Source organism: Drosophila subpulchrella, chromosome 3R, assembly GCF_014743375.2.
Source record: "Drosophila subpulchrella strain 33 F10 #4 breed RU33 chromosome 3R, RU_Dsub_v1.1 Primary Assembly, whole genome shotgun sequence".
Lineage (NCBI taxonomy): Eukaryota > Metazoa > Arthropoda > Insecta > Diptera > Drosophilidae > Drosophila > Drosophila subpulchrella.
The window spans coordinates 4,601,806-4,813,172 of NC_050609.1; the positions used below are offsets into that span (position 1 = coordinate 4,601,806).

A 211,367-nucleotide genomic window follows, 5' to 3' on the forward strand; every position below is an offset into this window, starting at 1 on the left:
TGTTAATTTGTTCAAAAGTTTGCATTGCATTTGGCCAGCCGGGTCGACGTGTCCGGCATAACAATGCAAAAAGAATGGATTGTGTGAAATTGGATGGAGGTTGGTGGACTATCTAGGCTGGGGGACCTGTTGGCACTGTCGTCAGTCCAACGGTTCTGAAATTGCATCTGATGAACGTTAAAATTGGGATACAGTTGGCATATGTAACTTTATTTTAAAAGGTTGTAGGATATTTTAAATAGCAGTGATATCGGTCGTTTGATTTTCTAGAAAGTGTATTAATTAGAATCAAATAATTGAAATAATTTATAAAGGTATATAAAGAAGGAATATTTAGGTAGGTAGGTATATTTAGATATTAGATATTTATAGATATATTACTTAATTAAAAAACAAAAAAAAAACATATAACACATTTAAAGTGTTTATAAATAACAATCTAACAATAATTGAAGTAATTTATAAAGGTGTCTAAAAGTATGCAACAATATATTTTGAGTCCGGAAGTACGATAAGTTCGTTTCGAATAGTGACGTTCTTTTTTAGGTGTATTTCTTAAGGTGTCTAAAAGTATGCAATAATATATTTAAAATACTCACGTAAAATAGGTTAATTTGAAATAGTGTTAATTTGTGTAAAATAAGATTTGTACCATCAAAAAGTACTTCTAAAATTAATAAAGAACTGAGATTCTTCTAAGACCCTTAGGCCTTCGAGTCCTAGATGGATCCGGCACTAGCCCCAATAAGTGACCACTGTAAATCCGTTCAAATTGATTAGAGGAACCGGGGCACACCAACAACGGTCCACAGATTCCTCATGTTTGTTAAGTTTATAAATTAAATTTAAGCTGCAAACAGGCAAATTTGCCAAACACGTATCTCCGTTATGGGTCTATTACTTGGCCAGAAGTGTGGCCAAGTGTCGAGGCGGCAAATTTGTCCAACGGAATTGTGCCCATAAATAAAATATGGCAAACGACCAACGAAACCACCGGACTTTGGACTCCACTCGCTATCTCTGCGGTTAGTCCATGAAATGGCCAGTTCGTCCGGAGTTCGTAGATTTTTGCCAGCCATTGTCACATGACAAATGCTTGTTGCTCCTGTATGTTCCAAAAGCGACTCCTTTTTGCAATTGTTATTATTGCTGGCATTGTACTTTCGGCCATTCAACGATCCATTTGTATGCCGGCCGTGTTTGTTGGCCATGGCGATAAGTCATAGCTGGCACGTACCAAATTTATTTGTTCAAGTTTGTTTGCTTAGCTCGTCGGCACCAGCTGCGAAACCTGTGGCCAAGGATATATGCCGAGTGCCCCGGGCAATTGCATTAATCGCTTGATAATTTACACAGCAATAATAATGTTTGCCAATGGCAAATAAATATTTATTGAATTAACCAGAAAAATGGGCCCACAAGGCACCACTTATCGCTGGCAAAATTTATGTTTTACAAATTGCTGGGGAAAAAAAAATATATAAATTGCAATGATTCCACTGATCAACAAGAGATGTCTACAAATCGTATTTATTGGGCATTTTATCTTAAAAGTCATTAGCCTGTTTTTTGAACTGAGTCTTTAAAAATTATCTAATAAAATAAATAGGCAAAAAAAGCTTATCATAACAAGCTAGGTACATTTTAGGTCATTAACCGTTTAAAAATATTGCTAATTTGGTTTTACCCATTTATTTAAAAAAATAAAATAACAGTTATTAATTTACTTTTCCTTACTTGTAATTGTATAACTTTTTAAAATTACTATCGCAATATCTCCTGGGTATTATTTTAGTGAAAACAGTTGATTTCCAAGTCAGCTGGTACAGAAAAAATCCCAGTTTGCGTTTGATTGTGTGTGGTTGTTTATTGCATTGCCCACAGTAAAGAAAACATGCGCCGTATATGCAAATTTAATTTGCACAGTCACACACACACACAGAGAAAAAGAGCACACGCACACACACAAGCAAAGCCTAGGTCATAGTCACAATCGTAGCATACTTTTCAGCACCGCAGGGCATTAAAAAAATGGACGCTGGCCGCATTTTCCGCCTTTTCCCGTCGTCTCCACACATTTATTTATATGAAAATAATCACACATGCAAATTAATAATTTCATTGCGCTTTGGCAGCCGGAATGTTGTGCCCCATTCTATTGTCCCGACTGAAAAATAAACTTAGGCAACCCAAATCAAAAATTTAGACCATAAATAAAATCGTACAAGTGAAACGTGGGCCAAAGCCCCGGGTCTTTTCGCCAAATGGAGAGGAGAATGGCAGGGCTTATATAACAATAAATAGATTTTGTTTTGGGCAAATCTGTTGCGCATTTGTTTTTGCTTATCGGAGCGAATAATTTATGGGCTGGCATAAAAATCCCAGCATTTCGTTTTGGGCTTAGTGGCTGGACGAGGATTGTCGGGGCGATTTATCAATTTGCCACTTTAAAGCTGTTTGGCCAACATTTATTTTGTATGCATTGTAGTTTTTAAATAGCAATAATAACTGTTAATTTACATGCCGCAAGTGTCAACAGGCCGCTGGCCATTTCCAATTACGAGACCTCGGATTTTTTTCCCGATTTTTCCATTATTCCATGGCCTTTTTTTACCAACACTTTTTTTGTCGTGTTCATCGGTTTCATGTTTTTCATGGCCACAAAGTACTTCATAAAATGCATTGGCATGCAAATTATGTTAAGCTCGTGAATTTATAATTTAATGAAGACACTTTATAGCCATAATTGGCCCCCGCTCATCCACCGCCACCCCAAAAAAAATTAAACCTCCGCTCACCCAGTTGTTGCGTAATATTGTTCTTAATTAAATAAATGCGATCCAGCGATTGTGTTCATTGCGGTGATTGTACACAGTTTTTTACATTGTTGCAGGGGACTTTTTTGTCGAATGCATAATTTAATTGCATATTATTCACTTTAAAAACGTATACGTTGCTGGCAAAGACGCATCGAGAGTTCCTTTTATCTGCCTTGTTGCTTTTGATATCCAGCTTCAAGGATTATGGTCTCATCCGAAATCCGGGAGAAAGGTGAACGAAGAGCGGAACAGTGAAGGCAGCTGGTTGGCGAGTGCTTCTTATATTTATGGAAAAGTTTATACCCAGTTTGGTTCTATGAATTTACACGTTCTTGAGGTACTTTTAGACTTTGTTACGTTTATGCGGTAGTGAAAAAATATTAAGTATTTAAAATATTCTAGAATTATTAGTTGAAAGTATCACGTATCATGAATTATAATCAGTGATAATATTTTTAAAAATGAATATATTATTATTTGTTTAAGAAATTATAATGTAGATAAAATAATAGTTATGCTCTTTCTATTTTTAAGATATACATACCACAGCAAGTATAGATTTCTAGTTAGCTCTTCCCAAGTCCTAGATTTACATGATCTATATACAGAAAGCTATACCAAAAATGATAAGAATCAACGCAGATCCCCACTAAGTAAAGCTATAACATCAACATTTTAGCAAAAATTCCTTTTATAGTGTAGGTTTTTGTTAGAACTTAATATTTTCTGAAATTTCGTAATTTTCCGACGCATAAACCCCCCCAAAATATTTTCCACCATACTTCATTCTCTCGTGTGTTTCAATTAACTTTTTGCCGTGACTCCCAAAGATGAGACGAGTGAAATGAAAATGAAAATGAGAACGCAGCTGAGGCTCTTCGCCTTGTATGATAAGCAGCTTCCTCGCTTGTTTGCACATAAAAATGCAGCGCTTAACATAAATTACGCATCCTGGCAGGTGAAAGACGTGTCTGTGTATGTGTGCTCATGTTCGGTTGTTCAGGTGCGAGGCAAGTTAATTGTTAAGTGTTTGCCGACTTGTAGTTTCGTGCAGTGTAGTTGCAGCTCCAAGATTAGCAGGCAAACTTTGGCCATCGCTTTTTATGCGGAGGCGGTGGATATCGCTGCACAAAGTTGCTTTAGCCAAGGAAATTTCCGCAATTTATGTGGCAAGCTTGCCGAGAAAAGACCCAAAAAAGCAACCGGAGAGACTGTAAATTATAATTGCATATTTTCATATTTTACAATTGACGGCGTCATCCTCCATGCGGCTGCTCCGATATTTTAATGAGAAATTAAATGTCCGCTCTTTTTGCCATGCATTTAAATTCACAAAAACTTTCAAATTGAAAAGTGGTTAGTACCAGCGAGTTGGAAAATAGAAAAATCTTCTTTGCCTTTGAGCTGGTTAAGTTTAGCTTTGGCATACCATTCAACTTTTTTTATCATTAAAAAAGTATACCAATTTTGGAGTAAGAATAAAAGTAAGTATTTATATCTTCTCAAAAAAGGTTCTAAAATATTGTTTTATTTTTACTTTAAATGATAAAAAAAACCTCACCTTTAACTTGTTCATTGGATATTGCCTAAGTATTTCCTCCAACTTCAGTGGCTCAAAAAAATTGAATGCGAGAGAGGGTTTCCCCAATTTTCTTTGGCCAGCTCAGAGCGTCAATGGAAAAACTTTCCAGTCACCTCAGTGCACACACATTTTTATAAACATCTAATTGGCAAGAGGGAAAACGAGTGTGACAATCGCAGAGAGGCAGGAAAAAAAGGATTCCATTCGCCCGAGGGCCTCTGAATGCCTGACTATTGTTGAAATTCGCATCGCCTTGTGGCCAGGTCTCGTTTTCCTGAGGAAATTATTTCACACTTGAAACCATTTTCATGAAATTAGTTTTTCTTTGGCATCGTCAAGGTGGAAATCCCAATTGGCCCAAGGGAAAATGCTAGAAAAGCGGGAAACTCGGGCACGTCGCAGCCAAATGAAGTTGCATATAGATTGGGCCAATCGGGAGTTAATTCAAATACAATCCGCCAGCCGATTAATATTTTATGATTTCGGGCACGACTTTCAATTTCATCCTGAACCGCAGATTAGGTAAAGCTGACTCGGTCTTTCTTTGTTTTTTAATTACACTAGAAATTGAGTTGTTTCGTTACTTTTTTTTTTAATTTTTGATAAATTTTTGTAAAACGTAGGGCTTATCGAACATTTTTTTAAATGAAAAAGATACAAATTACATTTAAGCTTTCACTTAAATATTTCATGTTATAGTTATTTAGAAGTTATTTTTTAAGTGCATTTCATTTTGTGAAAGTTCGAATTTTTTAGGCCCTCGCCCAAGGCTAATAGTCTACAAGAAGTAGAAATGAATTTGAATTTTAATTTTCAAGACACCTTTCTCTACCTGGACGTCTTTGGAAATGGGGGAAAAAACTATTGGCCTAAGAAGTGAAAGGATTTTTCAAAAACAAATATTATTTTGGAGGACTTTGGCCTTTGTCTAGATCCTCGAGTCGAGGACTTGGCACTCAAATTGCATTTTGAATAATTTAATTTTGGGACAATTGTCGCATCATTAAATGAAGTAGCTGTGGCCTGCTGCCCATTAAAACCCCGCCAAACGAGTTAAGAGTCATGTCTAACAGGCCAGCCGCTTTTCTTTGTCTTTCGTGGAAAGCTGCATGGATTAATTTTCCATTTCGGCAGGAACTAATCCTGTAAACTGTTCCGTCTGCCGGTCGTCTAGCTCGTTTTGAAGTAACGGAGAACTTTCCACTCTTAGCCAGCGAATTTTTGTTGGCAATTGTTAAACGCAATTGAATTTATAAGCGGGGCATAATTAAAATTAAGCAGCCGTTACCGAAGATGAAAGTTTTTGCAAGTGTTGCACTTCCTGTTCCGAAATTTGCTTTTGAGTGGCTTGTAAGTTTGCTTCTTTCAGGAAGTGGATTGTCCTAGCGATAATTTCAGGATGCCACTTTAAGACCCCACAGTTTGATCTTATTGCCATTTTAATTCGGAAAGGGCTTATAGATAATTTAATGGAATCTTGTTCTTACAATAAAAAGTTGATCTGTCCCCTTAGTGATCCTTTTTTTATATTAATTAAATGGAACTTAACTTAGCAACTTAAAACCCAGAAACATTAGCATGCTCTTTAGTCCTTCTCTGCTCTCTTTAAGAAAACTTTCTATTATATGTAGCCACGTCCTCATTAGGAAATTTTCCAATTCCCAGAATGCATAAACTAATTTAGCTGAAATGTTTTTGCTTACAAATGGGCTGCACATCCCGTCAGAGGATTTCATCACTCCGTCAGAGGAAAACTGCTCGAACTTGGCAGGGAAAACAAACGAATTTCTAGAAATCATCGAGTGAGGAACTCGGCGACGGGATCCTGAAATTCCTCGCACTCGCATTACAGGCGACGACAGCCAAATGAGTCGTCGTCCCTGGATAAAGATGTCGAGGTGGATGTGGATGTAGAAGGGGATGTGGATGTGGATGTGGATGCCGCATGTGGATGCGAGTGAGTTGCCCCATGATGGAAATGCCAAATGGTTTGTGTCTCTTTATGGGAATTGTTGTTTGTTGTTCTCCTCGGGCTTAGTCTTAGTTTGGGTTTTGTTTTTCGGCTGCTGCCTGTTTAGCACAGCAGATAAGCAGCTCTACTTAGACTTCGGATTTCTTGGAAAAAGGATTTTTATTCATGGTTCTGGCAGTTTTTTCCAAATATTTTCAAATGAGTTAGGGAAGCAAAAGGGGGACCACAATAGTATAATTAAGATAAGTTAATTAATTTGTTTGAAGTAAATAACTCAGTTTCAATTTAAATAATGATGCATCTCTATTCTTAAAATGTTCTTAAACTATAGAGTCCATAAAATATTGCCAGTTTAAACTTTTATGAAACATATTTGGAGTATTATTTTAAGCTTTATAAAAAAACCTAGCTAAAACCTAAAACTTAATTAGCATTTGAAAATGTTCACTTTTCACCTCATTAATTCTGATTAAGGAGAGAAAACCTAAACCAAGACAATCATCATCCGGTTGCAGCAAATTTGCAGGCTACCAGGAAATAACAGGAAACGGGAGTAGAAAAGTTTCAATTTTAATTATGGGCCGCATATAATTTCAATTGGATTAAACAAATGCCAGAAAAGTTTCTGGGTTTGAATAGACAGACATGTTTTGGGATAAAGTTAACGCGAAAGATTGTTTTAAAAAGACATTCGTAAATAAGAATATTATAAAAAAGGGGCACTGTTTTTGATGAAGTGTGTAATAATAATAATAATAGAGAAACTTAAATATTCAGGTCTTTAGTTTAGATTAGTTATTTATATTTACATTTAGCATGCATTTAAATAAAAAACTAAAAAGCTTAATCTGCAGCATTCAGATTTGTAATTCTAAAAATATACTAAAGCCCCCTCTTCACTGCTAATAATGCCGACATTTTTCGGGATGGTCACCAAGTTATAACCAATTTACTTACACTTTACCAGATTATCATTAATACATCTAAAAACCTTACTTCTGTTTCTGAAATTAACAAGCGATATTCTGCTCTTCGTCTTCTAAAAACGTTATCAATTACTTCTATTTTGCAGGAAAGTACAATTACATATTGGAATACACCAACTATTTGGCGCTTCTATCATGAATCAACTCAATCACGTTCAACATAGTAATTTGGTATTGATATCTTATTTTGGAAGCAATAAAAGTCTTAGAAAATAGGTAAACTGCCCAAAGGCAATTTTATATTCCAAAATGACAATATCTTAGATTAACGAAGTGGATTCTATAGTTCCATAATTTTATTTAGAGGGTGCGTCAAAATATTGAGTGCCCACAAAGTTATACTGGATTGTTTTCAACTTTAGGGAATTGGACTAGTATCTGAGAGCAATCGGTGGTTAAAAATGCACTTAAAAATTAAAGTATAGAGCTGGAAAATATGAAAAACATAACAATGGCGACAGATATTTAGTTTTTATCAAGACATATATACAAATTCATAGAAGGTCTAACTATTTATTTAACGTGGCGGTGTACCGAAATACCCAGTTTGGAGCTTATTTTTACTGAGAGAATGCGGTAAGATTAAATGTAAACTTGTCATTCCGAGAATTGGTATCTTTTTGCAATTTAAAATGCTATTAAAATTGCATTTAATTAAGATTAAAATTTATGCCGAGCAAAGAGACCGATAAATGGCTTGGGGCGGTACAATAAAAATATGGCAAGAGGAGACAAGAGCAAACAGCAGAGGGAAATAAATTAAAAAAAAATAAGAATACCAGATGAAATCAAAGAGCAGGAGATTTAAATGCAGTTTGTTGCAAGGATATTTTTTGTAAACTTTACGCATTCGTCGCGACGACGACTACTCGAATGCCAAATGCCACGCCCCTGCGCCGCCCCCTCCTGTATATTTCGCATTTCGGTTACGAAAGCCCGAGATCACGAGACCCAAACGAGCAACATTGTATGGCCCGACAGAGGGGCGTGCGGTGGGGCGGGGGAGGGGGTCCTTCAGCTGCCGCCGACGAATGAGAGAGTGTCGAACCCTCCGCCGCCCACCGACCCACTGCCGCCCCCCGCAAGGCCGCCCGCCAATGTGTAGGCGACATGGACGAACGCCGTTGGTTGGCCGGCGCCTATGTAAACGAGATACGCATGTGTGCCATCGGTGTGTCGTGTGTATATGTAGGTGACATGTACTGCGTACTGCAACAAGAGTCCTGGCAATGGCCAAAAAGGCAGCGGAGTAAATGCAAAATCTGTAGGGAGCCCACACCACATCAGACCCTCTCTCGAAGACCCCCCCCCCATAAAAAACCCCCCGTGCAACACAACAAACACCATCGACCATCCGAGAAGGGGAAGCGATTACGCTGCAACATGTTGCAAGGGGAGGAGTTTGCACACGGTTGCAACCCAGTTTGGTTCACCATTTCAGGGCTTTAATTTCTCGTCATATATCTCTGCATTTAATCTTTATATTATGGAAAATTAAATTGCATTTTTTTATTTAGCCTTTAATTAGTTCCCCACATTATGACGGTATTTTTGATATAAGTGAAAAGGATAAAAACCTTTTGGGTGCAATGCAAAACGAATATTCAATGAACCTATTTACATTTCAAAATTATTATTTGGTATACAATAAGATTGGTTTAAAAATAAATTAAAACTGAATTTTTTACAATTAAATTTATTTAAAATATGTGCTAGCTAGCTTAAATATTTTAAAACATATTTTCTTTTTTATTACCTACAGGTAAAATACATTAATTTGAATGCTTCATATTCCGAACATATTTAAGTGCCTATGAATTGGGATGTTACTAGGTAAATGCACAATATTTCTTCATCAGATACATATACTTAAGTTTGTAAACAAACAAAACTGTGTTTTTTGACTAACTTAACTTCCATATTACGAATTTTTAAACATAAATATTGTCTCCGGATTGACATTTTGTGGGCTTAGTTGATCAAAAAAGACATAGATACAAATTTAAAAGATATCATCAGGTGTGAAGTTCTATATTTAAATTTGGTATTTTTGGTTTAAGTAAATAAATATGTAAATATTATAGGGAAACCGACCGTGAAATAGAGGATTTTATTTATATTTTTGCTGTCCGATTATTATATAAACAATAGGCTCATGAGAATAACTTACTTCAAAAAGGTGACAAACTATGTAGTACAAGACTTATTTGGATTTAAACGCCTGTATATTTCCTAAAATGTTATATCAATAGTAAGTTTAATTCATTTTCTTCTTAGTATAGTACCATTTTTATACGTTTTTTTGATGGTGAACTTAAGAAGCGAACTTTAAAATCATGAATTTTTAATAATATTTATAAAGCGCAATTTTATTCTGCTTAAATCAAGATAACTTTATGAAAACAGATGCAGTTCAAATAAATAAAACATTTAAAAAAGAGGTCAAAGCCGAATGAATGGCAATCAAAAATTAATAAATAATATTTTGATTACGCTTCATTGCTGGCTAATTCCAAACTGGGGATTCCCCCGACTATCGGATGGCCCCAAAATGCATGCTACAGTGGATGACAGTTAAACCCGGCGCTTGGCAATTAAAACGAACAATCGAATTTCGCACTTTTCATTCGCCAAAAGCGAAGAACCGACCAAAAATACCCGATCTTTCATATAGGACATACACATAGGGCCAGAACTATATCCACCAACAATTCGCGTAGGTGGAGCACCGACTTATGTAATACTCGATTTTTTGTTGCTTGCACTATTTTTGTTTTTGTTGATTCTCGTTTATTTGTTGTTGTTTGGGTGAAAGCAGGGGAAATGTGAAAGCGAGACGGGTAGCTGCAACATGTTCGATTGCAGGGCGGTGGAAAAAAAGTTAACTGCTGTAAACAGCGCAGGCCTTACAGAGAGAGAAAATGGGGGCAACTCGGGAAGGAGAAAGCAAGAGAGTCCTTGCCAGAGACTTCGGGAAATGCCGGCCACGTGACATTGTTGCACTTCCTGGCTGCGTGCTTGTCTGTGTGTGTGTGTGGGCGCCTGATAAGCTTGCAACGAAGCTATTAATCAAAACAGAATCAAAAAAGACCGCTTGATTGTGTGCGTGTGAGAGAGAAACACGTGCCGGCCCAGTTAACAGAGGTCCTTTAACAGGGCTCTGCTAACACCGCCGGTTGGCAACTGAAAACTGAAAACTTGGTGGAAAACTTTCCACTCGGCTCCTCTAATAATAGATTCTATTAGAAGTGGGGATTAACTTTGTGTAATTAATGAGCGATCTCAAGGTGATTTAATCTGGCACTTAGGTGGTAATCGGTATTAGCCATTTCGCCATTTGCATTCTGTGGTAATCCATTTTCATATTGCTTGTCATCCCCGAGGGCAATGAGGCCTTATCGCTTCCCCTCCCCCTTCTCCCATCGAATTAAGTCGATTGCAAGTGTCTCAAATGTATTCCGGCTTTAGTGCTCAGCTTGTTTGTCCAACACTTGGCACGCACACGCAGCACACGCAACAGTGAGCTCTCAGCAAAAGAACTGATTTTACATTAATACAAAATTATAATATGAGTACCAGTCATTAAAATATAATACAATAAACTGTAAGTACAACACCTCTCCAAATAAAACATCTCTAGTTATGAGAACATATATTATACATTTGAAAAATTAAATAAAAAAGGTATTTCCTTAAAATATATAATCAAATCCTTAGATAGTATATTCTAATATATTAAAGAAAATGATAAGTATACCATACCACCTCTCCAAAAAGGTTAATGCCTACATTTTATTTTTTATAAAATTTTGTATAGCTGGAATTTTAGAGATCATAAATTTTAAACAGTTTTGCAATTATTTAATTTCGGTAAAACACTTCCTATATATATTTTTACCATTGCTTTGATCAAAAAGTTTTTATAACAAAAGACTAACCATTCAGTAAGGCCCAACATTCTATTGGTTACAATCTGAAACTTTTTTGGTGAAATCTTAAATTTTAAGTCTAAAATCCCGCTGAGTAAGTCGCCGAATTGTAAAGTCTTCACTGTATATGGCAGTGTCCTTGTACTTTTACATAATAAATCAAACCCCACCGAAAGGAAATCAAGGCAAGGCAAAGTAAAGCAAAGAAAAGAAAAGCCACGGTCGAAAGGCGAGGAACTAGAGTGCATTTGCACGCTAACAGAGGGCTGTTACCATTTCAGTGATAAGAGCCGGCAAAACGCGAACAGCTGTTCGGCGAAAGCGTCAGAGAGAAAGCGGCCGGAGAAAGAGACGGGGAACTACATACAGAGAGAGACAGGGAGAAAGCATTTCTCTCCGCTGTAAACGGGCACTGTAAGGCGGCCAGTTGTTGACTGGGAACTAAGCCAATTGCACAATGTGGGCCGAAGCTGACGTCGTGTTGCTGCTGTAGCTGTTGCTGTTGCTGTTGCTGGTGTTGCTGCTGTGTATGTTGCAACACGAGCAACTACAAGTGCAACTACACAACCCTTCGACTGCAAGGAACTTCGGCAGCAGCAACGAGTATATGTATATTCCACCGACAACGACCCCCATGTACTGCGTTTATGTGTTGCTGCTGCTGCTGCTGCGTTTTGCTGCTGCTGCTGCTGGTGCTGTGGCAGCAGAGTCGTTGCAACAATCGCAGCTTGCACATCCAGCAGCAGTCAGTTGGACGCGGCGGCTCCTTCAGCAAGGACGCACAGCTCACACAATCCCTTCGAAGGACAGCGACATACCGAAAGGCCTGCCACAACATTTTCAGACTCTGAGGTCCTGTAAGGCCTGTAAAATTTTTACATTCAGCTTACATAAATGCTAGAGGACGCTGTAAACCAAAAAAATACAGAGCGCTAGAAACGCTAATTGGCCAGAAATGTTAGCCAAGTTTTAGTCGGTATTTTCGCGCTTGATTTTTTGCGACTGCGAGAGTTTGGTCGCTTGTGTGTGAGTGCCGCCCGTTTTTTTGTTGGTCCTTTTTTTTCTGTTGGTGTCTCACCGAGTGCCGTTTTAAACCAATATACTAGAGACATACTAGCGTACTAGCTAATACATATTAACTTGTTGTGCCAGCATTCTGTGTGTGTGCCAGCCAGCTCCTGAGTGCATTTTCATTAAAGTCAACAAGTTGCAGCCGCATAAGGTCAAATAAAAGCAGGTGAGTCTGTGTTCCCAGCCACTAAGAGCCAGCTTTTGCTGCATCGTTAGCTGAAGTGCTTGTAATATGTTTTTCTGAGAACAGATTCCATGTGGGTGAAATTGTATTAAGTGGTTTTGGGAATATGTGATGTGCACAGGGGAAAAAGCGTTATTCAAAAATGTTATCCTCTGTTGTAACCTTGTAAAATACAAAGTTTTGATAACATATTAATAAACTGTAGTGTTAATAGCGATTTAGAATTAATCATAAATAATATTTTATGAGTAGATTTAATATTATCAGCGTAATCAATAAACAAACAATCCAACAATTGATTATTCTTTATAGTATTACATTTTTAAATTTTTTTTCGTGCTAAAAAAATCATTTTATTTAATGTTGAACAATCGCTTAAAATATCTAAAAAATGCTTTACACTCCAATAAGGCTTTGTTCCCAAATAACATTGCATGTCAATTCCAGTAACACAAGTAAATAAATAATATTTGTACGAAAATTAGTTCACATGCCAATTTTATCCATAACTTTTCAAAAATGAATTTCTAACAATAAAATATGTTCCTAGTCAATATTATAAAATACAATTTTTTTATGCTGTGTTTTTAGGAAATGTTAGGGTGCAGAAATTTTCATTTGATTTGAAAGAATTTTCAGATAAACATAAATATTTTATTAAATTAAACTTTTTTATTGTTCATTTTTAAAAAAATGGAAAAAATAGTAGAATTAAAATTTTTTGAAATAGAATTTCTAGTAAAATTGTATAATGTATAAAGAATTAATAAGAAAATTAATATCGGCAAAACATTCGGAAAGTAACATTCGGAAGAAACACCAAATGTTAGTTTTATAAAAGTTTAGGAAGTACTTTCCAAACTGAAAAGTACAATTTTAAAATATAAATTCACATTATTATAATTTGAAGCCGTATACTTCCATTAATCCAAAACTTACTAAATTAGGTTTTAATGCGTTTCCAGAAATATATTTAAGGGCTAAACTAAACCAAAAATGGTACCAACTCAAATTAACTAATTTATTTGAACACTTTTACACTCCCTCTGGCAAACATAAATTTAGAAGATTTCGTTCCTTCAAAGCCCCATAATATTTTCACAAATTATGAACAACAAATGGGTAGTCAATATTTTCAAAGATTAAAAGACATCTCCTAGGGGAAAGATATCTATTTTCCTAATGATCCTTTGTAATTGCCACATATCTGTGGGCAGCGTGTGTGTGTCCTCAATTTCGTCCTCAATTTCGTTGAATTACAAAAGGTTTAAGTAAGTAAGCAAACGGTAGAAATCGAGTAATCGTTCTCAGGGGCATAGTTTAATATTGGATTTGTAATGGAAATCAATATTGCCCGAGGAAAATTTATGCAGGGGCCAACAAAGAAAGCAAAACCATTTGAATCGAACCGAGCCAATAAAATTGCATTGCGAAGTTTTGCGTCCGAGTTTGATTTGAGTTGTGCTGAATCGTCAGCCTTGGCATTGGCAATTTCATTAGGGACCATAAAGAGAGAGAGTCCGCTTGTAATTGCAATTAGTTTTATCGTAACTTGCAGTTAAATAATCAAAACATTTTCGCAAGCCTTCGTCCTGCTGGATTTCCCCGTTTTCCGTCACCCTGCCACCGAAAAACTCTTTGTAATGCAAAACTTTTTAATCCGACGCCTTGGTTTGTTTACACGAACTGCCAACGCGCCACGCCCACAACGCCCCCGATCCACACACAAACAATAACAACAACAGCGTTGACAATAAAAGCAGGATTGACAGGATATACACCAGAAAGTCGGTGTTTTTAATACCCTTGTTAGAAATAGTTCTAACCCGTCTTTAATGCGGTTATAACTAAACTCATTTTTTAAACTATATAATGTTTTTGAATTCACAGTGATAAGTTATTTATTCGGTATTCAGTACACATGATTATGTTTTGTAGATACAGATATAATATTATATCTAAGATGGTTCACAGAAATATTTCTGATATTGCAAATATTTTGAATTATGCCACACAAAAAATCCCAAGAGCCTCTGTAAATATAGGTTCTAAAATAATCCATAAATTATAAAAAAAGTGAGATCACACTTTCAACTTTCAAGTAGCTTATCTTAGTTAGTTTTTGGTTACTCCTGTTAATTTTTCTCTTAACACTTCTTAGTGTATTTATGCCAGAGAAGTTGAACTACATGTTCTCGAGGGGCTTGTAAAGTTCTTGTTAAAATTATGATTATTATTTAAAAATAGATCACACTTTAATCTACCAAGTAGCTTTTCTCAGATTATTTTCGGTTACTCCAGTTACTTTTTCCTAATAACACTTTTGGAAAATTCCTTTTCAAGGTCTTACCACCAAGTTACTATGTTTATGCTAGAGAAGTTGAACTACATGTTCTCAAGGGACTTGTGAAGTTCTTGTTGAAATTATGAAACCTCTACCTAGAGTATGAAAATAAGAAAAATTTGCATATTTACACAAGACAATTTACACACTCTCCCAGCCCAACTGACTGACTGAGTGACTGAGTGAAGGGCCGCCTGTGCCTGTGACGCAGTGGCGGAGTTTTGAGGGGGATCCGTATGAGGATTGTGTGGGTGAGTTGAGGTTATTTTGCAAATTGTGTGTAAGCCGAACTGCTGCGACTGCAGCCTGATGAACAGCATCCAGACGAGGCGTTACAAAAGTCCAACAAGTTGGGAAGTGTGGGGTCGGGTTTGTGGGTTGTGAAAAACCGGGGAAGCCCGGGAAAATATGGGTGGAAAATGGGGGTTGAAAAGCAGGGCAAAGGGCGGCCTGTAACGGATGACAAGGACAAGTGAAGTGTCGAGATGGAGTTGCATTTGTGCGGCCTGAATTGGGGATATACTCGTGCTAGTGAGTTGTGAGTATATTGCCACAACATACGGAAGTAATTCGATTTTGTTGGCAGAATGATGATGGCCTGGCCTCAGTGACAGACTCGTAGATATGTAATATTCCCACAGACCCCACAGAGAATCGAGATCCACAGGATGACAACATTTCGAGCACATTAAAAACAACTTAATATCTGTGTTGTGTATTTTATTGGGTCTCTTTCCGGAGTCGAGACCATTATGATGCATTTGCCTGCAAAGTAATTTAATTATTTATTTACAACATGGAAATTAACAAACATAACTCGGTTGGTCAACTGGCGACACATTGTACAAATTATACAATATAAACATTGCATAAGATTGGATGTCGTAGGGGTTGGGCAAAAATGGGGCAGGACATCTGCTGTGTGGTTGGTGTTGAACAAATTTCATTTCCATGCACTCGACAATTACAGCATTTTATGTTTTTACACTTTATTGTCATTAACAGATTTTATTCCATGAGTGTGTTTATTTTCACGCGATTACGTGTGTTGTTGCGGGTGTGTTTACATGTGTGGCTTGGCTAAATCGGAAATAGTCATAATATAGTATTATGTGCTATTTGTTGAGTGCACATTAGATAAAAGCCTCGCCAAAATCATCTAAATCAACTGGGGTAATTTATTACAAATTAACGAAACGTAAAAAGTGCCGACTGTAAATGGGGCTTGTGCAATTAAATATTTTACAGAATGGGAAAAGGCAAATTAGCAAATAAAGATATGGACAATTAAGTATATTGTATGTAATAACAATGGGGCTATTATATTTATTTTGTATTTAACTTACCGAATTTGATATAAATAGAAAGCATTCACTAAAAAGGTAATATGATCTAATCATTATACTTTTTAAACCCTTTTCTGTTGAAGTTAAAAAGGGAAACAATATATTGTTTCATAAACCCACATTTTATTTTATTGACCATAAAAATAAGTAGCTTTTGTAATAAGTTTTCGCGTTGCGGAATATTTGCAGCTTCTCGTAGCTTATTAGCTTAGCTGGGATTAGCTTAACTTTCGCACTTTGGCTTGGTGTAAAATGTTACACCACAAAATAAGTTATAAAAGTGAAAAGAATAGTTAAAGCTAATGCCTCCAAGTAATTTAAACTTAAAGCTGACTTTTTTTGGGCTCTCAACGTTGCTTTATGTGACTTTCCTAGTAACGCTGACATTTTTCCGATGCTTTTGTGTTCAAAAGTCTGCGCCCAGCACTTGTAGAAAGAGTTTAGTAGAATGAATGCACAAGGCGTTTTTGTTTGAATTGTCTGAAGTTTTTCACCCCTGCACGCCCCTTGACCTTGTAAGCTGCTCTTAAAATTGCAGAGCAGAAATTATGGTAGTGTAATGGGCCAAGACAATATTCTATTATCATTATTTCGTTATCAAATAAGTTAAATAATTTCCAATAACACTATTTAAATCTATTATAATCTTGGAAATACATTTTCTTCACTTCTTCTTTTTGCCGCAAAAACGCAAGCACTTTAAATTTGCATTGCAAATTTAACCCTAGGCCAATAATGATACCAGAAGTCTCTCTAATTCCATTTGAATTGGGAATAAGAGCATTGGAGATATGCAAATATTTGGCTTATAATTGCCAACCAATTTATCGGTTTGCTTGGACACCTCAACTGTATACACTTTTCATGTTTTATTTCTATCTTTTTTCATTCTTGCCGTTTTTTCGACAAACAATTAGTGTGCGAAACCACAAATTGTTAAATGAATTTCTGTGCACAACTTTTTGACCAGATGAAGATGAAGATTTTACAATCCAGTCGGCTCTTACATAAGACTAGCAAAATGCAGCTCAGAACTGCAGCTTGGCTGCCAATTAAAGGAGACAAAAATGTCTTTACTAAGCCAGTTGCTTCATAATTGCTTCAATTTAAAAATGCATGAAAAGTATTTGCCCAAATGCTCAAAAATGCTCAAAGTAATAAAATGACTCGGACAGGACCTCAAGACAGGGAGGTCAGGTCAGATGGAAGGAAGTAGGTCCTGGATGGATGCGAGAAGGACAGAGAGATGAATTTGTAAAATTGCGTAAAATGCCTGGACTTGGCTAACATTTTGATTACCTAATGCCCATGAGCAGTTTTATTAGGCCTGTGGTTTTGCTCTTCCGATATTTAGTATTTTTCTTGGACAGCAAACGCCTGCATCAATATTTAATTTCATTACAAGCCAAAGAAGCCGAAAGAGCATCAACAATGCCACAGCAGGACATGGCATTTGATAAATTATTTAAAATATCCACATCCAGCACTTGGGTGCAACGCATCCTCTGCATCTGGTCAAAGACTATTAGATGCGTTGTATCTCTGTCGGCTCGATTAGTTGGACACATTGAGTGCCTGTAAATACCGTTCAACTACAGTGGGGATTCGCTAGAGCTGACGATTTTTTGCACTTGAGAAGTTCTTAATAAAAACTTACAAGCTTTATGCTAAAAAAAAGTCTTTAAATATGGTTTCCTTTTAATATTGCTAGTTTGGACAGGACACTTAAACTTTATCTGAATTTCAGACAGCTAAAAAGTTAACAGCAAAGAAATAAATACTTTAAAACAAGTACAGTCAAAATGTAAATACCATTTAACTACAGTATGACCTCGCTAGATATAAATATATTTTCTACAATTAGAAACTTACAAAAATAATAAATACCACAAAAAACTTAAAATTTATAGGGATTTTGACTAAAAACAATAACAGAAAAATACATAAGTGTTGAAAAAACCTATAGTTCAACTACGAATTTCTTTTGAAAGTTTTAAAATAAAAGTATTTTTTAAATATTATAAAAATCAAGCTTTTAAAATGAATTGCGAAAGTAAGTTCAACACTGGCTAGTTTGCCTGTATGTGTCCTTCCTTTGCATTTTCTCTGCGTTTCTGCTCCATTTACACCTTTGGGTTTTTGGGGTGTAAAACCATTGGCCTGGCCTTATCCAATTTTACAGAATTTTAAGCACTTGGCCACGAGTGTTGGTCGGGCTTTAAACTGCAGTCCGGTGGAGTCCACTCCAATCGAATTCTGCCAGACGCCAGAGACACGGCCAAGTGCATTTTATGTTCAGCTAGCAGACTGCCCTCCATTCTAGCTCCTTTTTACAGTATTTTTCCCCTTTTAGCCCACTGCTCTTGGCCTGCTCCTGTTCCTAGTCCTGTTCTCGTCCTTGTTCTCGGACAGGGGACAGAGGACATGAGCACCCTGTGCGCCTGCTTAAAATGATAACGTTGAAAACGCTTGCCCGTCTACACAAGACAAATGTGCGCTATTGAGGCGTGAAAATATTCCACTATAAACACACAATACAGCAGGGGTAGAATTACAAGGACTAAATATGCGGTCAATAAAAAGGATATAAATCTGATAAAATCATATTGAACTAGGTATTCTTTTAATGTAGTTTTAATGGTGAAGGTTTCACATATATAGGTATTTCCTATTTAATTAAGGAGCAGTGGTACATTTCGTTGTAGCATTTGTATAATTAAATTAAATTTTTGATTATCATATTATAATACTTCAAAGGCATATTTATAATTTATTAATTTTTAATTAATAATAATTGTTTATTATATTTAGAGGAAGGTATGGTCTTATTGTTTTGACCACAACTATGCCAACACATATGAGATGGTAAACCCCTTTTCCCTATACCCATGTTTTCCTTTAAGCCGTGTGTAATTTGCCGTGTAAAAATGTGGGTGGTTCAGTGTTTATTTATGGCCTTGCCCGGCGACTTCTTAAATTATCTATGGAAATGGCTAAAGGCAACCGCTAAACTGGACGCTAAGTCGACACTGATTATGGATTTACCAAAAGCAGCGACTTCAGAGTCGGAGAAATCGGGAAACAGCAAAAAGGACGAAAGACTCCCTCGAGACATGGCCAAAACAAGAGACCAAGAGGCGCCAGAAAAATATAAATATTCCTCAGTTAGCAGACTTGAATGTGTCACAAAAAAGAGCACAATTTCTTTTGTCCACAAACTGTTTCTGGAGAACTGCAATGCAACACTCTTAATGTTCCCATAATTGAAAGATTTGCGATGGTTGACCAAAGGTGATCTAAACAGTTGCGGATTGGCTGAATTTGGCATCAGCAATCTTTAAATTATTTTGAATTTTTTTTAAGAAAATAGAACAACACCTTAAAAAAATGAATAAGGAATATAAAAATGGAGTAATTTTAGATCCTGTCTAAATAAACTGAATTCAGTTACTTATTAGAATTTACAAGTAATATAAAAAGTATATAATCTGTTGAGGGTTCGAATATATTAACTAAACTGTTAAACCCTATACCAATAGGGCTTTATATTTTCTATTAGCTTAAACACAAATAGTTTCCAATATCCTACCAAAATACCTTGACATCAAAATATTTTAGCAATATCGATGTACTAGATCCAAAGTTTTCCCCTAGCAAAAAACTGAACCGTTTATTTAACTAGTACTTGGTATCGCTTTATGATCTGTTCGCATATTTATTCAACGACCGAATAGTTCACTGGTATAGAGTAAATTGTATGGAAATTCTCGGCAGACAGATTTTCACTCTTGCCCCGCGACTTTTCTTCTATAAACGCTTTTGGTGTCGGCTGGCAGCCAAAAAAAAGTGGAGCGACAACCGAAAAGAAAGAAAACAAGTAGAGGAAAATGGGGAAAAAAGGGCTCCAGTAAATGGCAGCCAGCAGCCAGTAAGTAAATGCAAAACGAGCAGTTTTCCCGCATCAGGAAAAACAGCAACGGGAGCAGACAGTAAAAAGGGACGGGGATAGCAGAGGAGACAGAGACAGCATCGCCGACGGAGAAAGAGACGGGTGCGGAGGACAGAAACAAGAGCAGCGACCCAATTTCGCCAAGTAAAATCGCAGTTTTCATTAACCGCAATGCCAGACGACGGCGACAGGGGGCTAAAAAAAGGGGGTGGTACGTGATGGTGTGCGAAAAGTGGGTGGGGTGCTGTATCCTGGTTGGGAGAAAGGTAAAAGTACCCAACTGTCGCGACTGTCGGCGGTGCCGTTGAAATTACAACAACAACGACCGCGACTAGGTGGCTGTCTGATTGCCAGTGAAATGTCACATCGATACAGTGGTAACTTCATAAAAATTATGGTAACAGCGTGTTGGTAAAGCCTTTATGATATAGAAAAGAACGTGCAAAGATCTATCCGCAAAACAAAGAAGTCTTCGCTTTAAGTAAAATATGACCAAAAGACACTTAAATCTCGACTAGCGGACTGGATTTAATTTTAAAAGCTTGAGACAAAAAATGTAATATTTATATTTATTAAATAATCTAATCTATCCGCAAAACAAAGAACTCTTCGTTGTAAGTAAATTTTGACCATATGACATTTAAATCTCGACTAGCGGATTGGATTTAATTTTAAAAGCTTGAGAAAAAATTTTATATATATTAAATAAGCTAAAGGATATATACTTACAGTCAGATAATAGGTTACCCAGATCTTTCTAAATAAATCCAGTAGATCACTCGGAATATGGGCAAGTCGAATATGACCATAAGTGAAGAACGATTTTAGAATTGTAATAAATGGTTATATATGTAGTGGCTTTTTATACCTCAGTTTAATACTGAACAGTTTAATTATATTTAACTATTAAAAATATTTATCTTAAACTTTATAAACTTATTTAGCATCACAAATTACTTCATAAGTTTTCCGGTATTTACTGTATCCTGCGCCCTAAACCTTTGGCTCATTTACTGTGCACTCATGGCGGTCTGTTTTCCGTCCTTTTCCTCCCTCCCACCATCTCCCTCTCTCTCTCTCTAGTTACCATCCTGGCACCCTTTCATGTATCGCCGACCAGCTTTGTTTGCTTGGATTATTTATATAGTGGGTATCCCGATGATTTGTTGGTGTTAGCCATTCCGTTAGTTGTAAAACTTTGGCGACATAAAGAGAGAGCGGAAAATTCGGCTCACCTTGCCTGGAATTTTAGGAAGTTTTCCCGCGAACTTTGAGAAAATGCCCCGGGCTGGTTTAAAGTTTTGGCGCCAGCTCGGAAATTAAATGCCATCGATGGCCTGGCAAATGGCACAAGGATATTTCCGTTGGAGGAGAGTCTGTGGGGCGGGGAAACGACAAAAAAAAACTTAAAATTGAAAGGATATCCTACGGTCAAGTGTTTGTCATTTGCAATTAATTTCCTTTTGACCAAACGGCTTCTTCCGCCGCCCGTTTTGTGCTTTTCAATTAGCAAAACTCAAAGTTTTCCCGGCTCAGGCTCAAGGCAAAGCGATTCCAATAATTTCCTGATTCCTCTGATTCTCCGGAAAACCTCCTCATCGAAGAATTTTGCTGCGCCTAAAAGCCAGCTGCATTTTTTATTAGGCCAAGTTAAACGAATTATCTCGTCCAGAGATATCTCAGCTCATCCCATATCCATGGGCATTTTGATGTCCGGCACATTTATAAATAGCAAGCGGCTCAAAAATGTTTTCCTTTTACTTTTAATGTGAGCGAGGAGAAGGGGAAAGACTATCTCTGAAGTTCTTACATCGACGGTGGGTTTCGAGGGGGTTCCGAAGGGGTTACGGGGGTCTCCGCTCCCCCAACTGCCACTTCAATATCCTATTTATCGTGTGCGTTTGCTTGTGTAACCTTGCCAGGAGCCAACTGTCGCTGGCATATGCTAATGCCGGGCGTACAAGCTCCGGCATCTCCATACACTGACGAAAAATAATGGTTAAAATGGGTTACTTTAGGGTGGTTTACAAAATTCAATCCTGTCTTTAGCCTTAATTTTGTAGATTTTTGTGTGCATGTGATAACTAAGAAAATTAATTTCTGATCGAGAAACCACAAAATGCTATTAAAAATACTCATAAGTTAGAAATTATTTTAAAAAAATCGTTCTCCCAAATCTAACCGTGGCAGCTTATTTGTATAAAAAAGTTTACAAAGTTTTATAAAATCATCAAAAATAATTTTTTAAAAATTCAAGTTAATTTACAATATTAATTTACTTAGCCTTACAAGCAAAGTTATTTCTAAGGAGTGCAGTGAAAAAAACTATACTTTTGATTGTATTGTTTTCCATTTTTTCTTTCCTTGAATAAAATTTTTAATCTTTCATTCGATTGAAATTTTACATATGAATGGCAGAGTTTTTGTGAAAGAGCTTGGCGAATTTACATATGAGTTGAGTGGTTGAAAGTGAACCCCTCGTTTTTTGTCCCAGTGTCGTCTCCTTTGGCCGTTTGGCAACAACTGCTAAATATGTATGCCAAATGCGATTTGCATATAACGTTTTGTGAAACGGTTTGCGAAGTAGTGGAAAATGAGGAACGCAGCGAGGGGAGTAGGGCACTACTACTGGCTACGGCCTGGTATGCCTTTTAGCCATGTTACGTTGGATTTCGCCTCATTTTTCGTCTTTTTCCGGAGGGGTGAGGATTCCTGGAGAGGTAGGCCATGACTAAACGGTGCGTCTGCCGTTTGTGGGCCCGAACTTTGTGCAGTCACTGCGGATCAGCTATGTCAGTTTAACCCCCTCCCGAGACCCACCAGTGTTTACTGGTCAAGCAAGGGATTGTTGTCAGTTCTGATAGGCAAACTAGATGCACTTAGAACTAAAATGAGGTTTTAGGTCAAAAACAAAAATTTGTCTCATAAATAAAAATAAAAATAAATCCAAATTTTGAGTAAAAATTATTTTTGGAAATGTTTGTACTTTGATAATATAACTACCTTACATTACTTGACCTAAAAAAAAAAAACTACTGCACTGGACTATTTTATTCGGACTTATATTTTGTTTGTAAATATGGGGCAACATTTTATTAATTATTAAACTTGTAATTTTAAATGGTTTTCGTTATATTTAGAGCAATTTGTTATACTAAAATATATTTTCTGAGATCTAAAGAAGTTCCTAAGATATAAATTTATTGATCTTTTAAATAAGATGTTCTCCCTAAATTAGTTAAGCAGTCTTTTTTCTGAGTGTCCTTTATGGCTCTATAGTTATGGCATTGAGGATCTTCCTTCCTGTCAAAGGTTGCCCTTTTAACTGCGCACCTGCCATCGAATAGGATAATGGGGGCGTGGCTTATTTACATGAAAATTAGACGAAAACACGATAGATTGGCCAACTGATTGGCCGTGGCGTAAACATCTCATTAAAATGCTAAAATCTTACATGACATGCATACAATTATGTGGCCGGCGAGCGATGCCAAAATTTATTCATGCCCAGCCAATCCAATCGATTGGCAATCAAAATAACTTTCAATTCATTTGCTCAACATGGATGCGATTCGTATACTCATCATAATATTCAGTGCCAAACTGTCCGATTTATGACCAGCAATTTATATTTTCTAGAATTTTATCTTTGCTTTTGGGAAATTGAATTGCTTTGATATTTGAAGTAGTATATTTTCAGTCAAGAGGTGATTTTTTATAAAAAATTTAAATCTTAAAATTAACAGCAAGATTAACAGCTTATAAATGCGAGATATTAAAACTTTTAGGTATTAGCAAACACAGAAAATATTATTTCAGATTGAAATTCTGGGAAATTTGAAGACTTCAGAGACATTTTCATATCATTTGCTGGAAATGTTTAATTCATTGCATTTAGCTAGGAAGTAATGGCCATTATTAAATTGCCATTTTCAAGCGACCACTGTGCATAAGAAATTAGCCACGAATGTTTTGTCGTGAAGGACGAAAGTATGCCCAGATCCCAGGCCCCAGATCCCAGGTCCAGTTCCAGTTGCAAGTCCAAGTCCAGGCCAAAGGCATTGTCGAAATTCCCCCCGAACCCATTCCTCTATTTCCCGAACTCTTTGGCCAAGTTGCACGATAGCGATAAATCTCAACCGAAAGTTGTGTGTTGTATGGGTAGAAAGGAGGCGGTATAGGGATGACGATAAGGGGTGGCAGTGGGCACGGTGGTCCCCTGGATTGTGTAAAATATGCACAGCTTTTGGGGCCGCACAGAGAGCTCCGGCTCCACACAGAAGACCCGGCCACTTGAAGCTGACACAACGTCACAAAGAGCATTATGATGATCAACTCGATTATGGCCAAAAAGGAAACAGTGTTGGCCAACTTGACACAAAGCAGTAAGAAGTGGAATTTTTAAGGCGAAAATTCAACAGGGTCTATCTGACATTCAAACGTTTTATTATCGCTTAGGATTATGCAACTATATAAACTTGAATCTGAAGACTTTAATCCCTTAGCACCCAATATGTGTATTACAAACTCTTGTAGTTAATGCACCTATACAACAATATAGATAAGCACCTTTAATACCAGTAAATTACGTTTGAAGTCTAAAGTTCTACTAAAATTTCCGTTTGCTTGCTAACAATTCAAGGTATTTGGGAGAAAACCAAACATATATATAGCTAAGCAGACTAACCTGATTTAGGACGCAGCAATCCACGAGCTCAATCTCAGCACTGTGGGCAAGTTAGTACAGTAAGTTTTATTGGTATTTGGTTTTCGGTCCCTGCCTTTCCTTCGCTTCTGGAAACGCCCTTACCGCCCACATATCACACAATCGCAGGCACAGTAAACAGTCGGACAAAAGGAATTCGATGTTCAGCTATTTTCTATGCCAAAAACGAAGTTCTGGGAAAGCTGGAAACAACCTACTTACGACTTTCAAAGTTGCTTCCAAAAGGGCACTACGAAGGGAACGGGATTTTGTATGGTGGGAGGGCCATAAGCACGTGATAAAAGCCTTACTTCCAATTTTAACTTTGCTGTCTAGTGTGGACTGAGCCGTTAGACAGAGACAAAAATAGCAGCAGGCCAGCCAGATTTTTTCGTACCCTCTAATTTAATTCACTTGGGGTTGTTAAACTATTCTCTAAAGGAAGTTTTTTTATGGTATTTTTTGAAAATAAATGAAGCTCAGAAGATATTTATTTACCAACTTGATAAATTAAAATTAAAATTTACTAATATTATAAATTCATGAACGATGTTAATTTTATGTTATTTTTAAAAATACTTATGATCTTTTGTTTAATTATAGATAATAATGTTGAATACTTTCATACTTTTCGAGTGATATCTTTCTTTCTTATTTATTTATATAAAATTAGTGTTTAAAAGTGTGCTGCATAAAATGTATTTTAAGAAACCTCAATAACAACCAAACCTTAAAGCCGTTAGTGATCTTTATACTATATATTTCTTTTGATGATAAAAATTATATGAAGATTACATTTTCTTGTGTTTTTGTTACACATTATAGGATGTTAGTTCCCAAACATTAAATAATGTTATTAGAGATTAGATCCTGGGAAACGGGTACCCTATAGTCGATAAGCTGGACCGCAATCCTGCAGCCTTATCCCTGTTTTTCTTCTGTTCTTATTGTTGCTCCTTGGGTGTCTGGCTGGTCTGTCTGTCCGTCCGTCCGTCTGGCAGTTGGGCGTCGCTGCGGCGCCAAGGGCAGCCATTTTTCATCGGCGGGCGTATGTGAAGTGCCAGCGATGTCGACGCCTCTGCCTGGTCTCTGCCTCAGTTGCAGCCGCATTCGCAGTAGCTGCCAGTCAGATAGTCAGTTAGTTCGTCAAACCAAGAGATTGTTTGTCTGCTCGTCCTGCATCCTATTGCCTGCCGCCCCCCATCCTAGCTGCTCCATTGTTGTATCCTTCTGCCCATGAGATACTTTTTTCACCCAGCCCACAGCCATCTGTCTGGCGTCCTCGGTCGTGGGTCATTTCCACTTGCATTTCGGCTTGAACTTGTCTTCATTTGACTTTTCGGTGGTTTACGAGGTTGAACATGGCGGATTTCTGGGATGTGATATATATAGTTTTACAAGCGGAATTTAGATTTATTTGATGGAGCCATATATTAGAGTTGGCCTTGGAAGGAAAGTATTTTTTCCGAAGATCCTTTATTCAATTTTACAGGATCCACTACGACCCATAGTGAATTTATTCTTAAATCACCTTTAAAATACTTTGCTTAAAATCTTTAAATTACTTCAAGCAAAAGCTTTCAAGGCTTCTCCAGTTAGTTGGCCCTCCTTGAGCATATTTGAATTTCTGTTTTTGTTTTTTGTCTCCGGCTTATCCACAGCTTTCTATAAATTGAATAGTTTTTATTTGAAAGCCAGGAAAAACAAAGAAAAAATAGGGCGTTTTTGGAGACGGAAAAACCGCAAAAAAGGACACGGGCACCACTCCCTCGCAAGTAATTGGTCCTGGCTTCATTTCGATTCCGGTCTGGATTCGTTTTTTGGCACAGAATCAAGCGCGTTCCCCGTCTTACATAAATATGCCACTTAACAAGCCACCAACGTAAACGTTTTTTATTTCCTTTGGCTCCTTGATTGCCTCCTCCGCATCGGATCCTCTCCGGAAAATGTGGTAAACAAATGGTTGGGTGGCCTTAAATATCGCAACAACTATCGCGACTATCGCTTGGCATTTGCATTGGCATTGGTGAAAATGTAAATCTTGGCAAATCCAAAAAATTCAGCAGTCCTCTGCTCATCATCGGTGCAGTTTTGCAATTTATTTAATTCGATATTTGTTTTTGCAAGCACTTTTCATGGTGGAAAAGATGCAACTGAAACCAAAAATCCACCCACATAAACACACACACACCCGCACTCATCTCATTCTCATTGATTTGAATATGTCAGCAATTTGTGTAGTTTTGTGCACCAATGCGCCAAGTTCCCCCCTGAATCCCCAATCCCCACCCACAATGCCACCCATCAAAACCACCCAGTGGGGTGGGGGGTGGTTTTCTGCGTAATGCAATGTAAACCAAACCAAACAATTTAAAATCATGGCATGCATTTGGCTTCAATTCAATTTAAACTGAAATGAGCGCGTGGCCAGCATGCATCGGTGTTGTCGGCCAGGCCAAAAGAGTGGGTCGGGAAAATGGGTGGAAGCTGGGTGGACAATAGGCGGTAAGTGGGCGGAAAGTGGGTGCCAATGGGGTGGCAGACACGCCATTTCTTTCCCGGTAAAAAATGGAGGTGGAAACTGTGGTTGCCTATGCAATTGGTAATTGAAATAGTCCAATCGAATCTTGAAAAAGATTTTGATTAATCATAAATAATAATACAAATCGTTATTTGTATCTTAGTCGTTAGATACTTTTTGGTCTACATTTTAATAAATACAAAATGTATTAATCAATTAATGATTAACACTTGATCGAAAAATCACTTTAAAGTGTTGTTTATTTATGATTATTAAACTCACATTGAATTTTTAATGCTTATCATACCTCGTCTAAGTAGGACTAACATTTGGTTATTAATATGGGGTTTTTAAATAAAAGTATTTGAACACTTTTCAAAATAATACGAAATGTAATAAATTCAGCTATTACATTAAGTCAAACCTTATCTATTTTAATAAAGAGTGCCATTATGAAAGGCTCCTTATTTTCTTTAAACTACACCATCCAAAACCCAACTTTAAACCCGTTCCTCAGCGAAAACTTTGCTGTTCATTAAAGCCCGGTCCTTGCTTTATATGCAGCCCGCAAATGGAAGGCAATTTCATTACGAAAGTTTTCGCACAGCTGCGAGCACTGTAATGCAACCACTTACAGGAAGCTGTAAGCGCGGCTGTTAGGCAACAGCGGCTTTAATTTGAATAACATTCCCTCAAAATGGGTGTAAAAAAAATGTATGGTTCGTAGGGTCTGGAAAACAAGGCCGTGATTGTAACCCGTAAATTCCCCCTTAGTTATGCATTTTTAATGCTCGCCTGCAGGCTGGTGAAAGTTTTACCATTACAATGTGGCCATCGCTTGTATTCCATTGCACTTATTGACACTTGGCCAAAATTTATGAGCGCAATTTCAATGGTAAAATTCTTGATGCCGCCTAACGAACACATGGCTGATACAGTGACGCCAAAAACTATTCCACTCTGACCATTATAAGCCTTGTACACAGGAGTTTGTCAAAACAGAAAAAACAATTGGCATTTGCTCAGGCCAATTAAAAGTTTCCGGAGAAAACAGCAATAAAGTGGTGGCCAAAAATATTCGACACTTGCCACCTTACGTTGGCGCCTTGTTAGTAAGTTTATGCCAACTACCCGGATATTTACCATGGCAATTTAATGAGAAAATGTAGGACAGTTTCTACCACCACTCCCATTTACTGGCTTATCTCGGGGGGCGGTGGGTTGTGGGTGGCAGTTACCCACCTATTTTTGTGCCACCCTTTTTGTGGACCGAACTGAAGCACTACTCAAAGTCGTCTGAGTGCCCCAGCATTGACTGAAAATGCATTTTTATATAGAGTTGTGTGGCCGGAAACACAACTTGCATATACAATAGACCAGGCCCAGACCTCAGTGTTGGTTGGCCCTTTTCAATAAATCAGGGACCCAAATCCGCAGATGTCAACAAATGTAAAGGCAACCTTGTTGTTGGAACTGTAACAACAACGGTGACAATTACAGCGATAACAACTGCGGAAACACAAATTGGCGTGGAAATTAATTATGACACCTGGCGATGGTGACACATTTGCTGAAAGGTACTGGGGAAATATGGGTATAGGTATTGTGAATGAATTTATAATTTCAATTTATTTTTACAAATTAAGAATACTACCTTCATTGATCCATTATTAAAAATGATCAGATTTAAAAAATATTTTTAGAGTTTTTTATAAAGAAAAGTTTGTAAAGCGTATTTTATAAATAGCTGGAATACAGTAATAGTTTTTGCTCGATAACAACATAATTCTCAAGCATCAGCTTTTGTTTTACAAAATGCGGCTTGATATATTAAAAAAAATAATGACGGGTTTTTTTTAATTGAGCCATGTTTTATCTATGGTAATTACCTTAATTAATTGTAGCTTTTTTCATATAAAAACTATTTTTAAAACATAAAATGCTTTATATCCACTGTATTTATGGGCAAAGTGAACTGCAAAAACTGGTAAAAGAATTTATGTGATTATTTATATTGCCTACTTTAGAGCGCGCTTTATTCGCTTGCCAATTTGGTGCGTATCTTAAATCTATTTTCCGAGCTACAAACCTTTTTTACCTGGTGACCTGTGTAGGCCTTAAAGTGGCGCCAGGAAAGTCAAGTGCAACAAAAAACGTCCACCGTGACCTCAATACAGAGGGTGAGGTGCGAAGGGACTTGCAATAGGTTAGCCCATCGTCTTCCGGCCAAACTGTAATAAACTTTTGTGTTGTGGCCTTTGGACATCTTTATAACTTGCTGCGGCTAGCCAGGCTGCCACCACTCACCTGGCTGCCCTACCTACACCAGTGGAACCACCACTTTAAATGCCTTTGGCTTTTATGAGCGCCGCTTTACGTGCCCCACAGCAGCAAAAACAGAAAAACAACGACCAGCTAAATGAACTTCAAGCCTCATATGGCGGGCACTTAAAATAAAATATTGGCAAACAAAAAACAACCAAGAAATACATATATTAAAAGAATATTTTACATCAGTCGATTGGGCTGCTAAAATGTTTATTGACCAATTTATTTTTGTGCAACCAACAAAACACTCAATTGGTTTTTCCTAACACCAACATGCATAAATGTGCAGCATGGTGCTAACAGTTTTTTGCGCTAGTTTCAATTAAAAATCTCATTGATAGGATTTTGTTAGTTGTAAAGTCAAAATTGATTTGGCATTTGACAATTTTCGGCTTGTTTTCTATATAACCAGAAATTGCTTATAAAAAAGAGAGAATAACAAAATTAGACTGATATTATTTTGGTTGGAAATGTATTTAGATAAACGAAGATATTCTCTATAATAGTTGGCCTTTACAGTAGTGTTTATTTATTTAAAGGATGGTTTTGGTGGTTTTCGTCGACATGACTCTAAAAATGTTAATTAAATACGATCAAATTACTAATTCATACAGTCTCCAAACAGGGCCTAGACTGGTTCTTGTTGGGATTCACCCTCCTTCGGGCTATTCAACAAACCAAAACAAGGGCAAGCTAATTCAATTTCAGCCTGAATAACATTTGGTTAGGACGAAATTAAGTTGGCGTTTATTTATTTAATGCCCAGCACAGTGGGTTTGATGGTAATTTAATAATGGTAAAAAAAATGTACTAAATAAAGATAGAAAAATAAAATGATTTAATTTTAATTTTTTATTAATTTCTTAAGATCTCCACATATTTATAATTATTTTGCTTAGTGATTTTTAGATTTTATAAATTTGTAATCGCACAATATTTTTCATTCAGACAGCAACTGAAATTTGGCGTTTAGGCCAACGCAGCTGCCAAATTGCTGGACGGCTTTAAAATTGCAGTCAGTTTTTCCTAGTTATAGCCCATTAAATGTTCTTGTTTTGTCAAATAATTTTCACTTTTATTGCTGGACAAAAGTGTTGGTATTTTATTTGTTCCACTTTTTTTACTCGCTGTTTTCCGTCTGCGAATTTTTAATCATTTGCAGCCCGGATGCTGCTCCTGTCTCAATGTGTCTGCTAAATGGTAAATGCTAGATGGTAAATGCTAAATGGTAAATGCAAAGTCTGAGCAGTCAGACAGCCAAGTTGAGAGCGTGAACTAATTAGTGCATTAGCATTTAGTGGCATGAATTTGGCGCAGTCGAAAACTTTCACTGCGATGTGGGTTAGGCGAAGTTTTCTGTTTTCTATTTCCTTTTTTCCTGCGGCTGCGGCTATATATCTGGGGAGATATTATATCTAAATATCTCCAGGGGATGCCACTGACAGCAGCTACCGCTCCTGTAATGCTTGACACATTTGTGTGGATATAACAAGCTGTTGATGCGGTTAACGTTTCTGGTGCTCATTAAGTCTGCATATCCGATGGCTGGGGTGTTTAGTTATGGATTTGCCGGACTTAATGCCGGCTCAATGCCTCAAAATGCTTACTCACTCACTCACCGTATTGATGATTGATTAAAATTCTCCTTAGTAACCATGATGAGCTCAGTTAACCACGCGATGGCAATGCAATTAGCAAATCAATTCCGCAATTTTGCAATTGAAATTTAAATTTAACAACAGGCAGGATACGAGTGGTTCCGGGACAGACAGGAGTTGATTTTCATGTAAAACAAATATCACTTAATGTGGCCACGGTGGCCCAGTGCGCCCAGGCTAATGGCGAAGCAAAAAGGCACGTATCTACTGGACAGTAGACGGTGGTCGGTGGTAGGTGGCCAGTGTCCTTGTCTCCAGGACCTCGGACCTCAGGAGAGGACTCGGGAGGGGACTTTCCGGCACGTGTGCGTGTGCAGCTCGTAAAAAACTGTGTGCATCAGGTTGCAGAAGGGGCTTCTGCCGCTGCCGTTGCTGTTGCTGTGCGGCATTAATAGCAACTGGCGACAAACAACAACAGGCAGCAAGAACAGCAGTAATAATAATATGGGAACAGGCAGGGTGGCAGGAGTCCGAGGTCTGGGACCACCTGGTGGTCTTAGCTGATGATGCTCCGTTTCAGGGCACTGGTCAACGCACAGTGCTGCCAAGGTAAATAAAGAGTTCGAAACACTCAAGTATAACCTTTTCAAATTGTAGATACAATTTTTAAATCAAAAAATTATTTTATCTGTTTATAGGTCCATAAAAATGGTATCTTATGTTCTTTGATATGTTGCATATAATTAGAAATTGGCTTTGCATTTTTATACACTTGCAGAGGTTATTAGGATATTTTTAGATAGCTAAATAATATATTTTTGGGCACTTAATATTCCAGGAAACTGTAAAATAGAATACCCTAAAATAAAGATAATATATAACATTTTAATAAAGAGTAATGTTGTTATATACTTTTAGCGTAAGAAGCTAAAGGCTTCAGTGTCTGATATATTTGTTAAATTGTTCTTACAAATATTTGTCATTGTACAAATATTGGGGTATTATTACACTAGGGTACTATTTCTTAAAGTAGCCCCTAACTTTGGCCTTATTTTTTTCAACTCATATTATATTCCCAGAAAGCATAAGCCCTCAAGTACGTATAATCTTGACTAGACCTTCCAGAACCACTGTTCTTCGGCAAAGCTCAGTGACACTTAATTTTAATAAACAAAATACTTGGCGTGTGGACCGGTGTTAGGGATACAGTGAGTGGGGTACTGGGGTGCTTGGGCTTTTTGCGTGGGTAAAAGTGAGCTTCCGGTTTAAGCAACGTCGAGGAATTGCAGTCTCTGATATGAGTATTTTTTACTGCTCTGACGGAGTTGTAATGAGCCGCACGAGAAATGCAAAAACTTTTTCGGAGCGAAGCTTTAGCCCAGCTAAGTCAGCTCTGGCACTGGGCTTCCCATGAGATCGATGTCTAACCATAACTCAGCCGGAGTCAGGAAAAGGGGGCTGACTGGGCGGAAAATAAAAGGGAAGTTTACACCGAGAAAAGGGTATAAATAATACAGGACCAAGAATATTGAATGTACTCATGTTGTCTTATGAATTACATCAATGAATAGTCGTAAGTGCTGGTAAAGGGATGCTTGTGAAAAGAGCAACCTTTATTTTGTCATATATTATTTTTTTTTACATTAGATATTCAAGTATCTTTGGACATAACTGAATAAGCGATCCAATTTTTTTTTCGGTGTAGTTAAGGTAGACGACGTAAACAAACTCCTTCAGTTTCGACTACCGCCGAACAGGTCGCACGTGCTCTTGTCATTTTACTTTTAAAACTTTTGCGTTCCTCTGTCGTTGTCGATGTTGTTTCTGTTGCTGGTGGTTGGTGCTGTTTTGGCTGCTTTTCAATTTTATTGTGGGTAAAACAACTGGCACTGTAAAAGGCGTCAGAGTGCTACGTGATTTACACCTAGCCAGGATGTGGATGTGCATTTTGTGGGCGCATCATTTTATGATGGCTGCCTGAAACCGAACTGCTTTCGTCCTTCCTCCTTTTGCTTTCGTTTCCTTTTCAGTGCTGCTGGTGCTGGTGCTGCACTTACCACATGTCACGCCCTTTCACAGCTCCCTGAATCCCTGTTTTCCAGCACTGCGAGAAAAATCTAATCACAGATCAGGGAATCTTTTATTTTAACGTGGTGTATTTTTGATATTTTATATAGGATGTTTTATATATGACTCTATATTTAATCTTTAATGTGGCATGATCTTAATGTGCAAATTTATTATTGTTTTTGATGCAACATTTTAAAAATATAAAAATTAATAAAATATTATATACTGCAATAAACTAAAATATAATAAAAAATTTAGCTAAAATTGCGTTTTATAAAGAAAACACTGTTCGCCTTGGGGTTTAAAAAAAATTTAAAAAAAAGTCCAAAGACATAAGTATTTTTTTTAATTTATAATAAAATAATATGTTATTAAAACTATAACTCATATTAATATGTCATTTCTTACAACCATTTTTACCTTATGTAATACAGATTTCCTGAGCCTTCTTTCAGTGCTGGCCTGCCAGCCTCTGCTTGTTTTCCATTTAAAGTTTATAAGGTGCTGGCTCCTTTTAGCTGCCAGTCTAGATGTTTGTTTATATTTTCGTTAATGCTGCTCATCCGCAGTCACAACATCCACCTCTACAACTTCCCACTGCCATTGTTTTGCACAGCCAACTTCCTATTTTACAGCTCCAGTTGATTTGACTTTTACGTACGTGTTGATGCGAGAGGTCGAGCCGCAGCTTTGGTCACGGGGCATTGCATTTGAAAAATATGGTGCTGGGATAGGAAGGGGATGGGAAGGTGTTGGGAAGGGGATGGGGAGGGGATGGGAAGGTGTTGGGGAGGGGATGGGTTGGAGATGGGTCCTGCGTTGTCCAAAGTCCAGCCCGGCGGCCATGTCAAAGTCAAAGCCACGCGCCACCATTGTCATTACACGCGCGGACGCTTACACGATTGAAGGTTTGGGGATTGGGAACCTAGAACCAGGAACCAGGACATCACTAGGGGCCTCCATGGCCAGCGGGACTGGGGATGGGGTCCCACTGCTCTCCCAAGGATGCATTGCATTTTAATGAAGATATACGGCGCGAGCAGCGAGCTGAGGTTCGTTGAGTTGGTCGTGTGCGAATGTCAGTCGCTCTGCTCGCTGTGGCTTAGATGGAAAATTTACATGCCGCTTTTTCCGCCTCCTGGCCGTCCTTGTCGAACCCCACCCACCGCCATTTTCTATTCGCACTGGGCCTGTCAGTCAGCCGGGCTGGGAAATTCGTGTCCGTTCTCCATATATTTTATGCACCCTTTCGAAGGACACTTTTGATTTTACCAAAATAAAGAAAAAGGCTCAAGCCTTAACTTAAATAAAGTGCTCGTATAGGAGCCGATATTTATAGTAATATAGTATATATACTAAAAAGACAGAGAATAGTTTAAAATATAAATTAGTTCTTAAAACTCTTTCAAAAGCTTTTAAAATGGTTATCAGAATTTTTCCCATATAAGTTCCTTAAGGTTAATACAATAATTATCCAAAAGGATTCCATAATTGGAAGTGTAATTGTTATAGAAACCTGTTTTAAAGTATTAAGTATTTTAAAATATTACAATGACAATATGATAATTTTATATTATAATTATATTTTAAAATATTTTCAGGGTATTTGAAACTTACATTCAAAAAGTTTTTATACTCTCCGATTTATCTTTTTTCTTTGGTGGCAGGGCGCGTGCCTTTCATTTTGAGCTTGGCCAGCGGCGTTCGTTCCGCCAGCGTTGTCGACATCCACGAGTTAGCAATGTCACTTTCTCTCCCTACCTTTCTCCAACCACCCCCCCCGTTCGCTTGGCCCCCTTTTAGCCACGCCACTGTATTTGTTTGGACGTGTGCGAGTGCTAGTGCGTGGGAGAGTGCAATTTAGCTGCCATTTTGGTTAGTTTTGTAAAATATTTGAAAAATGCAAATCTGATTTGGTTGCCGGCATGAATGTTTATTAACACGGAATTTATTCATGTTTCCGGATTTTTGTTGGTGTGAAGAATTGTGAATATGCGTGCCTGTTGGTATCTTGATAACTGACTTAACATTTATAGATGGTGTGTTTATAAACTGGCTTAGATTTAATTAAGAGATTGTACATGATGGAACTGAGTTATTTTTAACAAATATTTTAGAACCAACATTGTCAAGGTATGTTAGCAAATAATAGGTGTATGTATATAAATTAATTCACAATAATTAATATAGTTTTGCAGTAATATTCAGTTCCTTGTATTTCCATTAAAACCACAAAATGATGTCCTGTAATTTTGTGTCAAGAATGAATGTCTCTGTCATTCATTATACCAAAAAACCTTCGTAAATATTTAAAATTGAATGAATTCTTGATCTGATCGATTTAAAGTTTACCCACTGTCGCCTCTTAATTGCCGGAAGCTTTTAAAGAAAATGCCAGGACAGCGCGTTGAAAACTCTGCTGGTCGCATGAATAATGTATTAACATTCGCACACCATTCTTTTTGGCCAAAAGCGTATGAAAAGGCTCCGGAAAAGAGACAGTCGAAACTTTAACTCAGCTCTTTGTCTGTTTGATGCCTTGGATTCATCTCTGCTGTTTGCTTTGATGTCGGGGCCAACTTCTTGTGGCTTTGGCCACTCTCTTTGCCTTTTGCCTTTGTCTTTTCGACAACTTTTCGCATTAATTCTGTTAATAATTTTTAATGTCGGAAGAGCGGAACGTAAAGTTCGCCAACTATTTGCACACATGGTAATTAACAATTTAATTGCCTTGTCAATATGTGCCTCGAACTTTTTTCTTCCTTCCACTTTACTTCCGGGGGGAAAAGTTAAGGAGCGCGTTGTTAAGTGCAGTCACACATTTGCATTACAAATTAGTGAGTTAAATATGGTAAATATTTTTTACATAATTATTAAGAAGTTTCATTAAAGGTTGAACTCATTGAACCTCATTTGTAACTCTAACTCTAAACTAAAATCTATATCCATCCCTTTCCGTATGTTTCTTTTGTATATGTACCTGCTAATATGACCCATAGAACCACATTTGTTACTCATACGCAGTGTAAACCCTTAAGCTGGTATCTTAAGAATATTATTTTTAAGTTTTTAACTTATGGTTAACCTTTCTGTCTTAAAGCTTTAACAACAAGCCAGTTAACATTCACTGCCTAAACTCCATTTCCGTCCCTTTCTGCCTGCATCCTGTCTATAAGGACCTGCTAGCAGGACTCTGTAAGGAGCTCCACTCGCCCGCTGTCCAAAACAGCAGGCACTTCCCATTTGGCCGTGCGGCATGTGGCAACTATTGGGACCTGTCAATGCAGAAGCCGCTTGACGTGTTAATTCGCCAGCTGACACGCACAATCCAGAACCCACACACATCCCTAACACACTCATATTTAAGGCCCAGCAGGTCCTTGCAACTGGCTGATCCGACATGCAGGCATTCTTATTTATGGCTGCACTTCCTCTGCGGTTTATTAGCCACGTGCCGGCATTTCTCGAATTCCAACTAAACAAAAGGTATTCCATATAAATGCAAATACTCGTAAGGAGCTGCTATTAATGCATATTTTACAATGCATAAGTACCGAGTAGCTGGCATCAACGCTGCGGAAGACATTTGTATCGGTGGTATTTTCAGTTCTCTGGGGCAACTTAAATATATTTTTATAGAAAGGGAAATCTTTTACTTCCTTAAGTGTTCAATTAAGTAAGGGAACGTATAGTTCCTTTGTTATATTATGGAATTTCTTTAAGTACATATCAATGAGGGAAAACTGTGATGGCTGATGGCTTTTGTTTATTTAATATTTATTAAAATTTATAAATTAAATATTAATAATTCAAATTTTTCCAAAAATGTTGTATTATTTATTTATCAAATAATGAACCCATATTTTTTTTTAAACATTTAATACAATGATATCATTCTTAAAAAGAGAAAAATTAATTTTTGGGTAGCGGAAACTGGGCAAAACATATTGTCAACACATCTGATTGCAAGTAAATCAGGCTTTAAGTCTTCGGCTTCGACCACGGACAATGTAAGAGTTTAAAGGCTTTGGCATGTCATGGCCAAGATTTTCAATGGCAACAGTTGTGGCAACATGTAATGGTGCTTCCTTCTGGGCAACAACTGTGAATCGGGGGAAAATCGACGAGACGGGGGAAAACCGGAGTGATTCACGGAAAAGCTGCAGAGCATCAGCATGTTAAATGAGCTGCTATCTGGCTCAGTGAGCTTGTAAACAGTTTGGCACTTGGAAATAAATTACACACGCAATATCTGTAAATCGTTTTTAAGGCGAGGCGAATTGAATATGTTGTCCGGTCAAGTACAGATTATATTTGGTTAACTCCCAACCGGGAAGGAGCTGGCCAACTTTTCCGACTGCCTCGAAATGGTTTATTTATGCAGCAGCACTTGCAGAGGACTTGGCCAAAATGCTCTGGGGAGGGCTGTGACAGCTGTAAGTGTTGGGAGTCTTTACAAATTGGCAATGGTCAAAGTTTGGCGTGCGTCTATCGATAAAACTTTTAGCTTCTTTGCCTAATTTGAAAGTCAAGTAACAGCTTCACTTTTTGCATTCAACGCGGGCAGCCGGCATTTGATTGCAACGCTTGTGAACAGCTGACGGGCGTGGCCGCCAATATTTGGCAAATTTCGATTCGGAATCCCCACTGCAGCTTTATTAATTGCGTGACTTACGACTTTCATGGGGTTGCCGTTTTAGAAACTTAAATTAAAGAGATCTTTAGGGAACAGTTTTCACATTTAATAAACGTAGGTATAATAAGGTAACGTGGAATACCTCTATGAGTTCGGAATTGAATTCCCTAACATTTTACATTCAATTTTCTCTATTACTTGATGGTCAAAATTTAAACTCATTTTCATGTTCCATTTTCCCGTACTTCCAATGGTGTTCAGTATGGGAACCCAAAACTGCACTTCTAGATTCCATAACTTGAGCTATAGTATTCCGATTTATACGTGGGATACCTCTATGAGTTCGTGATTGAATTCCCCAACATTCTACATTAAAATATCTCTTTTACACGAGGGTCAAAATTTTAACCCATTTTCATGTTCGATTTTTCCGAATTTCCAATGGTTTTCAGTATGGGAAACCGAAACTGCACTTCAAGATTCCATAACTTAAGTTACAGTGTTTCGATTTGGACGTGGGATACCTCTATGAGTTCGTAATTGAATTCACTAAAATTCTACATTAAAATTTCTCCATTACACGAGGTTCAAAATTTTAACCCATTTTCAAGTTCGATTTTTCCGTATTTCCAATGGTTTTTAGTATGGGAACCCAAAACTGCACTTCTGTATTCCATAACTTGAGTTATAGTATTCCGATTTGGACATGGGATACCTCTACGAGTTCGTAATTGAATTCCCTAACATTTTACATTCAAATTTCTCTATTACACGAGGGTCAAAATTTTAACCCATTTTCATGTTCAATTTTTCCGTATTTTCAATGGTTATGGGAACCCAAAACTGCACTTCTGTGTTTCATAAGTTGAGTTATAGTATTCCGATTTGGACATGGGATACCTCTATGAGTTCGTAATTGAATTCCCTAAAATTCTACATTAAATTTGCTCCACTATACGAGGGCCAAAATTTTAACACATTTTCATGTTCGATTTTTCCGTATTTCCAATGGTTTTAAGTTCATATGGGAACCCAAAACTGCACTTCAAGATTCCATAACTTGAGTTACAGTGTTCCGATTTGGACGTGGGATACCTCTATGAGTTCGTAATTGAATTCCCTAAAATTCTACACTAAAATTTTTCCATTACACGAGGGTCAAAATTTTAACCCATTTTCATGTTCGATTTTTCCGTATTTCCAATGGTTTTCAGTATGGTGACCCAAAACTGCACTTCAAGATTCCATAACTTGAGTTACAGTGTTCCGATTTGGACGTGGGATACCTCTATGAGTTCGTAATTGAATTCCCTAAAATTCTACATTAAAATTTCTCCATTACACGAGGGTCAAAATTTTAACCCATTTTCATGTTCAATTTTTCCGTGATTCCGAAGGTTTTTGGAATGGGAACCCAAAGCTGCACTGTCAGATTTTAAAACTTGTCAAGGCAAACAGAGAAAAAAATGTTGATACCACAAAAAAAATATTGCCTTATTAAATAGCTTTATTGGAGAATACTTATTTATTGTGAAGCTAGACAAAGCTTTTTTTATTTAGAATTTTAAAGCCATTTAGCCAGCGCAGTTTAAACAAAGCAACACTTTGTCCACGGCTAATATTGCATTACAAAAACAATTGAATTTATAAACTAATACAGTAACCAGGGGTTGGCAAAATGGATGGAGTTTGCTGATGAAATCACAAAGTTTGAGAGCCAAGCACGTGCGGCTCTTTGTGCGCTACCGCGATATGGATACCGCCATGGACATGTGCCAAAATGGACACACTATATGTGCATATATACACAGTATATATGTAGACACCCACCTGAAAGCCCAGCACGTAATTGGCCATTAACAGCGACCTGGCCACAAAGCACAAAGGACGACACTTAATATTTTTATCCACGAAATTGAGAAATTGAATTATAAAGTGCGAAAATTGACTGCAAATCTGGATGATGAAAGGCGATGATGAAAACTAAGCATAAATGTAAAATTAATTGAATTTGCATTTTAAACACACGCGGAAAGCTTTAATCACGACCGATTTAATTGCGGCGGGGACCCTGAGGTCGGACACGTTATAAAAATAATCCCAATAAAATGCATTTTTCATGCACAGGACTTTACGGAATTGCATGCAAACAAACCGGAACAGCACCATCAGCTGCCACGCACATGACTGCAGTCCAAAAATTGTCACACGGGGGGATATTTCTGAGGAAAGGGGGTTGGGTTGGGTTGGTACTTTTCCCCGGGGTCAGGAGTTTTCCCCGAGTGCACTCACCCTCCCACTTTGAGCATTATGTAATAACAAAAGCAAAATCACATTTCCAGTGCGGCTAATCAAATAGTCGAGAGGGCAAACATTCAAAGCCATTTGGCAAGCGAAGTTCCTCTGGCCAAAGGAATACAAAGAAACAGTCACTTTCGGGGAAGAGGGTTAATGGAGGGGGTACTGCACAAATCATCTAACAAATGAAGCATTTTGATAAACAAGTACACAGCTGGAGTTGCTGAATCAAAATTATTGTACTGTAAAAAACTTGCTGAACAAAAAAGAAAATTCTACAAATTCCTAAACATATTTTCAAAAAAATTATTATTTCATCTTCACTCTTGATCAATATGAACATATTTTTGAATAAATATTTTCAAAATATTTCCTATGATATTTCTTTCGTAGTTTAATCAAGTAAAATTGCCTCATATAAAGATGATTCATTAAAATAAAAGTATATGTTGTTTCTGTTTTATAGAAAAAACTAGTAAAATTAGAATACATCCCATACAGATTTGTAGAATTTTTTTCCTCAGTGGCTAGACAGGACTAAGAAGATTTGTCCTGGCCGCAAATTCAATTTATTTGCGTCTTAAAGCGTCACCAGCGTTATAAAGCAATAAAGCCGGAAAAAGGATTATCTGGCAAGCTGCCTGCTTTTCCTTTGGGTCAGCGAATGCCCCTGAGTAGGATTCTCGGAAAAGTTACTGCAAAAATGGAAAGAGACGCCGGCAAAAGTCAGCCAAAGTTGCAAAGCACTCGCTGATAGGAAGCAACAACGAAGTTTTGTAACCAACTCAAAAATAAAAACAAAAATGGTAAAAAAAGAACTATAATGATACATAAAAAAATGACATCTTAAACGATAGCAAACTTCTTTTCATACCGTATGCTGAACAAATTGCAGCACTCCCTTAAGTGGTTCAATTAATTGCAACTCACACAAAATGCATAATGAGGGCTGCAGGGGGGCACATTCAATACAAGACTCGAGGCCCTTAGCCCCCCAACTTACAGAGTTATTATATATCCGGGCTTTTCTCACTCCCCCAGTGAATTTATCATGCATTATGCAGAATGTGTTGGGGTAAATGATTCCATCGAAGCCACAACAAAAGCGGCAAACGAGTGCCTCTCAACAGCGAATTTGCGATGAGTGCGTGAGCACGCTTATTTGAGTAGGTATCAATTAATATTATCTGTGCTATGTGCTCTAAAGATTGTATTCATATGGGAAGTATTCTTATAGCTAATTATCTAATTGCTTTAGATCGTAAACAGTTGAGTACCATAAAATGTTTTTAAGTAGTGCATCTTAAAACTAATCAGGTCTTATTTCGATGAGGTTTATAAGTGCCCTTATTAAGTTTTCTACTTTAATATAACATGACAAATAATCCAAACTATTAATTAATGTTTTTTAATGTAGTATTTTATGATTACTGTTAAATGTCTGAATAAAATACGATTAGAGAAATAGTTTTATCATACAACTTATAAAATGGTAACTTTCCTTTAGCGGTAAAAACAAAGACAAACTCTTTTTAAACTGAATCAGTGACCGTGAAATTCGGCAATTGTGGCCCCGCTTTCACTACGTTTCTATGCTAAGGGCCTCATCACTAGTCATTAAACAGATGTGCACATATGCAAATGGGTGTACGTAGGAGTATGTTTCTGAGCCCAGAACCCAGAACTCTCAATCTCAGCGACGCACAAAAGTAGGCAACAAAACCGGCGGCGTTTGTTGTTCCTGGCCGCCATTGTTGCCGTCTAGCGGCTTTCAACTTGACGCCAACGCACTTAGGACAACACACCCACACACCCAGACTTTCACACACACAACTAGACACTCATATACACCACACACTCACAAATGCATCATATCTTGACTCATTAACAGCCCCTGAGCGCAGCGCTGTAAAAGCGTTCCAGAGCAGAGATTACTTCGCCTGATACGTCAAAACATTCCAGTCAGCAGGTCTGCCAATTTGGCTTTTTATCATTAAAATTTAATGACCACAAAAATAAGTCTAGCGTAAGAACTTCTTTAAAGGCATATCAACTTTATGGAACCACTTTGAAAGCGAATATTTAAATTTTTAGATCTTATAAGATCTAAGAAGATATTGTAAACTCGCTTAGATTATTTTAATTTTTATATTTGTTCATCAAATCTTATTTTTTTAAGCATATTTAGTAAAAAGATTTCGTAGAAGAATTGTTTTGCAAAAAGGTTAGAATGGTAGAAAATATATTATATATTATTTTATTTCTTATAACTTGTTTTTACCTGCGAAATACAGTCTAAATGTAGTATCATCACTGGCACTTAGGGCCCAGTTTTTGGCGTTTGATTCTTGGCGCTCAGCGCTCAGAATTCAGTGTTCAGTTCAGTAGGTGACACCAATGCTCGTAGGTGTTCTGGCCGGCCCACGTCGTCTGGCCTATATTGCCACATATAGGAAAATAGGAACATATAGAAGCGTATAGCTCCCCCCGACTTCCACCCAGGCGGCCCTCATCCTCGATGCAGTGCACTAGACTGCGTGCACTTGACGCTATTGCTCCACATTTCCTCCAGTTCCAAGAGCTACGGTGCGTACATACAGTGGATGTTAAAATAATAGCAGAGTCTGACTTTATTAGGAATTTTTAAGACGGGAGTAAAATTTTCATAAAAATTAAAATTTGGTATATTTGATTTTACTAGAAAATGTTAAAATACTTTTTAGAGCCTTTCTTATCTACGGAAACCCTTGTAAATATTAATTATATGTTACCAGTTTTACATTTTGAAAATGTTTCAAAGTATTCAAACTTATGCCTCAGTTAGTTAATTTTAGGCCAATTTTTTTTTAGCTAGCCTGAAGTATTTTATTTCAAATCCTAGATTTTTAACCGCTGCTGGACACTTGGGCATATGCATCCACATTCCCTATCCGCAGTCCCCATCCCCTCAGGTCCAACGACACTCTGGGGGGTGCCATTAGTGTCGCGGTGCGTGGCATAAAAAAGTTGAGCCAAGTAAGTTAAAACAATTCGCACAGTGCGTGCCGCAAGCTTTCACGTCGATCCCCGATATCCGTATGCCGATGTAAAGTTTTTAGCTCTGCCTTCAGCGAACTTTGGCAAAAATGTTCTTTTCTTACACGTAATTATGCAAAAGTTAAAAGCAGCCATCATCGACTCGACGGGATTTCTTTTTTTTACTCCGACGTCTCGCCAGCCAGCCAGCCAGGTAGAAAATCAGTCAGCACTTGAGCTGTCGCTGTCGCGTTAAATTATGCAAAATAAAAATGGCAGTGGAAAATGCCGGGAAAAGCTTGAAGGAAAAGTTCATTAAAACAAAAAATGCAGTTCTCGCATTGGTCATCACACCGCTGAGCATTTACTGTTGTGCGAATTTCCCTTTTCGGGCGTTATAATTGCGGCTGAGAAATGGAATCAGAGCCCGGGATTCCAGCCAAATGCGGCTCAAATGTGTTGGCCACTTGATGCCAATTGGTTGGAAATTGCGTAAACACGTCGAGTGTGTAAAGTCGGCTGGGGGATTCTGTGGGCAGTGTAAGCATTTAATTGCGAGTGACTTCAAGTGTTGGCCGATTTGATGGGCGGGAAATAATGAGCCGTTTATGTTTACATGGCCACATGGAGAATGCGGCCTGGGATTGCCTGATTTTCAGGAATTCACGTTTGATGTGGGCCTATTTGGATAACGTAATTGGCAATGCCAAATAATTTTGATGCTTATTTGTAATTAGATAATTGCCCTATTACCATTTAATATATTCCGATATTCGATCGGAATGCTTATCAAGACATCAATTCTAAAGAGGTTGCAATGATTTGAGCTCTAAGTAATAACATATATTGTAAATCAAAAAAATATTTCTGATAAAACACATCATTGCTGGTCATATCAATCATTGTTTTTTTGAAATATATACTATATTTATAAATATTGTTTAAAATATATAGGCAGCTTATTTGTTTAATAAGTAAAATATTGGCTATTAAATAATTCATATAAGGAAGTGTAATTAATTCTTACTTACTGCATGCAGCTTAAAAGGCACTTAATAAATATTTACTGAGGATAAACGGCTCCATAAATAATTGTTTTTATTGCTCAATTAGGAGACACTTGTCTTCGGCTCATCCCAACTGTCTGGGGTCCCGGCTATCAGATATCTGATATATGAAATCAGATATTTCTCACGCCAAAGGCCGATGGCCATTGTCGCCCCGTTACGCGTTCGTGGCAATTGGCCGGCACTTTAAGCGACAAGCCGGCACTTAATTACATGTGTAGTCCGCTCGTGGCATGTCCTCTGCTGTCAATTATGGTGTGTCCGACATGTGTACTGCATCTGCATCTGCATCTGCCCCGTTTAATGGGACAGGGTCTAAGGGACAGCTCCTCCGACAGGGTACGAGTATCAATCACGGCGAACATGTTTAAATAATTTCATTTCACAACCGGAATTAAATGCAGTCGCGTGCAGGGCCCATTTACATGACACGACTATTAAATTAAAAAACATGAATGGACACGGACACAGGCAGTGAAGTGATTTTTCGGGGAGAAGGTATATGCCCCTCGCAGCTACACTAAGAAAAAAATGTATGTCCGAAAATTATTTAATATTCTCGAGTCCCATTAAGTTTACTATTTATTATTATTACTTTTCCTTACAGAATTACTTTGTTAATTAAGATAGACAAGGCATATATTGATTTGCGATTTAAATTATTAATTTAATATCTCATTGAAAATAGTCAAATTATATTAATACATAAATACAATACAATTTATTAAACATTTTAAGACTTTTAAGAGCCATATATTTTTATAAGTGCATTCGTCCACATGCCATCGTTTAGTCGGAGGCAATCGGTGGCTATAAAAATGCTTTATTGACATGCCAGCCATCGCTCAATGTTTGCTTTTAATTTCAGCGGCTGTGCGCTGCCCTGTCATAATTTGTCAATTGCAAGCTAATTGTTTCCCCTTTCCCATTAAATGTTTACTTTCAGCCAGAGCCAAAATGATGGCGACGTCACAGGACTATTTTGGCAATCCGTACGCCCTCTTCCGCGGTCCGCCCACAACTTTGAGGCCCCGCGAGTCGCCGCTGGGCGTGGGCCACCCCCACGGCCATGGGCACATCCACAGCCACGCCCATGCCCACGGCCATGGCCACGCCCACTCGCATTATGCGGCCTTGGACTTGCAGACGCCGCACAAGCGGAACATCGAAACGGATGTGCGGGCACCGCCGCCGCCATTGCCGCCACCACCGCTTCCGCTTCCGGCCGCATCCCCTAGGTAAGCCTCCCCCCCAAGAAAACCGAAAAAAAAACCGAAAATGGGGGAGGAAGAGAGAAAGTGGAGAAAGGGGAACAGATAAACCAAAGACACCAGATCGAAGACGAGCACAGAATTGCAGAGAAAACAAAAACCAAAACCCAACCAATTGATATGCATATCATCAGCAACACACATCAACACACTTCTCTGCTATGTCTGCAATCAACAAAAAAAAGAATCATCTATTTAAAATTTTTTAAGTTAGTTTGAAAACAGTTTAAAATGCCCTTAAATAATCACGCCCAAAAGTAAACTTAGAGTAAAGCAAATTAGCCAATCTTCCTAAAATATCTGCTTTCATTTCGTAACCTTTGCCAATGGACTATTAACCCATCAAGAAAAAGCAAATTACGTATATTAAACTAGAGAAATAGAGAAAGATAGAGAGAAAAATGAAATCACATAGTAAAAGTGTTTGCTACGCTTTTGAAATGTAAACTACAAGATAACATTTTATTTTCTTCGATAAGTATACGCAAACTAGCTGCAAGAAACAACACCAAACTAAATATTATGAATAGGAAAATATTCCATAGCCTAAGATTATCCTAGATTTAAGGCAGAGCATTTCAGAAAGCACTTGTACCGTTCTAGACCTAAGTAACCAAACGTATACGTAACTCAAGCAATCGAATAACAATAACTAAGTAGAAAGTCTCTTTAAAAATATTACTATTAAACTAGTCAATCAAATACCTTGCCCAGCTACATACAAGATTATTAAAATAATATTTAAATAAGAATAAACAAAAGGTATTATATAGCCAAAGCCAGAAAAGGAGTTAAAAACAATTGCATATATCTGTAGATGAAAACAGCTAAACGAAAGGGTCCACAATCTACCCTTTAATTACTACAAAACTTAATCACATACTAGCCCAAAAATAGTTTTTGCTAATACCAAAGTATACGTAAATCGAAAACAAAGAATTTTTCATAGCTTAAATAGTACTCTTTCCAAGCAATACCATAAACAATAAATCAAAGTTAACGCAACTACACACATATTGTATACTAAGTAGTTTATGCCTAACCACTATTAGTAGTCCTAAGTCCTAGGCATAAACCGAGCACCAAGGCGAGATATGCACCCATGTAAAATGCAAAAATTAATTACCAAGAGTACAAACTGTAAAGTAAAACCCCTATTGAAGCTCAATTGGCCAGCCCATTAGTCTAACCATAAGTAACATATAGATCGTAAGCAATTGTAAGGCAAACACTTTTCAAGTGAGCAAAAATATCAAGCAAACTGTGAGATTTCGACGATGAGATGTGACGATGGAGCAACCCCCAGAAAGAAAGATAGATGATCACCAATCAACATTCCCTTAAAAACCGGAGGACCTGCTCTTCAATCAACACTCAACCCGAACTGGGCCCTCAAAAAGCCCAGCAACCTAAAGTTAGTCCTTTCTTAAACTCTAGTAATCAGTTAGTTAGCCACCGTTTCTCTCTCATAATCCTAACCAAAAAACCAAATACCAAGACTACAATCAACAAACCCACAAAAAATATCCCCACCAACTGGCGCGGTAAGTGAAGAGCCATTTTAATCATAGACTTAAGACCCCGACTAGCCAAAGTAGTTGACCAAAGTAGTGAAACCCACCTAGAACTCAACTGCATTCGGATGACGACGGGCGGCATAGAGCCCCTTTTTGTGGAAAGTGCAACCGATGATCGTCGCTGCATGTGATAAGCAAGTGATAAACAATCCGTAGCAAAACAGGCAATAGGCCCCAATGAACAACTTAACTTAGCTGCATTTTGCGCATGCCAAATGAAAAATAACAAACAATAAATTCCAGTGGAAACTAAAAATACTAACTCCAGTCCCAGCCACATGCAACGAAATTCGTTTAATTAACATGCAAGTCAAGTTACACATGCAACTTAATCGAGAAGTAGGGAAAAAAATGTAGAGTAATTACTCTACCGGCTCCTTGGAATTTTAAATAAAGGTATTTCCTTGCCACTATCGCGTTACTTCGTTCCCCGCTAGGCGATAATCAATTACAGCGGAAATGTCTCAACAAGCGGCTTAAATATGCAAAAGTACAATGGCAGGTTGACATGCCAGATGTTCATTAAGTTTGCACCCATAATTGTGGTCACACCTGCTCAGGGAAATTTTTGAGAAATTGCTTACATTTGATAAGAACATTTCCTGTTTTTTTTGGTCTTTTCAACACTGGCAGGCACAAAAAACTACTTATACTTTAAAGCAACTAAAACTATTTAAATTTTACAGCATTTTTTAAACATTGTATAATTAATATAAGTACTAAAATTTTTTTAATTTTGAATTCCAATTCAAAAACACAAATTAAAGTACATTTTCCTTGAACTTTCCCTTGTGATTTAGGTTTTGCTGCTGTACGGCTAACATGTTCATTTATTGAAAAAGTTGTTTTCAACTTGCGCTTTACTTATGGCCAAGTTTATTTCGCCTGGCTCGTAACTGTGACGTGTGGCATGGCAAGTTGCCAACACTGGTCATGCACTTCCTGTTAAGGGACCTTTGCAGCCGCCATGTGATTAAGAAACACATGTAACTGCCAAAATCGCTAGCCTTTCTCAGGTGTCCTGACGGCTGAGACATGCTAATTTGTCAAATTGCCGCCCCATGGGCTTAGTTAATAAAATGTTTTGAGGCCCGAAACATTTTTGGGTGATAGGATATAAAACTTAAAAAAAAAAAGAAGTTATCTACGATTTTGTGGCTATTTAAATTAAGATTACACGTCAAAATAACATTTTTTATTTTTGGAATCCCATCTGTACATGCTCTAAATCCAAAAACCCAATTTATTTAGAGGGCTTTTTAAAACACTATTTAATTTCTGGCCTTAAGAGTTCATGGCAATATTAATAATCCCCACTCAAGGGAATTTTATACCTGCATTTTCCCATGGCTTAATTTTCATTAAACTGAATACAGCTCATTTAATTTACTTGGCCAGCAGGCTTCGGCTTATTTTGGCCAAAGCCAAGCCATGGCTAAGCGACAATTTGGCGGCGCTTAAGAATGTTCCAGTTGGAAATTGCTGAGGGCCGAGAGTAATCATAATAACCATAATAATAATGGCGCGATGGCCCCAAGTCATGTTACACCATTAGCGCAGAATCCATGAAGCGGAGGAGCTAGAGAGGTGCCTGTAAATGCAATTTAATTCCCAGTCTCTGTGAGCGCCACTTGGCCAGGTCTAATGAATGCAGCAGACTGTGGAACTGGCACAGGACGAGTACAAAAGGCCGGAGTTTCCTCCGAAGTTTCGTCCCTCTGTTCTAGGCCATGTTGTTTGGGGTTGCAAACAGGGATACCAGCATCCTGCCGAGAAAAGTGCGTATCTCATCCTGTCCTGCCTCCTTTTCTCCCACTCTCGGAATTTAACTGAAAATGAATCGCCCATGGATATGACCAGCTGAATACCTGTAATTAAAAACTGAGCACCCCCCACTAGATCCTTCCGCTCAAATTATGTGCACTTATCCGGCAGGAAACTCAGGCAATAGAGGCAAAATTGTTATTGACCTGCTGCAAACAATTTAGAGTGTTGGCTTGAAATTGCGGAAGTGCTGGCAACAACAAAAAATTGGATGCACCCCAACACCTGCGGCCACAGCCACGGTCAATAAATCACAATTCAGAAAATCAGTTAACAAGGCAAAGTGTGGCCCAAACGGGCTTAAGCCATGGCTGGCATTTACTCCTGAATTTAACCTGTTAACACATTTTCCAGCTGACTTTTTGCCACTTGGCGTTTTCTGTCGGTTCAACTGTTGAACTTTTTGTGTGCTCAAATGTTTTTAGCCCTTTCCTGCCGGAAAACAACAAAGCAGTGGTTTCTTTTCGCCATGGCACTCACACTGGAAAAAGGGTGTTAGGTATTAGGGGACATAATTTAATTGATACGAACGTAGGTTTTACACTTCAATTAAATTACATTCGAACTAAATAAATATTTTACGTTTATCTCAGGGATGTGTCCAATATATTTATAATATTTCTTTCGTGAATTGAATTTAGAATATTATCTCTTAAACTTATACTGCTTAGAGTTTAAGCAATATTTAATAGCTGGAAATATATTTACCATTTAAAGACACTTTCCCCTTAAGCCGTAGTTATAATATCTCTTTCGAGAACGTGTTAAGCTATGGATTCTCTCAGTGTATCTACCCTCTTTCTTCACCACATCCTTTGGGGGAAAGTTTGTCTGTGCCATGGCGTAAACGCAGCGTGTCGCCTAACAGCCCCCGCTAATTGGATAAGAATCAGATGTTGGCACTTCATAAACTGCCACCGCTGGCTCATTAGGGTCTTGGGTCAAGACAGGTTCGAGAAAGTCAGCGTAGTTGGCTTTCATGTTTTTGCAAGGGTCAGCGGTGTATTTAAGCGAAAAGTCTTGACCACTTGAACAAATTTAATGCCAAAATACTTGGTTAAGTGATAAAGCTAAGCAACATAAATAATTTTTTTTGATTTGCTTATTCCAATGCATACAATAATAAACTTAGCTTAACTCAGTAAATTCCCCAAGAAAGATATTTTTATCAACACGTTTCTAAATCATGCATCTTAAATATGCAGTCCAATTAAACTATGGCATTTTTCTAATCACTTTCTATTTTATTTATCTTTTTCTATAAGGCGTCACTAGAAAAGAAATTTCATAAGATTTCTTATTTGCATTTTTAAAAATAAAACTGTATTTAAACTACATCTTTGATTTGTTTCGCCAAAGCTCTGACTAATTGCCAAGAAATCTGCATGCAGAAGCTAACAAATTGCCGATGAATTTGATTTCCAGTTTTGCCATTCGGTTGGCATTTAATAATTTATTAAAGCAATGCCTTCAAAGCAAGGCTTAAGCACAGACAAACAAATGGTGGCAAAGAGCCCGAGACAGACAAAACGAAATGCTCTTTATAATTAACTTTTGCCAACTGGCAAGTAAGGATTTTCCTGTGTGAGCTTTGTGAAGTTGTCACCCGAAAGTGATGGTGGCAAACGAAAATGTAAGGGAAGAGGATTTTCGAGTGCTTCCGAGTGTGGCCAACGGCAAAAATCATAATTTCAAATATTTTGCTGGGTATAGAAATTCTCCCCGAAAAGGCGCTCAGAATCCCTTCACTTGACATTTTCCTCCCTTGACTCATCAACTTTTGTATTGTGCAAAATCAACTTTTCACCTGCACTCGATGCCGCACTTGATTTACTGCTGATTACATTTTATTCCCACCGAAATGTCTGTGGAATCGGGTTTATTTTTCGGTGCAAAATAAATCCCCTTCTGCAGCTTAGGACTATGCAATTAGAGAGAGCAAATGCACATTGTGTACAGGCAAACGCTGCGTATGCGTAATATTAATCAGGTGTTTATTTGCCAATTGAATTAGTTTAATTAAACGTAAAGCGGCCACTTCGTTGTGTGTGAGTGCAATTGGAATTTTAATTACATTATTAATAATACGCACCCGGGGCCAGTGAAAGATTTGGCTCTCGAGGAAGTTTGTTTGGCGTGATTACGCATACGCACCGTGGGCGCCAAAGGACCAGTGCAACTGAGGGAAATATAAGCATGCACAAATTACATTGCTTGACAACAATTTGGGTCACTTAGCGCTGGAGAATGTAATATGCGTCGGGGTTATAAAATTTTCAGACAAATGTGCGTGTGCCTGGCGACTCGACAATTGCAAATCACAAGCACTTGACTTCCCAGCTTACACAGTCACGTGCAGCGCCCTGGAAGTTAAGAATGATTACACGGAAATGGAAAACCCCGGCGAAAACCCACACATACAGTTTTTCCTCTCTTTTCCCAATGGGAGTTGTCACTGTGCACTGAAGGAATTAAAAAATACTACAGCTTTGCGATAAATCAAAGGTGTAGCGGGCTTAAACTGAAAAAGATACAAATGTATCTTTAATGTACCCTAGTTGAAAGTGTGTTTTATCTTTATAGCATATGTATTGCTTGATTTTTATTTTAAGTTCGAAAGTGAGTTCTTGCCTTATTTTATTGCAGTACATTCGGTTACTGTTTGTTAAATATTTCTGCAAGTGGAGTGTCTGAGTGTTGCATATTTCATTAAAAATATTGCATGCTATCCAGCTGTGCAACCCTCAGATCAAGTTTGAGCTACAAAATGGCGCACACTAATGCAAACGCTCGCACACACATGCGTAACACTTAAGCGCCTTACCAACAACAAGTGCGTAAGTGCGTGGGGGTTGAGAATTTGGGGGTGGTGTATTGGTGCACAGAGAGAAATAGGGTCAAAAGTTAAAGTGATATTTGAAATATGAAAATTTAAATTGCATTTCATTGATATGTTCGAACTTACTTTTTTTAAGATTTTCTAATACATATTTATTTTTTTCAATATTTATTAGCCTAATTGGAATACCAAAATAATCTAGAAATAGGTTTATAGGACCTTAATAACATTGTAAATTTAAAAATCTATGTTGTTTCTTTAATTTAATTTTAAAAATTCCTATCGAAAGTGGTAATCAGAACACCCACTTAATTTTTTTCAGTACTCTATGGCAAGAGGGTGTGGTTTGGGGTGATTCTGCAAAGTGCGTGAGTGGGCAGCCCCATTTCGCAGGCAAAAGTCGAGAGGCTGAGCATCGTCATTTGTGCGTGGGTGTTCGAGATGTGTTGCACCCCCTTCTTCCGCCATTTCCCAACCTATCCGCCCTCTTTTTTCTTCAACCACCCTTAACCCCCAACCCTTGTTCATTTGTTTGTTTCTTCGGGGGCAAAAGTAAAACTTTTTCCTTCGGGGTCGTCGGTGAAAAACTTGCGGTTCTACGGCTTTTTCTCGCAGCCTAATGCAACTTATTGAATTTTAGAGTGCATGGCTTAGTTGATTTTTTCCCTGAATCTTTTAATTAATGCAGGTAGCTACCCTGCACTTGAGGAAATCAGCACACATGCGAACAAATACAGACCATATATAATAGAAGTGCCTTTTGTTCGGCCAACGTGCAGACCAAGAAAATCTGCTGCCTACTTTTGTGCGGCGTCTCGAGCCATCCGCAAAGTATGCCTCTTCCAGTCCGACCACGCCCACCGTCGACCTGCCCCACCGCCCATCTGGCATTGACAACCGAACAGCGGAATCGAGTGAAAATTTTCATAATACTTAAGTATTATGAGTGGAATGGAATGAATAGTAAGAATAGACAGAACGAAGGAAGCAGCCGAATAGAAAGCGGGCAAAGAACATGTAACAATATTTCTAACGTTGGGGAATTTAATCTAATTAACTTATGACATTTAGCTTGAACTACTGTGCCAGAAAGGTAGAAAAATAAAAATAAAAACCAGCACCTGATCAGCTGATGAATGGGTCGTGAGAAACAGTGATAAATAGCAAAAGAAACCAAATTATAATCGTAAATTAATATTTCCGTTGGACAAAAATATCTTAGATATATATAAAAATATTCTTAAAAAATCTATTAAAATATTTTATCAATATAAAAAATATAATTTTTTTTCTAATTATAAATTTATTCAAGTATAGTTCCTTAATGTTTTGTAAGAACTTAAAGTCATACAATTTTCCATTTTATACCTTGTATACAATTACAGCCTATCACTTAGAAGTTTGAATGGAGTTTTGTAACTAAACTTGTATAATTTTCAAGGAATATATACAATTAGCAAGCAAGCACTTTTAAATGCAATTGCAAATTTTCGAATGACTGAATTTGATTTCCATAAAAACTCATCTTTGCCAGCTTTTTGCCGAGAACATTTCTCTTCTTCTGTCTTGCCGAGCAGGCACTTAATTTATAACTTTGCCAACAGAACTTGAAGTGGGTGTCATTAAACCCGAGATGCTTGTAAATGGAAAGTGCTCTTGTAAAAGTTTATTGAATGTAATATGAATATTGCCATGGGGCATTGTTCGAAGAAAATATAAATTTACTTAATGATCCCCCTTCTTCTTATTTCTATCTCAGCTATCTATTATAATGGTATAAGGGGTACCAAGTTACACCATTATCTAAACTTTTAGCTGGAATATTTTCACTACACTTTGGCAAAAGAACTTTTCATTTTAAGCCCCGAAATTCCGCCCACGGTGCGTAACATTTGGCGACTCACGAACGCATCGCCAACGTGCCACAAAAACCAAATGCGAAGCTGCAACAAATATGCCTGCATTCTCTATAAGCGGCTTTAGTAATTTTGAACATTTCGCCCCCCATTTGGGGGCACTTCTTTGGCAGTTTGTGCGGCGTGGCCAAAAGGGGCAAGAAAATGTAACCTTCAGCCGGTGCTGCTGTCACAGTTACCTGGTCGCCCACATTTACCTTTGGCGCCATGTGTGCGGCCCATAAATTCCGCTCAGGCGCCCAAGCTCGGTGAATTTTTTACTATGAACCAGCTTTTCGCACTGCACTTATTGTCACTTGCAGTCGGAATGGAAGCTAAATTGCGGATGGACTGCCAATGCAAACGGTTAGTAAATGTTGAAACGTCGCGGTCATAAAATCGGCCGCGTTGAGCGTTTTATAAATGCATGGAAAAGTTCGGGGAAGAAATTCGAACCTAGTCCACAAGTGAGCCTTTATTAAAAAATATATCTAAAAATGCTTCCTTACAGGAATTTAGAAAATTAAAAAAGTGACAAAACCAAAATATCGGGAGCTAATGCAATCTTTAAAAATATAGTTTAAGCCTTTTAATTAAATATATCAATTTAGAAAATTTAAAAACATCCTCAAAACCATTTTGAATTCTATTCTAAAAATAATTCAACCAAAAATCCAATAAATTATTATCAGCCAATATAAAAAGACAATCGTACGTGTGCTAGATTAGACATATTTCTATTTTTCTGCCAAAGAAAATAGATTCCCATGCCCTGGCTGACAATTAATTGTTTAGTTTGCTAACTTAATTGATAAATTGATGGACATTTAAATGCCCCACCAGAAGCCATTAGGGAGTCGCATCAGCAGCATAATAATGTCAGGCCATGCCAACGACCATTTTTGGCCAAGTTTAAGCCAAAGCCACCGACCAGAGAACCAGAGACAATGCAAATTTCAGACCAGATTCCATTGCATGACATGGCCACTGTGCCTGTGCCTGTTTCAGTTTTCAGTTTTCAGGTTGCCCATTTTGGCCACTGGCATTGAAATTGGCCAACTGCCTGCTCCCTGCTGCCTGCTGCCGGGCTGCCCAATGAAGCTATTATTTGTGGGCCCGCAGAACACAATTGCCATCCCAGCTCCGCTTGACTTCCTCCGGGCAGCCTCCTCGTAGGTGTCACTTACATAAATGGCAATCGGTGCACTGCAAAAAATATATTAGAATTTATAAACCCATCACTAAAATCTTCTAGTTCTTTTGAAGCGACTTAGGCTTTATTTAAAGGGTCCATAAGACCATTTATAAGACATCACATTGATTAAATTTTCAAATTTTTCATATTAGCTATTATTATACTATAATATACTTATTATTATCTGGAATATCTTAGACTCATCAAAATTTAACATGGTTGCAGTTCTATAATTAAAATTTGATCTCTAAAATATTTGACGGTTATTAAGTACCAATAATATTGGCTTTATTATTCAATACAAGTTACATTACTTGGACTATTCAAACGACTTACATATTTTACTTAGAAATGTACAGAACAAAAATCCTAAATTGGTTTGATTACGGTTACCAAACTATTATTTTTATTATTATATTTATATTAGTATATAAAAAAGGTTATAGTTAATAAATAGTATTTATTATTTTAAATATTAAACGTGCAAAGGAGGGTTAAGATCATCTCCAAAAATGTTCCTAATACTTCCGAATAGATATTTCTTTAAGTGCCTGACTTGTCATGGCTTCGAGGGAGGATTGGCTAATCGAGTTTGGTGGACAGGGGCGCTGGGGGTTGGGGACTTGCGGCGGAACTCTTTTCTGATCCCCCGCCGCACGTGCGCCGCTGTCTTTCACTTGTCCTGCTGCCTTTTCCTCCGCCACGGGAGCACTTTTCGCAATTAGCCCGACGAAATTATCCGACTATCTGCTGCTATCGTGTAGCTGTATCTGCTGTTGTATCTGTATCTGTATCTGTGGCGAGTGGGTTTCTGCTGCGATTGTTGCATGCAACAATTTAACTAGATTAGACCCCATCGTCGCGTCGATTGTTCTGCAGTTGCAACTGCAACTACATACTACATACTACTGGCTACCGCTGCTCCATAAAAAATGGCATTCCTGACGGAAGAATCGTCTCTGGTCTAATCTAAATGTTTAGCCCGGACATTTGATGGCCAACATGCGCCGTCTGCCGCTGAGTGGCAGTTCCAGCTCCAAGTTCCATCTCCTGCTTCCAACTGCAAAATGCAAGCTGCAAACTGCAACTCGGCTGTCAATCCGTTGACTCTTTGGCCGCCGGCTGAAAACGGTGGCACTTACAGTTGCACTTGCGGATTGCCGGCAGTGGCAATTATTGGGATTCACTCGAGACACAGGCGTCGAAAGTGGGAAGCTGGGGGGTTGGGGATAGAGAATAGGGGATAGGGGGCCGAACCAACGAATCACCGGCTGATGCCGCATTAACCCATTGACCTTGATACGGGGCGGGGGCGTCGGTGGGGGCGTGGCACCACGCCAGCCAAATCTTTGTGGCACGTTTCTGCGCCACTTTTCGGACACTGAACGCTTAACACTGCCACAAAAAGTTAGTTATTCATTTGGGGAAAAATCTTTTTAAAAAGTTACAAACATTTAGAACTCCATTTTTATATAATTCAATATATTTTCATATTTAAACAGCTGTACACAATTGTATATATATCTTTAAAAGGTTTGAGAGTTATACAAATGTAATATATAAATGAAATATAAGTAATACAATTTTAGTAATGGTTTGCATTGAGGTAGCTTTATGCTTAAGGGATATTATTTTGAAAACGTTTATACTCTCCAATATCTGAAGATACATTTCTTTAAAATTAAAACAATCGTTAAATTAAATTAAGAGTAAAACACACCTATCCTAGATTAATGATTGCTACTTTTCTATTTCTATTATTACTTTATCAATTTGTAAAAAAAAAACTTTAAGCTTTTCTAGGATAGAAACCACATGGTGGAAGCCTTTCCGTTAGTACAAGGAAATTATAAAAACATTAAGTAAACTATTTAGACAACGTACGGACAACGTAAATTCATATGCTTAGATAATTACATTTCAAATTACTCGCAGTTTGCGGTACATATTTTTCGCTAAGTGCTCCTTGGCTGGCTTTACAACAGATTCGACACCCAGGAAAAATCAATCGCGCAAATCTTATCATTAAAACATCAAAAGCTGCCAGTTGGCCGGCATGTAAATGCTAGCAGGCAGCAACTTAATTTGCAGCAGACGACGAGGATGACGGTGACGATGGCGATACAGGCGACACAGCTGCAAGACATCAGCGGCAATCAACGGCAGACAATCAACTGGAGGGGCAGATGAGGCATCGGCAGAAGCTGCCCCCAAATGGCCGAAACGGCAAGGATAAAATCAGCAGGTGCCTGCCCGCCAACAGCAGCAAAATAACCAAACAGCCAAACAGACAAACATTAAAACAACAGCAACATCCAGAGACTTTTCCATCAAATAGTGACAACCGGTTTTTTGTGATTTTTCAAAATCGCATTCGTGCTTGCAACTGTAGATGTAGATGATGAGCAGGATTAGCCGCAACATTGACAGCGCCTCCTGCCTGGTTTTACTCCACCTGGCCCACCTTTCCCCTTCTGGATGCTCTGCCTCTTTGGCATTTCACCGACCGAGTGACTGACATGCAGAAATTATGTTTTGCCACATGGCAAACTCATTAGATGCCTTCGGCTACTTAACGCCCCGTCGCATTGGCGTGCAAATGCTAATCAGTGTCAATTGCAATTAAATATATGTGAGGCACACTGGTCCAGGGCTTTCTAAAAAAAATATGAGGATTTTATTAAAATGGGATACATATTTGAAAGAGATTTGTATTGCTTACCACATTTAAATCTTAATCGAATTATGCTTTTTTACAAAAAATTACTAACCATTTATTTAAACCAGAAAAAAGGAGGTTTAAAAAGAGATCTGGATATAATCTAATTAATACTGATACATCAAATTATTAAGTATATAATATGATTTGGAGAATGCAATTCCTTTTAAAAAGAAAATAAGTCTAAGTACATAGAAAATGTATATAAGTTGTAAAATTTTCTTGAATACATTTTATTTATTTTATATATTATAATCTTAATTTTTTTAAATTTTCCTAAACAATATTTTATTTAACCATTTTATTTTTCTACAATATTTTCACTGTTTATTTCAAATGTATCCAAAAATTCTAAACTTCGTCAACCTACCTTTGAAATACATTGACAATGTTTTATCCAATTAAATCCTGAAGCGAAAACTTTGTAGTCACTTTAAATTTATATTTCCAAATTATTTTCCGTTTGATGTCGAGCGATGTGGCCTGCAAAAGTCCGAGACCAATTTCCTGCCATCAAGCAAATTGAATTAAAATTCTTGTTAAGCCATGTCGTTACTCTAAATCTTGCCACGGATTTTAACACACAGCGAGAGGTGAGAGGAAAACTCTTACGCTATAGGAAAAAGAAAATGCTGGCAACACGCTGCAGCAAAATAAGCGAAGAAGTCGCCTAATAACTTCATCTTCATTGGTCAGCGATTTGTTGACTGTTATATTTTAGCCAGGACAAAAGCCGTGCTGGCAGCGTTTTTACAGTTTTGTCTTTGCTGCCGTCGCAAAATGCTGCCGTTGCAATTTGATGATGCACCTGCAGCAAAAGTGGCTGGCAATAAATCTCAATTTAAATGGCGCCCCAGCATGCGTGGCCAAAACGCTGGCCGCTTCTTGGCCTTCCATCTACTGGTTTTCCTTCAGATTTTCAGATTTCAGATCTTGGCTTACTGCTTTCTTTTGCTTTTCTGCCCCCTTTCTTTGTGTCCGCTCATTTGTAGCAGCGCGCGCGCGTCAAATTTGTTGCCGAACCAGTTTAGTATTAGAGTTGGAAAAATATAGGAAAAATGGGGAGATAGGTTGCACATTCGAACTGTACCTCCGGTGTCCGTTGCATTTCGAAATGCGATTTACTGTGCCAAAGCGCGATCATTATCCTAACGCAATTTATGCGCCCCAGCCGCGCCCCACGCCCATCCTCTAATTGCAGCCAGTTTGTTGATGTTGCTGCTGATGTGGATGTCGATGATGCTTTTGCAGTTGCAGTTGCAGCTTCAGTTGCAGTTGCAGTTGCATTGTTAGCCACCTTTTGTGTGGTAGTTGCCATCAGCTGCTAACCGCAATCGCAAAGATGCAGCAGCAGTTCCTGTAATGGCGATAATCATTACAAAAATCGAACGCTACTTTATAGCGGCAGCAATAGGAACAGCAGCCACACTTGCGTAAAAATTGATAATTAAATTAAGATCTCATTTTAGTAAAGATTGTATCACAATATGTCCCTTGGAAAAAATAGCTTTTTTACATGTCTCAGTTTCCATACAGATCGTCTGTCATTCAAAATATATATTATTTAAGGATGTTTAAATTTTTCTTAAAGAATTTATTGGAAATATGTTTAAGATTTCCAGACATATTCCTGCAAAACTAATAAAAATATTCGAGCATTTTCAAAAACTATACTAAACGGTTAGTGTTTATAGACAATATTAAATGGTTTTAAAACCAATAAAATTATTATCTAAAAATTATAAGTAAGCATACTTGTAGGATAAAACTCTAGGGTAAATTTACAGTGCAATGAGAATTGATGTTATCAAATCTGGATATATTTTTCGCCCAGTAAATACTTTAGAAGTATTAAATCTTTTTTATTGAATGATACTTTTATCTGTATTTTACATTTTTCGTTAATAATTTGATCGAACTTAGATAAATGTTTCGCTCAGTGAGCGCGTTTAATTTACAACTGGTTCTACACGCGTCGCAAAATCGGTCCTGAAGCTGGCATTAGCAGCCAATCTTAGGTCCTTGTCTTCCTGCCATCAATAAGATCGTTTTCAAACGACATTGATCCGCCTCCTCCCGAGTCGCCTCCCTCTGCCTTTCCACCGACTTCCAAAGATCGGTCATTCTCCTAGTATTACCATAGCCATCAACGGATTTGTCGGTCTTTATCAATTACGCTTGGTGTATTCTGAATTGTGCATTCCCTACTTGCGATATTTGAGGAAAGCAAGTGCCATCGACAGCGACATTGACTTCGACATCTCTCCAACTTCCCCTTCAAAGAAAAACTAAAGCTAAATCATGTTGAAGAGGATGCCTTCCCAGGTAGGATTTCTAATCTGGTATGCAACGTGGACAGGTTCCGCTGATGTGTGATTAAGATTTATTTGGGAAATGTGTAGGCTGATGGCATTCTAGATTGTAGCTCAGAGATAAAGGTGGATAAGGATGCCGAATGAAAATAGAAAGAGCAAATGATAGATTTGCATTATATGCATAATGTCTTTAAGAATCAACAGGGATTCTTATAATATAGTATTATTTTAACTAATTTTTGCCTTAAATCCCATATTATGATACCATTTCATAAATCACATGGGTGACAACTATTTTTGCATGTGTCACAGCTCTGATTTCTTTTCTCACAAATCAATATTTATTTGGCTTACCAAAATCCTTGACACCTGAGTGTGACACCTGCATAACTGGAGTCTCTCGCAGATTTGTTTATCCGCCCCCAATCCAATCAGAGCTCACACAAAGCCACTTTGGAGCTGTCTGGAAGGGAGCAATATAAATGTAACATCGGCAAATCTGTGTTACATGACACTCCCCTGGGTCACGGCACCAAAATGGGATGATGGATGATGGGATCCTGAACTCCTGGCACTTGAACCAATATCTCCCATTGTTCCGATTTCGGGGGAAGAGAAAAAGGAGCACTTCACCTGAATGGATTATAATTTCCGCAACGGCCATCGTTAGGGGCGGCAGGTGGAGGCTGAAACAGTTAGCCAGTTAGAGATCTTTCAAGGACACATAACGGCCGGCCAGTCGAGTGACAGCTGCGATAGCGGTAAACGTCACACACAGATACTCAGATGCCCAGATGTTCGGATGCTTGGATACTCAGATGCACACTCGCAGATACACTCGCCGACTGAACGAGAACAACAAGTGCAGCTGGGATTGGCAATGCCAATAGAAATGCACTTAAAAAATAAAACTAACACAATACCCTCTTTACAACACCATTCTTTAATAGTACAGATCAAAAACTTCAAACGCTACTTTAAGAATTTCACTAGCTTTCTTCTCTAATATATATTTTAAATAATAGACTTCAAAATATAATTTCTTCAAAAAAAGTGTTTAAAAGGTTTAAGGCCTTATGACACTTACTGTCATATCCACTTTTCGGATATTTTAATAAATAATGCCAGTCAAAAATCAAGCCTTTGCCATGTATTCTTTGTCTAGATTCACTACTATTTAAAAAAAAAAATGCTTTTTTTTGAACATTGCGATTCCTTACTGTTTTTTGGTTCACTATTACCAAGAAATTTTGATATTCTAAAATAACATTTTTTAGTAAATACAAAATCATTTGAGTGGCAAATTTTCTTCATGTGTGGGGGATGTCGTCTTCAAACCGACGGACGGACTACAAGACAGCCCAGCAGATAGCTCACTCTATAAAAATTTGAACAGCCAGCGAGCGGGGAAAAGCCAAACAAGCCAACAACGTGCAACATAACAGGGAACAATAACGAGAACAAGCAGCAGCCTTGATAGTCAGGCGATAACAGGCACACAAAAAATGGAAAATGGAAAATCTATATGTACGGGTGAAAAGGAAGCGAAAATCGAGGAATTTTCAAGTGGATTACCCAGTTTTTTTGTTCATCGCTTATGTTGTTCTTGTTGTTGTTACCCCAAAGCCCGGCAGTTGCAACGTGAAAATAAATAAACTTGTGGCATGATTGGCTCTGCATGATTAGTCACATGCAGAGGAGCGGAGAGTCAGAGGGGAACTGGGCTGCCAAGCTTAATAGAATTGATACGAGTGGAAGCAAGGCCGGTCATAAGATGTGCGAGAGATAGCCGACATCAACAGGCAGCGGCAGCAGCAACTGCAGCAGCAGCAACTTGCAACAGGCAACAGCCAACTGGCAACAGCAAGAGCAATGCCATTTATGCCAGCAGCAGCAGCAACAACAGTTATTGTAACAATAAAATTAGCTAACGATATAAAGGCAAGGCAAGGCTAAGCAAGCAACAATAACGGGAGAAAGAAGCCAACACGGCGGCTGCAAAAAATAGAACCAGCCAAGAGACTGCAACAGGAACAGGTGGCAAACGTGGCACGACCAAAGGAACCAAACCAACAAACGGCAAATGCTCAAGCTGATTCTGCCACACGATGAAAAATGATACTCATAAATTTAATTGACCTAAGATCTGAGAAATATTGACTAAACGGTTCACGAAATAGTGACGCCCACTTTTGGGGCATTTATGTTTCGGAATTTTAAGATGGATATTTTTCAAACTACCTAGCAGTGCCAGAAACATATTTCTAGTGAAATATATACTACAATTATAGTACTTATTTAAATTTTTTAAAATATCCAGTTAAATTACCTATTTACATTTTAAAAATACTTCAGGATTTTTCGAAAATCTGTAGAATATCACTTAATATTTTCCTTTTTTCTCAGTGCAGTTGCTACTGCAGCTTGGTCTCAAGTTAGTGCCGCATGTAAATCATATTCAGGCCTGGCTGGCTTACTGTTTTGGGCTTTTCCTTGCTGACTTCTGTACTCTGCTTTACGGCACTTTATTTGGTATTCAATTTTCAAGAGAAATCTTTGAAATTGTACCCAGCACAGGCAGCAACAACAGCAAAAGTCTAGGGCAATCCGACAATTGGAAATTGCCTTTACCTGTTGCCACTGCCCGGCGCTTTTAGCCAGAATTTTATTGATTGTCTGGTTCACGCTTTCCTTGTTTCGCCTTGTTCCCTGGCTGGCCATCTCTTCATCGCCATGTTGCCCTTGTTCTCGTTACTGCCAGGTCTCAATTATGCCGGACTGAGCTTGTTATTGTCATGTAGTTCAATTATTTTATTAACTCATTCCCAGGCAGGCGAAAATGAAGGCATTCCAGAGACTATGAGATGGGCTTACCGGGCGTATAAGTGATTTATAAATCGGTTCACCAAAGATTAAGACCTTTCAAAGACTACAAAATGTACAATAATTTGTGCTTTATTTTATTAACTTAAAGTCTGATTTAAATGCCCCAAATAACCAATTAAAAAATTCAAGCTTAAGCCGTTCTTCCCGTGGTTATTTTCTTGTTTATGTTGTGCCTGCTTGTATTAATTGAATGTATTTAAATAATTGCAAACATCATCCATCATAACTAATGACAGCCAGCGAGGAAAATCAATTTACATAAAAAATGCATACGCCATGGCGCCCAGCTGAAAAGATTCGGGCCTTGAGAAAAACAGGATGAGAAAATCGAGGAAAAATTCACTGTTGGTCCATTCGCTGGTCACTCAGTTGGCCATTGAAGCGGCAAATGCGATGCAGATGGAGATGGAGATGCGTGCGCCATTAGAAAGATCTCAAATGGCTAGGGGAAGTGGGTCTACATGCGGAAAAATAGGAGATACTTATTAGTTCTTAGAAATATAAAATAGGGTTAATATAACATTCAAGGGAAATAATTGTATTTTATATATATTGCTATATTTTCGAGTATTTTTTAATACTTGCTTAACTTTTTTTAATTATTATATAAGAAATTCAATTTATTATCTATAAAGCATACTTTTTAATATTTTTAAAAATAGGTTATGGTTTATTCTGTAGACCCAAACTCTTAGGATCACATAATATTTTGTATAATATTGTGTAGCTTACATTTTATCAGAACACTAAAGTTTTTTATTCCTCTGTGGAACGGCTAGATACCGTTAGCAAACCAGCGTGAAGCAACATCCGCCAGGTTTCATTGATGATGCTCGGGCCCAGTCCCAGTCCCAGTCCCAATCCCAGCCCCAATACCAGTCTTAGTTCCAGTCTTTATCCCCAGTCCCCGGCCAAGTCAATCAGCCAGTCAGTCAGTCAGTCAGACATGCGCAGGGAATTGCTGAACGACGACCGTCGACCGGCAACTGCAACTGCAACGGCCGCTCACGAAAAAAGCCAACTCAAAGGCCCAATGGGACGCCCCAAGGATCAATGGCAGGTTTGTGCCGTTATTGGCCATTGCCGTTGTGTAATGCATGCTAATTTCATTTGCCCAACCAAATTATGGCTATTATTAGTCAGTCCATCGAAGCGGTTCCGGCGAATCTTTAGCGCTTCGAGTTATTGAATTGAATTGACCGATGGAGTGGAAAAAGTCTGGGGAAACCGATATGGCTTTTAGTCCTAAAAAGCTTAACCAAAAAATAATGATAGCCTACTATTAGATTATATTTATTTATTATATTTCCGTAAAGGATAATTAATTTAAAAGTTTTCCTCACAATGTCCTGAATTAATGTTTGGAATTCCTGTTGCCCATTTTATTATCCCTCCTAGCTTATAAACAACAATTCCTTTTCTATGTAACATCTCCTCGCATATCTTTTGCGCAATTACTAAACTGATTTATTCGGCCCACTAATTGAAGTTCCCGCTGTGTCGATTTTTTGGCCAAAACACCTGCAACCCATAAGCTGATAGATACTTTCAATTGAAATGGCTAACGAAAGCCACGGCGGCCGGAGCTTTAGCTCTGCCGATTAGTGCGCAACAAATTGCTCAGATTTATTACGCGCGGCTGCGCAGAAGCAACAACTGCAGCAGCAACAACTGCAGCAGCAACAACTGCCACAACAAAAGCAACAAGCGTCGGCTTATCAAGCGTCTTGCCAATTTTGGCAACGGCGACGGCTGCGTTATGAATTATTGGACACTATTGAGTGCCGCCGTGCGGCGTGCTACCAAATTTGTGTGCCACGCTGCCTCGAGGACTCTAGGCCAGCATATCGGATGCTGCTGCTGCAGCGGCTGCTGCCCAGTGCCTGTTGCATGTTGCATGTTGCTGGCGACACCAGGCAACGGCAACAACCACAGCAATTTGTCAGCGCAGTCGCAGCGTGTCTGAGAGGCACGGAGTTTGGGCAAAGCCAATGCCAAATATGGCCAGGCCACGGCGAATACTGCGAGTCGGCGGCCAAAAGCGCTGGGAATTTGGCTATTTTTGGGGTAAATATTTTTTAAAAACTTCAAAAGGTAACACTGGCTTTAAAAATGACTAAAACATAAGTTCAATGTTGCTCGTGCCTTTGATTTTTTTACTTAGTTTGGGATCCTGAAAATGTAAAATGTAAAATAGAGGTGCCCATACTTTATTTTATGTCAGAAATATAAATTATCATCATCAGTTGTGGCAGAATAAATATTTTAAAACACACCTAAAAGCTCTACAGATTTATATTCCTAACTTTTTTTTTTATAACATTTTAAAAAGGCATTTGAAGAACTGTGGTTATATAATGAATAAATAAATGATGTTATGTAAAATATCTTTAAAAGATCTATCGATCATTATTAAAGTTTTATTTATCCTCACTATAATAATATTCCTAGCTGTATGTGATCGATATTAATCGAAGTATTAGAAATATTGTTTACCTTCCTTTATTTAAGGGTTGAGCTAGCTATTTTTTTGGATTCCCAAATGGCACCTCCATTGACCAGCTGGATGGCTGCCTTCAGATCTCCTGACCGCCCCTTCTCTCCGGTATCCGTATTCCTCGAGGTTGTGGGGCTGCACTTGCCTATGCGCATTTATCGTTTACGTTATTTCTCGGCCGCTAGTTTTCCAGTTAGCTGCAGTTAGCTGTGCTGCATTTGGCTCAAAGTGAAAGATTTACGCGGCCTCTGCCTCTCTTCGGTGAAGTCACTGTTTCTGTTTCTTTTTCTCCCTTGCCTCGGCGCATGCGTGCCGTTATGGTTTATTTAATGCGTTTTGAAAGTGCATTTTCATGTTCGATGAGATTGATGAGAAAATTTGATTTATTTTTTTCCCTGCCTGCACATTGTATACTCAGTCTCGTTGGCTGGGATGGTCGATCCATCCGCCGATCTTCTAGCATTTTTATTTTTATTTGTATTTTACTTGATTTTTCCCCGTTCTTGCCCTGACCAACTGTCTGTGTGTCAGTTACATTTGCAGGTTGCGGCATTTTGTCAGAGGGACAGTTAGAATTGAAGGCAGGTCCGAGCCAAGTTGGCCTGCCCGTTAAATTGTTCATCGATCTTGGACGGATCTTGGATCTTGGCAATCGACAATTGGCAATCCATATGCCATAAATGGCCGGCCATGAGAAATGTGCTGTGGCATCTGCTCAATGCAATGGGAAATGTATCGGTTGGCAATCTTGGGCAGCCGATTGCATAACTTTTTCCTTATAGAACGAGCCTCACATTTGACATCGGTGGCCGATAGTTCAACAGTCTTTCAGTAATTTCCTTGGAAACTGCAGGATAAGATCTTAACCCCTCGGAGGAAAATTATTCATAGTATTTTATTCTTATTCAAATATATCAGTTTTGCATTAGTATTATTTAAAAACTTAATGTCTCATCTAATATGTTTACAATTATTTTGGGAACCTCTGAGTATCATTGTAAAAAAGAAAATATTGATCTTCATAACTCCAATAATGAATATTATTAATATATTTGTGTGGTCTTTTCGCCTTCCTGGTTTGCTCCATTAATTTGGTCATAAGAAGGCTGCTATTTAGCCACATTGTTGCAAATATTAGTGGCCGTGGCCAACTAATTATACGATCGTAAAATAAATTTCCAAATGAATTGATAACATAGATAAAGGCGCATTAAACGGCCCGCTCCTCTGAATTCTCGATCACGATCTCCCTTGTGGCATTAATAAACGCATCGTTAAATGCACAACGGCATCAGGAACAGGCAACAGTTAGTTAGCCTGGCTGAAATCTCGTTATAACTGGGATCCCTCTGCTAACCGCTTATTACAAAAAGCTCACACACCGCAGGAGGGTCAAGTTGCACTCACAGAATCCGCTGGATGGGATGGGATGCTTTGTCAACTGGAACCAATGGACGACGATCCTATAGGAAATGAAATAACACTGGGACAAATGTAGTAAACAAATCAAAGTAGAGAAATATTAACATCCAGATTGATACACAGCTGCTAGAAATATAAAAATTATCTCTACATAAACATGAGCAAAAACTATCTCAAATAAACATACTTATCACATTCCAAAATTTAACAACTTCCTTGTCACTTAATTTAAAATATATTTTTAAGGATATTTGTATAAGGTTCTAAAGATTTATTTTCTGTGTAAATTTAAAAGTGCTCAGAGTGTTGCTGGCCGTCTCATCATTTTGCTGTCGCATGTTGCATAATGTTTATTAATGCACAAATTTTTACGATGCCATGTGGAACCTTTAACGATCCCTCTTAACGATTACGCCCCGGTTCTGCCGGCCAATGGCTTCCCAATAGTTTAGGTCGATTTAAAATGATGATGTTGCTGCTGCTGTGGTGCAGCAACTGTTGCTGATGTTGCTGTGATGCAGCGATGGCTTTTGGGCCTCAACATACCAGCAATGTATGCTCTGTATTTTCTTTTACGACCAGTTGCTACACTACCAACCGTTCGATGGTAACAATTTAAATTGCAACAATTTACAATTAGCCACGTTTGTGCTCCATTTCGCTGTCGCTGATTATTGCAAAATGAGACAGCGATCCCAATCCCATACACACTTGGCCATCTCGCGTCTAACGGTCGAAAAATAGAAGAAAAAAAAAATCAAGCAAGTGGAGAAGAAAAATGCACAAATGCAATGCTCTCTTTTGTCCCCCAGCTGCCGCAGCACTAAGCAATTAAAATTGCAGTCTCCAGTTGATTTGACTGCTAATTGCGACCGGCATCGAACTCCATCTATATAGCCATCCCCCGCCTCCGCCGATCGCTGCCACGCCCCCTTTCCCGCGGCATCCCATTCAGCGGCAGAAACTTTGGCGCTAAAACGGAGGAGTTGCAGCTTTCGGGGAATGGGGCCGCCTTAGTCTGGTAACTTTTTTCCGCACTCGGCTCGAGCTGAATTCAATTGTTCGTCTTTACTAAAATCTCAATCGATTACAGGTGCACTGAAAAATTATTATTTACTTTATGAGAAAATAATATAAGCGAGTTCTAAAATTATTGTTATTATTTATTATGGAAATTTCATTGTCCGTACAATACCCTCAAAAAGATCACAATAAAGTTGTTTGTTTGTTGTTGATGTTTTTTAAATATTTTTTTAATTGCTTAACTGTTCGTTAAAATAAAAATTATAAAATATTAAAAGGCAGTTAGGATCTAAGTAATGTAAATATTATTAATAATCCATTTACCTCATAATACCTTTTTATATTTTTAAGGAACTTCAGATATTTTATAAGTTATTTTATAAGGTTTAAGACCAGACATATGGTTTCTTGTGTTAAAATTTAATATGTTCTTTTTCTACTGAAAATTTTGGTTCAATTTTTTTAATGATAATAATATTAGGATATTTTGCCTAGTTTTCCTTGGATTATTTTCCAGTGCTGTACCCCTCTTTCCTTATTACACCGTATTAGAAAAGCGTTTTTCAACATGGCTGGCCGCCCACTTGGGCGTCTCGTTTGGCTCGTGTTTGAAATTTTAGTTGTTGGCTTTTCCATTTCCTTCCTCATCGCGGATTCCGCTTTGACCTTGACCAAGAAAGTGCAATCGTCTCTCACTCGTTCTCTTTCTCCGTGTGTATTTGTGGGCTTGGGTGGGCGTGGCAGTTGCGTGTGCTGGCAACTTTTCATTACATAATGCGTCGGGACCTTCAAATTTAACCGGGATGCTGTGGCAACTTGCAACTTGCGAAACTGCGGGTGCATTTTCCATTTTTTTTCCGGCCAAGTGTCAATAATTTGACGAGTACGTGTTTGGCAGTCATTTGATGTCTTCACGGTTTTCGCTCGTCGAGCGGCTATAATTCAGTTTTTAGTCACTGAACGACTTCAGATACTCCGCTCAGCACCGCTGTAAGCTGCAATTTGATAAACGTGCCGACATTAATGCCGCCTGACATGAAAAGCCAGCCGCCGACTTGCTGAAGTTGCCGGAGAAATTGGTGCTTAAGCCGCCAGAGGAGAAAAATAAGGACACCATACAACAATGGGGTTCTGAAAAAGAAGGAAATGGTAGAGATGAAGACAAAGGCAAGAACAGGAGAGCCGGGATAAAAAAAACAAAAATTACATCAAGGACACGCCGTGGCATCGTTTTAACTTAACTGTAGGACTATTTCCAGCTAACAGGCATTTTCTTTCAGGCATTTCCCAGGCGGAGGGTATCGTTATTGCATTTGTACAAAAGCTATTAATGTGGGTTAGGTTTCAAAGGCTTTGATTAGGGAGCAACATTCTTGGGCTAGAGATTAAAAGGAATAATATTTTAAAGAAGCTTGCTTTTAAGACAAAATAGCAATTGGTTTTTCAAACTAGCACAAACTAAATGGCCAAGTGCCAGGTTTTTCTTTTTACGATAATTTAGCATCTTGATCATATTAGCAGTTATAACAAAAGTTGTAATTTCCTGTAGACTAGATTGAATCTGATCACCGGATATCTTATCCTAAAGCTCATAAGTAGCCCCACCTGCGAAATTTCTTTTACGACTTTGAATTCGAGCCATCAGATGCATAGCCTCGATGAAAAGTAATCTCAAACTTTTCAATTTCGATAAAATATCCTGGCAGAAAGTGTTCATAATTTGATACAAATTGATGCTTATGCCGAAAAAAGTTTCAATCTCGTGACAAGTGGAAACTTAGTTTCTTATTTCAGTTAAGGGGTTAGGATACAATGTGTATTAGAAGCAATTAGAGCATTTATTTTTATGTAGACATCATTTGGCACACTGCACTTTGGCCACTTGCCTGTAATTTGGGGCTCTCGGCTAGTTTACCGCTGATGACCCTAATTAAAAGCACAACCCGCGCACAACCCAAACAGAATTTCACGGCGGCTCTGAGAACGGAGGCCTTTATGATCAGCGGCATAAACCGCAACTTTGGCATGGACTTTGGCATCAGCATATGGGGTTTGCTTGTAGCAAGTGGCGGCTTTTACGACTGCCATCGCCAGTTACAGTTAACATTATTAGATCCCGGCCCCGCCAACAACAAGTACACAGAACAAAAAAGTAATTCTTAAAAAAATTTTCAATTTTAGAAGGACCCGATACCAAATTGGTTTCATAAAGCTAAAATATTTTTTTTTTTATTATAAGGAAAATAGTATTTGAGTAGGTTTAAAAATATAATAATAAAATATAGTTTCTAGTTATATTAATTAAAATGTACATTATGCTTTAGGATAAATAATATTTACATACTTTCACAACATTAATGTAAAATATAGCTGGAAAAGTCCTAGGTTACGCGGTTCTGTTTTAAAAAACACCTTATTAAAATTCATTAAATTCGAAGCACCACACTTTTTAGAATTCCCACTGGAATAACATTATTTTTTTCTGTGTTTCCTTGGCGCTTAATGACTTTAATAATCCTGTCACCGATCATTAAAAAATCTGTACGAACACACAAAAGAAATTCCATGGCAGCTTCAATCAAAATAAAGTACACGCTCTTCCTGCTCTGCCGCTTGCAAGTTGGCCCCTGGTTTTGACCAGGCCAAAAGCGAGACAGAGAAAGAAAGCAGGAGACTTGCGGATCGGGCTCTGTTTGTTCTCACGTGGTATTCAAATTTTAACAACATTTTAATGATAACCTCGGCGAACATTAAAACTCATTCGGCCGTAATAAACATTAATAACACTTTAATCCGTTGCACGGGATGAGTTTGCAGAGGGGGATGTGGCTTTGGGATGCTGCTGCGCATGCGCAGAATTGGCGACTTTCCTGCAGCTGTGCGCCTGCGCTATCAAAATAATCAGCGAAGAAAGAGAGAGAAGCGGCAAATAGAAAGGGAGGGGCTGAAGACAGGGTAGGACATCAAAATGCCTTCAAGGCAGTGCACACACTCGGAAAAAAATGTGTTCTTTCTTAAATATGTTAATTACTACAAGTAATAAATTTTTAATAACTTATTTGAATATTTTTCTAGGATATATTTTATTTTCTTTGTGCATATAACTGATTTTCTTGTCCAGATATTGTGGTTTTAACAGTATTGTTGTCAGTGTGTTGTTGCCGTCAGCTTGGAATAAAAAATAGAGGAACTTGTTGCCGTTGTTACTGTTGCTGTTGCTGTTAGCTGGGCGCGTTGTAAGGCTATAAAAATGCATGTTTGCTAAATCAATGCAACAACTTGGGGGCATGGCAGCAGCAGCAGCCGCAGCCGGAGCATCAGCATGAAGGCGTCCCACATGGACCAACCTTCCAACGACCATCCGACCGACCGACCAACCTGCCCACCTTTCGCCTGGCATCCTTCGAGAGGCTGCAACTGCAACTGCGGCTGTGTGCGATCTTGCCACTTACGTAGGCCGCGTGTGGCAGGTTGCCGTTGCATATGCAGTAGACTTTCACTAAAGGGAACAGAGATATAATATCATTATTTAAATAAATATTAATTTTATAAAATATTTTTAAGCTCAGTTGAATTTAAGGACACTTATTTTTAATTTTAAGTGTTCGGATACTTAAACATCTTAATTTTCAATTAGAATTTTAGCAAAATTATTTTAAATAACATTTTTTATTTGACAAGAAGACGTGGCATACGTGGTGTTAAATTCTTACATTTTTAAATCTATCCACCTTTAATATTTTATTGCTGACCAGTAGAACCCAGCATTTTAAAAGATATCATCAATTTTTTTTATCCTATCTTTTTAACTGTAAGGCTTTACTAACGTTATTTAAGTGCACTCAATATTCATATTAGTAATTTTTAAAAAACACTAAGCAATTCTTTAAAAATTGAATCTCATTTTGCGTTTCTCGAGGTCTCACTGTACTGCCCGTTCCTTGGCTGCAATGGGCTTTGGCCCCATACCAAGGTCTTTGAGCGGTTCTTGTTGCTGGTTGGTGGTTGCTAGTTGCTAGTTGGTGGTGTTGCTGTTGCTGTTGTTGCTGCTGGCAGGCCAGATCATTTTGCTTCCTAGTTGCATGTGGCCCATGTAATTGTGTGCCCATATGTTGGTGTATGTGTGTGATAAATAGGGGGGAGATCTGGATGGTGGGGCATCCAGATACCTATTCTGGTGGGAGGGTGGGGCAGCCACTTGGCCACTCGCTGTGAGCTGGCCTAGCTGTTGGTGGTGGCTGGCTGGCTGGTGGTTGGTGGTTGGTCCTCGGTGGATCGCGGATTGCGGATTGCGGCTGGCCGATTCTGAATGTCGCTGTCCCTTGACTTCGGCTGGTATGCCAGGCTAATCGAATTTCCGAGGATGCATTCACTTTGTCATGACAGTTGGACAGGCAGGTTGAGGTCGAAGTGGTGGGATCCCACAAGAACCAATCCCACTCCATGTAGCACAGGGCTCTTGATCGCCGCAACCTGATGCTGCGAATTTCAGCCTCATATGGTGTAGAAAGTTTCGATGAGATATGGGGGGCACTTTAATAGAGTAAGAAATTTATGCAGAGTTCTTGTAAAAAAAAGTGTTATAAGAGGGTTTAACTTTAAACACATTTATTTTGAATGTTTTGTTTAGGAGACAAATCAAAAGGTGATTAATATTGATGGTATAAAAATAGAGCAAGTTCTAAAAATATATATTATAAATTGTTAAACGAGATTTTTGAATTCTTTTTTCTAAACATTTTTATATAAATTATTGAGATATGTCTTTTATCTTTCATGTTGCTAGAGCATTAGGAATTCGTGGCAAATTCTTCGGTTCCCCTTAGATTCCATTAGTATTATTTCATTTATCAGCCGAACATGGTGCCGTTGTTCCGAGTCCTCTTTGCTCTTACGATCTATCTTCTCCGCCCCTCGAAAAATGTTGGCCAAATCGAGACCTAGGGTCCGAGTTCTGGGTTCTCAGTTCTGGTTTCTGGCCAATGGACTTCGTCCGGGGAGATCACACTCAAAGGTTGTGTGCGCAGGGCTGGCTGCCTGCTAAAGTGTTTGCACTGCGTAATAAACATAAAATTCAATTTTCATTAAGATGTTGCCTGATCCCTTGCCATTTACCGTTAGTTGGCCTTCCCGCCCCCTTCCCAAGCGATTTCTTTTTTCTAGGGCCTTTCCCTGGGAGGAAAAAACAAAGGGGGACGAGTATTTCAATAATGAATTCGAGATAAGCGAATTGGCTTCACTTGCCCCAGGTTGCGGCCATTCACTCGCATGTTCACACACTTGAGGAAAATTATTTTTAAAATTAATAAAATGGTTACAAAATAGTCAAAAGGGATATAGAATAACACTATTAGAACAGCTATTAGATCTCGATTATATAATACACAGATTTAAGATATATTATTTGGATGATATTATATAACTTTGAAATAGAGGCTTGTCACACATGGAGATTTTAATACTTATTAAAAAAAGAGAACACAATAAATTAAATAATTATTCTAATATTTCTTTACATCTTAACAGATATTATTTATCACTTTTTGGAAACATATTTGAATTTCCACAAAAGTAAGTCTTTTTCTTAGTGCATGGGCGAGGATGTTGCTGTGTCTTCGCCTGTGGATGGACAAACATTTGTTGTTAGAGGAATTTTCATTTTATATAAGAGGCAATCGCAGTGAACCGGACCAGCCCCGAAGGTTTTCGCATCGAGCTGGGGAAAAGCCAAGGCAGCCACTTCTTGGGCCTGCTCAAGTGCGCAATTTTCTCACATGGCAGTCGAACCCCTTGCCGTTTTCCTTCAAGTGCTGTTGTTGTAGTCCCATTCCCATTCCCATTTCCAGTCGCAGTCAAGTTGTCCCTCCAAAAGTTGTAGATTTAAATGAACATGGCGCTGGCCAGGAGAGTGGACAACCAGACATAGGCTAATGCCCAGGCCCATGCGTGTTGATCTTTCGCTTCTTCGCGGACCTCGGGTCCAGCTAAAGTCCCTGATTCGGCAGTCGGAAAAATGATATTTCTTTTATATGGATAATATTTAAGTTCATTTTCGTCAATTTTTAAATATTAATGAAGAGCGTTTAACTTTGTTGTAACTAATATATTTAATTATTAATACATTTTCAAATTTATAAAGCATTATAAAAAGGCTTTGATAATTTTGTTTCGCCTTTTGGAAAAAAAAGATTTAACTTAAGTAAATTCGAATATATATTTTCTTTTATACTTTTGTGGTTATGGTTTCTACATATTTCTTTTTGTGTACCTATACCTTCCACAAACTCCTCGACTCGATCCCGATTGCAGTTAGGTTGCCCATAGCTGACACAGTTGACGAACACGATGATGATGCGAATGGGGATGATGAAGATTAGCGTCGGCAGGCCGATTCAGATTGCGGATGCATCCGCGAACTTATCTGCACAGAAAATAATTTATTTAAAAATACATAGATATATTTAAACTTTCTAAAAAAATAGAGCGTTAAAAAAAATTGGCCTTTTAAAATATTCTAAGATAAAATCAAACTTTAGATATTTTTTTTAAATATTCTTAACTTAATGTGTTTCAAAATTATTTTCTGTGTCTGAAACAAGTTTCCCGCTTTTCCTGCGTTGTTGTTGTAAGTGCAGCGGCAATATTTAAATTGTTTTATACATCGTTGTGCTGTTAGATGAATCCACCCCCTGCCCCTTTCCAGACCCAAAACCCCCCCTCACTGACTGGGCCAATGGATGTCCTAATGCGTAGAAATGCAAGAGAATCGGGGGGATTGCAAGTCATAAGGATGGTGGTGGGGCATTTCGCTTCCTAGTTGGGCCGCAATTTGATTTTCTTCGGCCGTATACCTGCTTTAAATTTCCGTTTATGCCTTCTAAAGGCTTGTAAAATGTTAAATGAAATTAAAATTTATTGCCTGGCCAGCCGTCGATTGACGTTTGCACATGGCCACACCGGCCAGTTGGCTCTCCAGATGGCCAGTCCAAAAGCACTTGGCCAGGAACTTCTGTTCAATGCGATTATGAATCGTCAGGTTCAATCTGTGCCTCTTCGCCTAACTGTTAACCAAATAAATGGCTTATTGGTCAATAATATCGAAACCTTTTAGAATTGTTTATTTTACATCTTAAGAGTTTATTTATTTATTGGCATTTAAATGTAATGGGGTGAAAATGAAGGTTGCGTCAGCTTGCATTATAAATGAACCATAAAATAGCGGCAAAAAAGAAACCAATTAGTTTGATTAAGTAATTCTTTGAGAGTTTATTTGCCAGTTATGGCTATTATGTATCAATAAACTAATAATTTTTGAAGAACTACCAACATAATATTGCCTTTAGTCGGAATAAATACATTTTCAATAGCTTTGAAACATTTTTTTGGGAAAAAGATTGGGCTAAAAGAGGTCCTGCCATTGTCTTTACGAGAATTTCTTCGCTCTACAAACGAATCTCTGCCCACGATAAGCTATATTTGCTATAGCCATTGTTTCCAGATTGATCTTGGCCGTTCATTCATTCCCTGGCTTGATTCCCCCAGCTAAATATGGACATTAAACGCGAACAAAATGGGAGCAACCGCAAATAGCCGCAATTTTCCACTTGACTTGAGCGTTTCTGGACGCTGCGAGTGGCGAGTGGGCAGATGAGGCCGCCAAGGCATTTAGCCATGGCAGTACTTCTTCTCTCCCTCCTAAAAAACAGACTGTTCCCGATGATGCTGCCCACATTTGCCTAAAAGGGGCCCAAACCTGTTGCCTACTGAAATGTAAATCTTGATGGTAATTTTAATAGAAAAAAATCGAGGCGAACCGTTGGTTAGCCCAGGCCAAAGCGCTGGGCGTCGAAATAGTTGGCTAACTAAGCCCCGGCACGGGATAACACTCCAGAACAGGAACAAAAACTGCAGGGATCTTTCAGCACTGGGAATAATATTATTTAATGATTGTAGAAATTATTAAAATTGTGGAAAAATATTACAAAATAATATTAATGGGAACTGTTTTATAATGCTATTATAAATAATTTCATCAAAAAAAAAAATTTGTTTTTAAGGACACACCTTACAAGTTATATTAATGAAACTCCTTTTAAAAAGACTATTTTAAATGGTGTCCCTGAAAATTGTGTTCTGATTTTTTAATCTTCATAATTATAAACGATAGTCAGGTACATGACCAAAATGTCCTATCTGAAACCATAGGGTAGAAGTATTTCAACATTTAACACTAATAGAAAGACATTTCCTGCAAGAAACCTTTACCACACCATCCAAAAATGATCCAAGAATATGTGCTACATTTCTTTTATAATGACATTATCATTAAATAAATCTCGAACATAATACTTTTTTCAAACTTTATAAAAGCTTGTTTATTTTGTTTTAAATTTTTTAATGTCTGTAAACTTTCTCCAATTAAGAGCTGGTACTTTGGGAAATGTCCTGTAATCTTTATATTTTATTTACGGTTTTTCGCCGAGTGCACTCATGCAAGAGCGGGCAAGCCAAATGTTTATTGTGCTATATAAATGGCCACATTTGCAGTTACCCTAGGACCGCTTCTAGCCCCATGTTGCTGCTGAACGCATTCCTCCGCCTGAAAGTGGCTGCCACTCAGGTACATTGGCCCAATCTGCCGCCCAGCTTCCAAACCCCCCCCCCCCCCCCTCCCCCCCTTCAGATTTCCCGCTGAATATATATACGTATGTATAAAAATATATGGCTATATGTGCGAGTGGATGATGCTGGGCTGCATCTGCAGCGCCCGCTGAGTGGACAAACCAGATATTGATAACGGCTCTTCGATGCTGTTACTTTAACAGCCGCATTGCTCAGGCCGAGGACAGGGATTGCAACTGCAACAGCAACAGCAACATGCAACATTTGCTGCTGCACACGGGCAACACTTCTCTCTGGGCTGTTTGTTTTCGTATGGAATTAAACGCCTTGGCGCACAGGTGCTGGCCAAGAGATGTCTTCTTGGCCCAGCCAGCCCCCCAGCCCCGCATACCGGCTCCTCCTCACCTGCTCAGGTGCAACGGCGGGGCTGCTTGCATTTTATTTGCAATTATTTTTGTAGCGCAAAGGAATTACCCGGCCGGGGATGCACAGAAAAATAATTCTAGATTTTTATGTCCCAAGACCCAATTTTACAAATATATTTTCATCTCCTTCATCACTAAATTTTTGTTTGCTTAACTTATTTTATATTTTTATTAGTTTACTTAAATTGGCTGGATGGTCTTATAAAAATAGCATCCTTATTGGTCATATAAATTTAACAAAAATTTTTTTTTTATAAAAATCGTAAATTATGGATTTCTTAAACCCCTTTCTAACTTTTGTTCCGATAAATACTGGGATCCTAATTGGAAATATAATTTTAGATTTAATATTAATAAATTATCACTTTTCTATATAGTGGTTAGAAATGTTTTTACATTTTCTAAATTTAATACAAAAATCCTAAGAACCTTTTTGGAATTTCAAGCAATAAAAACAAAACCTTAAGTCTCAAATAATTCAATAGCTCCTTTGTTATTATTTTTTCATGAAGAATTTTTAAAATGTTTCTCACATTTTGTTTATAAAATGTAAAATGCATTGCTGAAATGGCTTTAAGGTTTATGCTATGCTTGAACTATTCATTTCTTGGGACCTACGCATTTTTTCTCGCAGTGCTAATCTAAAACTGCGACTTTGGCGTTGGCTTTTTGTCCATGGCTTTATCAGCGGCTCCAGCCTGGGCCATCTCCTCTTCGGCCGCGCTAAGAGCCAGGCGAATTCTAATTCTAATTTCTGCAACGCAGCTGCGCGCCATCTCGAGCTCCAGAACACAGAACTCAGAACTCAGGACCCAGAACCCAGAACCCCGAAGACACAAGACAGTGCCCAGCCTCCAAACTGGCTAACTGCAACTGCAGGCTTTCGACCAGGTCCAGTCCTTAACTCCGTTGGTGGCGCTGTTGGTGTTCATTACGCAAGAGGTGAATGCACCGCCCGGCACTTGCTGGGAATTGGAATTCTGGAACCTGGAAGCTGGTAGCTGGCCTCTGGAATCTGGAGTCCACAATCCGCAATCCGCCCAGGGAGCGAATCAATGAACTAAGCTAGTTTCGAAGCTACGGCAATTATAAATCCGCTTGCCACTCCGCATATGCAAACATGTTTTTTACTTCTTTTTTTATTTTACTTAATTTTGTGGGTCCGAAAGCGTTGCTAGAAATATGCAAAAATCGAAATAGCAAAGGTCAGCAGCGCTTTTGAAGGCTGTTCTCATGCAGCGCGTTCCAAATCCGAATTCAAATCCAAGCTCAGCTCGGCGAGATTCATTAACCAAGTTAATAATTAAAAACGAAAACCAGGGACACAAATCGATTCGATGCCGGCTTGCAGCAAGTCTTCGGAGACTTGGCCGAAAATTTATTACATTTCAAACAAAGGCAAACACAAAGAGCCAAGAGTGTGGAATATAAAACCAAAAAACGCAGCGAGATATATAGACTTCCGTATTTGCCAAATTGTTGTTGCCCCCCTTGGCTGTCTACAATAAATTACGACAACCTGAGGACGTCGGGGGAGGGGGTTTTCGCGGGGTTCGAGGGCAGTCGAGCATAATTTTGGCAAACTTAGCGAATCGAGCGAAGGTTTTTGAGACAGGGGCCCCGCTAGACCAGTTTTTAAATTACATGCAAAGCATTCCAAATGCAAACTAAAACATTTATTTTTATTTCATTTCATTTCGTCGTCGCTTGTCTTCCTGCGTTTAAGCGGCTTGGGTGTATCTAAAGTTTAGGCAAAATGCAAACAACATGGGACCCACAAAGAAATCACGCCAAAAAAATACAAAAAAAGAAGAGCAGTCTAACCGAGGCAGAAACAAAGCAGCCAAAAATCGCACATTTTTTTCATACGTTTTTTTTGCAAACTTAAATTTATTTCAAGGGCAAATGCGCGAATTTTTTGTGAGTTCTCTATTTTTTATTCGCACTGCACTGCGTCGTCATCAGGTCTTTGATACCCTTTCTAGGGGTAATGATAAATTGCAAAGAGGGTTTTTTTAGGCTCATATATTACGCAATTTTTATAATTGTGTCATAACTTATTACAAAATTTAATCAACATTTTTAAAATCCCAAACTTAAAACATTTTATTGTATTTGCATTATCATCCAGTCTAAATAATAAGTTCATTTAAATTTTAAGGGAGTTTTAGTTTTCTTATATTTTAATCAACTTTTGTCGTATATAAAATCATCTTTTTTAAATCATGAGTGCATCTCACGTTTACCATCACCTTTTATATTTTTCCTGCCTTTTTTAATTTTTGCTAATACTTTTAATAAATTGCCCGGCGCCAAGCCCAGGCACTTCGTTTTTCGGCGAAAACTCAACTGAAGCGCTTTAGATTTATGCGTCGTGGCAATTAAATTCATTCAACGTAATTTATGAGCGGCTCGAAATACTCGAGGGTGACATAATTGAGAGCGTAGAGATGGCAGCCCTCATCTAAAAGTGGATAGCAAGTGGCTGCCACTAAAATGGTTCTTTTTTTTTGGTGGGGGTTCAACAACCTGCCGAAATTATAACGCGAGTAAACAAGAAATTTATTCGGAAATGGCGAAAATTGGGCTAAGTAAATTACGCGCATTTGGCCAAAAACTAAACAGTCAAAAACGGGGCGGCGGGTAAACAAAGAACTTTGTAAGACATATTCAGCTATATACCGCAAAATACATATATATTGTATATACGCATATAGTGCTCTATTAAACAGATCACCGCAGCGTGTAATATTTGCATTATAATCAACCGAAAACACGCCTCGATAAAAACCATATTGTTTTCAATCGACCAAGGGGGTGGGAAAGGTGTAAGGTGGGCAGGCGGTGCCCTACTTTCGCGGGATATTTGTGTGCCGATTCCTATACAAGTCTGGGCCAAATTTAGGGCATCTATTTGGGTTTATTTGTAAAGCAAAAATGGTTAATGTCTGATACGCGGTTGCTGTTAAATAAAACGAAACACATGTGTGGAAATTCTCAGCCCATTGGAAGACAAATACAATTGTGGCGAAAACTATTGAATCAAATTCACTGCCTAAACAAAATCCATATTGCACATACGCAGTGTGATCCATGACCACCGACTGAGAGAGCACACACCCCGTAATCAAATCGCTTGGCCTTTAATATATTATCAAAAGGCTGTAAAATTAAACACAGAATTTATAACTATAATTTAAGAAGAATTATTGAAATGCCACGGACATGTTTTAGGTTTTAAGTACTTACAAAAAATTTACCAATTCTAATTGAGTTGCTTTTAAAAATATATAATAAATATTCATTAACAAGTAAACAGCTAGGCTAAACTAAAGGTCAAGTATTGAATTCGTGCATACAAAAAAATTACATTTAAAACGGAGTTATTATTATTATTATTCACATTCCTTCAAAGTTAGGCACTTTATAAATACCTAGTTAAATAAATTGAATAATTCGAATCTACTTAAGAGTAACTCATCTAAACCATAAATCTATCAATTTCAGTCAATTAAATACAAACGAATTTTTTAAAGGTTGATGAACCTATATATCTTTAATCGTGACTTGGTAATATTAAAGAGCACAGCTCAAACTTAATTAAGAAATTCCATCCAAAAGAGTACATACTTTTATTCTGCTATTTTATTGAAAAATCCTGGTGGATTGCCACATTTTAAATTGTATATCCCTTTCTTTTTAAGTAAAGAAGACTATTTTTTACTGTTTGCGGCTAATTCGCAATGATGGCCAGAAAAAAAGAAACATAGGCAAACAGTCAACGATTGTCTTTGCTGTTGTTGTTTTCGCCTTTGTTGGCCGAAAAACCGAAAACGGAAAACCAAAAGCAAACGCAGTGATTACGACAAACGATGAAACGACCTTGCCAATTACTGTTGATGTCTCTCGTCCGGCCCCCAGCACCCCCACCTCCTCTTTTCACCTTTCTCCACCTCCTTTCACTTTGATTTTCTCGCATTTAAGTTTGCTTGATTTGCGAACTTTTCAGTGGGTGGCTGGGCGATATCTGGCGCGTGTCAAAGGTTAAATGCGAACCGTAAATTAAATCCACTATCTTTATATCTCTTTTTTTGCCCGCAGCTACGCTTTCTCTTTGGTAAGAGAAACCTTCTCGGTTTTCTCTCCCTCTCTCTCTCTCTCTCTTTTCTGGGTGCAAAAAGAAAAAAGCTCGCAAATAATTAGCGCAATTTTAACGCTCGCCGATGCTTCGGCTGCTTTCTAGGTTTGTGTTCGGTTCCGAATTCGGAACTGAGTGCGTGCGATCGCGGTTACCGCATCGCCCGGCGTACCTGTGTGCCAAAAGTATCTGCGAGATACAGCTGGGCGTTGAAATTGCCTTACACGAGCGTAGACGCATAACATATATATCTTTTATGGGGCAGAAGGGAGGGCGGAAGGAACGTTTTTGTTCCTATTACTGAAATGGATTTTATTTTTTCGAATATAAGCAATTCCATTGACATTATTATTGATAATAGTTTACTTAAATGAGATTATTTTTAGCTCAATTTTCAAGATCTCCTGTTTTGTCCTGCTGCTTGGCAATCTTTTGTGTGGGCATTTTTTGCGAAAGTTTACGCATCTGATACTCATACTCCTTATCAAGTGCGAAGTATCTAAGAGTGTGCTTGTGTGTGGCATTTGTGTGTAGTCAGTAGCAGCGACAGCACTTTGAAAGCCACTTAGGTACACAGAAAGAAAATATATGTCGATTTGAAAATATTTATAAATTAAACAGAAATGTTTATTTCAAATTTTGTATAAAAGTTCTTAAGGAATTCTCAATATACTCTTCAGTTTTCCACTAGCTTAAACCCACTAACTGATTCCCATTTGTTAACGATAAGAGGTTACTGATAATCGACAGTGGCCCTTTGGATCTTAAGACTCTTAGAATCGTCGGTGAATACTTCTTTAAGATGCAGAGAAGAGGTATCAACACAATTTTCTGATCCAATCTAAATCTAATCCATTGGAATTTTTTCCAGTGCACTGAGCACATGTGCCGCAAGAACAGAGCATCTCTAACGCACACACAGATACTCACAGACACTGGGACAGCTTTTCATTGCTCAGCTGCAGAAACCGGCAATTCGGGAAAAAGGGGGCGCGGCAGGGGCGTACAAAGAGAAGGAAAAGGGGGCCGTTCGGGAGGCCCCGAAGCCGAGAACGATCGCCGTTCGTTGCCCATCTAAGACTAAGCCCATTCTAATGCCAAGTGTGCGAAAGAGAGCCTGAGATACTGTGCAAGCGAGAGGGCATATCCAGAGAGATAGAGATGGAGAGAGAGCGAGCAACTGCAACTCCAGCATTTGCCACATGCGAAATTCACCGCTGCAACTTGGCGATGTTGCTGCTGCCGCTGCCGCTGCTGCCAGCGGCGACTGCGACGTCGCGTCGTCTAAGTTGTTGCTGGACGTGTTCTTTTTAGACTTTTAGCATTATTTGCAGCATTTGCAACGAACACTCGCTAAAAACAACTGCAACCGCAACGTTGTGGCACGCGTTTCTATTGCTCGTCAACCAACAACAAAAACGGAAAACAACCAAATATTCAAAAACAAAAATCGAAAAAATAAAGAATAAAAACATAAACGATCTGAATGAAAACAATAATCTGCCAAGTGTTGTGAATATGCGATCAGCAACGAAAACCGTGAACTGTGAACAATCGCAACACATGCGACAGTGCAACATGTGGCGCCTGGCTGCCTAAAACGAAAATATAATCAAAAGTATAAAGCAATCCTGGCGGAAAAGGAGGGATATCAGTTGAAGGACTCACAGAACTTAAAGTCCAGTTGAAGAAATTAATACTTTCTATAAGGCTAAAGATCAACTTAACTGAAAGGAAGAGAAACATTTCCTTTAAAGTCAGGTGCAAAATAACTCAAGTGCAAGATTAGGGAAGCATAAAAAGAGATAAAAGAATAATTCGAGTTTTAGTTCATATAGATAATATGATCTACAAGTAAAAAGGTTTTTCAGTCGTAATAAAAGAATATTTGATAAAATAAAAAAAATTGGAGCTGAGAATTCGAAAGAATAGAATTAGATAATGCAAATGCAAGATTACAAAAATTCGAAACACTAGAAATTTTAATCCAAAAATGTGACTAAGCCTCAAGTAAAGAGCAGATTTCGTGACTTCCAGGGAACCCATTTGAATTATTCAGGAATTCGCAGTAATCGCTTAAATAGAAACTCATTATCTGTACCACTGCGGATTCCAGAAGTTCCTTCAAATGTAATGCAATATGGCACTATCATCATCTCACACATGCAAATTCAAATGATTTCTGTAAAAGCAAAACCTGAAATTCACAAAACAATACTATATAATGGCAAAACCGAAAAAGGTGGACAAACAAAGGGAGACAGAGCGGCAAGCAGGGTGTGAGCGGTAGGGAAATCAGCTGATGATGATTGTCATCATTATCACGATCTTTTGGATGGGTCTCTAACATGTGAGGAGCAAATTTCATAAAGGTTCTTCTCGCTTCTTGTTTTTTTTTGTGTGTGTTCCGTGCTTGCCTCCTGTGCTTAATTTTCAGACAATTCCATAGAATTAAAAGCGATCCTAAGAGGGCCAGGGCACTGGGGATGATACGAAAAGAGACCAAACCAAAACGAACCGAACGAATCGAGACAAAGCGAGACTTACAAAAAAAGAGCAGACGACTGGCTACTAGGTTAGCAGGCAAACGTCGGCGAACGAGGAATAAATACTCAATTTTATAAGCAGCCGACGAAATTCGCAAATTGCTCGTTTGAAAGCGAAAACCCTCCAAAAGAAGCACATGACGCACACACACCCTACTACAAGATACAGATACTTCGGGGCAAATACACAGATACAGATACCCCTGCAGATACAGATACATCCGCAAGATCGCTGTAAGCTCTTCAAGGGTGAGGCAGCGACGTCGACCGAAGCAGCGGCATGTCCAACTTGCCCTTGATCGTTGCTCGAAATGTCGCGCGGCAAAAATACAAAAAAGATTAAAAAAAACAAAAGATAGAGACAGCAGCAGCGCTGTAAGCTTTGCCCATCCCTTTCCGTCCCGCCAGCTCGGCGAATTTTGGCAACGCAAAATAAATCCACCGAAAAATCATAAAAGCCAAAGTAGCCAAGATCACCGAAGATATGAATGCTCTTGCCAAAAAGTTTAGACAGTGAAATTTATTCTAGATCTTGTAGATTCATCTTAGGAAATATATAAGCTTGAGGATGAAAAAGGTCATCATTTTCGTTTATGAGTTATAGAATCTTTTGCTAATAAATCTCAAAAATGTGTTACTAAACATATCTGACTATATGGCAGATACTTTACCTAACGTATCCAAGAATTTTGCGATAAGTTGTGAATGATGAAAAATAGTTAATATATACATACATAGAAAACAACCAATTACAGATTATTAAGTCTTCTAAATGGAAGAAAGCTTTTAGCGGCAAAAATGACACAAGCAACAGGACTAGCCTTAATATATATTTATATTATAATGCCGATAAAATGCTTTTAAAAGGAAGTTCTCTAATTTCAAACTTCTAGGCTCAACCATTCAACCCTTCGCCAGGGTATTGCAAACAGCATAACGAGTCGTCCGCCTTTTGATATTTTTGCTCAGTTTTCGCCTTTATAGTAGTATTTCATTTATTTTGTTTACTTGAGCGACACGCCAAGGGATCGTATCGTATCCGTCTTGGGTCTGAATCGGAATCGGTATCTAAGCTGGGACGGGATAGTCGGCAGTCGGTTCGCTGCGAGGGCTCCAGAGGGTTACCGTTTTAACCTCAACCAGTCTTTCAACTGCTCTCTTTTCGTATCTTTTTCCGTCTATGGGTTTGGTGTTTGGGCTCATCAGGCATTGTGTAATAATTTGCACAAAGGAATTCCAAACTGAGAACGTGCGCGAGTGTTTGCTACAAAGTGTGTGAGATACAATCGCAGAAAATATCATCAGCAAATGCCTCGTCGCATCAATGTGCCAGTTGAACTTGAGAGATACAGCTGCATACTCTAGATAATCGAATAATCGAGATACCGAAAGATACTTTGCCCGACCACAAACGCAGTGCAAATGTTATAGTGCTCCATCTACCTTTCTATTGCGGAAATGACAAGGTTTGTTCGCTAATCATAATCATGAAATATTTTCTGGAAAATAAGTTTACAAATTAGATTTGAAATCTATCTTTTGTTAAGAGGCTCAATGTATTGGTGGTTCGTTGATCAAACTAACTTAGAGATCATTTTGTGATGTTTTTGGTATATCTCTTGAGATATCTATATATACACTTTTTATCACTCCAAGTAAGTGACTTTATTGAGATCTTAAATACATCAAATATATTTTGAGAGAAACAATTTTCAGTTTTACTATTTCTATTATAAATATTAAGAATTTTAAGGCTACGATTATAGAGAATTTTAATTTAAAAGAATTCCAGGAAATCTATTTATTAAAATAATTAGATCTGATAAGGCACACAGTTCCCTAGAATATGTTTATTGGCTATTAAACGATGATGTTGAGCCATAAATTAGACAATAAGATGGAATACATTGTCAAGGGCATTTGCGATCTAGTCTATTACTCATCGATTTCGGCTTTATTTTATTGCAAATGTTCGGGTTTGGTGGAATTCGGTGTATTAATTATCCCACGCTCTCTTCCATGGCGACCGATGCTGTTCGCTTGTTTGCCAGTGTGTGCGTTTTAGTATCCAACTATTGCTAATTGCCAAAAGTATCTGTCGTGGCGCGCCCTGCCATTTTCAAATTGATTTTTTCGCCATGTTCTGCTTCCCATTTTTAATTCGATTTTTTATTTTTTTGCAAAGCCATTAAAGATTGGTAAGTCGTCTGCTCGCGCCCATATGGTCAAAGTAACTGCCGCTTAAGCCGCTGCCAAATCGATGCCAATTTAGTCAACGGCTTGTGAAGGACAAATGCGGCCCGGTCGTGTTGGCTAATAGGAGCAGCAGCAAAAGCACAGCAGCAACAGCAAAATTACACTCAGAATAAAAGTAATAAATAATCGGAAATATTTTATATACAAATAAACATGTTAATTAGTTTTTTAAAAATTAAAATACGAGATTTGCATATGGCAGAAACAAGTAACGAGAAAATAATGCAAAAAATGATATTTTTGTATTAAAGTATAATGGTTTTCGAGTCTTCGAAATTCATTATATTTCATTATTAGAATGCTGGAACCTTTAAAAAATGGCTCCTGTTCCTATAATGTATTTCACTTACGTTCTTTTGAATTTTCTTCTGACAAAAACCCAGTCTCACAATATTTCTTTAATTGTAGTTCGCACTTTTCAAGTGTATCTTGCTGCAGAAGCAAAAGTCGTGGTGACGTCGTCTTTGAAAATAGATGAAAATACGCAATGCATGCTAATTGAATAATTTGAATTGTGGCACCTACAACAACTTGTTTGGCATTTGTCAGGCTCACTAATTTAGTTGCAGCTGATATTTTGACAGCTTTGGCTTATAACGCGCGTGGGTGGATGCATTGTGGGTGGATATTCGCTATGGCAATGCATTATATATCGGATTCCATCGAATTGCACTCGAAATCAATGCAAATGCACATTTTTGGTCAACTGTGCGCAACTGCAATTTATTGCATTTTAAACACTTTTGTTTTGGCTGCGATTAAAACAAATGGCCCGGGCATCTGAGACACTATCGCCGAGACTCTGGAATGATGTCATCGGAATAAAAACAGCAGCAGCTGCTGTCGCCGATCTGTGACAGACATGCAGGGTCAGGTTAAAGTTGAATCATTTGTTTATTTCGCAACACGATTTTTCTTTTAGCTCGCATTGATACGCTGCGGACTTGTCCGCTAATTAATTGAGTCCCATTTTATCGCGCACAAAAGCCACTCGGGCAATCAATTCTCTCCAAAGCCAACAATAGACCCCAGATGCGTATTATTAACGGATATTGCAGTCGGATCAATAGAGAACCTTATGGTATTTTTCGTTGGCATTGCCAACACGCCCCAATAGAGCTGATCGGTCCTTCAATTTTGCAGTACAATAGGGGATATATCTTATTGCATTACGTGATGTGCGTTTCATAAACACGAGGCTAGGTGGACTTAATATAATATACTTATATAGGAAAGCTTAAATATATTCGTGAATATCTGAAGCTTATCCTGATAAGAAAATCCCTAATTCCGTTATTTAAGACCTAAGCATTTTTACAAGTTTCTTAAGTACCTAAAATCTAATAATCAATTTAAACTGACTGATCTATAAAATTAATAACTATCAAAACTATGATAAAGTGTTAATTTCAACTCAAATATACTTAAATAATAAAAAAAATCAACTAATTTGAAGTATAGTTACTTAATTAAATAAAATAATAGATCAAATAGAAAGCATAAAATTAATTTACTTGTTAAACCTGCTTTTACTTTAAATCAACTCTAATATTTCGAAGGTATCAAATCGATTGCTGAAATAAAAACCTTCGAACGTTTTGTAGTTCTGAAACGGGTGGTATACGCCAGCAAACACACACACACAAACTCAGATGTTTTTTTCTCATAAAAAAGAAACAACATCGGCAAATATCAACTTCAACTTTTTTCGCGAGATTCTTTCGGCGTTTTCAGTTTCGTTTTTTGCCGTTGGCTTACAAATAAACGGCTTTAACCTTGAGCGAGCGCATTTAGTTTGTAAGTCACGTCTAAGTCCCCGCTCAAAGGTTTGACAGCGACGTCGCCGTCGGCGCTGGCGGCGCTGCCAGCTTCGCTGCCGACGCAGGCAGCGACGCATGCGCAGAAATTGGCGATTCGGTTTTTGGGTCTTCGGTTTTTCGCTCTGCGTTTTGTCTTTGGCCATTTTTGCCAAATTTTTCGCGTGCTTCGCTTACCCTTTTTCATTTTTATTTTTATTTTTTGGCCATGTTCTTGTTGCCAAGTCTTTAGATATATGTATGTGTGTGTGTGTTTTATGTTTTATTTATATCTTACCTTTTTGTGTTAATTTTTGGAGCTTGTAAAGTCAGCCTGGGCTTTTGCACGCCACGAAAAAGGTTAAAACATGTTTTTGAACTAGGTTCGCTTGGCTCGCCATCGTTCCTAATGGCCTACTACACGTCGACGGCCTGTTTTAGCCATTTCTTGTGGCAGAAACCGTAGTCATGCATCCAAAGTGGCGATTATGTAATGGCCAGAGCCACATGAGTATCGCTCCAGTAATGGCAAGGTGACAGGAAAGACTCTCGATAAAAGTCCATTTAATGGACATTAATCTACGGCTGTAATTTGCACAGAATATTCTTGCTTTTTATGGCTTGTTAAATACGAATGGGTTCTCATTTGTGGCTAATAACTTTAAGGCAGTATGAGAAAATTACTAGATCAAATTAGAAATTAAAAAGAAAACGGATCTCACTATTTTGTCTATATAATTTTTTTATAAATCTTAAAATGTATAATAAACAAATTTAATAAAAATGCGATTCATTCAAAGTAAATTGGGTTTTCCAGAATATTTATGCCAAACAAGTAGCGAACCTAAAAAATGATAACACCCAAATGTTGACTGTAAATAATATTTTATTTATAGGGCATAATTTCTTATCAATGCAAAAATTCAACGTTATATGGTTGCTAAATACTTACAACATAGAGTGCTAAACACGCGCGATCAATTCGCGAATTTAATCGCTATTCACCCATACACCCGAAAAACGACTCACAAAAAGATAGCACAAAACTGCTGTAGTTGTATTAGTTTGCCTTTTTGCCAAAAAGTTATAGCAAATATCAATATCAATAGGGAATAAAAAAAAGGAAAAATAAAGTAAATGAAAACAATAACAAAAGGCGGAGAACAAGCTGCCAAGCTGCAACAACAACAGCAATGCAAAACCAATTTAGCAACATTAAAAAAGAAAAAATTAATATAAACATTTTTTACTGCCTTCCCTTGTTGTTGTTGCTGTTGTTATTCGCTATTTCGGGTTTTTGATTGGTGTGCGTTACACTCACTTACACAAGAGAGCAGTTCTCGATGAGTGTGTGTGTGTGCCTGTGAACTTTAAATTAGACGAGCCACGACAACAACAACAACAAGATCGGCACATGCGAGGCAGACCCTAATAAATTTCGCATACTTTGCGAATTTATGCTGAATGCTGAGCCACAAGAACAACAAGCAGCAGTCGCAAGCAGCGACAGTTGTTCATTTGGCGAGAGTGTGACAAGGAGGGGATGAGAAGGCAAGGGGGAGGGGGGGCAGAAGGCAACCAAGCCCCAAAAGTTGAGGGCTGCCGCTGCTGACGTCCCTCATCTTGCTGCTATGCTGTAGTGTTGCTGCTGTAGTGATACCGATGAAGTGTTGCTGCTGTAGTGTTGCTGCTGTTGAGTTGCTGCTGTTGAGTTGCTGCTGTAGTGTTGCTGCTGTTGAGGTGCTGCTGTTAAGTTACTGCTGTAGTGTTGCTACTACGATTGCCAGTATAGCCACTTATTGCACCGCTGATGTTGCTGCTATCCATAATATTGCTGGTGTTGCATTCATAGTTGCTGCTGACACTGTTGCAATTGCTGCCTGCTACTGTTGCATCTGCAACATCTGCATCTGATGTTTTTAATGATTTAGATGCTTTACTGTTGAAAGTACTATAAATATAAAGTATAAAATCATGTTGCTGCTGCTGTTGTTGCTGTCCATTTTGGTGTTGCTGCTGCCTCTACTGCCCATGTTGCTGCTTCGTCGCCGTTGACTGCATTTTGGCAGCGCTGCCAACTTGGCTCATTTGAGCGTTTGCCGCTCCCCAGCACCTCTTCTTCTTGCTGGCTTTCAAGGACAAGTACCGATTGCCGATTGGGTTTCTCCACCACCACAGACCTCCTCCAGCTTCTCACCATCCCTAAACTCTGACTCAAGCTTGAAACCTCCGATTAAAACCTAAACCCCAAATGGACTTTCACCAGAACAACGGAAATTCCATAATATTTGAAATGTGGTAAACGTTTTAGTCATCCTAACTTCAGTTATGTCATATGGTGTTATACTTATTAACTTCATATTATTGAAACTCAATAAAGAAACGCATATATGAAGTTCATAATGTAGATTACAAAATTAAGTCAATGTTAAGGATAAATTTATTTTTCTAAACTTAAGTGTTACAAAAATGTATCACATAAATATTTTTTAACGTGAATTTTCTTAAATATACAGAATTTTTCTTCTGAATTTCCAATCTCCCTGATTCACTTTAGCTATATATTTTTCTAATCACTTATGAAGGTTTAAGATTGTTTATATTTCTTTGGAAAATGATTTCATATTATTTAATCTTGTTATGCATTCTTTTTAGACTCTTTTTTGCAGATCAAAATATTGACTTTCTTATTTAGCTCCAGTTCCTCGAAAATCTTGGCTTCACCCCTTTCTTCTTAGCTTTCTTCTCATGGAGAATGCAGCGCAGTATTGGAAGAAAACAAGAAAGAGTGGCCAAAAGCAAACGGCAAAAACAGCATCGAAATTGTTTTGATTTCTCCTTTGGCTCTTTCGCTGGGATTCGGCTGCTGTTATTTTTTATTGCTTACTTTATTTTTTTTACGCTCGTTTTTTCAGCGCTTAATTTTTGCATGCACGTTTCGGCGCTGACCTTGAAATTTTTTCTTTTGCTTTGGCGTTTGTATTTTATTTTTTTCTTTTTTTTTGGTGTATTATTGTTGTTTTACTCTGCGCGTTACTGTTGTTTTTTATTACGTTTTATTCAAAACTCATGCACACACATGTATTTCTTTTGTTATATTACGTTGCCGAAGAGGAAGCAATATTCACAAAGCAGCGGGCGATAATAATAAAAACAATAAAAAGAAGGCAGAAATAAATAAAAAATAAATGAAATTCGTAAATTACTTGACAACGACAACAATAACAATGGAGCATTAACACATAGATACAAAGATACAAAAGCGCACGCTCTGCTCGTGAATTTTATAATTACTCGTTTTATATCTCAATTTTAATTTAGATATTTCTTGAGTCGTCTGTACGACTGCAATTATATTTTTAAAAATCTACTTAAACTGGCGCAAATCAGGGGACATTTAATAAGATATTAAATTGAGCTTGCAATTAATTTTATTTACTGCTGTGCAGCATAAGATACTTAACTTCAAATTGGGGGTATTAAAAGATGGGTAATTACATTTATTTAGTATAATATAATCTTTCTTTAAAGCAATTATTTATTGCAATGGTCTGTAATTCCACTTTTCTGTCTAAAATATATGATGGACGTTGATGCACTACGAGCAGTACAAACAAGTGGCCCAACGACACCAAGCACGTGCTTGTTACGCGCGGGGCCCTTCTATAAATTTGGGCAAAAATGCGAGTTCGCGAGGAAGATACAAAAAAACAAATAGAGACGGGACACAAATGAAAATAAAAGAAGCAACTAAGAATGAAGCAAATGAGTTAAAATATTAGTTTTTAATACCGGGATAGAAGATGATGTGCAAATTAAATGGTAAAGATTGTTATAATTATTACATAGAACGCGAAAGGGCTCGTGCAGACAAAAATTTGATGTACATCGTGGCAAATTTAGGGGATAATAATTTCGTGTTAGTCTAGCAGGGACATTGAAAGTTAGGCGGTTTACAAGTTCTACAGAATCAATATCACCTCTAATAAGATTTTGCATAAAAATAGTACCAAGCATTGTTCTACGATTTACAAGTGTAGGTAAATTAAGCAATAGTAATCTACTCTGATAGGAAGGTAGCCTTACGTTTTGATCCCAGTTCAAACTACGAAGGGCAAAAAGAAGAAATTTTTTTTGTACCGACTCAATACGGTCAATGTGCACTTGATATTGTGGACTCCAAACCGAAGAACAATATTCCAAAATAGGACGGACAAGGGAGGTAAATAATAATTTGGTTGTATAAGGGTCATCAAATTCTTTTGACCAACGCTTTATAAACCCAAGAACACTCATGGCCTTGTTGACAGTGGACATTATGTGGCAGTCAAATTTAAGTTTTGGGTCCAGAAGAACGCCTAAGTCATTAACGGAATATATACGGTCAAGTGACGTATTTTGAAGAGAGTAACTAACAAAAGTAGGAGTACCCCTATAAAAAGTCATAACGTTGCATTTAAGGCAGTTCAAATTTAAAAGGTTATACTCACACCATCCCTGAAAACAATCAATATCTGACTGTAAGTTGGACCCCGACGCTATATCGTTATATGATAAACAAAGCTTAACATCATCAGCATACATTAGTACACGAGAATGTTTTATGGTAGAGGGAAGATCGTTAATAAACAAAGTAAACAGCAAAGGACCCAAATGACTACCCTGAGGCACTCCAGATGTCACGTAGATCAATTTTGAAACAGCGTTCTTGAATATAACCCTCTGAGTCCTACCATTCAAATAACTTGAAATCCAAGTTAATAGCTTACATGGAAACCCAAGCTGATTTAATTTGAATAATAGAAGAGAATGGTTGACAGAGTCAAAGGCCTTACTAAAATCTGTATATATAACGTCAGTCTGCATTTTTTCTTAAATCCATTTATTACAATAGATGACAATTCAAGAAGGTTGGTGGTGGTCGATCTTCGCTTAACAAAACCATGCTGACACGGTGATATTAGCGAGGAACATAAATGTTGCAAATGAGAAGTAATAATACGTTCAAATGCTTTAGGAATTGCCGACAATTTGGAAATACCTCTATAATTCTGGGCATCCGCCTTCGCACCCTTTTTGTGAAGTGGAATGATAAAAAAATGTAAGCAGAATTTCAGTGTTTTTCCCTCCCACATCACATTGGTTTTTGTTAATTGCAGTTAATTAAAATTCGCTAAATTATTTTCACTTCGACTTAATTATTTTTGCATATTCTATAGTTTTATGTTGTCCGCTGCAAGCTATAGATATATTTTGATGTTTTTCCGCTGCCTTTTGCAGCTCATTAAAATTTGTCGCCAACTTTTGCACCTGTCGTCGCTACCTTCGACACGACTACACATTGAGAAAACAAAAAAATAACAACTTTTAACCGACAATACGGCCAAGACAGCCAGCGAAATACAAGTGCAAAACTCACGGATACGACGAAATTGAAATCGAAAGTGTCACGGCAGCTTGTTTTGGGTTCTTTTGTAAATTTGTCGACATCTTGGCTCTCTGCAGCATTTAATTTAGTTTTTCTTCTAATTTTTGTTTTGCCTTCTTCATTATTTTGAAAAGTGTTTTAGTTTTTTTTTTTGGCTGCGGTGAATGTGTTTCAGCCGTTTGGCATTACTCGACCACACTATACGTTATTAATTTGACCCAAATTCGGCTGACAGCTGAAGAAGAGTGGGAATATTCTGGGCCATCTTTATGAGACACGCTGGTTGCTGGTCGGTGATGGTGAAAAACATTTTCTGGCCTGCGAGAGGAAGTGTAAGCTGTAAGTGTTTGGGCTGGCTGTCAGTCGTAGGGTGATTTGTCAAGTGGTCAGATATGTTTTCCAAACTGACAGCCGGCTGTGACAGCCGGCAAATCTTCCGCCTCATTTGCGAGATGAAAGCAAGTGCAGGTTGCACTCACTCAAATTCGACCGGACCGCATGCTAATTCACTCAAATTAACCGAAATGTCAATTGAAGGCGTATGTGGGCATTTGAGATGCGTGCTAACAGCTAGTATTGGTCATTTTAATTGAATTGTCAGGCGACAGAGGCCTTTGAGCGGTTCTGATCTGTCGGTCACACCTCTGCGCGGACCACACGGCGTATAATTAATTGCACATTGCGCATACGCCACTGCGGCCAAGAGAGAGAGAGTGTGAGCAAATAATAGTTTATACGGAAAAATATTCTGGTGAATAATTAAGTAATATTTATAAAACATTTTAAGAACATTTAGGAGGAATTCCTTATTATTTTTATACACCTTTTTCTCCTCAAAGCAAGATAAATACCAGAAGTACTAGAATCAGTTTTGCAAAAATAATCAAGTAATACTTATAAAATATTTATGAGAAATTCTTATTCACCTTAAAGCAAGATAACAATCAAAAGTTCCTTACTATACATATCACGCATAAACGTAATGAAAGAGCAGCAGAACCAGCCCATGCTTGTAATTTATCATGCGAGCTGTGCAAAAATCCTCATGTCTGGCACAATTAGAAATTAAATTCATCAGCAGACAAAAGACAAACGGAGCCAAAAAATTAACTTGTCCCAAACTAAGTGGCGGGGCCAACCTGTCGCCTGCGGCTGACAGAACGAGTGCACAAAGCGAAGGCGTTTTGGCCCAATGCAATTGTATTCCCCTCTCTCTTTCTGTAAATGAAAACAATTTTCGCTGCATTTTTCCTGCAACCATTGCTGACCATTTAATTAAGTTTTTTTCCTGTGCTGCCCACGCGCCAAGCTGCAACTCATAAAAATTTGCAAATTATGTCTTATTAAGTGTGAAGTGGCATGGTGTTTCTGTATGCTTTCGGCCATCTTATGTATGCCAAAGGGAAGCATCTGGTATTTTTAGAGGACCATTCGTATTTCTTGTCATCCACTAGATGACTTCCAGTCGAGTGTGCTAACTAGAAACATTCTGGCTTAATTGCACCGGAAGTGCCGTCGTCAAAACATTATTTGCCAATGCCTTCGGACATTATTACTACAGGGGGCCAGTGCAGGCACTTGTTTATTTGGATCTTTTTATGTGCGCACATTTATTTAATTTGTTGTTAATGTTTTGGCTCGGAATCTGTTGTATTTTTTGGCTGAGATTCACATATAAATCTTTTCGGCGTGTGAATCATAAGCAGCTCTAATGGACTGCTCGTATGCACTTGAAGAAGTGATTTTGTTTTAAAAACGGCCAAGTTTTATCAAAATATATCTATATTAAAATAATAAAAATGCCTAACTTCGAAAAGTTATAGGAAAGGCAAATTTTCGGTTAAAATTTTATTCCTTAAGTAAAATATTCATTTTAGAGATTCAATTATTAAGAAAATAAAATTTTTTGAACAGTTTTAAAATTGCTAAGTTCTTAAAAATATTTAATAAAATATATATGAATATTATTTAGTTAGAAATCATCTTTTGAGTACTTAGATCACTGCCCATAATCTCCACCGATGTCAATTTAAGGCCTTTGTGCCAAAGGGACTTTCGAGGGGCTCAGCTTCAGGATGAGACCCCCATCCCAACTTCAAATCAGAATCAGACGGGGCGTGTTGTGCACTCGTCTGGACATTGTGGCATATAAATTAATTGACTCATGCCACGCCCCACAAACACCAGATGAAGATGGAGATGGTGATGGGGGGGATCTTAGTTGGTCCCGGTTATGAGTCAGTCAAGCCAATAAAAATTGTGCGCTTCGCTAAGTCACTTACAAGTCGCGGAGAAATGCCAGCGGAGCGGCAACTTACAAGCGAACATGGGAATGTGGCTAAGTCTGCAAGTCGTGGGCAAATCAAATCACCGCCAAGACAAAACAAAGCCACAACTCTCGGCAGTCGTCATCATCATCATCATCATCATTCGCGGCTTCATCTGCATCAAGTTGTGGCAACTTTTAAGGGTCGCAGAGGAGCTGCGCCAAGTGGCGTGTGTCATATCTGCTGCAAAACCTGACAAGTGTGTGAGGCACAGAAAAAAATTGATAAATGTCTATCTGATTTAAATACTATACTTAATATTACAATTTCAGCACCCAATGTTTGAAAAAAACATACTATATTGACTCCTAAAACTTATCAGGGGTCTGTTTTCCCAAATAACGAACCTTTTTAGTTCTATTACTTCATTAAATATTTAATTTGTATAGATATTATTGATAAAGGAATCAATAAACGGAAAAGTTTTGATTAAGGCAAGAAAAACACCTATATTTTTTCCTGTGCAGCTACTATCTTTCTGAGGGATGAGTGGTTGCTGTTCCTCCGTAAATGTTTTTGTTTCAGCTACAAGTTTTCCCACCCATTCCTTAACCTCGAATGATAAAGGGAAGTCTATTTTGTCAGGGGAATCATTCCTGCTCGTCAGTGAAATGTTGGTTGGGATTTATTTAATACTCTTTTACATACGAAGAGCGGCTTTTGGAGAAAGCTTTACCATAAATGGTTGATTTATAACACACTTGCTTACTTCTCTCAGACACTTCAAGTAAATGATTTACAACTGATTACAAGTTTTAAAAATATCAAAAATAAAGCTTGATTTGATATGACTGATAATTAATCTGTTTCTTCGGAGTCCTATCAAACCAAACCCTATAATTAGAGGCCCTTTATGGGCTTTATTTATTTGTATTGCAGAGTGAATAGTGAAAAATAATTTTATATTATATGTTAAAAATAGACTTTTATTTTAATACATTTTAGCACATTTCTCAGTAGACTGCGAACAAGCCATATAATGTTTTAGTATGCAAGTTAGCAGGGACAGCCACAAAGATAAACCAAGCTCTTTTCAAGGTCAACATCGTACAAAAGCCACTCAACCAACAACAATACCAGCTACAACATTGTAAGCCACTCGCAAAATTTCAATACGAAAACAAAATAAAAACCCAATTTCGCATGCAACAACAACAGCAAAACGGAGTGAAATAGGCCAACCAGCCTATTTAGGTATTCAAATTTTTACAGCGTCAAGTCAGCGTGGGACCATCGTTGTGGGGTTAAGCAGGGGGTGTGCTACGTGGATCGGAGAGGGGGGATTGGGGATCGGTGATTGGGGACCGGGTATTACGGATCTGTGAAGGGGGACCACCGAACGAACGCCCTTTACCTTGCTGACACACATTTTATGCTAAATAGCCGCCGGCAACGAACTGCGAATTGTTGGATTGGCGAAGGTGTTGCTAGTTGCTGGTGGGTTTCTTTCAGTTGCTGCTGGGTTAAGCACACATTTTCATCGATTCTGCTGATATTACCAATATAACCGTAAAGGTTGGTTTTAAGTGGCTGCTGGTTAGCGGGTAATACTAATGATTCTTTAATTTTTAAAAAGTGTATATTTTTATTACACCTACCATTTGGTTAGTATTATTATATGTCATAATCTTTTTTACTATGGATTTCACCGATACAATGTCTACATAAATTATGAAAAAATAAAGTCTTTAAGGAGTGACAACTCTTACGTAACTTTAATGCTCTATAAAAATATTTATTGGCATTACATAAAGAACTACATTTTAATTGCAATTTATTTTTATTTGCTGCTATTACCGCGCTATAAAATTACTAGCAACTGAGAAATACATTTTTTTTAAATAAAAATATTTGTTTTAATATTTATTACTTTACATTGCTCTCGAATTTTTCTTCATTTTGACTCAGGTTGCCTATGATGAATAATTATAATTTGTTTTTCGGTTTTTAAAGTGGGGTCAGCCTTGAAAAATCTTGACAACAACAGAAACCACGACTTACACTCGACATGAACAGCAAAAAGCAAAGGTATAGGCATATTTGCATTTTTCTTGTTTTTATCGAATGGAATTGCTTTGAAAATTAACTTGGAAAAGGGTACAAGACATTTTACAACATTTTATAATGCAAAGCAGGCAAAAAACGGCATAATCCCATTGTGTCACACTGCTAACATATGTAAATTACACAGGACAAAAGCAAAGCAAACAATTCATATGTGTTCCAATATTTTTCAATTGAAGTTAATTAAATATAGAAAAAAAATTATGAAATTCATGATGCAGAAATATCAGAAAAAATTAATCAGAACAATAACACAGAGATAAACTGATTTGTAGAAATAATGCCAATTTTTTGCAGCAGTAAACCTATTATTTGCCTTAACCATTAATATTTAAAATGACTTCATTTTTTCGGATTTATATTTGCTTTCCCCCAGTCATCAAAACGCGCTTACAAGCGCCAGCAAACTTGGCCAGCAACATGACAAAAAAATTTCTGCTGATTTGTTTAAACAAAACGCAGCAAAGTTTTCACTTTTTTGTTGTTTTGTTCTTTTATTTCAGGTAATTTTTTTGCGTTTTTTATGTTGACGCAGCTGGGCCGATTTTTGGGGCCTCTCAGTTTACAATGGCAAAGCGCCCGGCGCCAAAAAGAGCGAAGGTCTGGCCGGTTCCAACATACATAAATCCACTCTATAAATATATGCATATTTGCCCATTGGGTCAAGCGAACTTACAATGCTGTAACAGCAAGATAATAAACTGCTGTAATTCTACGCTTATGTGGGCCATAAAATTGCCAAAATTTGAATTTGTTTGCTGTTAGTCTGCTCGTTTTATGTATGCGCATTTCAGAAATCCAATTTAAAATAAGCCATTAGTAGGATTATCTATATGTAATTATAGCCTTTTCAAATTAATTGAAGCTTGTCACGTTTGTCAAACTTATAAATCCAGAGAAAAAACTCACGCTCTAGTGAATAGAAAAAATCAAACTGATCTCACCTTTCTATGTGGAGTATTTGAGAACAAGTTTGAATCATTTTACCTGCAACGTCAGCGAAACATCCGCCCGCAAAACTTGGGCTTAGGTAGCTCAGATTGGGTTACCCTCGAAATCGAAAAGTAAGAATAGATACAGATACATATATGTAGGTATACGTGTACCTAAGTTGGCAGATAGTCGCCGCCGACATTTGGCTAAGGCGAACTGCGTTTTGGCCGCATTGCAAGCGCGTGTTCTAATGCGAAATTAATTCAGCAAGTTTTTATTTTTTGCTGGTTTTTGTAATCTTTTTTTTGGCTGGCAAATTAAAATCTTTTAATCAAATGCAAAATGTTCGGGCTAATTTTACTATTTGTTAGTTACCGGCTGCAGTTAACTGGTTTGTCCGCTGCTGGCCAAATGTGGAGCCTTTTGAGGTTTATGTCTTGTTATGCCTTCTGCTGTCGTTAATGAACGAAGGTCAGTTTGTATGTTGGCTGTGTGCCGGTTCGCTTTAGCTTGGTTTCGCTTGGCTAAAACCCAAGCTCTGACCAAAAAAGCCACCGAAAAAAAATTATGAAAACATTTGTTTGCCAACTAATTTGCACGGTTTAGTTATGTGAACAGGAAAACCAAACAACAGCTGCAGTCGCGGGGTATTTTATTAGCTGAGAACTGAATATTAGCGGATGTTAGAGGAATTATGACTAATTTAAAGGATGTTCAGCTTAATTTACCAGATATTAGATACAAAATAATGCAGGCTTAGATCGGCAAAAAGCTGGATTTAATAAAAACCATTTTAGTAACTCCCTCAATGAAGAACAAGTTACCCAAAAAGCTGAAAAACACTTTTTTCTTTATCCAGAATCTTCTGCAGTTCTCTCGCCTTTCGCCATAGATTACCCCCTAAGTCAAGTCAAGTCAAGTCACCTTTCACATGCGATCTATCAAAACCAAAGATGGTTCAAAGCGACCGCCAGGCAAACATACGGCAGGAAAAATACCATAAATATACGGACCCAGAGATTTGGGATAATATTCCAGCCTGCGGCCAACACATCCTCATCCCAATCCCCATTCCCATCCTCCTCGGCCTCCATTCCAAGACCTCCTCTTTTCCGCTCGAGGTTGCGGCTCATGTGAAATGCAAACAGGCAATTAAATGGCGTTGCTGGCTGCACTTGCCCAGATCCAAAAGCCCAGGCCCAAGTCTACTATATATCCATATATATATATGTAAGGCCCCTCTATATAAATCTTTGATTCCTCTGTGCGTGTGTGTGTTTGTGTGTGTGTTGGGTGCTGCGCATGCGTCCAGTTTTTACAGTTTTATTAACTGCATTTTTATCTAGCAACTGCAACGAGCTGCACGAACTGGCTCTCGAGCGGAAAAAAGTTGTTGCCGCTGCTGCTGCACGAAATACCCTTTTGGCCAAGAATTTTTAAGCCAACCAAAGGTATTGCCGGTTTCTTTTTTTTTCTCATTTCTAAGGAGAAGGCTGAAAGAAGGAAGCTGGCCCGCACTTGTTGTGGAAAACCAGTCGAGTCTGTCGCTGTCTAACTGTGCTTGCAAGTGCAACAGCAACAGCAACTGCAACTGCAGCAGCAGCAACATCTGCAGCAGCAACATCCACGTCCGTTGGCCCAAGCTTATTATTTATAAAAATTTATTTGGCCCACAACAGGCAAACACGATCGAGTTGTAAAGCAGAGGAGAACAGCAAACAGTGACCAGTAAAAGAAATCAAATGATGATAGCTTCAATAGTTTGGCATCAGGTATAGTGTGTTAAAAAAAAATGATATCGGTTTGGGAATTATAAAATAATAAGGATAATGTTATTAGATATTCACAATAGCAAATAATATAAACTAACAATTTTAAATTACCAGGATCATTTTGTTTTGAACCATTTTTAGCCAATGTTAAATTGATAGTGAAAAATATAACTTCTTCGAAAACTCTCTAAATTATATTTGCAAGCAATCTTGGGTCTCAATAAAGTCATTATTTCTATACCTTATCAAAACCCCATTGTTTGCCATCCCTAGTTGGCATTCCTTAACTTATTCCTAATGCTGTTGCAAGTTCTCCTGCGGAAATCGGGGGGATCGAATAAAAGTACAAAAAAGCAGAAGGCAAAGGCTGCCTGTCTTGTTTGTCTGGTTGTTGTAATAGAGATAGCTTTGGCTTCCTTATAGGGGCAATCAAGCAGGCTACTTGGCGTTGCAGTTGCAGTTACCGTTGCAACTGCCAGTTGCATATTTACCCAGGAATGTCAACAATTTCCTTTTAATAATTTGCCAGTTTGACAAGTTTTTTTCTACTGTTTTGTGGCCCCCTCTTTTGCTCTCGCTGATTGATGCGAATAACAATTGGCTGAGCTGACGGCGAAAAAGAGGAATCCTCATTTGGGCAATTAATTAATCGAGTAAATACGAGCGGGGCAAGTATCTTTGGTTTAGTGCCCCTTGTTGGCTTAGTGCAGCTCCAAGTTGGCTGCAAATCTTGTCTGCCGCAACAACATTTTGAAAGTCAATATTGAAACTAGCTGCCAACGATGGAACGATGGGCAAATAGCCAGTGGAGAGCACTGCTCGGATGCAGATGCCCCAACAGACACTTGGTTACTAAGCCAACACTTCAGGAGTTGACTTTGGCCACCTCATCCAAGGGATTGTGTCCGCCTCTTGGTGCAACCAACTTGTGGAATTTCACACGACACTTTGTGCTGAACACTTTGTTTTGCCTTTTTCGTCAATTATGCAAATTCGCAGGGGGTAAATGTATTTAAGCATTCTTACAAGCAGAACCATTTTGAGTTATTACTTTGTATTTAATAATGGAACTTATGGATACTATTGAATTTCAAATAATTTAAGTCAAAGCCGATATCTTCTATAAATTAAAAACACCATCTACTGCCTAAAGAACTTTATGTTAAATGAAGCACACTTACCTTATACAACAAAATTGAAGAGCATGTTTAAAATTAAACTTATCACAGCTGAAAAGTACACACCTTTTATAAAAAAAACATGTTTTCCTAAAAGCCTAGCTACTTTTAGAGCTGTAAGTTCCAGTATAAGGAAAGCACTTGCTAATTTTGCCCGGTCTTTTATAATGAAGACTGACAGGTACTCAATGTGTCCTGGCCAACCTGCAGGCGTTGAAAAATGGAAAATGGGGGAAAAACAGAAGAAATAAAAATGGGGAAAATGGGGAGAGAAGGGGCGAAGTTGCTCGGTTTCCTGATCGGTTTTTCTTGACTTTTCCGTTGGCTTTGATGATTTGATTTGATCGAAATTGAGTTGCATGTTGCTGGTCGAGAGTGGCAGGCTTAGATCGCAAATACAAGTAGCCATCGACAATAAAAACAACCAGTAGAGGTAAAAAAGAAATTATTGTAATTTGCACTCCGTTTACACGATGCTTGTGGCAATTTGGGCGTGGTCGCACCTGGTTTGTTAGCTAGTCCTAAGATTAGAGCTGCTTCGGCTAATATCTATACATCTATATCTATCAATGAACTTGTTTGTATGTAGCTTAGATTTAAGACATGTCCCAGGCAAACTGGTAAACTACAAATAACTAACAAGCCCAACTCAATAAACTCGTGTCTTGCCCAAATATAAAAACAAATGTAACTGAAAATAGTTATCGCATATTCATATACAAATAAGTACTTAAATGAAAAGCATCATTAGGATTTATTTTCGACAATCTTTAGTTATTTTATTTTCAATTAAGTGCATCAGTTTTTGTTTAAAAACACAACCCACTTCTATTAAATTTTATGATTCAATACTAATGCCAAATTTTCTACTTTTCTAGGTAAGTTTACTTGACGACTGAAGTCTATATAATTTGCAACTACATTTTATTTGGTGCACTTGGCAAAACAAAAAGTCTGCATTTCATCAGGTAAAATTAATTATATTTACAATGACATAAATAAGAGAATATTTCAAGTTTAAGATTTTTGGTGTGCAAAAATCAAAGGTAAATAAGAAAAATGAGAGATCGTAATTACCTAAAATCAATTATATATTTTCTTAAAATATTCAAAGAATTTTCCATGTTATTCCATGTTCTAATTAAAAAAACTTATAACGCATAATTTGAAAACAATCCCTCCAAATGATCATGCAAATTTAATTTAATCGCAAGGGCGTGAAACATTTAAGCAAAGCCCAACGGGAAAACTCTTTCAACGCGGAATTCCCGAGGTCAAGGATTCCCCAGTTTTGTTGCTGTTTTTGCTGATGTTTTCGGTAGGGATTCCACTTTCACGCCCCCTGTTCGCTGACCACAAACCGGAAAAAAAACAAGGAGAATGCAGCTTGAGTGGAAAAAATGAATTGGCCACGGGGGAAAAAAGCGCAACAGCTGAAGGGCAAACAAAACACAAAAAAATAAAAAACAAAAAATGAAAAAAACGGGTAGCGGAAACTGGAGAGCGCTTAACCCAAAGTGTCGTAAAAAACGCATAATAAAGTGCTTGCCCCACTTGGACACGCCCAGAAAAAAAACCCAAAGCCGAAGAACAAGAGCGTCTGCCATAATTGTTGGTCAAATAATTGCTGTAATTTTGAATGCAATAAAGTTTAATGCGCGCAGATAAATTTTCGTTTAAGCCAAAAGCGCGGAGGTGGCACACGCCGCGTCTTTCTTTTTTCGTTCGTTTTTTTTTTGTTTTTTGAATTTCTGCTCCTCGCCGATGGGACAACGCGTCGTATGCGCAACTTTTAATACGCACTGTGTCCGCATTTCGGTTTATGGCTGCCATTCTTTTATGACTTCATTTTGTAAATACGCCGCAAATGCAACTGCAGCTACGTGGGCAGCAATAAAGCGACAGGCAGCGGCTACAAATTAATTAAACAAATAAACAAAAACCGAAACAAGACATGGCTCTAACATGGAGATGGAGTGGCCAAAACAAAAACAAAAAATAACAACACACACAAAACCCAAGAAAAATCTATGCAAATCTGCATGATGTCAGCGGCCAAAAAAGCGCCCGGATTATGTTTTTCTGGCGTAGGCCGCTTGCATCTGTCAGATGCAGATACAAATACGGATCCCTCGGCGATCGCTATCGGCTCCCAACTTGCTCCTTGTCCACTACCATTACTCATCATAATTGTGTCGCCAAAAAGCTACCTGCTAAAAAAATAAATGCACTGAAAAAGTTATTGCAGGATAAATACCTATGAAAACGGCACAGTGAGATTGGATTAAAAAATATTGAAATGATATCGAATTATATTATATATATATTTATAGCAAGCATTAATATATTGAACATTTTATCTATTTTCTTAAAGGCTACAGTGATAGATTTCATTTTTTCAATCCCTTAATAATTCTTATAAAAATGTTATCCATTTAATAATGTTTTTATATATCTGTTAAAATGATAGTATGATGATGATTACACTTTTAAAATTAGCAAATATTTTTATTATTCAATTAAAATCATATTTATAAAAAAATACTATGAATTAGAATGAGAATATTATTTCCCCGTTTTTCCCAGTGTACCAAACCTTTTGCGTTGGCGTTGCTTTTGGGTCAGATCGCGACTCTGGCTCCTTTTTGGCATTGTTCTTGGTGGTCGGAGGTTGGGCCCTGGTTCGTGATTCGTAATGAAGTCAAGGAGAACATTTGCGACCGGTTTTGCCTTAACTTAGCCAGAGCCTCGGCTTCTCCTAGCCAACAAAATCGCGTGGGTGTGCCACAAGCGGCAGTGGCAGCAACAATAAATGGGGGAAAAAAAGAACACTGACCACAGCAGCTATCTTGTTAGCCCAAAACCGCACTGACGGATTGCTTTCTAATGGATGCCAAATGTAAGCCGATGCCGCCTGACCCTTTGCATATATACCCCCTGCCTTCTGGCCTCTCCTCCCTTGGAGATTTCCTGCCTTGGCGTTGGCGTGACCACCAGAGATTTCCCCTTAACCCTTTCTTTTCTCGAATCCACACGAACGTAAAGAATTCCATTTGAGTTTTAGAGGGTTTAATCCATGGTTAATGGAACTAAGTGCAGTCTTTAATGATAAGACATTAATTTTAATTAAGTCTTAGGGTATTCGTTTGAAATACATTTACTTAAGTGAATTAAACTTTGGGTTAATGTAAAGCTTTGCGGGCCGTAAATAAAGAAATTGAGTTAAGAACCCTATCTATAAAATATCTTAAAAGAAATAAATTATACTTTTTTCGTCCAGAAACGTATCCCTACTTTTTAAAAAGAAAATATTATGAATTGTTTACTGTATTACTAACAAGATATTAAAAAGGCACTGATCTTTAAAATGTTGTAAAATGATTTTTACCACAATTTGGTATTTCCCTTCCTCAAGGAATCCTTTTCAGGGAAATACCGATTGCAATTTAGTAGTAATATGTTTTTTAACTAGCAGGTGTTTGCTCTCCAAGGGCATTTTCTCTTCGACTTGGCCAGTGATAACCTTTCTAACCAATTCTTTTTTTGTGGCTGCTGCTGGTCGCCTGAAAACGGTTAAATCGCCGCAGGCGCGTAACCTGTCTTGAGACCTTTTGCGCAAGTGCAAAAATTGGCCAAAGTGGCAGCGGCGGCGGCGGCGGCATTTAGCCAGGTTTAAGTCTGGCTCTGAGCCGGTGTCCAAAAATGGGGAATGGGCCGATGGGGGAGGAGCAGGGGGAGGAGAAGAGTCTCCGTCTAAGCCAAAGTTCTCGTATCTGTGTCGTTTGGCTTTGGCCACTTTTGGGCTCGCAGCATGCGATCACCATATTTGGCCAAAACTGCATTTGCTGAGCTGGCCAAAAACAAAAAAAAAAAAGAAAACCGAAGGAAAAAAGGCAGTAACAAAAATCCATTGCACGCCACTTGACTTGCCAGTCTTACTCGTATTTGGTTAGACGTCGCCCTAGGCCAGTCTTAGACAAAAAACCCCCCAACTCCCCGTTTTGGGCCGGTTTTTTATTTTAGTTTTTAGCTTTTGCATGCCTCTCATAAATCCCCGAGAATTCTCATTTTCTCTCCAGCCGCTGTTACTGGTAATTCAAGCTCACATTTGACTTTTAACTTTGGGCCAACTGGCTGGCCGAATGTGCAACGTGGCCAAATATGCCGCGGCCATTTTGGCCATATGTGCGCACTCCGAATGGCGATGGCGAAGACGATGGCCTTACCCTATTCTCCATCTTGTATTCTAGGTGTGAGCAGCGCCTCTTTGGTCATCGATGGCTAGGTTCGATAGCCGAGATTTGCGTGAGCGATAATCGCTGATTTATTTGAATGCTTTTCGGCGCGGCATCTGGGAATAAATTTGAATGGAAAGGCTACGGCAGCGGTAGCAGTCCCACACTTGGGATCATTATCGAGCCAAGTTAACAGAACTTTCCTTAATTTCCGGACATTTTACATACAAAAGATTATATTTGGCATAGTTTTTACCAAATCTTGTATTTACTTTAAATTTTATATATTTTTAACAACGATTTTAGGTATGTTATTGGAATTTTATATATCATCTTTGTTATATCATTGCCAATCCAATGCGGCATTTTTCATTGGCCTCATACTTAGGACTTTATTTATTTATCATTAGTTTCAAATATTTTTGACAAAGATGTTATATTATTTTTATGATTTTACTTTTACCTATTAATCATTTTTAGATAAAAACTTTTAAATCCATTTAAATACCAATAATATTTAAATACAATAAATTGTTTCCCATTTTTATTGTTCATCTTTTTAGTGACTTTTATTTTTTACGACATAATTACTGTGCATAGATCTGTCTTAAGAATTTTCATACTTGTAGATTTTTTATACAATTTTTTCAAATAATTTTAAATAATATGTTGGTGATTATAAGATAACTTTCATATGCATTTAGCATCGTTCCTTTAGTCCATGTTCCCGAAGCGTGTTAAAGAAAATCTTCATGAACCCCTTAAGTGTGTTCAAATAATTAATTAAACAAAGTCAGTGGCTCATTGAGACCCTTTAAGGCAGCCAACTGGACAGCGTCTGGAGCTCGGCGAGCTTAGCCAAGCAAATCCGAACTAATCAAATTAAGGCCACTCTTTAAGAATTAACGCGGCTTGTAAATATTTTTAACGGTGCTGAAGTAATGCGCGCCATCAAAACCGTTGCAGCGTGCCAAAAACAACAAAAATGTAATAATAATAACAACAGCAGTGGCAACTAAAAAAAAAATAACAACAGTAAAGCAGCGATCCAAAAACAAAGGCAACAACATCGGAAACAACAGCAACCAAAGCAGGCATATAAACAAACATAATCGCTGGCGCCACGACACGCTTCGCGGGTCAAAAGCGGTTGCAGTTGCAAGTTGCTGGTTGCCAGTTGCTAGTTGCTGGTGGCAGTCGCCAGTTGCAGTTGCAAAAAGCCAAAAACAAACGCTGGAGCAACAGCACCAGCAGCTCCTCTGACTGACCGAATAAAAAAATATATAAAATATATAAAATAACACACATCAAGAAAAATATCAGAGGGTGAAGCGGAAAATCTCTAAACAGAAGGAAGAAATGCAAAGAACAAAAGGGGAAAAAATATATGGAACTGCACATGCAACGTCAGCGGGGGAAAATAAGGGGAGGAGGGTCTGAGGGGCACCAGGCTAACATATGCCAACATATATATTTATTTTCCAGCCAGCGAAGGCAGAAAAACCTGCCTGGCTAATCCATCAATAAAACGAAAAGGGTTCCTTATACCAAACTTTAAATACTCTCATAAAATATTATTATATTCATCTTTATAAGCCTTTTTATTAAGCCATTACTTTGTTCCCCTGTGATAAATATTTATGTTAGCAAGATTCAGATTGTAACCAAAACTAATTGGTATAAAACAAAAGGTTCTTTAAAAAAACTGTTATATTTCTTACCAAAAACTATTTGTTATCAAAAGTGCAATATGTAATATATTAGTAAGAAATATATAGATAAACCGTAGTCTTCCAATTGGGATTAATTTTTTTAAAGATGAAAAATCATTATAAAAAATAAAAATATAGAATACATTTTGTATTCTTTTAAATATTAACTAATGTTGGCTTTTATAGTACATCTTGTTGGATAAAATCGACTAAAAATAGATAAAATGATTTCCATCATTATATTTCGTATTCCAGTATGCAAAATCCTAGCATCGGTTGGAACTATCCCACTTAAGTGAGAGTATTTTAAGTGAGTGTGAGCCACGAGTCACAGGAAAGGTAAAAAAGCGAGAAAGGGCTTGCTTACTTTATGGCTGTGGATTTTTCATGACTTAACTCGGCTGCACTTGGCTGCCTGGGCTCATAGTTTATACTCGTTTTTTACCTCATGCTCATTATTATGATTATTATTTTTTAAGCCGTCTGCTGGCGCACACTTCCATCTCGATTGAACGTACAATCAGCGTGCGCATCACAGATACCACATATATATCCCTATCCGCCCAACCTGCAATTCCCCTCGCCTGTCTGTGAACAGCCACTTAACGGTTGTTCAGTTTATTTATAGATAAAAGTATCTGGAATATGGATATATCTTATATCTGCACTTGCCAGTTAGCAGTTAGCAGTAAGCCGGCGCTTAATTTATGTGTAATTGGCCGAGCGTTGCGCTTGCGTTAAGATGGGGTGTCCGCTAATGGGCTAATGGCCATATGACTGGGCATTAATATCCCGCTTTAAGTAATGAGCCAGCAGTTGCTTTTTGCCTCTGTTATTGTCTGTGGTCACTTAGGGATAACAAAGAAAACGCCAGTCTGTAAAAAGGAAGCGCAATTGATTGTAAATTAAACGCTTATTACTGACAGGAGCGAATTACGAATGAAAGACAAACTGCAGTTGGCCAAGAAGTTACACCAAGATGATAAATGAATGTTGCGGTTGTGATACCATAAATCTTATCGATTAGCTGCAGTTAGGGATATTTCATTTCTAGAAAGTTTAAAATACCAGCTTGTAAATACAAACACTCTTTGGGGAATTATTGTCAAACTTTGGAGTTAGGATTTATACTCATCATTGTTGAAAATACATCGATAAATGTTTCATGAGCGTACAAATAAAATATAATTTGGCAGTAGTCAACATTAAAAATAAATTTTAGGGCCTTTAATAGATATTAGTACTTTTAAAAGAATTTTGTACTTCAGTTACTTTATCATTAATAACAACATTTGTTCACAACATTAATGAGTGATATTTCATCACCCAACCATTCAGCTGTTCAAATAAACCAATTGTAACATTTCTAAATCAAACAAGCGCACTACAATTTAGCCATTTTGGCAAATGTGGCTCAAGCGATTTGCCAATATTTTGAGGTCAGTTAGGGCGGCATTAAGCCATTGTCGACACGTGCCGGCCAATGAGCCGTGTAAAAGTGGCAATCAGAGCCAAAATCAGCCACAAAACAAAAACCAAAACACCAGCCAAGATACCAAATCAAAATAATTAAGCTGCAAATTGTAGCGTAAACTGAAATTGCTGTAGATGTTGCTGGTGTTGCTGATGTTGCTGATGTTTATGTTGCTGCTGGCACGTGCTGCGCATCATTCATAAAGTGCAACAAGCAGCAACAGCCACAAAACACGGTGTGAAGTGATGAAATGCTGCTGGTGGGTAAACAAAAGTCAAAAGTCGGGTAAAGCAGCAAAATTTCAAGAAGAAAAAACTCTGTCTGGTCCTTTAGTAAGCCATTTTTGTAGCAGCTTTTACTACACAAAAGAAAATAATGATTTAAAAACTGAAAGCATAAAAGCCATTAACATCACTTTTTTAAAACATTAAAGTGAATTGTTCTATTTATCTTATTTAAGATTTGTATAAGCATGGAACAACTTTATTTTAAATTTCAACTACAACTAGTATTTTTTCCATATGCAATATAATATCTGTCTTAAAACACCTTAATTTTTTCTGTGTACCATTGAAAGCATCTTAATTGGGTGCAACAAGTCTGGGATTATATTTTTTCGTTGCTGAGAAAAACGTGTCAGAGGTGCAAGAGGCAACAAACAGAGCTGGTTAGGCGCCTCTTTTCAGGGCCAGCACATCCTGGCTTAAAAGAGTGAAAGAGGTGGCAATAGGCGGGGGAAAAGAGAGGGAAACAGAGGCGAGAAAGAGATGGGGGCAGACAGACATAACAATGCAATTGCCGCCGCTTGAAGCCGAGCCCCTTTGCATCGAAGTTGTCTGTCAAAGCAGACAGACACCCAGACACCCCCCTTCCGCCCATCAGCACCTCCTCCCACAAACTGCCCCCTTCCCCCTCCCCTCCCACCATCTCCTGAAGGTCGTCGGCATTGTTGTTGGGGTATTACCATCATCATGGGCCCGACTGACTCACGTTTCGCTCATTTGCAGCCGCTTCCATCAGCCACCCACCATTTACTCACTCAGTCACTCCGCCATTCAGTCAGTCAGTCAGTCAGTCAGTCAATCATTCAGCCATTCAATCCGTCATTCCCGTTTTCGCACTCATTGAGTTGCTTTTCTTCTTTCGTTCATTTTTCGCTTGGCGTTCTCGGGGTCAAGGTAACGCCATTACTAGATAGTGATTACGGGCTGCATAGTGGGTTCAAAATGGGTTTGATATTTGTTTTTAGAAATAATTAAATAAAAACAATTACTAATTACTAAAATTAAGTTTAAACTACGTCTGAAATAACATATTTTTGTGAAGATCGTTCCTCTCTTTAAAGAAAAATAGCTTTAGACCTTAGATTTGACAATTTTAGTTCAAACATCCTTATAGATATGCAATTTTTTGATTTTACTTCCGTAAAATGTTAAAAATATTTTATTTAATTCAAATATATGAAATATTTACACACTTTTTCCCCACTGTACCAACTTAATGGTAAATGAGAGCGGGCCATTTAATTTATAGCAGTATTGTTGATGCCCCCGCCTTTGACGTTTCGCTTTCCTTTTCTCAAATCGCTTTCGAACGATCAGATGCGGGCATCGTCGATGAATCAGATTAAAGGCAATTTGCCTGATTGAGCATATATTATTAGTTGTATTTATTGGCCCTACCTGAGTGGTTGGCTGGGCCCTAAAAACCCGTTGGGTTATATAAGCCACCCACCCAGCGCTTACCACGTAACAATCTCGGTCTGAAATCATCAGCCTTTTGTTTTCTCAGCAAAAAAAAAATGAAAAAAAGGTTCGGAAAAAGTTGTACATTTTTGCGTAGTTTAATTTCACAGTTCAGTGCTTTTTGGGGCGAATAGATCGCGGCTTAGACGCGCCCATCTCACCCTGATATGGTAACTGTTTTTTTAGCTATAGATTTCAGGTTTTGAGGATACAGTGCGTTACGGAAATGTATTTAAGTGTATGTTTTTTGTAATTTTGAATTAGAATTGAAAAAGTCTTAGTTCTTGAAGCACCTTCTTTAATTTTCAAACCATTTGTAAGCAACATTTTCCTGAGCCTTTAATTTTATTGCATTTTTGATACGCACTATCTGAATGCTTTCGCCTTTACAAATCGCACGCTGCCAAATCTTGAGACAGCCCCTCTACCAATCCCCAAAACTTTTAGCCAAACAAAAGACAACGAAGCTGCCTGGCGGAATGTCTGACTTTGGCCAAAATGCAACCTTGGCTGCAAAGCGGAAGTTCAGGGCGGCGTCGCTTTGACGCAGCCCGACCCTTAACCCCCTGAAGCCCCTGCTGCAAATTTATGCATCACCCAAAGCAGCTGGCTTCATCGTAATGTAAATTTCCGACTTTCCATATCCTTCACCCAGCCAGAGCTTTATATTCCACTTCCCTTTCCGTCGAGCTACCATAGAATTTATGGCTTTAACTAGGCAACAATAAATAAAAGTTACACAGCATGGTTACATCCGAGCAGTGCAATCGTGATTGCATTTATTAATGGACGGTAATTACACTTTTTTTGATAATTTAATTCGTTCCCCGGATAATAAAAACATATTTTTTAGCTACCATAACTAAATCAAGTTTGTTTACACTTCCAAATGATTTATGAGATTTATTTACTGGTGATTTAGCAGCTCAATTACCATAATATTACAAAATAATGTAATGTGAATAAACATGTTTATTGCTGTAAATTGAGAAATCAGCCAAGATTTTACTTAAATTTATTTTAAGCTGATTCTAATTGTAATGGTTTTCAACTGGCCTATGAATAAAATTACATCGAAATTTAATGGCAAACAATTTTTTCTTGATTGCCGGATATTTTATTACAATTATTTATTGCACTTCAATATCGCTCTTTATTTATTACAATATTTTAATGCTTTGATGTGCATTTGTTTTTTCGGTTTATGTTTTTTGTTGATTTAATTTGTGGGCATGGGCAAATTGAAAAGCCATTAAAGTCAATTACTGGCCATAACTTTGACAAATTTTCGATAATGCTCAGCAGAGATGAATGTCTGTGTGGGTAGGTGTGTTTTCCGGGGGTATGAAAAACCATAAATAATAAACGATTTCCATGGCGGGCGCAATTGAAAATCTCTTGTGCTGACAATTAAATGCAATGGAATTAAAGTCAATTTTCGCTTGCAGCCACAGTCGCAGTCGCTGCGCAGTCGCCGCGCAGTCGGCGTTTATTTCTCCGGCAATTGTGGAGCATTTTTAATGGCCAACCGCCTGCGTCACTTGACTTGTCCGGATCCGTGTTTCGTATTCCGGAACTGAATCGGCAACTGTTTGCCATTGCTGCATCCTTTATTTTCAGCTTTTGTTGGTTACAGGGATTTACAGCAATCGTCGATTGCCTCCTGCGGTGAAAGAGTCGAGATTGAATTGATGGAGGGCCGGGAAAGGGGGCAGGGGCAGGGAAAGGTGAAGGGGCAACATCAGTGAGATGTCCGGCCTCCTACCGACTTTTAATTACGCCATAATTTGCACTGTTCTGATTCTGCAAAGTTCGTTACATTGAGCAAAAATAAAAAAAAATGTTTAACATAAAAAAAAAAATTATTAAGAATTTAGGATATTTTTTAAAATTAAAAATAGACCAAATTATACCATACCATAATTACTTTAACATTTATTACCATTTTACTTTGAAGATCTATTAAAACTATAAACTCATCACTTGATTTGTAAGAACCTCTTTTAGTCACGTTGGGATACTCAGTAAAAAATGAATCTTCAAATTAAATTAATATTAAATTTTCTTTATATAAGAACCACAATTCAATATTTTTTGATTATAAAATTGTTATTAGTAAAACCATTACTTGTAAAACAGTTAAAAACATTATTGTACTTTTTATACCCTTGCAGAGGGTATATTGATTTCAGTCAGAAGTTTGCAACGCAGTGAAGGAGACGTTTCCGACCCCATAAAGTATATATATTCTTGATCAGCATGACTAGACGTGTCGATCTAGCCATGTCCGTCTGTCCGTCTGTCCGTCTGTCCGTCTGTCCGTCTGTCCGTCTGTCCGTCTGTCCGTCCGTTTCTACGCAAACTAGTCTCTCAGTTTTAAAGCTATCCGGCTGAAACTTTCCCAAAAGTCTTATATCTTTTGCAGGTAGTATATAAGTCGGAACCAGCCGGATCGGACAACTATATCTTATAGCTCCCATAGGAATAATCGGACAAAAAAATGAAAAAAAATTATATCTTTGGTGTTTCTTAGCATATAAACTCCTAAGCTTGGAAATAACAATTTTTAAATAATTTTGAATTTTGAATTAAATTTTATCGAAATCGGACGACTATATCATATAGCTGCCATAGGAACGATCGGAAAATTTGTGGAAAAATAATATGAAAAAAATTATATCTTCGGTGTTTTTCAACATATAACCTCCAACGCTTGGAAATAACATTTTTTAATTAGTTCTGAATTTCGAATTAAATTTTATCAAAATCGGACGACTATGTCATATAGCTGCCATAGGAACGATCGCAAAATTGGTAGGAAAATAATATGAAACAAATTATAGCTTCGGTGTTTTTTAACATATAACCTCCTACGCTTGGAAAAAACATTTTTTAATTAGTTCTGAGTTTCGAATTTAATTTTATCAAAATCGGACGACTATATCATATAGCTGCCATAGGAACGATCGGAAAATTGATACGAAAATAATATGAACCAAATTATAGCTTCGGTGTTTTTTGACATATTATCTTATACTATTGGGAATATCATTTTTTGTGTTTTTAAATTTAATAATTATAGCTGCAAGGGTATATAAGCTTCGGCTTGCCGAAGTTAACTTCCTTTCTTGTTTTAAACTGCTATTACATATGTTCTTCTTAATTTTTGTGACTTTTCTACTACTTGAGAAGTTTTTAGCATATCAAGAAAATCCTCCTGCTTTTAGAAAGACATTTTTTGGTAGTGTCTTGTCTTCTTGGGCGCTGCGCTTTGATCCGTCAGAAGATTGTCTCTGCTCCGCGCCCATTTCACGCATTGTTTTTTAATTATTTGCCCAACTCTTGTGGAGTTGTAAAGGGAAAATGGGCGACCAACGAGAGTGGGTGCCGGTTATCGGGATTGGGCTGTTAATGAGCCAACATTGTTGTGTTAATTTGCCAGGGCAGTGGACAGTGTCATACCGTACAGTGGAGCCTGGGTCTTTATGGTCATTGTTTTTGGAGTTATTAAATTGACATTCGCACTGCCTGATGACGCGTTGATTGCAATTCCCGGCAGAAGGACATGTAATTTTTATGGCCCGCCATTTTTTGGCGAAATTCAATTTGTCATTTAATTGATTTTAATGTGCACATTGCACATTGCACATTGCACATTGCACATTTTCGCATTTTCGCATTGCCACACGGGTTATTGGATTCGGTCTGGTTGGGTCTGAACCATTTGTGTTTGTATTTGTGCTCGGTTTACGGCCGGGGAGCCAATCCATATCCATTGGGCCCCGCAAAGCGGTACGGAAAATGCAAATTTCCCAATACGGAAAAGAAAAAGAAGCCGTAACGGCAACGCAAGCCGAGTAAAAAATGAGTGAACTTTAACAAAAACCGCACGCTTAATATTTTATGCATATTTTGTGGGCATTAAAAATTAAATTAAACAAGCAGATGTATTTGTGTCTGTGTGTTCCGAGTGTTTTTTGTCCTTTATTTATTGCTTTCGCCTCGGGGGGAATTCCCCACCCACATACGCCTTAAAATATGCAATGCAAAGCGGCAGCAAAAACATGTAGTACATAAATATATATATGCACTCGTAAGTACTTGTGCACACATGTAGGTACAAATGTTGTAAAAACATTTTTCAAAGCTCTATCGTCAGGGGGACAGACATTTTTGATATTTATTTTCTCTTCCTGAGCAGCCCACCAAAAAATGTGTTGTTGATTTTATTCAAATAAAAATAATGTTGGTCCATATCAAAAAAGTTTTTCCTATAAACTCGTTTGCCTCGTATGTAAATATATAAATTTTTTGGTATTTTTTCAAATAGAAATAGAAATTTCCTGAATTTACTTAATTGTTTAGCAATTTTTGTCACCCGAGTTCCCAAGGAAGTTTACAGAAGTTCAAGTCATTTGTTTCAAATTTACACTTTTATTAATAGTGTGCCATTACAATTTGTATACATTTAAACTTAAACCCTTTAATTGACCAATAAAACATGGTCCTGGACATTTTAAATTAAATATCGTTTTAAATGTCTCCGCTTACACCGCATTTCACCCTTGACCAGAATGAAATCCTCGCGTTGCTCACTTTTTGGAAAACAATTGTCCATTGGCAATTTCGTGAATGTTTACCTTACATTGACCCTACCAAATTTTCAATTTCCATTGATGAATGTAATACGCTGGCAGCCAAAAGTTTATTTACCCTTCGAATGTGGAAATTCATGCACCGACCAGAAATTAAACATTTATTGTGTTTAGGAGGCATTGATTGTATGAATTTGGTGTGGTGTGTCCACGTGTGTTGTTACATGGAATGGCCAAATGAAATGGTCGGAATGAATATTTGACAATAAATAAATATGTTGTCAGTTAATTAGAAATTCCATTGAGTGAGACCATTTTGTTTGGCTTATTAGCGAGGCGCTAATTTGATTTCATTTGATTTGATTCCGTTTCGCTTACAATCTATCCAGTTGTTTTTGGCCTACCTCCGCGATGCTGATTTGTTCAAATTTGTTGTGTAAACAGGCGAAACTTCCAGCGGTCGAGTTGGGCCCGAAACCATTCAGCCATGTAAATATGAAGCTACGGGACAGGTCACTGAAAATTGAATTTATCAATTGAAAATATTACAATTATAATAACTAGAAAATCATTAGTACTAATGATAATTACATTTATAATATAATATGTAGTTACTATCTTTAAAGGAACCCCTTATTGTAATTAAATTGTATCTTAAATGTATAAATAATTTCCAGTGTGCTTTACTCATTAAGTGCCACTTTTTTATGGAACAATATTTGCGATTAAATACTTTTTACACATATTGCAGCTATTTGTTCTTATCCAGCATGCCGCAGTTTGTTGTTTTTACCTCTTCGTGCGGATTGAGTGATTTTTTTTCTCAATTGGCTATATCTCTGAACCCAGTACGTGAGAGTTGGACGCATTTTTATACCCTTGCAGAGGGTATATTGATTTCAGTCAGAAGTTTGCAACGCAGTGAAGGAGACGTTTCCGACCCCATAAAGTATATATATTCTTGATCAGCATGACTAGACGTGTCGATCTAGCCATGTCCGTCTGTCCGTCTGTCCGTCTGTCCGTCTGTCCGTCTGTCCGTCTGTCCGTCTGTCCGTCCGTTTCTACGCAAACTAGTCTCTCAGTTTTAAAGCTATCCGGCTGAAACTTTCCCAAAAGTCTTATATCTTTTGCAGGTAGTATATAAGTCGGAACCAGCCGGATCGGACAACTATATCTTATAGCTCCCATAGGAATAATCGGACAAAAAAATGAAAAAAAATTATATCTTTGGTGTTTCTTAGCATATAAACTCCTAAGCTTGGAAATAACAATTTTTAAATAATTTTGAATTTTGAATTAAATTTTATCGAAATCGGACGACTATATCATATAGCTGCCATAGGAACGATCGGAAAATTTGTGGAAAAATAATATGAAAAAAATTATATCTTCGGTGTTTTTCAACATATAACCTCCAACGCTTGGAAATAACATTTTTTAATTAGTTCTGAATTTCGAATTAAATTTTATCAAAATCGGACGACTATGTCATATAGCTGCCATAGGAACGATCGCAAAATTGGTAGGAAAATAATATGAAACAAATTATAGCTTCGGTGTTTTTTAACATATAACCTCCTACGCTTGGAAAAAACATTTTTTAATTAGTTCTGAGTTTCGAATTTAATTTTATCAAAATCGGACGACTATATCATATAGCTGCCATAGGAACGATCGGAAAATTGATACGAAAATAATATGAACCAAATTATAGCTTCGGTGTTTTTTGACATATTATCTTATACTATTGGGAATATCATTTTTTGTGTTTTTAAATTTAATAATTATAGCTGCAAGGGTATATAAGCTTCGGCTTGCCGAAGTTAACTTCCTTTCTTGTTTGTAGTTATTTTTGCCTTTTGGCCACCCCATCCCATCGATGAGTAGATTTTCTGATATTCCATTACAGCGCCACCCACGCGCCTTTTTTTTTTTGGCCCAATGCGAACTTTGGATCGGCTATCAGCGGCGGCTATATCTGCTATATGGTCGGGCCATAACCGTTTCTCACGCTCAAAATATGGTTTTTGCCGTCTCACATTGTCTTAACTATGGCTGTTACTTTTTTTTTTTGCAATTGTTTTTGATGTTGTAAACTGGCTGGCGGCAAGAGAATTGCCGTTTATGGGCGCCAGAAGGTTTGCTTGACAAAAAGCTTAGCGAAAATGCTTGGTATCGTATTTGTTGTTGCACTTTTTGGCACGGCGCATGCGCCACAGGTTACATTTCAGGCGAGTGTGTCAAGGCGGCTGCGCCACCCTCAAAAAGGCATCAACTGCAAATGCGGATTGCGATTTGAACTGCAAGTGCTGGCTACTGGTTCGATGCAATTCGATACTCACTCAACTCAACCGATCCCAACTCAACCGATCCCAACTCAACCGATCCTAACTCAAAGCGATCCGATCAGATCACCCAGGTGATCTGTCTAACTGCCTTTTAAGGGGATTTTCGCCGTTTGTGGGACTCATATTTAATGGTCGCTAATTTATAGCAGTCACGCCCTGACTTAGAAGGTTTCGGATTGAGGCAGTTTCAGCTCACGTGTTGCGGTTGAGAATCTGTTTTTTACAATTCTGATATATTTCTGTATCATAGGGTTTTTAGCATTAATTTTTCAATGTAATTTAATATTATTTTTGTGATGGGTTTTTATAAAAATAAATACCATTTACCATATTATTATTGAAATATATTGTAATATATTTTATGTATTTCGATTGTTACATTTCTCATTCTTTGATAGTCGCATCATAAATATTAGCAATCTTATCCTTTAACTTTAAAGAACTTGTAAAGTTCTGATTTTCCAAGTTCATAAACCCCCATATCATTTCGGATTTTTGGCGCACGTTTGAAAATTAATCGCTTCGACATTTGTTGCCTTCTTTTTTTTCATTTTTCTTTCAGCCTTTGCCCTGTGTCCTAGTTCTGAACCCTCCCCTTTCTTCCACCACCCCCTTATACATAGATAATTCCCATGATAGAGCTTCCCGAAGAGCGAGGATGGGTGATCTTATAAGATCTGGTTCCTTCTCTTTCCTGCTCTTCCTTTCTCTTTCCCGCATTGCCTGCGACGCAAATACCGTTCTTTATTTTCTCCTCCTTTGCGATTTCGCATAATTTTTAGTTGCCTTGTGTGTGTGTGTGTGTATCTGTGTATTTATTTAATAATTCGCCGCTCTTTTCTTTTCTTCTCTTCTCGATTATGCGAGCAGCGCTGCCGGCGTCGCAGTGGCAGAGCTGCCAGCGCTCTGCCGAAGCTCTGCCGGCATTGCTCAGTTGATTTCTTTTCTAAGCGGCATGCGGTTGTAATGTAATTCTCCTCCTAATCATTGGACTTTTTCGCACTCAATTGTCGCTGCTATTACGGTAATAATATTGCTCGGCTCTCCGATCTTCACATAGATACATATACACATGTATTTGTATATCTCGGAACGTGGTGAAAAGTGAAGTTGTCACGATGACACCAAATGCTGTGACTTGTAATTGAAGTGACTGCGTGACTGTGTGATAGTGTGTGCAAATCGATAATAATGCGTATTTATAGAGCCTAATCAAAAGTGATTGATTGCCGAGCTTTGCCCCCTTTTACATTAAACGATCGATCGATCTGGCAAAGGGTCAGGAAACCAGATAAGAGTACTCAAAGATTCCGAGCCGAGCGTTTAAAGTTCAGGTCCTAGTTGCAAATAACAAAATGGAAGACATTTTTGAAGGTGTATCGAAAATTCTAAGAAAGATTTACTAATTTGTAAAAACAGTTTTGATACTGTTGAGAAAACGGAGTTAGACTTTCACTACATTTAGTTGGGTATGAAGCTCGTTTCAACCGAATTTAAATTCTTATCGACATGCACATTGTTTTGCAATTTTTAATTTTTCCTAGAAAGCATTTGAATTTACGTATAAAAGTAATTTTAAGCTAAGTTATGTGTTCCAAGAACATGCAAAAAATTTCTTGCGAACTTGTATTTTGTTTTGCAATGTGATTCTACATTAAGGTCACGTCACATATAAGTAAAAGACTTTAATGTAAGCCTTATTAAAAAACTGAAGATAGTAGTTTTAAAAATCCATATACTACTCTGCTTATCACTTTACGCAGAAGCTTTATTGGTTTTGTAAAATGTATCTTTGAGTTTGTTTGTCTAAAAAGTTAGCCTTGAAATGGGGCTGTGCTTACAAATTAGTTATACAAACAAGTAAAATGAGCAAAAGATTACATAACGTGTGTTTGAATAGAACATTGAGCATAGCATAACCACCCCAGAGGTAAGATAAATTCCGGTTAAAATCGAGATAAAGAGCGGTTGGAGGGCCCTTGAGAGCAAGCCCACGCAAGCAGATTATCGGTGCTCTTATCACAACAAAACACACACAATTATTCGTCAGATTGCGATTCATTCATAAAGCTCTCGAATAGAGTGACTTTCACTTTAAATGGCCTGATCTCAGGATCAGGAATACATATACAATATAGAACAGAAAAGAAGCAGGGCAAGTTTTCGTTGTATATCATAAAATGCCCAATGAAAAAATGCAAAAAGTTCTAAATTTATAAAAAAAAAGCAACAATCAAATTTGCACACATGCAAACGTACACATGTTTCGCACATGTGTGTATTATGTATTAAAATCCACTAACAGCTACAACAAATTGGGCTGGCAAACAAGTGTGCCTGTGTGTGGGTTTGTGTGCCGTTTAGTATCTGTGTGAGTGAGCGATCAAGGCAGCGCAGTCGACGTCGGCCGTTAAAAAAGCAGCAAAGTGAGCCCTACACGCGCATGTAAAGTTACCCACACAGACGGCCACGCACACACTCACGCGGACACTCGAGTGTGCCAAAAATAAGGCAACAACAGCAAAGCCAACAGACAGCGGCGACTGCGACGCAACTAACGCCAAGTAAATCTGATGGTTAAATTATAATCGAAGATTAAATACCCTTGAGAAATTTATAATTCAATAAAACTGTCGGAAAAATGGATTTGATAAGCAAGTGAAAGCTTTTTCATTCATAAGTTTAACCTTAGTTGAATAAAATAAAAAACTTATGAGCAGATATGGTACAGTATGCATTATAAACATTGTAATCCACTTAAAGATTTAACAATTAACATAAACAACAATACTTTTTACCTAAAAGATACAAAATATGTATCTTTAAGATACATTGTACATTAAAGATGCATAAGATACAGTGTACATTAAAGATACTCAACATGTATCTACAAGATACATTGTACATAAAAAATACAAATGAATCTATAAATCATACTATTTTCCAAAAACATACTAAGTCATCAAAGCTCAAGTTAATTAAATTCCTGTAGAGTTACTAAATAGCTACTTTGTGACGTGGTCGAAATTATTACAATCTTATAATCTTATCCGGAATGCCCTCTTCAAGGGTATCAGAAACACACATTTTTTGCGCTTATGGGTCGTAAAGTTGACCTTCAAACAGCAACATTTGCCGAAAAAATACGAGCAACCAAAGAAAAAAAAACACGACTAACGACAATCCGACGGACACGCACACAACCAAAGCCACACCAGCCAAAAATTGGCCAAAAAATTGCAAGCTTTTTTATTGTTGTTTTGTTTTTGGGCTGCGCCCCTACGAACACACACACACACACACAAACACGTGTATAAAAATATACATACGAATAGGGCAAGGGGGCGGGGAAGTAGCAGTAACAGCGATGACGCTATGTGCATACCATGATGTTCCTTTTTTTTTGCTGTTTTTGTTGTCTCATAAAATCTAATTTGGCGAGCGCATTTTTACAGAGAGAAGCGAAAAGCGCAGAGAGCGAAAGAGAGGGCAATAGCTGGCGAGCGGGGGATCGCTGCCGACGTCGCTGCTGCTGCGCAGTCGGCAGATTCTTCGGCCTTTCAAATTCCCTTAATTTTTAGTTTTAAACGTTTTTTCTATTTTTCTTATGTTAACATTTTTTAGTTTAAGCAATTGAACAGAAATATTTTTTTGTTTCGCTTGTCATTTTTTCTTAAATTGTTTTAAAATCTTTACATAGTTATTTGGCCTTGATAAGACAAGTTTTTATTATGTTTGCAAAATATCACAAAAATGCTTAGTTTTTTTTTTTTAATTTTTCGAAACATTTCAAAATTTTTAAAAAAGTTACACAAGATCAAAAAATTTAATCTATTGTTAGTTTTGCTATAGATTTTCATTATTGTTATAAACAATTCTTTTAGGCTTAACAATTTGTTAGTTAAAGGTATAAATAAAAACCATTGTTCAACGATCGCAGTTCTCTATCATACATTTTCATTAAAAAAAAAACTTTTTGCAAACATTTAGCGCTTTTATGCTTTTTACCCTCTCTTTTTGGCGAGCAAATGGCGAGAGAGAGAGAAATGGCGCTCTTCGGTGCAAAAAAAGGCAGCGCGCTTTTGGGTGTCTGTGTGTGTGTGAGCGGCGATCGGTATCAAGGTTTTTGGCAATTTGGTTCGCGTCCGCCACTTCAGTCGGTTGGTAGGTCGCTCCGCTGCCGCTGCCTCTGCCTCGGTCGACGTCGCTGCCACTGCGCCTTTTTCTAGTTGGACGGTGCTGCGTTGCTTTTCTGCGTTTATTCGCTTCTTCTGTTTTTGCAAATTGCCGCGCCGAGATCAGCGCGCTCGCGTGCGCTCAAAAAAAATAACAAAATATAGCGAAAAAAAATTCACAAATCGCTCTGCCGACGCCGGCCGACTGCGCTGCCAACGCCGACGCACGTTTCGCGCGGCACTCTTAACCTATTTTCTCGCGAACCTCGCATTAGTTACAATTTTGTTGTGATGTTGCGCGGCAGATACGCGGCGGATACGGACGGGTTGCGTTTGCGCGGATTCTAACACACTCACACACACCCAAGAAACACACACACATACATAGTTCCGCCCACACGCCCACTCCAAAAAAAAGAGAGCAATTAAAGTGCATTTGCAGTCGGAAAAAACTGCAAGAAAAATTATTTAAAAGAAATATATTTTTTAAAATTAAAAAATAAAAGTTTGTGCCTAAAATCAGTGCCTTAAAAAAAAATATACTTAATATTAAATACCCCCCCCATCCCTCAGAAGATCACTATCGATCAGTGAAGAAAAAATGTGGTGCCTTGATAAAATTTTAAAGTTGTATGTCTAACATACTGGTCAGCGAGTAATCAAAATTGCATAGCATTAACTGAACCCAACTGTACTTCTTGCTCTACGACTCTATAAGGCTAAAAACAAACCCATCACATTGGATTACCCCAACTTTTGGCTGCTGGAATCACTCTGGGAAAGGTTAGTACAGCCCGTCACATCAAGTATACGACCTGTCTCAACGCCAGCGAAAGTGAATGGGGGTATAGAAATCGGTATGGAGAACTCGGAATGAACCGAGAATCGAAAGCGAAAGTTCCCAAGTGTTGCGCATTAAGTAATACCCATACTGTGGAACCATAATCGCATATTGCATATAGTATGAACAAGTGTAGATAAGGTTTATTTTTCCTGCGAATTTCCAACTGGCATTCCTTAGCTCAGCGACTCTCGAAGTCCCAACTACATATTTAGGTCACTTTTATGGCATAGAAGTTGTAAAGGGGATCTCAGATAAAGGTATGTGAGGCGTTAAAAAAGTGAAAATACCGGGAGACCCATGAAATACGATTATCTGGGCATCATCAGCTCATCCGGCGAGTGTTATGTAATCTTAAAAAAGTGTCGATTGTCAGGATGAGTCGAAGGAAGTGTGATATCTAAGGTTTTTTAGGATTTCTTTTAATACCATTTTTACAGAAGAGATAATTTTGTAATATTTTTGGAGAGAATAGGCTTTATTGACGTAAAGATCTCTATGATGAAAGAAAATTTTCGCAGTTAAACTATTTCATAAGTAATTACATACCTTCTCAAAAAATAATTACATAAACACACATATGTACAAAAAAAACTTATAAATTAAATATTTACCTATATAAATGCTGACCTTTTAAAGGATTTGTTGTATTGCTATTCTTGTCCCTTTGCTTGCTTTCAAAAAAGATAATAAAAAGAACCCCCATAGGGGGTGATTTTATTTAAGGGACCTTCAACTGTCCTACACGGTCCGAAACGAGAGTTTCATTTTGACGTTTCTTATCTATAGTAAACATACATATAGTCAGTATGCGCAGACATGACAAATAGAAAACAAAAATCGACGGATCACTTACATCACAATCCGATTGAGTGGAATCCATTATGTATGCGAAAAACCCTATGGCATAACAGCAATCCGAGCGATTTATCTGGCCGACTATCTATTATCTCGCTACGTGAGTGCGATGTAAAGCAAAGGTATTTACCGTTCTACCCTTCCGCCGCCCTTCCCCCTCCACCACCCCAAAAAACCCCCTCCATTCACCCCTTCCTCACCCTTTCAATTTAGCATATCAAGTCATGCGTAAAAGTTATCTCTAAAAATATACACGAAAATTCCCACACACACACACACGGGCCAACTCACACAGACTAGCGGAAGAAAAACCTAAAACATGCGAAAATTATCTATAAATTTAAATTTTTACAATCTGTGCGCGATTATAGCAACAACAAAAGTGCTACCAAAAAAATAGGAAAAAAAAAGAATAATAAAGAAAAAGCTTTGAGCTGACGTCAAACGCGCAGCGACAGCTTCGCTGGCAGCGCCAATTTATTTTACACAATTAAGGGTGTGCACGAAAAGCAGGCAGCGAGATTGAGAGAGATATGTAGGTACATGTGTATATATACATTCTATACTCTATATTCTATATGGAAGACATGGGCGATCGCTCATGCTCACAATCACACTCACAAACACACTCGCACACTGGCACGCACGGACACACACACTCATTACTATGTGCCAATTTAGATTAAAGGCAAACGAGCACGGACCACGCCCCCTTCACAGCCCACCCAGCAGGCAAAAAAAAAAAAAATAATACAAAGAAAAAATAATCGAAACGTTTGCGAAAAAACCCACAAAGAGAGGTTATCTAGCGGATGGGTGATCACTGATCATCAGGCCCTAGATGATCACATTTCGGGGTCAAAATTTATTTAGTTCATCAAAAATTCTATTTAACGGCGTCATTAGGAATTCCTCATAACATTCTGGGAACAGTAAAATCGTAAATTCCATTTTATTATATAAGTAATGTTGTTGATAACGAAATATGGAACTCAGTTATCCTGGGAATTTCAAATACCATATTAACACATGCAATTTCTTATCTAGATTTGTATTATTTTAATTTTATAAAAAAGATTTTGTTAGGATCAGTGGTTTTGCCTTGAAATAAAAACCAATCCTTTTTAACAACTTACTTAACGTGAACAGATTCTTAAATTCCACTTTATTATATAAGTAAAGTTGTGTGATAACAAAATGTTGAACTCAGTTGTCCTGGTTATTTTAAATACCATATGACATTTCTTATCTAGATTTGGGTTATCTTAATTTTATAAAAAATATGTTGTTGGTATCTGTGGTTTCCCCTTTAAATAAAAACTAATCCTCTTTAAAAAAAACTTGGATTAGAACGCATTTTATTCATTTCTTGCAAAGAAAATATAGAACGAGGCTCTAACAGAACGCTAGAAAACACAAAAGCGTTGCATTGTTACCTTTTTCGCAATGTGTTATTTATTTATTTATGTATTTATGCAATTTATTTATTGTACACCTTTTTTTTTGTGATTTGTATTTATATGAGACGAAGCAGTGAAAACATTCTTTCAGTGCGAATTCTGTTCGCACAACTGTGTAAATACGACTGATGTTATTGTATAAGACGTACGCGATTGGCAAGGGGGGTTGGTCCACCCTATTGGGTGGGTTCTGTATCCATGTGTGTGGCACACATATCAGCCCAAACCCAGGGCCAATCTGATCCCCATTTGTTCATTTTTTCCTAGGGGAAGATCATCTCTTGCTCACTGTGAATTTTTGCCTCCTTTTTTCGGCTCCCTTTGGTTATTTTGGTGTATTTCGCGGGAAACTTATAAATACATTTTTTAAAAGATGGAGAGGGCAGCGGCAGTTGAAAGCTTTGTAGTAGCCGTATGTATGTTTATATATTGGCCCACCTCAGGAATCGGAAGACATGCCAAATGCGAATACCTCCCAAGTATTTGCAAACAAAAACATAAATTATTTTGTTTGCTTCAATGGATTGCATATTTATAATTTGCGCGTTTAGAGATCTCTTAATCTAAAAATAACTCTTATGTTTGGGGTGTGTTCTGTTGGCCAAGTTTAATATTAGAACTCTCCCATGGGAAGAGTGGGTTTAATGGGAACTTACTTGAGTTATTATTGGCTATTTAGTATAATTACTTAGCTGTAAGTAACATTTATAAAAACTTTTTATTATTATTACCAAGTTAAAGATAGATGAGATACATTTATAAGTTTCTTAATTACAAGGATTTTTAGATTGGTTCTTTTAGTTTATTTTTATTTAAAATGATCTAGTTAATATTAATTATTTATTTAATATTATAACTTTCCGATGGGAGAGCAAAGTTTTTAATTACAATCTGACATTTATGAATTTAAAGTAGAAGTAATTTATTAGTTTTCAGATCGTAGGTCCTATGGATTGTTTTCATATTTAAAATGAATTAGTTAGGATAATTTTATTTTAAAAGTTAATAAATTTGATATATATATATATCTCATTTGGGATTTGTATCGCTTTTTTTTTATCAGTAGCTTGGTGCTTTAAAATCTAATGTTTTCTGGGAAATCTAAAGTATCGTTGTAATTTGCAGCTCCCAAGTTCCCTTTTCCTGTACACCTTTGGGAATTTCGCAGCCCCCAAGGCAGTGGCACATGTTGCCCAATATTTGGTTGTTGTTCGTATATTATATTTTTTTTTTTTGCATGAATTAGGGCCACATGTCGGCGATCGACGTTGCCAGAGGATTGCGGCGGAGGATCGCGGGTGTGGGGAAGGGGGAGCGGGGGCGGAGGACCGTACCGTCTATAAGGTCTGCCCACGCAGAAGCGCGCGCGATTTGTCAGCCGGCAAGAGTTTCGTTTATTTTGCTGGTGCCTTGGTGTTTATTGTCGGTTCTTGCTCATGTGCTCATGTGCCTGAGGTTGCTTTTGGCAGGGTTTAAGTGGGCCCACACACACACAAGCATCTATAGGTATGGAGATATATATTCATATATATGTATATATCAATAGGTATATACGCCTTCGCGCGTCTGTTTGTTTTGTCATGTTGTTTGCGTGTACTTAGTGCTATCCAAGTTGTTGTCGCTGCTCTCTCATAGACAATTTCTAAGTGTGTTCGTCGAATTTGGGTCAGTCAGCGAAAAAGTCCGCCACGTCCCGCTTCTTTTCTTCTCCATCCGAGTGTCATTGTAATTGCAAATATCCGAGGCAGGGACAAAAAAGATACGGCCACAGAATCTGGCGAGCTACTCGAGCATTTCTTTCGGCTGCCCACGCCGCTAAAGCTGAAAGATGTCAGAATTTGTGCATCATCTTTACTTGTTTTTTCTTGCACTTCTTTGCATTTATATATATTTTGCATAGGCAAGGGGAATTTGGCGCATTTAATTGCCCAGTGAGTGTGTCTCTGACCACAGACACTTGACGTAATTGTTCTTGTGCCCCGACTATTTATGCCTGCCAAATAAAAGTATTTGCCAAATTTAATCGAAATGAATTTCGTTTTGATTATTTCGATAAATGCAATTTGCCTGCTAATTGAGTTGCGCCGCTGCACCACGTGACGTATGCGCAATATATTAAGCATACGCCCCGTTTAATTCAGGCAGCACGATCGACGAAAGCTCTTCGTTTAGCAGCCAATAAAGCGTTGGAGAGTTATTATTGCCTTTTATGAGCTAGCAAATGCCCTTTTGCCGGGTAATACCCAAAGATCTTAATTTACTATGGGAGAAACTAGGACTTGTAAATGGCATAACTTACATGTATCGAGGAATTAGGCTAAAGGAATTTTTATTAAATTGTTTCAATGTAACCTTTTTAAAATCTTACCAGTGTAAGAAAAATCCGTAGAAAAAACAACAGCAACTTTTTTGACAGCTGAAGATTCTTGTAAAAGTCGTTCAAATTCGAATCGCCGGTTCAGCCCACGGCGGATTTCGAAAATCGAAGACAGCTCCTCGAGTGTCGGACATCGGGGCACTTGAAAGCTGAAAAGCCAAGCCCGATCGAGTGGCTGCTGGTTGGTGCCCCTTGGCTAGATTCCAGATTATGGCCATTGGCCACCAGCACCCACAGTCCGCAGCCGCGTAACTGTAGTCGTTACAAGCGTTGGCTGTCAGTGAGTCAGTATTGGAGAATAACCAGCTGCACTGGGAGAAAATTCAGTTGTCACACAAGTTAATTGAACCTTTAAAACGTTAACCTGTTTTTTGGCATTTTTGTTGCTTGTTTGATTTTTTTATTAAAACTTCTTTAAAAATACATTATTGAAAAACACTTAAGGACTTTATCATATACTCCTTAACATAGTATTGAAAATAATTTTTTTTAAGGATTGAAAATAATTTTTTTAAGGATAACAGCACATGTAAATACCCAATTTAAATTATCAGACTTAGTTTTTAAGATATTTAAGCTTAAGTTCCTCAAATTCGATTCGATTTTATTATTGTTTGTAATAGCAAATCTAGGAAGTTAAACCTTGATATATTTTTTTTTCCATGTAGAAAGATCGTTTGAGAGTAGTTAGGGATGACATCATCATGACCTGCTAACGAGTGGCAATTCCAATTCACCTCAGATCATAACTCAGGCTATGTTATGGGGGCCTCTTCTGCGACCGCCTCCTACTCCAACCCGCCACGCCCCCCTCTCCAGCGATATATCTGATAGGCGCGAGCAGTCGGCTAATTTCATTTGTCGCCTTTTACACAATTTCGCACTTCTTGGCCGCCCACACGCTGCTCGACACAGTTTCGCACTAATGTCTGCATCCCTGATAGCCCCCAGCCCCGCCCCCTTTCACTATCCCCCTTTCACTCATGGGCGGGTAAACGGCATAAACAGTTTCGCGTGTGTGGGCGTTCTATTCCTGGCCGCGGACTGCACTGCACGCACTGCAAGGCAATTAACACATTTGTATCTGACAAATGTAAAATGTATCTTTTGGTGGACCCCCCTCCGCACAGCTCCCCTGCACCCCTTCGCCAAGCCCCTGGATATATGGACTCTTGTTGTGCTGCTGCTTAATAATGCATTTCTCTAAAAATATCCCCTCAATGAGCGACAAGTTAAATTATTATATCTGGTGGCTCGCTGGTCGCCATGTAAACACGCCTTGGAAAATTGCACATTTTTTATATTTCCATGCAATTTCAAATCAGAGTGGGACGCATTTAACAAACGCTCACAACAATGAAGTGGTAAACAAATTAATTAGGATGAGGAAAAATGTGTTAATTGAATTTTACTAAATTTTTTAAACAAGTTTTTGGAAGGGGTTTCTTTAATATACATTATTTATGCTTTCTTTTTATATTTTCAAATTATGTTGAAATAAACTACTTTTTAAAAAAAGTAAATAAGCCACTTTATTTAATAGTTTTTTTAACTGCCTTTAAGGGAACTTTTATGGGCTTTCAAAGCCCGATTCCAATACATATAGCCCAAAGATAATTAAGCAGGCAAACATTTGATTTAGCTCGGCAAACACGTGCATAAATCAATTTAGCGAACCCATTACCCTAATATCCCTCACTCCCACAACTTCGCCCACCATAGTAATCCGGCTTATGACCCAGTTAGGCCCGGCTAATAGCCATTAGCTATTTTCCCAGTGCCCAGTATTCAGTACCCAGTACCAGTAACCTCCTACAGTTGACCTTGCTCAACATTTTGCTGGCTTTTTATTTATTTTCATTTTTTGCGATCGAAGCCAAGCCAAGCCTCGAGCCAAAAGGCTAAATGGAGTTTTTGGCCTCAGCTTACGGGCCGCGCTTAATCAATCATGATCTGGCGTGGCTGTATCTGTATCTATGAGTCGGGTCTATCGTCCATCTGTATCTGTAACCGTTGACCTTCATCTTTTACAAGCTGGCCAAACCTTTGGCAAACGCTTTTGGCCCGGCTGATTCATTATAGCCGCCGTTGTTGTTGCTGCTCAAAGTTTACTTTGCGGCATTTTGCACATTTGACCATTGAGTCAAGGTGAACCGCGAACGCGCTAATCTTGATCTCGTTTGCCTTCTGCAAGTGTCTATCTGTATCTGTGCATCACTCCATCTGTATTTGAAAATGTATCTGTGTGCATTGGCAAATTCAAATTATTCATTTTGGTTATCTGAGCAAACGCATCTCCACTTTAGCGATATCCAGTGGTTTATAACCGCTCTGGTTTATCGAAGGGCAGAAAAATACGGGAAATATTTAAAAGTATTTATATGAAGCACTGGCAAAAAATTAAGGTGTTTATTAACTCGGAATTACCATTTTTAATTTTCTAAAAGTTTAAATAAATCTTTTTTAGTGTACGTATAGTGGTACAAAAAATCGTAACATTATAAAAACGATAAGATACACCTTGAACTTGCAAATAATATTTGCCGGAAAAAAACGAAGTAGAAACACTGGGTTTATAGAGAAATTCGAGTCATGGAGAAACATTTTTAAACCAGTTTGGGTTATACTTATGCACAAACCATTTTTAGTTATTTCTTTCAAAAAACAAATTTTCAATTCCTAACAATTTTACAGCAGCCTTGAATTGAAAACAAATCAATTATGATCTTATTATAAATATTTTTTGACCGCCAAAATGAAACACAAAATTTTTGGACTATCTTTTGCTGACAGATACGGATACAAAAGCCATGTAATGACCATGTGGGCGCTCATTATTTCTAGCCAGGTTTTTTTCGCGTTCGTTGAACTCGCAACGGTAAATTTACAACGCGCACAACAGCAGCAACAACAAAAACCTACGCCAACATGTAAAGTTCTAAAGCAAAAGATAAACAGCAAAGCGAAAATTGAAAACTAGCAGCAATAACAAAAAACGAGAAGATCAACAAACGTCAAACGTCAGCGGCAGGCAACAACAAATATCAACAAACTACTTTGTATTTATAATTATTATCGCAGTTCGAGTATCTGTGTGAGTGCTCGCCCGCTCGCGTATCTCACGGATACTCATATGTACATATACTCATTTGGCTTTGCGCAAACTATTTAGAACGTGTAAATTGAACAGAAAAAAAAGGCTGAAGAAAAAAACTATTTCGCTTACAGCTGAGCGTTCAGCGCGGGCAGAGCAGTCGGCAGCGCTGCCGGCGTCGCAGTCTCGCACGATAAGGCACCACTAACTGAAAGTTGAAGGCCATTACTGATACGCCCCGTGCGCCTCATAAGTATGTATTACTTTTTTCTTTTTTTTATACCCTTACCAAAGGGTATTTCAGTTATGGTGGGAAGTTTGTTCAGTGGTCATGGTGAAATGTATTTCCCTCTAAAAAAATAATCATCTTATTTTTACATGATATATAAAAATAAACTTTATTACGATTTAAAAAAATTTAAGGAATACACACCCTGAACTTCGAAATTCGTTTCTTAAATATTCATTCACATTCATATTTTGATGATTTTTCGATATCTTGCTCTAGCATTTTTGTTAAAGATCCCACGTTTTTAAAAATCAAATCACCATCTGTCATTTAAGTATTTGAAGTTAATAACACTTTGAATTTTAGGATAGTGTCAATAGAACTGGTTTAATTATTAGATCTTTGAGTTAGGGAAATTCAATTGCTTAAAGTAAACGATCATAACAATAATTTAAAAATCTTTTTCTTATGGATCTCTTTATATTTATATTTCGGTACCCAATTAATAAGGGTACTCCACATTCGGCTTCTTTAATCACCTTTATTTACTTACTGTGTGACTGGCAGTTAGCGTTGATTATCTAAGTATGCTGTTGACGCGTGACAAAATGTTTTTTTTCCCCATTAAACTTCTTCTTCTTCTGACGCTTATCTGTATCTTGGGTTTTGTATCTGCATCTTGATATTGATTCGCCAAGCGTTACAGCAACACGTTTTAGCTAATGGTTGGGTTGAGCGGCATTTAACATATTGCGCAATTTGCTGATCTTACCGCCCCCGCCCCCCCTCCCGCTCTGCTCCGCCCCCAACAGCTAACGGTACTCGCTGATAAGCGCTAAAATATTTTCAAACAATTTACGTAAGCGCAACGGACGCTACCGTTGAAAGTAAAAGTTCTCATTAATTAAACAGAACAATCGGAGAAGCGGCGGCAACTTTGTGTTTGCATTCATAGCAAATTTGCATTGAAAGCGCAAGTGTAAATAAAAACTGCAATCGCATGCAACGCCGGCGGCGACGTCGACGTCGACTGCACTGCCCGCCGTAAACGAAAACGAAATTGAATGAAAAAAATGTTTATAAAAAGCACAATACGTCGAAATTGCTTGGTCGGTGATTTTTTTTTTGGCGCCGGCGCTGACTACGTTGCGTTCTATATTTTTTTTTTGATTTCCCCGACTTTGTAAATAAATGGCCAGTAAAGGTATCAAGAAAAAATTGAAGCTAGAATGACACAATTAAAAGAGATTTTATATTTACAAAATGATTTATGGGCTATACAAGTTTATTTTGTGACAGCTGCAAAACCGGATTTCAGAGAAGCCAAAATAAATAACTTTTTTGTATTATACTTCTTTCTTTAAAATTAAAGTCTATAAAAAATAAATCATAATGTTTTTCAAAAGTTATTTGAACTTTCTTTAACTATGGGTTCTACTGATAGCAGTAATTACCAAAAAAATACCCAAGTTTGACCACATTCCTATTAGGTGATAAATACTTAATCCCCATAAAGTCTATTCCGGTGTTAGTTTATTTTCATTTTTATGAATCAGTTTTTACTGATTTGTGAGTGACAATCAAAAAAGATAAGTTTTGGGTTTCCCTTTGTTATTTGGGCCCAAATATTTATTACCTTTTTGTTGTTGTGCCATAAATTGTATCTTATCAAAAAACTATAAAAGGTTCTTAGGAAAATGTTGAATTTTAAAAATAGTACAGAACCCTTTTGCTTGATATTTTTTACAATAACCTAAAAATCGATAGGAAATGCTAAATAAATCGTAATAAAACACGTGATTGAATCATACCACACAGGATTGCGAAATTAAATTCAATTCAGTAAAATTGGAATTTCAAAAATGGAATGCACAACATTGTCTTGCGAAATGTCCGAATTAAAAATGCAGAATACATATTGAATAATGCAGATATAAAACAGAGAGAAAGCTTGTAGACCCTTTAAAAAATAAAATATATCAGAAGAACGCAAAGAGTTGTGGGCGAATGAAAATGAAAGTTTACTTTTTAGGTGATTTTGGCATACGGGGGCTTTTTTTTAAAGCAAATCAAACAAAGAGAGAGAGGGAGAGAGAAGATCGCCAATAAAAAACGCTTACGACAGCGGCCCCTGTAATTGTTATTATTGCCATAGAACACATATGAGTACACATGTATACCCAACCGATCTAATCTCTCTCGCACGCGCGCCCCCACTGTCGCTCTCTCTATCTCTGTCTTCCCCACTCGGACCCTCTCTTTCTTGCCGCCTCTATAGCTCTCTTTCACTCTCCCTTGTATGCCTCTTTCTCACGGTCAACATTTCAGTTTGCGAAAAAGTTCTTTGACGTTTTGTTTATTTATTTTGTTAAGCGGCGAGCAACGCCGGCAAAAGCTTAAAGCTCTTACTTTCTCTTAGTTTCCCTCTTATTAAAAAAATTTTGTTTTTAGATCCTATGGGTATAGCAACTATACCAGGTTTCTTTATATATTATTGTTAAACCTTTTTCTGAATAGAATATAATATTGATTACTGAAACACTAACATAAAAAGTTATTTTTCTTTATGATCAAGGTTGATATTTATATAATGTCAAAATATATATATTTTTTCCGAACTACCCGTTTTCTACTTTACCTTTTCATTTATTCCTTGTTTAAAGGACGTATCAATCCTAAGTATCACATTCCTATTAAATTTAGCACAACGGAAGCCACTTAGACTAAAAGCAAAAGTGTTTCTTATCGAATTCCTCAGTCATTTTTAGCCCCCCGTAAGCCCCCACCAGAACGTTGACCAAAGACCGTTAAGATTGGGCTGTGGATTCCCGGTTTCCCAAATGTAATAAAGAAATATCAACATATACTCTATTCTTAGGCAGCTCTGTAAGTGGGTGTGAGAGGGCTCAATAAATTTTGCTATAGATAAGCCACAAAAACCATCCATTATGCCACCAGTCCCTTCTCTCGGTATGTCAACCAAATTTGCACGGATTGCTCGTCTATTTGGCCGAGTAATTAACAGTTAGCCAGCAGCCAAACATGGCGGCAACATGGCCAAATGGCAATTAACACTCTAATACAGATGCAACTGTGGAGTTTGTGGAGTTTTGGCACCGGCAACAACACACATCGTGCGGTTTGTTATCGGGTACCGGAAATGCAATAAATAATTGAGAACAGCCCCGAGCATTTGGCAATTGTAATGAGCAATTGTGTTCAATGACAAATTATCATTGGTATTTCTTGTATACGTTAAACACGTTACACACGCCCACAACTTTGGGCTATATATGTATGTAGAGCGGCCGCCGATAACGATAACGGATTCGATGAGAGAGAATTGCTTCCGTTTCCGCTTCCGCTTTGGGAACAATACGAAAATAGAACGACCTGGAATTAAATATAGGTCCAGAGTATAGGTCTAGGAATTTTAGCTGCTTAGTTATCCAACAATTAATGTAATAAAAACTTATAGATACAACACGTTTATATCTTTTAAAAATGTATTCCGGGTCTTAGGAATACCAAAAAATAACCCAATATCTGTATCTTTATCTTGATAAAATAAATAAAAACTTTTAGTTAAAAGTGATTCAATAAAATATCTTAGGAATCAATATATAAACACAACTTTATAACTACAAAGAAATGTTTTGCCAAGCCCAAAATAATTTTATACGTTTATATATTTTGTCACATACTTATAAACTTATTTTCCACATTACAGGTACAACACTGACCAAGGAGCGATGGACCAGCAATTCTGCTTGCGCTGGAACAATCATCCCACAAATCTGACCGGCGTGCTCACCTCACTGCTGCAGCGGGAGGCGCTATGCGATGTCACGCTCGCCTGCGAGGGCGAAACAGTCAAGGTATGCAAATAATAATATATGCAAATAATAATATAGGTATAACCAAGAATATTCCCTTTTGCAGGCTCACCAAACCATACTGTCAGCCTGCAGTCCGTATTTCGAGACGATTTTCCTACAGAACCAGCATCCACATCCCATCATCTACTTGAAAGATGTCAGATACGCAGAGATGCGCTCTCTGCTCGACTTCATGTATAAGGGCGAGGTCAACGTGGGTCAGAGTTCGCTGCCCATGTTTCTCAAAACGGCCGAGAGCCTGCAGGTGTGTGTTGATCGGGAATTGGGGATAACATTTTAAGGGTCTATTAATTTGGCTATAAAACTATTTTCATTTTATTTGCACTTAGCTTAAAACAAAGAGGTATTTTTAAATTAAAGTAAATATTGTAATGTAAATTAAGGGAACAGTCTAATCGAAAAAAAACTTCTTTAGAACATCGACTTGAATATTAATCTCTTAAAATTAGTGTTCATACGATCCTCCTTGTATCCTTGAATTAGGTTATATTTTTAACATTTTGTATTACACTTTCATTTATAGTGGGTTTTGTTTTCATCTTTAAATTTTTACGTTTTAGAGGAGCTTTGGTATCCACTGATTTTTATTCAAACTAGAAATGTTTAGAAATGGTTCTAAAAATTAAAAAAATAAAATATATATAACCAGATATTATCCTGACTTATTTGAACTACATTTATGTTCATTTGTTTTTGGGTGTAGACATTTTGGGAATACCCCAATAATCTTATATAGATTTATATTAAAGCATATTTTTTGGAACCCTTGCAGGTGCGTGGTCTCACAGATAACAACAATCTGAATTACCGCTCCGACTGCGACAAGCTGCGCGATTCGGCGGCCAGTTCGCCGACCGGCCGCGGTCCCAGCAATTACGCCGGCGGCATGGGCGGCGCTGGGGGCGTGGCCGATGCGATGCGCGACTCCCGCGACTCCCTGCGCTCCCGCTGCGAACGGGATCTGCGCGACGAGCTGACGCAGCGCAGCAGCAGCAGCATGAGCGAACGCAGCTCGGCGGCAGCAGCGGCGGCGGCAGCGGCAGCAGCGGTAGCCGCTGCAGGCGGCAATGTCAATGCGGCCGCCGTCGCCCTGGGCCTGACCACGCCCACCGGCGGCGAACGATCTCCGAGCGTGGGCAGCGCCAGTGCAGCGGCAGCTGCAGCGGCGGTAGCAGCGGCCGTGGCAGCGGCCGCCAATCGAAGTGCCAGCGCCGATGGATGCAGCGATCGCGGCAGCGAGCGCGGAACTCTCGAGCGGACGGATAGTCGCGATGATCTGTTGCAATTGGATTATAGCAACAAGGATAACAACAACAGCAACAGCAGTAGTACCGGCAACAACAACAACAACAATAACAACAACAATAGCAGCAGCAACAATAACAATAGGGAGCGCAACAACAGCAGAGAGCGCGAACGGGAGCGAGAGCGGGAGAGAGAGCGTGAGCGGGACAGGGACAGGGAGCTGTCCACCACGCCGGTGGATCAGCTGAGTAGTAGTAAGCGCAGACGTAAGAACTCATCATCCAACTGTGATAACTCGCTGTCCTCGAGCCACCAGGACAGGCACTACCCGCAGGACTCTCAGGTGAGCAAAAAATATCCCACAAACAATTGTAGAATATCAAAATTTTTGGGATCTGACCATAACTTTAGTGTATATTACCAATACGGGTAACAAAACATGTTTAAGTTAGAGTTATACAGTTATTATGAAAGTATTTCAAGAACGTATACTTAATTTTCGCGCGACTAAAAATACGTATACGCTATGTGGTCCACAGCATTTTAATACATACTTTTGAGTTTTCATTGGTATTTCAAAATCTATCTCAATAACTTTTTTTTTAAAAAATCCTATAGTTAAATCCACTCCGTTTAATTTTACGCTTTGAGTATAAAGTATAGTTTTCAAAACATTTAAATTTATATTTATTTTTTATACAAACAAGAATAAATAAATGATGTCCCTAATTACCTACATAAACATTATTTTGAAAAAATACAAATGTACACAGGCTTCTGCATAAAATATTAGCCTAGTCCCCGAAGCTAGCCTTCCGTATTTATTTAATTGTTTTATTGGCCAGCTCTTTCTGCCCTCGTAATTAAATTACCTCTGTTTCTGGTTTTTTGTTTCCCACAAACATACCTAAACAATTTGCCAGCTCTGTCAGTCAGCAATTCCGCATTTGAAATTTAAAAGCAATGTTTTTTTGCGGTATGTTTTTTAATTGCCTGACAATTAAAATTAATTAGAAATTATCTCACATCCAAACAGGCGTCAAATGCTTATTAGTTACAGCATAATTATGTTATTAAAATTGTATGAAGTGTTTGTCAAGATTGATTTGCCCATTCATTATAGTTATTAAATTTACACTAGATTTGTTTAGCTCTTATTGATTTGTTATGCTCGTAATTCATTTGAATTGTATCCTTTTTTCTAATTTGACTAGCTCGAGTGTAAAAATTTCATATTTTCTCTTCCCTTCTGTTCAATTAAAGTAATTTACTGCTTCCTAATTGAGTTTTTGCTAACATTGTTATATTTTTTCAAAGCGAAAAAACAAATAAGCAGCTTCGAAACGTAGGAAATGTCAAATATTATTGTTTCCAACCTGTCTGAGTTATTGTTTAAGTCCCAACATGGCTCAATAAAATCTGGAAAAACCCGCTTCGGTTTTGGAGTCTATCTATCTCTCGTATAACTATATTAGGCACCCCACATTTGGGTTGGCCTTCAGCCTGCCAAACTTTTCGCTCATCGGTCGGCGGGTGGCAGCCGCAGGCAAACAAACAAACAATATCAACATTTATGTTTGGCACTTGCGATACGAAGGGCACACGCTCCACACTCACATGACTGCGGTATCAACGGTGGGCGCTGATCTGCGATCAAATAGTGCCGTGCTGGTGTTTTTGGCAGCTATTTCTGTCTGTTATCAGCCAGTGTGAATTTTTTGTGGGCCGGGCACGTGCCGCTCTCCCTTTCCTCTCCGTTGCTCGCTCTCTTTTCCCCCAGGTGCCACACGTGCGTTTGAGGTGGCTTTTCTACACTCTTTCAAAAAAATTTCATAGACAAACATGGTCTATAATATATCTAGAAAGTATTATAAACATAATTTCATAATATATGACTACACTGATCAAAAATTAATTATTAAAAATAAATACCAAACACTTAAGTGGCATAATTTAAAATGAAAATATTTTAACCAAGTTTGAAAATGTAGATATAATGTTATTATTTTCTTTTAGCATTTTATACCTTCAAAAAAATTTCTAAGTTAACTATTTCGCTAAATTGAATTATTCGATTTTTCAAGTTAATATAAATATCATTAGATGACAACTATAGCTGAAACATTTTAACTATATTTTAAATCTGTGGATACACTATGTTTTTTTATCAGTTATTATATTAAGAAGATTTCACTTATATTAAGTAATACATACAATAAGGCAAGAGAATTTGAAATTCCTGAAGTTTTTTGATAGATTTTAGAGATAAGACTTAGATTAATTTCTACTGTCAACACTACAAATAATAGGAATGGTTTCCTAATCATGGTATTTTAATGATTAAGACCATTTATCTCTTATAAACCATTTGTTTTTTTTTCCATTTATTGCATTATTAAATTAAATTTTATTAAAATCAAAAACTTGTAATACATACAATAAGGCAAGAGAATTTGAAATTCCCGAAATTTTTGGATAGATTTTAGAGATAAGATTGGTTTGATTTAGATTTATTTCTAACGTCAACGTAATAAATATTAGGAATGGTTTCTTAGTCATGGTTTTCTAATCATTATTAACCTTTTTTCAGGCCAACTTCAAGTCGAGCCCCGTGCCCAAGACGGGCGGCAGCACATCGGAGTCGGAGGACGCCGGCGGCCGCCACGACTCGCCGCTCTCGATGACCACCAGCGTCCACCTGGGCGGCGGTGGGGGCAATGTGGGCGCGGCCAGCGCCCTGAGCGGTCTGGGCCAGTCCCTGAGCATCAAGCAGGAGCTGATGGACGCCCAGCAGCAGCAGCAGCATCGCGAACACCACGTGGCCCTGCCGCCCGATTACTTGCCGGTAAGTCTCGCAAGTCAGTCAGCCGTTCAGATAAATTCTCAAATCAGATTAGTCGAATACATACAGTACTTCTCAATTTTGATTGAATTTCGATTATGATTTTGTTGCTGCATCGTTTAGTTTGTTAAGGTTTTTTCTTTTTTTGAACCGGTTCGATGGTTCCAGCTATTGTACAGAACCTTTCTTGTAAAGCCTTTTTTATTAAATCATCCAGATGTGTTACCTCTAAGCTAGCCAATTGCAAAATGCTTCCCGAAAAATACACGAGACAGCCAAGCTCAAGCTGCCCCCAAAAATTGTATTCCTATTAAAAATTTAAGTAAATCAAAGCAAAGTGAGAGCAGAACGAAGGATTGGTGAATTGCGTTTAATTAAATTTTCCAAAACTTGAAGCGGAATATCGGCCAAAGAAAAAGAAAAAATCTCAACAATGCTGCGTCTCAAGCAAAAGTAAAAAAAAAAGGATAAAGTAAAGTAAAGACCACAGAAATCCTTCCTTCTATCAGAACCATGTTTTGCACAACACAATTTTCTCAATCCGGCGTGTAGGTGAAAAAGACAGAGGCGTTTTTAGGTAGCACTGGCAACAAGTCCATGCACCAAATGCTCTTGCACCAGGCGGTGGAGGCTCAGCTGAAGAGCTTGCAACTGCATTACCAGAATGAGGGCTTGGATTCGGCCATGCAGAGATTGCTGGCCCAGCAGCAGCAACATCAGGAGCAGCAGCAACATCAGCAACAGCAGCAGCAGCAACACCTCCAGTCGGTGGGAAAATCCCTAAGTCCGGCGATAGCATCGGGATCTGGCGGAGGAGGCTCTCGGAAAAGTGGCCGATTCAGGGCCAACTGGCTCTACCAATTCGAGTGGCTGCAGTACGATGAACGGGCCAATACCATGTTCTGCCGACATTGCCGCAAATGGAGCGGCGAGCTGGCCGATATACGCACCTCCTTCGTGGAGGGCAACTCCAACTTCCGCCTGGAGATCGTCAATCATCATAACAAATGCAAATCGCATCGCCTGTGCTACGAACGTGAGCTCCAGGAGCAGCACCAACATCCGACTCCCAGTGGAAGTGCCAGTGGCAGCAGCAAGCGACGTTCCCCCGACATCATCACCATAAATGTGGGCAAGAACAGCGCCTAGAGACAGGTCCTTAGGAAGGACTCCACACCCCACACACCGCTCAGGATTAGCCTTAGGCCTTAGCATTAAGCCTTGTTAATCAAATAAATGTACGAAACAAACTATGTTTAGTGACCTAAGAACTTGGCAGCAGCTGTGAGCAAAAAGCATGCTTTGTCAGCAGAAAATAAAGTGAGAAGCATTAATAAAAGGAATTAATTTGAATCAAAGAGCGTGGCAGCATTTTGCAATTGGTATAAAAAGGCTGTATACATTTTTAGGAAATGAATGAATATCTGGATCATATCCTTTCTTTAAGTTGGTTTTTAATTTATTTCGATTTTTTATCAATTTAAAATATACTGAATCATTAAAATTTAAAATCCTCAAACTTTGTATCGCAAAGATAGGTCTATAGCATGCTTTAGGCATGCTTTCCTTACTTTCTCAAAACTTTTAGGGAAACCTGTAGTGAAATTGAGCTTTAAAGAAGTCCTTGGCTTAATGTACTATATCCCCTTTACCCTCTCTCCCAATTTCTTGCTGCAACTTAAGAGTGCCGCCCTGAAGATGCACGCGGAGGACATGTCGACTCTGCTGACGCAGCATGCTTTGCAAGCAGCAGATGCGCGGGAGGAGCACAATGATACCAAACAGCTGCAGCTGGACCAGACGGACAATATCGACGGTGAGTAGATGACCACTGAGCATTGCCATTTAGCCATTTAGCCTTAGCCAGAACCGAGCTAGCACCACTACAACTACAACTACTACAAGTAAACCACACACAAAAGAATCTTCTTCTCTCTGAGCTTTTGAATACCTAACGCACTCGAAAAACGAAAGAATATCTTACCTTATGTATCTGTATATTGCGTATGTAATTTGTTATTAGCTTTTGGTTGATATACAACTATTTTTTTTTCGTTTAACCAACTTTGTTTCCACCATGCGTTCAAGATAAGCGAGAAACCCACTCCAAAAGAAACTATATATATTGAGAAACTGTAAAGAAAATTGTAGAATATTTGTAGTTTAATTTCTGTTCCCTTTCTGCCCCCTGCCCCGTAATTAAAATCTAACCCAAATGAAAAATCTATTATAATATATATTTAAGTAGATTAAGCCCCTGGAGATTCCCTTTAGATTCTCAGAAAGTACATGTATACATTGGAGAAGAAAGTGTGGCTTTAAAAATATAATTAAGCATAACTGTCAAATCCAATCGATCTCCAATTTATATGTTTACTTTCCGAAACTTCCTGCATGCATTAAACTATACCCCAAACTCCCTTCCTCATTTTTCAAAACCCTGAGACAAGTAATACCTCTATTTGTATGCTTTTGTAAGTACAGTACCCTTATTTGTGCTATGTATTTATGGATATATTCCGAATGATAGAACCTAAGAGAAGTAAGACCCAAAGTGCTAGCTAGAGCAACAGATCAACACCTCTCCTACCAGAATATCTCTCTACATGCATATCTTTATTATTTTGTTGTTTGTCGTATCTTATGGTAATCTATATTGATATATAAACTAAAATCTAGCTTTTAGGAAGAGTTTTCCATTTGAGCTGGGACTGGATCGCAATTTCGATTGCGATTCTTGTCTGTTGCCGTATGTTTGCCGCATGTTGCATGTTTTATGACGCCTATAAATAGACATAGACACACACACACACTCACATACCCTCGACACACTCCCACTCCCTCACATACACATACATTTATGATTATCATTTACGTATAAATTTATTTTAATTCTTAATGTATTATTTTTGAACTTATCAATTGATTTCACCTTCTTCATGCTGCCATAACTAGTCCTAAGTCAGTTCGAAAATTCAAAAACAATTAAAACCATTAGTTTTTAGAACAAAATGCCTCCGTTGTCATCCAAAAAGAAACAGAAACGAATATCTCAATTGGCGTACACTACAACAAAAACCAAACACTTATAAATACTAAAAAATATAATCATACAATATAAACATGTAACAAATTTCAAGTTCAATTTAATTTCATTAGATATACGCGTAGTTATTTTCCTAGCGCTTCTCGTTTAAATTTATTCCCAATTAATTTTCATTTGGTTAATTAATCATTTTTTATTTTTTCTATGCTTCATTTTCAAAACTCTGCTGAAAAAATAAATTCAATTCCAAAAAAATAAACATGAAAACCCTGTAAAATTTTTCCAAATCTCTTTTCGTCTTTAATGTTGCAACTTATTGTCTAAGAAATGGAAACGAAACCAAAAAGCAAGCAAACAAAAAAATATATAATATTTTCAGTGTGAATACGAACTCAAAAAAAATCAAGCTTCCAAAATCGATGTGTTCTTTTTTCCGTTATTTCCACACACACAAACTCAACCCCGCCCACACACAAACACAACCACACACACACACACGAAGACACTCGCCCACACACAGATACAGACAGTACTTTTCCCTCTTTTGGATATTTCTACTAACATTGCTGCATTTATGATTTGATGTGAAGAATCCGTTGAACCATATTTTGTCACACTGTTTTTAACGAGATAACCGTAACTGACTGTCTGTGTTTTTTCAATTGGTTTTTCTGCCAAGCTAACTAAGTGTATTCCAACTATCTTTCTTTTGCCTACTCTCTTTCTATCTCTCTCTCTGTCGCTCTCTCTCTGTACTTAACTGTCTGTGTGTGTGTATGCTTGTGTCTGTGTGTGTTGCACATATCCTTTTAAAAGTTTAAACGAGAGAAGCCGCCATAATTACGGTAAAGTGTAAAGGAGAGCGACAAAATTCGCACATTGGCTCCAAATTGCGCACAAAATATACCAAAAAAAAACCATTAAACTGATTATAAAAATTTAGAATGAAATTAAATCGAAATTGAAATTGAAATTACCTTACAGCTAAAAGAAAAAACCCCGCACCCAGCGCCCAAAAAACCCTCACCACCTTCAAAACCAACAAAAATCAAAAAGAAAAAGAACTGGAATTTGCTAATATAACAAAAGAGTGTAATATTATAATACTTAAAGAATAATATATATATATATATATACCTATAAACACCAAGAAAAACTATAAAAAAAATCTGTTGCAACATTGAAGTACTAAAACGAAGTTATCCCAGAAAACAAACCGAAATATTGTGTATGAGAACTGTATTATATAGAATCAAAAATGCCAGACTATAAGTTATAAGCCCTACCGAAAAATTGTCGATGCCACAAAATGACACGAAACCAAAGTTGTTTACATTGATTTTGTTTTACTTATGATTTCCCCCAATCCGTTTCACACTGTTCACACTGTTGATTGATTGATTTGCTTTGATGCAAAGTATATTTCATTTAGCTGAATTGTTTTCTTAGAGCTATAAAGTCCTGCCGATCCGAAACGATGCCGCCTTAGCTTTAAGTCCAGCCTTGATTTGATTTGTTTTGTTTTTTCCACAGACTCTGCCAATTGTATGATTAAGACTCTTGATTTGACTTGATTCCACCCACCTTTCCCCTCGATCGATCTGTATATTATGATTTCCAGGCCTCGCTATTGCCTCAGCCTCGATTCCCAGCCCCATTATCCTTGCCGATCACTTGACTTGTGTTTTGCCTTACGTTCTATATCTTTTGGTCACCACACGCAATCAAACACAGCGTTTGTTCCAAATGCTCGAAACGAAATGGAAATGTCCAAAAACACATTAAACCCAGTTTCGTAGCTGTATTTTCCTACATTCTTCTTACATTTAAAGAACACCGCCACGCAGAATCCCCTATTAATAATACCAATATTAGGGTGAGCCAGTCTACAGACAAAGCAATTTTTTAAAATTAAAATTATACATTTAAATAGATATGTTAGAATGTTCTTCAAACTCTTTTTGGAATTATGTAATTGAAAAACTTGGTCCAAACTTACTTTTCAAATATTTAAAATGAATTTTTTTTTTTTAACAAGAATTCGTTCAACAAAGTAGACTGAATTATCTTGATTATATTCAACTTCCGGAGGCGTTATCCTTAATAAAAATATTGGTCCACCCTAATTGGTATATATTTTTAGGCTCCCACCCACAACACCTTATGAACACGCGATATTTTTGTGCCTTTTCCCCCCGTGGCTATTCATTTGAAATTAGACATTATCCACACCCACCGTACACACCCGAAAACCATTGGCCTTTTGCCCACTGTGCGCATGGAATGCAAGAGAGGCGCGATCGAGTCCCCTGCCTCCTCATCTCTATATCCACCCCTTCAGTTCCCACCCCCACAGTGATGACGCCTAATATGAAACCAAGCAAATGTTTGCAGGTCGCGTCAAGTGTTTTAACAGTAAGCACGATCGTCATCCGGATCGGGAACAGGATCAAAATCATCGGGAGCACGATGATCATCGAGGCGTTGTCGATGAGGTCGTTGTGGATCGCGACATGGATGCGGAGGAGGACCAAGAGCCGGAGGACATTGAGGAGGCACCGTACCATGCCGCACCGCCCAAATACAGAAGGGCAGTGGTCTATGCTCCTCCGCATCCCGACGAGGAGGCGGCCTCCGGTTCGGGCTCGGGTTCGGATATCTATGTGGATGGCGGTGGCTACAATTGCGAGTACAAGTGCAAGGAGCTTAACATGCGGGCCATACGATGTAGCCGACAACAGCATTTGATGTCCCATTATCCGCCGCATCATCCGCACCACCGATCCCTGATGGATTGTCCCGCCGAGGCGGCCTACTCACCGCCCGTGTCCAATAATCAGGCCTACCTGGGCAGCAATGGATCGGTGCAGCAGTTGGATTTGAGCAGCTATCATGGTCATGGAAACCATCATCATCACCACTCCCATCATCATCCGCCTCCATTGTCGATGGCAACAGCTCCGCCACCCAGTCACTCGCAAAGCTCGCCGCATTATCCAACGGCCTCGGGATCGGCAACGGGATCGGGATCTGTATCGGTTTCAATATCAGGATCAGGATCGGGATCAGCCATATCCGCACCAGCTTCGGTGGCCACATCGGCGGTATCGCCGCAACCCAGCTCCAGTTCCACTGGATCCACTTCCTCGGCGGCGGCGGTGGCTGCGGCAGCTGCTGCGGCAGCGAATCGGCGGGATCACAACATCGACTACTCCACCCTGTTTGTCCAGTTATCGGGCACCCTGCCCACTCTATATAGATGTGTGAGCTGCAACAAGATCGTATCGAATCGATGGCATCATGCCAATATCCATCGACCCCAGAGTCATGAGTGCCCAGTTTGCGGGCAGAAGTTTACGCGTAGGGATAATATGAAGGCCCACTGTAAGATCAAGCATGCGGACATCAAGGATCGATTCTTTAGCCACTATGTACATATGTGATCACTTCTCTAGGCAGGCAAAACAAATCAAATCAAAAATCAGTAACAGATCAAAAGGTTTTCACAACTAGCGTGTTTTTAAGTAACCAAAAATCAAGCAAAACGTATACGTAATCTAGAGTGAGGAGCCAACAGCCATCAGTTGGATGTACATCTACATATATATCTATTTAAAAAACCTTATACAAAAAAAGAAAAGAAAAACCTATGCTACACGTAGTTGATTTCAAGACTTTGAACTATTTATTGTTAAATCGTCTGAACCTCTAGATGCTTTTTGTAGGACACTAGCAAACCAAATGGATTATTATAACGATATAGAAATACCGCGACCAGTACTCAGTGGAGGGAAACTTTGACAAGTATTATATGTAGAATTCCAATCGATTTCCGCGTCAGTTATTATTATTATTTTATTTACTTAACATGTGCTGTAGTGAATGTTGACTAATTACTTTTGTTCGTGTCATTTTGTGCCATATTAGCTAATCTCTCTTCTAGTCCATAGGCCCTAAGGTCGCAAAAAGATAATTAAATAACTAATAGAACAAAATGCTGAAAAGCAAGGAGACTTGAACCAGATGCTAAAAAATATATTAGTCTGAAATATTTTTGACAAAATTCCTCTACTACGCTCTATATTTGTCTCACTTCTGATCAAATTCGTTTGGCAAAAAATTCAGATAGCGTCCAATTTCAAACCGTTTGGCCAGAGCCCCCAGAGAAAAATATCGGGAATCTGAAGTTGGACGCTCTACTGATCTACATCCATCTTTGGCAAAACACCCACCGAAGTTGATTGGAGTTGCTAAGAATTCAAATGATTTATTAACTTAAATACTGACGATACAGTGCTTTGCTAAAGAACAAATTCAAATCAGATTTTATCGGAAAATGTACTTAAACATTAGATATAGACACCAATCAAGCAATGAATCCAATTAATTAACACTTAAATACAGATATCTACAAGTGCATATATGTGAAACGGATAAATCAATATTTAACATCTTTAACTTTACTTAATAAATCTCTTTCAAATCAAATTCCAGTTCTTTTCATTCAATAAAAACAAAACAAAGGTCCCCTAGGTACTAAAATCAACTTAACACAATTAAAAGATTATAAATAACATTTCTAAGATTATTTCGAATCGATAAAAAACGAATCCAAATTTAAATACAAAATTTAAACATCAAGCGCACTCTCTTAACGGTAAGTTGAAATTTCTAAGATCTATTTAAGCACAAATACCTCCCCCTTAATTTAGAATTATGTTACCTAAGTTAAATATATACTCTTCTGATTTATGTATTATGATTTAAATTTAAAGAGAAAATCTACAAATTCGAACAAAACAAAAAAAAACAGGAATTGGCCAAACGATTGAAAATTTGATTTAGTTATTTAAACTTTTTTAAACGAAACACTTGCCTCTACTCACTCACTCACTCGATCTATCTGTCTTACTCTATAGCTCTATTTCTCTCTCCCTCTAAAACTCGGTCTGTCTCACTCTGTCTTGTTCTCGCTCTATATATATTGTATGCAGTCTGTCTCGTTCTGTTTTGGACGAGGATCTAAATTTGTTTTTATTCTGCCAGGCAGGAGGGGTGTTGAATGAAATGTGTTCGATAAGCGATAAGCGACATTCGATTTTCGATAAACAATATACGATATGCCTTTTCTTATCGACGTTGCTGCGCTAAAGTTATTTCGTTTAGTCTTCATCCGAAATCAGTCATGTTTATTTACTTGTTTTGTCTCATTTTTTAACCTCATCTGCGTTTTTTGACCCTCCACTGACCCTTGACCCCACCCTCGCTCACTCTCTGTCTCCCTTCAACTTATGTACATTCACAAAAACAATAAACACCAACCCCCAACCTCGAAAATAGTGACAACAATTAGGCACTAATACGGTTCTTGGGCTCTCTTGACAAATAAATTAACAAAGAAGCTGAAAAGAAAACGAAACTGAATCGGAACCACCAACAATCATCTAATAAAAAATAAATAGAACATTACTATTAGATCTTACTTAAGTGTCCAAACACGAATCATTTTCACATACATACATATAATTTGGTTTGGGTTCCTCAATATCCAATATTCAGTCGCCCCACCGATTATTGTAAATAATTCCCTTTCAGTATCTTAAGTGAACCCATTGCCACAGAAGATAAAACCATTTGATTTGCATCATAATTTTAATAATGTTCCCCCCTCCCCCGTTCAAGTGTGTTGTTCTACATTTCCCAATTTCTCGAAAACCCATGGAAAAATAAGAAAGAAAAACAAATTCTTAACTGTATTTATTTATCGATTTTTTGGGTGTAACAAAATTTGATTGCGAAAAATTAAATATATTATATATTATCCAAAACCAAAACCAAAAACCAAAAAACCCTACCCACAATAAGAAGAGTGTCTCTGCCCAACATAACACACCATGTCTCAGGGATATGAACAAAATTGATTTAACAATCATTCGTTACAGTTTTAATCATTCTTACCATGGCAAAATAAAAAAAAGAAAACAGAAATTACGAATCTACTACCAGAAAACCACACACACACATACACGCATAAACACACCCACAAACACACACGCAGACTCTGAAAACCATCTAATTATACAGTTTAAGAATTATTATAAAAATGATTTTTCTGTTTTCTGTGAATCACCAACAACAACATTGTTTTTCTCTTCTTTTTTTCTTTGCGCGTTTGAACGAACAAATTAATGAATAAAAAAAAAATGCTGAAAACTGAAAAACCGAAACGAAAACCCATGATTAATATGAAAAATAATAATGAAAATGCAATCAATCAATCGAAAATACAATTAAATGCGCAGGCTCCAAGGCCTGGCACATGCGGCTGACCTTCGAGCGGCTCTCGGGCGGCTGCAACCTGCACCGTTGCAAGCTGTGCGGCAAGGTCGTCACCCACATCCGCAACCACTACCACGTCCATTTCCCGGGCCGCTTCGAGTGCCCGCTCTGCCGGGCCACCTACACGCGCAGCGACAACCTGCGGACCCACTGCAAGTTCAAGCACCCGATGTACAATCCGGATACGCGAAAGTTCGACAACCTAATGTCCTCGTCGGCGGTGGGGGCGGGTGCCACGCCCACGGCCAGCCAGTTGGCGGTCGCCTCGCAAGCGGCCATGGCGGCGGCAGCCGCGGCGGCCTTTAATGCAGCGCAACAGCAGCAGCAACAGCAGCAACAGCAGCAGCAGCATCAACAGCAGCATCAGCAACATCACCAGCAGCAGCAACAGTCGCAGTCGCAACAACAGCAGCAGCAACAGCAATCGCAGCAGCAACTCCATGCCCTTGCCCAGCAACACATGTTGCAGCTGCAGCCGCAACACCACCAGCAGCAGCAACACAATGCCACAAGTGAATGATACAGTCAGTACCTGGGCTGGAACTATGGTGCCTGGCGCCACGATGACCACAACCTCAAGCAGCAACAGCAACCCCAGCAGCAGCAACATCGCAAGGCTCCGCCCTTTAACTTTTATGCCCGCGACTATTACTACCAGCAACATCAGCAGCAGCAACAGTCACCCATTAGCAATGGCAACATGAGACAACAGCAGCAGCAGCAGCAGCAACATCGACGACAGCAGCAACATCCGCCTGCCCAGACGATCATCATCGATGAGAGCGACAATGAGCTGGAGGAGGAGCAGCAGATGAGGCTAAATTTCGAGCGGTACATGGAGCAGCTGAAGCAGCTGGCGCCCTACGATCCCCAAGAAACTTTGTGCAATAGCAACACCAACATTAACATTAGCAGCAGCAGCAACAGCAGCGGCGAGCCCACGAATGCCAATCCAATGGAAGCTACTACAACTACTACTAATAGTAATAATAATATTAATAACAATAGTTATGCTAACAACAGTGCTAGAAGCTACGGCAAAAGGCAACAGGAGTAGCAACCTGCAACCTGCAACCTGCAACGGCAACAGCTAAGGGCAACCTGCAACAGCAACCAATTGATACTCAATGCAAAGTTAATTTAGATGAGAAAAGATCTTAAATGTTGAATCGATTTAAGGGTAAGCCAAATTTATTTGTCAATTATGTAGAGGAGAGGATAAATTGCCGGCTGCGAGAAGGAATCTAATGCTGATCTGTGCAGAAAGCGACATATTGTCATGGTTTCAACTAGATACGGATGTTGCAGTCACACACACACACACACACGCACTTATATACAGTATAGTAAATCTAATTGTAATGGAGTTTTTAATTGTAAAAGTCTTGTCTTCGTGGGGCAAGCAAAAAAGGGTTTCCAAGGCAGCTAGGAAGAAGAAGTGGGTGGCAAATAGGGCTAAATACGGGACGATAAAAGGTTTTTAACTAACAGCACTCAAATATTTACAAGAAGAAAACAAAAAACGTAAACTAATTGTATTTCAAGAACTACCTACTCACATATATGGAATTACAAATTACAAAATACAAATTTTACAAATTAAAATCGTTGGACCTGTCAGACATTTGTGCCAAAATCTCTTGGTGTTAGTGCCAACTTCTTTGGCTGCACTCTCTCTTTTTGCACCTGTTCGTTGTTGCATTTAACATTAATATGTGCACACCCACAAAAACCAAACCCCACACACCCCCTAAAAACAAAACCACACACTAACCCACCCGGAAACCACTCTGATACTCTAAAAAAAATATTATGAAAGTTAGGAGCAAACACCGAACATTGAAGACAATTTGAACGAGAGATTTCTACGCTGCTAACCATTTTACTGTTTTATATAAATGTATATTTAATTACGATCTAATGAATGTCACGATTTACGAACAATAATAACAAGAATTGTAAAATATAATGATAGCGTTACTCTGAACCTTATCGATATTTATAAAACAATATTCAATGGGATTTTCTCTGCATCTATGATGTACAAATCGGTGCGTTTGATATCGATGTTAGTTGACCTTGAAGACATGCATTACGGTAGCCCTAATCTTAGCGAAGCAGTTTTAAACTAATCTAATCTAATCTAAACTAAACAAAATCACTGATTACAGATACTAAACTAATGTTAATTTATTTATAACCATCCTGGGAGTGTGTGCGAATGAGTCTCCGATGGATCTGCAATACGATCGATACGATCCGATATGATCTGATGTATTATAGTTAGCGATAGCGATAACATCGCCAGATCCGATTGTCAATGCATGTGGCCGAGTTTGTTATCCAGTCTATATATTATTATATACCTACTTATACACACATGCGTGAGCTATTATTAATTCTTGCAGACTCTTCTTACGGTGTAAATATGATTGATGATTCTCCCACGATTTCTGCTAGTTAATGTATATTTAAAATCAGTTTTTTGTAATTTGTTGTTGTACATTGATTGCCAAATCCCCGAAATTGGTGCGCACACACACACACACATAAAAAACACAAACACGAGCATATGCAAACACACACAAACGAACGTCTAATTGCCTAAAGAATTAATGCCTAATTCTATTAAATATATAGTTATATATTATATACACACATATTCATAATATTTATTTGTTCTACTTCTTAACATGAAATGTTTAGTAATTAAATTTTTATTATTAATAATGCTACATCAAATACTGCCCCCGACTTAATGTTTGTTTAATGTTTATTTTTAACGCTGTTTTGTTAAACAAAAATTTAAGAAATTTATCTATATATGATGTGATAACTATAGTAAAACTAAACACACACACACGCCCACAAAACAAACAAAAAACACCCACACACACACATTACAAATTGAAATTATGTTAATTAAGCAGGAGAGTAGAGAGTTGAAGTTTTTTTAAAAAACGATCGAAAGTAATCTATAATTTGTGTGGTATGCAAAATGGTGCTAAATCCAAATATACTTTAAAGTATAATGAATAGGACGAGAGGGAACGAATGGAGGAGGCCAGCTCCCCTTGAATCGTATCGTATGTGCAATATGACTAGTTTTCGTTTAAGGTGCAGGATGTTGACGAGACCACGCAAAAGCCAACAATTTCAATTATGCGAAGAAAAATAAAATTAAAAAATATTAAAAATATATGTAAATACAAAGCGGTGCTTACCCCCTTCACATAAACCGATAAGTCCATTTAAATGTCACAAAAAATATAGGGGAAGGGACACCGCCAGAAAACTAAATAAATGTTAGCATATCACTATGAATATGATTATACAAAATATATATACATCTGATATAGCAGCAGGCAGAAGAGCAGTTAGTTAATGAGAACTTTTCGCTACAATTTCTGTGTCTATTTACAATAAATGTCATAAAAAGCTTATCAAATTACCGAACACACACCACCCACACAAAAACCACCACACCACAGCCCATAAATACACTCTCACCTTTATTTTGGTGCCTTTTTGAAAGATTTTGAATTCAGTAATTGATTTCGATTTTGACTTTGACTTCGTTTAACCAATTTTAACAGCATTTTTGCAGTCGATCAAGAGTGGTTCGAACCTTTAATTTTAATGACGTGCTAGTTTCAATGTAAACTTAGTTTAATCTTATCTTTTGTATTAATAAATGCAATACAAACTATTTTTAGTTTTATTTATAAACAACAACAGCAGCGGCAGCAACAACAAACGAATGTTGAATTATAAAAATAAAAAAACAAAAAATAGAAAAACGCAGAAAAAATATGAAATCAGTTTAATTAAAGTTAAGCAAATTGAAGCAAGCCCACAAAATGCTTGCAGCATTTGTTACAATTTATATATACACATATAAAATATATATTACAATATTTTTTAAAACGATTTTTAATAAACATTCTATCTATTATGGCAGCCTTTCAATGAAAAGAATTGAATAACTAAACAAAAATAAACCCATACCGTAATAAAATCATAAAACCATAACTGATGAACAGGCAGATGAACCAATCTCACACACAGACAGACAGAAACACACACACACAAACACACACACACAGGAACAAATAAAACAAAAAAACAAAAAATCAAAACTAAATCAAATAAATTGAATTTTATGGAAACAAAACAAAATGGTGATCACTTTATTATTTTTGATCCTCTGACTCCGCAAACCGAAACCGTATCTCCGAATCCCGTTCTGCTGTGCGCTTTGAATTGTGCTTCCAACGATGTTAGGGGTGCCCATGAAAAGTCGATCTAATGTCTAAGAAACCATATACCTATATACTATATATACCAACCCACACACTCACCTGCACATTTGTCTACACACATGCGCGCACACAAACACACACTTACATATTCGCATAGAGAATTTTCAAACCTCGGCCCAATTTCCTGTTTTTTTATGATTTGAATTTGTTAACCTCTTTTTCAACATTTACGAATACCCTACTTTTATCTAAATAAACATATATGGATTTATTATGTATCAGTTTCAGCCCGAATTCGTTAAGTGTAAGCCAAAATGATTCTTTGCACAAATGAGTTACACCCAAAAAAAAAAGTAATTGGTATTGATAAATACGAATATACAGGAAAAATGTGCGAAGCAGCCGAACGAACCCCTCATTTTAATTCATAAAAGAGTTATTGCCCACATTTGTGCTATAAAATATATATATTTATATAAAATACATCTACATGTATGCGACGATTGTGACTAATTTTATTTGTATACAAATAATAATTAATGATATACCCCAAAGCCGAAAGAAAGGATATTGCAGGAACAAACGGAGGCATTTTATAAGTTAATTTGTAACTAAACAGTGCGCAGGAAAACATGAGCCACATTTTCTGAAAAGATAAATTACAAAAATGTTGCCTACTTATTCGGCGCACTGTTTAAATCTATTTCATTAACGCTTAGTTGTAAATCGATTCGCATTTATATACTACATTTATACTTCTAAATTTTAAACTATGAACTATATTATTAAAGAAAGTAAAGATATTTCATTTGCACGCTGAAATATGTGAGGAGACGCAGAAACGATCCGAAAAAACCTTTTGTGTTAGCTACACATTTATGTATATTTTCCGTTGACCTAAGTTGCTTGATTGTAGTTAGTGACGTTTGTTTGATTTTAAAATTACACAACCAAATTTTTTTAGTATTTTTTCCTTAGTTTTCTAGTTTAGTTTTTGATCTTTTTTCATTATGCCGCCTAAGTATATTTGTTTTTTAGCTCACAAAACGAAACTCTACCTATCTCTGTCTCAAGCCATGTATCTCTCTCCCTCTTTCTCTGTCTGTCTCGCTCTCCCTTACACACTCACTTTTACGCCACCTCCCCACCACCACACCCATTATATCTCTCTCTGTCTATTATAAAAAAAAAAACCAAAACCAAAACCAAAACCAAACTACAAAAAAATCCAAAAAAAAATAAAAGAAATCTATTTCTCTGGGCTGATTTTCGTCCCGCTCGACGGGCTGTTGTGTGTTCTGTTCTTCTCTTTCTCGTTCTCGAACCGCAGGCAGCAGCGCCCGCCACCACCTGTCGACCCCCCTGTCGACCTCGTCGTCGGCCTCGCCCCCGCCGCCCCCTTTCGGGATGCACCTGTCGGCGGCCCTGAAACGCGAACTCCATCCGCTGCACTACATCGCCGCCGCCGGCAACGGTCACAATGGACCGCCCGCCCATGGCTACAATCCGGGTACGGGCAATATGCCAAATAGCATTGGAGGAGGAGGAGGAGGACCAGGATCGGGAGCTGGAGGAGCTGGAGCTGGCGGTGGAGCAGCCGGAGCAGCAGCTGGCCATAACTCACATCACACCATGTCGTACCACAACATGTTCACGCCGTCCCGCGATCCGGGCACCATGTGGCGGTGCCGCTCCTGCGGCAAGGAGGTGACCAATCGCTGGCACCACTTCCACTCCCACACCGCCCAGCGGTCCATGTGTCCCTACTGCCCGGCCACCTACAGCAGGATCGATACGCTGCGCTCCCATCTGCGGGTCAAGCATCCGGACCGCCTGCTCAAGCTCAACTCGTCCATTTAAGGGCGTGGCCGGGGCCCCCCAGCAGCCCATCATCGCCAGCTTTACCACCAGCAGCAGCAACATCAGCAACAGCAGCAACATCAGCAACAGCAGCAACATCAGCAGCAGCAGCAACATCAGCAGCAGCAGCAACATCAGCAGCAGCAGCAACATCTACAACAGCCACATCAACCAGCTTACTACATCAGCAACTATAGCAACTTCAGCAATAGATTTAGCTACAGCGAGAATTTATTGTAAATCGCTGCAGCTCTAGATGGATTTTTTCTTGCATTTAGTCGTCGTCTGTACATTACCCACTAGCTATCCAAGCAATAACAATAACCCAAAACTAGTAGAACCGAAGATGCTATGGCATATATATATATCGATAATCTTAACTATAAACTATTTGGTAAACTTTGACACAATCGTCCCATCAATTTATAAATGTGTATAACTTAAAGAGAGTTAGGAAAAGGTTTCAGTTGCTAGTTAAGAAGAAGGAGAAGGACATGTACCCTATAAAGCGGGCAAAAGCAGCGAAGGCAGAACAAACCGTTTCGAAGGTTTCTAAATGTTGTTTCCTAAAAGCTAAACTACAGAAATTAATAACTACACTAATGATAGAGAGAGAAGGTCGAAGGACAACTGATACGGTCAGTGGATTGGGGTCACCCAGCCACATCTGGTGACCCCGAAGAACATGAAGAGGGAGCAGGAGGAGGAGGATCAGCCAACACAGCTACAGTCACCCACAACCACTACTACTCATACGAAGGTCACATTAGGTTTTAGTTTACTTTACTGTTTACCGCTTAGATCGTAGTGTTAACCAATATGTTCTGAAGAGTAGGCAACGGATGAGGGCTACTCAACCAACTACAAAGAAATTTTCATATACCTCAAATGCATTTCAGTTTTATTGTTGATTGCTTAATTTTAATCTATGTAGACCGTTAGCACTTATTCGTAAACTACCCCATATATATATTATATGTTATTTTAATCGGTTTCGATACGATAGCCAATAGTTTACCAACGTTTTCCTCTGTTTTTATTTTTTTTGTTATGTTCTCTCCCACAATTCTGATTTTGTCCTATGCGTTAAGTTAAAGATTTTAGGATTAGCTCGAACCACTTGAACCACCTCACTTTTTTGTTAAGCTTGTTTATATTTATGGTCAAATGTTTATTTAGTTAAAGTACACTAAAACATATATTAAAACCGGAAGAAGAAAAGAAAATTAGTTGATATGAGGGCTATACAAGAAAAAAAAATCATATCACAAAAATCTAAAAAAAAAAATGATTCGAAAAATCTATAGAAATTATATCTTAAAATGGCTTAATTGTCTGCTAAATTGGCAAGAAATTGGAAGAATTCGTTATAATTTGTAATCGATTCCTTGCTCTTTGATTACCATAACCAAAACGTCCCCGCAGAGACGGCAAAAGTAATTAATTTTAAACATTTAGTGATAGGCAAAATTATGTTTCGGCACAAAATAAATTTAGAAAAAATATCTATCATAAAGCAAAATAAAATATAAAATTAAATGTGATATTTTCGGCACAAAACTTTACATAAAAACTAAATGAAAAATTTAACAAAAAAAAAGATAAAATATTGCGAGGGCTAAGCACCATTTGGCTAAGGTTGCTGGCCCTTTGCATATTTATTTAGAAGATTTTTGTTATAGCATTATTCAAAATTGTTATCTTTCGGTCCAAAGCACAAAATGTATAAAATTACTTTCTAGTTATTCTTTAATCCTAATTTTACTTTAACTTTAAAATCTTACTTTATTTCCTAATTTTAAGTTACGTGCATGTGCGTGTGTATATTATCCATTCGAAAATGTGTACACACAGAGATCATAATTTTATTTAGTTTTACGTTGATTGAGTTGAGAAACTTTAAGCCAATAAACTACCGCAAAATTAAAAAACCACAAAACAAAAACAGCACAGATGTTAAGGCAAACCACTACTACACACAGATTTATGTACCAAAAATGTAATAAATATGAAATTATATAAAGAAAAAAAACACAGAAAACAAAACCAAGCAGCGAGAAACCAAAAGAAAACTAACTACAGAAAGCTGAAAGGAGACTAGCTGGATTTTTCTAACCTTTTTTCCATACATAAGCATAAATCGTAAATGAAATATTTTTATACACCCATCTTGTAATCGGTCGGTCGAAAGGAGAGCTACTAAAGATCTCGGCCAGAAGGGGTTGCTCTGTGGAATCTCGGCTCTGGGATTTAATTCCCAGATCTCAAATGACTTCACATTCGTCACGCGCGCAAATACAAAAAACAACAGCGAGTTGTAACTTATTTTTTTGCTCTACAGTTACAAAACTCAATTAATCAATATGCAAATACAAATGTGGCGGTGTCCAAGTCATGGCACTCAATGAAAAATATTATTAACAGTTTTTCGTCGTCTACCAGTTTAAATAAATCAATCCATAAAGATCTATATATATATATATATATATCAAGCAAAAATATATATATTTCAAATTTATTCAAATTAAAATCAAAATATAATTCACTAGCAGCATTTAAATGTCAAGCGAAACCGCAAATAAAACCAAATAAAATTTATGATTATTATTATTACATATATCAACAACACTCGTTTCATGTTCTGCCCTTCATGACCACGCCCCTACTTGGAAGCACAATTCAAATCGTTAGGTTCGGGATTGAGTTTGGGTTCGGAGCCCTGATTCTGGGTTTTTGGGTTCAAGTTGTGGGTGGATATTTCATTTTACAGGCAATGTTTTACCCCTGTGGATGGCACCTTTGGCGATAGGGTAAGTACTTGGTTGTTTTGGTAAGATGCATTAAATAGCTATAAATGGCCATTTAGTTATACTATTCTATAACTGAAGATTTCAGCATTTGTATGAAAATCAAAAATATAAACACAAAAGATTCAAAGTAAGGTAGTTTTTTATAAATATTAACTTCTAAAATTTGTATGTATACTATTGGAAAGAAAAGTATTTGTGAACTTTTGAAAGTAAAACTTATAAACATAAAATCTCTCTCATTTGCTTTTTAAAATGTCACCCAGTCCAATATTACTATTGAATTATTAGATGCAATCTTTTAGCGACAAATTCTTTAACATAGCCAAGAAAAAATAATTTTTTTAACAAAAATAAAGTTGTAAATCTGATATACATATATACATATGCCGCAATGGGGAAATTTTTGAGGAGTTTTCTTTTTCTTTCTATTGGAAAATTTTTTATTATCAAATTAGGAATACAAATAAAATAACCCACATCTGTTTTTTCCCAGACTAGGAAGCACCAATGAAATCCTTAGAAGTCTTCAATAATTACCCTTTATTTGCCAGTTTTTAAATATTAACGACATCTAAATCGAATTAAACATTTTGTTTAACCAATTTGTGTAAATTTGTTATTTTAATAGACAATATGTTTGAATAAATCCGTTTTATGGCGATTAAATTAAATAAAATGTTATATATTTTGGGAAATACAAAACTTCGTTATTTTTCCCATTTTGAATTTTTGAGACGTTACCGCCAACGTTGTAGCGTTGCCACCTTATACACAGTACACTAACAATCGATTAGTCCTATTCTCAGTCGATTGATCGATAGTTAGTGTGGCCGTGCGTTAAATATCGATAGGTATAATAAATATTGACACAGCTATCGGAAACAAATTTAAAAGGAATAGCACTTCAATATTACTTGACTGCTATACAATAAAATACGTCGATAATCAAAAAAGCGATGACTTTCCATCGATAGGAAATCACAGACGCAAGACAAAAGTAATCTTAAATTTGATAAATAAGTGAGACACGCGAACAATAAGCTCGGAGACTTATTCATTTATGTTCAAGAGGTTAACGCTATGTTTTCAAATAGTTTTTTGTAGACCTTGGGTCACAAATGCATTTGTTAAAATTTTATTTCTGATAAACAGATTTTCATATATGGCCAAACTCTTCTTTACTTTGCTATTCCCTAATACGTGTATTCTGTTCCGCGCCACATTTTATTCATTAACTTTTTGAAGTAACTTCTTTTCCGCCAAAAATCGAACGAACTGGAGTAAAACTATCGATAGAATTAATACCTAAAATGGTATTTGGTATTTCTCATCATACAGGGTGATTAGGGTGGCTAGTGCGACACCGAAATCCCCCTGTGCCACAGGGCGACTCGTGCGGTACCTACTAGTTTTGCTGTGAGACGCAAGATTCAAGAAAAACAGGCGAAGAGGGAAAACGGGAAATACGCGGGAAGTGTGTAGACAAATCGCCAATTTTCACGCGCAACGATTAACGAGAATAAACAGCGTAAGTAGCGGAAAGGCGCACGGCGATTGCAGCGGTAAATGCAGAATGCAATGCGCCGGAAAATTTTGCATAAATTTTTGTGAAATTTCAAGTGCGTTTGTGTGAGTGTGCAGCAGCAGCAGCGAGTGTGTGTGTGCGCTAGGGCGCCCGTGTGTGTGTGTGTGCAAGTGCGCTGGTGTTGAAAAAATCTATCTCTTCGCTACGCATTTTCACCCCCCGTTTTTGCGTATTTCATCTCTCTTCCTCTTCTTCTGTATCAGCACAGCCGCCTGCGTGCGCTTGTGTGCGCCTGTGTGTGTGAGTGCGTTCTCTGCTTTCGTTTTTTAATTCTTTGTTTATCTTTACGTATAGTTTGTTTTGGGGTCCCCCAGTTTTATTGTTGTTACCCGATGGCGGATGCTCTTTCCCGTTCTGATTTATCGCCCATGTAAAAATAGTGGCCGATTCCGAGATTCCCAAAAGCTTTGCCGTCTACTCAACCACACACACTGCCGTTAATCAAAGTGCCATAATTTGTTATGACCGTCTATCCCCTACGGAAAACTGTGAAAATAACGTAAGAGGTATCTTTCGGTATTGGTTAAATGTGCGAAATCCTCAAAGAGATATATATGGTTAAAGATCTTTGAAGGTCGATTCCAATTGGCTCCAAAAAAAAAAAGATACAACTATTTATATATTAATTTTGGACCTTATAACTATCATCATATCGCGTAATATATGTAAATTTGATATCATTGTATTTAATATTTGATACGATAAAAAGAAAAATTAAATATGATATCCATATTTCAACACCTTATAAAATGTAACCTTGAGTTTACAAAACTAGTATGTATTTTATAGTTTCAAAGAGATTTTTAATTTCCGATTCCAATTACAATACATCAAAATTGGATCTGTTTTTATAACTTGGAGGATCAGATAGCTTAACGTTCCTTACATAAAAGTAAGTTATTGATTGTTACATGATAATGGTGAATGTCAGTCTCGGAATTTATTTATTTAAATTTTTCCTAGTCTCCGCTTTGTCAGTAAACCACTAATAGATCTATTCACTCCGCATCTATCCTTTTCCCGACTATATTGCACCTGTCCCGGGTGATATCTTGATTGCTCTTTTCATAAATTTGACGTAAATTGCCTTATTTAGAACAGCGGGCACTTGCTGGCATAAATATCATAGCCGCATTATTTGTTTTCCATACATTCGCCGTTTTCTCGGTGGCTTTCCCGCTCATCTGCTCTCTACCTTTGATGAGATTTTCCCTCGAAATAGTTTTCACCCAGTTGTATTTTGGCGCCCGCGTTGATCGGTTGTTCAGTCGGAGGAAAATCGTTCGTTCGGCCTTTGGAAAATGTGCCGTGCAAAGACGTGGGTTTATTTTTAGCCAACTTGCTGATTTCCACACTCGTCGTGCTCCACAAATCGGGTTGAGAATCGACAACTGGCCAACTAATTGCCCATCGCCAGGCTTTAGGGTCTTTCGACAAGAAGGCGGAAGATTTCCAGAATCCGAGGAATTGGTTATATAATCCATAAAAGATTAAGATGGCCAACAAATTTCAGAGGAAAATCTCCCCTGCAGCAGGTGGAGGTGTGGGAGGGGCATCCAGTGTTTCCTCTACGCCGAGCAATCAGCCCCGGAAACAGGTGAAAAGATGCTGCCGGAATTTCGTCACCTTTATGTGCACCCAGGTGGGCGTGGGCGCCCTGATCGTGTTCTACGCCATCTGCGGAGCCTTCGCCTTCATGCACATCGAGCGCCAGTTCGTGGACGAGACGGCTGGCCATGTGATGGAGCTGCGCCAGAACTGCTCCCAGCAGCTGTGGAGCATCACGGAGGAGCACAACGTCGTCGATCGCCGGCTCTGGACGGAGGCCACGAATGCGGTTTTGCGGGAATACCAGGAGCAAATAGCTGGAGTCGTCAAGCACGGCTATGTGGGCCGAAGTCCAGAACAGATCTGGAGCTTTCCGGCTGCCCTGATGTTCTGCCTTTCGGTGATCACCATGATTGGCTACGGCAACATGGTGCCCCGTACTCCGTGGGGCAAGGGATTCACTGTGATCTACGCAACTTTTGGCATACCCCTGTACATCCTGTACTTCCTGAACATGGGACGAGTGCTGGCCCGCTCGTTTAAGTTCCTCTATCGCTCTATGCACGACTGTACCCAGGAGCATCCCCGCCTGGATCGTTTGGACGCGCTCGAAGGAGGTGTCACCATGGCGCGAAAGAAGGTCATTGTACCCTCAACCGCTTGCCTGTGGGTCATATTCTTTTACGTCCTGACCGGCACCGTGATGTTTGCCAACTGGGAGAAGTGGAGCTTCCTCAATAGCTTTTACTTCTGCATGACGTCGCTTTGCAAGATTGGATTCGGTGACTTTGTGCCCGGAGCCTCGCTGACCACCACGGCGGATGTGAATGCAGCGACGCACAAGCTGCAGGAGGACATCGCCGCGGATCCTGCCGAGCTGGCCCAGCTGCAGTCCGTGGCCGCCGACCAGCACTCCAAACTGGCCATTAACTTTGTCTACATGCTGCTGGGCATGGGTCTGGTGGCCATGTGTAGCAACCTGATGCGCGAGGAGGTGCGCTTGAAGGCGCGCGAGATGCGCGAGGATGCCAAACTTTGCATAGAGGACACGCGGCTGCGCTTTGTCGGCTGTTGCGGGAATCCCCGAGATGCATACGAGGACGATTACTACTAGAATAACTAACTGGAATATGGGAGGTGCTCTGGAGCGAGTGATTCAAAAAGATGTTTAGAAGTTTCGATATGCGCTGCCCTTTAATTTAGATCAGATTTGCAACTGTTGCAAATGTATTTTAGAGTTACCCATATCTGTACTTCTGGGTATATAGGAATTCTTTAGATTTCGGTCTAAACTATCAAGGAAACCATGATATTATATATATAGCTTCTAAGAGATATTAACAGAACCCTGTGCTTTATCAGTCAAATTTTCAATTCATAACTATTTTCCTTTTTGAATCTGAAAAGCATTTGCAATCACTTCGATAAAGGTCAGGGAATAAGCAACATAAAAATAAGGTATTTTTAGGAATTTCTACTTTTTTTTTAAAACAATTCGTGGAAGGTTTAAGTGCCAGAGCTTGTGTGTGTGTGCTGTGAAAAAAGTGCTGAAATAGGTCTTTTCCAACTTAATCCTGTCAAGCAAGTAATCCCTCTCTGAACCGATTCGATTATGCAGCTCATCATTGATCAATTCCTGCAACTGCAAGAGCGGATCCGTAACTTCGAGGGCATGCTTGGCGGCGGCAGCGGGGAGCGTCTGTGCACGCCAAGCACTTCGGCCGGCCCATTCCGCATCTTCTCCGTGACCGGATTCCAGAACCGGGCCAATGACATTGTCTACTGTCCGCCGATTGTGCGCCAGCACTCGGTGCACGTCCCCGAGGACTCCACGGCCATTATATATTTTGGCGGGGATGTGCAGGACTTCCCGGAAAGCATGGAGACGAACCGCGACAGCCGGGGTTACATGAAGTACAACCTCGAGAACTCGGCCATCCTTCTGCGCGAGGCCTTTCCCAGGGCACACATCATCGTCATCCGGCCAGTGCGGTAAGTTGATTTTCTAAAATATATTTTTTTTTTTCATAAATTAAACGAACCTTCCATTGCAGCATGGAGTTTAAGACATTTAGTTGCTTTGACAACTTTGTACGAGGCAACAACGCTGGAGTTCCGGATCATACGCCCATGAACCATGCCCTCCAGCACCTAGAAAAGTGAGTTTAATGTGTGCTACCCGGGGTATCCTTGATAAAATATGTTTTCTATCCAAATAGACTGCTCCAGAATCTGTCGCAGCGCCTGATCTCCATACCCGAGAATGAAATCCTCGATCAGGCCGCCCAGGCAGCAGCGGCTGCGGCGGCGGTGGCTGCTGCTGCTGCGGCCGCTGCCCTGACGCTATCCAACGCCACGGTCACGTCGGAGTCCAACTCACAAGCGGCACCGGCCAACGACAGCAGCCAGGAGATGGACATTGACATTCTGCAGGTGCAGGAGAATATCACAGTGGATGCGGATGGTGCTGTTATATTCCCGATAGTGGGCAGTGAAGCACCGGAGACGGTGAACAATGTATCCGGAAATAATGGCAACATCAGCTGCGGAGGCAACGATGACAGTAGCACAAATGTGAACAACCACCAGGAACAGGTGAACAACCAGCAACTCCAACCGCAGCAGACAGCGGCGGCCATAAAGATGACTTCTGCCACAACGGCGCTTAGTGCCACCACCAACAATGTGGAGCACTACAACAACGACTGTGCCACGAGGCCGGCTCCGGCTGCAACTGCAACATCAGTCTCGGGCACGGCAACATCCACATCCACATCCACGGCAACCAGCGACAGCAATCCCCTGTGGTGGCGGGAGAACCTCAACCTGGACAAGTCCAAGCTAGTGCTGATTGGCTTCAGCAAGGGCTGCGTCGTGCTCAATCAAGTGAGTCGCGTTTGGTTCGTTAACTGGTTGACCCACTCGCCACTACGCCTGCTCCAATTCCTTTCTGAATGTCCGATGAATAAACATCGGAATGTGAAAGAATTGCGGGAATTCCCTCTCTGACCTTACTAATCTCTTATCTCATTTCCTTTACAGTTCATTTACGAATTCCACTATCTGAAAACACTGACGCCCGATGACAGCAGCATGTGCCGCCTGCTTTCCCGCATATCGGACATGTACTGGCTGGATGGCGGGCACGGCGGCCAGAAGAACACATGGATCACATCGCGTAGCCTACTGGAGACGCTCACGCGCATGGGTAAGTGCAGAGAGTCCATGTCAAGTGGAATCAACTAACGAGTGGGACTCTTTAAGCAGGCATGAACATCCACGTCCACCTGACGCCTTACCAGGTGCAGGATGATCGTCGACCCTGGATTCGCAAGGAGGAGAAGCTCTTCACGGAGATGCTGAGACGGCTGAATGCGCCGCTCACCCGGCACTTGCACTACGACAACCAGCCGGCGAATCTGATGACCCACTTCGAGGTGCTTCAAGCCTTCTGCCAGCATGTCCATGCGCTGAACCAGCAGCAACAGCAGCTCCAGCAGCAACAGCAACAGGGCGTGGGGATCAGTGAGCAGTCTGCGGCGACGGTGGCCACCAACAATGGTAGCAACAATCTGTTGGAAGCCGGCGAGGAGGCAAAGTGACAGCTGCAACTGCATCCGCACCACCACAGACGTCGCTTGCATGCGATGCGCAAGGGAACCGCCGCCCTCAAGCGTCAGCAGGTGGCGCAGCTGCGCCAACACCACCAACAGCTGCTGGCCGCCGCCCCGGAGCTCGCACTGGCCTCCTCCTCGCGCCTGGCTGCGGCCCTGATCTCGTCGGCGGTGGCCCTGAGCGCCTCGTCCTCGAGCATTGTAAATAATCATCACCACGGCCATATGCAGCAGCCGCCACAGGCACGCCATCACCATCATCCGGCAACATCTCACAGGCATCATCACCATCACCACCACCACTCACATCACCACTCGCACCACCATCATCAGTGTCGCTCGAAACGCAAACTGCAGAAATTGTATTATACGCTTTGCCGTTAGATCTGTAACTTAACTATATCTATGTATACTTGTATGAGAGAATGTTTCTTAGAACCACCAGCATCATCAGCACCTAGCCTAAGTCGATTCACGCCTGTCACGACCCCTATTGTATGTCCAGAGCTTCGTACCTCCTATTTGTATATGTATTTATTTATTCCAATTTTTTTTCGTATTCCTACGCATCTCATTTTCGTAATTGTCCCCAAACTGAAAGAACAATCTCATCAGTGCAATAATATACATACATCTAAAAATATATATTGATATATATAAATTTATATATATATATTAATATGCTGATTTTAAAATCGTCTCTTATTTTATACAAACACTCCAATCTATTTATTTGTAATTGAAAAAGATTTGTGATTTACGCACATGATATGAACTTCGCAGAGCATCCACTGTAATTGTAGCGTGTCTCAAGCAATTTTCGTTTTAAGTACCCCAAGGAATTTATATATCACCCGCACACAAGCATTAACCTAACCAGCCTAGAACACACACACCCCACAAAGCCCTCTGATTAAGTATTACTTAGCGTATGTAAGCCTTACTTTAAGTTGCAACTGGCAAGAAAACCACAACAAAATGTACTTTACTTAGGCCGATCCTCAGTTTCGATCGCGAACTGGGGTCAAAGTATCAAATTTGTGAGACGAGAATCCGCAATAGCAATCTTCTCGTCCAGGCATAGTATACGTAGTTTTATCTGATTGTGCTGGGCAAGTCAATGAAGTAGAGCTGCAGAAAAACCTATAGTACTATCGATAATATCGATTGTATTTTGATAATATTAATAGTACTATCGATAATATCGCGATAGTGTTACAAACATGGTGCTACCATCGATGTTTTTGCAGCCATACAATAAAGTACTCAATGCGAATAAAGTGAATTTTGCCAAGTCAGATCCGAAAAATAATTGTAATGGCGCGCGTTCCTTAAACTAAATATATCGATATGGAGATTATTACCGCTTCCGCTTATCCAACAGACAAGGCAGAGACAGCAAAACCGAGAGAATCCAATTAAACTTATAGTGCATATAAGGGAATAATTACACAAAATTTCGTACCTTTGTAGAATTTGCAGTTCAAAATTGCTTTAGAGTTTGTCGGTGTACATTTTACGGATTAAATTGCACGATTTTAGGCAAGAAACCTATTAACTAAAAATACAGACGGCCATACCATTTTAATGAGTATGTAGATGTAAATTAAACATTATAAATGAGAACGCTGCGAATTTGAAACCAAAAAAGTTCAGTGAAAGTCAAAAAAGAAAACCCAAAAGAATTCCCCATGTAAATTCTACTGATTTTTGTGGTCTGGTAATAAAATGAATAAGCATACACATATGGATAAAATAACAAGCACGAAAGGGATTCTTCCTGATTTCACAATGTATTTGATAATTCAATTCTTGTAGTGAATTTAATGGATTAAAAAACAGCCTATCAAATTTATTGATTGTGAGAACAGAAACATTCCCAGCCTTCGTATTTCTTGGAATTCTTTTACTCAATCTACTTATTTTAAAATAAATTACAAATCTATTGTACTCGTACAAAAAATATCGCTTGTGATGCGCCAGACAGCTTCATCCTTGAGATTGGTGTCCTGGGTGCACAGGTGGAGGAGTTGGAAGAGGAGGGCAGGGCCGGGCCGGATGGATGGGGCATCCCGGCCTGCAACTACGCACAGTGGTTGGGGCACCTGGCCCCCGTGGTCCACTCGTCGCTGCCGTCGCAGCAGTCGCACACGTGATCGTTGATCCGGCTGCTGGCCACGTAGACATCCAGACCCCGGCCCGTAATGTGGCGCTTCTGGTAGCGGCAGTAGAATCGCCCCTTGGCGCAGGCATTCGTGCTGGGCTCGTCGCTGCCATCCTCCTCACAGTCGCAGTAGTTGTCGTTCAGATGGTCGAAGGCGATCTCCTTGGAGCCATCCAGACACCGGAACTTGCCCTCGAAGTTGGGCTTGTAGGCATCGTAATCGAAGAGCCGGGTGCCCCTGAAGGGATATCAATAGGATAATGAGGAATATACACAAAACAGTGGGTAAAATAGCCTGCGCACCTGACAATCTTGATGGGTTCCTCGTGCCCAGCAACCGCTGAGGTGGCCCCTGTTGCCGGAGCAACAGCATCCGCCCCTCCGCCATCGAAGTCGTCCACGTCGCGCTGCTTGCTGCCCAGGGACTGCATCATCTGCTGGTGCTTCCGCTTAATCTGCTGCAGGTTCCATGGAGCTGGCACGCCGGGCAGCTGGTTCAGCGAGAAGGCCTGATGTTATTGTTTATGCACACATTAAACCACACATTGCAACTGGCCAACTCCTCGTGCGGCTCACCTGATACGCGATGAAGGAAATCCCCACCAGAAAGATGAGCAGCAGGAACATCTTTGACTTCTGCTTGTAGAAGGGCTTGAAGTATATGTTCTCCCGCTTCACCCACGTCTTGCGCATATTGTCCTTGTCTTTTGGCTCTGCTAATGCTCTGTTCTGTATAAAAAATATGTTTTGTTTACGATGTTGCATTGTTTTTGTAATTTCCGGCGTTAGTCAACACTCTTCCGAATGGACTAGGGTTGTCATCACCCATTGGGAAATTATTAAAAGCTGGGTAGTCTGATATTTATTTTCAATAAAATGAATATACTTAAAAATATTTTCCAAGGGTACCTATAATTTAGTTTCAGTACTAGTAAAATATACTAGTATACCGGTGCGTTTTAATACTACAAGTTGTATAATAAATTTAAGAAATGAGAGACGCCATTCACAAGTACTTTATTAAAATATTTTTAAATTTCTTAATATAAAATAATAAAAGCGCTATTACGGCTTTCTGAAACTGAACTTTAAGTAACATCATATAAACAACAAATTTTTTGTAATTTTATCAGTCAGTAGGAAAGTATTACATATTTTTAATTTAAAATTCCTTACTTTTCCCCATGCTCAACCAGTTTTTCAGATATTAAAATATTAAAACAACACACCTTCGTTTCCATTGAACAAAACACCTTTTAATTTCCTTATTGTATAAATAGATAAAATTGAGGAATAGATCTAAGATGTCGGTTCTGGTAATAACCAATAGTAAGTCTCGTATTTCGAGCATACTATCATTTCATTCCAGGCGGTTTTATTTGTTTTGTTAAAAGCATGTAAATGCAGTGTACATTTGAGCACACATCGTGCATAGACTGAGATAGGCTTATGAGTTGTGAAGGGAAAATAAATAAATTCGGATGGAACAAGGAATGGATTTGGCAGTCTCGGAGGGATTAGGCGGCCTTCAGAAAGGCCTCATGCCGGTACACCTCGATCACGTTCTCGATGATCTCCCACTGGTTCTCGCGGGTGAAGTCCTTCACCAGAGGCTTGTACCACATGGTGGATTCGTCGGACTCGTCGGTGAGCGGCACCTGGATGCCGTAGGTCTGAAGGGCCAGCGATAGACACCCAATGGCCACATGGGTGGGCTTGTACTTGAGGATATTGGCGCTGTGGTGAAAGTCCTGCAGATACGAGGCAGCGGCCTTGGCAATGGGCACCGAGTTCCACACCTCGGCGCCCACCCAGTCTTGTAGGGTCTTCATGTAGTATAGTAAGTACTAAAATATTCAGGGTTATAGATGGTAAAAACTCTCTCTTATTATAAAAAACCCACCTTGTGGGCTAGATCTATGTTGAGATCGAAGCCCAGGGTGCGTGTGATAAGCAGCTCGGCCTGGACAATGGCATCCCTCATTGACCAGTACTCATCGTTCAGATCCAGTGGAGCATTACCCCGGTTGAGGGTGCAATATGCCACGTTGATTACATCGCGTATCTTGACGCTTTCGTCGTCCTTGATTTTGCCAGCCAAATACAACGAGGAGGCGGCTATGAGCTGGGGATTTAATAGATATACTTGTGAGAGGAGTTTAATTTTGGATGATTAGTATACCCACGAACTCATCGTAGTCGCTGGCCTTGACTTCCCGGAAGAAGCGATGGTAGACTATGGCCGCACAGGCAGCCGTCAAGGGTTTCATTTTCAACTTGGCAGCGCACTCGAAGATGTACAGCGGCACCACACCGGGCTTGTTCAGTTTGCTATGGCATATATCTAGAGTTAGTCACTGATATAGGAGTTCAGATCGAATCCTCCAACTCACCGATAGTCGATGGGCTTCATGGTCTGCGCCTTGTTCGACTCCACGTGCTGCTGCAACGACATTACATCCAAAACGTTTTTCATACTGCTTATCCCAGAGCAAACTGAACTGAACTGAATGAAAGGATGAAGGCGGTGGTGTTATAAAGGCGCAGCGAGTTCGTTGGCACCCGCGGAGCAAAATAAAAGCAATGGTTTGGTTGGGAAATGAATGTGAACTGAGACTGAGACAACCGAAAAATCGAGAGGCGACAAACCGGTTTGATTCGACTACAGCGTTGTAATGGGAGATATGATATGCAACACGATCAGGGAAAACTAACGGGGCCTGCGGTACGTCAGCTGTTCGATTGGGGTTCAATTAAAATGGTGGCCAGGTTTGTTAGTCCTCAATCCGACTCCCACTCCAGTGTCTTTTCAAAAATAGTACCTACAAATAACAGGCCAAAAAACAGCTGTTAGCCTACACAGTATTGATAAGGTAATATTCGCCACTCACGTTAAGCTTTGTGAACACAAAAATCCACCCTTATAAATTATTGACAACGTGTGTTGACCTAAAAATGTTGGAATTGTTAAATTTAAACTTATTTACTTTAGCGTGTCAAATTTACCAGTTTGCAAACTAAATTTGTCGTTGCCCAACACTGAATCTCTCTTACAAAAACTACACTGAGAGAAATAGTTATATATAATTATACCTAAATGACAGTTGTTCGGTAAACATTATTGAAATGTATAAGTTTTCCTTTAGATAAATTAACTGTTGTCATAACTTAAATAAAACAAATTATAATGTGAGCGCTAAAAAAAGTTAGTCTATACCGACTGCTTTTCTTCAGTGTACGATAGTCAGCGTGCGATAACCGAATATCGATAGCACTCGATACACAAAATTGATACATCTCCCTTGCCAGCTGTTCCGCCTTCTCACCCATCGCCACCCCCTCGGGCATTATCATTGCGAAAAACCAAGTGCAACAGCAGCCAAAAACAGCAAATGCGACGCAACCAGTGGAAAATGGATCAATAAAGCGTCAGTCTGCCACCCCCGACCGCTAATTGGATTCCCTTGGGCGCCCAACAGGAAACGGAAATCGAATAGCCGACCTGCGAGGCCAGCGAATCTCTAACCGCTCTTCGCTTGCGAGATACACAACAAAACAAAGAGGCAAAAGGGTGAGGATGAAAGCGAACAAGGCGAGGGCTGTGCGACTGACCAGCTTGACGGAGGATGTGGCCGCCGTGCCGGAGGATGCGCCCTTCCGGGCTCGTCTGCACCTCCTGTTCAGCCAGATCGAACGGGAGTTCGAGCAGCTCTACCTGGAGAACCAGACTTGTGAGTACCATACACAACCCAGCTAAAATCCATTATAAAAAAACCTTTATATCAATCCCCATTACAGTGCAGGAGAAACTAGAGATAGCCACCGCCACCAAGGAGTCGGTGATCCAGCAGGATCAGCGCTCCGCTGCAGGAGGATCACTTAGCACCCAGGCTTCCTCCACAACCTTGGCCACGCCCGCCACCCAGGCGGATGAAGTGGGCGGAAGCTTCCTGGCCGCCGCATCCAGCACACACAAGAGCCTGAAGGCCAAACTGAGCAGCGCCACCGGCGGCAGCAAAGCCAAGGCCAGCAACAAGATCAAGGCCCAGACCAGCCGCATCGTGTCCAGCTTTAAGGCACCCACAGTGGTCAGCACGGTGGTGCGCGAATTCGGCGGCCACAAGGATGGCATCTGGCAGGTGGCCGCCAAGGCGGGACAGCCCATCATTGGCACTGCATCCGCCGATCACACGGCCTGCATATGGGGAGTGGAGAGCGCCAGGTGCCTGCTGCAATACCAAGGACACGCCGGCTCCGTCAACTCCATCAAGTTCCACCAGCAGCGGGATCTCGTGCTTACCGGCAGCGGCGATGGAACTGCCCACATCTGGCAGGCAGCCGTCAACTGGGAGGTGACCAAGTGAGTAGCTTGGAGATTGTAAGAAAGTCCGTCAAATTAACAAGCAAAATGTGTCTGTTCTTAGGAAGGGTCATTCGTCAGAGGAGGAACTGGATGACAGTGATGGACAAGTTGAGGATCGCGATCGCGTTGATACGTTGCGCACTCCGCTCTGCGAGTTTTCAGGCCCTGGAGGCCATCTCTCAGTGGTGGTGGCCGCCGACTGGCTCTCTTCGATGGACCAGATCATCACGGGTAGCTGGGATCGGACTGCTCTACTGTGGGATGTGGAGACGGGACAGCCACTACAGCCGCTCACAGGCCATGACCACGAGCTGACCCACGTGTCGGCACATCCCACCCAGCGTCTAGTGGTCACCGCCTCCAGGGACACCACGTTCCGACTGTGGGACTTCCGAGAAGCCATTCCGGCCGTCTCGGTCTTCCAGGGACACACGGAAACGGTTACGTCCAGTGTGTTTGCACGGGATGACAAGGTGGTGTCCGGATCGGATGATCGCACAATCAAGGTGTGGGAGTTGCGCAACATGCGATCCGCTTTGGCCACCATACGCACAGATTCCTCGGTCAATCGACTGGCGGTGTCCAGTGGAGGGATCATCGCCATACCGCATGACAATCGACAGATCCGGCTGTTCGATTTGAACGGGCAACGTGTGGCCCGTTTGCCTCGAACCAGTCGACAGGGCCACCGGCGTATGGTATCGTCTGTAGCCTGGGCGGAGGAACCGCTGCTCGACTGCGACCTCTTCTCGTGCGGCTTTGATCGTCGCGTTTTCGGCTGGTCCATTGTCCTGCCGAAAGACAATTGAAGGCGGCTGAAACAGAGAGCTGCTCCAAAGAATTGAGAAGGTGCAGCCCTGCGAAATCCAAAACATGTCTCGAGCAAACGCATCCCACGGCGATGTTCATGCTAATATGTAACCGTTTTTCATAGATCAAGTATTATGCAGACATTGTTCACGATGTTCTACTATCTAGGTGTCGCCCTCTGAGTGTAATTATCGTTGCTTTTTGCCAAATAGTCGTGGCATATCGTGCTGCACGAACTACATATTATCATTGTTATAGCATATACATGCGTATGCATTGGGGTTGGGATGAAGGGCTCGGAGTGCAGAGCATCCGAAACCAGTTCCAATTTTATCTGTGTTTACTACCATAATACATATTATAGATGTCTAAGGCACTAACGTTTTAGCAAACATGAATAAACATAATCAAGCACCTCATTCCTTGCTGGGTGTATCCTATAAGCTGCCCTTTACCTTCGATTTCTCGTTCTATTACATTTATGGGCGTCCGATTTGAGACAATCTTCTTCAGACAAATGAGTACATATATATTTGTTCATATACTTTATATACATACATGTGGTATATCTTATTCGTATCTAAGGCAAATTAGTTGTAACGATAAAAACATATATATTTATAGTCCCACGCCCGATTCGTGGCTATAACTTTGGAATAATGTGGCAGCTGTTCAGAGTTTAGCGAACTTCAGCACCAGCAGACCGACCAGAATGCCCACCTCCAGCAGAATGATGAGGATCAGGATGATCTTGTTGTAGAGCACCTCCCTGCCCAGCTTTCGGATGATGACCCTCGACTTGGAAAGATCCTGATCGGCGTCCTCCAGACGGCGGGTTGTGCGGAGCAGCGATTCCCTCTGCTCTCCCAGTTCACCCAACACCTATTGATCGGTCATCCTATGTTAGTTAGACACAAAACTTGCTATTTTAGGGTGTTTACCTCCGCTCCCATTGTCTCCGTTTCGATGGCAATCTGGTTGGACCGCTGGATACTGTCCGTCGTCCGCTGCAGGACATCATAGGTGCTGGCCGAGAGCTGTGCCTGCCTGCGATCCTGGTCGCTGCCACTGGGCAGCTGGCTATAGCCGGCGTGGGACATGATTTTGGCCGGGTTTTCCAATAAATTAAATGCGTTTATGCTTCAACAAAAAAACAAAACAAAGGCAGGGTGTGACCACATCCAGTGAAAATACCCAAGTACCTTTTGAATATAAGATGCTAACGCATTTTTTTTGCCACAGTGAATGCCACCTGTTGACACTCTAGGCTCTTTACAACACTGGATTCAGTTTGAATTTAAAAATTATAAACAGATGATCGTGATATACACGGATTAACATTCCTTTTAAGCGCTCTAGTTATTACTTACATCAACTATAATGGAGCCCTATAAATATTCAATTTGAATCTTCTTAAATTGCGATTCTTCTAAGTCAAACACGTTGGATTGTAAACATTCTATTGTCTCTATCAAATAGGAAATGATAATTATGCTGCTTGATTAATGAATTACTTGAATGACAAATAAAAAACGATTAGTCAGTTGACCATTTCCTTGTCGGCCAGGAGACAGTCAAGTGGTCTCTTCCCAGAAATAGAAATGGTATAAATTTATCATTCCCATTTTAGCCAAATATCGATCGACTCATCCCCTTTCCAGTTGCTAGGCCCTCGAAGAGGGTCGATTTATAGTGCTGACAAAACCAAAACAAACAACTGTCAATATCAGATCGTCTTATCTAGACCAGGGAATTACTTGGTTGAAGCGTTATTAATTTAAATTGATAATGGAGCCGGCGGTGGCTACGCAATGCGGACATTTGTACATATGTAGCACTCGAGGTTTTCGACTTTAGTACGGGTATTTGTCGATTTCTGATAACGACCTCCGATCATACATAGTTGGCATGTATGTGAGTGAGTACGGTATGGGTATGGTACGGGAGAGACTCGGTTCGGATCTTATAGAGGGTGTGAGTTATAGAGAGTGAGAGATATGGAGAGCTGATTTGCGATTGCGAGGTTCCCAAGTCGGAGCAGCGAGTGCCAAATTTAAACGCAGTCGATCGCTGGCGGTGAGCAGACGTGTGCTCCGCTCGATTCAGGTTCAGATTCAAATAAAGATTCTACGGATACTCTCGCTCGGCAACCAAAACAAGTTCTAAATTTATCGCTCGCACTCGCGACGGAATCGAATCTGGTGTCTTTTTCGGAGCTGTGAAGGTAAGCGAAAAACTCGAAACCCCATTGGGTTCAAGGCGATCTTGGGTTGAAAAGAAGGTGTACCAGGGGTTATCACAAAAACTATAGTGTACCAATCGAAAGCACGTGCTTCAGCAGCAGTGAGTATCCGTAATTCATCTCAATTTGCCTGCATTTTGGCACGTGATGCTACCTAATGACAGCTACTAGTTAGCCAAGTGAGATGTGGGGTGGGGTGGCTCACCTGTCATGGGACCCATTGTGCAAACACCTGCCCGAAGTCACAGCTAAAGTCAGAGCGCCAGATACCTGGCTATCGTAGCGCTATCTCTTTCGTAAGCCCCCGAGTATCTCTCAGATACTCAGCTACGCACCGTACTTTCGCAGTGTGAGTGTTAGTCGAACCCATATAAATATATTACCTCCGGTAGTATCTGTGTCTCGCGCTCTCCGACAGAGTCGCGAGTTTTCGAGTTTTATGCAATCATATGGGGGGGCTATCATGTGATCTTCGGGTTTCGGTTCTGCAGCTTTGCCTAGAAAAATCTTCCGCTGGAACGGGAACCCAAAAAGCTGCGCTCTCAAGTAGTTGCAAATAGCGCACAATAAATTCCAGTCGATTATGATTTATGGGTCGCGCTATAATTTTCCTTTAGCACTTCCCATCGATCAATCAATTTCTGCTGATTAGCCACAGCCCCAGACCCGGTTTATGAATGGAAAATCTGAACTGTTCTAGAAATCTAGCAGTTTCACATCTCAAGTATAGTATTCGCTGCACAAGTGGTCGTCTGGAGAATAAGCTATATAAAGCCCAGCACTCGAATTGCCGATCTCCAGTTACGTAACTCCATGCCTTATCGGCATTGGGCGGCAAGCAATGAATGCACTTCAATCGGAATAATGCAGAATTTAATGAGCTTTGCCTTTGTATTGGTTCTTTTTAAGCTGGTATGACACTAAACCACTTTTAAAAACTTTTAATATAGTATTCCTAAATGTACAGAAAGTTAATCAAGAAAACTTGTATAAATGGTAACCGTGTTGAAAATATTCTGTTCATTAAAACTATTGTATCTTGAAATATTACAAAAAACAACGCCTTTTTAGTGTTACCGAATTTATTAGTTGGCTTCCGTTTTATAACTTCAGTCTATTTTTAGTTCCCAACCATAAGTTCGATGATAAGTCCATCGCGAATTATGGTTTTTGTGACGCAATGAAAAAGTTTTAAGGCTAGTATCTTTATTCACCCAGAAGCAGTTGCAGAAAATGAATTGAATTGACAATTGGCGTTAATAAAAAGATGAGTGTGGTGGCCTGTTTTTGTTTCTCGATCGCCTCCATTTGTGGATTCACATTGAATTTGTTCGTTTACTTGGCCCGCGAGTTCTTAATTACCCGCAGTGAAAAAATGGTATTGTAATAAAACTGAGCGTAAGAGCACAATAAAAAGTAGAAGTTATATTTGTGCTCGAATTAACAACAAATAGCGGAGGCAAAGCAGCGGACGGGAGAGCCATAGAGGAGAGTGATAAAGAGAAAAACAAACAAAACATAGCAAAAATTTAACGAAACTTCGAAGTGTAGCGATATTAGCCTACGCACACATGGGCGTGCTTTCGCTCCGCTCCCAAGAAAAAAGGGGGTTGTCAATGTCAACCGCTCGCTGGCTCTCTCATCGCCTCACCCCCTCTCAATAGGCCCCACCCCCTGCCCCTCGTCTCGATTAAATGTGATTAAGGCTCACCCACAACTCGCGTGTGTCAGTCAGGAGCGGCAACAACAGTTATCAAATACAGTAGAGCTTCATAAATGGAACCTTAAAAGCTAGCTAGTGAAATATTTTTAAACAAATAATTGGTAACAAAACTTAAGAAAAACAGATAATAATAATATATGGATTTTCCAACATTTAAATTGGAATATCTTCGATAAATTTAAATTGTACATAAAGAAAAAAAACATAAACATAAAGATAATTGAAAAATTAAATAACACAATTAATAGAACTGGAAATGATTGATGATATTGAAACTTGTTAAGAATGTTTAAATATATATTTTCTAAAAAATAGTTTTATTATTATTTGAGGACTTCAGTTTAAGGACCTTTTCAAATTCAATCAATCGAAGTTTACCTGTATATCGTAGAAGACTCCTACACCCATGCAAGCAGGCTAGAGTCCACTCACGAAAGTGACCAGCAAAGCGAAGAGCAGAGGAGAGAAGAAACGAGGAGAGGCGAAGAGAGCAAAGTAAACGGCAATGGCAACGTCGGTTAGCGCTTAGTTGTTGTTTTGAAGTTGAACTGGTTTACAGTTAGCAGTTGGTTTTCAGGCGCGCTCAGTGTTTTTTCGTGTTCGAGCTGTGCGTGTGAACTGTGATATTGCGATATTGGGCAATTGCAATTGGAAACTCGAATTTAAGCTGAATTTATTGAAACGAAAGTGCGCTCGTTGAATCATTAAAAAGCATTTGAGCAGGCGAGTTACAATTGAATTACCTCAGGTAATTTACCTGTATTTTGAAAGCAATCGAGTTTTGGGAGTGTTCTTGGGAGCGGTATTACGAGTTTCGAGTGAATTATTGGGGAACGTATAAATATTTACTAAGTGTTTCGTTTAGTCTGTATTCTAAGCGGAGAACGTCATTTGTCCTTAGCTTCTAGAAATGTGCTGTATTGAATATGGTAAACCCTAAGGTCTGATATCATAATGTTAAGGTTCATGTCTGAGCTAAAGCCGTATCCGCTTTAAAATGATAAGCCCCTCCAACTTTCCATGTGCTGATAAATATTTAATTAGCCCAACAATGAATTATAAATATATATGTATGACCGAGTCGAGTTTTCTATACCTTGAGAAGAATTTGCGGTTATCCAAGGTTAACAAAGGCAGAAACCAAATAAAAATAACATTTCGATATTATAGGGTTTTCAAGTTTTAAAAATTACAAGTTTCTAACAAACACTGTAATACCACTTACAGGTCAATACTCCACAGGTCACCTATAATGAGAAATAAACTATTAAACTGTTGACCTTGGGTAAAGCCAATTATTGAGCCAGTTAAAACCGAACAATGGCATTATAAATTTAACAAGTAGCCGCATTATATTAGAGAGCCCGCTCTATAGGGATTTTCCCTACGCTTCTGTTTCGGCACACGCCAATAGTAATATAATAATGCAATAAAAGTGTACAAGAACAACAGCTCGGTAAACATTCTAAAATGAGCCTTAACGAGCTGAGAACGAGCCATATTCATAATTAATAATAAGAGCAATTAAGGCTACGAATTTCATGAGTCTGCTATTTTTAGCGAAATGGCGACAACCAGCCAACGATTCTTAGTTATAAAACAGCAAACAACAAAGTGTCAACCTACATAAATGTTGCGCTGATAAAAGTATGTGTGAAAATGCTGAAAGTGCTCGAAATGTGTGGCGACAAAGGGAATCAACAGGCGATAGGGAGCATCAAGTTGTACAGCCATACTATAAGGGGTCTCATTCCACTGCGAACTCAATATGCATAAACCTTGGGTGAGAATTCAAGTTTCGAATCTACAATTCCATTCTAGCTACTGTAGGAGCTGGTCATGTGATTGATGAACCTAAAAGACCGAGGGGTTGGGTTTTTTGGTGGATATCTATGACGTTTCTATATTAACTGGCTCCTGGCCAATTGTCTGGGCCATCAGTTGTTATTTTAATGCTGTTTCACAAACGACTCGAACGCGTCTACACTGAGAGGGTCATTCTTCTAAAATTATGAGATATTGTATAAACACAACGCCTACATATATCACATCTTTCGAGTGTTCTTTTTTCACAAATGACTTTTTAGATGATTCAGCGGTTTTATCTTAAATGGTGGTTTATCTGGGTGGAGTCATGAACGGAAATTCTCAGGGTTCTATTTCGATGATAACCTAGTAGAGACTATGTAACTTTAATTATATATTATTTAATAGAAGGAAGTATACTTCTCGATCATGTAACATATTTTTGACTCAGTGTTTTTATTTGTCTTTGAAAAGAATATATTCCTAATGTTTTTTTAAAGCAGACTATACGTATATGTACATGTACATGGTACATACACTTTTTATATCTACCGCAAAAAGCAAAAGCTAATTCTCTCCTGTCGGGGTATGGGAATGGGAATTTGGACGGTATCCCGGGACCGGGGGACCCATTAAAGTTCGATAATGTGCGAGGCTGACGTCGCCGTGTCGTTGACTGTTTGGCCCGATGACGTCACAACAAACCTTGGTGTCGTCTGTGTGTACACTGCGAAATGGCGAAATGCTCTCGAGTGCAGACGCCATAATGCGGACTACTGCCCTTCCCCAGGACCTGCCCCACCGCACCCCACAATGTACATGTCATTCCACAACTCATCAACCCACCCACCCGCAGACGACCCAATTAAATCAAAAACAGTAATTACTTGCATTATCTGAGTTCCACCGATTTTGGGAGAAGTCTACTCTATTTGCACATGGTCGGGCTGTTCTTGATAATGTTACAATTATCAGTTGATTTGCTGAACCATAATTTATATTAGTACCCGCATATGTTTTCTGGGTTTCGGGTGCTTTAATTGACTTCAGGAAGAGAATCTAGATAGAGAATGCATTTACAGTCCACATAGCGATAAGAACTTTTTTCTTTGGCAGTAAACAATATTGCAGCGGGTCTGGAGATAACTCAAGCAAATAAGTTAAGATTGCGATAAAAATTGTCTTGCATGTACACACCCTTTAAGATTACCTACTTGAAAAAATGACATTTTGGGAACAGAGGACAACATTCTTGTCTTTAAGTCAGGAAAAAAGCAGAAAGCGCAGGATTCAAATACACTGAAATCTATTACCATGCCATTTGGTCTGCCTAGAAATCTATAAACAATGATTGCGACATTCGGATATCTTAATGACTGTTTATATTTCGATCATAAATCGGTCATTTCTAGGAATTGGAACTTTGTTTATATCGTAATATGATTTCCATCGGGGTTCTAATGTTTGTTTTGAAAGTGAGGAACGTAAGTGTTTCCGTTGTGGGAACTTTTTTTAAAGACGTTTAGCCTTTTTATTTTTTATTCTTTTTTGTAATTTTCCTATAAGCTTTTATATAAATTTTGCTTATAGAAACCCTCGAAAGAAACAACGAACTTAAATATATTTGTACTTAACGATCCGTTTAAAGTTACGTGATTTAGCAGTTAAATTCATGTACGCAGAACGTGACAAGGTGTTGTAATTGAGGAACCGATTCTTATTTGGATTCTTAATATATTGACTCTTTTGTTTGATTTTCTTGTTGTACGGAAAGCCAAAACACATGGTGAGATTCGGGCAAGTCCGAGCGCCATATGGAGCTGAAAATAGAGTGATTGCCATTCCACACCAGAGAAAAACAAATGAAAGACAAATAAATAAAAGCATTTGCAAAGCAAGCCAGCGAATTTTGTACATAAATAAGTCGGGTTGGATAGGGGGCGAAGAACTAAGCACTAAGAAAAACAATTTGTTGAAATGTAAAAAACTACTCTTTTTAAAGAAATAGATATTCATCTGGACAAACGTTGATTTAAACAATCTTAGAAACTCAGTATGGTTATATTTGGATCTGAAGTATTATATTATAAGTAGTACACTTGATTTCCAAAATCTCAAATTTTCAAACCCACTCGCCGATCCTATTTTTCCCCATGTATCACACTGTTTATCGCATACGATAATCTACCCAGACAAAACACTCACTGAGGGCGAAAACAATTCGTGGTCTGCGGTACTTTTCCCTATTTTAATTGCACGTCTGCGGAATGCCGAGACTAACCCCCATCCCAAACCCTCTTTCCGTCCACAGGGAACGTAAGCAGTCGCCAAGATGGGGGACATGTTCCGTAGTGAGGAGATGGCACTCTGCCAGATGTTCATTCAGCCAGAGGCCGCGTACACCTCCGTATCCGAGCTGGGCGAAACCGGCTGCGTGCAGTTCCGCGACGTAAGTACGGATTGTGTTTAGCAAATGCCCCGACTAATCGGATGATACATCTCTTCCTGGCCACCAGTTGAATGTGAACGTGAACGCCTTCCAGCGGAAGTTCGTTACCGAGGTGCGTCGCTGCGATGAGCTGGAGCGCAAAATCCGCTACATCGAGACGGAGATCAAGAAGGACGGAATCGTCCTGCCCGACATCCAGGATGACATTCCGCGTGCCCCCAATCCACGCGAGATCATCGATCTAGAGGCTCACCTCGAGAAGACCGAGTCGGAGATGATCGAGCTGGCCCAGAACGAGGTGAACATGAAGTCCAACTATCTGGAGCTTACGGAACTGCGCAAGGTGCTGGAAAATACGCAGGGCTTCTTCTCCGACCAAGAGGTCCTGAACCTGGACTCCTCCAACCGAGCTGGAGGAGACAATGAGGCCGCTGCCCAGCATCGCGGCCGGCTTGGATTCGTGGCCGGTGTGATCAACCGGGAGCGAGTGTTCGCCTTCGAGCGGATGCTGTGGCGCATCTCCAGGGGCAATGTTTTCCTGAAGCGCTCCGATCTGGACGAGCCACTGAATGATCCGGCCACCGGTCACCCCATCTACAAGACCGTCTTCGTGGCCTTCTTCCAGGGCGAGCAGCTGAAGAACCGCATCAAGAAGGTGTGCACTGGCTTCCATGCCTCCCTGTATCCATGTCCCAGTTCGCACAATGAGCGCGAGGAGATGGTTCGCAACGTGCGCACTCGCTTGGAGGATCTGAAGTTGGTTCTCAGCCAGACGGAGGATCACCGCAGCCGTGTCTTGGCCACCGTGTCCAAGAATCTGCCCTCGTGGTCGATCATGGTCAAGAAGATGAAGGCCATCTACCACACGCTGAACCTGTTCAACATGGACGTGACCAAGAAGTGCCTGATTGGAGAGTGCTGGGTGCCCACCAAGGATCTGCCCGTTGTCCAGAAGGCTCTGTCCGACGGATCTGCCGCTGTGGGCAGCACCATCCCCTCTTTCCTGAACGTGATCGATACCAACGAGCAGCCGCCGACCTTCAACAGGACCAACAAGTTCACCCGTGGCTTCCAGAATCTGATCGATGCCTACGGAGTGGCCTCGTACAGGGAGTGCAATCCCGCCCTGTACACCTGCATCACATTCCCCTTCCTGTTCGCCGTCATGTTCGGCGACTTGGGTCACGGCCTGATCCTGGTTCTGTTCGGAGCTTGGATGGTTCTGTGCGAGCGCAAGTTGGCCCGCATCCGCAACGGTGGTGAGATCTGGAACATCTTCTTCGGCGGTCGCTACATCATCCTGCTGATGGGTCTGTTTGCCATGTACACCGGTCTGGTTTATAACGATGTCTTCTCCAAGTCGATGAACCTGTTTGGATCGCGTTGGCACAATAACTACAACGAGACGACGGTGCTGTCCAATCCAAGCCTGCAGTTGCCGCCCAACAGCTCAGCCGTGGGTGTCTATCCCTTTGGAATGGATCCCGTGTGGCAGCTGGCCGACAACAAGATCATCTTCCTGAACAGTTTCAAGATGAAGCTTTCGATCATCTTCGGTGTGCTGCACATGGTCTTCGGTGTGTGCATGTCTGTTGTGAACTTCACCCACTTCAAGCGCTACGCCTCCATCTTCCTGGAGTTTGTGCCCCAGATCCTCTTCCTGCTGCTGCTCTTCGGATACATGGTGTTCATGATGTGAGTTAACCTGTGAATATCTTTTTGGATTTTTGAACTAACGAATGTTTTTGGTCTACAGGTTCTTCAAGTGGTTCAGCTACAACGCCAGGACTAGCGTCCAGTCGGAGACACCCGGTTGCGCTCCCTCTGTCCTGATCATGTTCATCAACATGATGCTATTCAAGAACACCGAGCCCCCCAAGGGTTGCAATGAGTTCATGTTCGAGTCCCAGCCACAGCTGCAGAAGACCTTTGTGCTTATCGGCCTGTGCTGCATTCCCTGGATGCTGCTGGGCAAGCCCTTGTACATCAAGTTCACCCGCAAGAACAAGGCTCATGTGGGTTTTTTCTTGAATGATTTCAAGTTAAACTTTGTATTAATCGAATTTTTTTTTGTATTTTGTTGATAGGCCAACCACAATGGTCAGCTGACCGGCAACATTGAACTGGCCGAAGGCGAAACTCCTCTGCCCACTGGCTTCTCTGGAAACGAGGAGAACGCCGGAGGTGCTCATGGTCATGATGACGAGCCAATGAGCGAAATCTACATCCACCAGGCCATCCACACCATTGAGTACGTGCTCAGTACCATCTCGCACACGGCCTCCTATCTGCGTCTCTGGGCTCTGTCCTTGGCTCATGCCCGTGAGTATCTCTAGAAATCGACTTTTTAATTCAGTTACTAATAGATTATAATATTTCAGAGCTCTCCGAAGTGTTGTGGCAAATGGTGTTGTCCCTGGGCCTAAAAATGTCCGGTGTGGGCGGTGCCATCGGTCTGTTCATCATTTTCGGCGCCTGGTGCCTGTTTACTCTGGCCATCCTGGTCCTCATGGAGGGTCTGTCCGCCTTCCTGCACACCCTGCGTCTGCACTGGGTCGAGTTCATGAGCAAATTCTACGAGGGAATGGGCTACGCCTTCCAGCCCTTCAGCTTCAAGGCCATCCTCGACGGCGAGGAGGAGGAATAAACCCATCCGAATGTGCTCAAACTAGGGAAATATGTATACAATTGTCGGCGAGCTTTGTTTACCCCAGCCCGAACTATTTTGATTGTTTGTTAAATGTTTTTGTTTTGTTTAATTTTTTGGATATTGTCAGTATTGTGGTGCTCTTCCCACATTTTTTGTATCCTCCGTTTTGTATTCCATATATTGTCAAAGTATTCCTCATTTGAGTTGTGCCTAGTATTCTCAGAAACCCCTTCAAAAGCAATAACTTGATATTCATTGTTATAAAGAACTACTTATACAAATACTAATTGTAATAAATATACAGCAAAGAAGAGAACAGCAAAAACGATTATTTATGCAGAGGTTATTCTTAAGAAAACGATTTCTGAAGAATGCCTTGTTTTATTTAAACTGGACAACCTTCTTATTTAACATAAGAAAGATTCGCTAAAATATTATTCGAATATTAAGTCGATTTACTTTCATTGAAATTTCAATTGTATAGCACTCTTTTGGGCTGTCTCAAAAAATGGTTTATCGTCCAAGTATTTATTTTTATTATATTGCATATATATTTAACGATTTCTGTATGTAACGAATATGTATGTGATGAATTGAAAATCACTCTGTAATTATCTTATAATTGATTTTAAATTCCTACTGGTTTAGAATTACACCCAGGGCGAACTATCTACTGATAGGAAAGTCTTGGAAAGGGGAATCGCAACTGAGGGAGCGGACATTCCATCATATTGATGGATGGCTCATTTGGACACCGTGTTCCCCAAATATTTATCCAAGGCAGCCAGACTGATAAGTCTGGAAAGTAGCTCGTGGGTCAGCTATTACCTCAGAACCTTCCTTGTCCAAGTCAAGTGACCAGACCGATCAGTTCGTCAGCGGCGCTCCAAAAGTAAGGAGCCCACTCCGGAATTTTTTAACCCAGGAAAGGAGCAACAGGATCAGCAACCATGTCAAAGTGGTGGAGCTGCGGCTCCAATCAGGAGAGCAATAGCATTTTCCGCAGCGAGGTGATGTCCTTGGTGCAGATGTATCTGCAGCCAGAGGCAGCCTACGATACGATTGCTGCTCTGGGCGAAGTGGGAGTTGTCCAGTTTCGTGACGTAAGTGAACGGAAAAATAACCTATTCCTTCAGGAATCCCGAAACATTTTCAGCCACTCAGTTCAATAACTCCAACGATCTAACCCGGAGATCTATTATTTCCATCCCTATAACAGCTTAACGAGAAAGTGAATGCCCAACAGCGAAAATTCGTCGGAGAAGTAAGACGTTGCGATGAACTGGAGCGGCGAATCCGCTACGTGACCGCCGAGCTGAACAAGGAGGGTCACAAGGTGCTCGACCTTATGGACGACTTCCCGCCGGCTCCGCAGCCGCGTGAGATCATCGATTTGGAGTTGCATCTGGAAAAGACGGAGACCGAGATCATGGAGCTGGCTGCCAACAATGTGAACCTGCAGACCAGCTACCTTGAGCTTAGCGAGATGATCCAAGTGCTGGAGCGCACCGATCAGTTCTTCTCGGACCAGGAGTCACACAACTTCGATGTGAACAAGAAGGGCACCCACCGCGATCCCGAGCAGTCCAATGGCCACCTGGGATTCGTGGCGGGAGTGATCAGCCGGGAGCGGGAGTACGCCTTCGAGCGGATGCTGTGGCGTATATCTCGCGGCAATGTCTTCGTTCGTCGCTGCGATGTGGATGTTGCCCTGACTGATCCCAAGACGGGAAGTGTTCTCCACAAGAGCGTGTTCGTGGTCTTCTTCCAGGGCGATCAGCTGCAGTCCAGGATCCGAAAGGTGTGCACTGGCTTCCATGCCCACATGTATCCGTGTCCTAGTTCGCATTCTGAGCGACAGGAGATGGTCAAGAACGTGAAGACCCGCCTGGAGGATCTCCAGGCAATCATTAACCAGACGAGTGACCATAGAACATGCGTCCTGCAGGCTGCCATGAAGCAGCTGCCCACTTGGAGTGCCATGATCAAGAAGATGAAGGGCATCTACCACACGCTGAATCTGTTCAACGTTGATCTGGGCAGCAAGTGCCTGATTGGCGAGGGATGGGTGCCCAAGAGGGAGCTGGAGCTGGTGGAGGTGGCTCTCGCAGCGGGCTCAGCCAGTGTGGGCAGCACTGTGCCCTCGTTTATCAACGTGCTGGACACCAAGAAGGAACCGCCGACCCATTTCCGAACAAACAAGTTCACCCGGGGCTTCCAGAATCTGATTGATGCGTACGGAATTTCTGGCTACCGGGAGGTGAATCCGGGTCTATACACCTGCATCACCTTCCCCTTCCTCTTCGCCGTGATGTTTGGAGATATGGGCCACGGAACTATTCTCTTCCTCCTGGGTCTGTGGATGGTTATTGACGAGAAGCGGCTGCAGAAGAAGCGAGGTGGTGAGATCTGGACCATCTTCTTCGCCGGACGATACATTATCATGCTGATGGGTCTGTTCGCCATGTACACGGGCTTTCACTACAACGACATATTCTCCAAATCGATCAACGTCTTCGGCACTCGTTGGGTCAATGTGTATAATCGAACCACTGTGCTGACCAATCCCACTTTAACGCTTAATCCCTCGGTAGCCACGCGCGGGGTTTACCCCATGGGTATCGATCCCATCTGGCAGTCGGCCTCCAACAAGATTATCTTCCTGAACACTTACAAGATGAAGCTGTCCATCATCTTCGGAGTGCTGCACATGGTCTTTGGTGTTTGCATGTCGGTGGAGAACTTTGTGTTCTTCAAGAAGTACGCCTACATTATCCTACAGTTCGTGCCACAGGTCCTCTTCCTGCTGCTCATGTTCGGCTACATGTGCTTCATGATGTTCTACAAGTGGGTCAAGTATAGTCCCACCACCGACGTGGAGGCTAATACTCCCGGATGTGCGCCCTCGGTGCTGATCATGTTCATTGACATGGTTCTCTTCAAGTCGGAGACGGCCACGCCGGGCTGCGAAGTTAATATGTTCCCCATTCAGAAAACTCTCGAGATGATTTTCCTAGTGGTGGCCGTTCTCTGCATCCCATGGATCCTGCTCGGAAAGCCTTTGTATATCAAGTTCCAGCGCCGAAACAGGGTGAGATTTTTGGATTGGCATTTCTTTGACTTTAAAATACTTAATTAAATATATACTTTTCAGGCCGTTGGCCCCGAAGTGGAGGTGGACGAGATCGTGGAGAAGATCGAGGTTACAACAGGCAAGGAGATCATTATTACAGAAGTACAAGAGTCTCACGAGTCCGGCGGACACAGCGAGGAGGACGACGAGCCCATGAGCGAAATCTGGATCCACCAGGCCATCCATACAATTGAGTACATCCTCAGTACCATCTCCCACACGGCTTCCTATCTTCGTCTCTGGGCCTTGTCCTTGGCTCATGCCCGTAAGGATCTTCCATTTCCACAATTAATCCATTACTAATTAGTCATCTTATTTCAGAGCTCTCAGAGGTGCTTTGGACCATGGTGCTGTCGTTGGGACTGCAGATGAACGGCTATGTGGGCGCTATTGGCCTGTTCTTCATCTTTGCCGTCTGGGAGTTCTTCACCATCGCCATCATGGTGATGATGGAGGGTCTGTCCGCCTTCCTGCACACTTTGCGTCTGCACTGGGTGGAGTTCATGAGCAAGTTCTACGCTGGAACCGGCTATCCGTTCACACCCTTCTGCTTTAGGGACATTTTGATCGTCGTCGAGGATGATTAGAAGCACATGGGAAGACCTTAGCTGGTCACTCATATTTAATAGTTAAATAAAGAAGCATCACAAATTATTTTAGAACACATTATTTATTATACGTGTCGCAACGAAAATTAACATTTGGGATTTCTTCTATCCAAGTTTAATAGGAACGTAACGCAACTCATTTTAAATTGGGGGTATCTTTTTTTCGTAGATAAATAAAATCTGAGTTGTTCAAAGTAGGGAGCCAGTACTAATCCTAACATGTTTATTGTGTATTTAAAGTGTAGATTGATATAGATTAAAATTATTTGATTGCTCTCATTGCGTTCTTAATGGCAATTTCGGATTTAAGTTCTTCGACTGTATCGCTGATGAGAAAAATAGGGAAATTAATCAAATTGGTAAATATTGTTTTTTAGAAGCTTGTCTTAAGGACACAATAAATTTAAATAATTCAATTTGTTAAAACTAATTCATTTAATATAGGATCTAAATTATGTTAGTTACTTACATGGCATCACGTTCGACTTGAGCTAATGCGCGAATATCAGCAAGCAAGCTTTTTTTGGTGGCCTTCAACAGCTCCTTCTTTTCCCTAACCTCCTTGATTTTTAATGTCAACTTCGCACGAGACTCGGCCGCTTCACTCTTCACCTCTGCGATGCGCTGCTTTAGTTCATAGTGGGGCTGAAAGAGTAAGAATATTGGATAAAGTTTCTGATGTTTTCAGCTCTCATGTTAGCCATTAAGTTACTATTAAGCCATGGAATAATAAAATTAAAATTTAAATATTATATAGACAACTTATAAAAATTGGCTTAATACAGGGCAGAATATCTTTGTTTTTTTTTTTATAAAAAATCAATTTTATGGAATCCTTCAAATCTTTGATTTGGAATAGACTTTAAATTGCATTTAAACCAATGCTTTAACTGTTTAAAAGACCTAATACAAGCAAAATTTAATAAGAGTATGAAATACAACTATAATTTCCAGGACTCTGGAGCACCCGACATACCATCGCGGTAAATTCGTCATAGACCCTCTGCACCTTCTGTGCCTCCTTGGCTTTGAGCACCCTCTTGCAGTGATCATCATAGGCACGAGCCACTGTGCTCTTTGCCTGGACCACCCGATCGAGAGTCTCGATGATCCTTCCGTTTTTGGCAATCATAACGCGCAATTCGGGCAGCAGATTCGGGCCCACCTCCCCATAGTTCAAGTAGGACATATCGCCGTACTTCACGGTCATCAGAGCATCCAACTGTTTCTTCATATCAGCGATATAGGCTGCTCGAAGAGCATTTTCAGACCGCTGTATTTAAAGTCTACATTAACTAAAACAACAAGAAAACCTTAAGGATTTTATGACTTGCCAATTTCGCCAGGTTTCTCTCTAATAAAGCGGGCATTTGCTCGACTACTGCAATATTCTCGGCCCTGCCAATGTCATCCTTCTTCTTGTCGGTCATGGTTTTGGTAATTGGCGATCCTTAAATCAAGTTTTAAATCTCTTTTTTCAATTCTTTAAGCTTGGCGTGATTTGTCGTAATTTCTGGCGCAATTTTTTTGGCGAAAACTATTACAACATGGCGGAACCAGTGTTGAAAACGACGATTATGTCGATTTCGATAGCAATCTCTGGGACTTACTTTTTTATCGATCATTAAGAGCGCGCTCTTTAAATTTTTAAATATTTGTATTAAGCTTAAGTTTTTTCAAATGAAATCGGGATCCGCTTTTAGCTCAAAATATCGATACTCATCTATTTCCCAATATATTTAGCAAGAAGAACAACATTTGATAATAGCAGAAAAATAAACTCAAAAGAAGTTAACATTTTATAGCTGTGGATCTTAAAATGTATTGGAGTATTAACCGAGCTTAAAACCTTCTGTAGCCTAACAATTTGGACGTGATTCAAGATTTGAAAAGTCATCGTTACCTTAAACTCTCTTGGGTAACCTTGTAAATGTAATACTATTGCTATGCTGGTCAAGTCACAACTTTTCTTGGATTTACCTTCCCCCACTTCTAACAAACCGTGACCGTGATCGAGGATGCCTATAAACATGGCCTCTGCAGTCTAACCCCAACCTCAGTGGGTCACCTTATGGTTCATTGATAAACACACAGCATTCCAACCCACGGCCCACTTTCATGTGGGTTTGAGTTAAGTTGGTGGTGCTGCGCAAAAAGGTCATCCCAATGCATTGAGGGCAGCGCTCAGCGGAAAATTATTGCAGAGGTCAGCGAAATTGGAGGAATATGCTCAATCGGGGAGTTTATTTAGAGGTGGTCATTCTTGAACTCCGGTCAGTTGTGGAGCCATCGAGCAACGGACAGGTCTCCAGTCTAACTATCCAGATACAGATATCTCTAATACTGGATTAAAATATGTGGCAGTTTTCCCTGGTTCTTTTGGGCCTGGCGGTTGTGTGCTGGGCGGATACACTGGTTCAGCTCCATGTGAATCGTCCTTATAACGATGTGAACGAAAAGTTTGTGAGCTTTGCCGTCCGGCCGGAGGATCTTTACGATGCCCTAGATGGTAAGAATCGCAAGGCGGTTACCAATTTGGCCAATTTGCTGGGAGATGCGCACATCAAATTCGTGGGCGATTTCTATTTCGCCAGTAATGCGCCGAGTAAGCTCCGAAATCCCACCAAGATCATTTGGAAGGGCTTCAACCGCTGGACGCGGTAAGTCAATGGTTTCCACTCCACTTTTCCCTCTGATAATTTAAGTATGCTTTTTCGTAGGGCCGTAAACTGGACCATGATTATCCCGGTTCCCTATGCCCCCGATGAGTGGGATTCCATGCACACGCTCAAGATCCTAAACACCTCCTATATGGTGGGCATCACCGACTGCATCTGGCAACTGGGCACGGATTTCGGCACCGCGAGGGCCAAGGATTACGTTCAGGAATTGCGAACTCTCAAACTGATGACGGATACCTTTAAACCGTATGTGGATGACTGGCGAATGATGGGGGCGGACATTTCGGCGGGAAGCAGTGCCGATGAAACCAAGAGATACGTGGATATGTCCAAGGATCTGAATACGGCTTTCGGGTGGACGCAGTAAGTTACAAAAAAGTTAACTATTTTTATTTTATATGAAATTATTTAAAAGTTCTATCCATTATTTAATCAAATTTAGTTAAATTCTTTTATGATTCAATAAATGTGATGTTTTTTATACTAAATTTTTTTTTCCTAATTTCAGGCCCGCAAACATGGTGCCCAAGACGAGCTTGGGAAGCTACATTTACGACAACGATCCTGCTCTGCGAACCCTCCGACAACAGCGTGTTCCCTTGTGGTTGACTTTGCCGGAGGAGCGATCCTCTCAGAGATTAGTAGGTGACGAAACCACTGATGCCCTGCGGTGGGCCCAGACCCTGGGAGATGCTGCGACCAGTGGATTCGACGTGGTTTTCAAGCGAATGACCCTTGTGGACTTTGAGCGACCCAATTTCGGTCTGTATGTGACGGCCTTGTTCAAGAAGGTCATGGGATCTAGGGTGTTCCCATCCCGACCCCTGAATGCCTTTGCTCCAAGCAACAAACTCTACACCCATTGTGCGAATGCCGTCTCGGGTGGATTGGCTTTTATGGTGGTCAATACGGAGGAGCAGCCCACCACGATTACGGTGAAGAGTCCCAATCGCCTTACCAGCAGTGAAATCTGGCAGTATGTGCTTACTGGTCTGGATCAAAGGGTGCAGCTGAATAATGTCCGTTTGCATTTGAACACCACTCTGCGTCCCTTGATCAAACCCATTGATCCCACAAAGCCCCTGCAACTGATCACGCCCAGCATGTCGGTGAGCTTCTGGGTTTTGCCCGATGTCAATTTGGAGCACTGCCAGTTCACGGAGATCGAGGCGGGCGATTCGAGTGCCGAATCCTCCACTTCCAAGGAGAAGCGACGTACATCCCGCTACAGTTCTGCCGATCGGTTGCTCCAGCGGTTGATCGAGGAGACTGCCGTTGCCAAGGGATCGGTGCAGAGTTCCATTAATCGCAATCGACGATTTGTCGTTGATAAGGAAGACACTCCAGAGAGCCTCCTTGATCGCCTTCTCCAACATTTTAAGCATGACAGTCCCCCAAAACGGGAGGTGGGTGATGACAAGGAGAAGTCAGTGAAACCCCATAAAGCTTTGGCCTGGTTGTATCAGGTCCTCGAGCAAACCCGCGATGTGAACAAAAAGCGGTCCAGGCGAAGCACTTCAAGCTATTCGGGACCCTTCTTCTATAATCGTCAGGGTAAGAAAACCGCATTAACCAAGAAGATTACAGAGATCCGCAAGCCAGAAAGGAAGAACAAGCCTCTCTTCGACTTCGATGAGTTCGATGAGGAGAAGTTCTTCAAGCGAATCGGTGAGAAATCCGAGGAAACACCCACTTACACACGCCTTCCGGAAGGTGATGTGCATCTAAAACATATAGAGAGTGTGGATGGCGAGGAGAATGAGCAGGAGGCTGAACCAGAAGTACCCAGGAAACGCAGACCCAAGTCCAGGAAGGAGCTGAAGATCATCCAGAGAGCTGCGGAAAAAGAAGATGAGCAGGAACAGGAATCGGAGCCAACCGAAGGACGTGCCAAGTTGCGCCTGCTGCCCACGGAATTCTTCGAGGCTCTACCGGCACCCAAGCTCCCGCCCAGCAAGCGATTGAATCTGGGAGCCACCTTGAACTCCCTGCTTTTCCCGGAACCCTTCTCCAGCAAGGCCACCATGGCCAAGGGTGCTTCATTGAAATCCAAACCTGTTGAGGAGCCCGAAGAGGATGTAGACCCAGTTCCAACTGCCAGAAGACGTCACTCCAGGATTGGTCTTGTGGCTAATGATTTCTTGCAGGCACAACAAGAGCTGGGAAAGCATTTTCTCAGTCACATCAACGAGCATGAGCACGAGTTTTCTGTAGGAGACGAGGGTGTGCGGGAGGGTTCGCTGGAATCGGAGAGTTCAGGGAAGAAATTCCTGACCCAGGACCTATTTGGAACCAAGAAAGACACTCCCTCTCTGCATCAGAAATTACCTCAAAAGACGGCAGATGAAGGTATTACCTCTTGGTGGGATCTTCCAGCAATGAGAAGGCGTCGTGCAGTACCCCTAACCAACTCCCTAGACGAACTCCCCTCCAATGCCATAGACAAAGCAGATCGCGACGAGATGCTGCCCCTGGGAAGGTACACCTTCTACGAGTACAAGGTGGACCAGAGTCCAGAAAAGGATGTCAGCCAACCCAAAGAGGAGAAGGAGTCCAAGATCATGAAGATAAGTAGTAAGTCGCAGTCTACTGGCAAGGATCGCAGCCTTACAAAGCTCTCCGAAAGCCTCGTCAGCACTGTGAAATCGAAGGTCTCTCGCTTTATAAACATCATCTCCAACCACATGAACGAATGGTACAACACGTTAACCAAGCATCTGGATTCGGAAACGGAAGCTGAAAGACCACGCAGGCAAAATACCATCGAAAAGTAGAAATCTTATGACATTTAACCAACTTTTGTAAACTTTCATCAGTAAAACCTTATGTAAATATGTATTTATGTACAATACACTCATTATTGCATTCATAACTCTAAGGGAGTCATCTATCTGAAATAAAAATCACAGGACTTGGGCAACGAATAAGATGGCATGAGGCTAAGCTTTTGCTAGATTAATTGAGGTTTCTTTATTGTACTTATTCATATGACATCTTAGATTTTTACAAAAGTGGTAGTAAATCTTGTGTGGTTCCAGGAACTTGAAACCGTAACGGGTCTTCTGTTTACTATAAAAATCTTAAAAGAATTTTTTCTACCCAAATGGACTTGCATGGGTTTTTGTGCATTAAAACAAGTTGAGCTTAATACTTTGGAGTTTTTGTCGCTTAATAACTTATACATATAAAATAAATAACTTATACATATATATAACTTATACTTATAAAATTATACATCAAAAATTAAAATACCTCAAGGGCTATACAGTTTGAAATTTAAAAAGAAATCGTTCTAAGCAACTTTAAGGCAAAAAGTGGTAACCAAAATCTTTGCCTAACTTTAATTCGATTGTATTTAGACAATTAAAGCAAAGGCAGCTTGGTAGTCATATTTTAACCACCCATCTAATTAGCCTAATTGTTACTCCTTTTTCTAGATTTTTTACGTTTCTGAGTATTAATTATTAATGTTTTGGTTATTGTAAAAATTTAATTACTGGCCATTATTTTCTTCTTCATAATTCGAAGCTCATTTCTTAAGCCGCATAACAACGAAGAAGCCTTGTCAAGCTCCCGACAGGTGGCTTTTCTAGACCCGCTTTCTTGAAAACCCACTCCCCCAGATCTTTCTCTTATTGTTGGTAACTAGTTTTTCTCCCACTTTGCTTCGCTATTTCTTTCCGATTGCCCCGTGAGTGAAGACGGGCCCAAAGAGGAGCCAAGAAAGCGGCTAACCTGTTACCATGGCTATAACTGAAATATCGAAATCACCGCGACTATGGCAATACCAAACCTGTGGAGACGATCGCGCATTCTCCGCAGCCTCGGCTTTATAATCGGAACTCGGATTTCAGTCTCCGAGCAGTCGTTCAAGGCGAAGGTTGTGGCACAAGCTTTTGGATCTTCCGATACCGATTCGCACCGCAGATAGTCCAAAGTGCAGGTCAGCAGCAGTTGCTATAAATAATAGATCAGCCAAGAGCCAAAACAGGTGAGTGTGCACTAAAAACTAGTCTGGGGCAAAAATCGGCGAACAGAAGCCGAAAACGGGTCAGTTCTCGACTTCTTTTATATAGATCTTTTGAGACTGCATTTTGGGGCGGGGGGTTCTTAAGCGGTGCATGCAAGCGTAACCAGAGCCAGTCTTCGGAGTCTTGCGGAAAGCACTCGGAAATCTTTGTGACGTGGACAGCAAAACAAAAGAAAAAAAACAGAAAAGAAAAGAAAAACCAGAAACTTAAAACTACATGAAACTCCAGACTTTCTTTCTTTTTCAACCTTCTTTCTTTTCGGCTGCCAATGAACTTTGTATGTATTTTTTCGGCGTTTCATCATAATAAGCCATAATTACGCACATGTGTGAAAGTGAAAGTGTAAGTTTTCACAACAGTGCTTAAAATCGATTTCTTGACAGTCGCTGATAAACGATTTGAGTTATGAAAACCTCCGCCGACTGACCGATAAACCCAAAACTGAAAACCCCAAAACCCTAAACCAAACTCGTTTCGTTATACCCTAAGACAATCGTCTGGCCTTCGGTGCCTCAGACATTATATAATCTGATTTGCATGTTGACACGGATATAAACAATATGTAGTATACACACCTCGGAATATTTGTAGGATGGGTTTCATCTTCAATTTTCTGCCAACCGAGCACTATGTGCGCGACATCTTCCTCATGACTTTATTGGCCGCCATAGTGGCCACTCTGATGAGCATTCGGTTCTATCTGCGAATCACGGCGGGACGATGTTTCACCGAGGTAACGAATGAACGAACCTTCCCCAATCGCCAAAATCCAAACCCAAAAACCACGTTACCCAAAAAAAAAAGTCCAGCAATTTCCAGCTCCCAGAAATCGCGACACGACTCGAATAATTCTCCCCTTTAAGTCGCTTTTAGCAACTTCCGCAGCGAATTCTTCTCAGATCGTATAGATAGAGTCGTCTTATACATACAAATTGTATCGCTTAGAGAGAGATACTGGAATTCATTCATGGTTGGGGTTTTTTTTATTACCACAAGTTGGTCACTAAGCCAAGTTTACAAAATCAGTGTTCACATTTAAGCACAGTGTTAAAGTTTGGTACAAATACAAATACTATTTGTACTAACAAATTATGTAAAGAAAGAACACAAAGAAAGGGCAATCGTAATAGATATACATGATTAATTCCATTTGCAATATCTCAAGCTTAGGAACATTTTATAGTATCTGGAGAACCCCCCAATAATTAACAAGTTCTGTAGCCTGCCTACATTGCAATTATGAAAATCTAATTACTAAGAGCACTGCTTGTAAAACGTTGCTCGATCTTGTTAGTACATTGGTCAGTTATGACGCGTCGACTTAATTACAGATTTAATTAGATACCTTCTGAGAGATGCGGTACGTCACATCTGTGATATACGGTTACCAGCTGCAAGTACATTGTCTAGATCCCACAAAACATCTAAGCTTTAGTATCTCGGTTACGATCTGGGAGATCGCTTACCTGTGATTCACAGAAAGCTCTCAGCTCGGACGGCAATTAAGAGCCCCGTTAATGGGTATGGAAACTATGATACTTTCCGTTCCAGACGAACTGCGATTACTGTGACTGTGACCAAGCGCCTACTAATTACTATTGTAAACATATTTCCGAACCGCCCTTGTCATTTAAAATCGCAGCCCCCATTCAACTTATTAACCTCTGACATCGATTACAGACAAAGATGGAGGGCAAGACCGTTATTATCACCGGCGCTAACAGCGGAATCGGCAAGGAGACGGCCAAGGATCTGGCAGGACGAGGAGCCCGCATCATTATGGCCTGCAGGAATCTGGAGACTGCCAATGCAGTTAAGGGTGAGGGAAATTAAAATATCTATTTTTGAATAAACTCATAGTGTCATTTGAGTATATTCAATATTGAATGATATCTATTAAGGTGAATATCCAGCTAATAGTTTATAATCCAATTAACAGATGAGATCATCAAGGAGACGAACAACAGCAAGGTCCTGGTTAAGAAACTGGATCTCGGTTCCCAGAAGTCCGTCCGCGAGTTCGCCGCTGACATTGTAAAGACGGAGCCCAAAATCGATGTGTTGATCCACAATGCCGGCATGGCCTTGGCCTTCCGCGGACAGACGAGTGAGGATGGCGTGGAGCTGACCATGGCCACCAATCACTATGGTCCCTTCCTGCTGACGCACTTGCTCATCGATGTGCTGAAGAAGAGCGCTCCGGCTCGCATTGTTATTGTGGCTTCGGAGTTGTACCGCCTGTCTTCGGTTAACTTGGCCAAACTGAACCCCATCGGCACCTTCCCGGCTGCCTACTTGTACTATGTGTCCAAGTTCGCCAACATCTACTTCGCCCGGGAGCTGGCCAAGCGGCTGGAGGGAACCAGGGTGACCGTGAACTTCCTGCATCCCGGCATGATCGACTCGGGCATCTGGCGCAATATCCCCTTCCCGCTCAACCTGCCAATGATGGCCATCACCAAGGGTTTCTTCAAGACCACCAAGGCCGGAGCCCAGACCACCATCTATTTGGCCACATCCGATGAGGTGGCCAACGTCTCTGGAAAGTACTTCATGGACTGCAAGGAGGCCACCCTCAATGCCGCTGCCCTCGACGAGGAGAAGGGCCTCAAGATCTGGGAGGAGTCCCTGAAGATCGTCAAGCTCACGCCCCAGGAACCCAAGATCTAAGGGGTAACACATATATGCGTAATTAACTGATTTGCTTTTCTTGTTATTAAGGGGGAGTTTACTGTAGCTTAAGTTTTTCATCTCAATAAATACAACTTTGTAAAATCTAAGGATGCATTTTTTGACCAGGAAATAATTTTAAAATTTTGCTATTACTTTTAGACTTCAAACTATATTAGGGTGTTCATTTAATCTCAAATTCTCAAAATTCGAATTACGTGTTCATTCTTTGAAAAACTTCTTTCGTCTCGAAAGACTACTACTTACTTCTATCTCAACAAAAAACAAAGCTCGAGAGCACATTCTTCTTGATTTCAAGAAGGTTTTCTCCCGAATCAGTTACAAGTCTAATTCTTAAATCCAGAACATTTATCTTTCCTGAGTCCTCATCTGTAATGAATAAATAGAGAATTAATTTTAAAAGTCAGCAGATATTCATCCTGGCCGGAACGTTTCGATTTCAGTTCATGAGAATTGCCGAGAACGACAAATCACAGCGCCAATCGGGCAAAGTAACCCGATACGATGCACATGGGGAAGGCAGGGAAAGCGGGGAAAAGCCAAAAAATTCTCACACAAAATTTCGCCAGGCTCTCTCTCTCCTCTCACCTGTTGATAAGGACGAGGGGAGAAAGTCTGGGTGAACTCTCAGGGGATTCCCCCACCGACATGTATAATTATAATCTGATAAAATTGCAGTCGCATCCTTTGCTGGTTGTCACCACTTTTGTATATGCAGCGAAAGAGGGTTGCGGTTGTTCGCTTTTGGGCAGATTATTATCAGCTCTCGACTGGCAGGCACGTGACCTGCTCAATGATAATAGTGCCGATCGGTGGCTAATAATATGTTAAATGGCGTAATTGAAATTTAATATTTATTCAACGGATTACAGGATAATCATTTGCGGTTCGCCAAAATGGTATTAAAGATAACGGAGCGTGCGGCACCGCAGATAATTGAGGGACAAAGCGCCCCTTTCGACGCCCCTGCAACGCTACTGTGAGAAACTTATAGATACATCATCTATTAGATCTTCTCACAGCATTTGTTTGCGGAAGTGATTCCCTAATAAAAAACAAACATCTAGTGAGTTTTTATTGCTGCATTGGTTTGTTTCTGTTTCTGTCCTTTGGGATGGTAACTCCATTGATAAGGCATTCCAGTAACGAACCCTTCTGGCTGTGCTCCCTCTTTTTGTTTTCCCGAAAGTATCGCCTTACAAATTCAATTTGGCGCGCTTCACTCAAGTGTACTCACATCCAAAAGGACGAAAAGACATTGTTGTGGCCAAGTTCAGCTGTAATTCAAGTAGTTGTCTCCTTTTCTTGAGGGGGTGTCCTGCGACCGTACTTATATTTACTCCTCGAGGGTTTGTAATAAGTCGCGGGCATTTAATAAGCTGGCTTAGGTTTTTAATAAGAAGTGGGTTATGCGACAGTCCCGATCCCGGCTCGTCCAGCTGTCAGGACAGCGGTTCGTCCTTCTCCATCCTGTCCAGCAAATGTCAACTGCCAACGGCTGCGCCTGTCACCCGGTCATCGATACTCTCCTCTCCAGCGGGGGCGTGGGCAGTCGGCCCAATTGCACTCGCAGATGTCTTGAAAACTCCATTTCCAGAACTTTACAATTCTTATTAAGAGTCATGGCATATCATAGAAACCTTATACTTGATAGCAGTTGTCGATCCAACGAGGGGAAATTTTCTAAAGGACTTTTATTCGTTAAAAACTAAACTGGAACCTCCTCTTAAAACGAAGAAAGAAAGCTTGTATATCCAAGGAAAAATAAATTTCTCACATTTTCTAAGGACCCATCTTGCTTTCAGCTAGACCAATTTTAATAGAATTCATGACTTTTTATTTACCAATTTTAATCCAGATGAATTCCAAGAGGACAGCTTAGTGCTTTATATTAACGTTTTGTTAAATAATTTTAAGAGTATTATATTATTACATAAATTTGGAGCCGTATTCGTTTTTGATGAAGTCAACGCTTATAGCTAAAACTTAGTAAAATGGAAAATGGGATACGAGTTTCTCAAGCGGGGTTAGATGATTATATTAAAATATTTTGTGTGTTTTAAAAAATTATCAAAATGATGTGAAATCCGTAAATTTAAAGCTATTATCGACTGACTTTCCCCCTTTGACCCAAGTTGGTTTAGCTCATTTTAGCCGGCATGGCATCTAATATGACCGAATGGCATTAACATGTTGAATGACTTGAGTGGCAGCATAAAAAGCAAAGCGCAGCCAAAACCAGGAGAAGCCCCACCAGTGCCGCCCGAAAAGTATTTCATTGATTTTTGAAGCCTCGCTAATACACAACGGCAATATACAGAAGGCAAAAGAAATGAAACGAACCGAACCGAAATGAACAGAAACGTACTCGCAGAACGAAATTGAGTGAAATTTGCGTTGCTGGTGGCAACATGGGAATCGCTGGAAGGGATGGGGAATCATCAGGATGATGTCCTGCCATTGTTTGTCAATTTAAATACGCAAAACAAACAGAAGCTACCGATGAGCCGCGGGGCAAACAATTCCACGTGCGGCGATAAGGTGGTTAGGTGGTTGATGGGCTGGTGTGATAACAGGTCGTTTTTTGGGAGGGTGGTTGAAGTTATTTGTCCTGCGGCTTAATTTGTAGCAAATTCACAGATTCATTAGCTTTTGTGGTCACCTAAGCTGTTGTTGCTAGCCGGGCAGTTTGATCAGCTGACACCTGAACACACCTGAGGGATCGCTCTAATTGTTATTGATACCCTTACCCCCGGATTCCCAGATTGACTTGGCTACCAGTTACCTTCAAGGAACGGATCCTAATCCGTTCTGACAATCGGCAGCACAGACAGGCTCATGTCCTTAGCCAAGTTGTTGACATGAAACCGACACCGAAACCGAAACATCATAAAAAAATAAAAATGAAACTGGTTCGGATCTGATCAGACTGTGGATCTGATTTTAACACACACGACGCTCGATGGGTTTGACCTGAAATTCCCATCGATAAGGTAAGACGATATGGGGAGTATAGCTCGATATGTGTGCGATCACTGCAAGCCCTTGCACTCAACTGATTTTGCCAATTGGCGAATTCAATTTCGGGCGTGTGAACCTTTTTGGATTGGTTAAGGCTCGCTCTGATTTGGGCTCTGTAACGCTTATATCTTCTAAGCTACAAATATCTGGGATAGACAAATTTGTTTCATAATTTTCCTCTATGGCTTGTGATTTATACCCTGCTGCTATTTCTGCTGCAACCACAAATCGAACTATCAAATAACATTCAAAGTATTCACAATTGTCGGCCCAGCGACATGAGCATCGATCGATAGACAGTCGTCATTGGCCAAGCTACAACTGAGAATTAGCACCGGAGGCACAAAGATACAGGCAACAGAAGCAGATACACAGGGCCAGATATAAAGATACAAGTTACAGAAGCAGTCAGGGAGTTGCCGACCTGGCCGATGGACTGCCTCACTTAACCACAAAACAATGGAGCGAAGGAAGCAGAGTGCCGATCAATGGTTGGCAAGTCCATACCAACTACCACCCCTACCCTGCCTCTATTCCGCCCTCCGATAACCCTTGCACTGACAAAAAATTATGTAGAAATATTTAAGCATACATTTAAAGGCCTCTAATGAAAAGAAAAAATATAACAATTATACTTCATATACATTTAAAAAGTTTATACTTAATAAACCTCTTTTTACTCTTAGCGTTGTAAACTTTACTATAGTCTTTATTAAATAAATAAAAAGGTCAATAAACTTTTTAAAACATTCTGTAAATTGTAAATATAGCGTTAATTATCAATTTGAAATAGCAACCTTTCAATATATGTTACTCTATTTCAAAAAAAATTTAATTATAAGCAAAAATCAATTTTAAATATGTTTAAAAATTTAAGCATATCAAAGGTATAAAAAGTCATTGCCTACTTTTTGGCAATGGAAATATATCTTGTGGCTGCATTATTGTAAAGATATATAATAAGTATTTTATAATGTCGACGCTTCACAATTTTTATATATTTTGGGATCTTGCTAGTGTCCTTTTACAAGATTCTGTTTATTTTATTTTTGCTATCTGAAATAATATATTTGTTCTAAAGTAAATGGCTTTAATAAGGTAATGTACTTCTTCCCAGGCTAACTGATCCCACTCAATTTTGGGTCATTCCAAGGCGAATATTATGATTTATGCATATTTTTTGTAGGTGTATCCTTTTTTCTCTGTCTCGTTGGTATCTGGTGTCGAGCTGTAAAGATATTGGGTGACAAATAAAAACTACTGAAAACTGCTGCCGCTGTTGCTGGTTTGCCGATGTCGCTGGCCACGTATGAATGGGCCTGAAACTCGGACTGGGCGGGATCGGCGAGGAGGAGGGTGTATGGATTTGGATGTGGATGTGGATGGAACCAGCAGAGGGGTAGTAGCCGCAAAAGCCGGTAGACGGAGCGCATTGGTTGGCCGACAACGATGACGGCAACGTTGTTGTGGTGGTGGATGGCTGGATCTGGAGTGGGTATGGCATGGGATACAGTATGGTATGGTATGGTGTGGATGGGATATTATGGTGCCGAGAGGGGGTGCTTTGGGCAAGGGTCTCGAGCGTGTAGTGCTGGGTACTTGTGTCATTATATCCGACTCTAAGTGTGAGTGCGAGCGAGATTGTTGTTGCCACATTGCTGCCGTTGTCTTTTGCGCCCTTTTGTCGCTTGTTTATAATTAAGTGAGTATTTTTTTTTTGCGCCCTGCTTCTTCCTCTGTGGTTGTCGCTTTGCTGCCGCTCTGCCGATACGTCAGTCGATATTGGGCCGAGGTGCCTCGAACTGAAACTGACAATTAGTCGCCGTCTTATGCTCCTCGCCAAAAGTCGCTTCTTGCCCCGCACTCAAATCGAAAACTCAAAACTTGCACAACGGCTCAACATCTAACTACATTAATCGGAAAAGAACGATCGTGTGATACTACTGCCGCGTCAAAATCCATTAATATTAAATCTTCAAAATAAAGAGAACAACATTTAGACCAACGAGTTCCAGTTTCCAGTTCTATTGGTGTTCTTCATATTATGCAATTTGTGAATCTATTTAGAAGGTGCGAAGATGGAACAAATTAAATAGTGTAAAATAAACGCAACTGTAAAAAAACATAAAACTACATTGAAAAACAAGTGAATCAGACACAATTTATTTATTTGAAACGCTCAGATACAATCATTTTAAGCGTTTGAAAAGTTTTAAAATATTAGAAAACTTTTAAGTTAATCTAAGAGCCGGTGTCGATCAGAAACCACTATTTTAATACTTGGGACAAATTGAACGTTTCAGGTATTTTTCTTTAAAAATTTAAAGAATTTAAGAAAGAAATAAATAAAGGATCCTTTTTTAAAATGATAAATTTACTTAAGTAGAGTTCAAAATAATTAAAAGAACCTTTAATTTCGATTTTAATTCTCATTACATTTTTAAATTGCCCATTTTATTAATAGCAATGCTGTTCAGATTTAAAAAGAATCCTCATTGGCTTACTGATATTCAAATAAAAGTTAAAAACGGCGATATTTCGATTTTTTTTGGTTATAAAATATAAAACAAATTATTTTTGTTTTATTCCAAGTTCCAAATTTTGCATTATTTTTTTTTGATTTCAAGATCAAGATTCAATTACACACTTTAAAGTTAAAATTCACTATTCATGGCTTCATCGGTCTTTATTGATTCTGTTGACTCTTGAAGTGGAAAAACTTCAAAACGATTAGTGAATCTGTTTACTTGCCAACAATAATTTATTTTCGGAGTGTAAATGATAAACCCTACCTCGAAACTAAGTGAACTTCACCGAGTTGTGTAAAAGTATTTACCAATAATTTCCCATCCCCGCCTTGCAGTTGGAAATTAACGCATCAAGATGAAGCGTAGAAAGAGCAGAAACAAAGCCACAGAACTGGAGTCATGTCATGGGATTGTTATATAAGGGTTCCAAACTCCTGAACATAATTCTGGGTGAGTAAACTGGGCACACAGCAGCACTTTTTGCCCAGATACGCAGAAACACAGATACAAAATCGCGAGTAGAGAGAGCAAAGCAAATGGCGGTCTCTCGTTTCGTGTGTGTGTGTTTGTGTGCCGAGGGGCGGAGCTAATGGCACAGTGGTTGTCACGGAACTAAAATGTATCCACGAGATACAAGCTGTTTCCGAGCATCTCCGTCGTACTTCCAGTGGATTTAAACGGTGTTTTTTGGCTGCGCAGATTCCCTGGAAGATCAAGAGGGTGGAGCTATGTACATATCGTGCGATGTCTCAAACGGCGGTCCTGTGGAACCAGAGACGGGCTATGTGCCCAACAATCCCCTGTTCGGCTTGGCGCTGGACAGCCCGCAGGTGAGTCCTGGAATCCTGATTCGATTGGGCTTCAATCTCTCCGTAAAACTCTTCGCGTTCGGTCGTGCTTGTATTTTAGTAGGGAAAAGCATCACTCAAATCGCTAGTTTTTCGCTTAAAATTAACTTAAGTCTCTGATATATTAACTTGGTGTTCAAAGTAATACAAGTAGTTTGTTTGACCAGGAGGTTAAAACAAAAATAATTTGGCCAGCAGCAGGTTAAAAAATTGAATAACTTGAACTTTTAAGTTTGCTAACTTAAAAACCGAAAATTCAAAATAACAAATATTATATTAACCTAAACATTTTTTTCCGTAAGTTTTAATTATGTTATTGATAAAGAAATTTATTGAAAATCTACTTTAACTCTCTTAAAAGTAAACAAAAATTTGACTTTTACATACAATTAATTAAGAAAACCTGATTTGATTTAATTTGACATTGAATAATTAAAAATTTTAAAGGGTTTTTTTGTCCTCATGTTTAAATAAAAGTAGGTTTAAGTCCTAGAAAATGTAGGGTAATTTGGTGCTTAGGCCCCACTTTTAGTTATTGATTGATAGAGAATTTAAGGGCTGGTTTATCATCCACAGCTAGAACTTGGCTTTAAACCTATCAATAAATCTCTGTTATTATTTGAAGTTTAAAACGTACTTTTAATTTAACAAGTGGATTTGAAATCGAATCTAAAGTTTTTGGCCTCTGATTCCTAACCGGTTTGCCTTGCTCTCCATCTCCATCTCCATTTCCGTTTCCGCCCGTGCAGCAGGAGTGCGCCGCTTCCTGCGTCGGCTGTTTATCCTGCCAGGGCAGCACCGCCCTGCCCATCTCTTCGCTCACCAGCAGCGACTTCGACTGCGGCGGCTGCTTCGATCCCACGATCGGAGTGGGCGTGGGCATCGGTGGCGGCCACATCCAGATCAGCACCACACCGCCGGCGAGCAGCGGCAACGGGAGCAGCAACAACGGTGCTGGAGGAGGTTCCTCCGGGAATCACGGCTACTGGAGCACCGACGAGATGGCCTCCACGTTCCCCGGCCTGCCGCCGCTGGACATTGATCCGCTGCCCAGCCTCTTCCCCTTCTCGCCCTGCGGCGCCTCCTACAATTTCGCCGCCGGCAATCCGCACCAGGCTTCGCTCTCCTACACGGTCCATCCCCACCAGATGCTCATCTCACCCAATTCCCACAACCATGGCCAGATGCATTCGCAGCACCAACAGCACCAGCAGCAGTCCCAAAACCAGGCATCGCACGTCGGCAACTCGGTCCTCCAGAGCAGTGGTGGCAACAACATGGGCAGCAATGGAGGAGGCTCCAGTGGAGCGGGTAATCAAGCTGCCTGCTACTACGAGACGGGGGCAGGAACCGCTGCACCACCTCCCCCGCCGGCGGCTGCCATGTATCCCAGCATGAGTGTGAATGTCAGCATGAACATGACCATGCATCATGGTTATGGGGCCGGGGATGCCAGTGGAGTGCCGATGCAGTGCTCCCAGATGAACTGGACGCCACCGAGCAACTCCTCCTCGGCGGCAGCAGCAGCGGCGGCGGTGAATGTTCTCTATCCACCGCTCCTGAGTCCCGGTCACTATCCCGCCTCGGCCACGTACTCCTTTACGGCGGATTTCCGTGCGCCGGCTCCCACGGGCTTGGGTTCCTTGCCACCGCTGACGGTGGGCGAAAAGGAGTCGCCATCGCCGCCGGCCAACTCCGCCTTGGGTGGCTACTATCCCACGGGCGTGAGCAATCAGGGATACACGCCACCACACAAGAGTCCCAGCAGCTACCACCAGGCGGCGGCATTGGGATTAAGTCTGTCCGCCTTTGAGGATGAGGAGGACAGCAACGAGGATCTGGACGGGGACGAGGGCAGCAGTGGCGGCGAGATGAAACCCAATCTGTGCCGTCTGTGCGGCAAGACGTACGCCCGACCCAGCACGCTCAAGACCCACCTGAGGACCCATTCCGGCGAAAGACCCTATCGATGCCCCGACTGCAACAAGAGCTTCTCCCAGGCCGCCAACCTGACGGCCCATGTACGCACACACACTGGCCAGAAGCCGTTCCGATGCCCCATCTGCGACCGGAGATTCTCGCAGAGCTCCAGCGTCACCACGCACATGCGCACCCACTCCGGCGAACGACCCTACCGCTGCTCCTCCTGCAAGAAGTCCTTCTCGGACAGCAGCACTCTCACCAAGCACCTGCGAATCCACAGCGGCGAGAAGCCCTATCAGTGCAAGCTCTGCCTGCTCAGGTGAGTCTGGGATGTCCATGGTGCTTAACACCTCCGCCTCCCTTTTTGGTAAACTTTAGAAACCCAATTTAAGAACACGACTTAATATTACTCACATTTAAAAATGGTGACCTGTATAATTTCATCTTTTAATTATTTAATTTGGTGAAATCTAATATATATGTATATATTTCCAAAACATTTATTTAATTTATTTGATTCCAATAACTATACAATTTGAATAAAACATAAAGGGAAAATCCTCAAAAAGTTCTCAAATTAGTATAAATATAAAAACAATCAAGAAATAGTTGCAATATGGATTTCAAAAATAAGTTATGATTTTTAAAGCGTAGACAATTGAACTTTTTTATTTATGCAGAATTTAACCCTTCATTGGGCGTTCCATTACCTGTTAGGTACATATATACGGAGACTCGAGTTAATTGGTTTCTGTTCTCCCTTTCCCCACAGGTTCTCGCAGTCGGGAAATCTCAATCGGCACATGCGCGTCCACGGCAACAACAACAGCAACAATGGCAGCAATGGTGGAACCGGAGTTGGGGGCGAGTCCTCCGGCGGAAGCGGCAGTGGGGGTGGCAACAGCCTCCTCACATGACAAAAGCCACGCAGTGCAGGCGGTTTCCAGCACTACCACCCCCCGCACACACACCACATGCACCACCATCACCACCACGCCCACATGGGCAACTACGACTACGGGAACTACGGCATCGGCGATTACACTCCACCCGGAGCCACACAAAACTATTCAGGGTATTATTTCTGCGCACTCAACAAGCCGCCCAAGTTCGAAAGATTCTACTAGGGTCTTGAAATCGAGGTATACTGATAGGTAGTATCTACCAGCAACTGGCTCTGAAAAATCAAATAAAACATCTGGGGATTGAAAAAGTCTCCATTACTTTGTGAAACTAAAATCTTTTAGAATTAAGAAATGAGATCTACATATGTGAATTTATATGCGCTGCAATATAATCAAAATCATAAATTTAGCTTAGCAGTCCGATGCCATACTTAAGATCATTTTCTGTAGTCAAATATTTTGGGTTCCTTATAAGTGCTGATATAAAAACCATAGTTAAACCTGAATTCTTATTCCCCAGATCCTCACCCAACTGCAGTTAAAAATGCTCAAATATAAAATTTCTATTGGATCGCGGAGAATCGAACAAATGTAGGCCTAAGAGCTGCACTGTACATACTTATACATACTGTATTTATTATATTCGCCTAGCATAATATGTATCGAGTCCAAGTTAGTTCATCCATGATATAATAAGGTAGTTGAAAACACGCATAAATCTATTCCAAATTAGTCAACGAACTAGGATTAAAGTCGGATATGAGTACGAATCATAAGACCAACCAACACAGCAGCACCCAAAACGAGAATATTAAAATTGGATTTGCCACGGCATAATACACATTCATGAATATGATTATAATAAGCTTAACTTAGATGTAGATTTAAGACAGGTGCTTTGATTTAAGCCAATTTTTGAGTATATCAAAGAAAACTATAAATAAAATATGAAATTCAAATAATACAACTATTGAAATCGCAGCTTACTTTAGCGTTTAAACATTTTCCCGTCCTTAAATATATAATTGAAAGAAAAATTGCAAATATAACAATTGGAAAATTCTATATTATATGAAAGTGACAAAACTTTAGGCAATGTTATCGACTAGGTAAACAGCTTCCGTGTCGCCCCCGCAGACCAGACGACTTCCGTGGACATCGAAGGAGTTGACGGCCTTGCGGATGTTGGTCAGCACGCCCTCGACATCGACCAGGGAGCGAACTCGATCGCCGGACAACCAGGGGCTATTCCCGTCCTTCTTGCTTGAGTCGCAACCGAGGACCTTGTTCTCCGACCACATCCACACCTCTCCTCCTTCAGCGGCGGTGAACAACTTGCTAGGATCTTTGCGATGGAAGCCAATCTCGTTAATAGGACTCTTGTGGGCACTCAGATAAGAGGCGGGGTAGTTCAGGTTTCGCAGATCCCACACCGTTATCGAACCCTCCTCGCTGCCGCAGAGCAGAATGTGCTGTTGCATGGGATGCGTGGTGAGCGACGAAACAAAGTTCGAGGACTTGTCATCCTGGGAGGCCACCATGAAAGTGAGCTTCGGTTGTGCCTCGGTGGCCACACGTCCGTCCAGCATTCGGATGACGCCCATCCTGTTGGCCGCCACCAGTTCGTGTTGGCTGATGTAGCAAATCGAGAACAGCGCCATGCTGTCCGCCTCGATGGTGCGCTTCACCTGGCGTACATTTCCAACGGAGACGATGTTGACACATCCATCTTCGCCGGCGGTGGCAATATCCGTGCCGTAGACGGAGAGGTCGGTGCAGGGAGCCGGCTCCTGGCTACGTTGGAAGCAGTGCAGCCTCTCGGATCTAGCCGTACGCTGCATCTGATCCTCCTCCACGGCTCGTTGAACATTGAACACGCTGAGGTGACCTATTTGGTGATGGAAAAAGAGTATAAGTCATTCTACATATTGTGACTTGGATTCCCTAGAAGGATACTTACCATCGGCGCAGCTCACAGCCAGCGTGTCCTTGTCCACAAACTCCATGGCGGTCACATCGTCCTCCATCGCCACCTTGTCCATGCAGCGCGGCACATTGTCCACATTGTCCGACTCCGTGGCGGTGGCATATTGGTTCGACTGAAGCCTCCAGAGGCGAACAAAGTTCCTGTCCATGTCCCAGCTGCCGGTGACGAATCGCTCGCTCTGCTGCAGCTGCTCCGGCAGCCAGCGCACCCGGGCCACCTTCTCGGATATGTAGTGGGTGGAAACGTTGGCCAGGGACATGTCTTCAGTGGTATTTCGAGAGATTTCACAATATAAAACAATATAAACAAAACAATGCGGCTTATAGGCGATTGGCCCGTGGAATTATCGATAAGATATATCGACTGGCTAAAAAATACTAAGCCACTTGTAATCTAGCGGGAAATTATCTAAATTCCATTTATCGATTTAAAAGTATTTTCTTTAAAATTTGGTATTTTTGAGTTGATGCCCCTCTATATTTTTGGCGGGAAATAGTAGTAAACAAAACATCAAAGAAAACAGAAGCGAAAACGCGGGCTATGGACAAATACTTAATTAAAATGCCTGTTAAATCTAAAGCAAACGAAGTGGTCAAGCAAGTTAGTTAAATAAACCGTGAACTAAGTGATTAGGATTAATTTCACAATACTTTTTAGGAAAAAGCGGTCGTAAAGAAGGAGACGCCCAAAATGTCGGCCAAACAAACAAAAAAAGATACTCCAAAAGAGGTCTGTACTTTTTGTTTATAAATCTATGAAATTTGTAACAATCGTAAATAGCGGCTATATTTCTTTGTTGACTGTACATATTTTATTCTTTTTTAACTTATTTGATATGAACACTGTACAATGTACAGTCAAGTGGGATTTTCACACAAACGTTGGCTTATCTTCTCAAACTTGACTAATTACTATTACATACTATAGTTAACGGACAAGGAAAATGCCGCCGAGGACAGTACCCCGAAGCAAAGGAAAGCAGGAAGACCTGGAAGATCTGCTACCAAGCGAAAGAATCTAGATACCCCAGAACAGGTAAGAAAAATTATATCTATTAAATATAATATAGTGATTGCCAATGCCTATGTAGAAAGACGAGAAGATTGCGGCTGAGACTGAGAATCCCCCGAAGCGCAGGAGTTCCAGGCAGACAAGAAGCATGCGATCTATGGCTGAGGATGGGTCACCGTCCCCGGAAAAGAAGAAGCCCGAGAAGCTGCCTTTTATCAAGTACACGGGAGCCATTAAGTACTACACGGAGAATCAGGATATAGCCGCATCTGCCGATGAAGTTTTGTAAGTTAAAAACCAAATCCATAAAGATAGAATGTCAAGTCCAATGCAAATTTCCATTCAGGCAATGGGTGGAGAAGCAGACGGACGAGGTAGTGCCTATGGCCTTCGATATGGAGTGGCCATTTTCCTTCCAAACCGGTCCCGGCAAGTCCGCCGTCATCCAGATCTGCGTGGATGAGAAGTGCTGCTACATTTACCAGCTGACGAATCTGAAGAAACTGCCCGCGGTCCTGGTGGCCCTTATCAATCATCCCAAAGTGCGGTTGCATGGCGTGAACATAAAGAGGTTAGTAATACGATTACAATAAAAAAACCCAACTAACGTTTAATTTCTTTTTAGTGATTTCCGTAAGTTGGCGCGGGACTTTCCCGAGGTTTCCGCTGAACCTCTGATCGAGAAATGCGTGGATCTGGGCGTGTGGTGCAATGAGGTCTGCGAGACCGGCGGTCGGTGGAGCTTGGAGCGTTTGACCAACTTTATAGCCAAGAAAAGCCAGGACAAAAGCAAGAAGGTGCGCATGAGCAAGTGGCATGTCATTCCGCTGGACGAGAATCAACTGATGTACGCTGCCATCGATGTCTTTGTAGGTTGAAAGCAACTAATACTCTAAGCAAAATTTAATGTGATTTGATTACAGATCGGTCAAGTTATATATCGCGAATTGGAGCGCCGCGAGAAGGCCAAGCTCAAAAATGAAGGCGAATTTAAGGAGAAGAATGGGGATGCTGCCTTTAAAGCTGTAAAAGCATTGGGTGAAACATTTCTAACCAAGATCAACGAGGTAACTCTGTGATCTTGTTGACATGTTTTAAGAAATTGCATTTAATATTTTGCTTACTGTTTCAATTATTTCAGTTTTATAGCTGACAAGTCTTTTTGATTATTAGGGTTTTTCCAGTAGAATTATTTATATTTGTACAATCTCAACTTCTTCAATCGTATTAGGTATTGTTTAAAAAAATGTCAACTTGATGTTTTGATTCAACTGACAATTAAGAAGTTGTTATATAAGAATCAAAATATTTACATTTTTAACCAAACTCATTATACATTTTACAACTTGTTGGTTAATTTTCTACCTTAGTAATACTTTAGTCCCCCAAAATTAGATAAAGATTATACAGTTTCTTACATTTCTCAACTTGCAATAAATTTTAATTTTGTAAATTCGCATTAAACACTTCTAAACACATAATGAACACAGTTGGAGCTGCCCGTGGAGGGGTCATTTGAATTGCGGGCGCCGGGTGCCGATGGCCTCCAGTTTCCGCTTGAGCAGATCGTTATCCAGATCGATCTGGCGCTGGAACTTCTTCCGGTTGACGGCAGCACTGGAGAGCCGTGGTGCCGGCGGTGGCTGACGCTGCTGAAGGATCAGAATCAGAATTGGACATCATGGGCCATAACATGTACTTACCTTCTCAGGTCCGCCGATTTTAAGACTACTGGTGCTTGCCTTAATCGTGGCCGTGGGCTTCACAGTCATCATCTTTCGGAGGAGGATTTGATTCTGGCGCTCGATCTCACGTACTTGGGGATTCGTAAAACTAAAGCTCTTGCGGCCCAGGTTTTTGTAGCTAAGCGGATGGATATTTATATGGTTGCTTTTATATTTTGAGAGAACTACTCACTTGACCTTGTCGGTGGAGCATCGTGAACGGGACACATTGATTGGGTACTCGCATCCATCGCTGTTGAAGCTGCTGGGAGTTCCGCTGGCCGCTCGTCTTTTGAATTCCGTAGGTCTGCGCTGTTGTGGATGCCTCATGAGTCCATCTCCCTGGCCGCATTCGTCTACGAGGTAGTCCTCGTCGATGCCCATGCCCAGACCCATGTCCGGTTCCATACCCTGGCCCAGCTTCTGACCCAACTGCTGACTCATCTGCAGTTCCTGCTCCTGCTCAATCAGTTCCGATTCCAAAGGACACCGGCACTTGGGGCGGATCAACTTGGAAGGTCGCGTCGTGATTAAAGCCTCTTGGGAGCGTTGCATGCGCATCCGAATCGGTGGTCTTCCTCCACCCAAGCTGCGGGCACTGGTCATCGCCGATTCCGTCATCGATGCCATCTCGGACTCGGTTTCCTCTAGCCTGAGACTGCGCTGTTGCATCAAATCCCTGGCCATGGCCAGCTGCTCGAAAGCTTGGCTGTTAGGTGTTCCTCCATTTATTTGAAAGGACTTCATAATGATCTCCGACATCTGGGTCATCTGTTGCTCCAGGTACCGGACTCTCGCCAGATCTGGTTGCTGAGTTGGCGAGGGACTCTCATTATTTAGAAGTTCACTGAGATTTTTTAAATGGTCCTCCAGCACATCCTCCTCAGGTTCCTCCTCTTCTATCACTGTTTCTGTTCCAGGTCGCTGCATAGTCAATGAATATTTTATTAAACCTTATCTAATATTATATATTTCAAACAGTTTACCTGGTTTTGGAATCGAGGAGATTCCTCCAAGGTGACGTCTGTTTCGTCTCCAGCCATGCACATGGTGGCCACACTGTGCTCGCTGCTGTTGTCACTGGCATCCACCAGGGAGACAAGGTCCTCCTGCAGCGGCAGCGGGATCTTCTCCTGGACCTTCTGTCTGCACACAGCCGTGACTATGGGCTCATCCTCCTCCAGTTGCTCCACTTCCACATCCGTGCCCTCATCCTCATCTGTTTCTTCGCCGGATTGGCGACCATCGTTAGACTCCATGGTTCCATCACTTTGAGCATCGTCATCGCCGCTTTGGATTTCCTCCTCCTCTTCGACTTCCTCGACTTCTTCGACTTCAGCATCCTCGTCATCTTCAACGACCTCATCCTTTGTCCGGGAATGGGCACTGCCTGGCATCAGAGTGCGCACCGAAGGCGCATCATCCTCCAGAGGCGTGTCCAGTCGCAGACTGAGTTGATTAACCTCGGCCACCGTCTTGGTAATGACCACTTGGCTCTCGTCCTCGGAGGAGGAGCTCGGGTAGGAGACCATTCGATCGCGATTGAAACCGCCGGAGGAACGGCCGGCCATTTGGCGGCGGGCGTGTGGCTGTGGGCGTGGTGCAAGCTGGGGATTAAGGCTGAACTGGGAGATGGTCAGCTCCTGGATCGGAGCTGGAGGACTTACGTTTCCGCGAATGAACTCGGCCTCGGCATCGCTTTCGCTCTGCGTGTCGCTTTCCTCCAAGTGAAGAGCTCCATTTTGATTGGGCTTCTCCAGTTCAACGTTCTCATCTTCCTCGTCCTCCACCTCTTCCACCTCCTCCTCCTCCTGCTCCTCCACCTCCGATTGCGAGTCCTCCTCGAATGACTCCTCTGCATAGTACTCCTCATCAGAGTTTTCTCCAGCTTCCGACATCCTGTAATCGTATACTTTTTTGGCTCTTAAAGTTCCCTTCGCTTTTCGGGGTGTATTTTGTTTTTTGGGGGGAAAAAAGCGTTGTCAAACGTTCTAGGTAATACGTGTGTCTTTCTGTAGTTTGTATCGAGTACTGGCGAAACTGTGAAAAGGCTCAAACATTGAATTTTGATGCCAGCCTGAGTTGTGGCTAATGGTTTACTGAGTTCGATTTCCAGCGATTTTGATGCGTTCTTTGTGATTGACACCTGGCCCCCCCGGTTGGGGCAGGTGCTCCTCCTGCTCCACTCCACTTCCCCCGCTTGGGAAAACTCGGCACGCTCCACGCTGCTCGCAACTTTGATTCCTTGGCTGCCTTGCGGTGGCGCTGCCAACCGTCGACTGGAGCTCATTTGGCCAGGTGAGGGGGAGCCACCACTTGACACCTGGGAACTTATTTATTCTGGCCAGCGGTTGTCCTGGACGACGGAGCAGGCGCAGGCGGTTTGTTGTTGGTTGCCTCAGCAGCAATTGCCGGCTTTTGTTGACGTCCATTATTGAAAACACTACATAAATTAACTTAAGGGTGACACCGCTATAAAAGCAAGAAAGAAGAAACAATTAAAAA

General features: G+C 39.6%; 18 protein-coding genes across 33 annotated transcripts; 12 read left to right on the top strand and 6 right to left on the bottom strand.

Moving 5' to 3' along the window:
• Positions 1–54,052: 54,052 nt before the first annotated feature.
• Positions 54,053–154,151, top strand: LOC119563504 (sex determination protein fruitless). 4 transcript variants are annotated; one of them, XM_037876948.1, is made up of 7 exons: positions 54,055–54,192; positions 134,245–134,392; positions 134,457–134,657; positions 135,186–136,001; positions 138,249–138,503; positions 140,184–140,316; positions 147,849–151,994. In XM_037876948.1, the coding sequence occupies exons 1-7, from the start codon at positions 54,110–54,112 to the stop codon at positions 148,403–148,405; spliced, it is 2,193 nt and encodes a 730-aa protein (XP_037732876.1). In that variant the 5' UTR covers positions 54,055–54,109; the 3' UTR covers positions 148,406–151,994. The 4 variants fall into 4 exon arrangements, with proteins under 4 accessions (XP_037732878.1, XP_037732876.1, XP_037732877.1 ...); XM_037876949.1 differs by lacking the exon at positions 147,849–151,994 and adding an exon at positions 153,478–154,151 and having other exon boundaries at positions 54,056–54,192; XM_037876947.1 differs by lacking the exon at positions 147,849–151,994 and adding an exon at positions 143,941–145,191 and having other exon boundaries at positions 54,063–54,192.
• LOC119552202 (transcription activator MSS11) lies at positions 154,026–156,586 on the top strand (the record flags this gene model as incomplete). Its single annotated transcript, XM_037862061.1, has 1 exon — positions 154,026–156,586. A coding segment is annotated over one exon (222 nt), but the record flags the coding sequence as incomplete, so codon positions are not given.
• A 1,612-nt stretch (positions 156,587–158,198) lies between these two features.
• On the top strand, positions 158,199–163,588 carry LOC119549402 (UPF0565 protein C2orf69 homolog). Of its 3 annotated transcripts, XM_037857480.1 has the most exons (6): positions 158,199–158,345; positions 161,569–161,942; positions 162,005–162,109; positions 162,170–162,836; positions 162,993–163,158; positions 163,215–163,588. In XM_037857480.1, the coding sequence occupies exons 2-6, from the start codon at positions 161,623–161,625 to the stop codon at positions 163,550–163,552; spliced, it is 1,596 nt and encodes a 531-aa protein (XP_037713408.1). In that variant the 5' UTR covers positions 158,199–158,345; positions 161,569–161,622; the 3' UTR covers positions 163,553–163,588. The 3 variants fall into 3 exon arrangements, with proteins under 3 accessions (XP_037713408.1, XP_037713388.1, XP_037713397.1); XM_037857460.1 differs by lacking the exon at positions 158,199–158,345 and having other exon boundaries at positions 161,118–161,942; XM_037857469.1 differs by lacking the exon at positions 158,199–158,345 and having other exon boundaries at positions 161,118–161,942; positions 163,218–163,588.
• On the top strand, positions 159,413–161,092 carry LOC119549416 (TWiK family of potassium channels protein 18). The gene has a single exon (XM_037857492.1). The coding sequence runs from the start codon at positions 159,898–159,900 to the stop codon at positions 161,062–161,064; it is 1,167 nt and encodes a 388-aa protein (XP_037713420.1). The 5' UTR covers positions 159,413–159,897; the 3' UTR covers positions 161,065–161,092.
• Positions 163,562–165,307, top strand: LOC119549433 (protein disconnected-like). The gene has a single exon (XM_037857527.1). The coding sequence runs from the start codon at positions 163,598–163,600 to the stop codon at positions 163,946–163,948; it is 351 nt and encodes a 116-aa protein (XP_037713455.1). The 5' UTR covers positions 163,562–163,597; the 3' UTR covers positions 163,949–165,307.
• Positions 165,308–165,483: 176 nt separating this feature from the next.
• LOC119549422 (glucosidase 2 subunit beta) lies at positions 165,484–166,535 on the bottom strand. 2 transcript variants are annotated; one of them, XM_037857505.1, is made up of 3 exons: positions 166,305–166,520; positions 166,032–166,237; positions 165,484–165,966 (listed from the first exon to the last, which is right to left on the bottom strand). In XM_037857505.1, exons 1-3 carry the CDS (start codon positions 166,491–166,493, stop codon positions 165,648–165,650), a joined length of 714 nt encoding a protein of 237 aa, XP_037713433.1. In that variant the 5' UTR covers positions 166,494–166,520; the 3' UTR covers positions 165,484–165,647. The 2 variants fall into 2 exon arrangements, with proteins under 2 accessions (XP_037713433.1, XP_037713442.1); XM_037857514.1 differs by having other exon boundaries at positions 165,648–165,966; positions 166,032–166,219; positions 166,305–166,535.
• A 493-nt stretch (positions 166,536–167,028) lies between these two features.
• LOC119545782 (cyclin-Q) lies at positions 167,029–168,737 on the bottom strand. Of its 3 annotated transcripts, none has more exons than XM_037851653.1 (6): positions 168,620–168,737; positions 168,444–168,550; positions 168,122–168,168; positions 167,915–168,059; positions 167,632–167,853; positions 167,029–167,575 (listed from the first exon to the last, which is right to left on the bottom strand). In XM_037851653.1, exons 3-6 carry the CDS (start codon positions 168,139–168,141, stop codon positions 167,246–167,248), a joined length of 717 nt encoding a protein of 238 aa, XP_037707581.1. In that variant the 5' UTR covers positions 168,142–168,168; positions 168,444–168,550; positions 168,620–168,737; the 3' UTR covers positions 167,029–167,245. The 3 variants fall into 3 exon arrangements, with proteins under 3 accessions (XP_037707581.1, XP_037707580.1, XP_037707579.1); XM_037851652.1 differs by having other exon boundaries at positions 168,122–168,171; XM_037851651.1 differs by having other exon boundaries at positions 168,122–168,550; positions 168,620–168,730.
• A 264-nt stretch (positions 168,738–169,001) lies between these two features.
• On the top strand, positions 169,002–171,344 carry LOC119545781 (WD repeat-containing protein 37). Its single transcript, XM_037851650.1, has 3 exons — positions 169,002–169,459; positions 169,527–170,088; positions 170,153–171,344. Exons 1-3 carry the CDS (start codon positions 169,306–169,308, stop codon positions 170,898–170,900), a joined length of 1,464 nt encoding a protein of 487 aa, XP_037707578.1. The 5' UTR covers positions 169,002–169,305; the 3' UTR covers positions 170,901–171,344.
• A 62-nt stretch (positions 171,345–171,406) lies between these two features.
• Positions 171,407–172,098, bottom strand: LOC119545783 (vesicle transport through interaction with t-SNAREs homolog 1A). The gene is made up of 2 exons (XM_037851654.1): positions 171,843–172,098; positions 171,407–171,783 (listed from the first exon to the last, which is right to left on the bottom strand). Exons 1-2 carry the CDS (start codon positions 171,999–172,001, stop codon positions 171,574–171,576), a joined length of 369 nt encoding a protein of 122 aa, XP_037707582.1. The 5' UTR covers positions 172,002–172,098; the 3' UTR covers positions 171,407–171,573.
• Positions 172,099–172,957: 859 nt separating this feature from the next.
• LOC119545780 (V-type proton ATPase 116 kDa subunit a1) lies at positions 172,958–182,087 on the top strand. 3 transcript variants are annotated; one of them, XM_037851645.1, is made up of 6 exons: positions 172,958–173,125; positions 178,984–179,121; positions 179,189–180,816; positions 180,878–181,136; positions 181,209–181,443; positions 181,503–182,087. In XM_037851645.1, the coding sequence occupies exons 2-6, from the start codon at positions 179,005–179,007 to the stop codon at positions 181,766–181,768; spliced, it is 2,505 nt and encodes an 834-aa protein (XP_037707573.1). In that variant the 5' UTR covers positions 172,958–173,125; positions 178,984–179,004; the 3' UTR covers positions 181,769–182,087. The 3 variants fall into 3 exon arrangements, with proteins under 3 accessions (XP_037707573.1, XP_037707575.1, XP_037707574.1); XM_037851647.1 differs by lacking the exon at positions 172,958–173,125 and adding an exon at positions 175,445–175,589; XM_037851646.1 differs by lacking the exon at positions 172,958–173,125 and adding an exon at positions 175,459–175,614.
• A 553-nt stretch (positions 182,088–182,640) lies between these two features.
• On the top strand, positions 182,641–185,558 carry LOC119563325 (V-type proton ATPase 116 kDa subunit a1). Its single transcript, XM_037876667.1, has 4 exons — positions 182,641–182,874; positions 182,991–184,862; positions 184,926–185,169; positions 185,226–185,558. The coding sequence occupies exons 1-4, from the start codon at positions 182,722–182,724 to the stop codon at positions 185,489–185,491; spliced, it is 2,535 nt and encodes an 844-aa protein (XP_037732595.1). The 5' UTR covers positions 182,641–182,721; the 3' UTR covers positions 185,492–185,558.
• On the bottom strand, positions 185,556–187,056 carry LOC119563326. Of its 2 annotated transcripts, XM_037876668.1 has the most exons (4): positions 186,847–187,052; positions 186,489–186,785; positions 185,982–186,157; positions 185,556–185,838 (listed from the first exon to the last, which is right to left on the bottom strand). In XM_037876668.1, exons 1-4 carry the CDS (start codon positions 186,940–186,942, stop codon positions 185,775–185,777), a joined length of 633 nt encoding a protein of 210 aa, XP_037732596.1. In that variant the 5' UTR covers positions 186,943–187,052; the 3' UTR covers positions 185,556–185,774. The 2 variants fall into 2 exon arrangements, with proteins under 2 accessions (XP_037732596.1, XP_037732597.1); XM_037876669.1 differs by lacking the exon at positions 186,489–186,785 and having other exon boundaries at positions 186,847–187,056.
• A 745-nt stretch (positions 187,057–187,801) lies between these two features.
• On the top strand, positions 187,802–191,065 carry LOC119563360. The gene is made up of 3 exons (XM_037876711.1): positions 187,802–188,172; positions 188,233–188,556; positions 188,702–191,065. The coding sequence occupies exons 1-3, from the start codon at positions 187,868–187,870 to the stop codon at positions 190,965–190,967; spliced, it is 2,895 nt and encodes a 964-aa protein (XP_037732639.1). The 5' UTR covers positions 187,802–187,867; the 3' UTR covers positions 190,968–191,065.
• Positions 191,066–192,029: 964 nt separating this feature from the next.
• LOC119563389 (retinol dehydrogenase 14) lies at positions 192,030–194,924 on the top strand. 2 transcript variants are annotated; one of them, XM_037876744.1, is made up of 4 exons: positions 192,047–192,184; positions 192,816–192,957; positions 193,905–194,043; positions 194,164–194,924. In XM_037876744.1, exons 2-4 carry the CDS (start codon positions 192,817–192,819, stop codon positions 194,892–194,894), a joined length of 1,011 nt encoding a protein of 336 aa, XP_037732672.1. In that variant the 5' UTR covers positions 192,047–192,184; position 192,816; the 3' UTR covers positions 194,895–194,924. The 2 variants fall into 2 exon arrangements, with proteins under 2 accessions (XP_037732673.1, XP_037732672.1); XM_037876745.1 differs by lacking the exon at positions 192,816–192,957 and having other exon boundaries at positions 192,030–192,184.
• A 4,814-nt stretch (positions 194,925–199,738) lies between these two features.
• LOC119560967 (protein glass) lies at positions 199,739–205,096 on the top strand. 2 transcript variants are annotated; one of them, XM_037874740.1, is made up of 5 exons: positions 199,739–200,006; positions 200,800–200,914; positions 201,164–201,294; positions 202,065–203,554; positions 204,008–205,096. In XM_037874740.1, the coding sequence occupies exons 2-5, from the start codon at positions 200,869–200,871 to the stop codon at positions 204,150–204,152; spliced, it is 1,812 nt and encodes a 603-aa protein (XP_037730668.1). In that variant the 5' UTR covers positions 199,739–200,006; positions 200,800–200,868; the 3' UTR covers positions 204,153–205,096. The 2 variants fall into 2 exon arrangements, with proteins under 2 accessions (XP_037730668.1, XP_037730658.1); XM_037874730.1 differs by having other exon boundaries at positions 199,740–200,006; positions 202,062–203,554; positions 204,008–205,094.
• Positions 205,097–205,186: 90 nt separating this feature from the next.
• On the bottom strand, positions 205,187–206,461 carry LOC119560976 (nucleoporin Nup43). The gene is made up of 2 exons (XM_037874752.1): positions 206,101–206,461; positions 205,187–206,028 (listed from the first exon to the last, which is right to left on the bottom strand). The coding sequence occupies exons 1-2, from the start codon at positions 206,384–206,386 to the stop codon at positions 205,229–205,231; spliced, it is 1,086 nt and encodes a 361-aa protein (XP_037730680.1). The 5' UTR covers positions 206,387–206,461; the 3' UTR covers positions 205,187–205,228.
• Positions 206,462–206,629: 168 nt separating this feature from the next.
• LOC119563388 (Werner Syndrome-like exonuclease) lies at positions 206,630–208,591 on the top strand. 2 transcript variants are annotated; one of them, XM_037876743.1, is made up of 8 exons: positions 206,630–206,727; positions 206,785–206,856; positions 207,055–207,162; positions 207,218–207,423; positions 207,485–207,709; positions 207,764–208,007; positions 208,062–208,205; positions 208,280–208,591. In XM_037876743.1, the coding sequence occupies exons 1-8, from the start codon at positions 206,668–206,670 to the stop codon at positions 208,289–208,291; spliced, it is 1,071 nt and encodes a 356-aa protein (XP_037732671.1). In that variant the 5' UTR covers positions 206,630–206,667; the 3' UTR covers positions 208,292–208,591. The 2 variants fall into 2 exon arrangements, with proteins under 2 accessions (XP_037732671.1, XP_037732670.1); XM_037876742.1 differs by having other exon boundaries at positions 208,062–208,591.
• Positions 208,553–210,926, bottom strand: LOC119563387 (protein hemingway). 2 transcript variants are annotated; one of them, XM_037876741.1, is made up of 5 exons: positions 210,530–210,926; positions 209,849–210,451; positions 209,056–209,786; positions 208,842–209,001; positions 208,553–208,787 (listed from the first exon to the last, which is right to left on the bottom strand). In XM_037876741.1, exons 1-5 carry the CDS (start codon positions 210,758–210,760, stop codon positions 208,650–208,652), a joined length of 1,863 nt encoding a protein of 620 aa, XP_037732669.1. In that variant the 5' UTR covers positions 210,761–210,926; the 3' UTR covers positions 208,553–208,649. The 2 variants fall into 2 exon arrangements, with proteins under 2 accessions (XP_037732669.1, XP_037732667.1); XM_037876739.1 differs by having other exon boundaries at positions 208,553–208,790; positions 210,530–210,925.
• Between the last annotated feature and the right edge of the window lie 441 nt (positions 210,927–211,367).

What these genes read in the sequence shown, in the direction of transcription:
- LOC119545783 (XM_037851654.1), bottom strand. Translation starts at nt 172,001, where the DNA reads ATGTCCCACGCCGGCTATAGCCAGCTGCCCAGTGGCAGCGACCAGGAT. An exon ending in CGGAGACAATGGGAGCGGAG is followed by an intron (nt 171,784 to 171,842) that starts GTAAACACCCTA and finishes ACCGATCAATAG; the next exon opens with GTGTTGGGTGAACTGGGAGA.
- LOC119545780 (XM_037851645.1), top strand. Translation starts at nt 179,005, where the DNA reads ATGGGGGACATGTTCCGTAGTGAGGAGATGGCACTCTGCCAGATGTTC. An exon ending in CCCGCAAGAACAAGGCTCAT is followed by an intron (nt 181,137 to 181,208) that starts GTGGGTTTTTTC and finishes TTTTGTTGATAG; the next exon opens with GCCAACCACAATGGTCAGCT. An exon ending in TCTGTCCTTGGCTCATGCCC is followed by an intron (nt 181,444 to 181,502) that starts GTGAGTATCTCT and finishes ATAATATTTCAG; the next exon opens with AGCTCTCCGAAGTGTTGTGG.
- LOC119563326 (XM_037876668.1), bottom strand. Translation starts at nt 186,942, where the DNA reads ATGACCGACAAGAAGAAGGATGACATTGGCAGGGCCGAGAATATTGCA. An exon ending in ATGACGAATTTACCGCGATG is followed by an intron (nt 186,158 to 186,488) that starts GTATGTCGGGTG and finishes TTACTCTTTCAG; the next exon opens with CCCCACTATGAACTAAAGCA. An exon ending in CAAGTCGAACGTGATGCCAT is followed by an intron (nt 185,839 to 185,981) that starts GTAAGTAACTAA and finishes TTTTCTCATCAG; the next exon opens with CGATACAGTCGAAGAACTTA.
- LOC119545781 (XM_037851650.1), top strand. Translation starts at nt 169,306, where the DNA reads ATGAAAGCGAACAAGGCGAGGGCTGTGCGACTGACCAGCTTGACGGAG. An exon ending in CTACCTGGAGAACCAGACTT is followed by an intron (nt 169,460 to 169,526) that starts GTGAGTACCATA and finishes TCCCCATTACAG; the next exon opens with TGCAGGAGAAACTAGAGATA. An exon ending in GTCAACTGGGAGGTGACCAA is followed by an intron (nt 170,089 to 170,152) that starts GTGAGTAGCTTG and finishes GTCTGTTCTTAG; the next exon opens with GAAGGGTCATTCGTCAGAGG.
- LOC119549402 (XM_037857460.1), top strand. Translation starts at nt 161,563, where the DNA reads ATGCAGCTCATCATTGATCAATTCCTGCAACTGCAAGAGCGGATCCGT. An exon ending in GCCCTCCAGCACCTAGAAAA is followed by an intron (nt 162,110 to 162,169) that starts GTGAGTTTAATG and finishes CTATCCAAATAG; the next exon opens with ACTGCTCCAGAATCTGTCGC. An exon ending in GGAGACGCTCACGCGCATGG is followed by an intron (nt 163,159 to 163,214) that starts GTAAGTGCAGAG and finishes GGACTCTTTAAG; the next exon opens with CAGGCATGAACATCCACGTC.
- LOC119563360 (XM_037876711.1), top strand. Translation starts at nt 187,868, where the DNA reads ATGTGGCAGTTTTCCCTGGTTCTTTTGGGCCTGGCGGTTGTGTGCTGG. An exon ending in GGCTTCAACCGCTGGACGCG is followed by an intron (nt 188,173 to 188,232) that starts GTAAGTCAATGG and finishes GCTTTTTCGTAG; the next exon opens with GGCCGTAAACTGGACCATGA. An exon ending in ACGGCTTTCGGGTGGACGCA is followed by an intron (nt 188,557 to 188,701) that starts GTAAGTTACAAA and finishes TCCTAATTTCAG; the next exon opens with GCCCGCAAACATGGTGCCCA.
- LOC119563325 (XM_037876667.1), top strand. Translation starts at nt 182,722, where the DNA reads ATGTCAAAGTGGTGGAGCTGCGGCTCCAATCAGGAGAGCAATAGCATT. An exon ending in AGTTCCAGCGCCGAAACAGG is followed by an intron (nt 184,863 to 184,925) that starts GTGAGATTTTTG and finishes TATACTTTTCAG; the next exon opens with GCCGTTGGCCCCGAAGTGGA. An exon ending in CTTGTCCTTGGCTCATGCCC is followed by an intron (nt 185,170 to 185,225) that starts GTAAGGATCTTC and finishes ATCTTATTTCAG; the next exon opens with AGCTCTCAGAGGTGCTTTGG.
- LOC119549422 (XM_037857505.1), bottom strand. Translation starts at nt 166,493, where the DNA reads ATGCAACATCGTAAACAAAACATATTTTTTATACAGAACAGAGCATTA. An exon ending in TTTCCTTCATCGCGTATCAG is followed by an intron (nt 166,238 to 166,304) that starts GTGAGCCGCACG and finishes CAATAACATCAG; the next exon opens with GCCTTCTCGCTGAACCAGCT. An exon ending in GAACCCATCAAGATTGTCAG is followed by an intron (nt 165,967 to 166,031) that starts GTGCGCAGGCTA and finishes ATATCCCTTCAG; the next exon opens with GGGCACCCGGCTCTTCGATT.
- LOC119563389 (XM_037876744.1), top strand. Translation starts at nt 192,817, where the DNA reads ATGGGTTTCATCTTCAATTTTCTGCCAACCGAGCACTATGTGCGCGAC. An exon ending in CGGGACGATGTTTCACCGAG is followed by an intron (nt 192,958 to 193,904) that starts GTAACGAATGAA and finishes CATCGATTACAG; the next exon opens with ACAAAGATGGAGGGCAAGAC. An exon ending in GACTGCCAATGCAGTTAAGG is followed by an intron (nt 194,044 to 194,163) that starts GTGAGGGAAATT and finishes TCCAATTAACAG; the next exon opens with ATGAGATCATCAAGGAGACG.
- LOC119563387 (XM_037876739.1), bottom strand. Translation starts at nt 210,760, where the DNA reads ATGTCGGAAGCTGGAGAAAACTCTGATGAGGAGTACTATGCAGAGGAG. An exon ending in CCGAGTTCATTCGCGGAAAC is followed by an intron (nt 210,452 to 210,529) that starts GTAAGTCCTCCA and finishes CCACGCCCACAG; the next exon opens with CCACACGCCCGCCGCCAAAT. An exon ending in AAATCGGCGGACCTGAGAAG is followed by an intron (nt 208,791 to 208,841) that starts GTAAGTACATGT and finishes CTGATCCTTCAG; the next exon opens with CAGCGTCAGCCACCGCCGGC.
- LOC119563388 (XM_037876742.1), top strand. Translation starts at nt 206,668, where the DNA reads ATGGACAAATACTTAATTAAAATGCCTGTTAAATCTAAAGCAAACGAA. An exon ending in CAAACGAAGTGGTCAAGCAA is followed by an intron (nt 206,728 to 206,784) that starts GTTAGTTAAATA and finishes AATACTTTTTAG; the next exon opens with GAAAAAGCGGTCGTAAAGAA. An exon ending in ATCTAGATACCCCAGAACAG is followed by an intron (nt 207,163 to 207,217) that starts GTAAGAAAAATT and finishes ATGCCTATGTAG; the next exon opens with AAAGACGAGAAGATTGCGGC.
- LOC119563504 (XM_037876947.1), top strand. Translation starts at nt 54,110, where the DNA reads ATGAACCAGCTTTTCGCACTGCACTTATTGTCACTTGCAGTCGGAATG. An exon ending in TGCCGCCCGATTACTTGCCG is followed by an intron (nt 138,504 to 140,183) that starts GTAAGTCTCGCA and finishes CTGCAACTTAAG; the next exon opens with AGTGCCGCCCTGAAGATGCA. An exon ending in CCAGACGGACAATATCGACG is followed by an intron (nt 140,317 to 143,940) that starts GTGAGTAGATGA and finishes AAATGTTTGCAG; the next exon opens with GTCGCGTCAAGTGTTTTAAC.
- LOC119560976 (XM_037874752.1), bottom strand. Translation starts at nt 206,386, where the DNA reads ATGTCCCTGGCCAACGTTTCCACCCACTACATATCCGAGAAGGTGGCC. An exon ending in GGCTGTGAGCTGCGCCGATG is followed by an intron (nt 206,029 to 206,100) that starts GTAAGTATCCTT and finishes ATCACCAAATAG; the next exon opens with GTCACCTCAGCGTGTTCAAT.
- LOC119545782 (XM_037851651.1), bottom strand. Translation starts at nt 168,204, where the DNA reads ATGAAAAACGTTTTGGATGTAATGTCGTTGCAGCAGCACGTGGAGTCG. An exon ending in ATGAAGCCCATCGACTATCG is followed by an intron (nt 168,060 to 168,121) that starts GTGAGTTGGAGG and finishes TATATGCCATAG; the next exon opens with CAAACTGAACAAGCCCGGTG. An exon ending in ACATAGATCTAGCCCACAAG is followed by an intron (nt 167,576 to 167,631) that starts GTGGGTTTTTTA and finishes TGAATATTTTAG; the next exon opens with TACTTACTATACTACATGAA.
- LOC119549416 (XM_037857492.1), top strand. Translation starts at nt 159,898, where the DNA reads ATGGCCAACAAATTTCAGAGGAAAATCTCCCCTGCAGCAGGTGGAGGT.
- LOC119560967 (XM_037874730.1), top strand. Translation starts at nt 200,869, where the DNA reads ATGGGATTGTTATATAAGGGTTCCAAACTCCTGAACATAATTCTGG. An exon ending in ACTCCTGAACATAATTCTGG is followed by an intron (nt 200,915 to 201,163) that starts GTGAGTAAACTG and finishes TTGGCTGCGCAG; the next exon opens with ATTCCCTGGAAGATCAAGAG. An exon ending in TGCAAGCTCTGCCTGCTCAG is followed by an intron (nt 203,555 to 204,007) that starts GTGAGTCTGGGA and finishes CTTTCCCCACAG; the next exon opens with GTTCTCGCAGTCGGGAAATC.
- LOC119549433 (XM_037857527.1), top strand. Translation starts at nt 163,598, where the DNA reads ATGCGCAAGGGAACCGCCGCCCTCAAGCGTCAGCAGGTGGCGCAGCTG.